Source organism: Pezoporus flaviventris, unplaced genomic scaffold (genome assembly GCF_033815535.1).
Source record: "Pezoporus flaviventris isolate CSIRO_AGI_PZ_B2104156 unplaced genomic scaffold, CSIRO_AGI_Pfla_v1 ptg000013l, whole genome shotgun sequence".
Taxonomy (NCBI): Eukaryota; Metazoa; Chordata; class Aves; order Psittaciformes; family Psittacidae; genus Pezoporus; species Pezoporus flaviventris.
The window spans coordinates 16,372,507-16,592,543 of record NW_026892561.1 but is presented as its reverse complement, the minus strand read 5'-3'; the positions used below and the strand labels follow the sequence as shown (position 1 = coordinate 16,592,543).

Sequence of the window (220,037 nt, the reverse complement as noted above, 5' to 3'; positions counted from 1 at the left end):
CTTTTTCTGGCTTGATGTCCTGTGAATGTCCTGTCATGCATCCTGGAACCAAGCTCTTTGACATGAGGGACATGCAGGAGTTTGAAACTGTAGGTATAAAAGCATGAGAGGAGAGTTCACTTGTGCTTTACTTACTGCTGGGCCTTCTTCATCACATCCAGTTTCCCTTTGAAATTAGAAAAACTTAGAAGTCAGGAGGAGTTACTCCTTTTTCACCCTGAGCAGCATATGTTTGATCTCCAGGCAGTATTTTCCTACATACCCTTTGCTGGTGACTGAGATCCGTAGCTGTGGTTTGCACTCTGCATTGCATTGTTCTTTGCTCTGTGTTTCTGGTTGCATGTTTTGATGCCTCTCCAGGTGATGTATGATTCTTATTGTTATCTGGTTTGATGATTTATATGTTTCTTGTCAGCATTTAGTGCACTTTGATGTGTGACAGCATCGTGGATATGCGTGTATGTACGTCAAGTGTTACTGAGGTCCTCTCAGCAATCTGTGATGAATCACACTTTTCATGTGATCTTTTTTTTGTTTTTTTGTATTTCCTTCAGCATTGTTAATGTTTGCATTAACTCAAGCATAGGATGCACTCTGTTTTAATATAGGATGCACTCTATTTTATCTTGAAGGGAGATACTTTATATTATGACATTGGAATAAGCAGCTGGTAATGCTAAGGATGAGGGCAGTGTGAGCTTGATAGGGTGACAGCAGTGCCTGCGGCAAGCAAAAACCAGCTTAAATTGTAAACATCGGCAGGTGGCAGCCAATTGTGTATGTATGCATGTGGGTGAATGTCCAAAACAGAACTATTTTCCATCTACCACTCTGCCTAATTTTGATACATCTGTAACGGTCGCTTTTCTCCACAAAGCTTGCATGGCACGGGGCTCTGTGCCCAGGCAGAGAAGAGTACATGACTAGTGGTGGAGGGCAAGGAAATGATAGGCTGAGGAGCCATGGTTTTCTTCAAAATGCTGGGACAATGGCTGGAGTGTGCAGTACAGGCTACAAGCAGCATCATGGAAAAGCTGCTTGCGTCTGGGAGTGTCTCCTGTTAGTGCCCTCCAGCTCCTCTTGTACTGGGACAGGAAGCACGTACAAAGAGTTACAAATGCCACAAAAGAAGCACTGCTGATGAGGAAAATATGAGGTCAGAGTAACTAATGCTGTATGGGGTTTTTATCCCACCCAGAGGTGTCTGCATTTCAGTAGGAAGGAAGAGCTGGTCTGCAAAAATACTTAACATACCTTGTAAGAAAGGTTATAGCATGTTTCTCATTTGACACAGAACTTTGCTTTGCTGGCATGAAGTGGGACCTGGAAGCTGAGGAAGATGAACACCACAGTCACTGTGTCTGCAGGATTTTGAGACCTCGCAGAGAAGTGACTTGGATGAGCAGCCAGGAGATGTGTTTGGGAGGGAGGTTAGGACATACGGGTACCACTGCAAGTGCTAGGGAATGGGAGATACCCTGAACTCCTTGCCTGGAGGCATGAGCTTGGTAAGGGCAGGTATGGGGACTGGCAATACAGAATGGAAGAACTATACTGAGGTCCCTGAAACTCTGCTTGAATGATCAGAGTGCATCCTTTCATTTCTTAAGGACATGATATCTGAATTTTATCTCTTTTGTATCAGAGCCTGGTATCTTCGGGACACTGGTCTGAATTGATTCTTAGTGTGCAGTTTGTGAGGGCACGGTTACAGCAACATTTTCAGCTGAAGGGCAGCAGAGAACAGGAAAGTTGTGTCTACACACAAATTAACTCTGCAATAAAGAAGGAAGCTGAAACGAGTGACTGGAGCCAGGAGCCTGCAGGGAGGATCAAGATCTGGACAGACATTCACAGGGGTCTCCATGCTGAATGAAGCCATGGATCTTGCAAGGACATGAAAAAGTTCTTTGGTGGCACAAAGAAAGCAGAGCAACAGGTCCCAGCTGTGGGCAGCTCCAGGCTCCAGCTCCGCTAACACTCAACTAAGCCAGTATCCCTGTGTCCTGCCTGTGTTTCTTGGTTCTGTCACGCAGTGCTGGCAGGACTTGTGGTAAGTGATGTTAGCACCCTCACCTGCCAGGGAAGCGTGGCATTGTGAGAGAGTGGTGTAATACTTCCAAAACAACCTGAAGACAGCAAGGCCCACGGGTGATTCAGAAATATTTGCATTCTGAAAATGACTCTTCTACTGGGATGGGTGAATCACATCTGCTGGTGGTGAGGGCCTGGGGGCAGATAATGCCTTTCTTCCCATGAAGAATGATGGAATCTTCTCTGGCCCGAGTGCTCTAGCACCATGGCCTGTGCTGAGGACCTTTTGGAAACTCTTTCCTCCCTGTGCTCATCAGATCCCTCAGCAGTGCCCATTCCCTGTGACCAGGTGAATGCTTGGGATGGTTCTGTGGGTGTGCAGTAGTGCCACCTTCACCCATGGCCTGGGCTCACCCCATGCTGCTGCTGGCCAGCATATTGCCTGCACTGGAGAGGTCCTATGTTTTCTGCAGGGCCATGGTGACCACAGGTGCTGCCCTCCCGGCTGGGTGGAAGGTGCTCAAGCATTTCCATGATGCTCGGTGGTGGTGGGGCAGGAAGTGCTGATGATCTGTGAGGAGACCTTCTTCCCTGAGATTGCTGATTTTAGCCTCGGGTGGGTTGTGGGTCCTTGAGGGCCTGAGCAGGGATTTCACAAATGTATGTCTGGCTGCAGGGGTTTATCTCAGTCCCAGAAAGGAGTTTTGCCCTGTGGCTGGGAGATGGAGGTGATGGATGTGGCTACGGGATGAGGCCTTTGCATAAGTATGCATTCTCTGCAAAACTTGAAGCCTCCCTCTGTGTTCTGAGCTCAGGAGGATACCCCTGTAGGAAGAGATTCTAGCCAGAAACTCAGGGACTGAAAACTACAAGGTGGGCTGACACATGCCAGCAGCCTGCCCTACTTGTAAGCCCTGCCTGGTGCAAGGCTCTCCAAAAGGCCCTTCCCACCTTATTATTCTATGGCTTGATGACAGGTCCTGGCTTAGTCCCAGGCTAGAATTGTCCTTCCTCTGTGCAGTGTCCATACATTCAGAGTGATACTCGCATACAAAGAAACTCTCTTCTGGCAGTGAGGGAGGAGGAGAGGATGTGCAGGAGGGGATGAACAGCCCCATACACCAGATGTCTTTGGGGTGACAGGCTTGTTCCACCCGTAGGTGCTCATGGTGGGCTGTTGCCCTGTGATGCCTCTCTTCCACCTGGAAGGGAGCGTAACGGTAGCAATTCTAATAAACAGCTTTGGGCTTATTAGAACAGCAGATGCAAACAGAAAATGCTGCTGCTTTATTTTGTGTAAACACAGCTACAGGAAATCGAGCTACCTTGGGCAGGAAGCAGAGGTTACCGAGAACCCGGACAGGACAGCCAGTGGGGATTTGCATACTTCTGGGGGTTGTCTTGATCCACTGCTGCTCCAAAGAATAGTCACCATCTTAATTTCCTGATGGAGTCTTAGGAGCCTCAAAGGGCTATGGCTGGGGGGAACAGGGATGTCACACTTGTAGCCTGAGAGATAGTCTACTTTGCTGTGTATCATGCACTTTTCAGCATGGCTGGATGAGTGCTCTCAGGAAATGCTCCACAAGGAAGGAGCTGAAGTCAGGACAACTGGTGAAATATATGGAAGCCCTGAAGACTGGGACAGGGAGGCTTAAAGGGCACAATGGAAATGAACACCCTGTTTTACATATGCAACTCTGCAGACTTGTTAATATATGACTCTGGATGCAGATATTGAATGTGAATGTGTCAAAATGGGTATTAGCAAAACCATACCTGGATTGTTTTGAGAATGTTAAGTAGGAAGCTGAGTTCAGAATAATCTTGAAGTAAAATCCCCAGAAAACTCAAAAGTAGACAACGAAGTAGATTAAATAAGCATCTGACTGAGTCCAAAGAAGTTAGAGGTGGGCACTGCCAGTGTTGTGTTATTGAGAGTATTCATCTGCTAGACACAATAATGTTACTTCCAGCTGTATTTCTGAAGATCTTTAGACAAACAAGTTAGTAATAAATCTTTTGGGGACTGGAGCCCCAAAGAGATTTCCCAGTCCTTCTGAGGATTTGTCACATAGGTCTTTTGGGACCAGTGTGGGCTGACTGTGATATGAAGTATATCAAATTGAAAGTTTTAGGTTGGCTCATCAGCAAAGTGCTCAGTATTGATACGAAAGCAAAGAGCCTGAGGGCACAGAAGCAGCATCCTATGATACCTCTTCACTGGATATAGTTTGCAGCCTTCCATTGGTCTTCCTCTGCCAATGATAAACTGTTTAAAGGAGACCTCCTTACTAGAAGATGGCTCATTGATGTCTTCATTGCTAAGCATGCAAAAAAATGTCCTGAAAAAAGTCAAGCATTCGTAACAAAACTGTCATGGACTTGGAAACAACTATTTTGTTTGAGTAAGCAAGACTTGCTGGGATAAGTGGAAAGAAGTAAGAGGAGTCTATTTGGTTTGTATGACAAGGTTTTTGTAGCAGGGGGGCTATAAGGGTGGCTTCTGAGAGAAGCTGCTAGAAGCTTCCTCTATGTCTGATAGAGGCAATGCCAGTCAGCTGAAACAGTCTGAAACTGGCCAAGGCCAAGCCCAGGCCCATCAGTACCAGTGATAGCATCTCTGGGATAACATATTTAAGAAGAGGAAAATGTTACTTTACAGGAGCCAGAGACAAGAGTGAAAACATGCAAGGAACAACAGTGAGTTGCAGTGAGACTCCAATTTAAACGATAGTGCTTCAGGAATTGCTGAGAAGAAATTCAGTTCTGTCTCATAACTACTGTTCTCAGGCAAAAAATACAGAAGGCTTTTTCCCTTACTGGAGATAGGCCTGAGACCCACTGGTGAAAGCCAGCCTAATCTGTGTGCAAAATAAAACACCTGCTTTTCACAGGAAACAGTGCCTAACCTGAGGAGTTCTGACTTACTGCATCTTCGCACCCGTGTGAAGAACAAGGTCCAGCCTAATGTTAATTGCCTTACTTGGACAAATTACTTAAAGAAGGGTAAAGGTGAGTGGGTGCCAGTCTAGTTGTGCTGTGCTGGCTGGGAGGGAGGTATGGCTGTATGCTTTCCTACCTTCATGCTTTAAGCTCTACAATTTAACGTTCCTGTCTAGGCCTAGGGCATTACCACTGACTTGCATTTTGCTGTGTGTGTTTTAAAGTGGCCTGGCTGCCTTTGGTCTGGCCCAGAAGCTGGTGCAGTGCTGTGTGGTTATTGGACCTTGAGTTTAACTGTTCAGAGCCCTGTCCTGGTGGTTCTTTGGAACAGCTGGTGATACAGGGGCTGGACAAATCTGAAGGCAGCAAAATCCTGTTCAACAAGGATTGTTCTGTTTTCCCTCCCATGTTACTGATACCTGGATTGTAGAGGGATTTGTGCACCTTGGTTCAAGTCTTGGATATGTTGCCTAGCTGCAGAAATGCTGAAAGCTGTGCCTCCATGACCTTGGCAACTGAGCAGCTCCATGTTGCCCTATTTTCAGGTCTTTGAAGCCTTCAGGACTGCAGTCATGAAAATAATTCCTCTGTGATCATAAACCAAAATGTGAACTTTAAGTCCTGAATGTGTTTTTCACACAGGAAAATGCAGTCAAAGGAGAGAGAGCAAGACTCGAGACTCGGCTAACCAGCAGTCACACAGGGATCAAAAGGTGTTTACAAGAGAGGAAATCATCTATGAAATCAGCCCTGGTAATTTTACCTGACCAGATCTGTGCTCCTGTTCTACATCTCTGAGTGCTGGCTTTCCCTCAGTCTGCTGCCTGACACGTAACAACCGGATTGACTAAATAGGCATGTGCGAGGCAGCCCCCTAACAGAGGTACCTCAATTGGAATGTTCTCAGCTCTCCTGGTAGAACACCCACTGGTGCAGACTGGGATACGCTGGACTGCTGGTGCAGACTGGGGTACGCTGGGCTGGAATAGAGCGAATGCTGGATGGAGCTGGCTGTTGGACACTGCTGGGTGGGGTAAGAGGGAAGGGGGATTCTGCAGCCGTATGGTGTGGAGGAGTCCTCCTTCAAGGCAGGGTTGGGTGCCTTGCCTAGTGTGGGTTTGAGTCTAGGAGCAGTGCTGGGGATATCTCTAGGAAGTTTGTCTCAAACTTTCTCGGGCACTGTTTGATCAGAAGCAGCATAGTACAGGTGCTTCCCCTTTGAAAGTTGATCTGGTGAGATAAGGTATTATCAGTAGGTATTTCCATTAGACATAAAAGAGAATAGCTCCTTTTCCACCACCACACTGGTTCCGTGCCCCAGTGGAGGGAGAGCAGCTCTACCCACTCAACCCTCCTGCCTCCTCCAAAGATCAGTGCTGACCCAGGGTCTAGCAGCAAAGGCCATCTGCTTTAACCCAGGATTTCTCTGTACTCTGATAGCCTGCACAGAAAATGAAGCAGTAGCAGGCTTCAGAAGAAATGGGTGTTTACTTGTGATCCAGAGTTAGCTGCAGCAGCCCCTGTGTAAAGGGATCTTATAACTCACCCTGCACCTTGCCTGCTTGCTCTGTTGTGTCTCAGCTGAGCATGCTTCTAGCCTTCTCCTCTCTGCAGTTCAGCTGGAAAATGGCAAAGAAACTGTGCATTGATCAGCTGCATTGGGGGATTGAAATGCAAAACTCCTTCTTCTTAGTTTCATTTGCTTGTAACTATTCTGTACTCCTCCAGCAGTTTGTTTGAATATTAAAGGCTGAACACCTTCCTGCTAGGAGTCTTGGAGCTGTGCCCAGAATGAGGCCCTCCTGCTGTAGCGCCTATGTAAAATGTGCTTGTCCAGGGTTGTTGAGGGAGGCTGGAAGCTGGGAGTCTTCATTCTGTAAGTTCTTGAGAAGGTTTTTGAAAGATTTTCAGTGAGGAAAGTTCATTCCTTGCTGTGCTTTCTCCATCCTGCAATACCTTAAGTTCTCATCTGTGCTGAAGTGATTTATGCTACTTTTGAGAAGTGGCAACCACAGAGTTTTGTTTCAGAGGTTTTTTTCTTGTATGAAATTAGCCTCTTTTAAATAAGTGGGAGAAATACCATTTCTGTTTTTGAAGCCCTTTAGTCCTGCTCTAAAGTCCCTGCATAAGCAAAAATATTGCAACTGTCCTGACTTCATCATTTGATCATTTGTCAAGGGACACCTCTAAGCCACCAAGCCTGGGACAATGTGATGTTTCTTATTTCCTAGCCAACAAAAGACTGTTCGTTTAAATATTTGTTTGAAAACCACTTGGTGCTTTATTTCCCCGTGCTGGCTGGTAAAGGGAGTTTTCAAATCCTTAGCAAAATCATCCCCAAAGATCTAAGATCTTTGTGCTGGCTTGAACTCTGTTGTCAGGTCAAGAATCAGATGGTTTGGGTTGGAAGGAACCTTGACAATCATATAGTTCCAAACCCCCTGCTGCAGGCAGGGATATCTTCCACTAGACCACGTTGCACAAATATTCTTGTGAAGCCTTTTCCTTTAAAGTTTCCCACCATGTTTCTGATTTTACTGTTTATTTGTAAAATGGTAATTCTCAGAGTGTTGCTCCTGGTGAAAATGCTGCAGCTCAGCCTGAGCAGGGGGTACGCAGAGGAGTGGTGACGGTGCCTGGTGCGATGGAGCATAGCCAGTGTTAGCTCTTGTGTGCCTTGACCTTTATTACCATGCATATAGTTTAGTTCTAGGTGGGATGAGAGGTGCATGGTACCTTGAGAAGTGTAGAGGTTTGTGTTTACCAATTGCAGCTACTGAGATGTCCTGTAAAGGGTTATCTGCTCTTCCCAAATGGTTAGTCTCTAATAGCCACAGAGTGAGGAGGATTTGATGAGGAGGCCTTTGACTGTGGTGTGAGGAGGAAAAAGTGGGAGAGCTGTGACTGAAAGGAGATGTGGCTCTTTTCTGTCCCTGTGTGGTAACTGTATCTTAGGCCTGGGTGCAGCCCAGCAGTGAGCAAAGTTGCATCCTGGGAGGAGGTCAAGGATGCAGAGAAGGGCTGTATCAGCAAGGCATGAGTCCCTGCAGCTGACTCATCCTGCCCTTTGAAGGGGCATGTGTCAGGTGGGACCAGTCCCTCTGCTGTTGGTCCTGCTAGCTGAGTGAGGCTGCTGGCATCAAGGGCATGGGGAAATGAATGTTGCCCTCCCAGTGAGCAGGCAGCTCATCTGTATGGCATTGCCTGCTTGCCCAGAGTTCACTGTGCCCTTGCCGTCCAAAGTGGCATCTGGTGTAAGAAACCTCTCCAGTTCATCATGCCCTGGGCTGAAGGCTGCAAAGAGGGGAAGTCTGGTATGGAGTGAAGTCCCTGAGGAAGGTATGGAGGGGGCTTCCTAAGTGATAGGCAATAAGCATGTGTGGAGACAGAACAGAAATGCTGATGGCAGAACAGCATGCCATTGGAGTAGACCCAAGGGCCCCAAACTCTGGGATACAGGCACTGTGTTTATCAGCCCTGTCACAGGACAGGGCACAGGTAACAGCAGTTCTGTCTGCTGATGAGACGAAGGTTATATATACCCAAATAATTAGTAAAGATGCTACCATTCTGGTGATTCTGCCTGCCCCCTTAATCACTTGTATCTGCATTGTTTTTACCCTTCCCATGCTGCTTCATGCTGCATGAAGAAATCACCCTCCCACTGCTAAGTGACTCACACAGTCAGCCCTCCAGGAAACCAAGGTAGATAATCTAACTGGGGCTGACAGCAACAGCTCCTCAGCTGCACAGACACCTCTCAAATGCTACTTGTAGCAGCTCCAGGGGCATCCCCACCTCCTCAAATTCAAATATGCTCTAGAGATTCAAGAGCCAAGCTCCTCAGCTGCAGCTCTTGCACAGAGCAGGTGGGGACTCCTCTTTGGGGTGGCTTTTTTCTTTCCTGCTGCACTTTGAGGTTGCCTGCTTTTCTTCCCTTCTCTGTCTTGTACTCCAGCCCTTTCCTTTACGGCAGCTGTGTGTAGCCCCCTGTCACAAATGGGATGGAGTCACACTGTTTCTGTGCAGAACAAGGCAAAGGGGCCCTATGGGGGACCCTGGTGGGGGAAGTCCAGACCAGGGTGGGAGGAGCAGGGCACAGAAGCAATGCGAAGCCTGTCTCTCTCTATTCTGGGATTACATTTGCTTTAAATAAGAACTTCAGAGGAGTAAGACAGTTTGTGGGCGCAGACCTTAGTGTACATGCTGCTGCCGGGGCAGTCCTAACATGCTGCAACATTCTTGTTTTTTCCCTGTAAGATTTCTGCTAGCTTTGCCAAAGCAGCGGGTATTCAGGACTTCTCTTGTCTCTCCTGGAAACCTAGATAGTTATCTGAAGCTGTCTGTAAACTGTCTGAACTCTTACTGAACCCTCAGTCACTTCCATCTTCTGCTGCCACTATCCTGTGTGACTGAAATAAAACCGAGTTTACTATCTTCAAGGTATGCTGGGGGTAGAGACAGGATAGCCTTTCTCAAAGTGGAGGGGTAGAGACACACATAAATCAAGGCTAATACTGCCTGTTTTGGGTACTCCAAAGCATCTGGCAGGGTGATGTGTATATCACTTTTAAGCAAGATCTATCAATGTTCGGCATTCAGTCTGTTCAAAGATATCCAGCTCCATGCAAATTCAGCACTGCCTCTTCAATCCACCATGGGATGACTGTCAAAAGTCACAGCAGTTGAGGAGGAAGCAGGGGGAGCAAGGTTGAACACGTTGATGCCTGGAGCATGTCCTGCAGGACACAGTTTTCTCAGCTTCTCAGTTTCCCTGTGAGATGGGTATTGAGCTGTGTTACAGGGACCTTACAAGTACGCAGGGCCACAGAGGAAATACAAACTCTTTAAAGCTGCCAGGCTCCAGGTCCATGGTCTGGTCCTCTGAAAAACTCCCTGCAGGACACAGCTGCCCATGGGAGATGGCAATGCCTTCAGTTGTGCCACCCTGGGGGCTGTATTTGCTGAAATCCCCCATTACAGGTTCAACACCTGCTTATCCATCACCCCTCAATGCTTTATGTTTCAGATTTGTTGAGACACTGCTTTCTGACATCTGCCTTTGTTGTCTTCTTGTGTGGAGAGATACACAGATGTTTTACCAGACATGCATCATATAGGTTGCATGCTCTCTTCTGAATCAAAAATAGCCAGAGCACTGGATTAATCTTGGATGTATTTGGTTTGTGGCATGGGCTCCCTAAATTACTTCACTTGATTGGCAGCTGTCTGGGGCATGTTGTTATGTTATGTGTGTGCATAGCGTCCAACAGAGGGATGCCTTGGTTTTACTTTGACAATGCAAATAAACCCTGGCACTGGTGCTGCTGCATGATGGCACTCATGGAATTTGAGCACAGACCACTAGGTGTCTGTATTAACCAGGGTTTGACAAGCAGCAGTCCCAGCTGTGGTTTAGGCGTTTATTGGCTTACAAATAGCAGAAGTGGAGCACAGATTTCAGTCTCATGCAGGCAGCACAGAAGGGTTGGCAGCAAAGGAGGAGGTCCTAGGCAGATCCTGCAACGCAAAGTTGGGATGGTGTATGACTAGGAGGTGTCTTGTGGGATCCTAAGTCCAGGTTAGTGCTGCTACCAACTTGCAGCACTCTGGTAAGACATACTCTGCCACTGCGGTCAAAGCTCCCAGCAAGGATTCCCTACAACCCCAATCAAATCTGTCCCTTGCCAAGAAAACTTGTTTTGTTTAATGGCATAAGAGAGGCTTTTGTTCTTTGCCTACCATGAAACCTTCCAGTTGAAGGCTTGATGGTTGAAGACTCTGTGGTTTGCTTTCTGCTGTGAGAGGTCAGTATGGCTGGAATTCCACTGGGAAGAAGGTGCTTTCTCAGCTTGGAATTTTCCTATGAGATAGGCATTAAGCTCTGTATCAGGGACCTTTCAAGTGTGGAGGGAAATACAAACTCCAGGTTCAGGTGGCTCTCTCCATACCATCCTGACAGTCATGTGTCTGTAAGCACAGTGATTGCTTTGAGCAAGAACTCACAGGTTTCTTTGAAAAGAGAGGCCAAAGTGATGAGAAGAAGCCCTACTCCCTCTTTCCTCTCTGCTGGCAGTGATGAGCATCTGCTTTCCAAATCCTCGGGTGCTGGTTGAACGCGAGTACCGCCACAGAGTGCTGCGTTTCTCTGCTGAAGCAGATTGCTTTGCCCTGCAAGATGGGGTGCTGCCAGTACCAGAGAGCAGCTACCCAACTGCCTGCGGGGAGGTAGAAGAGGAGGAGGAGGTGCTTGTCCTCTCGCACAATTGTCTTCTAGTGCTTGTCCTCTCACACAATTCCCCTAAAGCCATCAGAGGGCAGGGAAGGTAGGTGAAAGACCGGGGTGGCCTCAGATCCTGCTGGAAATTGCTCAGCAGTCCCTTCACCTGAGGAAGGATCCTGCTCTCTGCTTCCTGAAGGTGTCCTGGGGCAGGCTGCGCTCACTGCAGCTGCTCGTTCCCCAGATCACATCCCTCCCGGTTTGCTCCCCTACCACCTCCCCACAGCTACATTGCCCCTTCCTACTTTGCCCCTGCTTTGTCCCTTGTTCCAGCTACACCAGCTCAGGCTGGAACACTGCCTTAGCCTTTTCAGGGTGCTCAGCCTTGCTGTAGAGATCTGGAAGGCCGCTCTGAGGGACAGGCAGCCTCCCTGTGTGACACATATGGTGTTTGATGCCTCTGACATTTGTGAAATCTGGGTGGCTACGCTTGAGTGGAAGCCCCTATAAGGATTGTGCAAGGCAGAAATTACTTTGGTGTGGTAATGGAGGAGTAGCACATCCCCCTCATGCTGTCTGTGTGGAGAAGTTATAGGAAGTATCAGTGTGCAAACGGACTGTGTTCCCTTACAATAGCTGTGCCTGAGCCTGCCTATGTGACATTGGAGTTCTAGGAGCGCAACATGGTTAAGGAGAAGGTGCAACTATGGGAAAACAGTTACTGCACGTTGTGCTTCTTGTACTGCGTCACACAAGACATGTGCATGAAGTCACTGACTCTGGAGACTTCATCAGGATGTGGCTGAAGGCTCTCTCTGGGTGGGAGTGTGACCTGGTCAGAGCTGTGGGTGTTTCTGCAGCTCCCAGGAATGCAGATGTGCTGTCTGAAAATGCTCACCAGACCCATGCTCTGCTCGTCACTGCACCAGCTAGCAGAGCCTGCGGTAAGCAGCTGGAAGCAGTGTGGGCTGCAGCTGGAATATGAGCCAAAGACCACTGGGATATTGCGTAAGGGCATCAGAGCCATAACATGGGGTGTGAGGAAAGAGGGTAATGGGGCAAAGCTGTCCTTGCGTCCTCATTACCTTTAAAAGAACATTTGTCTCTGTCTATTCTTGAAGGAAACTTGGGCTTTCAGGAAGATCCTGCCTACAGATGTCTGCCAAATTAAGGTATTGCTCAATGGTGTTTATTCCAGGGCCAGTATTTGTAAAGTATGGAGCAGATCATGCGTCCCCTGGGGATCCTCTCTTTCTTCTTTTTTTCTTTCCTTCCTGTTACCAGGGTTCCTAAGATCAGTTGGGACAGTCTCCAAATCGATTGTTTAAATCATGGTATTGGACAAGCTCTCATGTACCCTTTGAGGAAACCCAGGATTCCATGCTTCAGGGAAGACACCACTGCTTGCTTCTGCATGCTCTTCACTGTTGCGCTTATTTTTTGAATTGAGCAGACACATTTGCAGCTTGTGTGGGCATTTCTGATGCAGTTGGGAGTAGAGCGTGGAGCCCTGTGAAGGCAGGCCTAAGGCTTGGCTGTTTACCTTGCAGCCGGCTTGTGTCAAACCAAGAATTTGCTTGCTGGGAGATCGTGTAGATACTCGTATCCTCTGTCAGCCCAGTCACATAAAGTTGTTTCTGTAACATCACTTCAAAGCTCTGTGAATGGCTGTGTTCAGGGCTGTCGGTCAGGCTTTTAAATCTCTAAACTCAAGATTTATTCACAAGCCAAGTAGATGTGCTGTCAGCACTGTTTGAGCTGTCTGGAAGTACAAAATCACCTTCTGTATCTAAAACTAGGAGCAAGAAAAATGACACCTTCTGCTGTGGCCTTCTAACTGGCAGGGATGGTGTGCAGCTGGATACAGAGTGAGTGTGCGAGCAGAAGGGAGAGGTTGCCGCTCAGAGGAGTGGAAGCCTCCAGACAGTGGTTGATGAGGCCTTTGGAAAGGCATGAATTCAGGTGCACTCAGTTCTGAATCTCTGTGCAGGGTGCTTGCTGCTGGCAGAATATCACAAAAGCCCTGAATCTGCAGTACAGCTGCTTTCTCTGGAAGCTGTCAGTCCAAGGCCTCCTCAGTGCAGCAAAGATAGGAAACTGCTTCAATTTCATAGATGGTCTAGGACAGGATGCCCTCTTCCACCACCCAACACACTGTGTGAGGGGCAGGCCAGTATTTGTTTCTTGCTGAGCAGAACTGTTGCATAATGCCAGAGAAGTTCAAAAGCATAAGACCCTTTTCCCAAGTGCACCTGTTTTTCAGTTCTGCATCTGTCCTTCTTTTTGAGCTTTCTTCTTTGTAGAAATGTCTGTGTCCAGCACATTAGCCTCTGGCTTGCTCCCCATGGCTCAGCTGGCTGCACTTCCAGCTTGTGAAGGAGACAAAGCCAGTAGGAGGAGACACAGCATGGAGAGGATATAGGGCAGCTAAGAGCACAGCAAAGAGCCAAGGAGGGGAAATATGTATGCCGTGCCTTGGAAAGAGATATTTTCTTATTCCCAACTGATAAGATTTTACTTTTTTCCCAGTAACTATTGAATGAGCAAGCTTGTGCCATGGTAACTGCGGACACATCTGATAGCAACATTTGACAGTCTGTGGTTGCAATCATTGATTGGTGTTCGCAGTTACTGCTCACAGCTGTGGCTTCTACTTGGTTTCTGATTTGTGACTGTTTTCCCATCTTTTCATTAGGGTCCCATCTCAACACACACACTGGTTTGTGTCATTTGTTATCATCTTTTGCCTCCTGTTTTGTAGCAGAATGCCTGTTTCTCCCCAAAGAGCAAATTCTTGGCAGCATGCATGTTGCAGCCAGCTGAGACTTGTTCCTATGGCCTGGCCTCATCACTGCCACAGTGACAGACTTGTTGGAAATTTTGGGAGAGGACTCAGGGAGACCACCCAGGCTCACAATGACACATATGCTTCATATATTCTATGATGCTATACATATGGCCTTGTTCTGCCATATGCAAGTGAGGTGACCTCTATGTGAAGAAGATGATAAAAGAAAATACTTCTTGGAGTGTTATGGTGGGATCAAGAGCTGGAGGTGGGAGAAGCCTTCCCAGCTATGTTAACAGAAGTCTTATGACTAGCCCTTAAGCTTGGGCTAACACTCAACCATGACAAGGCTTATTTCACACCACTGTGAAATTACAGGATGTGTCAGCGACAACAGATAATGGTCAGTGGTGAAACACATAAAAATAGAAAAGTACTGTTTGGCATGGGTTGTGGGAACATAACCTTGAAAATAGGGGAGTTAACACCACTATTAGAAAAAGGGAATCTTATACCAGTAAACCTCTGTTCACATGCTAGCCACATGTGGGCTGATGTTTCAACTGGTAATTTTTCATTCCAACCCAAGGGGGGATATAAGGACCTGTGTGGGGATGGACAGGTGAGAAGGCCAGATGTGCATCTTTATTCGAGGGATGCCCTGACCACACATTGCCTACCACCCCTCCCACCAAGCAATATGTTTCATCTCCTTCTCCTGCTTGGCAGTATCCCATTCAGCCAGGGGTTGGTACGTATGTAACCTGCTTCACATTAAAATATATATATATTTGCTTTGCAGTAATAACTCAATAAATAGACTAGAACATTTGATTGTTTACACTGTACTTGGGTGTCCAGTCTTTGTACATGGGAATCCTACGAACCCAGAACAAGGGGTTGGATCCAGCCATGGGTGTGAAAACATTTAACACCATGAGTAAGATGAGTCAAAAACTCCAACACCCATTGTCCTGCACTTAGTGGCTCTGACACTTCTGAAACATGATGCTGAGCAAGGCTGGATATGCTCCTTTCTGAAGGCAGCTGTTTATTTGGCTGATGATGAGCTTGGAAACTTACTCTTCATCCCAGAAAAGTATCATTCAAAGCATGTTGAAATCCCCATGAGCCAAACATTGTAGCCATTTCTTTGATGGATTCACTCTTTTGCTGTTCAAGCAGTTCTTTCAGTGCCTTTGATTCCTCTGATTGCAGGATTCCTCTGAGCATCCTTTTCAAGCAGGCTCAGAGCTGTAACTTCTCCCACCATATGGGCTGGTTGACTGGCTCTGATGTGGTTTGTGGTTACATGTAACATTGCTCATGTGGCCCTTCTGGGCTTTTGATTTTCTGAATCACCAGTGAATGCAGTTTCACAGCCAAGTGTGAACCTTGCTGAGGAAGTGTGTGTAGGTACCATGGAGAGACATTGAGAGGGTCAGCCTCTTTCAACCTGACCTGCAGGGTCCCTGTGCCCGCTGGAGGTGTGGATGTACGGTCTCCAGGTGCTGCAGCAGGCACTGCGAAGCCCAGCACTACTATGCAACTCCAAGAGACATCCCACTGGGCACACACAGTCCTTGCACTGAGCTGCTGTGAACTCCAGCCACAGACCAGTATGGGATGAAGTTCCCCAAGGTTATATGGTATCCACTGGATAAGGAGAAGTCATCGGGGCTCCAGTCTAGTTCCTCACTTGCCAAATTATCACCTCTCTACTGATAATTTGATGCAATGCTTCAATCTTGAAAGATTCAGAGAGTCCTGGTATTGACTTGTGTCACGGTGTGGGGCTTTGAAGGTGTTTGCTTTGCTGGTGCCTGTGTTGTGTGATGTAAGCAAATAGAAGGCAGACACTGGTGTCCCAAGCTGCTGAATCAGCCAGGACATGTCGACAGCAGAGGCCAGGCATGATGCTGCCATTGGAATGTGGTGTTGAGTCAGTGCATTTTCTGCTAAAAGATGGCAAAGCAACTGACAAAGTAAGCTTTCTAGAAGCACTGGTTTCTCTAAATTGCAAGTCAGGCACAGATCTGTGTCAAAGCCTGGGTCCAGCGCATGCTAGTGGAGGTTGGAACTACCACACTGCTGATCACCCAAACCCTGTGGTATCTCACACAGACCCAGGATGTCCCATTATATTGGGCTATACTAGAGCTAGACACCACAATTTGCTGAATTCGGTGCATAAGTAGAGATAGCGTTTGCATTCTAGCCATTCTAGCCCTCCACTCCTATTGGCAGTAGGTTTGGTTTGGAAGAGACTTTCATTGTATATCTATTTTTGGGTTTGAGTCTTCTGGGACACAGGCCTGAATGATGTTCAGATCCACCTCTCCAGGCCTGGCCCATTTCCTTTTAATGTGTTCTGCAATGACGCATGTAACTTCCAGTATCAGCACTGGTGGTGCTGTGCAGCTATCTGAGAAAGGTCACCGAAAGCCAGAGGAGTTTCACAAAAAACATAGATGAAAAGTTGACTCGGAGTCACTGAAGTGAACAGAACTCTTTCTTTTTCTTTAAGAATAGTCTGTTTTGGTTTTGTTTTTTTTTTTTGTGAAACTCGCTGTTTTTGCTGTGATCTTTATCTTTTACACAGTTGCAAGAGACTTGTTTTTGCAGGCATGTGGGGTAGGACTTTAATACAGACAGAATTTGCATCCTATGCTTGTTGCCACAAGGATGGATTGAGATTTCCTGTTGCAATCTTGTCACTAATGAGTCCCCTTGGCTGCCTCTGCTGCTGCCAGTGCCACTTGAGTGGGAGGCTTTCAGCTGGAAGTGATGGGTGATGCTTCAGTCCAGCACCTGACTTTGAAAGCATGGCAATATTCCTGCCTGCCTCAGTTGCTCAAGCTGCGTTAAGCCGTGTGTGTGTTCTGGCTGTTGTATCCAAATCCTTTCCTTCATGAACTGCAAAGTGGTTGGAAGGCACCTCTTCTTTGATTTAGTGCTGTTACACCAAAGTTTTTCTTGCCCACCACTAGTCAATGAAGATCCTAGAAGATAAAAGAGAGCTGTTTGAGCAGCTGTGTCCAAGGCTGTTTGTCAGCCTGGCCTGAATTTAGAGGATTTTGCTGGCATCTAGCGAGGCAGACACACTGTTAGTGTGGCTCCTGCATCCTTTTCTAGAAGAGTGGTTTATCTTTTTTGTGTGTAACCAATTAGGTAAAATGGATGTTCATTATCTCATGAGGTGTCAAGAAGGTGCCTGTGTAGAACACAAAGCAATGTGAGGTTGTGATATATTTTTGGGGAGGGTGATATCTGAAGTAAGAGGTCACAGTCTAAGGTGACTTTAGGGTGCTATTAATAGCCTGTTAAGCATAGCATCTTCCTCTGAAACCAGCAGCTATTGCCTGTGGCAGCTGATGGCCTCTATGTGGGTTGGTGGTTCCCGCAGACACCACTGAAACTGGTGCTCTTGCCTTGTTGCTGCCATCTCAAGAGAGGAGTTGGGGAGCACAGTGGAGTCCCAGTGACACTGTGCTGCAGATAGGAGCGATTGAGTTGTTTAGCTGGATTGTTTTCCAAACACTTCTGCTTTCACTTTGAGAAATCTCATATGCACATGCAAGCCAAATATGCCGAAGTCTGCAACAAAAAAAGAAGTTTTCTCAGGATTGAGTGCTCTGGCCATCAGAGAAAAGATGTCCTGGTGCTGCAGGGTGGGCAATGGTAGGGGGCCTTTGTTCTGCCCAGAGAGTGCGGTGATTATTTTCTTTCTTTCTTTCTTTTTTTTTTCTTTTTTTTTTTTTTTTTTAATATATATCTATATAGAATCAGCCAGGTTTGAAAAGACCTTTAAGCTCATCAAGTCCAAACGTTACCCCAGGGCTGCCGAGTCCACCACTAAACCAAGGGCCTCATCTACAGATCTCTCTGTAGAGCCTTCCCACCTCACAGGTAGAGTGAATTTTAAGTGAATTTAAGTGCCAGTTGCAGAGCAGGCTGTTTATGGTCTTATTTCTTGCTATGAAGTGATAAAGAACCCTCATTTTAGTGTTTTGAAGGCTGGTGATGACTGGAGATGAGTGTTAGCTGTTCAGTGGTAGATAGGTCACTGAAATATCTTTTAAACAGAAGTCTACATTTGGAGAGGTTAAACTTTGTGGGCTTTATTCTTTTCCTGCTGGCATCCTGTTTTCTGAGCTGTAACTTTGCTTAGTTTGTTTGAATTATTCTAACCCACCTCAGTGTGAGTAAAATCATGAGGAGCTTTTGTATTTTTAAATGCAGCTCTCTGCATGTAGTCACTGTCAAATATCAAGCTTACTCTTAAAGCCACTGGTTTTAGAAGAACCACTGGGAAGTCTATGTTTCCACTTTGATTCACATTGCTTTTCTTTTTATGGGAACATTACTAAGACTCTCCTTTCTTGATACGGTTTTAAGCCAACAGGAGCTGGGATAGCTCCTTTGGAGCAGCATGTTTGAATTTCACAGGAACATAGACTCCAAGGTGAATTTGTTTTTGTCTGAGGAAAATGTTTATAAGCCTAAGTAAATGTTAGACCTTGTTTTTCCCCCATCCAGGTACTGAAATGATTCAGATATGTGACTTGTAGTATGATGACTGACTTTTCAGTAAGAATTTGTATGTTGTTAAAGTTTGTCTGAAAATGGAGCACATGAAAGCCTTTGGGGAAGAAAACATTAATTTTTCTACAGTATAGTCTAAATAGGTCAGACTTCCTTTAGCAAAAGAATATGTATTGTTCAGGGTTTTGCTTATTTAGCAAAGCAGAGGGTATTTTCCTTGTTGACAGTCAAATAGCAATAAATTACAGATAAATTGGCAATGCAGCATGATAAACTCATCATGGTATGAAACCAAGGCTCAGCTCAAACAGCACTGCTGACAAATTCCCTGTGACTTGATATTAACAATGTGGTGTAGATTATTAGAGATAAAGAAATTCAAACAAGTATGATTTTTATGTTAAACCAAGAAACATACTGAAACTTAGACTTTGTTCAGAAAATAACTTATTTACTGTAAGCCTTTTATGTTTTCTCTTCTGCCAAAAAGACTACTTGGGCTATCAGCACTTGCTTATGTATGTAAAGGGAAATCCCAAATGAGTTTGTGATGGTCCTTGGGCACAGAAAGCTCATTTGGTCTTCATCTCTGGCAGGTTTTTCCATCCTTGCTCAGTCTGCAGACAACTATACTCACTCGTCTTGGAGTCGAGATGCCCCTGTCATTGAAGGACAGCTCCTGCTAGATCACAGTACATACTCAGGAAATCTGAAACTGATGGTAAGCCTTAGCACACAGCCTGGACACACACCCAAACCTGATGTGGAGATTGCAGATGCTTATTTTGAACTAGTCATTCCAGAGCATTCACTGGTGTTTGTTTTTCTCCCCCAAGAGCAATGGGTGGATTTAATAGATTTAACCTGTCTCTTCTGCTGTGGCTGTAGGAATAACTGCTGACAGAGCCAGCTTGCCCAGTTCTTTGTGGTCCCATTTGCAGCGCCACTGGTACCTCTTCCTCCGGTGTGGTTCAAAGCTCCCTGAATATAGCACTGGCAATGGGATTCAGTGGTCCCTTTGTAGCATTGAGAACAGAATAATGGAGAAAAGTGTCTGTTGCTGTCGAGAAGCAATTACTCTGGAGATTTGACTGGACTGCAGTCAGCCTGGGCTTGCAGTGGCTAAGATATGCAAACTGACATTCAAACTGATGGTGGCAAAACAGCAGACAGAAGATAGCCTGTGGCAGTTGTGTGAGGGAAAGAGCATCTAGTCTTTCTCCACGTGCATATGAAGGCCTTTATTTGACTTCTTGCTTGAGAAATACATGATTTGTAATCCCTGCTAGTTAATTCTTGCAATTTGTCAATTATTAGTCAGTGAGGCCATGAAGTGCATGTCACATGCACTTGGATTTCCCAGACTGTGGAGTGTTTTGTGGGGAAGACTTGCTTTCTGAAAGTTGTTCCTGACAGGTACGCTATCTGCCTATGCAAGACCTGGCAGCTCTGCCTCCAATCGGGCAGCAAGTCCAACTGCTATTTCAAATTTACCTGTATGTTTAATTATTTTTTTGTCATTTAAATTTATCTTCTGTCTACACAGATATATCTTTACCTATATATATTAATTTATCTGTGAATGTCTAGAGGCTGCTCATGTCCTTTATAGCCACAGAACTGTGGCCCTCTCCGTGCCTCTGGCAGAAGGGCAGACTTGTGCTGGTGCAGCTGCAGTGAGAGCTGAGGCTTTGGTTCGTCCCTCATCCTCTGAAGCTGGGCTCAGGCCCAGCCTGGGAACATCCCTGTCACCTGCTGGGGGAGCTCTGGGGCAGATCCTCCATCGCACGCAGCAGAGCTGTGGCTGCCTCCTACTGCTGCCCTGCTTCTGGCTCCTTCTGCAGACTGCTGAGCAGAGAATGGTGAAAGAGAAAGCTGCAGTGACACTTCTGGCATTGCGCTCAGGGTTTTCAGCACGGCTCTGAGTTTTCTGATCGCTTGATTTTTGTGTGTGTATAACTTAAGATTATGGCAGAAAGCTCAGAGACAATCTTCTCATCCCAAGTGTGTGCTCTACGCATCCCAAGTGTAGGCACTTTCTTCCCTCTCAGCAGGTGGTTAGGGTAGTCACACAGTGTACACAGTGTTATGGTTCAGGATATAACAGCCTTTGATTTTTAAAGCAGTCAGAGCTGAACATCCTGTGTAGCCAGAGCAAATGTTTCCTGCAATGATTTGTTCTGTTGCAGCCAGCAGAGTTGCTGGGGCTCCTGTTGTGATTGTGTGTGATTACACTGCCATTCCCAAAGTGATTTGGGGCTGTATGGAAGTTGGGCAGAACTGAGCCAAAAGGAATGCCTTGAAAAGTGGATAATGCTCTTATTTCTCTAAACTGAAACACTGATGGCTTTGCCAGAATCAGCATAGAAGTCATCTGTAAACCAAAATCAGCCACTGATTTTGATCTATGGCGAAGAAAGCCAAATGGCAAAGTAAGCCAAATTACTTTCTATGTGGACAATTCCCTTCAGGCTTATTGCCTTTGTTAAAACATTTATGACAACTCATTCAGCTTCCTTCTACAACACATCCACCTTCCTCTGTACAACTGCAATCCCCTTGTTGACACAAAAAATAACTGTGATAATTATATTACTGTTCCTCTAGGATTTCTTGATTAATTCCTACCCAGAGAGGAAAAAAGTAAGCACTAGGAGGCAGGATGGTGTGGGAAGCACTGAGCGCCAAGTTGAGAGAAGAGTATGCAACTTCTCATTTCCTTTCAGGTTGTGTTGTATTTCTTCACTGCTGAGGTGTTCAAGCACAAGGAGAAAGAGGAAGGTTAGTTTTCACATGCCTGTATCCTAACAGCCTGTGGTGTCATGATCCAACACCATCACACATTTTCAATACCTACATGTAGGTTTTTTACAACAAAGACACTAATGAAAAGGGCATCCTGTGCAGGTACTGGTGAGGATTTTGGATTCCTGAGCCTGGTTATTAAATTTTGCAGTTCTCATGTGGCTAGTATTTCCACATGGAGTAACCTTTAGACAGTGGTGCTTAAAATTCTGGGAGTCTGGCTGGAAGGAGCATAGATACCACACCCCAGTGAACAAAAGAAAGCATTTCCTTGCAGTTCAGGGAAATCTTTTCCAGCTAGCTCTGCACTGTAACTATATTAATAGATGCTGATACTAATTACTTCTCTTTAGGCTTTCTGAAAGTGTGACTGAAAATGAATTTCATAATAGTACGGTTATGAAATAATTTTATGATGGTTTAGGCTATTTAACGTTCTACCACTACTAGTATTATCAGCATTCGTGTGAGTTTCTTCATAGCAGATCACTTCCATTGGGATTGAGTAACAAAAATCCCCAAATATTTGCAAAGCAAAGGCAGCTGCATTAGCCTGCCCATTAACAGTTAGTCTGCCCCCCACCCTTGTGTAAAAGTAGCAGACTCAGATTCTTCTGTAATCACTTCTGCTTCCTACCCCCACTGTAAAAATGCTACCTTCTTGAGTTTGTAGGGATGAACTAAGGAATCAAGAGCTAGGTAATTTTGTTCTGCCCACCACTGAACTAAAGGACTTGGGTTCACTACTTAGCTACATTTTTCTGACAGCATTACATTCATCTACTTTATATGCATGTGAGTGCTTACTTATGTCTTGGATACTGGCACCAGCTCAGCTTTTTTTATGATCATGTCCTGCACTGGGAATAAACAATCTTGGAGCTACCTGTGGAAGAGGGATATCAACAGTTACTTGAAAACCACCTTGTCCTCAAAGAAAATGTCATCATGTTATGATGTCCCAGCTGGAGCTTTCTCTATGAATTTGCTTCAGCATGCTTCAAGGGATGTGGTATATGGGAATTTACATCTGGGCACAGTTCCTGTAAAAGTCTCACACTGGTGCTACTGGAGAGGAGGCTGTGATGCATTGTCGGAGCACTGGTCACTCATAAAGAGGAACAAATAAAGCACTTGGATAACAGCTCTGGCCTTTCAAGTTAACATATCTAAATAGTAAATTGATGTAGAATAGAAGTGCTTCAAGAAATTACCATTTTTCTGCCTTGGAGAACCTAACAAGAAATGTGACACTTCAGCTTTCTAGAAAGAAAAATTATGAGGAAAAAAAAATCCGAATTTTCCTAGGGAAAAATAAAGCATGAATGGGAGGATTGGGGCTCTCAGTCTTCAGGTGCATTGACAGAACAGCTTGTCATTCAAATAATTTTGGAAGGTTGCCTTGAGATTTTTAGAGCTAGAATTTAAGGAAGTCTGCCCATCTAAGCAGGAAGATGGTGTGTCTACCAGCCCTAGGGACATATTGGCAAGTTGAAATAATTACTTATTTTTCCAAGGACTCATTATTCAGAGCCTGTTGCAAGCCAGGAGTGCATGGAGCTAGAGGTCCTTTTTATGGCAGACTCCTTTCCCTGCTACAATAATGCCTGAGAGCCATGTGCATTTTCTACTTCTGTCTGTGCTAATCCAACTTCTTGGACTGATGCAATATTAGATCTTATTTTCCAATGAAAATTTTCTTGTCTCAACAATGAAGTCTTCTTCTTGATCAGATACAAATTATTGAGGCAAAGTGCTGCTGTTCTTATCTTCTTAAGCGTAGTGAGCAGAATGACTTGATTTATTTTTTTTGTGCATGATTCTGAAGGCAAAGTACACTTGAAGGCTTAATCAAGACTTTGGATTGTATCTTGAAGTTAGTAGCAATGGGGAATGAATAGTATTCTCTAATATTTCCTGCTTAGAACCATACTAGATTGATATTGGGTATCTGAGTATCCCACAGCTCCTGAGAAAACAGGGTTGCTACAAGTTAGAGGACAAGAATTCACCTTTTCTCTGTGGCAGTTGATTACTGCATTTTACAAATTCTCAGCCAATTCTCTGAATCAAATATCAAGGTAGGACTAAATATGCATCTTTGCCGGGTTCTGTGAAGGCAGCATGAAGGAGGAAGTGATCTACTACATAGAGAATTACTTCAAGTTTGAGGGGCATCCACCATCACTTGTTGGGAGTCTATTCTTCATAAAAATAGGAACAACATTTTTTTTCCCTCAGTGGTTTGATTTCATAGAAAGTGGTAGAGATGATTACTTATTATTAACAACAGCTGAGGCCTTGTGTCTTTCATCCCACTGTTCCAGTGCAGGTCATCAGCACTGTCCCCAGAAAAGTATATTCTGGCTTTCTTTGGACAAGCCACTTGTGTCAGTGATGTACCATCTGGTCTGTCCACCTCCACACTGTCCTGTTCCTTCCCTGGTATTATGCCTGTCTGCATTTCACAGGGTCATAAGGCTTGTAAATTTCACTGCTGTTATATAGTGATAATTACAGAAAATCCTTTGCAACACAGAGTAATTATGCCTTTTCAGTGGAGGTTTTAAATAGTGTGCATTAATAAGGAGTGTATATTAAACAATGGAAAGGAAACAAATGCCAATAGATACTCAGTTAATGATCATTTGGCTGTCTTGCATACGGTGGCACAATTATGCTTGGGGGAAAGTTTTATTTTTAGGGGTAATTGAAAGTTGTATCATGAGTGTGCAAAAGGAAGCCAAACTGAAGTGGCAGAGGGAAATTTTTTTAAGGTGTTTCCTGAATCTTACATCATTAATAATATTTTTTCCAGGTTTTTGTGTTGATTTTTGTTTGTTTGTTTTTTTTTTTGTTATACATTTCATAAAGAGAACTGACAACTTTCTTTCATTGTCTTATCTTTATAAAGAGAGAAATTTGTAAGGTGGGAAACCTGTTCTAGTTGCAAGAACAGTTTGTGTTATTTTAACCAGTTTATTAGGAAAGCAGCAGATATTCTAAATAAGTATAATTATTCTAGAATGAGGCTTTTCCTGGTCTGAATCTTAAGGAAAAAAAAGTGAGTTTAGGAGTTGGCTTAGTTGGACAACAGCAGTGTCCTCTGTGTAAGTTCCCTCTTTCCTATTTAGCAAAGTCAAGCAAACTCATGTCTCTGCTGAGGCTGAAGAACTCTAGAGTTGACACTTTCTCCAGCTTTTCCCATGATACATACAGTTCGTTAGCTCAAATCTTTGATACAGTGTACAAAAAAATCACAACTGCTGAAGAAAGGTTTATAACGAAACCTTCAGCATTGACTAGTTCACAGTGACCTGGCTGTTTTGGGTGAGCTATCAGTTGTCCTGACAAGCCACATGTTTCATGTTCCCATGAGTAAGTTCTGTTGAAAGCACTAGTTCCAAGACTTCTAAATACTGTGGATCATTTTTGTGGATCACCTGGTATTTAGCAACAACCGAAAACATCGGTTTCACCAACATTGTTCTCAGGCTGGAAGTCAAAACACAGCACTGCACCAGCTACCACAAAGGACGAACATGACTGCTACTGCTGAACGCAGGACAGCCTCAAAGGCAGTTCCTGTGGGCAGTTTTCAGGAGGTGAGATCAACCTCACTAACATAATTCTGCGTGTCTAGGTTTCTTCTCTGGAGCACATTTCACAGCTGCTACAGTCACTTCACCTCTTGCACTAATTGCTGTCTCCTGACAGTCTGCTTTTGTCCTCATCTTTGCTAATGCATTCAACTGCAAATTTGGTCACACTTGAATAAACATCAAATAATCAACTATTGCTCTGAAAAGCTTTTTCGTTTGACTGCTTTGTCACACCAGATGCAAATCCTCCATGCACAAGGGCAGTATACAAAATGGATTAAATGAGGAGAAGAATCTACTCTGGCATTTACACACATTTTAGACTTTTTTCCCCTAAATCATAGTCCTTTTCTACTCAGACAGTGGCAATCCCCGCCCAAAGTCTTCGCGTTGATGGAAAGTGTGTAGGAATGTACTGTTACTCCAAAAACGAAGCTTCTCTCATTTTGCATACTTTAAGTAAAGAATTTGGAAACTGAATCACAAATTAGCGTAGAGAATTGCAAGGAACAGAGGAACTGTTGCCTCCTGTGCTTTAGGGCTGAGACCAGGCCCACTCACAACCTCTAGGGGTGAAGTTCAGAAACCCTGACACCCACAACAGCCGTGCAATTTCCTCTGGTCCAGGACTGGTGAGCATTTTTTAAATTCAGAAATAATGATTATGATCACTGCTCATTATAGTCAAGTGTGAATAATGCTGCTTATCATAAATAACAACCTAGTTATTTTGGCTATTATATATGTGGAAATTATTGGAAATAGGCCTATGTTGCAATTGGTTTTGAAACTGAGCAATTGTCATGTCATGTGCTCATTGAAACTGAGCAATTTAGCAATGTCATCTTCCAAATATGCTGTATTCTAAATCTGAACCCAAACATGGTAATGATTACAGGAGTGATGGAATTTTAAAATAGTAGAGATGGATTAAATAAGAAATATTTCCCATGGAATGAGTGTTTTCCTACATCTAAATAAGCTTTATTTTTTTGTTTCATGTTGATCTTTGGTCAGCAAGCAAGCAGAATACCATTCGTTATTCCTTTCTGGCCTGCACACTGGCAACTTTGCAAACAGTTGAAAACAAGCTAGCTCCATCACATGCTTGGTTAGGATGTGCCATGCCTGTTTTAATGATATGGCCTCCCATATTTCTTTTAATCGTTATCCAAATTGTAGCTCATTGCTAAATAGTACAGTGCAATATTCTGACACTTTTTAATTCTTTCCTATTCTGATTAATTTTCCTTAACTCACCTACTTTTGATTTAGCTGCTTCTATGACCCACTAGTGGAAATAGGTTTCCCTCACATTTTATTTAGGGCAGTGACTCTCAGCTCATACGTGGGGTACTATTGCTAAGGTGGAGAAGTCTTTCCATAATGAGCTCAATGAGCTTCCAAATTCACCCTGGTGCAGAGAAAGACAGATGAGCAGCAGTGATGTGCAACAAATATTAGGAGGCTTCGGCTATTATTCTCTTTTATGGCTTTTTGTTGTTCTGACGCCTGGTTTGGGCAGAGACAATTACAGCAGGTGGGGAAAAAAATTAAAAATACCCAGAATGCAGTTGTTTAGCAAAGCTCCAAAGGATACGGTCTTCCAGCCTTTCCCAAATGCAGATTTTTAACATTTATCATTCTTTCAAAAAATAATTTAGTAGCTTAAAGGTCAAAAAATACAACAAAAATATGTTTCCTTGAAGAAGAAATTTGACAAGTTTTGTCTGGAATTAAAGAGACATTGTGTTTTATCAGAAAGCAGCTAGTCATAAAGGCAAATAAAGGAGTCAGAAATGAGCTGATTTTGTGGTCATTTTGAGACCTTAAAACAAAACATACAGTTTTCTAGAGGAAAAGCTTTGAATAAACCATAAAACCAGAGCTTAATGAAGGAATTTGCTACCCTGTGGTTATACAGCATAGATTGAAATAATGTCATTTAAGGTCTTTGAATTCAGTCATCAGACTGTAAATTAAAATAATTCTTCTAATAACATACTTATGCAACCATATTTCCAAGCCTTAATGGTTTGTCAGCATCATATATGGTAATCTGTGAATTCCCACTGACTGGCTGTGGTTTGGCCTCTTGTCCTTTTGTGTACATTTCAGGTGCTGCTTATTTAACTTGGTACAAGAGCTGTTATTACTCTTGTTTGAATTCATCACCACAATGTCTTTAAGCACTGTGGTTTGCATTTAGCAAGGGCCAACATGTGACCTACAGTCATTCTGAAAATTGTGTACTTTCTCCATTCTTAAGCAGGAAGGCAATTCATGTTCTTATTTTGAAGCACAGTATGGAGTAGCTCTTCTGTCATTTGCCGTGAGTGTACTGTATATTGCCTTGTGTTTTGGTGAACTGCTTTATGGTGATTTTCAAGATGAAGCCACAGAAAGCAGGGCACTCATATTGGCAGGCTTCTTTCTGATTTAGCAATCAGTGTTTAGGAGACAGGACAGCTGTAGCAATTTGAAGTCTAAGCAGGTTTTTCACAGATTACCTACTGTGGCGTGTGGGTAGCCTGCCAACATGTACTGATAGATCTGGTGGGAGATTGATCTGCCTGAGTACTCAGTGTTTACATTCCAAAAATCCCTGTCTTTGCCACTGTATTTGTTGTTCCTTCGATCGGCCCAGGGATCTCCCAGGAAATACTACCAAAACCAGTGAAACATTAAGAGAACTGTTAACAGAAGCAGTTCTACAGTTTTCAGTAGTAGCCACAGCACTTATCTTTAACGTGGCCATAGAAGAAATACAATTTTAAAGTTTTATATGTATTATAGTACTCCATCAGGCTTCCCTCTTCTCCACGGTCAGTTTTTATCTTTGTTCTCTTAGTTTATTGGCTTATAACAGTGAAGAATTGCACACACAGCCAAGAGCAAACTTGGGTGGTAAATTGTAAGAGATGGTGGTTGTGGCTGAGCAGGCCAGCAGTTACCTGGCTGCTAGGCTAACTTGGTTGCTTTGGTCCTGACTTTGAGCTGAGGAAAGGGAGAGCTGCTTCTCATGTCTAAATTGGCCAATCCTATTGCATTGAAACAGGTGTAGTTAGACATAATTTCTGTAGTGATTTGTTGTCTAAACTGCAAACTCCTCAACTTAAACCAGCACCACCTTTTATTTTTGCATATTACTTTAATATCCCAGACACATTTATGTACATCCCTACTTAGACTAAAGCTTCTTTCAGTTTTAGCAGTCTCTGTCTACTAGTGGAGATAGAAAGAAATACGTTTTTTTATCTGCCTGTTACCTAGACTCATGTTAGTTGGGGTGCAACATGGGGGAGGAGAGGAAGGAAGTGGGAACGAGATGGGATGGGGGAGGGGGGAAGGTGTAGTGAAAAATACATGAAGTACTAATACTTGACCTTTGGTAATTTTCCTTTTAATTGAATAGTTCATTTGACAAACTTCCTTTCTTCTTTGTGGCTGTGTAAAATCCCTGTTCAGTGCCCCCAGTGGTAACCCTCACGCTTCAGCTTCAGCATCTGCAATTATCACGAGTCACATACGCTGCTCCAGCAACAAGGATTCTTCCTGCTGTGATGTGGGATGCAGTGATTCAGGGAAATCGATGCAGCTGCATCATAGAATCATGGAACAGTTTTGGCTGTTGGCTGCATGGCCTTTGTGTTACAGGAGGGTATCAAGCCAAACCCATAACTATCGGTGAGACTCTGTGCTGTTCTGGTGATCTTAGGCTGTCGGACTTAAAATAAATGCAACTGTGCTTATTACTTGTTTCCCTGTAGTTTTGCTAGTGGGTCTAGTACACTCTCTTTCAGTTTCTAGGGTGCTAAAATCTGTTTGCTGTACTAGAGAAAGATTGTGGGGGGTTATTAAAAGCTTGCAATGCATTTTTAGGTTATTGCCTGGAAGATGCAAAGACAGTGGAAAATATTTTGGCAATTGTTTCACTATGAGAGCAGAAGAAGCAGGTGAAAAGATCTGTATGTGTAGCTGAGCATATATATCTCTGGACTGAGTCAAGCACATGATCCATCTACCCCAGGCTGTCATCTCCATCATTAGTCACCACAAGTTGCCTAGGATAAAAGTGAAAGAAACCTTGAGGAAACTGCTGAACTCTTCAGTGAGATTGTTTTCTGCTATTCTTCACCTGAATATCTAGATCTTTTGCCAAGTTTCAGTTTTAAATCCTTGATGCAGCATCCTCATTCTGCAGTAGGTCTTGTGTCATTCTTTTCACCCTGCCAAGACCTTGTCTTCTGTGGCAGTGTGTCCACCAGGAACCCAGCAGTAAGTAAAACAGGAGCTGTGGACTTATGACAAGTACTGTGGGACTTTGGCCTGCCTTCTAAATCTGTGTCTTAAGTGCTGGTATTTAGCTAAAGATCTTCCCTTGCAGAAGTCGCTGTGGTTTTTATTATAGGTGTTGCTCATGTCTTACCTGAATTTCTTAGACTGCAATTAATTAACTGGTTCGAGACCATCTTAAGAACCTGAACATGCACAAGTCCATGGGACCTGATGAAATCCATCTGCAGGTCCTGAAGAAGCTGACGAATGAAGTTGCTAAGCCATTGTTCATCATATTCGAAAAGTCATGGCAGTCAGGTGAAGTTCCCGATGACTGGAAAAAGGGAAATACAACCCCCATTTTCAAGAAGGGGAAAATGGATGACCCAGGGAACTACAGACCAGTCAGTCTCACCTCTGTGCCTGGCAAAATCTTGGAACAGATTCTTCTGGAGGGCATGCTAAGGCACATGCAAAACAACAGGGTGGTTGGTGACAGCCAGCATGGTTTCACTAAGAGGAAATCCTGCTGGACCAATTTGGTGGCCTTCTATGATGGGGCTGCGGAACTGATGGACAGAGGTAGAGCAGTTGATGTCATCTACCTGGACTTGTGTAAAGTGTTCGACACTGTCCCACACGACATCCTTGTCTCTAAATTGGAGAGACATCAATTTGATGGATGGACCACTCAGTGGATAAAGAACTGTCTGGATGGCCGGACACAAAGAGTTGTGGTCAATGGCTCAATGTCCAGGTGGAGACCAGTAATGAGTGGTGCCCCTCAGAGATCAGTGTTGGGATCAGTCTTGTTCAACCTGACTTTCTTGACACAAACTGATCCTATGTAGCAGTTCTACAAACTATACATTTAGCTTGACTTCTGCTTTTTTACTTCAAGTTATTGCATCTTCCTACTTATCCTACTCTTTGGTCAGTGCGTGCATTTGCTGTCATTTGTGTGGCAGTATCTTTGGATCAAGCACTGGTATCTTTGTTGCTTACTGGTTTTGTGCTGACACCTCACTGCATTTGACCTGCTGCTGTCTCTTCTTATAGATTGATGTTGGTGATATGGAATTGCTAACTAATCTGTGCCCATTCTGCCTTTGTGGTGGATTGACTTCGTCTGGACACCAGATGCCTACCAAAGCCACTCTATCACTCTCCCTCCTCAGCTAGACAGGGGAGAGAAAATATGACAGATAGGGAAAGTTCACGCACTAATTACTGTCACAGGGAAACCCAGACTCAACTTGAGGAAATCAGTTTATTACCAACTAAATCAGAGTAGGATAGTGAGAAATAAACCAGGAAACCTGTTTCAGCATGGACTTTTCTCTCTACATGAGTCCATGGGTCCTGTAGGAGCCTGCTCCAGCATGGGTTTCCTATGGGGTCACAACCTCCTTCGGGCATCACCTACTGCAGTGGGGATCCTCCGTAAGTTGCAGGTGGATATCTGTTCCACCATTAACCATGGGCTTCAGAGGGACAGCCTGCCCCACCATTGTCTTTACCACGGGCTGCAGGGGAATCTTTGCTCTGGTGCCTGGGGCACCTCCTCACCTCCTTCTTCGCTGCCTTTGGTGTCTGCAAAGTTGTTTCTCTTGCATGCTCTCACTCTTCTCTCTGGCCCCTGTGCAGTAACATTTTCCCCTTCTTAAATATGTTATCCCAGAGGCGCTATCTCTGTAGCTGATGGGCTTGGCCTTGGTCAGTGTCAGGATGTTTTGGAGCCAGCTGGCATTGGCTTTATCAGACATAGAGTAAGCTTCTAGTAGCTTCTTGCAGAAGCCACCCCTGTAGACCCCGTTGTGACCAAAACCTTTCCACACAACCTAATTTAGGCTTTGGTAAAAGGAGATATAAAGAGATGCCCTCATCTGTCACCTTTCTCTGCTGTGGGGGTTAGGGGGCAGACAGCTGGGGAGGGGATCTCCTTGCTTTGGTGTGAATGTTCAAGGGTGCCAACACGGAAAGCAGCAATGGGAGGTTGACTTGCAACTCATCAGGTTCTAAATAAAAGTGTGTTTATAACTACATTTTGTTCTTGTTTGAATTCCTCCTTTCTTGCCAGCCACCACACTGTGATTAAAATCCCTGGGAAGACAAAAGATTTGCGTTTTTAAAGTGGGCCTCTCCCTACCAGTGTGTTTTCTGTGTGCACTGGCTCCAAGCATCTGATGGGGCTTTCAGTCCCCTTGGCAGCCCCTCTTACAGTCTTTTCTGCCCTCCTTTCACATGCAGCTTCCAGAGAGATTACAGTGTTTGCTCTTGTGTATCTGAGTCTCCCTGTTACTTCCCCACACGTAATCTTTCCTGTCATGGTACCTATACTCTGCCACACTTAGATGTTATGTGGAGAAATCTGAGTGATAAAGGCAAGCTTGACATGCAACGGTGGTCCCCAAACCAGTGAACCCTACCATGTAAAGAGTATAGCACCTTGCTCAAATACAGTAGATCACGCTGCTCTGCCAACTCTGAGGAGTTTCCTGCTGTGGTATGGGGTAGTTTCAAAATGACATAGATCTGAGTTGACACTGGAGTTGCAGTGAAGTTTGTTTTATGTTTTCTTCTAGTTCACCACTCATTTGGTTACATCCCCCTGGTGTCTGTGTTGTCCAAGGTCCCTTGGCAAATGTTGCCTTTGGGGAAGAGGGGGAAATGGCCACTGCTGGTGATTGCACAAAGGTTTTGGTGAATCGCCATGGGCACTTGATGCTTGGTCTCTCCTCTTGTCTCTTGTGCAGACCTGTTGGAGAGGGACAGTGAGGCTGGCAGGGTGAATGGGAACTGACCCCATACCTGATGAGTGAAGAACTGCTGGTAACATCTTCTCTCTTCAAGTCAATGCAGTCAACGGGTTTAGTCCGGTTTATTTAGTAACTAAGGATGTATTTTGGTTGAGATGTTTTAATTGAATTTATTGCTTCTAGGTCGTGGTTACAGACATGGTTACAGCTGTGACCTGAGCAAAGCAAAGCTCTTTAATAAGAAATAATATGTCAGATCAGTTTGTCTTTACTGCGTGAGAAAGGAGACTTCTTTATTCCAAAATCCTTGTATTTCAAAGTATACTGCTCACCTGTGGATGAGGAAAATATTTCTGCAATTAAATTCTAAATGTACCTTAGAGTAAAACCTGAAATATCTTAACCCAAACTTTATTCTAAAATCAGAAATATGGAAACGATGTCTGGAGCAAAGTTTTAAGTTCAGCACTTCCTTCTTGGTTGTCAATGATTTTGAAGTTGGTAGTAGAGGACTAAAGTCTGAGTTGAAGAAAAAGTGGAGGCTTTAATTTGCGCATCTTCCTTTATGCAAGCTCTTTTCCTTTGCAGAACTTCTGCATGCTATTTTGGGTGCAAGTTTTAGACCTAAATATTGGAGAGCCCAAGCTACTCTTAAGAGCACGAGATAAGCAGAGAAGTACTTGCATAGGTCTTAGGGCTCTCCTCTGGTGTCCCTGAACAGTTATTTTCTACAGCTGTAGCCAATGGCTTGAGGCAGGTTCAATCAGCATGAAACTAACCTTTCTGTAAGCACTTTCATTCAGTGGCTACTTTAGCTTAAGGTAGCAGCCATATTTGCAAGTATTTTAACACATATATCCTGGTTGCAGGCTCTTGGAGGAAGGGAGGAATGTTGTGCAGGATGATAGATCTATGGCTTGTTTATGGGAAATAGTCATACTGGTTCTTTATCTACCAGGCGTAGTGTTGTGTGAACAAACCATAGTTAGGAGATGGTCCTGCTCAGGACTCACATTCTGTCAGAAGGCAGTGAGTCTGTGTGGTGTCTTAGTCAGAGCCCTCAGATCCTGTGGGGTAGAAATAATAAGCAAAGTTGAAGCTGAGATCATCATCCAGGGGTGAAGGATCAGCAAATGCTACCCCATTGGTGCATCTCTAAATCTGTGGTAAGAGAGTGTGAGAAGGGCATTATCTCTTGTCATAGAGAGAGCAAATAAGAATAGAAAGGTCAGAGTGAGGTATTAACTGCTTTCCTTATTTCAGTAAGGTGGAAGGATTGCATGTGGCAGGAGTGTGGGTCTTGGGGATCTACTCAGCTCTTTGGTACGGAGTGATTGCCTCTCTGTGGATAGGGCCCTGGGGAGAATTCTCAGTCTCTAGGGCTTCAGATTTCACTGTTGATGTGTACTCAGTGATGTGTACCTGGTGCTGGCCAAGTGCTAGCATCATGTGAATACAAGGCTTCTGAATAATGGCAGGTTTTCTGACAGTTGACATTTATGTGTATTTTTTCAATTTGCTTCCAGTAAGTCTTCTTTCCTCAATTAATAGGTGGTGCAAGTTGACAGAGGATGTCCTCTGCATGCCCCAGTGAATGGTAGTACAAGAAAAAGCCAAAGCAGTGCTTGCTCTGGTCATATTGGTGTGACTGTGCTGGGAATGCAGCAGTCAGCCCTTCAGAGATTACCCAGCTGCAGCCTCAGACAAGACAAATGCAGGGACAGTCTGAAAGGGTGGAACTGCTGTCTGATCCACAGCCTGAGGCTCAACGACGTACTGTGGGCCCTAAAATGCTCCTCCGTATGTTGGTTATGGATGTGATTGGTACTTTCCCGCTAGAGGGCAGTTTTATCATGCATGCATTTTCATAGGTTGCTAATGTAGTTCAAAGGAGTCTTTAAGACCAACAGAAATTCAGATGGAAGTCATAATCAACATTTATATCAATTTATAGAAGTACCCATATGAATGATAAAACCATTTGTATGGCTATACACTACTCAATATAAAGCAGGTATTTAGGGACAATTTTTTAAGTGTGCCATGGGTCTTTGGGAACGAGCATGCAGCAGTTATGTCACAGGCGCATGGAAATAAGTGTGACGTGGACATGGGTTCTGCACTGAAAGTAGGCACAACAACTTCTGGGTGCTTCTGCTGGTAAAAGCAGAGTTGTAGCAGGTTTGTATCATGGAAGTTCAATGTAGTAGTCAGATTTTGATTTATTAATATATTCTGAAGCTTTACAGAGAAAACCAAAAGGATGCCCAAAGAGCCTAATTCTTGATGGAAAAGACAAGTGCTCCTTATTAGGATATTAGCAGTCCTAGATATTCTGTTTCTCAGATGAATAATAATACAGTAGTAGGCATTCCCTGGAAGTGTTCAAGGCCAGGTTGGATGAGGCTTTGAAGAACCTGGTCTAGTGGAAGGTGTCCTTGCCCATGGTAGCAGTGTTGGAACTAGATGATCTTTAAAGTCTCTTCCAACCCAAACCATCCTGTGATTCTATGATTAATATTTCAGAAAGCCAAGCGAGCAAGAACTGCTAAAGATGGGCTTTTTTTCTTCTGCTGCCCCTCAGCTATTCATGTACAGCACATATGGAACATGCTCCACTGCTCCTTCTAGGCGCCTGCAAATATCCAGGCTTCTATCTTCCTGAGGTCTGAGCTAATGTTGTAAGACATGTCAGAAGGCAATCTTGCTTGGAAGCTTAGCAGATAACATTTCTTGCTTGTTTTTTGTCTAGTTATACTTGCTCAGGCCATTTTTCTCTGAGGCAGGCATAGCATCTGGGAAGAGCTGCCAAAGGCACCCCTCATGTTTCCTTTCCTTTGGGGTTAGGAGCTTCTAGGGCTTCCTCTCAGAAGACTTTCCAGCAAAGCCAAGCTCTGATTCAATGACTGTGATACTGATGGGTTTCAAAATCTGTGCTGCTCTTTCCCCTGCCTTGTGGGCAGTAACTTCCCAAGTAAACAAGCTCAAAGTGCACTACATTCTCTCCAGTGCCTGGCTTAGCTCCACTCCCTCACTACATGTTTTGAGGAGATCATAGTGCCTTTTGGGTCACAGATTCCTTGTCAGCCTGTGGTGCAGGGCAACTGCATAGTGAGGGGCACTGTGCCAAGCAGTTGCAACCTGAGCAGGCAAAAACACAAATGATTTTTTTTTCCCCAATGCCTGCCTGGTACATGTCGTGGTTTAAACCCAGTCAGGCAATTCGTTCACTCACTTTCCCCCCTTCTTTCCCTCCCCCTGCTCCCAGAGGGACGGAGAGGAGAGTCAAAAAGAATGCAACTCCCACGGGTTGAGATAAGAACAGTTTAGTAACTAAGGTATAACACAAATCACTACTGCTACCACCAATGATAACAATGATAACAAAGGAAATAACAAGGGAAGAGAATACAACACCTCACCACCAGCCGACCGATAACTTGCCCCCCCCAGCCCAACCAAGCACCACCGATACCTCCTCCAACCCTGCAGTGCCCCAGCCCTTCTGGGTAACTCCCAGTTACCTCCTGGGCATGACGTGCTGTGGTATGGAATACCTCTTTGGTCAGTTTGGGTCAGGTGTCCTGTCTCTGCTTCCTCCCGGCTTCCCCTCCTCCCTGGCAGAGCATGAGGCTCACAAAGTCCTTGACCAAACCAAAACATCATTGTTATCAGCTCTGTTCCCAGGCCAAAAGTCAAAACACTGCACTGCACCAGCTACCAAGAAGGAGAAACATGACTGCTTCTGCTGAACCCAGGACAGTACATCAGACATAAAAAGATACGAAAACTCACTTAAGGCATTCATGGCACAGCCAAGAAGTTATGATAGGTGGACTCTGAAGGTGGATGCTTTTGCTAGACAGCCTGCAAGGCTGTGCCTTCTCATGTGCCTGAATCTTGCTTGCTCGTACTGGGCATTCTGACTGTGATGCTCCTTCCTTGAGTTTCCTGCCAGAGTTTGTCTCTGTGTGATTCATCCCTCCAGGACAGTACGAGCAAGTTTTCATTTGTCTGGGGCATAAGCAGAATGGCTTCCTTGTGTGGGACTTTACCTATGCAGTGCTGAATGAGACTCTTGTCCTTAAACTGACCGACAAGGCCAGACTCCATTTCCAGCTATCACTTCCTCAGTGATTCCCTCCTGGTAGTATGGGTGCAATTTCTCTTTTGGTAACTCTGGATGTCATAGGAGAATAGAGATCAGGCTGGTGCTACGATCTCTCAGAGTGTGTCCAAGCTGCCAACTTGGTGGGTCTCCACCTCCTGTTCAAGAGAGATGTCCAAAGAAGCTGTCCCTTCTTGTACAGAAATACCCTTATCTCCATGAGGGAGCATAGCTCTGTCTTCATCCTTTCCACCCTTGTGGCTTTGACCTTGCATGGTCTATTAGACTTCTGTGATGGGCTTAATAAATTGTTTTGGGATCTCGTGCTGCTTGTTTTTCCCGACTGTCTCATCTTCTAAATGTTTCCAGAAAACTGTAGGCTGGTTCCTGTTAACTTGTCCACCCTCTTTTCACCTCCTCTCATCTGCCTCTTTCCTTTCTCAAGTTTCCCATGAGAAGCTACATTTCTGTTAGCATATTTGTTGTTCTTTGTTCTCTTTTTGTCCAAGAAATTTTCTCTGTCCACAGTCCTTTCCTTTTCTGAAGTGGTAAAGCTGCTTCGACCCAGGCCTAAGAGAAGTATATGAGCTGCTTTTATGCCTTCTTTAACAAATAGGAGCAAAGTCTGTGGTTTAAGTTTTCTGTGGGGCGTGAATAGAAATTTATGGTCAAAATCATATTTAAATACCATTTTGTGGATCCCAAAGCAATGGGATTTCCTTAAAAAAATAATTCTTGTTAATAATGCATTTGGAAATTTTTATTTTTATTTAGATGTCTGATCTTTCAGATTGTACTTGCTCCAGCCTGTTTTCTAGAGTTTTTGCTGTATCATGAGAGCATCTCTGGGACTTAAAATATGTATTTATTTCAGACATCATAGTAAAATTTGTGATCATCTCACTAGAACTGGTAACATATTCTTCCCTACCTATTCAGCAAAACCAGAAATATGCTTTGCAGTCCTGCACCAGTTCCTGCCCCACTTAACGTGGTATTTTTTTTACGTTCTGCTCAAATCCCTGTCTATCACCACTAGATGTCTTTCCAGACTTAATGCATCAGCTTCTTAACCTTTGAGTTACCAATGGCAGGTTCTTGGTGTTTAGGACCTTGTGTTCTCCTTCTGCATTTTCTCTTCGAATCTTGCAGATGTTTGGGTAAAGTTTTCTGCCTGCTCTGGTCAAAAGTGGTTTGTAATGATAATCTTTCTTGACGACTTGCTTTCTGGGTCTAACTCTGTGTGTTTCTGCTAACCACCAGTCTTAAAAACAGTAGTAGAAAACAGACTTTTTAGTTAATTCTGCTTGTCTATAGAGCATACGCTGATGCTGTCAGTTTCTGCCGTGATCAGTTAAATTCAGCTCATGCTCTTGCTACCTGAAATTACTGCTGCTCATCTTGTCAGGGTTAGAGAACAGTTAGGACCACATCCCTTTGATTTTTTTTTATTGCCACTGGTGTGTGGTAAGGATTTGAGATTAATTTCTTGGGCAGGATGTTTTTTTTAGGAGTATTGTAGTCTGTCCTGCAAATGGGTTACTGGCTGTCTGCAAATTAAAGCTGGAGCCCAGCAATCAGGCCAGTTTTGGCAGAAGAGCACTGCTGGGTTATACAATGTGCTATTCACCTCTATGGTCTTATTCAAACCTTGTTATTTCAAAATTTAGCTCTACTGCTAATTGATGCTTTTTATCCCGTTTCCTCAGGAGATGAAAATATCAAATTATACTTTATCTTTACACAGAACAGAATAATATCTATGGGCTGAGGCACAGTGACTCATTCTGACTTAACTGAGGTTTTTCTGAAGAGGAAAGGCAGAATGAGGATTGAAATATGTCTCACCTTCTAATTGGTTTATGTGGAAGGTCAAAGGACTGTATTGACATATTTTGTGATCTCTCTGTGTGAACCCGAGAATCCCAAAACATTGAGATGGTAGCTTTAGACTCCCTCCTCAGGAAGGCTCTCTTCTACCAGCCTGGTTTTCTGAAACAAGTAGGTGCAGCGAGTCATGTCACTCACTGGTGCAGTTGTGGGGTCCATGTCCTAACTGGGTAATTCTGCCTTTGGCTTAAAGTAATTTTTTTGGACATCAAAAGGTGTTGGATTTTTTCTCTTCCCCTCTTATACCCTTGTTGAGTTGTTGCCCTTGCCAAGGTGACCTAGGATTTTGCCACCCACAGCTTCCAGGTTCTGGAAGAGTAGAAGTTATTAAGACACATCCTCTCACATCACAACTTATTACTTAGCTTCTGTGCAGAATCCTGTCTCCTTGAACACCACCACCATGGAAAAGTACATGGGTGGTGCAGGGAAAAGAGGTTTTATCTTCTGGTTTGCACAAAAAGTTCTGGGAATAGCCCAGAAGATCTCAGTCTGTGTAGTGAATTTTCCTGATGACTCTATGTGCAGGATATCCTTTAATTCAGTCGTTACATATCACATCTGAAAAATTTTAACTAGATTGAAATTATTTAATTCTTCTGACCTAAGATTATTTCTTTTGAAAGGAGACTATTTCCAGTGGTATTTCCACTGGAAGAATTGAGGAACTAAGGAAAAATAACTGATGATTAATTTCACTTGTTGGCTTGTCTCCTATCACAAATTCCTCTTGTATCTTGAGTGTTTGGATTGAAGCAGCTTCTCTGGGCTTAGACCTGAGAGCTTTTAAATTTCCCCAGGAGGAGGTGGATTGCTTGTGTCTGCTTCCCAGTGTGCTACCTTCTTGCCAGCAAGCCAAATCACAGGTGCTTGTTTTCTCCTGGTTTAGGTCCATGTTTGCAGCATCCTCTTTCACTTGAATGGGGCAATCTGGCAGGCCTGTTGGTTTTGACGTTTGATTCGCCTGCAAATGCAGGCATTGCTTTAGCCAGTTGTATGACTTAAGATGGATAAGCCATGTCCTCAGCTTGTGCTAATTAGCACAGTTTGAATTCACAGTTGTAAGGTTAGAATCTCAGCACCTGTAATGATGTAAATCCACCTCCACTGATTTTCAGGTTTAGGCATATTTGGAGGTCAGAACTGTCGCTTTGTCAGCATGTGATTCGGCCACCAGGTTGTCACACAGAAGATGGGCACCACTTCTGTTCCTCTCTCCCTTTAGTCTTAGATTATAGAATCATAGAATCATTAGGGTTGGAAAGGACCTTAAGATCATCTAGTTCCAGCCCCCCTGCCGTGGGCAGGGACACCTTACGCTAAATCATATCACCCAAGGCCTCGTCCAACCTGGTCTTGAACACTGCCAAGGATGGAGCATTCACAGCCTCCCTGGGCAACCCATTCCAGTGCCTCACCAACCTAGCAGGAAAGAATTTCCTTCTTATATCCAACCTAAACTTCCCCTGTTTAAGTTTTAACCCGTTACCCCTTGTCCTGTCACTACAGTCTCTAATGAAGAGTCCCTCTCCAGCATCCCTGGAGAGAGCATTATGTCTCTGCCCAGAGCAAAGCTGGCAGGTGAGTGTTGGCTTTCAAGACTCCATTAATTTCTTGAATGAAAAATTAAAAAGTGGAAAGTATTGACACCTTTAACAATGTAGCCCAGCAGTCCTATAGATTTAGTCCAAAAAAGACTGCAGGACTGTGCCCTTACTGGGAAAAGCTGCCTGTGATTCATCAGAAAAGGAGGAGAAGGTGCACAGTTAGGTGAATTGGCAGTGCAGAAGGTTTTGTCTGCTTCTAAGCCATCACAAGTAGCTACTTTTAAGCACTGTATTCCTGTCTAGACAGGCAATAATTTCACTTCTTTCTGTGACTGGAATAAATACATTACAAAACTGATTCTATTAAAAAATAAAGTTGATTGCCTTGAATTAGTAAATATGTTAACCCTAGGATAGGTTTCTTATTCTTTTCCCAAGAAAAAGGTCGGAGAGGTACAGCTGGGTTCAAAGAGGCCATGCCGTGTTTGTTTAATATCTAATAGCCCATCACAATGACTTACAAAATTACAGAATAGTCTGAACAAACTTCTGAATTTCCACATCAAGACAAAACTCTGAAATTTTCTTGTTAGACTGAAATGTGTCAGGAGGAAGAGTGTATTTAAAAACATTTGGGTTTTTTTGACATTTCCCCAAATTAAAATAGTCTGGCTTAAAAAACTGAGTTACAGACTTGTGCATTTTCTTCTAGTTCACTCTTACATACAGTTTTTCCAAGCACATGTCAGCTCATGAGTCTTACAGCTCCTGAGCACATTGATGCCATTTTAACCTTTGATACAGTCTGTCTCTGTGACCACGGAGTTGTTTTGGCTCCTGCAGCATTGTACACGGCTTGGTTCAATTATAAATTTGTTTAACGTTACGAGAAATTCAGCCTAGTAAAAGTAACTTTTTCCAGACTTCAAGGGAAGTGTAGCTCTGCATTGTTTGATATTGCCTGGAAATGACACAGCAACAGCACAGTTCAGCTAAGTAAAACCTTCAGTAATGAGTGACCTCACCAAAACTTTGTTTCAGAATTTTCTTTACAGAAAAATGAAATTAAAAAAAGAAGGGGGGAAGGAGAAGAGAAGGGTGGAGAACGACACAACATTTGGTTATTTGATTTTGTGGAAACTTCAATTTCTTGTGTGAAAATTGTATTTCCACCATGTTCAATCCAAATATAACATGGAAAGCACCTTTCATCCTTTCAAAAATGCAAAGCAAAACAAAAAAATTAAATGTTTAGTGCAGTCCTGAATCACTGCAACTAATGCATCACTTTCTGAACATCATCTGCCACTTACCTGCTTTGCTGCATCTTTCTCTGTCCCTCTAATTGTATGGGCTAAAATCTGACCCTCCTCAAGTCAATGCAAAGAATTCCACTGTCTTCCTTTTGGAGAAGGGATTTTACCCATTCTCTGCTTTGGTTGTGGCAGGTATAATGAAATACATCTTAGCTGTCATAAAACTACTATGCAGTGCTTTTAAGTTCCTGTGTAACTCTAGTTTCAGTTCTCCTATGTTACACTGGTTCTGAAAAAGTCTAGCTGCCTAAGGAGTCCTGAAAATAGATCTGAGACTTGTTCCATATTTTTCACATAGAACAATAGAATACTCTTGTCGCATCTGTGTTAAGGAATTGCATACCTCATGGGGGCCTGCTCCAGTAATAGAAAAATTTCTATTTTATTTTAGCATTCCTGGTAGGTGTTCTGGAGCTTTGGCATTTAGGAATTGGCATGTAGTTATGCCAACTTGATTTCAGGGTTTTCTGTGAAAGGACACCTCTGCTTTCCTTCCTCATCTGTTTATCACCAGCAGGCGAATGTCATTAAATAGATTATTGTGGTGGGCAGAGTGAGTTGGACACAGGGAGACTGGCCCTGTTCTCCTGGGAAACAGGAGGCAGTGTACACAAAACTAGCCATCTGAATTCTCCCTCCTCCCACTGCTCCTTCCAACCTGTTCTGAAGTCAGACAGACCCACCTCTAAAACACAGCTTAACCTGCTTGTAGACCTGGCAGTGGATATGTAATATCATAGAATCATAGAAAAGTTTGGATTGGAAGGGACCTTCAAAGGTCTTCTAGTACAACCCCCCTGCAATGAGCAGAGACATCCTCAATCATCTTCTTGATCAGGTTGCTCAGAACCACATCCAGCCTGGCCTTAAATGTCTCCAGGGATGGTGCATCTACCACCTCTCTGGGTAACCTGTGCCAGTATTTACCACCCTCATGAACTTCACAACAGTGTATTCACCATTTGTCAGCATATATCCCCTACGAAGAGAAGAACTAGGCAAGATTTCTAGTATTTTTGCATACGTACAGTTTTCTGGCATCTTCTTCCCACACATAAGAAACTTGTTCTGTGGTTTGAAATTTTGTCCAAATCCCCTGCAGGTTGCAAAACTCAGTCTCACAGCAGCCCCTGGGACCTGGGCTGCAGGAACGGGAGTGTGACTTCCTTCTGCCATTGGGTGACTCATATTAATTCCTCTGTCTCTAAACCATCTCCATATTGTGAAGAGAATACAAACAACAGAAGCTTGTTAAATGTTTTGGGCTCTTGCAACCTCAGGAGTAACAAAGACACAAATCTTGCCTTCAGAGGCTCCTATGGTTACTACTGAAGTTGAGGTAGCTTGAGGAACAGACCAGCCTCGGCAGAGTGGCCAGCAAGGCACGCTAGTTGTTAGCCCCACTTCTCAGTTATTGAAATTTCCTCCAAGTTTCTGCTGCTTGGGCAGATATTCCCAGGCAGAACTGCTGCTTGAGATTGAATTATTTTGCAGAACTCATACCTGGAAAAATATTTCAGCTTTGTTCATAGAAAATTATCCTTTTGGTGTTCCATGATCTTATGACTCTTCAGCTTCTGGTGTCCGTATTAACCTCTCTGCACACAGCTGAGTGCGCACCATACACAGGATAGTGAGATTCCCAAGAAAACCTGATGTATTTTTCTGATGTCTCTTGTGCTTACTCTTCCATCTTTCCTTTTTGTCTCTCTTTCAGACCTGATGGCCTTCCTGAAATACAGATTACTAAATGCTCAGTAGTCTATGCTCTCCTCCCAGGTAAGATACCAGGCAGTAGGAACAATGAAATTAGTGTTCAGATATCAGCCAGAGTTTTCAAAAATCCCAGAGGTATTTTCTAGTTAAAGCTTTTTTTTGGAAAAACAGGTTTGTATCTGCATGTGTGTAACAAGAGACACTTCCCTTCTCTGGGAGGTAGATGCTTTCTCCTGCCATAATGGAATAATGAGAGAGTGAAAATTCAAGAACTATGCTTAATAATGGAAAGAGCAAATGTATTTACCAAATGGAGAAAAATATGAAAATGTACCATGTTGAAAAGGGGTCTTCTGCAAGCCCCCGAGCCACACAGTGTCAAAGCAAATCCTACCTGGCCCCTGATTCTACTCCTGAGAGCAGATGATGGGGAATGCTTTGAGAAGAGAGTAGCATATGCACTGTTTCAACAATCTCTGATTTACAGCAGTTGCATTATGTTTATGGACATAATGTTTACAGATTTTAAGACATTACGTCCTGTTGTCTAATGCTTTTTCAAACTTGCGTTTATTTTTGGCGTTGCAGTTTTCCACAGGGGCTTCCATATCCTGCGTAGTAATATGCAGTAAGGCAAAACTTTTATTTTTGTTTCTTATAAATCTGCTGCCTGAAAATGTCATTGTCTGCCCTTAGATTTTGTGCACTGAGAAATAAATTACCCTTTTCTACTTATCATCTTATCACTTATAGCTGTATATCTGTCTACTGCCTGCTCCTTCTACCGTAAATTTTTTCAAACTGAAATATCCTTCTCTGTCTAATCTCAACACAGCTTCCAAGCCTTTGCTTTTACATTTTGCCCCTCTCCACCTAATTCTAGTGTATCTTCCCTAAGATAATTCCTAATCCTCTGTCATATCTCATGAGTGCTGAGTTTGCCTTCAGTGTTTTGCATAAGGACACAGTATTCTTCTTCCCAATTAATTTAGTAACAATTTAGTAATTTATTTATGTAAACATACATTCACATGTGTGTATACTGGCAAGGGTCTTTTTTCCCCAGTTGTATTACACAGCTTTTACTGATTTTGAATTTCATCTGCTGTGCACTTACCTTGGACCACAAGAGCCATCTGTGACTTTTCACAGTCACCTTTCAATTTCACTATTGTGAATATTGGAGCATACTTTATCATCTCACCCTTCATCCTAAATTTCATTTATGTGTAATGTGAGGAGCATACATTTCACCTGTTGAAGTTATAGAACAAAAATATATCTTGAAACTAATTGGAACTAATATGTGGAAAGAAACATTTTTAGACTTCAGCCCCTGATGTCTTATTTTGTTGCCAGTGTCTTTTTGGAACTATCCACAATGAAATCCCAAACTAAGTTTTTTATATGGGCAGGTATAGTCACAAATTCCTCTGCTTATTTGTCAGTTGTAATGACTCTTGAGAGTTTTTATTGTTTCTGAAACACACACAAATTCACAGTAATTAGTAGATGATTAGCAATTATTAGACTTTTTCTAGTCTTTCGTCTTTTGACCAGAACTATGTACAATAAGAATATTTTCCCTTTAAATGTTATTTTTAGTTGGTTTTCAGTCTGCAAACTTACTCAACTAGCTGCAACTGCTCAGTTCACCTCCTGTTTGGGTCCACAGGGAGCACTCATTGCTGATCAGGTTGTTCCCTCTGCAGCTCCTGCACTGACCAGGGTTTTCTTTCTGCCTGTGGAGTGTCCCTTTGAACTTGGCAGAGAAACCGTGTGCACACTTGTGCAATCAATGCAAACATAAATTCAAAGCCAACCAGATTATGACGATCTGTCTGCATCTCCTTAGCAGGAATAGTTTGTCAGCCAAGTGCTTCATATGTGTCTGTTTCTGAAGTGAGTCTGTCTGCATGTCTGGTCTGTGGGTTTGGCATGTCATTTCCTTTTTGCATCCAAGCCAATTTACTGTTTACAGAATCAAGGGGCAAGAAGTTCCCTTGGACCCTCAATGCTGCTAGTTCCTAAGTAAAAAAGAAAAGTAGTATAGAGGCAAGTAGGAAGTGCAGCAGGAGGGCCAGAAGACCTCCTTGGATGGACAAGGAGCTCCTGAGGAAAATTCAATTGAAAAAAGAGGCTTATAATAAGTGGAAGCAAGGACAGGTGGCATGGGAAGAGTATAGGGATGTTGTCCGGGAAGCTAGGGACCAGGTTAGGAAAGCTAAGGCCCAGTTAGAATTAAACTTGGCTAGGGATGTTAAGGATAACAGGAAGGGATTCTACAGGTACATAGCAAATAAAAAACAGACTAGGGAAAACGTAGGCCCCCTCAGGAAGCTCTCAGTAGAACTGTCTACACAGGATTTGGAGAAGGCTGAGGTTCTGAATGACTTCTTTGCCTCGGTCTTCACTGGAAAAGGCTCTGACCGCACCACCCAAGTCTTGGAAGGCAGATGCAGGGACTGTGAGAATGAAGACCTTGCGCCCACTGTAGGAGAGGATCTGGTTCAAGACCATCTTAAAAATCTGAATGTGCACAAGTCCATGGGTCCTGATGAGATCCATCTGCAGGTCCTGAAGAAGCTGACAAATGAAGTTGCTAAGCCTCTGGCCATCATATTTGAGAAATCATGGCAGTCAGGTGAAGTTCCCAATGACTGGAAAAAGGGAAATATAACCCCCATTTTCAAGAAGGGGAAAATGGATGACCCAGGGAATTACAGACCAGTCAGTCTCACCTCTGTGCCTGGCAAAATCTTGGAGCAGATTCTCCTGGAAGGCATGCTAAGGCACGTGAAAAACAACAAGGTACTTGGTGACAGCCAGCATGGCTTCACTCAGGGGAAATCCTGCCTGACCTATTTGGTGGCCTTCTATGATGTGGCTAAGGAACTGATGGACAGGGGTAGAGCAGTTGATGTCACCTACCTGGACTTGTGCAAAGCCTTCCACACTGTCCCACACAACATCCTCTTCTCTAAATTGGAGAGACATCAATTTGATGGATGGACCACTCGGTGGATTAAGAACTGGCTGGATGGCTGCACACAAAGAGTTGTGGTCAATGGCTCAATGTCCAGGTGGAGACCAGTAACGCGTGGTGTCCCTCAGGGATCGGTGTTGGGACCGGTCTTGTTTAACATCTTTGTCACTGACATGGACAGTGGGATTGAGTGCGCCCTCAGCAAGTTTGCCGATGACACCAAGCTGTGCGGTTCGGTTGATACGCTGGAGGGAAGGAATGCCATCCAGAGGGACCTTGACACGCTTGTGAGGTGGGCTGATGCCAACCTCATGAAGTTTAACCATGCCAAGTGCAGGGTCCTACACCTGGGTCAGAGCAATCCCAGGCACAGCTACAGGTTGGGCAGAGAAGAGATTCAGAGCAGCCCTGTGGAGAAGGACTTGGGGGTGTTGGTGGATGAGAAAATGAACATGAGCTGGCTGCAGTGTGTGCTTGCAGCCCAGAAAGCCAACTGTATCCTGGGCTGCATCAAAAGGAGCACGACCAGCAGGTCGAAGGAGGTGATCCTGCCCCTCTACTCTGCTCTCATGAGACCTCACCTGGAGTATTGTGTGCAGTTCTGGTGTCCTAAGCATAAAAAGGACATGGATCTGTTGGAACAAGTCCAGAGGAGGGCCACGAGGATGATGAGTGGAGTGGAGCACCTCCTGTATGAAGACAGGCTGAGAAAGTTGGGGCTGTTCAGCCTGGAGAAGAGAAGGGTGTGTGGAAACCTCATAGCAGCCTTCCAGTATCTGAAGGGGGGCTATAGGGATGCTGGGGAGGGACTCTTCATTAGGGACTGTAGTGATAGGACAAGGAGTAACGGGTTAAAACTTAAACAGGGGAAGTTTAGATTGGTTATAAGGAAGAAATTCTTTCCTGTTAGGGTGGTGAGGCACTGGAATAGGTTGCCCAGGGAGGTTGTGAATGCTTCATCCCTGGCAGTGTTTAAGACCAGGTTGGACGAGGCCATGGGTGATACGGTTTAGTGTGAGGTGTCCCTGCCCATGGCAGGGGAGTGGAACTAGATGATCTTAAGGTCCTTTCCAACCCTAAGTATTCTATGATTCTATGAATGCACAGCAGAGGGACAGTGTATTGATGTGGAAGAGCTAATGTATCTCTGGGTCTGGAAAGAAGGAGCTGGCAATGATACTGCGGTTGTCAGGAAGCAATGGGTCATGCTATAGGAAAATGGGGAGGGTCAGGGCTGTGTGGGAACTGGGGTAGGAGGAATCCAACCATCCGGAGAAAGCTGTCTGGGAGGTGCACTGGTGAAGCCCTGTGCAACCTTTTGGGTACACAGGCAAGATAATGGCAGCATTTTCTGATTCCTCTGTGACCTTCCTCCACCTACAGCTTCATCTCTGAGACAGACCACCTGCATTTTTCATGAGTATTGTTATAAATTCAGGACTCAGAAACTGTTACAAGAAGCATAAATACATTACTTCTCGTGGCTTATTTTTTATTTATCAACATCACACTCCTTTGCACCTGCTTAATGTAGACCATGCAGAGAGGAACGAGTCTGGATTTCCATGTTTAGTCTATCTTTAACTTCAAATCAAAGATGTTTAATTTATAAATAAGAGTTTCTTGCTTACTAGCTTCATTCTAAGGTCTGGAGCCTGAGCTCCTGTCACAGGTCATGTTATTTCTAGAAATAAAGTCTGTGCCCTACGAATTCATCTTGGCAATTTTTGTTTCTCAAGTAGAATAGGACCTTGCTTGCTCTTCCCAGGCTCTTAAATATATGCTTTTGTGGATCAAATTAACTGGGTCTATTCCATATAAGAAGAGAAGAATAAGTAGGGCCATAACAATGTTCAACAAGAACAAGCAAATAAGCACGTGCAGGAGGGAAGATATTTTTTTCTCCAGATCCCTGGCGGATAGAGCAAAAATCCATGACCTGTTGTAGTGGAGGAACACTAAAATTGGATTCCAGAGATATTTTTTAATGGTAAATATGTGAGGCACTGTCATCAATCATTCCTGGCAGCTGCTGAATCGCCATTGTCAAAGCTTTCCCTGGCAAAGCAAGTGCAGCAGGTGTTGGAAGTGAGCTAGGCACAGTGGCAGGTTCCAAAGCTCTCCCAGGCAAGCCCATAGGAGAGTCAGGCTATTGACACACCTGTGGCTCATACACAGGGCAGATGTTCTCATTAACATATATTGTTCATAAAAATGCAGCTGCAGGCTCATCTCTTTTGTTCTGTTAAAGGTAGAGTACTGTTTCTGTACCAATTCCAATTCATGAGGAAATTCTGAGTTGCTTGGTTTCTCTTATGCAAGAATTTCTCCTTTGTCACAAAATCCCCACTGTATTCTTCATGTCCTTGTATCTAAGTCATGCCTATGTGAAATAGCATGGTGCTGTTCTTCCTATTTCAACTTTCGCTGCTATTTCAGCACAGAAAACAGATATTGATATTGTGACAACAGAACCCATCCCCTCCAGCTGCTGGGCTAAGACAATACAAATGTGCATATATACATTCACAGACTGTGCTTGTGCTGGACAATTTCCAAATTCAGCCTCTGAAGTGGCACAAGAGGCAGCAGCAAAAGATCCTGGTATGAATGAGCATCAGAATAACTAACATGACCTTTGGTAGTCTATCCTGCCTTTCTTATCTCTGTATTGAAGCCAAATATTACATCATGTGGGAATAAAAGAGAGTGCAAAGGAAAATAAGTAAGGGAAACATCTTATGCATGGGAACTGAAACTGCCGCAATGCAAGCTAGCAGTGACCTGGAGAGAAGGTGTTCTGAGGTATCAGAAATAGGTGCACAGCCTCTTTTAAAATAAAGAAATCTCTTTGCAGTACTTTGTGTTGTTGTGTGTGGTGCTGCTTGTATACATAGGCTGCATGAAGAAAGGCAGAAAACAGAGAAGCCCCTCTGTATCTCTGAGTTCAGAATTCCTTAAGGGCTTTGGCAGTAGTACTGAAAGAAAAGTCTGAAAGCTGGTGGGAAAGGCCCGCTTCCTTCTTTACACCTAGTCATCCATCATATTATGCAACCAAAACTGCAACACAGACCACTAGTATGGCCATGAATCACCATGACTCCTGAGCAGCTTTCTTGCTCTTGATATTGTTTTTCTTAACATCTTAACATCTCCCATGTAACAAATTATCCCAGACTTCCACTTATCAAACAATATTTTCATGTCATGAGAATTGGGTAATGCTCTAGTTGTTAAACATGGCATTTGGAGGCTTGCATATCACTAAATTATGTGATTGCACGCAGAGCTTGGTGAATGATGACCTTTGAACCAATTATCACGCTTAACCACAATACAGCCAATGCATCCCAACTCCAAGGATAAAGCACCTGGCTTACCAGGTTTTTAATAGTATGGATGAAGCTGTATTAGCCAGATGATAATAAGGACTGTAACTTTGAATGTGCATCCAGTTTTCCCAGGGGATCGGGGTTAAAATTCTGCCCTTATGTATGAATGGCAGGTAGCTGAAACATGTTTTGGAGGTCACAAACATGATTTATAGATGCAGCTGCTAACACTGTAAGCACTAAGCTATTTGGGAATACTTCTGAGGAAGACCTCTTATTTACAGAGATACGGCCAAAGTGGTTCAGGCATCAAAAGTGTTAGTGAAAATGAGCTTTCAGTGTTCTCAGCTAAAGAAGAAAAGAGAGTGTGTGATTTTTCCTGGTTTTATTTATAGGAGGGTATTTATTAGCCCAATAATGTATTGCTCTGCTACTCTCAAAGGGTTGTCTTCTTCTATTCTGTTAAAAAATAACTGAGTCACAGAAGCACGAAATTTGGGTTGGAAGGTACCTCTGAAAATCACCTAGTCCAACTAGTAAAGCAGGTTCACCTAGAGCAAGTTGCACAGGATTCTGTCCAGGTGGATTTTGAATATCTGCAGAGAAGGTGACTCAGCCTATCTGGGCAGCCTGCTCCAGTGCTGTCAGCCTCAAAGTAAAAAAGTTCTTCCTCATATTCTGATAGAACTTCCTCTATTTTGATTTGTGCCCATTGCCCCTTATCTGTTGTCGCTATATCCTTATAGGCATTGGGCACCACTGAAAAGAGTTTGGCCCCTTCCTCTTGACACCTGCCTTTAAGATTATTTGTATGCATTGTTAAGATCTCCCATCAGTCATCTCTTCTCCAGGCTAACCAGGCCTAGGTCTCCTGGCCTTTCCTGATAAGAGAGTTGCTCCACTCTCCTAATCGTCTTCATAGCCCTTCACTGGACCCTCTCCAGTAGTTCCTTGTCTGTCTTGAACTGGTGAGCCCAGAACTGGACACAGTACTCCAGATTTGGCCTCACCAGGGCCGAGTAGAGCAAGAAGATCACCTCCCTCAGGCTGCTGGCCACACTCTTCCTAATGCACTCCAGGATACCATTGGCCTTCTTGGCCGCTAGGGCACATTGCTGGCTCGTGGTTAACTTGTCCACCAGGACTCCCAGGTCCTCTGCAGACCTGCTTTCCAGCAGGTCAACCCCTAATCTGTACTGGTACCGAGACTGAAAAGCATTTACTATTAAGGAGGATTTTATCAGTAGCACTCAAACTGTAGTGGTGCCAGGATGGTCTGACTGAGGAAAGGATCCTTTGTGAGATGCAGTACAGGTATGAAGTAAACAGAAGTCCTGTACAGATCTGAGTCCTCTTGGGTAGACAGCTGGTGTACAACAGGGGACTGCCAAAGATGAGCAACTGCAATATGGACAGGCTGAGGGTGTCATCAGAGATGATAGACCGAAGCAGAGATGACACAAGTCCTTCTAAAGGGCTGCAGTGGACCACAGATCTGTTGGGAGCTGTGAAAGGTGGGTGCACAAAATCATCAAGATGATTGAAAAGATCTTGCTCTTTGTGTGGTGGAAAGATCTCGGAGCCCTGCGGTCTCCCTCTGAACTTTGTGAAAGAGCAAACTTGAGATGGGTGGTTCATGAAGTTTCCTTCTTCAAGCTTCATAATTCCCAAAGTCAGAATGAGATAGTCTCAAAACTATTGGCTTCCTGCACTTTTTTTTTCCTTTCAAACTGCTGCCAAAGTTCTTTGCTTTGTGTGGGCATAATTGGAATGCCGCAGACATGACCTAAATGTTTCCATCCAAGATCTTCCTTCTTAAGTCAGGGTCACTGGTTTTTTACATCCCCTTTTTACACTAGCCTCCAAGACAGGAATGAAAATCTAGGGTTTTCTTTTCCAGAACATAGGTACTTTTCCTACTTTGCTCTTATGGTTTTCATGATCTCCAAACTGTTACTGTGCAGCATTTCTGTACATTTCTACATACTTGAACTCTAGAGAGTCCTATGACTTCTGAAATTATGACAGCATGTGCCAGCAGACACCATCTGCATTGGCCTGCCATTCAAGTGCTCATATCCCTTGTCTCAATACGGGTGCTGCTATGAGCCCTCGACCATGATGCCCACAGAGAGGTATGTGCAGGACTGTATATATTGCAGCCACACAGAGCCTGGGCTGATCAGCCTATGATCTACTATGCTCTCTGCTGAGTTCTATCATGGAAGTGGGGAGGGGGGGAATAAAAGTGCAGCTGAACTTCCTGTATTTTTACATCAAAAGTGAGTGGTTCATCAGTTTGTTCTTTGAGGTGAAGCAGTGAGAGCTGGCTAACCTCAGGTGCAATAGAAGCAGGTTGAGTTCATTTTGCAGGACCACAGGGAGCTTGATGAGGGAGCTATGTGGGGCCATGGGGGCATTCACACTGAGGGGCCTGGGCCACTGCTGCCTCACACAGTGCTGCTTCACACAATGCTGCCCTGCTGACCATTGAGCAGTCAGACTCAAAACTCTTCCCCAGGCTCACTGCTTCTTTATGCTGAAGTGGATGCTCCTGTCTTTCCCCATAACCTGTCAGGTATATTTCCAACTTGTAGTGGAAGCATTACAGCTGGAGGCTGAGCCAATGTGCACAGCATTAAAAATAAGCAGCTGCTTGCCTTGGAAAAGGGATGTGTTTGTTGGTAATGTGTAGAGCAGCTGTGTTATGCAGCCTCTGTATGGGAGGTAGTTTTTGGCATAGGACAGTGTAATTTTGTTTAGACTATCCTGGAAGCAGAAGGCTGTGACACTAGTCCAATGCTAGTGCTGTACAAACCTGAGCAATGTAAAGGAGAGAAAAGTTCTTCATCAGTAAAAGTGATTGCATTGTGGTTTAGCGAAATCAAATCTGCTCATTCAGAACAGATTGATGCTGCTGTCCACTTGTGACAAAAAGCCGTTTGTTTTAGTAAGAGAGGTGGCTGGCTGGGAATAGCCATTAATATTGCTTTGGTGTGTCATAACAAACTTAGATCTTACTGCCCGTGCAATTTACGGAAAGATTCTGGATGCTGGACATTACATGTCAGTGGCAGGTGGAGAGAGGATTTCTGATACAAATAGGAGGTATTGTCAGTACAAAAGAAGGCTGGTTAGGATAACATAGAGAAATATCTGGCTGACCTTGAAACTGAAGTGATAGTGACTATGGAGATGGGGAATAGGATTTCAGGCAAAAACATGAAGTTGAGCTTCATTTCCATAAAGTAAGAAATTATCATAAAGAACAGTAATTGATGTCCCCAGCAGAGCAAGCTGCTCAAGCAAGGATAAATCTAGAAACTACATGGTATGCAAAGATAGTGTGAATATCTAAGGAGCCCATGTCCCAGAGCCTAGTTATGGATAAAAAGCTGAAATGACACATGGAAAGAAAACAACTAGAGGAGGGAAAAATTCTTAGCTTCAGAAGGAGAACAGCTGTGGAGGATGTGCAGATGCTATACTTCAAAGAAGCACTGTAGATAGATGTCTGACCCAAATACTGAAATAAGGTCTCAAGTGAGTTTTCAGTATGGCTGATACATAAAGTTAATGTGAGAGTCTGCAGTAAAAATGTGAATGCGGCAAGGAAAATTCAGCATCTGGAGTGGGAGCAAAATGTAGGCTGATCAGTATGCAAATACCATGGTCCCTAAGTAAGCTTTTTCCTTGTCTATTTTTTATTAACTTTTGGAATTTTTCTTCGTCTGTAAATTTGGGAACAAAGTAGTAAATACAGCGTCTGTCTTCAGAAATGGGAACACTCCTTCCCCCCCCCCCCCCCCAAATTTATATGTTTCCTAATTTGCTGGCAAAAGTATCAAGTCTTGACAAGACTTGATAAGTCAAGAGGAAGGATGGCTAAGGGTGAGAAAGCAGCGGAAGGGGATAAAGATAAAATCTTCACATACACACACCCCTAAGGTAATTTAATATACTTTATTTAAGTAATTTAATATATTTTGTTAGAAGGTAACTATCTTAAAAAGGGTAATGCCACAGACATAATCAAGAATCAAGTGAAACACTAATCCATAACACTTCTTTTTCATAGTAGAAATTACAATGGTAATTATGAGATAAAGATGGACTAAGCTAAAGAGACGTGACAGTAATAGTGAAGCTAGGACCTACCCTATTAAATATATTCCTTGGTTATATAGATATTTAGGCATGAAACTTGCAGATTACACAGCTGAGATTAATATCATTACTGTGGAGGACTTTTTTCTCTACTGGAGAATAATTAGAGATCTTTTGAACTGAGGATTGAAAGCAGTAGCATGAAATGCACAGTTGCTTTTTAAGAGAAAAGTAGCAAGAACTTCTGCAATACCCTGGGAAGTTGTTCCTGAGGGAGGGTGGAGGAGGACAGAGAAGAGTGACTTCTCTCACTGACATGTCAATGTGACTCAGCTGTAGGAAAACCTTATAAAGCCATGGAATGCATCAGATTTTAAATTCCTAGTAAAGATGAAGCAGCATTAGTGTAGTTGTAGAAACTGTTTCTAAGACCCCATTTGGACTATTGGGTCCAGTTTCAATCCCTGATGTTCAAAATAAAATAAATAAATTGGAGAGGAGCAAAAGTATTCCTAGGGTGGCCAAGGTGTCTCTTAACCTTCAGAGACACATTCCAATGAAAAAAAAAACGAATGAGAAGTTTGTTGTTTAGCAGATTTACAGACTATGCCAAGCTTCTCTATAAACAGACAAAGAGGGAGACTGCTTCAGTTTAAGGTTAATTCTGAGTCCAAATCTACTTAATTATGAATAAATCATGTTGAAAATTGCCAAAAGCTTTGAAACTGTTCTGAACAGCTGAGCAGCTTTCTGGGTGACTGGTGGGATTGCTCCTATATGGGGTTAAAGGAGGAGATTATCTGAGGGTAATCTTAGAATAAGAGGTGGAAGTTTTAATGGTACAAATCCTTGGATTATCAGAAGTGTTAGTCATAGAGAAATGAAGAGCATTTAACAGCTCTTAATCTTTGGTAATACTGATATTCTGTTAGTGCTCTGGCATTCTGCTTGTCATCTTCAGAGGTCAGGAAGTTTTCTTTTTCTCCCTGGTACAAGATGAATTTCACATCTGGGGTTTTTGCCTTTCTGTAAGTATTATATAGAAGTGACAACTGGAGTAAAGAAACTGCTTGAGGTGTGCTGGCTCTTCTGCTGTTATCAGAAGCTCTGGTGCTCTGTAGTCTGCCTTACTCATGCACTTCTGGCTTAGCAGATGGCCACGTTTCAGGAGAGAAAGGAATTTTTTCCAAGACTGGCATCAATTGCAATGTGAAATGTAGCCATCTTCCAACCACCAGCAGGAAATTTCACCAGGTAAATTTCCTTCTATTGCTAAGCAAATAGAATTTTTGTTTGTTTGTTTCTAAACATGTCTTATGCTGTGACTCATGACTAACCTCAGTAACACAAAGTATAGGTCACTCTTTGGCTAATAGTAAGAATTATCTTGGGAACTCCTAATTTGGAAATAGTGGAAAGGCGAACTTCAGTCTGTTCAAGATGTAATGCTTGCTCCTTGCTTCATCACATGCAGTCTTTACGTTTTGAGAGATTTCTTATTTTCCGTTTTTTACTACTTCACAAGACAGAGAGAACATCAGAAGCAATGCTGAAATGTACTGTGCGTTCCTACTTTGTCACTGTTTTATAACCCTGTCGTGGTTTAAGCCCAGTCAGGCAACTTGTTCACTCACTTCCCCCCCTTCTTGACCTCCCCCTACTCCCGGAGGGACGGAGAGGAGAATCGAAAAGAATGCAACTCCCACGGGTTGAGATAAGAACAGTTTAGTAACTAAGGTATAACACAAATCACTACTGCTACCACCAATAATAACAATGATAACAAAGGAAATAACAAGGGAAGAGAATACAACACCTCACCACCAGCCAACCCATAATTTGCCCCCCCATCCCAACCAAGCTCTGCCCGATACCTCCTCCAACCCTGCAGACTCCCAGCCCTTCTGGGTAACTCCCAGTTACCTCCTGGGCATGAAGTGCTGTGGTATGGAATACCTCTTTGGTCAGTTTGGGTCAGGTGTCCTGTCCCTGCTTCCTCCCGGCTTCCCCTCCTCCCTGGCAGAGCATGAGGCTCACAAAGTCCTTGGCCAAACCAAAACATCATTGTTATCAGCTCTGTTCCCAGGTCGAAAGTCAAAACACTGCACTGCACCAGCTACCAAGAAGGAGAAAAATGACTGCTACTGCTGAACCCAGGACAAACACCCTGTGCAAATTACTTATTTTACATGCATTTAAAATTAAAAAAAAAAATAAAAAAAGAATAAATTAAATTATAGCCTGAACAACTTTGTCACTATTGTGGAGATTTTTAGTTTGTACTCAAGAGTGATTCCCTGAAAACATCAAACTATAGAATACAGACTTCAAGAGAAAAACAATATTTCAGGAAGGGGTGCTCACCCCTGCTTATTTAAGCAGATGGTTAAGAGTAGGACTGAATTGTTGTCCTCACGTTTTACTGTACAGGCTTATGAAGTCTATTTCCATGTGACTTTCTACGACTAATGGCCTTGTTGCAGTAAATAAAATAGTTGGCACAGATTAAAGACAATCATAACAAATTATGCAGGACTATTGTGTAATAATGCAGACAGGCATGAAGACAGAAAATTTCAACTCTTGCCTGGGCCTACTGAGCTGTATATTTCTTTGCTGTCTCCTTCCTCATTGGGTGTAACCTTTCTGTACCCTGAAGTATAAGAGAAGTCTCTCATAGATACAGAAAGGAAAGCAAAAATGGAGAGTTTGTTTCCCTCATGACCTAAATTATCTCATTGTTCAGACAAGGGAAAATGCTGCTGTTCTGATTAGCGATTTATGTACATTTTGCTGACTCTGATGGCTTAACCTTGGCTTTCTACCATGTCATCACCTTGCCATGTTCTCAGTCCCCCTCCTCAGCAGTACATGGGGAGAAAATAAGATGAAAGAGCTCATGGGTCAAGATAAGGACAGGGATTTACAGCAATTACCACCACATGCAAAACAGACTTGACCTGGGGAAGATTCATTTCATTTATTGCCAGTGAATAACAGAGGAAGATGGTGATAAATAAGAACAAAGTTTTAAAAAAAAGTTCTTCCCGCCTTCCTTTTTCCCAGGCTCAGTTCACTCCTGACTCTTCCATGTTCTCCTGGCCAAGGCTCACAAGGGAGTGAAGTACAGGGACTGTGGTCAGCCCGTAACACTTTATCTCTGCTACTCCTTCCTCCTCATGATGTTCTCCTTCTTCAGCATGGGGTCCCTCCCATGAGTATGGTGCCCTTACCATGAGTATGGTGCTTCCCTTCCCATGGCAGGGGGGTTGGAACTAGATGATCTTAAGGTCCTTCCCAACCCTAACTATTCTATGATTCCCAAACTTCTCCAACATGGGCGCTTCCCATGGGCTGCAGCTCTTCAAGAGCTGCTCCAGAGTAAGTCCTTTCCACAGTGTATAGTCCTTGAGGAGCAGATTAATCCTGTATGGGTCCTCCCTGGTCACAGTTCCTGCTGGCAAGCCTGCTTCTGTGTGGGCTCCTCTGCATGGGCTGCAGGTTTAAGCCCAGAGAGTAACTCAGAACCATGCAGCTGCTCACTCACTCCCTCTCCCGGAGGGATGTGGTGGAGAATCGAAAGAATGTAACTCCTACGGGTTGAAGTGAGAGCAGTCCAGTAACTAAGGTATAACACAAATCACTACTGCTACTACCAATAATAATAATGATAAGGGAAAAAACAAGGGGAGAGAATATAAAACTAAAAGGGGAAAGAAAAAAAAAATAAACAGCTTACTCTTAAAAGTTGTCCATCAATTACATGGGACTCCAGTACTGCAGCATTCATGCTTATGCAACATGCTGCATAGACAGAACTGGTTACTTACTCCCTGCGTGTGCCTCCACACCATGACTTGCTTGCAAAAAGAGCAATACTGAATGAGGAACCTCTGTGAGCCAATATCTAAATGTGATATTGAGGGCTTGTGGGTCTGGGTTTTTGAGTAGCTTATTTTTTTCTCAATACCTGAGATGCTTTGAGCCTGGTTTCTCAGACTGTCATCACAGAGATCCACCTGATGGTGGGAAATCAGCTTTTCTGAAAATTGAAGAGAATCTGAGGCAGGGGTAAGGGATTGTTGGCGTGACATTGGGTTGGTGGTTTGGGGAGGGGGGTTAAGCATTTTAGTTTAAAATTTATTCTAATTTTGGATGCCTGAATGCCAGGAGTTTTGCAGAAGGTAGGCTCTAAGACTGGGTCTTTACTTTGTATATGAATTAATATCTGTATTTAGAGCTGAGCTAAACAGAAAGAGCACAAGTACGTTGTTTTAGAAAGAGACCTCATTAAACACAGGTAATAGAGAAGACCTGCAAATAGTCCAAACCCAATAGCTGGAAGTACATGGGACTACATGGGAACTAAGATGTTGGTGAACCAGCACTCCTCAGTGAACTTGGGGTAGCTCACAGCAGATAATAGATGTGTGGTCAAAGAGAAATATGCATAGAGAAATTCTTACAAGTGGTAATTAAATTATAACCTATCCATTTCCTTTGGGAAAAAAATAAATATCCTCTGCAGCTTTAGCTTGGTTCCCTGTGTACAAAAAAAAACAGGTCTAGCTTTTATCCACTGATCATATAACTTGCAAGTCCTCATATTTTTTTCTGTCTTCAAAAAAGTGAGATAAAGAACCATGTTATGCAGATCTTTGAAGGGAATGTGGACAAAGAGTGAAAAGCCACCATCATCTTGTTCAAGTCCTGGTTTAGGAATCAAGCAAGAGGCATTGTCATCCCAGATCTGTCCCGGGCTCATCTGACTTCGTACTAATCACTTAAGCACTTTATGGTTTGTTTCTCTGCAACCTAGAATGTGAATTCCCCTTTTCTGTATGTAGAGCAGTTTAGTTCACAAGCCGTTTCGGGCAGGAGCTTCATGTTTCTGCAGTCCCAGGTACCACAGGTCCTTTCACTCAAATTACATTAATAAGCAGCTAGTGGTTGAGTAACCAGTTGCCTTCATGAGTGCTATGCAAGGCAAAGGCTGCCCACAAAGCAGGCTCTCTCCAAGGCACATCAGGAACCACCACAGCCAGCCAAGTGAGCAGGTAGACCTAACCTAGTGAGACTTACCCAACAGGCAGAGCTGACATGAAGAATGCAGGTGAATTCCAGTAATCGAATAGTAGTTTACTGAGCACACTTGGAAAAAACGTCTCCTGGGTCTCAGTTCTGGTCTTATGTTAGTAGCATCTGTCCAAGTTCATCGGGGCAGAGCCAGGACAGCTTCATTGTCGGGTTCTGTCCTTTGTCTCTTTTTTGGGATGCATGCAGGCCTGCAGGACTTCAACAGGATTCCATGAAATACCAGCAAAGTCATCTGAAACATATTTTTATTGCATTTCTTTGCTCATCTAAGTAACAGTAACAATAAAACAATATTTAATGGTTAATAGTAAACAATTAGCCAAGCCTTTGTTGTTAGAGGCATACTTAAATCCCACTCATATTAAAGTTATCTAAATCAACTGTCAATACAAAATTTAGGATTATCATTGCTAAGGGCAGAATCGTGTCCTCAGTCCCCACATATTAAAAGGCATGATGGTTAAGCATATACAGATGTTACTGTCTCGGACTGAGTCACTATAAACACTTAAAGATAAACTGTTTATATGGGTTCCCCCACCAAATAACATTAGAATATAACTGGGCTTGTGTTTTCAAAGCCAAGGCTGTTGTGCAACCATATGAATTTCAGCACATAAACAAAAATAATATTTAAAAAGCATATATGTAACATGTTGACAGCCAGGAAAATATTTCCATAAATCTTTTCATCAACAGTGAAAGCAAATTTTTTCACTTATACTAATGATAAGTGACTTTGCAAGCCAGCCTGCAGTATATGCGTATATATGTTCTGATTTCTTGATCACCCCCTTTGTCTTCTGTATTGGGTTTGGCTGCAACAAGAAAGGACTGTTGTGGTTTAATCCCAGCTGGTAATTCAGAACCATGCAGCCGCTTACATGGAATGGGAATGGGAGGAGAATAAAATGAATGTAAATCCCATGGTTTGAAATAAGAACAGTCCAGTAACTAAGGTATAACACAAAACTACTACTGCTACCACCAATAATAATAATGATAAGGGAAATAACAAGGGAAGAGAATAATAAACTGAAAGGGAAAAGGAAAAATAAAACCCATTAAACACAAGTGGTGCAAAATGCGCCTGCCAATCGATACCAAGCCCAATCCGAGCAGCTATCTGGGACTTCTGGGTAACTCCCCCCCAGTTTATATCCTGGGCATGATGTGCTGTGGTATGAAATGCCCCTTTGGCTAGTTCGGGTCAGGTGCCCTGTCACTGCTTCCTCCCAGCTTCTTGTGCCACTCCTCACTGGCAGAGGATGTGACTGAAAAGTCCTCGATTGGGGTAAGCATTATTAGCAACAACTAAAAACATTGGTTTTACATCATTGTTCTCAGACCGAAGTCAAAACCACCGCACTGCACCAGCTACTGGCAATAAGAAAAACAGCTGTTACAGTCAAACCCAGGACACCTTCTTGTTAGCCCAGCTGTGTGTCAGGGTTGAGGTCTGTACCTGGATGGCTCCAGCGCAGCAGTTTGGATGTCCTCCCTATGGCTGGATCCTGAAAGTATTGAAAACCTGTGTCACCTGGTAGCAGTTTCATGTCCATGATAAACAAAATCCATAGTTATTTGGCTCAAATTCTGTTGTAGGTATGCTCCCTAGGGTGGTCTTTTTCAGTTCCTGTCAAAATGGTTTTGTCATCTCTGCTGATCTTACGCAGGTATTGGCCCATCTTGGAGACAGAGACTATCCAAGAGAGGTGATAAGCAGGACTGAGTTTCTTTCAAGGCTCATCTAATTACTTGCTTGTACCTCTGTTGTCTGATGTAGCAGCTCCACATAAGCACATTCTTTGTGAAATGCCCCAAATGAGAGAGGAGAATTGAAGTAAGGTTTCTTATCCCCATATGTTGGTCAGGTCCTTTCAGCTCCAGCTGTACAATTTTGACTCACATTTGAAATAGTTTGAAACAAATGCCAGTCATGAAAAAGAAACAAAACCTTCTCTGTAAGTTCATGGGCTGCTGATGTGAGCACAAAAATGCCCAAAATTGGAACTTGTTATCATATTCCTCCCCACCATATTATGCAACACTTCTTCCACACATGTCAAAAACTTGTACAGGTTTTCTTAAGTTAAATCTCATAACGTGGTCTGCAGCATGTAACACTTAAATAAACTATGGCTTGTTGATAATGCCACAGTGATTTCCATACAGATCTGATTGTTGGAGGGAGGAAGGGAGTTATTTGGATTCCTTGGTCTTCTATTATTGCTAGTCTAAAATGTTTAAAAATTTTAACTGAGATCCCAAATATTGTGAAGCCAGCTATAAAATCTGAAGATTAACAAGAAAAGTGCCTAGTTTCTGTTATGTTGGAGCCATTTGATATCTTTGGTTTCTTTTTATATTTTCACTTTTCCTCCAAAACTTCACAGGAAAAGAGCAAGCCCTTTAACTGAAGCCTTCATTTCTGGTATGTGGTGCTGTGGGAAAACCACTGGCAAGGCTTGCGAGGAAGGTTTTGAGGCACTGTTTGAGGAGAGGTGGCAGTCAGCTGTCAACATTGAAGGAGAGGTAAGATAAGGGAGAGAAAGGAGTACTGGAAGCAAAAGCCTTCTATGTAAAGGGCAGGGCATAAACCAGCCAGACTTTATTTCAGGTTGGAAATGTCTGAAGGGCTTGAGATGACCCAGAGTCTTCCAGTAGAAAAGATGAATGCTAGGGAACCTACAATGATGGAGCTGGGGTAAGGTGTTGCCTGTGATAGCAAGATGGAACAGCATCCAGCTCTTACCTCTTATCCTAAAATACTTTTGATTTTATGCCAAGAGTGAGTCATACCCCTGCCACTTCCCTTCAGTGGCTCTTCTGTGAATGGTTTACTTTCCAGAGACAGGATATGTTGCTTCCAAATCCTTTCTACTTCTTCAGAGATTTACCAGTGGGGTAGGCAGGGTGCTGGCCCATACCAGCAGATGTCTTCTGGAGCAGCATGGTCATACCATGATGCAGTTTCTCCAGCACTACTCAGTGTCAGAGCCCTTGTGCTGTTTATCAAAAGGTGCAGAGCAAATGCGTTACCTGCACTGTGTGTAAAGCCTGTGCTAGCAGTAACCAGGAACTGCTCTGTGGGTACTGGGAGCTGAGGTGCTGTGGAATCTTTCAGCGTAGGGACGGCATGAAATCAGAATTTCTTTTCCACAGATTAATGTTGTGTGTCAAAGGGTAAAAAACCAAAATGCTGTTGTGTTCTTTCGCCTTAAATGAGATAAAAGGTGGGATTTCCCAAATTTATTCTGGGATGGCCATTCAATACAAAACCCTATTTCAGAAAACCTGAAGCAGAAATGAGTTTCTGCTTCACAGCTTTTCAAAGCGCAGTGATCTGTAGGACAGGCAGGTGTCCAATGAATATAAAGAAAGTAGTGGGTGAGCACGGCACTGCAGTCTGCACCGGAGTCACATTTCTTGCATTTAGAAGCTTTTCTTTGTTGACTTTGGGATACTGTGATTTTTTTTAATATATATATATTTTTTTTTTTGGAAAGAGGAAAAAAATAATTGAGAGTAGAATCCACATGTGGTCTTTCCCAACCCTAACTATTCTATGATTCTGTGACTCTATGCTTTTACTGTCTGCAATGAGGATGTTTGGTTAGTATCTTCCCCTGAGTCCCATGATCAATTCTCATCTCATCTCTACTTGTATAGATTTACAGTGACCCTAAAGAAATTGCATCATCTTGCTGTGCCTTTCTTCCCTATCTCTAAAGTACTGATAATACTTTCTTCCCCTCTAACATATATTTTGCTTATTAGGTTAAAGTCTGTGATGACACTGTCTGTCTTTTGCTATATATGGAAGTGAAGTTTCCAGCACAGTGGAGACCTGAAATCAGGGGGCACAAGAGCATGCAGAAACCTGCATGTGGATGGGGATGATTCCTCTCAAAGCATCTGCAAGTGCCACCTCACATAGTGGGGGTGTGCCTGGGAGGTGAAGAGTCTGGGCATGATGCAAACCCTTCCTTAACTTGGGAGAAGAGAGCAGGAAACTGGAGTGCTACACCTTAGCCTGGTGCCTAAGGCTTTTTGGGTTGCACCATAAAATCTCCACCCAGTTGAGAAACAAGAGGGGTAAGACCACCACAAAACCCTATCTCACTAAGATCATTTATGGGAAATATCACTGTAAAACCAGTATTCAGTCTACAGGGACAGGAATAACAATAATGCTTCTCTATTTGTACTCTTGACAAACTGTTTTCAACAGTGTTGAACTTCCCATGCATTAAATTTTAGAGCTGAAATTACCAGTGCAAGGGTTTGTACCAGGCTGAATTTTTTCCCTGGAAAATTTCCATCGAGACAGCTCATTCTTGCCCAGGAAGCACAGGTTATGTTGTCCAGAGTACAGGCTTTTCAAAGCACGCTACATAGGTAGCCATTCTCACACCAGAGACAAGGCCAGCTTGCTTATAGAATCATAGAATAGTTAGGGTTGGAAAGGACCCTAAGATCATAGAGTTCCAACTCCCCTGCCATGGGCAGGGACACCTCACACTAAACCGTATCACCCATGGCCTCGTCCAACCTGGCCTTGAACACTGCCAGGGATGGAGCATTCACAACTTCCCTGGGCAACCCATTCCAGTGCCTCACCACCCTAACAGGAAAGAATTTCCTCCTTATATCCAACCTAAACTTCCCCTGTTTAAGTTTTAACCCGTTACCCCACGTCCTATCACTACAGTCTCTAATGAAGAGTCCCTCCCCAGCATCCTTGCAGGCCCCCTTCAGGTACTGGAAGGCTGCTATGAAGTCTCCATGCACCCTTCTCTTCTCCAGGCTGAACAGCCCCAACTTCCTCAGCCTGTCTTCATACAGGAGGTGCTCCAGTCCCCTGATCATCCTCGTGGCCTTTCTCTGGACTTGTTCCAACAGTTCCATGTCCTTTTTATGTTGAGGACACCAGAACTGCACACAATACTCCAAGTGAGGTCTCACAAGAACAGAGTAGAGGGGCAGGATCCCCTCCTTCGACATTCTGGTCACGCTCCTTTTGATGCAGCCCAGGATAAGGTTGGCTTTCTGGGCTGCAAGCACACACTGCAGCTGTTTCATGTTCATTTTCTCATCGACCAACACCCCCAAGTCCTTCTCCACAGGGCTGCTTTCAATCTTTTCTTTACCCAACCTGTAGCTGTGCCTGGGATTGCTCCGACCCAGGTGTAGGACCTTGCACTTGGCATGGTTAAACTTCATGGGGTTGGCATCAGCCCACCTCACAAGCGTGTCAAGGTCCCTCTGGATGGCATTCCTTCCCTCCAGCGTATCAACCGAACCACACAGCTTGGTGTCATCGGCAAACTTGCTGAGGGTGCACTCAATCCCACTGTCCATGTCGCCCACAAAGATGTTGAACAAGACCGGTCCCAACACCGATCCCTGAGGGACGCCACTCGTTACTGGTCTCCAGCCAGACATTGAGCCATTGACCACAACTCTTTGTGTGCGGCCATCCAGCCAGTTCTTTATCCACTGAGTGGTCCATCCATCAAATTGATGTCTCTCCAATTTAGAGAAGAGGATGTTGCGTGGGACAGTGTGGAAGGCTTTGCACAAGTCCAGGTAGGTGACATCAACTGCTCTACCCCTGTCCATCAGTTCTGTAGCCCCATCATAGAAGGCCACCAAATTGGTCAGGCAGGATTTCCCCTGAGTGTAGCCATGCTGGCTGTCACCAAGCACCTTGTTGTTTTTCATGTGCTTTAGCATGCCTTCCAGGAGAATCTGTTCCAAGATTTTGCCAGGCACAGAGGTGAGACTGACTGGTCTGTAATTCCCTGGGTCATCCATTTTCCTCTTCTTGAAAATGGGGGTTATATTTCCCTTTTTCCAGTCATTGGGAAATTCACCTGACTGCCATGATTTCTCAATATGATGGCTAGCGGCTTAGCAACTTCATGTGCCAGCTCCTTCAGGACCTGCAGATGGATTTCATCAGGTCCCATGGACTTGTGCACCTTCAGATTTTTAAGATGGTCTCGAACCAGATCCTCTCCTACAGTGGGCTCAAGGTCTTCATTCTCACAGTCCCTGTGTCTGCCTTCCAAGACTTGGGTGGTTTGGTCAGAGCCTTTTCCAGTGAAGACCGAGGCAAAGAAGTCATTCAGAGCCTTGGCCTTCTCCAAATCCTGTGTAGCCAGTTCTCCCGAGAGCTTTCTGAGTGGGCTTATGTTCTCCCTAGTCTGTTTTTTATTTGCTACGTACCTATAATTGCTACGTACCTATAGAATCCCTTCCTGTTATCCTGTTATCCTTAACATCCCTAGCCAAGTTTAATTCTAACTGGGCCTTAGCTAACCTGTTCCCGGGCAACCTCCCTGTACTCTTCCCAGGCCGCCTGTCCTTGCTTTCGCTTATTATAAGCCTCTTTTTTCAATTGAATTTTCCTCAGGAGCTCCTTATCCATCCAAGGAGGTCTCCTGGCCCTCCTGCTGCACTTCCTTCTGGTTGGGATGCAACACTCCTGAGCTTGTAGCAGGTGATGCTTGAATATCAACCAAGCTCTAATATCAACTTAGCTCTAATAGCACAAGCTGCATTACCTCACTGGACTTATTTGTAGAAGTCTTGAGCACTGGAAGTTACAGCCAAAATTAATGGTACTTCTTATACAGGTCTTTAGGTAGTTTGCTTCAAGGAACCCAAATTAGAGGTTGTAATTTATCTTTCCTACATGACTGGGCTCCCTGTTTGTGAAGAGAGGACAGCATCATCCACTCGTTTCACCAACCAGGAAAGTTACCTGTTTTTTTTAAGATATATGTATATGTACTATAAAATGTGTACTTCATCTTTAGAACAGGGTTCTGCATGACAGAAATGCTGACAGAAAAACTCTCAATGCACAGTATATTTATTAACCAGCATAAGCGGAGAGTGGAAGCTGTGCTGGAGCAGGCTTTCAGGCACTACTACTATATGTTGTATCACTCACCTGCCCTCAGAGAGCCGACGATAGCTCTGGACAGAGGATGCTCTCAACACATCGGCAGCTTAGGCAGAAACCACAGTGTCTTTGGGTAGGTCAGAAGTGGGATGGCTTTGCCCCAGGGTCTGCTGGCTACTCAATCTGACTGGCAAGACTCAGTAGTTACTTTCAGAGCAGCCTGAGAAGCCCCTGTAATGGTGTTGTCCTAAACAATACGTATCTGTGCAACATCATCAGAAATGCCTCTGTAAAGCCAGATCTTCAGGCTAGTGGACCCTTTTGGGTTTGTTTTATATCTCAGAAAGTAACTGGGGAAGAGCAGTGGGTGTGTATCTTGGCATAACAGCTTCTACCAAATGCTGAACCTCTCCCACCTGTTGCCAATCTCTCAGAGCAGAAGAGAGAGTTTAGTGAATGTAGATAAAGTGTAGGGAAATGTATCAGTCAGCTTCCTGGTCTGTATCAAAGAAGTGGGACACACTTGCAGCTTGCAAGATTGATTTGTCTTCTATTGTTTTAAATGAACAGAAATCAATAAAGTGTAGTAAGAGCTAGAGTAACATATTAATCACTAACAGCTTGTACAAAACAAAATACAAAACTGTGGATGTCTGCAAAAAGTTGACTCAGTTCTTTAGTTACAATACATAGAACGTAGCATTACAAAAACAAATAGAACCCTTACCTGCCCCAGCCCACACCAAATCATTATTTATTTCCAGCTAGCTTCTCAGTTGCTTTGATTTCCCATGAGAATCCATCCACAAAGCTGTGACATGCTCTGAGAAATGGTAAAGGAGTTTTCACCCATGAAGGTCTGAGTGGCAGGAAAGCAAAGCACAGAGCCCCTGGGAAAGCCTACCCAAGCAAGGGAGAAGGAGCCATGCCATGGGGCAGCTAGATGCAGCTCCAACAGCCTGCTTTTCCAAGAGCATTTTGCTGAGAACTTGAGACCTTCCCATGATCTGCAGGTGATTCAGTGCTCATCCCGGGAAGTACAGCAGGTACCTGAGGCCTCACAGTGATCAGTCTTAGTACTTCCTGGTTGCTCTGCTACCTCATGTTTCCACCTCCCAGCTGCAGTACTGGCACAGGTAGTGCTTTGTGCTGGATATCAAAGCTGTGCCTGCGGCGGGGAGGTGTTTAGGGAGGAATGCTCAGCCCTTTCCTGTTTCATGTTAGGGCTGTGTCTGTTCTGCCCTGACCTGCTTGCAACACCTGCTATACAGCATAGTAAAAAATGCTGAGAACAATTCTCAAATCCTCAGATCCTCTATCCTCTGCTTTCCACCCTGTGCCCACCGTCCTCATGCATCTCCTGTCATTATTTCTTCTCTGCAATCTCTACTTACAGACAGCAACTTTCATGCATTTCTGTGCTACTCAGTCAGCAGTGATGCATCCTTTATGACAACTGGATGCAAAGCAGGGGCATTGGCTGGATGCACAAGCTCATTGTGGTGTGCCTGTCTGGACCATGGCAGGGAGTTGACATGAATTCACAGATGTGCAGTACTGCTTCTGCTTGACTGGAAAGGCTCTTTTGCTCTGAACTACCCAAGAATGTGGAGCTTCTCCCAGGGAAGCTCCTACATGGTGATTCCCTTGCTAGTGGCAAGGCTGTGGATGGGGCTGAGAAGCTTTCATTCTGCCACAGACCATTTCTGAACTATTTCATTCCTCTGCTCTAGACACATTGCTTCATGGACAAGTTGTGCAGGAAGGATATAGAATACCTTAGCTTTTACATAGCACCGTTTGTTGGAAGGGACCCAAAGTACAAACATGTACCAGCTCTGAAATGCAACCCACTGCAGACCAGAGTTCCTCCCCAGCTCAGAACAGACTGAATATAGTGATTTGTTTTTCCAGGATTGGAGTCAACTCCATAGCATATCAAGAACTTTTTCTTCCCAGCAGCATCTTTCTCTCATACTTCATGATGATCAGGTGCTATCCTGGTTTGCTTTTTACTTTGTTTTACACCTTACTCTGCAGGATACCAGTTTAAAATGGTGCATACCCCAACAAGTTGAATTTCATATGAAGAGAAACTACAGATTCTTCATCCATGCCCTAAGGTTTCCTGGAGGGAATAAGGGAGGAGCTGATGCAAAGCAGAGTCCTGCTATATTTTATACAAGCCCCAATAAGTCTGATTCCCTTCCAGAATATAGTTAAGATTAAAATTGCCCTGACAGTACAGTTTATCTCCCTTTTGCAGGAAAAAGGGTCTCCCAAAATTTACCGTGCCCCTTTCATCTCCCTCCTTTGGTCCTACAACCTTGTTGAGGAGGATGTCTGGCTCTTTGTACATCATCAGTGTAAAAGACACTTCCATATGTTGTTTGCGGTTGATCTGAGCATAGATGAAGTAGTTGCCACTCTGCTCAATTACGAGGTACTCATCATCCTTCTGCAGAAATCCATTACAGTGCTCTAAGTTCCACTCCCAGCTCATGACACCTTTCAAGTTTGGTGTAGAAGGCTTCTTTACTGAGGAAAACACAGACAGAGCAGGTATGGTGATTTAATTATGTTCAAGGACAACATTTTTCTGTACATGAGCATGTTTTGTTGCTATTTCCAATTGTTACATCTCACTCCCCACTCCCTTCTGCCATCATCATTATTAGTAGTAGTAGTATTTATTGTTGTTTGAGTTTTTTGAGTTTACTAACTCCTCAGAAGTGCTAGGAAGGGGTTTCAGTCTTCCAGGAGAGGCTGTGAAAGATCCCCATGGCCATGAGTGGCTTGGAAGAGGTCCCCACCAGAAAAGATTAGCTGCTGACAGCACCCTGGAGACAGGGAGCCTTCAAGGCTGAGAGTTGGATACAGACTGGTCTTTAATAAGAAACAATCTGTGAGCAGAACTTCAGCTGAACCCAACTATGATGAAGGTGGTTACAGTAATCTTCTTTGCTGGCTGCTGTGACTACAGACCTTCATGAGAGCCGAGCCTGCAGAACCTTCCCAGATCCTCACACTCTGCTCCTCCAGCACTGAATGGACAGATGCTGTTAGCATTAAAGCTAATTATGGGTAGCAGCTGCTATACCCCTCACTGCACACACCAACAAACTGGGTAAGGAGATAGCAACACACAGCACTGTTAGACCGTGTGTGCCATGAGGGCACATGTATCTGCAGTATGTGATGCAGTCAGGTCTCCATGCAGAGTGGACTTTAAAACATTGAAACCCAGCTCAGGCTCCAGCGCTGGTGGGTACCGTCAGCTACCCCATCAGCCTGGGGTGGCCCCTGGCTGGTTAGGATCTTCCACTGTCAACAGTCATTAGCTGAAGTTTTATGTATGCAGAAGTTTTTCATTGATTTAATTAAATCTCTCTGGAGGTTTGAGCTGGTAAATGGGACATTACTTTAGGACTGCCACAAGCTGAGCTTAGGAAAGTGATGACTTACTTACACTTGGCAGCAATAGATATTGTTAATGCTGAATTTGTGGCTATTTTCAAGGAGGTTCATGTGGCGGACTCTAGCAGAGACAGACAGTTGCAGGCTGATAGTCCTGGGTGCAGACCTGGGGAGCAATATTTGTAGTGGCCACAGTGCCCTATATGATACACATTCCTGTGGTCAGAATACAAACCTGTCCTGCAAACAAGCATGGGGGCAGTGAGACAGTCATCTTTGTTACAGCACAAGTCTGACAAAATCAGAAAGTGGGTCTAGCACATTCTACTTACAAGATCCGTGTGCCCAGCAGGATCCCAGTGCCTGTGGAAAGAAGCAGGGCTTAGTCAGTGTTTTCTGATGCTTTTTTTCCATCTATCAGTGAGCCCAGCAGAGGACCATTATCATTACAAGAGCACAAAGGCATTCTCCCAGGGAGGGAAATAACCTTTTTAAGCATTTATTTGTTGTGGAAAAAAAAAAACCAAAACCCAAAACCCAACCCACTTGTTTTCCAACTGTTTGAAATGTTTAAAATAGATCAGAATTTTTCATATCCATTTTGGTGGCATTTTCACAAAATAAAGGCAACCATCAGCAGTGTCTAGAAGGAGGTTTACACTCCTCTTGGGTGACGGGACTTCCGTTACATCCGTGGACTCAGATCTCATAGGCTGCCACAAGTGATAGTCCTTGTCTTTAGGCAAGGACTTAACTTTAATCCGGTGCATACACATGGGGAGCCACACAGTGTTGTGCTAGTTCACCCTCATTAAAACCATGAACCTTTCCTTATATGCATCATAATTTGAACTCGTTTAATGCTTTTTTGCTGAACAACAGAGCTGTGTAGTAGCTGTGCATTGTAATGCTCATGCTTGCTGCTTTTCCATGGCTCTTCATGCTCTGAGAGAGGAAAAGACATGATGACAGTAGTCACCTCATCTTGGGAGTTGCTCTTGGGCTTTGTAGCCCCTGTGCAAGGAGGAAGAAAGAAATACGGACAGCTGAATGAATGCCCTCAATGTCACAGCTGACAAGCAGAACGAAGAAGATAGCTTCTAACTTTCAAGCCTACCTCTCTTTAACTGCTACAGCATGCTTAGCTTGGAGTAACAGGTATGGTGCTTTGTGATCCACAAGTCAGAGCAGCTTATCAGTGCTCTTCCAGCCAACAGAAGTGAGTCCCCAGGATATAAATTGTCAGCAGGAAAGCGGTTTCAGTCTATTCCTGTGACTCATGGATCAGCATTTATGTCTGGAGGTCATGCTCTTTCTACACAGAAGCAATGTTCTTTTTCTGGCCAGAGCCTGTAAGAGCAGACTTAGGGTCAACTTAGAGACACAGGGACCCAATTCTGTTTCACATCTTAATGCAGGCAAGCTCTAAAATGCTTAAAATACCATTTTGAGCTATATTAAGCTAGCTATGGAAGAGCAACCTTATCTGTTCCTCAGGAAGCTGCTGTCCTGAGTGCTGGGGAAGATTGTCATTTCTCTGGCAGGGAAAGACTTTCATTACGCTGTGCCACTTTTCCCAGTGAATACAAACCAACAGGACTAAAGGCAGTTCTTTCACTTACTAAACTAACTTTCTGCAATATGAAAAAAAAGAGGGAGAGGAGTGGAATATGTGTGAAATGTTGCGTGCATTGTGTGCTCGTTGCCATCAGAGGGATGCAGTTGTGACTGCAGGTCACAGAGCTGCTGCTTCACAGCTCCCAAAGAGATAAGAAGGACTGTGGGAGCCAGGCTAAAAGTACCAAAGACAAAAAAAAAAGGATTTTTATATCGTCTGCTAAATGATGGTACTATAAGGTACCACTAATATGGGAATTTAGCCATTTGGAGCAGGTTCCACTAATGTGGGAATTTAGCCATTTTCATATTTTACAACAATCAGTGCTTGTAGGATCAGTCCTCAGAGGGGTTTCTGGTGTCGTTATACCACAAGAAGGTGGCAGACCATGAGAACAAGCCATTCCGCCTCTTAACAAAAGATGAATTTTACCTTGTCCTCTTCCTCCTGAGAACTAGTACTAGAGGGAGGTACTTCACAGCAGGATGTGTAAACCAGCATCCCAAAGTAGCACTTGGATCCTCCAGGAAACTGATTCACAGTTTGGAAACCAGAAAACAAAAACCTGGCCATCAGCAAATCACTGACTTGGCTCACCCCTGTATTTCTGATCATCACCATACATACCGATATAGACACAAAAGCCCATTGAAATCAGCTCATGAAACATAGAAGGCAACTTGACTCAGTAACAGCTATTTGAGATAGATTGTATTAGTACTTGGTAAAGTCAAAAGTGAAAGGCTTCATGTCTGGTAAAATACCAGGACTCAGCCTCCCCTGACCTTACAAGAGCATCACCAGTTGGTATCAGATTAGGACAGTGTACATCCTTGGTGCAGGAGAGGAAACAAAAGACAAATAAAAACTGATTTGTTTGCCTTTTTTTTTTTTTTTTTGACTTATGGAAATAAAAGCAAAGTGCTGAAGGCATTTACCCAAGGAATTTATGGAAATGCTATCATCTGAAATCTTGAAGAGTAAAAGCATTAGTGGTTTCCAAAAGAGAATGACTAGGTTGTAGTTGGTTGATGGCATCAACAGAGTGATCTTAATCATTAGGAATAATACATGTGTTGCATATGCTAGGATAAAGAATTTTGCTTTCTTCTTACCGGCTTATGATGGATCAAACAGAAGACTACAGAAACCAGGACTGAAATAATGATCAAAACAAATATTAAAGTATAAAAAGCCACTTGACAGCATGGGAGTTTCCTTTTCTGTGGAATATTGCCATTCTCCAGAAAGTTTGGTGCTTCCATGATGCTTATCCTGGAGACAGCTAGAGGTGAGGACGCAAACAGCACCACAGTTGAGAATGTCACTGTCAGAATTCCTGAGGTCCTTATTGCCACAGTGGAGCATGAACAAGATTATATGCCAGTTATTTCCCCATGCTAATAAAGCCAAGAGGAGGAGCCCCGGTATTCCATCACTAGCCCAGGCTGAGACGCATTTCCTTATGAAACTGGTGCAAAGACCTTTAGTTTGGCTCCTGGCCCAGAATAACCTAAATGAAACTCTGACGACAGGATGCAAGGGCTCTGGAAAGCACCTCAGACTGTCATGCATAAAGTCAAGCTTACAAGCTCCCCAGCAAACACAAAGTTAAGGAAATGCGAAGCCAGGAACCTCCCAATGGCTGCTTCTGTTTCTGGAGGTACCAGTGTTTTTTATGGCTGAAAAGTTATCATCAGATTAAATGTGTTTCTCATTTTGACAGCACAGATCTCAGCATTGGTAGAGGAAGAGCATTTCTGCAGCTCCCTGAGAACATGATTCATGAAGTAAAAGTGAAACTACACACACTTAAAAATATCACCGCAAGTAAGCACTGCTGTGGAAGCTGCAAGGATAGCCTTGGCAGCAACCGGAAACAGCTGCATGCAACCACCAGCTTCGATTTCCATGCTGATGCCATTCAAAGAGAAGGAGGAAGAGTAGGAAGAGTTGGAATTTTGTAAATGGCTTTCGCTGTGCGGTTTGAAATGAGCTGGCTGGTTTTCAGAGTCTTCCTAACATAGTTTTTCAGTTTGCCCTTTTTTTCTTATTACCTATTTTTTGAATTCCTTATTGTGGGACCATAATTGTGAGTTAGGAGTTGTGTGGAGGAGGCAAGAAAAAGGAAAAGGAAAGAAAAAGCAGATAAGCTTAAGAAGTAAAAAGGAAACCTAAGCAACACCTAAAAGACAGGTAACTGTTATATGTCAATTGTCTGCTTTTACATCAGTTTCTATTCTGCACATTCTTTATAATTTTCTTTCAATATGAAAAAGTATTCTTTGGTGGTGTTTATTAAAATAGAAAAATTCTGACACACAAAGATGTCAGTTAAAGATCTCTGCTGCACTCCCTTGCTGGGGATGGGATGCATGGAAAATATACATCTTAGTCTTGCTTCTGCTCTTCAACCTCCTCCTCCCAACCTGTGGAAAAAGCCTCATCTTTTCCAGCTGCACAGAACCAAAGTTAAATATCTATGTATTCAGAGGAATGGGAAAAGAAAGCCCCATCTGACCTCAACGTGACTCTCTGGTGCACACCCCTTCCTCCCTTCCCCCCTGCGCCTCCCTAGCCCACATGTTTTCTGTCTGCCTTAGTAATGACTCCACATGACTAATGTCAAGGGGATAGGGTACTTTCCACAAACTTCTTCCTAAAAAAAGTCAATTAAGGACTTGGCCTGTGTGATGAGACCTATGACACATGCCTTTCTCTGCACCCTGCCCTGGAACTACACCACTGCAGAACACGTGACCGTCCCTGCAGCAGCCCCTTTCCTCTCTCCCTTAAATCACTAGTTAATTTTAGCCATGCATGCAACACCCCTTGGTGATCCAGTTGCTCTTCTGAGTTTAACCAGACCCTGAAGTCACCCTGAAATGCAGAAACACCAGGATGACATACCACCAGCCGCCAACAGGGATTGTTTATAGTAGGACAGAGAGCCTGCTGATCCCTGGACACTCCCCCAGGCTGGCTTGGAAGCCCCATTTTGACACCAAAACAGCATTAGCCTGTGGTTCCAACCTCACATCCCCGGACACTAAGCTCACTACTTGTTAAGCAATTGGCTTTGTCCACAAAAAAAAGACCTAAGTGTTCTTCATTTTAACCCAGGACAAGCATGCACATGAGACTTCCTGTGACATCCCACATAGCACAGAGGCAGAAAAGGATCTAAAAAGAAGCACATAAAAAAAACAAAACAAAGCAAACCAAGAAAATAGCATGAGAAGAAAAGATCTACCAACAGCAATTTCAGCAACTTTCTTTTTTTTTCCTTTTTTCAACCTGCAAAACAACCACTTTTTTTTCTTTGCTCAAGCAAATTATCATTCATAAAATATCATTCATAAATAGAGCTCAGAGACAGAAAATGTAGTTCCCGTACCCAAAATTTGGCAATTACTCAGATGAATACAGGGTTAAAATGGGAAAGATCATATAGGGCAAGGATCATACAGGATCAATAAGGGGCTGGAGTTGAATACTTCTGGACATCAAACAGGCATTTCACTGTGTGAAGGTGGAGTCCAGATAGTATTATATTTGCTTTATATTAATTACATGTTATTATGTTAAGCAGGAATACAGGGGTTTGTGTGACTTACTGTTAAGAGGCAGCGCTGAAGGACTGTGGCCAAGAGCTGTAAATCTGCTTTTCCATTATATTATCTGTAAATGCACTATCTGGTGCATGGTGGGGAGAGTGTACCAGTGCTGCAGCATGGTGCTGGTATCCCAGTGACGCCACAAGCCCTGTGCAGGGCTGGAAGAGCCCTGGCAGGACTTGGCAAGTAGCATCTTTGCTCCCTCACTTCCCTAATTTCTTTAAAAGATGAGTGTTTGACAGGCTTTGCATTAGCAGTTCCACAAAATTGCATAAGAAGCACAGAAAAGCCCTAGTGGATTTTCAACCCAGTCTGCAGGAGCAGAGGAAAAGAAAGGTTGATTCAAATGGATTTCGGATCTATCTGTTGCACTGTGCATCCAGGCATTACTGCTGTTCTCATTCTCAAACTGAGTGGTTGTGGCGGTAGAAGGGGACAGAGGCAACAAAATTAATAGGAAAAAACTGGAAAAAATCGGTTGCCATTGAGAAAATGGCAGCAGGCAACAGTGGCAAGATACCTTGTTGGGGCACTCCACAAGCACCAGTCAGTCCCATGCCTTGAGGCCGTGGGAACCGGAGCAGCGACGGCAGAAGTGAGTCCCTAGCTGCTGTTAAGAGAACAGCAGTACTTAACCAGGATAGCCTGAGTGTTTCCCGCTGCAGGTTTTTCCAAAACATGGTTCTTTACCTGAGCTCAGCAGACAAATTCTCAGCTTAACGAAGTCTCCCTCCCTAAATACTTCTCGTGGTTTCCCTGTGGTACAGCCTCATCCAAGGTGTTTGGTAGATGCCTCCAATTTTGCGTTATGCCATCAGCTAAGCAGTAGCACTTCCAAGATTGATGGCTGCAAGGAGGACCTGCGCAGTTTCTAGGTACTCTATTTCATTTGGCCAGTGGCTGCAAGGTTAGTGAGTGATCTGAATAGTGACTGATTTCAGGGGTGGGTGAAGCAATGACTACATAATAAATGGAACTTAAACAGAAAGTTGTCCCCTGCATGGTTGATGTTGTGACCAGTGATTGGAGCCTTAATCCAGCAAAGCCAGCAGCTCCTGGAAGAAGGCTGGAGGCAGCTCCAGGCCATGAGGTGATCAGCAGTGTGCCCTCCTCTGAGGAGAGCTGTGGGAATGGAAAAGGGATGGAACACCTCTCCGATGAAGAAGGGCTTAAAGAAGCCTGGAGAAGGGGAGGCTCTTACGGTGGCCTTTCAATACTTACAGGGGGCTTATAAGAAAGATGGAAACAGATGTTTTTGTAGGGTCTGTAGCAACAGGTCAAGGGGTAATGGTATTAAACTAAAACAAGGTAGATTCAGAACCGATATACGAAATAATTTTTTTATGCTGAGAGGGGTGAAATACTGGAACAGGTTTCCCAGAGAGGTTGTGGATGCCCTGTCCCTGGAAACATTTGAAGCCAGGGGATGAGGCTCTGAGCAACCTGATCTAGTTGTAGATGTGCCTGCTCACTGCAGGGGCGAGTGGACTATATCTTTAAAGGTTCCTTCCAACCCAAACCATTCCATGATCCTATGATATCAGGCTGGCCCATACTCATTACTGGAGCTGCGCGGATTTCTCTCAGCAGAGTGGTCAGGTTATTGGTTTCAATGAATTTGCATCTGTTGCAGGCTTGTCCCTTCTTTTTTTTTTTTTCCCCTTTCTCTTTCATACGCTGTCTGTGTAACAGCAGAACACAGTTCCTCTGTGCAAAATCCAGACACTCCTGGCATGGAACAAGTATGGAGCAATGTCCCTTCTAGAAATGTGGGAGGCTGTGTACAGAAGGATGTTATATGGTTTTCATGTGAAACCACCAAGCCCTTGGACATGCCATGAAGTGTGTGGAGTAGTTCCTGGGTACACCAGCATATCCAGAGCATGTCATAGCAAGGAGCAAGCAGAGGAGTGGAGGCAAAAAGAGCAGTTGTTATTTACCTTATTCAGCTCTTTCACTTTTCTTCTGAATTGCTTTAAGAAAGTGAAGTGCTGTCTGTTTCCTCATCCGTCTTACTCCTCAGCTGGCAGGGATCCAGGCTTACTGAGATGTGAAAGAAGAAATCCTCCTTAAAGCTGTGAAACGTTGGCATGGTTCTTCCACAGCCTGGGGCTGGGAGTCTTGCATCACCCACCCACAGACACTGAAATTCTCCTTTTAGTCCTTCAGAAAGCCTTACAAATCAGCACTTCACATTGCACCAGCATCTCACGAGTGCCTTTCTCTGCTTCTGCCCTCACTGGTAAAATGAAACTCCTGCCTTCCCCAGCACTCCCCTCTAGGCAGTGCCTAGCTGCGGGGTAAATCCCACCAGCCCCTGCACTGCCCATCCCTGCTGTGGTCTGTCCCTGCTCCCACAGTGCTGCTCAAGGGTGGCTGTGCTAACTGTATTCTCATAGCTTGTGCGTGGATGTTTTTTAACGTTTCCCCCTCCTGGCTTCCTTCCCATTGCACCATCAGGTGCTGATTTTATTAATTCAGTGCATTTGAAGAACCACTACCTCTCCAGCAAAGCTAGAATTAGAAACAATGGAGCCGGGGCTGTGCAGGCAGCCTCTTGTGCTCTGGGTTGCACAGCTCCCTGCCCTTTATCACATGTGCTTTGCAAGAGGGGATTTCTTCCTCTGTCAGGGCAGCAGGTGGCTGGTGCTGCCACAGGGGCAGCCAGCTCCGGCACTCTGCAGTGAGCCTGCCCACGCAGGGCACATGGGCACACAGAAGGAGGCAGCCTGGGTTGGCAGTGCTGTGGTTTTAGGTACTCAGCTCTGGGGAGCCATTTTTTGAATCATTTTACCTTTCCATTCAACTTTGTATAACAATGAACAAGCTGAGTGGGCTCAGAGGCCCAACAAGACTGGTATCCTGCCTTACACATTGAGACTGCAGTGCATTCCATTATTTTATGGCCCATAATTTCTGAGGGATTTCTCTTGTGTGCATCTGCTGCTTTCTGAGACTATCCAACCTTTTAGCTTCCTCTCATGGCAATGATTTCACAGGTTACTTACCAATTGCACAAAAAAAACAAACCTAGAAGTCCATTTAAACATGCTACATGTCTATTTAATGAGATGCTCATCTCTACCTGAGCTTGTTTTGTAAGGAGCAGTGATCATTGGTCCCAGCACACCTTCCCGATGTTCGTGGCCCTGAGGGTCATTGTGGGGTCCTGCAGTTGAAGGGCTCTCTTTGGTCTTCGCGGAGTGGTAAAGCTCAGGGTGTCCCCTTTCTTTTCTGACCATCCATGATCCCAGAACAGAGGCAGGAATGTGGTGGAGAAAAATCTTTGGAGAAAGGAGTTAACAGGAGTTAACCCAGCACAGGGTGTCTTTTGGAGTTTATAGCATTGCGTCACTCAGAAAAGCAAAAAGTGCCTCCTGTGGAGCTTGTGGTGAGCAAGCTAAATTGTAAATGCCAGCACCATGCTGCGCTGTGGCCCACACACTCACAAACATGCTCCATGAGAATGCCCACAGGCTTGAGTGGCCACATGTCAGGCGCCCATTCCTGAACCTGCCTCTGCTCCCTGGGGACAGGATGCACAGGCGTGTGGCCAGTGTCTGAGATGCTGTGACCTGCCCCTGGCCGGCTCAACTGATGAGCTGGGATCTGCAGCAGCCTCTCCTGCTATGAGCTGCTTCAAGTTGATAGTTTGCAAACCCACTATGCTGCTAGAAACCCTGTGACTCTGTGTCAAAAGCTCTTCTGTAGGAGTTTCCTCCCCGTGTTTACTTAGATAGACCATTTCTGTGCTCTGTCCAGAGGAAGGCAAGCAGGGTGGAAATGCCATGAAGAAAAGCAGGCTGGGGCTTCCTGTGGTGCACTCAAAGCAGCCTCTTCTTCTTTCATGCTGGGCTCAGTGAGAAGCTGGTGGAGTGATGGTCAAGCACTGGCCTGGGGCTCAGCCACCTAACACCCTGCAGCCTTCCCACTGAAGTGGGTTGCTGCCAACCATCTCCCCTCATTTGCTTTTTCCCTTCCCAGAAATGAGCTTCTGTTACTGATTTCTCCAGCAAGGCTTAGAAAAACACAAGTCATCCTCAGCCCAGACCAGAAGCAAAGAGAAGAGTCCAGCCCCCCAACACCTTCATGCATTGTCACTGCGAAGATCCCCAGGTTTGTGCTTCCCTAGGCAGACTTCCTAACACCTGAGAGATGTCCTGGACAGGCCCTGTAGCTTGTTTGGAAACCAGTGGAAAGTTCCCTGAAATTGTGTGAATGTCTAGTTTACTAATTCACTGAAAATTTGTAATGATAGAGAAGTAAAAGCATCTTCACATATTCCTCTTTACAGACAAAAATATCAGAAGTTCAGCCATCCCTATATGAAATGTTCTGGTTTGCTCTTGTGGTCTTTATTTGTTTGGCTTTGAAACAAATCCTGTTAGGTTTGAAATGAAGCCTTATTTTGACATGAAACATGGAAGCATTTAATCTTGAAAGGAATTAACAAAATGTTACTGCCTGTGGGAATGTGCATGCTTTAATTTGAATCCAAATTATGTTAATATGACTCAGTCCAACCACTCATCTGATTTTATTGAAATACTGAATGGATTTGGAGGAAAGAGGTTGGTGGTTTTGGCAAAAATTAAGGAATTTTCACCCAAACCAAGTATGTTTGCTCAGATTAAGAACAGTCACAAGCTTTTTCCTAAAATTTAACCCATGAGTGGACCTTTTAAAGACATGATGCTTGAGAAACTGGGTCAAGGGCCATTACTTTCTGTATGTTCAAACCCCTGCTCATAACCCAGCACACTGACCTTCTCGCTGCCACTGGGCTCATCTCCCTCTGCTGAGGCCCAGGGCCCTCTCCCCATCACCTCCTCCATTGTCTTGATCGATCTATCACCCTCTTCACCCTTATTATCCCATCTGAGCTGCTCCTCAGCTGTGCAGCTCAGTGTGTTAGGACTCCAGGGGAGATTTAAACATTTGAAGTATGTGTTGCCCAGGTGTGCTGGGAGCTGCTGCGCAGGACATGGCCATGTGAAGAGAGGCATTTTGGTAGCATTAGCACTGCCAAGATACAGCTTTCTTCTGAAGTTCATCCCCCAAAAAGACACACTGTACTTTCCCATAGGATTTTTTTTTATAGGTTTTAGCATGCAGTGTTTTGTTGGTGGGAGAGAAGACTATAAAGATTACGTGTTGGGAGTGTCAAATGGATGATCAGTTGAACCTTTGCATTAATCTTTTCTTTTTTTCCCTTGTGACAGCAGTCTCAGCAGCCTGGGCTTGACTTCTGCATGCACCTATCACAATACAGGCACAAGTGAGTTCATTTCAGTAGGGAGCTGGAAAACAAAGGCAATTCCACCTTGTGCAGCATATGAGGGAATACAACCAGCAGTTCACATACAGCTTACCTGATGTTTCACACTCAACTGGTGCACAGAGTGTTGCAAGTGAAAGCTGACCCTATCTACTTATTATCTGCCTTCAGATACTTTCAGAATAGAAAAGCTGATTGAGAGTCAGCCAGAAGAAAAATGAAGACTTCAGTCAGTTTTGTAGCCACAGTGATGTTTTCTGCCCAGCCCAGAAACTGATGATCTGGCATTACCAGTTGGCACTTGTGTCCCTTTTTAGTTATTAACCTTCTTCAGGAGCCTCTCCTAACAGTTTCTCCTGGCAAAAGGACAGAAACCTCTTTTCCTGTTACTCTTGACTAAGAGAGCTGTTCTTTACAGGCTCGCAGAATTGGGCAGGCTGCTGACAGATCCCAGCTGCTCAGGATCCGCAACATGCCCCTTCATTCCGGCTGTGATGCAATCACTTGGGAGCTCTCTCCTCCAAATCCACTTGGTTGTTTACCAAGACCCAGATATTTCCCACACACATATGAGCTGCCACTTATAGTGTTTACACCACCTGCCAGCACATCAGGTGATACCCAGTCCTCATAAATGCAGGGACATCCCATGCATCTTTTTCATGCATGACTGCCCAAGCTCATTGGGACATACTGTACTTAGGAACCTCTCTATTCAACCTGAAGCCCCTTGGGCAGTTAATTTTCTTGTCCTCACATGACTCAGTATACTTGTTTCTCAGAAAATACCCATTTCTCCTCAACCTGCTCAAGTTCTACTGAGATGCGGACAGAAGCAGGAAGTCACCTAAACCTCTATCCCCAGGGAAGATTGAAAGATCAGGCAACGACCAGAACTCAGCTAGTGCTTGCTTTTGCATGGTGATGTTTGGCCTGAGAGAAAACTTGCACCCAGTGTGAGGCTTCTCTCATTGCTGTATGACAGCCAGCTGCAATGCTTTTGTTGAGCTTGTGTACCAGGCAAAAGGGGATGAGACAAGAGGAAGAATAAGCCAGAGGGACTCCAATTCAAGCCAAAAGTCTGTGATGGGTGGACTTCCTTAATGAGTTTTGCTTTAGGCCCTTTTCAGGTAGGCACCAAAACCAGGTCCAGGAAGCTTTAGGCCCTTTTTAGGTAGGCACCAAAACCAGGTCCAGGAACAGAGACCAGAACTCCAGTCCTAACCTCTCCTGACTCACACCTCTCGGCTTAGGGCCACAATGGCAAGAGAAAGGTAGCAAGGTGGCAAGAGAAAAGAGAGGTGGCAAGAGAAAAGAGAGGTAGCAAGAGAAAGGCTTCAATGTGGCTTTGCCTGCAGTATCCCATGGCCTGGGATGGAGATGACCAGCCTGCAAATTAGTAGGACCTGAACACTGGTCTCCAACGGTGTTGGCATGTAAAGGACAGGCACCCTGAAGCCCATGTGGACAGTAGGGATCTTGGGGGCTGTCTGGGGAGGGGAAGAAAAGACGATGGCTTCCTTTTGGCCTTCTCCAGCTTCCTAGGGGAGAAAGAGGCGAGGGAACAAGGCAGCCTGGATTGCCCTCTGCAGGGCTTCATAGGCACCCAACACTCCCATCACTTGCAGAGAGGGAGCAAGGTTGCCCTTGTGGGGCCAAGAGCTTGGCATTTGGAGCATGGAGTGCCAAAGGCATCACTGCTGGGAAAAGCACATTAATCAATGTGCTTATGCAGATGACTCTCAATATAATATCTGGGCATCTTTCATTACTTTAGAAAAGTGTGTTCTTTCCTTATGGTTATATGACTTATCACTCTATTGTCTGACTAACTTTTATTTTTTTAATCAAAATAATTCTTGTTTAAAACTATGTGATTTTAAAACCTCTTGGTATGCTGTGGAGTAGTTTGTAACACAGTCACTCCTGACACTATGTATGAATTAGCACTTGGCCCCAGGGTACTAATAACCCAAAATATCACAGGTCAAGAGTTTGCACTCTGACACATGCAGAGGAGCTGCTTGTCTCTTGGCAAAGCATCTTCACAATCTGCTTGGAAAACCCTTCAGACCTTTCCCCCCTAGGTGCCCTTGGCCTGTGCTACTGCTGATGAATTACCTCCTTTTAGCTATCTGTGAATGGTTTTAGCTGCAGGCAGCTGACCAGCCTTCTGTTGCTGTTCGTATGCTTTGCCTACCTCTGCATCTGACTGTGGCTGCAGAGCTGGTTTTTGGTGATTTTGTCTATCTCTGCTCATTTGATCAGCTGTGTTTGGAATGTGAAGCATGGCAGATGTTAATTATGCAGAAGAGTTGTTTCCACTGAGGTCATTTTTTTTGTTACTGATTCAGCCTCTTCTCTAGTTCTGACACAGCTCACTTTATGCAGCAGTGTTGCACTGACCTGAAGCCTTGGAGTGTTTATGGTGTGCTTCTTGAGACCAGTGACAGGTGTTCAGCTCAGACCTTCCCCTACTGCAGCATAGTCCTTGCTGATGGCCACAGCTTGTGTGGTCCAAACTGTGTGCAGAAATCTGTGAAAGTCTGGGTGGTCAGTGAAGGATTATCTTACTCCATCTGCTATTACTTTTTATGCTGTTCTTCTCACAAACCCAGGCAAGAGGCATGGGTGGATGTGACCGTACCCACAACAGCAAGGAAGCGAATCCTCACTGCCCCTGTTTCTAGGAAAGACACTTCCTGTAAAAAGAACCAAGCATATCTTGAGGTGCACATTTGTCCCCACATCAAGTTTTGTCTTGCCCCAGACCTTGTTCTGTTTACTCTGAACACTGATGGACTACCCAAGCCCCTTCACCAGAGGCCCAGCTCCACACCCTGGTGCCTTGGCTGGCCACCAAAGAGCAGCATGGGGTACCAGCCCCAGAAAACCAGAGGAGAAAGTGAATGCCTACAAATGGTAGCCCGTTTGTGCTCATGAACAGCTCTAGGTTGTAATCTCCTGGGGGTAACCTTGCCCCATTAAAAGGTGAACAATATTACAGAGCATTTTGTGCCAGCTGTCATATTTAAAAACGCAATTGTGCAAGGCTTCACATTAAGAGGCAGAAATGGGTGTTTGAGGAGGCAGCAGTTGTGTTTAGGTGTTTCCAGAGGTCTGGTTCACTTAGCATGGGCTCACAGGAGGAATACTCCTTTTAGCACCTGTGGTCCCAAAGTCCTAAATACAATCTACGGACCTGCTACTACCATTGTGTCTCTCCTTAACTCTCCTTGGTCCTAACTCAAGCCCTGTGCTTCCCTGGGCTTCCTGCCCTGTGTCCTTCCTCATGCTCATCTCCTCTGAGACAGGTCAGCCCCTCCTGCCTTGGCTTGCGAGTTTTCTAGTCCTCAGGCTCCTGCTTCCTAGCGCGGTGAGCACAGTGAGCCCCTTCCACACAGCACAAGTGCTGGCAGAGTATGTTTTGCCCTGGGGTGCTGAACAGCTGCCACCAAGTGAGCTCACTGCTTGGCACCTTAATGGGGAGACGTGCCTTCAGCCTCCACTCTGCTTGTACAGGTTGCTTGCTGTTCACATCCTTCCTCATCAGCTTAGAGAACCAAGCAAACAAGCTCTCTGAACCTCCCTGGCCTTAGAGCATACAATGCTGCAAATGGCAAATGATAAATCTTTCTGCAGCTGTCCCTTTCTGGCTCGGTACAAACTCCCCTCCTCCCAGTCCTCAGTGGGTGTTACTCCATTTGCTTTACTTGGTGGACTACCACATAGCTGGAAGCAAGCATTCCTGGGGCTGGCCTGGATCCCTTGGGCAATAATAACCAACAGTCAGCTCAGAGAACAGCTCTACAGTTGAAGTTACAGATGTTGCTGGAAAAAAGTCTAATAAGTTAAACCTTCTCAACCAGTTATTGTGGGAGATAGATTGTTGGATTTTGTGTCATACTTTCCCATTTTGGTACTTGAATATGAAAACTATATTCCTGTTCTTTCTGCTAGCCCTATGGTAGTGGGAGTGATTGCACTTTGCTAAGCGTACTCCAGCTCTCTTGTTCTCTGTCACTAACGGAGTGAACAGGCAATTGCTGTGACTCAAGCTGGCTGATGAAATATAAGTGGTATCTAAAAGCCACAGACTCATTATCTACCATTACTGGTAACCATTGGTGGTAGAAAAGGAGATGACTTTTGAAGGTAAGTGAATGTATTTTAAATTAAATGCTTCCCATCATTTGTTCTTATATGCTTGTAACAAGAAGCAGCTCCCACCTCTGCACTGCCTTCGGTTGTTTCTTCTCGGCTGGAGAGCAAGAGCCTCATATCTCTGATGGGTGCAGTGAGGCCAGCCTCTTCCCCAGAGTGACTGTGGCACCAACATCAACTTTGTCACCCTGTCCCTTGTTTACATAAGTGGGGAGGTAGGAAAGAGGAGACAGAAGGGAAGAAATACATAGTAGCCACCTCTGTAGATTAGGCAGTAGTGTGTGTTAAAGACAAGCCATCAGTGGCAAAGATTGCTTTAAAATCATGGAGGAGTCAGTAATCCCCAGATGATTACTGTATTCTGCGAAATGGTCTCATTAAAAGCCCTGTAAGGGACAGACCATGAGGCCTCATTTCAGTAGCAGCAAGCACAGGAAGGGGAACATGCTGTCCCTGTAGAGTTAGAGACTGTCTCCAGAAACTGCCTAGTCCAGCCCCCACTTCAACACCCTGCAATTAGCATCAGGGAGTGACCTAAAACCTCTGCGCCCTGACCTGAGGTTGAACAGAGCTGTAAGATGGGACTTTAGCACCATCTATGAGCTTCTACAAGGCCTTAATCCCAATAACAAAAATTCATGTTTCTTATATCAAAGAGACTTTTAACTTTGTTAAAAGGAGGAAGGAGTCACCAGATATAAACAGAAGCTGATGGTATGGAAACTTACTGTTGAGGATTGTTAGTCCCTCAAGTAACTAATCTCAGGAATTTAATTGTTTCAACCTTTATTTCAAGACATGCATATACATGTATATATGTAGATCAGTCTAGCTCAGCCTGAAAGAGCAGAGGAATCAGTGTGTGAAATGCACTCTCCTGCTCTAAACAAGAAGAAAGGGTGCACCCTTCTGAGGTACAAATCCATTTGTGCTGTTTAGGCTTAACCTTTCTTGCTGTGCACCCCAGTCCACAATGCTGACAGCCTGCTCTGTTAGTTCACATTGAGAAGCACAAACACCCCATACCCCTGGGGAGAGCTGAAACTGTAGCTGAACTGTAAAAACAGAAAATATGTGAAAATTTCATATAGTTTTCATACGAGTGAAAATGTTTACTCAAACCCAGTGAATGTATAGTTCACCAGTCCCTGCAAGCCCAGACATTACAAAGAAGTTTTATCAGATTTTAGGAGGGGAAACACATTCTTACTTCAGCTGGGGAGTGTGACAATCCCCAGCTTGGGAGCAGGCTGCAACTGCCTTTGGTGCCAGTGGTGGGCAGAATGGCCAGAGGTAAAAGCCCAAAATGCCCCTTGTAGCTGGGAAGAAACATCCTGCAGGTGAAAGTCAGCCCACAGCTTCTCAGTCCTGAGAAAAAGCTGCTGCTTGGCACAGCATGAACACTGACTCAGTGGAGGTTTCCCCTGGGGCTGCTGCCTGGCCCCAGGAAGGGATGTTCATAAAACCTGCCAACAATAGCATAAAGCATGCAGAAAAGCTCACCACGGCTTGGAAGATTGCCTTAGCTGCCTTTGGCACCTTATCCTGCAGGAGTGCTCAGCCAGGAGTAGGAGCTGGGAGCTGAGGCAGGCAGCAACAGGGTACCTGCGCAGCAGGAATGTTCCGCTCCGGGCATTGGGAGCATCTGCAAAGAGGAGCTTAGTGATGACAACCCAAAGTCTGAGCCCTTCCCAGTGTTTCTAAGAACTCTGAAGTAATCATAGAATCATAGAATAGTTAGGGTTGGAAAGGACAAGCCCCGTTTTCAAGACACCCAAAGCCCTGACTATGACACCACCCTTTTAACCAGTTATTAACCTGGCTAATCCTCCTAGCTTTGTTTAGGTCCTCCCCTGTACCCTGGAGAGTTGATGAAAAGACCACCTGAGCTCCAGAGCCCCTAACCACCTCTCCCAGGGCTCTGTAGTCCTTCTAGTAGTCTTCTAGTCCTTCTGTAGTCTTCTAGTCCTTTTGTAAAAAGTATTTATAATGTAAAAAATGTATTTACACTATAGGCATAAGAACAGGCTGAGGAAGTTGGGGCTGTTCAGCCTGGAGAAGAGAAGGTTGCGTGGAGACCTCATAGCAGCCTTCCAGTATCTGAAGGGGGGCTATAGAGATGCTGGGGAGGGACTCTTCATTAGGGACTGTAGTGATAGGACAAGAAGTAACGGGTTAAAACTTAAACAGGGGAAGTTTAGGTTGGATATAAGAAGGAAATTCTTTCCTGTTAGGGTGGTGAGGCACTGGAATGGGTTACCCAGGGAGGTTGTGAATGCTCCATCCCTGGCAGTGTTCAAGGCCAGGTTGGACGAGGCCTTGGGTGATATGATTTAGCGTAAGGTGTCGCTGCCCACGGCAGGGGGTTGGAACCAGATGATCTTAAGGTCCTTTCCAACCCTAACAATTCTATGATTCTATGATTCTATGACATATAAACTAATGCTTGAAAGAAAGTGAAAGTTGGACAGTTAAATCTGCTCTGTAGCACGTGAGACTGAAGAAGGCCCAGGGCAAGAAACCAAAGCCAGCACTATTACAGCTACAGAGTCTGTGATACAATTTTGCCAGTCTCATTAACTCACATCTGTAGTGAGTACAGAAAAACACGAGGATAAAGAAGGCTGATGCATTCACCAAAGGTCTGTGGGGTACTCCTCCCCACAGACTGCTGCTCTCCTCACTGAATTGCTGCCTCTGCCTGGTAATGCTGGAGGGACAACGAAGGCTATGAAAAAGCAGAGAAAAACAGCAACCAGCTACAGAGATTTTGTTGTCAAATGTCTGCTGACTTTTTATACGTTTTTTTCATATTTACAGGAAAGCCAATGGCAGATGAAAACTTTAACTTTCCAGTAACAACAGAACATCACTGAGGATTACCACTTTTTCAGCTGCCTTCACAGTGAGCACCACTTCTTTTTGCCCAAATTTCAGCATGCACTGTTGTATTTGTCTTCTCCAGCCCTCACCAGGTTTGATACCAGAAACACTTGTTCAGTCAGGAATCTTCAATTACTTGTAGTAAAAATGTAACTTGCTTTACCAGGTTGGACCACGTTGGACTAGGCCTTGGGTGGCATGGTTTAGTGTGAAGTGTCCCTGCCCATGGCAGGGGGGCTGGAACTCGATGATCTTAAGGTCCTTTCCAACCCTAACTATTCTATGATTCTATGATTCTAAAATACTTTGGATTGTCCAGCCAGCAGCGAGATGCTGAAATGTTGCTGGAGCTCAGTGGGAGCCAGGTAGTCAATTTGAAATCTGCCCCACTTCAACCAAAAAATAGAAGTCACTGGCAGTGCTCAGCTCATGTGCTGGCTGCAGCACAGGGCAGAGCAGGATTTGTCCTCAGCAGCCACAAGCACTAACAAGAGCTGTGCAGCGCAGGATCAGTGACAGCAGTCTGACTTCCACAGAAGCTAAGGCAGGGTGCATGTGGATGCACAGGCACATCATGGAGGTTGTGCCTGTGAATCTTTCTGTGGTGCATACTTATATGACAAGGCCTACTGTGAAGCTCCCAGGAGCCATCTGAGCCCTCCCAAAGGAAAGGGTGAGCAGAGGTGCAGGTTTCACTTGGCTCATTAGAGACAACTCATCAAATCTGGAGTTGTCATATTTTTCCAAGTTTTTATGTGCCTGGATCACTTTTGGATCAAGCCAGTCCGTGTGTGTGTGCGTGCTCAAAGGAGATTCTTCTTCAACTTAACAACTCTGAGAGCTGGTTTCAAGACGTAAATGTCCCACCAGAATTCCCTTGTCTCAGGTTTCAGTAGTCTGCATAGCTGGAACAGCCAGTGGGCCTCCACTCACAAGCTGCTGCTAAAAGCCTCATAGTCACTGCAGAAACTGCATTTCTGTTGTCCAGTGCAGTCCTGTCAGCTCATTTCAAAATAACACCTTCCATTCATAGCCTTTACCTGTCAGAGAGGATTTATCTGGATGACTGCAAAGGAAGTCCCTTGCTGCCTCTTGCCTGTCTCCTGCCTTGCCAGGCAAAGAGCTGTTGAGCAGATCTGTTCTCTTCCTTCTCCAAATGGCTTCAAGACACTTGAGGTATCTTCCTGATTTACCAGCCTTTTATTTTAGCAAATGTACAGTGATTTTGTACTATATACAGATACTGTCAGGTAAACAGAAACACGGGGTTTCTCTGAATATGAGCTAAGCTTAGGTGACTTTCTTCAGCTTTCATTTCTGTTCTCCTCAAGGGCTCTGCATAGTCATTTCTCCAGAGCTAGAAAGATCCATCCTGGGTAGCAAAACAGCTGCACATTGCTCCAAAGAGACGAGCACAGCATGCACTGTATAAACCCCGTTCGCACTGTGATTTATCTGCACTCCAGCTGAGGCTTTCTGCAGCCGTAAGGAGGGAGGCTAGAGCTGTCTGCCTGTACAAGTAGAGCCAGTGAGAGCAAACCTCCCACAGGCAAATAGATTGGTAGGAAACGCTGTACTTTACATGTTACATTTCATATCTTCTCATCTTCTATGACTGAAGATGAGAGCAATTGAAGGGACTTTGTAACACAAGGCTAAACGACAAACCCGTAATGTTGGCACTGGAATTGGTCCACAGGGTGATGTAATCCTTCTCAAACAAGAAGAGCACCATGGTGAGATTTATTTCATTGTCCCTTTCCTGTACTGTTTGCTCCCAGAGGGGCCTGCTGGTTTCCTTGTTTGTCTTCTGCAGTGTTAGCTTCCACAAGTCCCCCTCTTCCAAGTCAGCAAAAAAGATAAAGCCCTTCAAGGACACTAAGTAGAGGCCATCACAGCTGATCATGATGGAACCATTTTTGATCTGAATAGTGCCTGCATAAGGAGTGAAATTCATGGCTACTCCTTTGATGCTTTCTCCTGGAACATAAGAAAGTAAAGACGGTCCCATGATGACAAATGCCTTCTTGGAAATAGGTTGTTTTATACAGACTGACTGCAGGAAGGGTGGAAAAATATAGGAAAGGAAGAGAATGAACTAGAGAATAGGGCAGACCAAAGCTGAAGTATCATCTGCTCTAAACAGGCATCATCTACAGTGGAAATTTCCAGATTCCCACTCCTGAGCAAGCTGGGCTCTTCAGACTACAGCTCCAGTTTATACAAATTATTCCTCCAAGTTTCTATTAATGCATGTTTATTTACTCTATATCTTAATTAAAATGTAAGTAAAGCATCTCTGTGAGTTTAGGAAGCACAGACTCCTAAAAAGAACTGAAAATAAAGAAAGTAAATAAGTAAATAAACAGTAAATAAGAAGAGTGGCAAGTGTTCAGAACTGGAAGGATGAGAAAAAGTGCTTTCTGTGGAGATGCCAGTAACATAACACAACGAACATTTCTCTGGGTTTGGTTGCTTTGTTTTTTCTTAATGGAAGACAGGGTAAAAGAGAAGTGTAGAGACAGAAATGGAAGAAACAAATGGATACAGAGCAGAGTTAGGAGAAATTAAAACAAACTTTGCATGGAAGGTTTTCTCTTGGAATGATCAGTAGCAGTTCCCAGGGCTATGCTGGAAATGTTTCCCTGCTGTGCTCCTGGGCTTTCAGCTGAAACCCCAGGGGCCAGGGGACCCAGAAGGTTTCCTGATGAGCAGCACAGCCCCTCTGAGCTGAGAGCAAATTTCTCTAAGAACCTCGGTTTCTATTAGGTTAGACCCGCTGGTACCTTCCAATACTAACAATATCAACATTTTTTTAGTACAATTTAAAAACTCTAGTATCTGCTTCTATCGTAGAGGTGTGTCATCAGACAGAGCGTCCCATGCAGTTGCACACAGAGCACTGCTGTTTCTGCTACCATGTGTATGCTCGCTCACTCTTCCCAGGAAACCATTTACAACTTTCATAAACCAGGAAGTCAGAAATACCCCAAAAGCACTCTGGGTGTTCTCAGAAAATTCTCAAAACTACTGTTTTTATTCTTTCCCAGAGTAAAGCTTGTTTCAGTAGGTAGGTAAGGACTGCAGAAATCCACATGGATTTTCAGTCTTTTCTTCTACTCTGGGAAAACCCTTTTGTTTGGTTTTGGCACCTTGCAGCACCAGGTCACGTTTAGCCCCTCTCCCCTGAGACAGCTCTCCTGACGCCTTCCTCCATCAGAAGAAACAGCCTCTGGTGTGATGAAAAGCACTTAACAGCCTCCAGCATTTGAGGGGCCACCAGCGGTGCCTGGGGACCGCGAGTCAGTGTGGGGCAGAGTGGGAGGCCAGGAGCCGCCGCAGGTACTGGGGAACCTTTCACAGGAAGTGCTCTGGGAGCCCTCATGGTGACCCTGCCATGAAAGCCACCCACCTGTGTACCGGATATGGGTCCACGGCAGTTTTTCCAAGTGAAGGCTACTCCAAGGCTGAAAAGAAAGAAGAGGAATTCCTATTAGCGCACCATGCGAGCAGCCCCTTGCTGCTGCCACTTTTGTTTCCTGACCAGAGCCATGCCTCTGTGTGCAGCCTCTCCTGGCACCTGCTTTGTACTTGTTCTTATATCATCATTATAAAGCACGACTTTAGAGGGGTTCATAGCCAGCCAACTTACAGCCAGTGCTGAGCCCTCGAGAACACATCAGGTAGTGTTGCTCCTGTTTGGAAAAACATCCCAGTGAACTACATCGATCCAGACCAAACAGCAAGGAAGGACCTTGTTGTGCAAATCCTCTTCTGAATGAGCCCCTTGAGTCTGACATACAGCCAGGGGTGCCTGTTTACAGAGCTGGGACCTAGATGTGCCCCTGTTGCCTCACCCTCCTCCAGCAGGGCACCAAGAGGTGCGTCTGCCTTCATGGTTCCTGTACTTTGGAACAGGCTGTCACTGTGTGCGTGTCTCTTAGTGGATCCCTTAGAAGTACACTAAGGCATTTAAAATTGATTTGCATTTTATAAGTATAACAGAAAATGTGAATGCAAATACAGAAGTGCATATCTTCCTGATCAGATACTCAAAACACCAAGCTTCTGAATTAGATTTCTTAAATCTGAACTTGCATCTCAAACCCATCTCTTATCTTAACCACAGGAGACCCAAGTCTGCAGTCTCTTCACAACCACAAGTCTTCAGCATTTTGCCTGATTAAAGAGTGAAAGATTTAGGCTTTGCTGCTCTGTGTTCTTCTCTTTACCTATGTCATATGTTTCCTAAGTGAGAATGTGAGCTAGTAAGATGTGTGTTGGGCTGACTTTCATGTATTTGGCCTCGTGTGTTACAGGAGCAGAGCAGTCCTTTCACTCTGAGTACTGGAAAAGTGTTGGAATAGATAGAGAGTGAGCACTGTCATGCAGCCCTGAAGGTTCAGTGCTGTGCCCCGGTAAATGCAAGCAGCAGGAGATGAGTTTGGAATCGGGCTGCCTTGTGTCGGAGGGTGAGGTGGATGCTGGGCGCTGGAGGTGGAAAAGATCTGCTCTGGCACCCTCTAGTGTTCCCACAACTGGTGCTCTGCGGCTTGGCTCCACTAGCAAGGCTGGATTCAGCTACCAAATGCAAGTTTTTACTGCACCTGGCTTTGGTGGAGCTATCTCCTCAGCATTACTGGTCCTATTCATTGCCTCAGCAGCTTGAGTCTTACACTTACTCTTTTTCTAGTCACCTAAGTGCATGAGCATTTAACTCAGGCAGCTGGGATTTCCAGGTAGTTTCCCAGGAAAGCAACAGCCAAGCACAGACCGGACTGCTGAGCTTCTGAGGTCAAACAATACCCACCACAGCCTGTCCAATCTGGCCACTGATGGACAGGGTATATTAAACACAGGCAGGCTGGGTGACCAACTTGTAGTAATTTTAAGAATATCAGCCCCATTGTCAATAATGTAGGTAACTGCCAGTTACTGTGAGAGCTCAAAGCACTTTGTAATTGTCTACTGGTAAATTCTGCTAAGGAGAGAACATACCTGTAGGACTGGAAGGACATCTGTGAACTACCAATAAGGTTAGTTGCCTCTCTTTCCCTGTTCTGTCTTCTTATGGTATGCAGGAAAGGATGCCACGAGGGTTGAGGGCACAGAGGTGCGCCTTTCTGACAGCTTCAGATTTCCCCGTATCATTTACACACAGAGTTACACAGATACACAAACATGAGACTTTCTCCTATCTTAGACACTGTATTTAGAGCTTTGCCACCCATTTCAGGAATAGGTTTGTACTGCACAAAGCATGGATCTTGGGAGACTGTAGCAGCATGTGCTGACTGAAAGGTCCATTGAGATGGTGCATGATGCCCTGTCAGTCACACGGATTGCAGATGACTGCACTGGAAGTGGGTTGTACCTTTTTCACACCATGAGATATTAGGATTATGGGTATATCTTTCTTATCTACACCAAACCTCTACACGGTTACTCCTCCTGCACCTTTTCCTGCCCTGTTCACGCAAAACCACCTGCAACAGATCATTAGAAGTTTCTGAAGTCCCAACAGCTGCTCAAGGCTTTTACCTCCTGTGCATTTGTCACTGGGGGAGATTTCCCTCCCCTGATCGCACCTGTGAGTGGCTTGCCATGCCTGATCTCGGCTGGTGTGGCAAGAAGAAGTAAAGGTAACTTCAGCACAGATGAGAACTCACAAAGCCTTGCAGACGCAAGAGCAGACTATCACTACCTTTTTTTAAACTTGCTTATTTGGAAATCACAGCTGAGGCTTGCTCACCAGGCAGCATCATGACACAATCCAAATCACTGTCCCTTTTTGTTAAGCATGGTCTGGGCTCCCAACCTGCTGCTCTAATGTTACTGTGCCCCTACTTCCATAAAGTCTATCACCCTAAATTGCCATGAGAGTCAAGTCAGATTAGTACTGCTGCCTGTTCCTACAGACATGCATATGGTTGGTTCATGGTTGTCCTACTGAGGCCAGGAATTGCAGTATAATGAAATCCCGCTGTGTACAGCCTGCAAGACTGCTCCTGCACAGCACAGTGCAGTCAAAACAGGACACCATGGTCATCTGCTTAAAATAATAGGAACCAGTTCTGAGCCCGCAGGTAGCAAGTGTTTACTATTACAGAGTCCAGGAACTATAAACAGTCCCAGGGCTGGACTTTTCGTGTGCTGCAGTCAGTGCTCCTCAAGCACCCTCTTTTGGTTGGTTGTGTGGAGGAAGAGAAACTTCAGGCATGTCTCCTCCTCAGCTGCCGCTCTCTTGGATTTGTAATGCTTACAGGCAGCAATGCCAGCCCCTGCCATCTTCCTCTCAAAGGAAGATTTGAGTTAACAGTTTTACAGAAAAGAGAGATACAGCAGGATGAGGATTGACACACCAAGAGAGGTTTCTGCACCTTGAGCGGTCTGATAGCTTGCCCTTCTCTATTGGCTTCCAGTACAGCTTCTGTCTTCCAAAGTAGTAGAAGGAGGACTAAGCTGAAAGAAAAGTGCTATCTTTCAGGGTTATCAGGGTCATCATTCTGTAGATTAATAACCACTATGAGTTTCAGGTCAGTGAATCTTGTGCAGAACACAGGGGTTTTCATTAAACAGCAGAGGACCCAGAGCATGAGGCTATCCCTCCCTTGCACAGTTACATGTTTGGCTTGCTTTTCTGCCAACTCTAAGTGGGAGGAAAGAACAAACTCTGGTAAGACAAAGGACAAGCTTTAAAGAAGTATGTAACTCCTGGAGAAAATGTAGAAGTAGCTAGTGCATAAGTGGCACTGAAATAGGAGTGAATGGTTTTTGTCAATCCAGCAGCCTGCAAACACATGAAAAAAGCAAATGTATTTGCTGTAGTTTTTGCTAAAGCATTTCAAGTTTCAAGTATCCTGCCTGTACATATAGTATATTTAAAAAATTCAGGGTATGTTTATGAGCAACCTGGTCATAAAATCCTGATTCTTCCCCATGCACTTGTTGAAAGTGAACCACCCACCCAGATTTCCATAATTAAATGGAAATACACAATAGCCACTGCAAGCAGTGGCAGGAGCAAGAGGGAGGCAGACTTCCCTCCCCCAGGGGTCAGAGCAAAGAGCATTCCTGGAACAATCCCCCTTCCAGACACCTTCACCAAGCCTGCACTGGGCAATATTGGATGTTGTTCTGAGGACAGGAAATGTAAAAGAAAGAGCTGAAATCATTAAGGAAAGGGTTAAAAACTTGTGGGTTAAATAGGGATAAACCTAAATGGTTTTGGGTTTTGTTTTCTTAAAGAAAAAAAAAAAAAGAAAGAAAAAAAAAGAAGCATTAAATAAAATCCATACAAAGCTTTACAGGCCAGCAGACAATGGGCTGAACATGAGCTCTTACCGTTGAGGGTTGCAGAGAACCTATAGCAAGGTAAATCAAGCAGGCAAGCAGTAAAATCCACTGAGCAGTCGCAGACACAAGGTGCAGCGTGTTCCTAACCTGCCCTTTTTGCCAGCTCTTCCCCTCATTCTCTGCAGGCTTCCTTTCCTGATCCATCTGGTTTTGGTTTCTCAGCTCTACATTTATCTGTCCTTCCATCTCAGCTGCACTGCCAGCAACTGCTGGGGAAGGGGACAAGAGCACAGCAGGAGTCTGGAAGAGTAGGGGGCAAATCAGCTATGTGCTCCTGTCCCAGGGACAGAGATGAAGTGAAGACAGTGCCTTCAGGAAGCTGCTTTAAGTGCAGAGAGAAACAGGCGGGGAAACTTCTTTGTGACTAATCTGACTTTCCCCTTCCTTCCCTTATTTCTTTCTTTCTTTCTTCTTTTTCTTTTTTTTTTTTTTTTGGTGTGAATGTGGGGGCTGATTTATTGCATCCCAGTTCAGTTTTGAGTAAGGGCCTTTGAAGTAGATGTGTTTATGTCTTTCATAGCTTCAGCTGTGGAAGTCCTGGTATGTGATTCTTCCAATAATATCAACGAATTGGGTAAACGTTGCTTGTCTTTACTCAATCTTTTGTCAGTAAAAGCTCTCACCTCTCTGTTCAGCCTTGAGTGGAAGGTTTACAGAGCCGGCTCCCTCCCTTGTTAGCAGTATATGATGTGGCTGAAATCTCTGTCTTCTAAAGAAGCAATGGGAAGGGATGTGGGACAGGTGGCCTGCATAAAGAATTGGAGAGAAAATATGTCCTTTCCATTTCTCCATTTCTCTTCATTTTCATCTTCTGGCTTTAAAGCCAGGGGAAGCTGCATGAAGCCTAAGAGGGAAAAATGGAGAACTGCTCAGGGAACGTCCCTTTCTGCACACATAGAAACCTATAGTCCAAAGAAGGCACTTGGAGAGGACCCCCTCAGCCATCCAGGCTTCCTCCTGGAAGAGGATTGCCTGTCTCTTGCCACACCAGCACCTCCCCCTTCAGTTGGTCTCCTTGTGACATTTGCTTGTGACACACGGAGCTGCTAAATGTCAGTTATCTGCAGCAGGGACCATCTCCTGGGTTATTTTGGGTGACAGGCTTTGCATCCTTTTGAGGGGCAGTCCAGCACTGCTTTTTCCATTGCTCTTTTAGCCAGATTTTTTTCTGTTGTAAATTAGCACATCATGACTGAAGTCAGGTGCTGCCTCCTCCTGGTGAGGATCGAGCCCATTGGGAGTGTCATTGTCTGTCTGTCTTTGAGGGATGAGTTGTCAGAAAGTTTCCCTTCCTCAAAATGTGCTCTCTCAACCTGTCACAAGGCACATGTCCTGACAAGAATGTACTCTGCAAGCAGAGGAAGCAAGAGTAAAGTTCTTTCATGTGGCTTTCCATCTAGGCAGGGATATTTCCTATAAACATAAACCAAATGAAAGGGGGAGTACAGCAGGCGGGCAGGCAACCTGTCCTGAGGATGTCCCATGCTGAGCACCCTTGTTCTTAAAAAATTGAGTTGCTGGTAGCTGGTGAATTGAGTCAGGAGCACACTCTGGTGTCTTGAGAGCAAACCAGAAGTCACAGAACCTTACTGAGCTTCCACATTTTCCATTGGCTCTTGAGTGTGTGGAAACTCTCACCGCACTTTCAGCAGCTGTCACTCACCAGGGCATGCTGACCCAATAAGAGGCCCAGCAAATAAGCTTAACTCTCCTTAATTGTCCAGAAACATGAATGGAGCTGCAACAAAGAAAGTTTGTGCTGCCTCTGAGCAGTTCCCTCTGATTTAGAGTGTGAGTTTGAGACCTAGCAGTGCCTGGGAGCCCAAGTGGCCCTGCACCAAGTTCAGCATCAGCCATGCCTAAGCCCTGCAGAGGAGTGAAGCAATACCTTGGGATGCTCGAGTCCTGCTAAAGCTGGGGGAAAGTGGAGAAGATTGTTTGCTCCAGTGGATCTGCAGTGTCCTGCTATGTCTAGGTGCTTGCTTAAAAGATCCCCAGAAAAACAATCACCCTACTCTCAGCTCTGGTGTCCAACCAGAGGTGGGGGCCCACAGAGACTCTGGAGTCAAGGAAATCTCAGATTTGGCTTCAGAGCAGCTTCCTTGTGGGCAACAGATCCAGCACTGGATCCTTCCCTCATGAGTGGGGGCCTTGGCTTCCTGCAGTGCAGATGCAAGGCAGCGGTGGCTGGGAAGCTGGGATCCAGCTCTCCCAATCCCACAGGAAAGGTGAAATAGGCTCAGGGGGGCTGTCTGAGCTGCACAACACTTGAGCAAGTGCCTCCGCATGTCCAGAAGTCCATGCTGCTGTGGAGATGTGTCAGGAGCAGTGTCCCCAGACCCCCATTGCTTTGCGGTCCCACAGCTGAAGCTGCAGCCGAAGCAGACAGGCAAGGAGGAGGGCACTGCAGCCAGGGCTGCCCCATCCCTGCAATCCTACCTGTAGCAAAAGCTGCCAGCCAGTGACTGCAGAGGTAGTCAGCTGCAGGTCTGGGACAGCCCACCAACAAGCCCACCTGTGTTTCAGTGGGGAGCCACAGAACAAGAGCACATGGTCATCAGACCACAGCTGCCTTCCTGGAAGAGCAGGCATTGCTGTGTATCAGAGCAGCTCTGTTGAGCGCAGACAGCCTGGGCTATTCTGCCCTGCAGGCTCCCTCTCTGCTCCCTCCAGAAAAGGTTTTGCCATTTGCTGCTTTGCTCCTGCAAAAATGCCAGAATGCTGAGCTAAAATGTTCCGAACTCATGTGCTCCCATAATTCTCACATTTTGGGTACATGCATTTGAACCAGAACGACCCATCTCCATCTCTTTACTTCCCAACTCCGGATGTTGTGCTGGTTTTGTTTCTAAAACCCTAAAAAAAATGTGGGTGGAGGTTGTGCATACGTATTTCTGAAATTGCCTTGTCATGTCTGTACTCCTCAGTGCAAGTGTCGCTCAGCCTGTGTTAACAACCCTGGTAGCACTGAGGATTGAAAGCTACATTTCAAGTAATCTATTTAGCACTGTGTCTGAAACAGGAAAGATGACAGCTCATTCAGAGGCATCATAAACACCTATGCACAGACTGTCTTTCGTGGTTTTAATTGTCTTCAGCTTGTTCTCCTGCCTTGCATATGAATACCCAAGTGAATGCAAATCCAGTGGCTTTACACAAGTGCTATCAGAGCCCTTGCTCTCCCTCCTAGAGGAAACCTTCCTGGCCTTTGGAACTGCACACACCCAGCAGTTGCCGAAATTTGCTGTATTGATCAAAATTATCTTGGTCCCTCTTTCACAGGCACTTTAAAGCTGGAGTCTCTGGGGCTTTCTTAGCCCTTTCAAGCCATCATGACATTCTAATGGTGGGACAAGGATGCAGGCTGAGGTGGCTTTGGGGCTCCATGAGCCTGTTGGCACTCTGCAGCAAATACTTGGTCATCTCAGTAGTGTTCCAAAGAAATGACTCTCCATGGCACATTCAGCAATGATATTCCAGCAAGGACTGAAGGAAACCAGAGTTAGTTGGCAGTACTGCTTGCTGAGTTGTTTTTTTTACAGTGTCTCTCGCACTCCTCTGGGCTTTCACAGGCTGCAAACCAGATTGTTTTAAAACCTTAGCTAAAGCGTTGGTCACAGTCAAGGCTAAATCCTGCATCTCAGATGCAGCTCGGTGCCCCAGCCTGACAGTGCTCTCATGCCACAAAGTCGCTGTGCTCCAACCATCAGAACAGGGCAGTGACCATCCTCACCACAGACCACAGCCCTTGGCCTCTGGGGAGTTCCCCCTATGTGGGAATCACAGGGTGGGAGCCCTTGCTGGCACCCTCCTTGATTTAGCTCCCATTTTGCAGGAAAGTACTCTCACCCAAGAGAAATTGGGGAATTAGAGAGTTTAACTTTACTTCTCAGAAAAACAGTGGAACAACCTATTGATGTTTGTAAACATCTAGAAGGAAAAAGGAAATGAGTACCAACCAGCATGAGTTTCCAAGAACAAAAGCTGATGTCCTGTTGTGGAGTAAGAAAGCCTCTTGGGCAGAGGATTATGCCTTCAGTGATAGTTCTAACTTGCAGTTATATAGGAAGGGGAAAGAAGCTTACAAAGGCAAGATTTTTATCCAGGTCCTGCTTCGTAGCATGTGCCCCAGCTACTGCCATTTAATGTTTCAGTCCACTCCAGAAATAAAGTATTCTCTAACTATGCCAGATTTATTTATCAAAGTCAGAGCTTTTTCCTAAAATGTCTATGGGCTTCTGCTCCAATGTCTCTGAACCACGTGAACCAGCTTTCCTTGATTTCACCTCCATGTGGCTTTTTCTTGTTCCTTGATTATAGCCACTTTTTGGCTGACTTATATGTTCAAGAATTTCGGCTAACAAAGGCACTGAGCCAGTAGAAAGGAGTTTATGTTAGTAAGGCTACTTTTGGCAGTGTAAAATAGAGACGGAAATTGTGAAAATGCTGTGAAATCACAAATAAAAATATTGAAACGCACGTGGAGCCAGGATTTTATGGGGAGATTCCAAAAAAGAAGCATTGGCACTGAAATAAATTCCTCCGTGCCTCATCCCAGAGTGCTGCACTGGGATTTTAACAAGCGAGCTGTCTCATGGGAGCAGGGGGGGAAGCCGTAGATAGGTTCCCCGGAGCATACCTCCAGCAGCTGCTGGTTCCTCACTGGCATGCCGAGTCATTTTACCTGGCTGTCACAGCCCTTGGGCCAACAGGCAGCCTTTCTCCAAGAGGACCTGAGAATGAGCTCCAGCTGAACTGGGCACAGCAAAGGCAGGCAAGATTTAAGACCTGTGCCTCTGACAGGGGTTGCAGCTTTTCTTGGTGCTTAGGGACTGCGGTGTGCCTAGCGTCCTAGCACCCTGAGACAGGCTAGTGGCATCTGTGAGCGGGTGCAGTAACTGAGGAAGAGCTGTGTGCTTGTTTCATGGCAGTTTTTAGCAGCAGTGTCATGGTGCTCAGCACAGCCACCAATGTGCAGCAGTGCAGACCTCCAAGCAAACTCAAGCTGCTGTTCCCTCAGCCAGCAGCCACCGCATTTCACTCTAGAGCTGTTAGGTTTCCAAAGGTCAGCTGCTGCCCCATTTTGACAAGACATGAGATTTTCCATTGCTGGCAGTGATCTTTTGCCCTGAGCATTATCTCTTTGCAGTGAACCCCTGTGGACTGTACTCTTCTATTCCTCAGAGTGAACTTCATTTACCACAGTATCAGCTGAGTGGGTAGGAACTAAGAGTCCACTGTGGCACCTTTAAAAGGTCAAAGTGAACTTCATCGCACCAATCTCCCTTCCTTTTCCTCAGTAGCTGCTTCAGTCAGAAATCCCACCATACCATCACACCACAAGATATCAGGTGAGAAAATAAGACTTTTTTTTTTTTTTGTGGTAAAGAGAAATACCAACCTATGAAAAAAAAAGAAATAATTCTGTAACTGACATTCAGAAATGCACAGCTCCCTGACTCAGCCAGCTCAGTCATTCCTGTGGTGCTAGAAAACCCCAGGAAAGATATGAAGCCAGTGATGCTCCAGACACAGTTTGGCTCTGGGTGAAGGAAGTGGTTTCTCTTGGCCTACCTGGAACTGTCATCACTGATATGTCTGCTTCCCCTCATTACCTCCATGGGAGGTTTTTGACTAACAAAGATACTCCCAAAGTTGTTGCTCCTGAAAATGAGGTTTTATTCCAGCTCTTGATTTTCCCTGTGGGTCTCTAACCTATTCACTTCTTTTAAGCATGCTAGGAATTGCAAGCAGGATGTTGAGGAAGACATGCAGGCACAGATATTACCTCTTACTAGCCTTATTAGCTCCCTGAAATAGCTGGAATGATGCATTAGGTATCAGAGAAACATGGTGGGATGGCTCCTATGACTGGAGTGTTGGAACGAAAGGTTACAAGCTCTTTTCTAAGAAAAGACAGGCCCAGCAGACGGGGAGAGGGAGTTGCTATTTATGTTAGGGATAGGCTGGAGAGTATGGAACTCTGTCTGGGAACAGGTGAGCAGGCAACAGAGAGTTTGAGGGTCATGGTCAAAGGGCCAACAGCAATGGGGGACATTACTGTGGGGATCTGGTACAGATGTCCTGATCAAGAGGACTCTGTGGATGAAGCGCTTTACAAACAGATAGGAACAGCCTCACTCTCACAGGCCTTTGACCTCATGGGGGACTTCAACCACCCTGATATCTGTTGGAGGGATGGTATGGCCCGGCACAAGCTATCCAGGAGATTCCTCAATTGTGTGGAGGACAACTTCCTCCTGCAAGTAATAGAGGTGATAGCCAGCATGGCTTCACTAAGGGGAAATCCTGCCTGATCAATTTGGTGGCCTTCTATGATGGGGCTAAGGAACTGATGGATGGGGGTAGAGCAGTTGACATCATCTACCCAGACTTGTGCAAAGCATTCGACACTGTCCCACACAACATCCTTGTCTCTAAATTGGAGAGACATCAATCTGATGGATGGACCACTCGGTGGATAAAGAACTGGCTGGATGGCCGCATGGAAAGAGTTGTGGTCAACGGCTCAATGTCTGGCTGGAGACCAGTAACAAGTGGTGTCCCTCAGGGATCGGTGTTGGGACCGGTCTTGTTTAACATCTTTGTCACTGACATGGACAGTGGGATTGAGTGCGCCCTCAGCAAGTTTGCCGATGACACCAAGCTGTGTGGTTCGGTTGATACGCTGGAGGGAAGGAATGCCATCCAGAGGGACCTTGACACGCTTGTGAGGTGGGCTGATGCCAACCTCATGAAGTTTAACCATGCCAAGTGCAAGGTCCTACACCTGGGTTGGAGCAATCCCAGGCACAGCTACAGGTTGGGCAGAGAAGAGATTCAGAGCAGCCCTGTGGAGAAGGACTTGGGGGTGTTGGTTGATGAGAAAATGAACATGAGCTGGCTGCAGTGTGCGCTTGCAGCCCAGAAAGCCAACTGTATCCTGGGCTGCATCAAAAGGAGCGTGACCAGCAGGTTGAAGGAGGTGATCCTGCCCCTTTACTCTGCTCTTGTGAGACCTCACTTGGAGTATTGTGTGCAGTGCTGGTGTCCTAAGCATAAAAAGGACATGGAACTGTTGGGGCAAGTCCAGAGGAGGGCCACGAGGATGATCAGGGGAGTGGAGCACCTCCTGTATGAAGACAGGCTGAGAAAGCTGTGGTTGTTCAGCCTAGAGAAGAGAAGGCTGCGTGGAGACCTCATAGCAGCCTTCCAGTATCTGAAGGGGGCCTATAGGGATGCTGGGGAGGGACTCTTCATTAGGGATTGTGGTGATAGGACAAGGGGTAATGGGTTAAAACTTAAACAGGGGAAATTTAGATTGGATATAAGGAGGAAGTTCCTTACTGTTAGGGTGGTGAGGCACTGGAATGGGTTGCCCAGGGAGGTTGTGAACGCTTCATCCCTGCCGGTGTTCAAGGCCAGGTTGGACAGAGCCTTAGATGACATGGTTTAGTATGAGGTGTCCCTGCCCATGGCAGGGGGGTTGGAACTTGATGATCTGCAGGTCCTTTCCAACCCTAACTGTTCTATGATTCTGTGAGCAGGTGGCTGCTGGGCAAGCAGAGACTGCAGTAAGGAGATGGGGGTTTAAGACCTTGTGATCTTTCTAGGACAGAGGCTGGCGATTACACTAGCTTTTTTTGCAAACCCCGGCCTTTACCATGTGTCGCTTGCACTTTTTAATCAGTGGTGATGGCCTTACATTTACTTCAAACTGTTGCAATAAAGAGGTTGAGAAGGGTTAGACAACACTCCTGCCCCAGTCAAGCCCAGTGAGAAAGATCCATGTGCAGTGCCATTTCCTACTTGATAACATGAGTCAATTCACCCTCTACAGATGTTTCACTGGGACAAAATGCTCACCCTTCTCTAATCAGGATACATGCCATACTGCCTCATCTGCCTCTCACCATCAGTTTCATCAGGAAAAATTTATTGATTATTTATGGAACTCCAGAAACTGAATCAATATCTGGTGTCAACCAAAGCATTTTGACCAGCATGATGCTTCATATCATCTCCCTCTTGGACAATATGAACTCTTTCCTTTTCCTGTTTCCTGAGTATTGTTTTCTAACGGCTGTCAGGCTAAACTTCTGGTTAAATTGTTTCCTTTGCTGGTTCTTAAACACTTCTTAAAGAGCTCTTTAACTTTCCTTTCACTGTCATTCCTTACTTTTTTTTCCACCTGGTCAGTTTTGCTCACAATTACCCCAGTTTACCTTAGCCCTTTTAAAACATCTGGTAGTTGTATTACTGGCTGGGGCTGCCCTCTGTTTGGTCATCGTAACTGTAATCAGATCATGGTCACTACTCCTTAAGCCTTGACCACTTTTTCAGCAATTAAATGATCTTTACACACTATAAAACCCACTGACTATAACACTTGCGCCCAGCTTAATCATTTCTATACTAGGAAATATCTATCCGAAACCTTCAGAAACTCACCTTGGTCATGACAAGTCCTGACAGATCTTCCCCACAGCTTCACTGTTTCCTTCTCTGGACACTGTAAGAGGGAGGTTGCTGGGACCTGGTGCCAACCTCTGCTCTAACATGGCAGACAGAAATAACCTGCTCTCAGTTTTTCTCTTTTTATTCTTTATTCCTTTTATTTGCAATAGACTGAATTGTCTTGATGTAGTTTGAATGACTGATCAAAAAGTCCCTATTACAACAGGTTTCTATAGGTTTAAACTTCTACTTTGGGGTGAGAAAAGGCCCATATCTCCAAAAAGCAAGTGGTCTTTGGCCCCTTCTTCCCTAGGTGCCCCAAGCAAATAGCCCTTGAAGCTTTCAGGCTCATCTAATGCAAAGTGTACCATCTTCGTGACATAAGCCAGTAACACGGAATGGGCAGGAAGTATTTTCCAGCTGCTCTATGATTCCTCTACAACAATGAAGCAAGCAGCCAGGGCCCATGTGGGGTAGCAGGCAGGAGGCCATGTGCATTGGCAGGAGCAGCCTGTGGGTGCTGTGGACAGGGGTACCCACAACCATCATACGTATTTTGGTATGCACTGGAGCTCTACAGAGGAGTGCATGCAGCCCCTCTGCAGTGCCAGTTCAGAGGGCTGCAAGGCAGTTTCAAGAGCCAAAAATGACTAATCCCAGCCAGAGGTTTTTTCTGTATTACACATAGCAGCATTCATGCTCCAGTGGGCTTTAAAGCGTGGGACAGCACAAAGGCTGTAGTCGCAGCCAGAACCCCCAGACACTCTTTGGGGGTTCTGGCTGCGTGGACACACTTTCCATGCAGCCACCATACTGCTAGCCTCGAGGGACACACACAAGTAGTACAAGGGGTGCAGCAGTATGAAACAAGGGTGGAACCAAGGAGTCAGCCCCTCACCACCAGTGTTTGAAGTTGACCTGTGTTTGTTTTCTTCACATGCCACTTTCACTAGTCCTTAGGTGAAACATAAGCAGCCCTGCCTAGTTTCTTCCCTAGAGACATGAATACAACTGGACTTCAGGGGCACATTTTGGCCTCCTGCTCTAGCATACCCCACACCCAGCCACCCTGGACAGGCTTGAAAGGGGACAGTTCTCTGCAGGCAGGCAAGCAGGTATGGGGTCCTACCAGAATCCTGCTGGGGAAGCCTGTGCTGAGGTTGGTTTGTGTTTGGTTTGCCATATCTGGCAGCAAACAGAGGTAAGTCTCCTGCAGTTCTGCCTCCTTGGGTCCAGACAGCAGCAAGGCTGAGTCTGCATGCACACAGCAAATCCATCCATACACCCACAGTACCCATATATATATACACATATACACAGAGCCACGCAGATCAGTGCAGGCAGAAAATGCAGTCCTCGTACAAACAGAAGCAGTGTCCTCATCCTGTTACTCTCTCTGGCTCATCAGGACTAAAGTCCATTAGCAGAAAATATCATAGAACCATAGAATGTTTTGGGTTGGTAGGAACCTGAAAGATCACCCAATTCTAACCCCCTGCCATAGCCAGGGACAGCTTCCACTAGACCAGTTTGCTCAAAGCACCGTCCAGCCTGGTCTTGAACACTGCCAGGGATGGAGCAGCCACAGCTTCTCTGGGCAACCTGTGCCAGTGCCTCAGCACCCTCACAGTGAAGATTTTTTTTCCTAATATCTTATCTAAATATACCTTCTTTCAGCTTAAATCCATTCCCTTTGTCTTATCACTACATGTCCTTATTAAATAGTCCCTCTCCACCTTTCTTTTGCCCCCCTTTGAGTATTGGAAGGCTGTGTGTATATACAGATATATGTGTATATATATATACACACATACACACACACATACATTCACACAATCTAGATTCCTTCAGCTGCTGGTCTTAGACATATAATCTCTCCTGAACCTGTGATCCTAGTTTTCAGCTGGCCTGGCTTGTTATTTGCTAGCAGTTGTACTCACCAACATACTCACCTGTACCCCAGTCTCACAGGCTGCGCCACAGTGACCAGGCACAGGACATATAAGCATCTAAGCAGGCCCTTTTGTCCCCTTTTCCCCACACTAGTTCCTCCCCAAACCATCTTGATTCTTCCCTGTTTCCCATTTGCTCCTTCCCCTAGACATCCCACAGTAAGCCCTGTACAGTCTCAGAAGTCTCTTCCTAGCATCCCATATGCCTTTGGGCAGTTGCCTTCTTTGCTGAGAAGTTTCCCAGTTCCTTACCAAGTCAGGTGCAGTAACCAGGGGGTGTATGACCACCTGCCCCCTCCTTCAATGCCACCAGAACTCACATGTTAAACAAATACTTGGAGTATTTTTTGCACTTCATTTCCTTTTAGATAGATGGGTACAACTCTTCAGACAGGCTCCACACTGACATTAGCAACTGAAACACTTTCACAGCAAGACTGCAAAAGTAGTAAGTTATAGTTCAGGAATTTGGTGACATATTTTCTTGTTAAACCATCTCTTTCTCATCCAGTGTTTTAGGGATCATTTACTTTTTTGGTGTATACAGGTTTTTTAGAATCTTAAAACACTTCTCTTCAGATGCATCTGCGGTACATGTACAACACGTAACAGACCTGAGCAAGGAAGAAAGTTTATTCCACTGAGACTACTATTTTCCCCTAACTGCAGCATGGGGACAATGGTCAGGCTGGCATGACATGGATGTAAGCAAGAGCCAGTCTTTTCCACGGCTTCTTTCAAGGCTGGGGATGGGGAAAAGAGTCCAAATTGCCTTGTTTTTTGCAGCATTTCTTCTCTTTTCATGGTATCTGCCCTGGGCAGGGAGGGAGCTGCAGCAGCTGAATCCACCAGCTCACATGCAAAGCCACATCAGTGTTGGGGCACAGCTGCTGGGGTTCCCCTCTATCCCATCCATAGCACTTCAATAGGTAAAGCAAAACCTCTGTCCCACCTCTGCTCTGAGCAAACCCCCAGTCACAGAGACCCCAGCTCCAGCCCTGCTCCCTTTATAACTGGAGACAGCCTTAGCTGGCCCCAGGGATGCTCCCCTGATGTGTAAGGAGCTCAGCCTGTCTCTGCTGCTATTCTCTGCAGGTCCAGCTCCTAATGCTCTTTCCCAGCCCAAGATACACCAAACACAAATCCAGTTCTCCTCTGTGTGGAGTTTTTTTGGTTTTGATCCCCTTACCTGCAAAAAAACAAGTTTGCACAACCAAGAAAAAGATTTTTCAGTACAAACCAAACCAACAAGCAAAGCCTGCCTCTCCTTTCTGTCCCAACTCTGAGCAACCTTTAGTGCTCGTGCCTGCCTGGGGATGCAGAGAGGGCCACAGTCAGTAGCAGCACTGCTTGCCTTCCACTGCCCCAGGTTCAGCAGCCTTGGGAGGAGGGTCAGACACACATCCTGCCCCTGCAGACCTCCCCGGGGATGCCTGGGATGTGTCTCATGGAGGGGCAATGATCGGATAAGACACACCAAGCAATGACTCGACAGGTGGATGTATTTCCTTTGAAACCCAAGAAAGACAAACACTGGCAAGCAGCAAACACATGTCTGAACATACTTAATGTGTCTGGTTTAGCACCCAGCCTGGTCTCTGTAGGAGTTTACCCAGAGCCCAGCTCCTTTCCCCACCACCCAGCCTGTTCCTTCAGTTTGCACCATCTCTCCCACACATCAGCTGGGAGAGAGGCACCAGTAATGTCACTTGCTCTGGCCAGAAGAAGAGAAACCAGCTTTTTACTTCGCACTGCAGCACAGGGACAAGGGCCAGGCTGGTGTGACACATGGATGTAAGCAAGAACCAGTCTCTTCACTGGCCCTGCCTCAGGGTGCTCTCCTTGTGCTCCTGCTCCCCCCACCGATGTGGGACAGGGAGCAGCCCCTGGGAGAAGCACCTTTTTCTCCCCAGTCAGTGTCAGTGCCAACCACAGTGCAGGATGTCTTCTCACTTGTTGTCTCCCCATGACTCAAGTAGGTCAACCGAAGGCAGGCAGTGACCGAGCAAGGAGGCAGCCGTGGTGCAAGCGGGGTTTTCTCTTCTCTTAATGCCACAGACTCTCATCAATCTGGGACATTTTCCAGGCTTGATTTGAAGACATGAGTGATGGGAAGTCTGTCCACACTTAGGTCCACTCTTGCACATATCCTTAGCAGCTCCCTATGGGCACCATAACTCCTGTGAGCCCAGATGGGAGGAGCCCACCAGCTTGCCAGGCAGGCCACTGCTTCCAAGCTGATGCCCCATCCTGCTTTGATGGTAGAGTATACCAGTAAAAGACCCGGCTATCATCAAATCTCTAATGTTTTGTGCTGTGTTTTGCTAGGTTTCATGCCCACTTTCCTATCTTTCAGTCAAAGTTTCTCTCAGTCATTTTTCTACTTCCTCTGCTAATTTCTCTATGGTTGTGTTACTCCAGACAGGCTTAGCAGTGTAAGTGTGCTAATAGAGAATTAATATTTGCGGCTATGACTCATCAGTTGCACCATTACCATCTACAAAGTTAGTGTAGATCTGGGTAGAAATGCTGCTTAGTGCTGGAAAGCAAAGCCTCCATGGCTTTATATAGCACCCAGGGTTGTGAAACACTAGCCCTGTCTGGTGAGTCCCCCTCTCCTACACTGACTCTGGAGTAAAGGGGGACTTTTTAAAGCCACTGTCCCCGTGGCATTTCACCAGGCCAGCAGGAGCATTTGAAGAGCTGCCTTTTGATCCATTTCACTTCCCAGCATTTCCTTGAATGGGTTTGTTGCACTTTAGCTGCAGAGAAATCAGCACTTTTGCTAGAAAAGGACTTCTGGTATTTGGTGGCTGAAGAAAAAAAAAACAAAACCAAACAACTAAACAAAAAAATCCCAGAGAAGTTCAGCTGATAACACAGTGCAGTCATCTGCATAGTGCCAGGAGCACCCAGTCATGTTTCTCCTCACAGAGATATCATCAATACTGCTATGACTTGTGCAGAATATAGGATGGAAAAAACAAAAGTGCTCGAGGCTGCTGGAAATTCTGAGGTGGGCTGTGTGTCTGCAGGCAGCACCCTGCCTCCTGGAGACCACCACCACCAGCTCCTGTCTGAGAGACACACTGCCCCGGCAGCCAGAGAGAGCCCCAGCCCTCACACAGTGACCCTGGCATGGACAAAGCAGAAGTGGAGGGGCTGTTCCAGGCTGGTTCTCTTTAGCCGTATGTCGTGCTGAACTAGGGGTTTGTGGGCAGGTTTTCTGATGCAGCGCAGGAGCTTTGCCAGTGTCCAGGTAACTCCAGTTGCAGGAGGTTCAATGCACATTCCTGTGCAGAGCTTCCTTCTCACAGAAATTACTGATCCAGGTTGACTTAGGCACATAGTATGAACCTGGGAACCCCTACACCTGACATCTCAAGCTTAGGGCATTGCTCCCCTAAGGCAAATACCCCAGAGCTGGTGGGTGCTGCCTGGTCTTTGTTGTCTTGGCACAGGGTCCCTCAAGCTGAGCAGTGGTGTTCGATGCTGGGTACTGTGGGCTGGTGGCACTTCTCCGCACCATCCAGAGCCCTGTGTAGACTTTTAATAACACAGTATGTATGTAGTCATACATGGAATAAAAATTTACTACTTAACACTGTGACTGTTCCAGGGTCAAAGTAATCCAATGCTTGCACCCCAAGACTTTTGTAGTTCTCCTGGACATCTTTAAATATGGAAAACCGAAGTCTCAGCTGCCAGAGGCAGACAGGCTCCTGGGGATGAGGGTTTCACTCAGTGCTGCACACTTGAGAGGAGCATCATCTGCAGAGAAGGGACACAGCCTCGTCTCTGGGCTGCCATTCTCCATCCTGCCCTTGCTTCAGGACCCATTCAAGGGCAGCTTCAAATGCTGGCTAGAAACCCCAACACTGCTCTGAGGCTCCAGAAAGGAGCCAAGCAGCTGAGAGACTTACTCGTGTGTCTGTGCCCAGCCAGAGCTCCCACAGAGGATCAGAGAGCCAAGAGCACCTGAGGTACAGCTCTGTGGCACCATGGGCAGCTGGTGTGCCCCTAATTGCAAATTGCTTGGGTGGTTCTTATTTTCTAGCATTTCTTGCCTCTGCAGGGAGTGACAGTCCCTCTGTCTCCATGCTGGCTTTGCTGAGAGCTGTTGGGAGGAGAATGAGATGGTTTCCATGTCAGTTTTGCCATGCTGATAGGAAGCATGGAGGTGTTTCCCTGGAGCCAAATCTCGGTGACGCACCCAAGAGCAAAACAGCTATGGCAAGGTTGAAACCACTGGGGTGAGCCCTATGAGCTGCATCCATCTGCCTCACCACAACCTGGCAGCGTGGTACTGCTGCACCCACTCTGATCACTGCCCATCTCCTCCTCTCCTCCTCACCAGTGCAGCTTTTTGTGCCTCTCTTTTCAAGCTGACACGTTCTGGGCTAAAAAAAAAAACCCTTCTTAGCAACCTGCTGGCTGCCAGTTAATCCAGCAGATGATCACTGTAAGCAAACTGAATCAAAGCTAAATGCCGCAAAGCATCACCAGTCATTGGGAAGCCTTAGCCATGGGAGGGCTGGATGGCTTGCTGGGCTGCATGCCCGCCTGCCTGCATCTTCCTACAACATTAATTTGCAACATTAATTCATTTGAGTTACTGGATCTTTCTATGAGATTCATATTCTCATTTACAACACACAGATTGTCCAAGAGAGGATAAGCCACAGGAAACGAGTGCATAGAGAGGCAGCGGTGGGATGGCAACTGCTTTGTCACGCATCTGCCTGGTGAAGTCTGTTATGAGCGATATTCATGTAAGTCAGGTCAGTGAAGGTGCTCCAAGAGCAGCCTGGGGTAGATACGCCTTCTTACACTCCCCTGCTCCTGGAAGCAGCATCATGTTCCCATATCAGTGGTGACTACTGACATGCGGTACAAAGCCCTAACCAGCAGCAAGGGGCTGAGGACCACGCCGTACTGTTGCGCTCAGATTGTGCCTCTCATCACGGGCTTCTACATGGGTTTGTTTTCCTATGCGGCAAGGAAGCATGCAAAGATCAAAATATCATTTACCCAGACAACACCGAATTCTCTGTTTTTCACGGACACGTAATGCACTGGGCCCAGCCCACAACAAGGAAAAAGCAGCACCTCTGAGCCACGTGTGAGCCTGGATCCCCTCCTCTGGTGAGCTCTTAGCCAGGGAGCAGTGGGGACTGGGATGCACCAAGGACACACACCAGCCTTTGTGCCTGAAGAGCAATGACCTTCTGCCTGGTGATCCCAGGAAGGAAGTAGACTTTTATATATAATATAGACATAGAATTATGTCCTTTAAGTTAAAAACTCACTCCTGAAGTGAGCAGAAAGCTAGAAAGATGGTGCAAAGATGTGGCTAAACAGACAAGGAATTCCCCAGACAGAGTAAGCCATGGCAGAAGCCTCGGCCCCCTTATCAGGAGATCAGGGAGGGCTGATAGCCCAGCTGTAGCCCAGCTGGAGGCTCTGCCAGCCCCACACAGCCACCACGGATTAGCCAAGGCACCAGAGGTTTTCTGAAAGACCTAAAGCAGTGCATAGAGACACAGAGCCTCCCACAGCAGCACACCATGGCTTGGTCCCACACCTGGCCCGCAACACCATGGCCACTCTAGCTAGAACTAGGTGATCTTTAAAACCCCTTTCAACCCAAGCCATTCTATGACTGATTCTATGAAAAGTAGCCACAGCTCCTCTTGCCTGTGACACCAACAGGAAACACAGACCTGTGGCCAGGTTGTGCTTAAGCCCAGGGTGCCAGGTGCAGAGAATTGGGCAAGCCTGACCCCGCAGCACTGACATCAGCCCAGCAGAGAGGGGAGCATGAGACTGAGGATCTGTTTCCAGAGCCATCCAGAGATGGCCAGAGTCATCCCAGCTGCTCCATTTCAGCCTCTGGCTGGGGACCCCTTTTTAACCTGTGGTTGCTATTTTCAGAAAACATGAATGAATACACCATTCAAAGCTCAGCGAATAGAAGCCAGAGCAATAAACGATTACAGGAATAGAAATGAGACCAGGCAGGTCTCACTGGGAGAGTGCCAAGATGCTCCTCTGTCACCTGTACAATCTAGTACTTGGACAGCCTCTGCTCCATAAGGGCTCACGCTCTTACTTTTTACATACTCTCTTTTAGTAGTAGCAAAAGCAAGAGTCATTAAGTACCCCGGGAAACAGACATGTTAGGGGCAGCAGGAGGGTGAGATGTGCCCTCACATGATGCCAGTAAAGGTAAAGGGGTAAAGCCCGTGGGAGCCATGCTCTGCCTGCTCCTCTCCAGTGATGCCTCAAGACCACAGAGGACATGCTTCCACAGTGCTGGGCTCATGCCTGATGTGATGCCTCTTGCCCTGACAGTGGGACCAAAGCCATGGGGTACACCACAAGCACCTCTGAGTTCACGCAAAAGGCTTCTAAAGGGGAACTGTCAGCTTATTCCCACAGCACACGCAGAAGCACGGCTGTGGTTAAGCACCAGCTCTGAGGTATTGCTCATTTGCATCATGCACTTTCCTCAGCTGCTTTGATGTCACACGTGAGGTTACGGTGCCCAGGGTGCCTGGAGCTCCGTTTACTCAGGAAGGCAGGTATGCCCATGCTACTCTCTGGTGAGCACAGCCACTGCCATCCAGGCCGCCTGGCTGGCTGTGGGCTCTTCCCTGCTCCCTCCCTGTCCCCACCGTGGCCAGCTGAGCCAGCAGCAGTGTGGCACCCAGGTGACCTGGCCCCACTCACCCATCACTGCCTTCCCAAAAGCCAGCGAGGGCTTGGGAGGGAGCAGGGACACAGGCCAGGAAGCACCTGCAGCTCTCAAGGCAGTGGGGAGGCTGCTTCTTCCTTGGCCTATGCCTTTGTGTCATTTCTGCACAATGGGGCCTGTCCCTGTGTGCTACATGGTCAGTGCAACCCCTCGGCAGCCCCTGTACCATCAAAAGCGGCAAGCTTGCAACAGCATCTTTTGAAGCTTGCCCAGCACTGGCGAGGTGGGCTCCAGCTGCTCAGGCCTGGTGGCACACGGGGTGAAGAAGCAGCCATCACCTGAGAGGCTGCTCAGGTGTCTGCAGTACATAAGGGCAAGGCAGGCCCCAGGCGGGTGATGCCAGCAATGCCAATACCTCTCTAGAGGAGAGAGATAGAGCTGACCTCGATGGGCCCCACACAACTGCCAGACTGGAGGTTTGTCCCTCAGGGCTGCTGCAGATGCCATTAGGTTCAAGCCACCCCCACCGGCTGCTTACTGGTATTTAAAGATGTGATCTCCAGGTGGCTTTGTTTGCTCTATATTAACATTGTTCTCCAGCCTTTGTTTTATTTCTTTCTCTTTTGGCTGTGGATGCAGAGGTTTCATGGGATCAGCTCTGTGCAGGGACTAACACCACCCTTGAGCACTGAAGTGGAGGAGTCCAGTTTAGACAACCCTGGACCATCCTCTGTAATACCAAAGCTGCCAACATACCCACTGCTTGCACACCAAGACCTTGGGCTGGAAATAGGTGACTGAGGTGAGTCGTAACACCCACCACACAACAGGGAACAACCAGTCTGAGCAACAGTCTCCAAACGCACCACTCCAGGGTGGCAGCTCCCAGCGTTAGCAACATGGATGTTTGTCACCAGTGACCAGCAGCAGCTCAGCAGTGCTCAGGTGACGTGGTGTGTGTATATATGTGTGCACACAAGCTACCATGTGTTTGTCTTTGCCTCTTTTGGTTTTTTCCACCTGTGGGCGTCCTGAAGAGTCAAACAATGCAGATCACCCCCGTCACTATCCGAGTGGGGAGAGAGGAGCTGGAGCCCACAAAACCTCAGGGCTCACACAAGGGCAGAGGGTTCAGCTGCCCTGACACATCCCTCTGGAGGAGCCTGTGTCCACTCTATGAGGCTGGCCCAAGGGATCTCACCTGAAAAAAAGCCTTAAACCAAATCTTGCATGTTGCATTTTACTGGGAAGATCCAGGAAAAGGTAGGAGAGCTATTCTGGAGTGCGTGTGTATAAGGATTTGGCAGTGGTAATGGGCTTCCCAGTCATTCCTACACCCTCTGAGGAGGGCTCATGGTGCTAGGAAACCACGTATGGTTCACATGTGAGTACAACACACATTTTCCTGCACCCAGACAGCTGAGCAAAGGCTGCCCCCAAAACCTCTTGGGCTTCACAGACCAGGTTCTACCATTCTTCCCTCTCTGCTTCCCAAATCAGGCTTTTCAACACTCTCAGAAAAAAAAAGGGGGCAGGGAGGGGATATTTCCACCTTTCTGCTCTCTTCCCTTTGGCCCCAGCTCTTGAGCTTCCTCTGTTTTTCCCCTGGAAAAAATCATGCTAAAGACTACAGTGTGACAGGAGCTGTTTTGGAAACAGGATGCCTGTATGGTACAATGCATCAGTATCACTGGCTTTTGCAGCCAACAGGAGTGAAAGAAAAAGCTGAAGAGAAGGGATCTGCAGCCAGTGTATGAACAGCCCCAGGATGCACAGCTCAGCCGCACGGGGAGCAGCAATAGCAGTCCCTTGCAATTGAAATGCGGGCCAGTGAAGGAGCCATGCCTCAGTAAGGCAAAGAGTGGTGGGGGGCACAAGCCTCACACTCAGCCATGCTGGCAAGAGCTCACAACCACACATGAGGCAGGGGCAGCTGGCCAGCAGCAGCCAGCACAGGCACAACAGCAGTTTGCCACATGGGCCCTGCTGCCCAAGGGGCAAAGACATGGCTGTTTGACTCACTGCATTAGTGTGTACAAGCTGGGTTTGGGCAGGAGAGTATATACTTGACTTTTTTGCCCTGAGGGCTCCCCCATTTTTTCTGCACCACAACACAAAGAGTTTTCTGTACTGCAGCTCCTGACCCCCAGGATGGCTTCCAGGGCAGTGAGCAGTGCCTGTAGCAGCTCTGGGAAAGTCACCAAGCAAAGCTCTGCTCCATGTCCCTGGCTCAGGGACAGACACACCTTGACTCCCTTTTCTCTGGACGGACCATCCTGGCAGAACAAGGGCCACCATGCTGTGTGGTGTCTGGTGCCTATGACTGAGGTCCAGCCCCAGCTCTCACATATACCTTGCTCACAGGCTCCAGGAAAAGCCAGGGAGTCCAGCTGAGACATTTTGCAAGGCAAGAGGCACTAATACAGATGAATATCTACCACTTGAAAAGGGAGAAATCCTGCTCACACCCCTGCAGCACCAACCCTCTGGTGCAAGCACCATCAGCCATCTGCAAAAGAGCAAGGCACCTCCTCCGTGCTCCCAGGGCAAGGGAATAAAGCTGATAGACTATCATACTCTTATACCCTTTTTCCTGTCTTTAAGAGGCACAGTAGAGAATGCATGAGGACAGAGGGGAAGCTAGCAGATAAGCATTATTTTGAAGCCACTGTTACGGAAGTATTCATTAACTCTGTAACAAATAGAGTTAAAAACCAGATTTGACAATTTGGAACAATCTTCTGGTGAATATTTCAGAGAGGTTGGAAATAGAGGTGAAAATTAAGCAGACAAAGTTACTTCGTGATTTTTCTGATGGGAACATGCATTTTAGTGAGAAATGAAAGTTTCAGTGGAAAAAGCATCCGAAATCTTTGCTCTTCCCTAGAGCAACATAGAGTATCTGCTACCATCAGCATCTCATATAGTCTAACAACAAAATGTAAGTATCTGAAAATCAAACCTACAGTTCACAGAAGGGCTGTGCACCAACCTCCTACAGTACACAGCAAGCACCTGCTGCTGGCTCTGCCAAACCCCATTGGAGCACCGGCTTCCAAGAGATACATGAAACTTCCAGTGTCTTTACTGTTGCAGTCCAGCCCACTGAAACAGTAGGACCTAAAGGAATCTCTTCTGTAATTATCTGTGGTAGGATGACAACTTCAAGAGCTGCTGGGGAAGGCTCCTCAGCTGGGGCCAAACCAGTCCCAGGATGTGAGGGCAAGCTGGACAGCCATGTATATGGAGAGAGGGGTACAGAAGGAAGAGGGGAACAGGGCTTTGCCTGTATGCACTGCTGCCAGGACTTGGACAGGAGCAATCACAGAATCATAGGATAGTTAGGGTTGGAAAGAACCTTAAGATCATCTAGTTCCAACCCCCCTGCCATGGGAAGGGACACTAAAATGCCTGAGCACTCTAAAACAAGGTCTGAAAACCTTTAGAGATTTTAAAGAGGTTGTGATGGCAAGGCCAGCAGCCCTTCCTGTGAGACAAAAGCAACACCAGCTCCTTTCTTTCTTGTTACCGAAGTGGAGTTTCAGAAGTGGCTGTCATTGCACAGAAGCAGATATCTGATTGTGGGAGCTTTTAAATTTAACAAAGACATAACAAAACCCACCGACAGGAAACTGGTTTCAGAAATTCAAATGGAAACAATACTTTTTAATGATAACCAACAACACAGCCCCAGCAAGGCAAGTCACTGAGCTGATGCCTGACATCTTTCTGAGGGAGGTCTCTTCAGAGATGATTCCTCCAGGGCCTACCCAGGCACCAGATGCAGATGGAGCAGAGCAAGGTGGGCAACCAGCCCTGCTCCTGGACACATCTCCCAGCAGCTGGCCCACAGGGAAAGGGTAAGGGCTAGACATGTGGCAAAGGGGCTACTCACAGGCTATGTGATGGCAATGACTCTGCTAAGCATAACTGAGCTGGCAAAGGGGCCACAAACACTCACTGCTGCAGCAGTTTCAAGCTCTTTTCCAAACCCTGTACCCACTGCAAGGAGGTCAAGGCTCTAAGCAGTGCCCCATGGGCAGCTTGTACTGCTCTAATGCAGGAACTTTAATAGCTCTCAGGCAGAAGAAGAGCCCAAGTCCAGGCCTCCAGTACTCCACCTGGGTGTCCTCAGGCCGAGAATATTCAGCAGTTGTAAAACTCCCATGGGACAGAAGTTATCTGGAGACATGAATTCATTTCCTGGCAGGAAATTAATAAAAAATGCTGAAAAAAAGCTTCACTTGGATGTGCTTCTTGGTGAAAATAATTCTTAACACTCAAGTTTTCTGTCCAGTTATAACTCAATGCTGCCTACACTTTTCATGATCTAGAGGAGAGGATATCATCATCTATTCAGGACCTTGGACCATAACCAAAATCAAGGCTGGAGGCAGGTTACAGCAGCAGCTCAGTGATGGCCAGCCCCTGTTCTTGACCCAGAAGAAATCAGCTCTGTGTTCCCATCACTGCTATACAACCCCAGCCAGAGCTGCCTCTGCACAGGGACCCCCAGGACACTTAACAGGACTCCTCAGAAGATGCAATGTCTTGGAAGCAGCTGAGGTGCCCTCATCTCAGCATGAACTAATGTCTCTGTACAACCAAGGAAGGCAGACACCAGTGTCTGTGCCCTGGCTTTGCACTCTTTGTTAACTCTGCTGCTCTTCAAACAAGCTCAAGGGGTTCCAAGCCCATTACAGTCTCTTCAGCCCACAGTGTCCAGAGCACACAGAGCTTGGCTTGCCTCTAATTTGGCACACACTGACCCTGGGGACAATAAGGGTGCGCATGCCTGACATAGCCTGGCTTCCCAGCCTGCCCCAGGGCACAGCTACATTAAGTTTTTGTTCTGCAGTTACTGTGAGGCAGGCTGGTGAATTCTTCCTCTTCTACCAAACAGACCACACCAGCAGCCACACTGGTGAAGAAAGGCAACACCACAAGCAAACCTTCCAGCTCTGAGAAATTGTTTCCTTCTAGAAGCCCACTGAAGTTATGCTGCAGAAGACCTCCCCCTAGCAGCAGGAGCTGTGCCTCTCACTCAGAGAGGAGTTGCTGACATCATGCTACTCCTACAGTACTGCTGAAAACCCTTCTGCACATCATTTCAGGCCAGCAAGGAATATCCATCATTACCTACAAGTCTCTGACACAGACCAGCCACCACCCCCCCACCCCCCCCCCGCAGCAGCCTTCTGAGCGCTGGGGAGGCAGCCCCTCTTCTGTGGAGACTTTCTTCTCTGATGACATTGTACTGCAGCAACAAGTCCCATGCTTCCTTCTACCTCAGAAGCACAAAAGGTGGTCTTCTTTCTTGGTATTGTTTTCATTGGCTGCAGAGCAGAGTGTTTCTGCTACCCCTATTTGGGGCTCTTAGGCATTGATGGTTAAGGACATAAGTGTGGTGCATGTGGTTTCTTCTTAAATGTAAGCAGTCTCATTTCCTCATTTTTCTCTTTGCCAGAAGTTTCCTTAAGGTCAAGTAGCGGGAAGGTGATACAAACTTACCAGAGTCCATGTTTTTAGGCACTGCTGGCACACAGTTTCTGGCCTGCAGAGTCACTCTTTGCATCAAACCATACCCCAAGCTTTCTACAACAGGGGGATTTCTGCTACAAGGAAGAACTGGGGCAACAACCAAAAACACCCACCTCAGCTGCAGAAGAAAAAGTGGGAAGGCTGGGAGGGGATATATTAGCAGTTAAGCTAAGAGAAAGACAGTACAGTGCATATCTGACATCAAGTGCTATGCTCCAGGTTTCTGCTGTGAACTAGGGATGAGAAACAGCTTTCCTGGTCACCAGTCTCAGAAGCAAGACTATTTGGAGTGCTGAGGAAGGCTACATTCACAGCTCTAGGATCCACCTTGACACCCAGGTGGAAAGGCTTTATCAGAATGAAGTCAGGCCTGTCAGCTGGAACTGTCTGAAAAATTAAAATAAGAGATTTTCTTTCTGCAACCTACATTCTCAGAGGCATTGGCCACGTCTTGAGATGTGTATCTGAGGCCATGAAGTGAACCTGATGAAGCGCTCAAGCACTTTTTCTCCCTCTTCACGTGGTAGCTAATGGTTTTCCACTGTAAATCTAGAAATGAGCTGCTAGAAGCACTAGCAGCTCCCAAGTAGCTACTTTCAGTACACTGCAGAGTTCCTAGAGCATTAAGAACATAGAATGTAATTCTCACTACTGATGATGTGACGGATAATGTCACATTCCTTCCCTTCTGTCTTCCTATATAATACTCTGGGATGAGCACAAGTTCTAGAGCTAAACTGCAGCAACAGGCACAGGACTGCAGAAAAAAACCTTCAGTGGTGAAGGCCACTGAACAGCATCACAAGTTGCCTAAGACAACCCTGAAAAGCTTCCATTGCAAGTTTTTTGGCAGAACAGTTTTGGCCAAGCCCAGCTTGCCGTAGAACTGGCAGGCTCTTGGTGGATCCTGAGGCAAGGAGAAAGACAAACCCTCCCAAACTAATTTCAGTGCTACTTTGAGGTAAGCCTTTTAAGTTCAACAACCTTACTCATCTTAGAGGGCTGATTACTGCAGTGCAGACATCTGTCATGTCACAGTGAAAGCCATCAGCCTAACAGTGATACATATCACCCTGCTTTCAGGGCAGGTCTCCAACAGCAGTAGTCAGCAGCTAAGACTCCAGCTGGCTGCTGGTTACTAGTGGCACTCAATATTGGGATGAACACTCAGGAGTCAATACCGGGGTTTCTTATGCTTTCTATGTTTGCTACTGACCTTAATGACAGGATAGAGCATATAGGCACCGAACTGGGAGGAGTGGTTTCATACACGGAAGGGCAGAGCTGCTATTCAGAGGGACCTAGACAGGTTGGAGAAAGAGGCTGAAAGGAACCTCAAGAAGTTCAATGGCAAATGCACAGCCTGGCCACTGTGATGGAGTAACCTCCTGAAGCAGAACAGGCTGCAAATGGAGACAATAGGCAGGAATGCAACTTTGCAGGAAAGGACCTGGAAGTATGGGTGAACAAGCAACCCAGGGCTCCTCAGTGCACCTGTGCAGCAAGGGCCAACCACTAGCAGGAGCATAGCCAGTAGGGTGAGGACAAGGATCCTCATCTCTGCTCAGCACTCACAGGACCATCTGGAGAGCTGAGTACAGTTTGGGATCAACAGCACAAGGACAGTGACACACCAGAGCAACCTCAGTGGAGGCTATCAAGATGGACTGCTGCATACAATGTATAAGCAGAAGCTGAGAGTGCCAGGTTTGTTCAGCCTGGAGAGAAGGCAAAGGGAAATCTTCCTATTATCTGCTATCACTCATGGGGACCCACAAAGACACACAGGAAGAGCTGAAAGGCAACAGGAACAACATGAGAAATCCAGATGAGATGCAAGGAAAAACCTTCACCGTCATCTTGGTCAGACAACTGTAATGGTAAATGCCACCATTTCTCTGGTCTCATCTGCAAAGACAGTCAACCTGCTCCAACTCTGAACTTAGCCCTTCTTTAAGCAGGGAGTGGACAAAGCAGCCTCCAGACATTCTTTCCAGCAGAACTGCCCCAGAAGCATCGCTTCCCATAAGACCTCTCACTTTGTGGGAAAGTGCATTGAGAACATGTGCCTTTCAGTTTTCTGATTTGTGAAATTGGGCTGACAGGATTTCCTTATTCCAGCCTTTGTTGTCTAGCAGGTGTACCAAATAACCCAAACAACAGTGTGGAATAGATGACTCAGCTCTTCAGAACATGAGGCTCTATCTGCAGAGCCTTCTCCCAGCACATGCAAACAGAAGAGGGAGGCACTTCTTGTGCCATGCTTAGTGTTTTGTTTCAGAACTCGCTTGTGATGCAGTTTAGAGGCTGCATGCTTTCTTCAGATCTAAAATCCTCAGAGCTGCCCCAAAGTTTCTAGCAAACAAACTTAATGCTTTCATTTTACACCAGAAACATAACAGTTATCAGGAAAATTCCCCTCCCACACCCCAGAGTCCATACTTTGGGTGATGTGATGATCTCACAGTTACTCAGGTTCAATGTTGCTTTTAAAAACTGTCATGTAAAGCCACTGGGGTCAACTTTTAAGCTAAGGCTCACTTGGAAAAGGTATGTATGATTAAATACAGAAAAAATGGCAGTTGAAAGAAAGGAACCAAAAGCAATCTTCCATCTCCTCTCACCCACTCCTCTCTTAAGCACACACTGCTATACTGTAAGAGACACGACCTACCAAGTACAACTGCTCCCATCCTGCCAGACCCTGCCGTATGTTTCTCCTGTTGCCTTTACCAGCTTCTTTGCAATCCTTAAATGGTCTTCTCATGATGAGAGCGACTCAGGGAATTACAGACCAGTCAGTCTCACCTCTGTGCCTGGCAAAATCTTGGAGCAGATTCTCCTGGAAGGCATGCTAAGGCACATGAAAATCAACAAGGTGCTTGGTGACAGCCAGCATGGCTTCACTCAGGGTAAATCCTGCCTGATCAATTTGGCAGCCTTCTGTGATGGGGCTATGGAACTGATGTACACAGGTAGAGCAGTTGATGTCATCTACCTGGACTTGTGTAAAGTGTTCGACACTGTCCCACATGACATCCTTGTCTCTAAATTGGAGAGACATCAATCTGATGGATGGACCACTCAGTGGATAAAGAACTGGCTGGATGGCTGCACACAAAGAGTTGTGGTCAATGGCTCAATGTCCGGTTGGAGACCAGTAATGAGTGGTGTCCCTCAGGGATCGGTGTTGGGACCTGTCTTGTTCAACATCTTTGTCGCTCACATGGACAGTGGGATTGAGTGCGCCCTCAGCAAGTTTGCCGATGACACCAAGCTGTGTGGTTCTGTTGATACGCTGGAGGGAAGGAATGCCATCCAGAGGGACCTCGACACGCTTGTGAGGTGGGCTGATGCCAACCCCATGAAGTTTAACCATGCCAAGTGCAAGGTCCTACACCTGGGTCGGAGCAATCCCAGGCACAGCTACAGGTTGGGCAGAGAAGAGATTCAGAGCAGCCCTGTGGAGAAGGACTTGGGGGTGTTGGTTGATGAGAAAATGAACGTGAGCCAGCACTGTGCACTTGCAGCCCAGAAAGCCAACTGTATCCTGGGCTGCATCAAAAGGAGCGTGACCAGCAGGTCGAAGGAGGTGATCCTGCCCCTCTACTCTGCTCTCGTGAGACCTCAACTGGAGTATTGTGTGAAGTTCTGGTGTCCTCAACATAAAAAGGACATGGAACTGTTGGAACAAGTCCAGAGGAGGGCCATGAGGATGATCAGGGGAGTGGAGCACCTCCTGTATGAAGACAGGCTGAGAAAGCTGTGGTTGTTCAGCCTGGAGAAGAGAAGGTTGCGTGGAGACCTCATAGCAGCCTTCCAGTATCTGAAGGGGGCCTATAGGGATGCTGGGGAGGGACTCCTCATTAGGGACTGTAGTGATAGGACAAGGGGTAATGGGTTAAAACTTAAACAGGGGAAGTTTAGATTGGATATAGGGAGGAAATTCTTTCCTGTTAGGGTGGTGAGGCACTGGAATGGATTGCCCAGGGAGGTTGTGAATGCTCCATCCCTGGCAGTGTTCAAGACCAGGTTGGACAAGGCCTTGGGTGATATGGTTTAGTGTGAGGTGTCCCTGCCCATGGCAGGGGGGTTGGAACTTGAGGATCTTAAGGTCCTTTCCAACCCTAAGTGTTCTATGATTCTAATATCTGTACGGGCACCCCCTCTTGCTATGCCCAGCAAGGGGATGTGCTGTGGAGCTACAAGTCTGGTCCAAACCAGGGGTCAAAACCAGATGTTATAAAAAAGATAAATGGGAAGAAACATCAGGGACCTGCACCTTCTTAGGGTTTAGTCCTGGGGGCACAGCAGCTAAGGAAACTGCAAGAAAAAGGGAAAGATCTCCTATCCAAATACTTCCGAAATGGGAACACTAGAATAGAGGGTGATGATGAACTTCCCCTTTCATATCCCCCAGAGGAAACCATTTTGATTCCACTATCTTGTGGCACAGTAAGCCAAGTCATCCTTCAGCAGGTATCTCCATACATGTAGTTAAAAAACAGGTAATATATTGACTAAAATATTTTGATGGAATTCTCATGTTATAAAAGCACAGCAGGTGAAATTTCTCTTTTCACACACAGTGATATGCATCCGCCCATGTGGAGAACTGTGGCTGCATATTTTTCTGATTAAGTAAATATGAGACATCTAGCTTACACTGCAAATCCAATGAGCCTCAATGCTGACAGTGCACTGGTATATGTATTCAGGAGTTACTGTCCCACCTCAGGGATGGTCAAGCTGCCTGCTGGGAGGGCTAAACCATTAGCTGTTCTGACAGACACCAAAGTTGCCTCTTATCATAGGTCCAACAACTCCTAAAGCATCTGATCACTACTGCAAGACAGAGGTGAGTGAAGGATGAGACTGCTAAGAAAACACTACTCACAACCTGATTTTATTGTGCATTTTGGTAACCGGAGAGAGATTCCTATGACAGTGTGCACATTCATGGTTTGTGATGCAAAACAGTTCAAATGACAGGCTAGGAAGGACCTTTCCCTTTTTGCCCTGTTTTCTCAGTTTCTGAAAGTTTCCCTGGCAGAAGAGGAACAATGTCAGCTTACAGAATTGCTCATCTTCAGAGGAGCCCACCCTGTTCCAGTTAAATGAATGGAAGAGGATCCCACCAACTGCAAAAGAAGCTGGACAAGGCCCCTGCTCAGAACGGAAACTACTCAAGAGGGGAAAATGAGAAAGCAGATTCTCCATGCTCACAAAAGACAACACAAATACACCTTTTTAAATCAACTCTTTCTATCCTCACATTTATTAAAATAAAAAAATACCAAAAAAAACAAACAAACACACAAAAAAAGCCCAAACCAGTCTTTGCAAACAAATCTCGTTTCTCCTTCCCAATTCAGTGGGATTGCTGCAAGTACTCCATGACACCTGACTGTAGGGTGCAGAGAAAGTGTATTGCAACTCAGTCATATTTCCATAGGAAAAGCTGACTCATAACTTACAACATCCTTGAAATGCTAACAGAGGTTGGTAAGAAGCATCCAAGTGTCAAGTCCAAGGAACAGCATTGTAGCCATCTGAGGCCTGACATGGCTCCTAGCTCTAGCAGAGTAGAAGGCCCTCCTTTGCTGCCAGGCGCTCGCGATGGATTTTATCCTGCTGCAGCTCCTCATGGTTTGGATGCCAGAGCTTCATGACAATTCTCTCAATGTTTAGAGCATAGACAGTGTGCGCAGGAATAACTTCTTTGTGCACCTGAACATACACATCAGAAAGCAAATTCCATGTTTTCATACACATTTTCCCACATTGCCCATGGAATAACCTCCCCCTGCACATGAGCCCAGCAGGCTGTCTGTCACACGTGAGAACTGCAACTTGCCAGCACTGCCACCCCAGTCAGCCCAGAGCAAGCACCCGTTATGCCACCTTGTAAGCAAGTGGCAAGGTAAGAAAATAATCATTTTTGCTTAGACACCTCCCCAGCACTGGTGTCTGATCACAGGTAACCTACTGCAGCAGTCTGCACACCAGAACCAAATATTCCTTTAAGTACCCAGGTGGAACAAGAGGAGTAAGAAGGGACATGCCAGGCTAAGTCACTTCACTGCATCATGTGTAACATGAACAGCTTACCTGCAGTGCCTCAAAAAGGTCATACATGTTCACTGGTGGGAGAGATGCTGGTAAGGTGTCTCCAGAGCATGCCAGGAGTAATGCTGCCTGCTGCTCGGCATCATCGGGAGGGGGCTGTGGAGCTAGACTCTGACCAGCAGAAGGCGCCACACAGGTTGGAGGGCTGTAGAGGGAGCAAGCAGTAAAACCCTCAGTCAACAGCACTAGCTTTGGAAGTCACACAGCAGCAGCTTGGCCCCAGGGTTTGCTTTGCCCTATCAGCTGACTTAGCCCTAACATACGTAAAATCATTTCAGTTGTAATTAAGAATATCTTGAAAACTCCAGTTTAATAAAAATAGCACAAACTGATCCTCAACATGCTTCAAACCTGCTTAACTGATCTCAATTGGACAACTTTTTATTTGCAGCCAATTGCTTCTACTCAGCACAAGACTTAAGGCACTCACAACATAAAACTGAAAGACACAAACCATTAGGCAGAGCTGTCTGGATTGCCCTGTAGTGCTTGTAGTGCTGTAATCAAACCTTAGAACACCCACGACCTCCTGTCAACTCCTAGAAGCTGTCACAGACAAACACAACTGCCTTCTCACACACACAGGTTGCCAGATGCACAGCACAAGTTGTTTGACATTGAGACTTTGGAAAACAAGATGACCTTGAAGCTCTGCTGACTGGAAAGGCATGCCAAGGAGCCATAAATACATTTGGATGCAGGAAACAGCAGGATGCCCTCACCAGCATTTCACTCCTATGGCACTGCAGCGATGCCCCATAAAGGGATGGCTCTTCTGCCCTGAGAACAGCAGAATTCCTGTCTCACTCACTACTGTTTCCAAAAAGCAATACTTATTAAGGACATGCAGAGGGCCAGGGATCACCTTCTTAAATTGATGGACAAGCACAAGTGAGAAAGAGGGACTTAAAACTGTTCTAAACTCCACTGCTGAGAAATCCCCACGTTCTCCCTCTGTTTAGCCCTACAGTCCTCCATACTGATACCCTCCTAGTGTGAAGGCTAAACACCATTATTAATAGATTCTACTAAGTAAAAAGGGAAACTGAACCATGGAGTAACCTCACAACTAGCAACTTGCACTTAAAATTAGCTCAGAGCTCCTTACCACTCAATTAAATTGTTATAAGCAACAACACTGTTCTTCAGATACGGCTGAGGGTTAACATTGCTTCCAAAGGCATATTTAAAATGGCCATCTCTCAGACGATATGCTTTCCGCCGGGATATCACAGATGTCAGAATATCCTTAAGATGGTTCTGCAATGAAAAACAATCTTATTACCCATGCTGATTCATTTACTGTACCAAGCCATGGCTATGAAAAGTGCCTCATCAACTGGCAAGACAGAAGTAATGCTGCTATGACCACAGGGAGCTAAAGATCTGGAACCAGGATCTGGACAAGTTACAGTATGTTTTCACTGTTGGATACAGAGAACATAGCACTGTGCGAGTACTGTAGGCATCAGCCTGTGAACTGTACTTTAATACATGATGTGCTGCTTTAAATGTCAAAGAGGTTTCTTAAATGCTAGGAAATTCCCAACCTCTGACCCCTTTGATAAAGAGTTAAGAGATTTCATCATTGGCAGTAGACGTTACATTTGTACTGAAATACTGTCCCTAAAACTACAGTGAAAAGCCACTCACTCCTCATTTTCAGATTGTTCAGTTGCCTGGAAAGCGTTGGAGTAGCGTTGTCTGAGAAGACAACCAGACAACTGTTTCTTAATCTGGCCTCAGTCCCAGATGGGGAATTCAGGTTGGCCTCCACATCCTGACTCCAGAAAACCATCCACACATCAATGCTCCAAGTAACAGCTGTATCAGTCCTGGGGTACATCAGGCAATGCACCACTGACAGCCAAAACCAGCAAGAGCAGGCACTCCACCTGCAAGTATTCCCCAATCTGTCACTTCACTACCATGCCAGATACTTACACCTGTAACAGAGGTTTTGGGACTTTTCTTTATATAGAAGTGTTTAAACTGGAGCTCCCATTCTGCCCCTGTTTTTAACTGACACAAACAGCATTTTCCAAAACAGCTATTTAAGCATGCCCAGAGTTCCTCATATGAAAGCACTTCAAAATTAACACTTGCAGGCAGAAATCCAAGACTTTACATCTAAGATGCCACGAGTTTGGAAGACCTTTGAGTTTCACATTACTCTTCCCAAGGCAAACTGGCAGTTAGAGAAGCAGGTTTCCTCACGACACTGAAGGGCACTACTCCCTGCTGCGCATAGAGCATTTTGCTGCTGGCATAATGAGACCACCACTGCTGCCCAGCCCAGCCTCTCACCTCCACAGCATAAACAACTGCCGTCACTGCCTCCTCTGTAACATTGTCTAGCCCATGCTCATATGCTGTTACGATCATCCTTCCTTCTAACTGGCCACGTGTAGGAAGCATCATGGTATGAGAACACAGCTTCAAATCATCATCTTCTTGAGGATCCTTTGCCACAAATTGCTGGGCTCCAGAGAGTGGATTCTGAGGCTGGAACCGGTGCTGTTATGAACACAACATTAGACCGTAAGAAGAAAAATACCCAGCAGGCCCTTTGGTTCATCACGCTAAACATCCTTTCTCCAGCTGGAAATCAAATGCCTGCAAAAGTGTATCACAGTAGGACAAGCAGAGTGATATTCTTCCCCAGGACACTCTCCCAGGCCCCAGTGATTTGTGACTGAGGAAATGTGAGCCAGAGTTGGTGTGCTTTTATTAAGCAACCCATGAACTTGTTCGGCAATGCCCCGAACCACCCAAACTTTGGGTATCCACATCCTACAGCAAGGAATTCTACGGTGTAACAACACATCACATAAAGAGTCACCTCCTCAGGTTTGCTCTGTACTTCCCTCACCTGCTAGATTCTTTCGATTCTCCTCTAAGGCTCAAATGCTATTCAGGCCAGTGCTGATTTTATGGACTTCCATATTTTACAGTCACCTCTTTCCATGCTGAAGGGTTCTTGTCTATTTAGCTATTAATTGTACAGAAGGGTGTGATTTTCCTTACTAACTGTACAGTTTCCATCAAGATTAAAAACCATCATCTTAAGCTTGTGTGATTGATTCTCATTTATTTAAAGCTTTAAATGGAACAACTTAGCCAAATTCCAGGTTTGAATTTCATACTCTAGTCTCCCCATGCACTTACAATACTCCAAGCAGAGCTGTGTTACTGAGCAGCCACTGATTCAGAGATGGATTATGGATACTTTTCAGAACTGCCTCAGTTATTTAGGAAAAAAAAGACATCACAGAACAAGAATTTGTACCACAAGACAGCAACCCCCATTTTCCAGGCCACACATATTCCAGCATAATGCCCTTGCAGAGCTGGTGCCTCAAGCTGCAAGTGGTTGTGGTGACTCCTGGGAAGTTTTGGGCCCCAGGTAAAGCAGGGGAAAAAAAGCAGATGAGAACAACTGATACTTGAGCCCAGACATGTGCTTGACCCAGCCCACAAGGGAACAAGCTGATGGAGTACTCCCACAAGCATCCAAGCCACAAATCCGGTGGCTTTGGAATGACGATGGCTGCAAGGTTCTCAGGGCATCAAGACAAACACAATCTTTAAATATAAACAACGAATATGCAGCAAAGTGGATCTCTCGCATCTTGGTTTCAGGAGAAGAAGGGCGGCTGCTTTATTCAAAGTACAGTGTGGCATTTAACTCAAGAGTGAAAAACCAATCCACCCACCAGTTATGTGAAAGCAGGTTTCCCTCCCCGTAATTCTGAAGACTTATGTTTTCATTACAGGAAAGCTACATATCTGTATGCCTGGAAAAAAAGACCTTAAAAATGTAAGCAACTCCAAAGGAGAACGTGGTTTAGCAGAGCAGAAGCCAACTGGAACGAACCTGTGGTCGGTCATTCACAGCTGTTACTCTGACCAATGAGGGAAACATCAGGAAATATCAAGGCACTTCAAGTTCACACTGCTCAGGAATTCCACTAGTAGTAGACAAGCTCATTAATCACAACATACAGTACTTACTACCAGGCATTACAGGAATACATGTATAAACACACACTAGATGTGCTGTAACACAGGGGGATCCGAGTAACCAAATTCCAAGGCTTCCACTACATCACAACTCAACCTCCCCTCCACTTGCTACTGAGAAGTCATGGTGAAGTTTTGGAACAAAAAGATGACAGACAGCCCTCAGAATCCAGGTTGCACCTGTGAGCACTGCAGAATACTTCAGCAGTTTCCAAATGCAACAAGCCTTCAGCTGGACACATCTCTCAAACACCAGTCACTGAAGCAAGCGCACACATGGTGCCTAACTATAGTCCCCAGAGGTGCAGTATGCACTTCAGCTGAGCCAACCTAACCCCTCAATGCCTAAGACCAGGAAGTTTCACATGCCCATTCTCCCCTATCCCCAGCTCCTTCTTCCTTTTCACAGCCTTTTACATACAACACTGATCCAGCTGAATAAACCAACAAGAAAAATTTGGGGTTTTTGGTCTTTTTTTGGTATGGTTTGTTTTCTGCCTTGTCAGAAAACTGAACTGGATCATGATCACAGAATCACAGAACCAACCATAGAACATTTAGGTTGGAAGGACTTTAAAGATCACCTCATTCCAACCCCCCTGCCACAGGCAGGGACACCTTCCACTAGACCAGGTTGCCCAAAGTGCCGTCCACCAAGGCCTCGAATTCTTCCAGGGATGAGACATCCACAGCTTCTCTGGGCAACCTGTTCCATGCCTCACCACTCTCATAGTGAAGAATTTTTCCTAACATCTAACCTCCCCTGTCAGTTTAAAGTCATTTCACCTTGTCCTATCACTACATGCCCTTGCAAAAAGTCCCTCTCCAGATGTCTCGTAGGCCCCCATCATGTGCTCAGACTTGTCTCATCAAACCCCACCTGTTGAAGACAGTGCTCCATCCTAATCCTCTTTCATACCAGGTCCCCTCCACACTGGTCTGGCAGTGCCAAAACAACTGTAGAACAAACACAGACAGTACCAGATGGAGGTACAGAGCCTTTGTTGCCAAGCGAACTGGATCTTGCATGTTTACCTGCCACCTACCGGAAGACAGCATCTTTGCAAAACATGCTCTGAAACAACCTGACCCTCTTAAACAACAAATACCTTACTTTTATCACTTCTGATTGCAGAGTCCTGTAGAGCAGATCATAAAATCACTGAGTTCTGCCCGACTCCTGAATAAATAGGAAATCCAAGTGAACAAGATATTACAGAGAATGTGAGAGGTGAATGCGACTATGAAAGACCTGCCCAAGCATAACTGCAGTAACCATAGGGCTTAAGTTATTCCTTGCTGGTTCCTGGAATACAAGCTTTTGCAACTTCGACATTTAGGTGGCCTTCCACGGATTCTCTGGTGTCTAACAAAGCCAGGTCACACTGCAGCCTTTATCCCAAAGAAGCTTCCATAAGACAGACACCAGCCACTAACCCCCCAGCTCTTATTCCAATCCAGAACTCAAAACAAATAAGACATACATCACTGCACATGTTGGACTTCCATCATCCCTGGAAGCAAGAAAAGCTGCATGCATGTGCAGAGTTCTTCACCCATGAAAGAGTGTCAGAGAGCCATGACCATTTGATCACACTTACATCAAACTTTTGTCGAACAGAAGATATCTTTTTCTTTCCTTTGGGTTTTCCAGGTTTAGTTGCAGAGCCACCCGGCCACGGCAGAGTTCCAGCACCTTCTACAAATTGAAAAGGTAAAAAAAAAAAACAACAAACAAACAAACAACCAAAAACCAACCAAAAAACACAAGCATTAAAACTCCTTAACCCAAAATCAACAGCCATGGCCAGAAGGAAGGACTTCTCAGAGGAGAATGCTTTTGGCAGCCCTTTCCTTTCTTCATCAGCCCCCTGCAAGCTTGACTTACTCATGTCCCATTACTTTAGTACAAACTTGTCAGCACACCACACAAAAATCCATGGTGGAAGGATGGAGAAGAGCACAACCACCAGGAAAGCTGCAAGGAAGGAACAAACCATTTATTCCATCAGGAAGACAACAGGACCTTGCCCACAGGGAGGATTCCCCTCCCACCAACTCCTGGATCAGATGACAAGCAAAAGGATCAAGCAGTCTGACTTGTTACCTATGCCTTTACAGTTAGTGCCCCATCAGCTTTAGCCAGCTTTGTCTCACACCCTTGTTAAACACCACAGCTGATCATTCTTGCTGCTCTGAGGGGAGGCAGGGGAAGAACTGCAAAGGCCACTGAGCTCAGGAGCAGGATGACACCAAAGCAAGCAGTGAGCTTGTGACTGACCAGAACTGGCAGGCAGCTGAGAATGTGATTACTATGTAATACCAATAAATACATTTGGCCACATCAGAAGTCCACAATATGCTGACAGCTATGCCTACAGTAGGTCAAACCAATTCTGACAATCACAGAGCTCTTGACAAGGACAGCCTAGCAGACTTACCACTGATGAGTTTGCAGGATCAATGCACAATTCCCTAAGGTACATTGGCACTAAGTGTTGGTTTGGATGCATATGCACTTGCTGACAGTGAACAAAAAGTACAACTCAAAGACTGGACAGCCCTCTCGTGGCTACAGTGGCAGCCTCTGCTCTGCACCATCAGCATCCTCCTCCCTTAGTTTTGCATAGCACGTGAGCACCCTTTTTGAGTCCTGCCCACCTCCAGGGACGCTAGACAACTGAGCTCTGAAGGTCTTTAACTCAGCTCCAAAGTGGAGGCTGGAGCTCTACTGCCAGGCAGTGCTGACAACACTAACATTTTAGATGTTCTCTTGCCCAAGAGCAGCATTTGCCATTACAAGACAGCAGCCAACCCACAACTCACCATCCACAGCTTGGCCACCCTCAAGCACACTCACTGAGTACCAATAACCAGCCATTCTGGTTCCCTCCTGTTACTGCAGGTGGCCACAGCTCAATACCAGCTTCACATCAACTTGTGTGGTTACCTCCAGCTCTCTATTAAACTATGTTTAATTTGCTGTAATCAGGAATTCATAAATACAATTACACTACAGACCTGCTTACAGGGAATGAGGCTGGCTAAAGGTCCTTAGCTATGTGGAGCTTCCCACTCTCCTGGCTGAAGCATGAGCAGTGTCCTCTGCCATGAAAGAAAAACAACTTCTAAAACATGACTTTAGGGGTCAGGTTAAACCAGAAGAAACCAGGTGAAGTTTCTGAACCACCAGGTGCTAAGAAGGAGTTAGAAACAAACTACACACACAGAGATGATATATTGCTCCTATAAAAAAAAGTTTACTAAAAAGTTAAGCTATATCCTAATGGTGAGGTGAAAACCAATAGTCTACAACGAGCCCTGTTGCCCAAATCCACCAGTCAATTATAGAAAATTAAAAGATAATAAATCCCCTCCAAAAATTATAAAGCTGGTGTTACTACTCATCACTACAACATCACAGGAGAGGCCCTCATGAGTGGGTGTCGGAAAGCACCATGAGGGCAACCAACTCAAGGACCGATACTGCCCTTCATCAAGATCTCAGGGCTTACATCTTAGGATCTATCAAAATAACATTACTTCTCCCACAAGATACTTTGCTCTTTACAGATGAGTCCTTTCTTGCCCCTCCTCCTCTCCTCCACAGCAGGTCAGACGCCTTCTAGGCAGGGGGGATTAGGTGTGTTATGGACACAGAAATTACCTGGTCCATTTCAAAGCTTTCAATAAAAGCACGTCTTTAGCTTGCAATGCCACCCCACCCCAGGCCCTTCTTCCTTATGAGTCATCACATACAGCTCCTCATCCTCACTTGTGACAGCTTCCTTAACAACTAACTACATGACAGGTGGTGGAGACAGAGAAACTGGAACAGATGGAGACAGAAACAAACCATCCTTTTGCCTAATAATGTATTAATGATTAACAGGTTACAGCAGGGTCAGAATTTTTTAAATATCTTATTTAAAAATATATTATAGTGACTTTTAAACAAATGGCAACTGATTTTCAAGGCTTCCGACAGTGGATCTGAAAGATGCAACTTAACCAAATCTCAGCCTGTGCATTAAAAAAAAAACAAATATAGCCGGACTTAGCTTAGAATAAGGAAAAAGAGAGACACTGTCTCCTACTGTCCATTGTAATAAGGGCAGAGCAGAATTTTTTTGGCTCCTTTTCCAGGTTTTGTATTACCAAGCATGTCTTGCACTAGACAAAGAAAGCAAAATTTCCCTCTAGTATTCTAAGAAAACCAGTACTTGCATTCCTGGCCACAAGTGACAAGGCTGGGCTGTCCCAGGCATGAAACTTCAGAGATGTTAGCAGCTTTTTTTTGAATCTTGCTAGCAAGAGAATGAGGTATTAATAAGCCACAGCAATGGCTGCTGATAGGCCTTCAAAGATGAGCAACAGATAAGAATGTTTTTCTAAGAGCTGCCGCATATCTGCGATGATGGCACCAGACAGAGCGCGTCAGGTCTTCCTGACATGCTGCACCAGCACCACACAGGAGGAAAGGTCAAAGATACAAACAGAGAAAGTCACGACAGAGAAAAGCAGCCAGGCACAGGAAACATGCATTTTTCCACCCTCGTTTATTCAATCTTCAGTTGTTTTGGATTTTGTTTTCCTGCAGAGACAAGGGTTTAGTCAAATATATTCTGATGACTCTCCTCTGTCAAGAATTCACACTTCCATTTTCTTCCTTTCCTCCCTTCCCATGCCTGGAGAGAAGAGAACTCATGCAACCTGAGCCCATCTCACAGGTGGCAGTCCTTCGAGCAAAGCCTGTGGGCAATGCTGATAGAATAAAATGCTCCTGCTATCCTGGCAGGAGCTCCAGTTTGCTGAACCATCTCTTAGATGGCTCCAGATTACTAGCAAATAAATTAAACCCTTACAACACCAAATCAAGCGCATGCAATTGTCTCAGGTTTATTGTTAACATTTAGCTGAGGGAGGTAACAGTTCAAGTGAGGTAAGTATTAACTCGAGAAACTTTGCTGACTTGATTGCAACAAATAAGCTTAGTGAACACGTCCATGCAAGCTTAAAAAAAAAACAAAAAGCTTTACATTTTAGTTCTTTTGATGGAAAAATGATATAAAAGTTCAGAAAAGCACTTACAAAAATACTGGTAGAAAGAGAATACCAAAGAAAACAGTTTTCTTATAATGGGAAGTGTGCCACACCACTCAGACTGGTACAGCCAACCTAAAATTACCAGTAAGGCACACTATAGTATTTTGGATAGCATATTTCTGGGAAGCTTCCTCTCTTCTAGCACTTTCACAGCTTCCCAGCTATGTTACAGATGGGTGCCACTCAAGTATTTATGGGTGTCTTCACAAATATGGCTAGCAGAGGGGAAAAACATCCATTTTTAAAAAGGGCAGAGAAGCCAGATACAGGGTTCCTCAGAACCCTGCTGTGCCCTCAGTGGGAGCTCAGCAGGAATTAAAGAAACTGGTCATTCTTCACATTGAAATAGGTATGAACTTCCTTCCCTCTCTACCACCAGCTCCTAAACATCCCATGCCAGACAGGCTGTTGAACTGGGATTTGAACTTTGTGTGACCAACAGCCTAAGCAGATGAGACGGGGAAATAGGAAGTGTCCTCACAAAGGGTCACATTCCCCCAGCATTCCTTACAAGTCCAAGTGGAACCACTACTGCCAGAGACAGTAAAATCTGGATCAGATCAGTTTGCATGGTCCAACATACATGATAATCACTTCTTAAAAACACCTTCCCCAAAGCTGCCTATTCCAAATGCTACAATAACAAGTACACTTTTAACACTGACCACACATTAATCAAAATAGCATTTTAAGATGGTTCTTTTTCCATTGTGTCTCTCACATGAAGGTGGAAAGTACATGCGCCAGTAACCCTCATGACATGCCAAGTGCATCAAGCACACTTCTTTAAAGTTACTTGTTTCCATGAATCATGATGTTTACATCTCCACCTTCTGCCCAAAAGACAGTGGTGGAGACAAAAGCCTGTCAGCTTTCTATTCTCACATTGGGAAAAAGGAAAAAGAAAAAAGGAAGAAAAAAAACAACCTTGCAGGTATCAAACTGATATCTAGAAGGAAAAAACCAAGTCTAGACACAGCATCTAGTATTCCACTTGTACTGAACTTTCCTGGGTTTGCACGTGTGATCAGCTGCACCACACACAGCAGACTGGCAAGTAAAATGTATGTCTACCAGTCAGCTGCCCAAAAAGAGGTATCTCAGCACAGATTAGCTCAAAAATCAGTGGGAGACTGCACCGACCTGAGGAGAGCAAAACAGACTCTAGAAGGGACTAGCAGCATGTACCATTAACTGCAAAGCACTAAACCATGTCCTCAGGAACATACACATGGTTAAACTGCAGTGGTTGTTTCTTTTCAAGCTGGCTTATGCAGATGTGTGGCTAGAGCCAACAAAAGCCTGCCTGAAAGCACTGGAGGTGACCACCAGCTGGTCAGCTACCACTCCATTACATGCTGTCACCAAGCTGCTGAACCACAACCATGAAGGGCTCTTCAAGGGCTTTTAAAGACAGTAAGCTTCAATGGGACAAGAGAGAAAGTCCTTGCAAGGACTTGAAATGAAAAAAGGTCAGGCAGGACATAATAAGCATATGAAAGACACCTGTGGAGCACCACACTGCTTTGTGATGGGGCTTGCACTTTTAACACACTCCTAGATAGCCTTGAAAAGGGGAGCACTTGGCGGGGCTGGTAGAGTTTGTTGGCAAATCTGAGCTACTCAAGCCCGGGAAGATGAGGCCTGACTGGATGGCTGCAAAAAACCTGCAGAAGACTATGTGACTGGATAAAGAGACAAATGAAATTCAATAGTTCAGAACAGAGTAATGCACATAGAAACTAACAACCCCACCTTTAGTCACACAGCAATGGGCTCTAAGTTGACTACTGTCACTCAGAAGCAAGACCTATGAGCTTTGATCTCTACTCCAACACTTGCAACAGGTCAGTGCTGAGCTCAGGGAACGCAGACACGCTCTCCCTCCACCTCATAATTTACACTCAGATACTTCAGGTAACACCCACAGGGGAATTGCTGTGCTTGTACTTTCTTTTTATAATCCAGCTGCAAGCCAAAAGCAACTACTAAGTCAAAAGCAAGGAGCAGCAAGATTAATATAGAGAGGAAAAGCCTGAGACTCAAAAGGCATTCATAAAGTTCAAGAGCAAACAAAGCAAGTTTGGAGGTGGGAGAGGTTAACATTTAATTAGCACAGCTGGTATAGTTAAAGACCAGCTACAACACAAAAAGCTGTGGGCATCCAAAAATGCATTTTTTTTTCATTCCTCTAGATACATCAGGTACACTAGTAACAGAGATCTTCTCTCCTTAAAATCTTGCCTCTCCACTCTCAGCCCAGAGCTGTAACAATTTTTTCTCCCTTACTACGCAGCAGTTTCATATTTTGGATTGCAGTTCAGCCATCCTTCCTACCAAATCTCCAATTGAGAGCTCTTCTGAAGACCAAAAAGACAACAGCCACTGAAAATGCTCACAGAGCTAAAAGGTGAACTATCTGAAGAAGGCTGGGTTAACCAGCCACAGCTCAACCAAGACTCACTGTAAGCATTCCCAGTAGAAGCCTTTACACTTCAGCCCACAGCACACACCCAGTCCAGGAATCAAACCAATTTATCACACACAGCAACCCAGCGTCAGCCTCTAACCAAGCACAAACTGCTTGTTCAGAAAAGCATCTCTGCTGAAGTCAGCTGGATCACTATTTTGCTACCCTTTAGCCTGTGTGGCAATAAGAACACTGATATTAAGGCTCAGAAAACTGGCATACTTTGTACAAAGTACATATGACAAAGCATTGATACCTGGTTGTTTTAATAAGGCTTCTCAGGACTTACCTGGTGCAGAAACCAAGATCTGGCATCGGGTAAGAATGGCCAGGAGGAAATCATTGTGAGAGTGGACTGTATAAAGATAGACAGCTCATTAGCAACACATCAGTGCCCAGAGGCACTCCCTCAAATCGATCTTACAGTAGCTCACAATGCCCTTCCAGTCACACATTGCCCACCTGCTTAGCTACATAGGCACAACTCTCAATTTAAGTTTTTTTGAGAGCTTTCTTCGTCTAGACCCAGGAACTGCTACTACTATACTAACAAAAAGGATACTACACGATATGAAAATAAATTTTATCACTTCTCAGTGTGCTACACATGCAAATCCAGCCCTAAAGCATGCGACATGAAACATCGGGTGCATTCAGCCAGTCAGAGAAGGATCCAGTGTCCCTCCTGCCATACAGACTTATGGTAGCAGAGCTTTTGGTTTGCTAGGAAAGGACCAATAAAAGCCACTCCCAGAGAGGCAAAATTAAGTCAAACAGGCTCGAGATAAATGCAACTTCCTTGAAGAAAGCTTACTGAAACACAAAATAAGTAAATACGCATGAGAAAGACAAAAGATGAACTTCATAAATGGGGTCAGAGGGTGAAAGGATCCTCTTTAGCTTTTGAACACGAGCACTAACAGACTCCCTGCTCTTTCCCATAGAGATAACAAACATGGAGGTCAGGAGCCCCAACAATAATCTCAGCAATGCCCACCACTGTTCACAGACCTACAGAGAGGCAACGATAAGAGACTGTCACCCTCCAGCACTCCCACCTGCTACCCCAAAGAACAGGAAAGGCACCTGCCTGCTGCAGAACTGCCTAGGTGAGTTTGGGGCTCCCTTCCCCACTTCAACCACACCAGCTCAGTCCCAGTCACAGGAAGAGCACAGCATGCAAAGGACACTTTCCATGCTGTTTTGTTATGTCTACAGTGACATAACAAAATGGCATTTTTTTTGCTGGGACACCATATTTTACTGTATTCTCACAAGACCAAATTGCCTGTCAGTGCCAAGGCCACAAAGGGACTTTTCCCCAGGAGCTCAGGGCACCTCCCACCTAGGGCTACAGGAGCCCCAGCTATTCTTATTTCCCTTACAGCAATTTCCCTGTCCGGGAAGCAGTGCACAGCAGAGAGGACCTCCTCCCAGGCGTGGCAAACCAGCATCAGAACCACAGAAACACAAACACGAGATGGCTTTTTACCATTGTCTTGCGTGAGAAGCCTCCGCGCTTCCAGGTCAAACTCCTCCTTACTGATCTTCTGTTTGAACCAGAGCTTCAAATTGGCCCAGTACCTAGGGGAGAGAGGGAAAGGCAGAGACATCAAACAAAAAGCGCTGCTCCTAAACGGCCTCCTTCCCAACACCAGCACAGAGGGGTCCGGAGCCCAGGCCAACGCTGAGGCTTCCGCACAGGCACGGTACAAACGCGCGCCCAGGCCCCACTGCCGCTCGGCCTCACCCTCCAGCCGGCTTCCCTCCTCCACTGCACTCACTGCTTCACGTTCTCGCCCAGCGCCTCGCTGAGGCTCTTCTTGGCCGCCTCCAGCTCGCTCACGTACGTCGCCATTACCACCACTACCTGACAAAGACAACAGAATCTCCCTCCTCTCCCAAGCCACAAAGTGCGACGGCAGCCGTAAAGCACAGCGACCACCCGTCACGTGACAGCCCAGGGCTCTCACCGCCAGAGGGGGCGGTGTCTGCGCGCATGTGCAGAGGCGGCAGTGTAGGCAGTTGCAGTCGCAGTGGCGGGTGTAGCCATGCCGGGTTTGCTGCTGGGCGATGAGGCGCCCAACTTCGAGGCGGACACCACGCAGGGGCGAATCCGCTTCCATGATTTCCTGGGAGACTCGTGAGCATCGCGGGAAGGAGGGTCGGGAACGGGGGACCTCGGCGGGAGGGCGTCAGGGTAGGAGGATGACCCCGAGGCCGGCCCGCGGGAAGGGGGCCGCTCACCGCGCAGCAGACCGGCCCAGGGTCCTGCGCCCCGATTGCCTTCCGCTTCGGGCGCCGAGAGCTTGAGTTTTATTTCCAGATGGGCACGGCCGTTCATTGCCCGTCCCCTGGTGGGAGCTTGGCGGGCTTATCCCAGAAATGTTCGCTTTCCCCTTGCGGAGCCGCCGCGGTGTGTGTGACACGGGCCGGGGGCCGCGATGTGCCAGGGGAGCGCAGGCCCCGCCGAGCGCGGGGAGCCGCCTCTCCCCATCCTTCCTGCGGGCTGCGCAGCCAGAGGGCCGGCAGAGCTCACCACGGGCGAGCCGAGCCCAAGGAGAGCAAAGACGGGCTCTGAAAACTGCAGAGCCCGGACAAGTGCAAAGCCAGGCTTGCCAGGGCACAGCTCAGTCCAGGGCAGCCCCAGAGATCAGCTCGCGTGTCACGTATGTCCCGTGCGAGCCTGGAGAGTGAGCCTGGGCTTGCGGAGGTGTATAATCGAGCGGTAGCAAAGTCCTGTTGGAGCCACTTGTTGGAAGTAGAAAGCCACTTGTTTTTAGGCACTATTTCCCCAAAAAAAATGTTGCTCCATTTCTGGCTGGAGCAGGAGAGTGCTGGCACAGTACATTTAGGACTTGCTTCCTGCAGTGCTTGGCAGGGTTGAATCGGTGTTTGAGTCCGCTTCTGTCAGTGTTGTGAGCTTGGGCAAATGGGGAGAAAAGAACCCTCTTAGTGAGAAAATAAGATGCAGGGCTTCTTGAAACAGTATGTTCCAGCCTGAGCACCCACATGATAGCTTTCTTGGGCGGCTTCTATCTGGGTTTTTGTTGCCTTTTTTTCAAGTAGTACACATATTGTATAAAGAGACTTGTAGCACTACTGGCCAGGTCACTGCCCTGTAAGTTCTGTTGGTGAGCCATCTGCAGGGTGCCTCAGTGTATCCCTCCAGCTCTGTTCCCATTTCTCTAAGACAGGACAGAGGTGAGCTGTTCCCGCAGTATTCTCTGTGCAATACAGTCTATACAGCTTTTTGTCTGTGAATGAGAATTACTTAATGAGAATTACTTAATGAGAAACTTCAGATGAAATACCAGGACACAGATCTGAGCTGAGGTATGCTGTCAGACTGAGAAGGAAGCTTCTGAAACATCTGTCTAGAATATGTCAGTGCTTGTCAAATTATAGTAAACTGTAATTTCATAAATATTAAAATTAAAAATTTTACTGAAATTTTGCCAAAAAAACCCCGAAACAATATGTTGCCCTAATGCCATCTCCTGCTCTCTTCTTTCAGATGGGGCATCCTCTTCTCCCACCCACGGGACTTCACACCCGTCTGCACTACAGAGCTTGGCCGGGCGGCAAAGCTGGCCTCCGAGTTCAGCAAGCGCAATGTGAAGATGATCGCCCTCTCCATTGACAGCGTCCAAGATCACATGTGCTGGAGCAAGGTATGGGGCATGAAGAGGCACAAGGGGAGCTTGCACTGCTGCCTTTGCTCTGAAGGCCAGAGGAAGAGTCCATGCAGAACAAAGCACACACTCAGGATTACATATCTCAAATCCCAAAGCATGTAGGATAGGAGTGGCTAAAATTCAGAGTAAGAATAGAAAGGTCTGCTCCCATCTTCTTGGAGCACTCCGCAAAGTCCAGAGCACTCTAATTACTAACACTTTGAAATAGGAGGAAAATAGTATTACTGCTCTCCCACCAACGCCTGAAAGAATAACATAAGTGAAGATGGTGCCAGAACTTGCAGGAAAGCAGTCTCTCCATAGACCTTCAAAAGGTTCTGTAATAAAACAGGAAAGGAAAGGAGGTATCAGACATGAACAGGCAGTCTTCAAAGGGTACAATTCATGCCCAGACACGGGAAAAAAAAGAGAACAAAGAGGGACATGTTAAACTTAAAACCACAAGTAAGAGAATGTTAAATATAAAACCACCATAAAAGGAGTATATAAAAAGATGGGAACGAAATAGCTTGCTGAAAGAACATAAACTAATTAAAAACTTCAGTTGCAGCGTCAGCAGTGGGGCGCTGCCAGGGAGTAAGATTCCAGGCCTCATAGGTGGCAGGGGTGTAAAATGAGCATTTCAGACGGATATGGCCAGAGAATAGAAATCTCTGGGTGAATTACCTGCTTTTTAATTTGCTCTTAACATTGAGAATATTTTCGCATTTTCCAGGAGTAAGACATGCATGCAATAAGAGGTAGTAAAAGTGAGAAATATCCACAGTTCAACATTGTTTCATTACTGACTGGCTTTAGAAATTACTTAATTGCCTTTTTGCTTAAATTGACCTTCTTCCATTAGGGGTGCATGGCTGATGTCCTTCCAGGCTCCAGAATGTCCTGGGAAAACTGGTGTATAAATCCCACTCCAGTAAATGAGATTTCCATGCTGGTCAAACTGGCTGAAACCACCAGTCAAAATAGCAGATAACATCCCATTAAATATAGCAGAAAGTTTGTGCTTTTGTAAGGAAGTCTCATCTCATGGTTGGCTAAAGCCATGTGAAGTTACTGCTGACTTTTACAAAGTCTTAAAATTTCCAAGAAGCTTTTGACCAAAGCAGCTTTGTGAAGGGCAGGCTCTTTTTCTGCAGGGAGACAGGATGAGGTGGTAAGTTGTGGCAAAGGAGGGTCTGCAGGGATGCTTGGGGTTCAGCACGGGTGATCTGGAAAAGATATGAAATATGAACAACGAGCTGACTTTGCTGACATTATGGAATTATTTAGCACAACCTCAAGGTAAAATCAGAAGTTGCAGAACAGTCACTTGACGCTAACTAATGGGAGGCAGAGTTTAGAAATGTTTAGAAAATCTTCCAGAACAAGCATGGAGAAAGGCAAAGGGCAGTAGTCCAAGCTGCAGGGAGCTTTCTGTCAGGCTGTGAGAGGCCTCGCAGGCAGTGGTTTGGAAATGTCAGCTGAGCACCTGTCAAAGAGAAAAGTGTGGAGGTCCACCAGAGCAAAGATCCAGCTGGTGAGGACAAATCCGTAGCAGACTGGAGCCTTCCATATAGTCTGTGTTTGAAATAATCCATCTTGCAGGCTACAGGAGAACAAGAAAAGGTGGAGAGGGGGAACAAAGCTGCCTGCAGGTTTGGGCAGGTCTACTTCAGTGCAGAGCAACTGGGGCTCTTTAGCCTGGGAACAGGAGGACATGTTAGGCTACAACACTGTGAGCAGTATGGGGAGCATGGAGGAGCCATGAACCTCCATGCATACATCATGGAGGGTATAAGAGAGGACAGGAATGTGATTGCTCTGCTCTTAGACCTTGCCTATATACATGATCCTTTTTCTTTTGTCCTTGACAAAACTTAAAAGAACTTCAGATAATGTGGAGAGCTAAACAGGGAAAGCAACTGTTTGGGCCTACCACAAGGCTGAGACTGGGGGCAGTGCTCTAAGGGTTCTCCTGCCCAGCCACAGGTTAAAAAAGAGCTTAACAGACATACAAAGCCTTGGCAGAAGCTGACTGTTTGGACAGAAGCAGACTTCATTAAATGCTAAACTGAAATCTAGAAACTGCAGTTTTCTTCACTAGATCTTAGAAATCCTAGGGGTAAGCAAAACTTCAGGCAGGCCTCTCTGTGCAGCATTCCTTTACATACCTATGCTTTCTTTTTGAATGAAGCTTCTAGCAGTAGTGAGATGATGAAGCTGCTTTTATCTGGAGCACAGCCTGTGAGGAAGAAAGTGGGCAGGAGAAATGGCTGAAATTCTGCATGAAACAACAAAGAAACTTCTGCTTGCTTTGCTGCCAAATTTCAGTGGGCAGATGGGGCCTGAAAGGTGAGACCAGAGTATACCAAATAATTCTCATGTCACTGCTCAGCTCTGCTTTCTCAGTCAAAGATGTCACTGCTGTTCTTAGGCATCTCTAGCCAAGACCCAGCGGCTTGCTCCAGGACTCAGAGCAAGCCTGTAGCTCAGCCAGGGTTTGATCCCACTCTCCTACCTCCCCGGTCTGTGCAGTGCTTCTCCAAGGGCTGGCTGAATGCATGAGCTCCGTAAGCAGCATTGACTGGCATGTGCTGTGCATGTTGGAGAAAGCTTTGGTGTTCTCTTTGGCTAGTGATGCCCTCACCTTGGTGAGTCAAGAGTGAATAAATCACTGCAGTGATGTCTGGTTTCAGCTTGGATGCTGGAAAGAAAATAATTTGCAGGGGAGTAAGCAAGTCTTGAGTGTCTTATTGCAAAATAGGGTGGGGTTTGTTAGGCTGTTTTGTACAAAGGTCCCCAGGTCATGAAATTATGTGCATTTTGGAACGACTTACAGTACATAGGATTCAGATATTGCTTCTCAGAAACTCTCTTCATCCTCCAGCCCCCATTCTGAAGAGAGAAGGGGGCATGTCACTGTCTGACCTTTATCTACAGCCTCCTGTGACACTGTAGGGCATTTCACATGGGCTGGCCTCTCCAGCTTTGCTTTCCTTCCGTACTCTGCTTTTGATAAGGCTTGCCGGGGACAGCATTACAGCCCCTTCTGCCTGCTCTTGCTGCCTCTGCAATGCCAAACAGCAGTGGGCAGTGCCAAGAGGCACCATTTCCAACCCTGCCATCCTTGCGTTCCCTCTAAGCAGGACTCAGTCTTTTCCCGTGTGTTCAAAGCCTGGGGAAAGTAGGGAGATTTGTACATTCAGATTACCAGCTCAGCTGATAATGCACCACACTGATGTGTGGGAAGCTTGTGTCAATGCTGGAGGCAGTTTTGTCTCTTTGTAGCATAAAGAGAACAGAGGAAATGGGCAGCTTTGTTCTGGGGCAGAAACTGCAGATTAAACTTGCTTTCATGTTGGCAGCTGATCTGCTTGTGCTGCCTTGAGCAGGCTCCTCACAGCCTTGCTGTGGCTCAGGATGACCTGTATGGGTGATACTGCAAACTGCAAGAGTAACTCGACTGCTTTGGCCAAGTTCAGACCAGATTCAGAGACACTCAAAATACAGTTTCGCTGTGAAGTGGGTCAAGTTTGGACTAGCACAAGGAACAGCTTCATAAACTATGGTTACAAGGGAGAGTCTGCAAAGATGTGGAAGGGGATTGTTTTCTGTCCTAGCCATGGTTCACCTGCACTCAGACTTTCGCTCTATTTTCAGAAGTGTTTAAGTGACCTAGGAGTGACTTGCTCTGTGAGACTAGTTCCTCATACAAGACCTGTGAAGTGTTCGACACTGTACCTTTGTTAGCTTTAGAGTTGCTGGTTTGGTCTGTCACTAGAGAAACTACCTTAAGAGCACAGTCCAGTTCAGGTGTGACACCAACACATCTGTCAGTAGTGCTAGATTACTTACTCAGAGAGGGTCAGAAGAGGAACACCTCTGTTCTCAGAGAAAGGTGGTTACATCTCCCTGTGTCAGTAGCATGGGCAGGACTTCCCTATTTCTCCATACCCGCTTCCTGGGCAAAATAGCTGGTCCACAGGCAGTTCCAGAGGTGAGCCACAGGGTGTGAGCATAGACAGCCTAACAACTAACCTCTAAGAATGAGGCAAAGTGCAGCCTGGCATGCAGGTTTCTGGTTTGTCACCTGGTTTCTGGAAGCAGAGAAACTTCATGGAAGGCTGTGCTGTCTCAGCCTGCAAGTAAGGGGCCAAGTAAGTCACAAGCTCCTGTAGAGCAGCTGCTGAATACATTTCTGCATGGCCCCTTGCAGGAGGTTGCCCCACACATGTTAAGCCTGTGTGGAGATCTCCCTGTCTAGCCTCTGCCTCCTGTGATGGTACCCACAACAGTGAGCACAAGCATGCCATGTTTTGTCTCTGCAGGACATCAATGCATATAACGGGGGACAACCGGAGGAGAAACTCCCCTTTCCCATCATTGCTGATGCGAACCGGGAGCTCGCTGTCAAGCTGGGAATGCTGGACCCAGATGAGCGGGACAAGGATGGCATGCCGCTGACTGCTCGTGTGGTGAGTACCTGGAGCACTGCTGTGCAGCAGCCTTCTCAACAGGAGGCTTCACCTGTTGTCCTGCCCTGTGTCTGTGGGTTTGAAGATGGGCACAGCTTACCTGGATGGGTATGACCATCCTCAAGAGCTAGGTTGACTTCCTTGGGCTAGATCCATGGGTTGTGATACAAGAAGAGGCTTGTGTAGCACTGGCCTGCTGGCAGCAGCTCCATCCACCAGCTCATCCTGGCTGTGCCTGTCCTAACACAGAGGTGACAAAAGAGCTTGATCTGCTGGACTCCAGTGCTTGCATTAGAAAGGTACAGGTCAAGGGGAAGAAACATTTCAAGTAGCAAACCAATCTGGTATTAGATACAGGAGCACTCAGAACATGCACTGTGCTCCCTGGGCATCACTTGTTGCTCTAGATCCCCACCATGGCATCTCCCCTGTTCCAATACCTTCGATCAAGTATACCACCTTTCAGGAAAGTGAGGAGCAGCAGGGCTGAGCAGACACAGCAGACCAGTTGGATTTTACCCAGGCCCTGATCCTGTCTCTGTACTCAGGTGTTTGTTTTTGGCCCGGATAAGAAGCTGAAACTCTCCATACTGTACCCAGCCACCACTGGGAGAAACTTTGATGAGATCCTGAGAGTGGTGGACTCCCTGCAGCTGACGGCATACAAGAAAGTCGCTACCCCTGTGGACTGGAAGGTGAGGAGGGGTGCAAAGCTCACAGCTGTCCACTGAAAACATGGATTGAAATGTCAACCAGCCTCCTTTGAAGGGGGACTCACAGGGTGGGAAAGCTGATGAGGTCGTGCGATATGGGTTGCTGCAGTCTGGAATCAGCCTTAAGAACCTCCCTTCCCAGCCCTCAGTGCCCAGTGCCAGCAAATACTCAGCTTGGCCTTTCTGGCTATCAGTACTTGAGCTTTGTGCCAAGGCAGGTCCTGTTGTGTGATCAGGAGGGGCACTACCAGGTATCAGTGTGCTCAGGTCTGCTCAAAGCCAGCACAGCAGCAGGCGTGGGGCACCCTTCCCAGGCCCACACACTGTTCTCCTTCCTTTGAGCCAGGAAGGGCCAGTGTGGGCACAGAAATTTACGTAGCATGTACACAGTAGAGACATCCTCATAGAAGGTTACTAGTTGCTTAGTTGTGGTCCCTCCTCCATCTTAAGAGATACCCAGATTCCCCTATTGTTACTCCCTGTTCCCGTGGAAGTGCTATGGGAAAGAGCTGGCCTGTAGGATCCCATTGGCAGGGCTGGCAGAAGGCACAGTTCTCCCTTTTGACATCACCCATACCTCCTGATGTAGCTCCCACTCAGTCCTCACTGCCAGCTTCAGGCAGAGCTGCAGGGGATATGCCTGGGGCACTGGGGTTGAGCGTTCCTGGAGAGGCAGGGACATGCCAGCTCCTCTGCTGCTCTCACAGTTCCCATTTGCTCCCCAGCCTGGTGACAGTGTCATGGTCGTGCCCACCTTACCTGATGAGGAAGCCAAGAAGCTCTTTCCCAAAGGAGTCTTCACGAAGGACCTCCCATCGGGCAAGAAGTACCTGCGTTACACCCCACAGCCGGAGTGAGCAGGTGTGACCAACCATCCTGCACATCTTTTGGCATCAGGAGCCTTTGTTGTGTCCAGCTCCTGCCTCCCTAACACTGTGCAACCAGCAGCCTCGTACTGTTACACTGATGATGCATTGCAATACTAAACCAGTCCTCCCCATCCCTTTCACCCTCCACATCTTCTCAAAACTAAAACCCCGAGTGTTTTCTTGCCTTGAATCTACCCCACAAGGAAGAGGTTAGCAGACCAGTGGGGGTTCCATGGCTTGTGCTGTGGAGTCTCCTTGTTTCAGGACCAGCTAAGATTTTCCTGGAGGCACAGTAAGAAACGTAGTGTCAGCAGCCAGGCCCCAGAGGGGTGTCCTGCTCAGTTCGCACACCTCCCATTAGGGAGTTTTTGGGGGTTCCAAACTGCTGTGTGCCTTTTGAAGCAGCTGTCACAAACACATTAACACCTTCATCTGGTCCTGTGCGTAGGGGAGGAGCTGCAGAGCCAAATCTCTCACTGCTTTCTCGTATATTGCTGGAAGTTGTTTTCAGGTTTTAGGGAAGAGGGAGTAGGGCAAATAAACTGATCTTCAGTACTACTTGCAGTATCCCCTGTCTGCCTCTGCTGGCATCCATGGCACCCCTGCACCACCTACTTTGTTCCCTTGTGGCTGTGCCACTGGAATGTGTGCCCATGTTCCTGGGTGGGTGACAGTGGCACAGACTGACCTTGCTCTTGCTCTGTAAATAAGGCACTTGGGAAACACATGTTGTCCCATGACAGAGTCTCAGACAAGGCAGGGGGCCCAGGGCAGTTGTGGTGCCCCTGCTTTACAGCAGAGGCTCAGTGGTGAGAAGGAGGCGAGACCTGCTTCAGGAATGTGCCTCAGCCTGGCCTGTGTAAGAGGCTAAGGGGGGGGGGGGGGGGCATCCTGTGCTGCTCCCAGGGCATGAGCAGGCATGATACAAGCCATGTGAACTCCTCCCTGCTCTTCCATACCTACATCTCTGGGATTTGTGAAGAGATGAGCAGTGTCTTAATAGAACACTAGAGAAGAAACCTGCTCACTGAATAGCACATAGGCTGTCTGCCAGCATCTCTCAGTGCCCACGGCACTGTTAAAGAAATTGGCTGGCTCAAGGCACAAATTTACCCCGTAGCAAGTGGGGACTGTAGGGTTGATGATCATGGTGAGCACAACACTGGATACAATGAGATACCCTCCAGCATTCTGCTGACCTGAATCCTGGGGTAGCACCTGAGATGTCCTTGGAAAACATCAGAGCCACCAGCTCCTCCTGCCAGCCATCACTGTCCTCTTTCATACCAGCATACAGGCCAGGCCACCCTGAGCGCATCCTTCCCCAAACTTGGCTGCATTTCAGAGAGCTCCCCTTTCATTACTAAAAAGAAGTGGTTATATTAATATTTAATTACCTTCAGGAACTATACAGTGAAGACTGGTATTTTTTCCCCTTTAAAATGAACCTTCATTATGAAAATTTTCCCCTTTAAAATGAACCTTCATTAGGAAATTCTGCATTATCCCTATGTATTATTTTTACTAGAATATAAAAACACCTGGATTGAATTTTGTTCCCCCTCTTGCACTGTGCAAGAAGTGGGAGGGGGAACTGCAGTTTAAGGGGGAAACATCTCTCTTCTGTGTAGTTTGCAGTCTTATGGAGCTTGGCAGCTTCCCTGGTTACCCACAGCTGGGCTGCATGAGTTCCTGGTTCCTTGCCGTTACCTCAGCACACAGACCTCTTCTTGATCTGGTTTCCTAAGGGAAAAAGGGCTGCCTGCTTCCTGCCCCGAGCTTTCCAGCTGACTGCCCACTTTCTGGAAGCTTGAGGACACAGCCCCACAGCAAGCTTTGTGCAAACAGGCAGCTCTGAGCATCCCTTGGGAAGCCACAAACTCTCTGGGGGACACCAGAGAAGCCACCTGCAAGTCAGGACAAGAGGAATGAGTCTTCCCACCATACCGAGGGGCTTAAAGCTGGCAGGGGCAGACACTGGTCCCACTGCTGAGGCATCCCATGAATTCTTGCCCGTTCCCCCACGCTACCATGGCCCCAGAGGTGCAAGCCAGCCAGACGGACTCAAGCAAACACAGGGTTTGGTTCCAGTACAGCTCAAGTGGTTTTCTTTTAATCCCAGAGAAGTAAAATGCAACATTTGAGTTGGTAATAACATCCAGAGACAAAAGTCCAAGCCCCCTACTCAGTAAAGTCATTTGTGTTTAAGGCACTCTGCAAAACCAGCTTTCCTCTTCTTCCGATTTTCCCCACGCGGCAGCAGAATACCTGGTTTGGTCTTTTCTCCATAGTGACATCCACGCGTCCTTGGCTCTTCTCACCATCTCCAGGAATTGGCAACAGCAAATCCAGCAGGAGCCATCAGAGAAATGCCAGGAGGCTGGATCAGTGAATACAGATGGGCATGGGAAGGAGCACAGTGCCCAGGGAGGGGGCACAGGGCTTCAAGCTTCTGCAGGAAAGGGACAGGCACTGGGTGTCCTCCCTGCAAGCACCGATATGATTCCCTTCCTTTTTCCCCCCTGGCTCCAAAAGCAAATGGGAGTAGGGGGGCCCTCAATCGTCCCTCCCCAGCGGTGCTCCCAAACATGCAGCAGCACCCCAAAACGCAGGGGGCTGGGTGGGGGGAACCCAGCTGCCCCCACCGTGCAGCAGAAATGAACCCCCCAACTTTCAGCCGTCAATAAATAATAATAAATAACTTAAACCTCAAGTAAATAAATAAATAAATAAGTAGGTAGATAGCTAGATAAATAAATAAGTGACCCAAGGACAGGATAGAGGGGAAGGGGCACCCCAAGGCTCAGGGCAAGTGGAACGTGCAAGCGGGCATTTCCATGACATGCTCCTCCCTGAGATAACGGGGTGCTACTGCGAAAGGGGGGTGCAGGGAAGGCATCCCATGGTGCGGTTGGGCAACTGAACCCAGGGTTCTGGGTACTCGTCCCTGGCATGAGCTCTGCAGCCAGGGCTCCAGCTCCAGGTCCCCATCAGTACAGCTGCAGCCCACAGGGATGTGAGGAAAACCCCAACTCACACACTGGAGCTCTACCCTGTTGCCTCCCTCCCTCCCTCTCCTCCCCTTCACTCAAACATAGAGCCCTGTGCCTGGGTTCCACCGGTGGGTGCTGCTGAGCTCACCCAGCACCTCCAGCCAAAGTGAACACACACCTTTCGTGAACATGCGAACTGCATGTTTCTGCACACTACTTTTGTAAATACTTTTTTTTTCCTTTTAAACAGGGAAATGCCCATGTAGACAACCCACACATCAAACCGAGTGAAGTGCATCAAACAGAGTTAAGCGCATCAAATCCAGCCATCAGAGGAGCAGGCATGGCAGCCCAGCAGAAGCCCAGAGGGGTGAGCACAGGCATGGCCCCAGGGCTCATCCAGAGCCTGCCTGCAGGCTGTGGCAGTCCTGGGAGCTCAGGCACAAGGCTATGGCCAGGCACGGAGCCTGACACCAGCACCAGGCAGCACCAAGCGCCTCCCTGGGGACATTGTAGACATACATGGACAGAAATGGCAGACACTGCTATCCCAGTGTGGCCAGGCAGCACATCCTAATAAATTCAACAGCACCCCCCACCAGCATCCTCACTCTCCCAGCCAGCAGGCACCACGGTGCTGCCACAGCATCTCCCCAGTCTGATGGCTGCACACAGCCCTCGAGTTCCCATCTGCTGGGGAACCCCTTCCACTGGCTTTTTAGCTCTGATGCTGCCAGAGACATTTCTGTCCTACTGGGTCAAAAGTACACATCTGCCTTATTTCAAACCAAAAGGTACTTACCCCTCCTCTTTTCTCAAAGACTACAGAAAATCGTATTTAAAGTTTCTAACCCTTCTCCAAACATGCTTTTTGAGAAAAAAAAAGTCAGTGACAGCAAAAGCTGCCATCAGTCCTGTATCAGAACAAAACCATGGGCAGAGTCTCATAAGAGTGGGACATCTTCCCACACTGGCAAGCTCCCAGTGGAACTTTTGCTCCAGAAAACAAGCAAACCAAGACTCAGTCCCCTCTTCCTCCAAACCTTTCTCACCACAAGGCTACAGCCCCCAGCAAAATCCAGGTGTAGGCACCAAAAGCAGCAGATTCCCAGCCCATAGTGAGGCCAAGCGGGAGGAGTAGGACCACCAGCCTCAGCATGGGAAACTGTGCGTCAAGGCGTCAAAATGCAATACTCCCAGAGGGAAAAATAAGTAAGAATCCAATCAGCAGCAAACACTACTGAGAATAATAAATAGCACAGGGATTTCACACGGATTTTTGGTCTAAGATGCCTGGGGAGCTCCTTTGCTGGAAGGGACCAGGGTGCACATCCTGCCCTGGAAAAGCACAAGCCATGGCCAAAGCTCTGCAGAGTGATGCCACAGAGATGTGCCAGCACACCACAGGAAGCAAAGCAATGCTGAAGGCAGTGCTATTAATACCACATGAAAGGCTTTGCATGGAAGTGCCGAACATAGTGACCCTCCCCAGGTTCTCCTGGCAGTGGGGCAGAAGATAGAACCCTCCCAATGGGAATTATCCACATCCCCAGGGCAGGTCAAACCTGCCATGGTGTGAAGGCAGGGATGTGAGCTGGAGGAGCCAATGGGCTCAGGCTGGGGCAGAGGACAGAGCAGAGAAAGCAGCGAAAAGTCATAACTATCTGTCCAGGAGCAATGGGGTGCCTGTGGCACAGGCAGGGCAGCCACGGTTTATGCCTCTGCTGCATCTCAAGGGCAAGGTACTGGGAGTTGCAGGTCACAGCCCATAGCACCACAACACCCCAGATGATGCCGGTCATCCAGGCAGTGAGGGGCAATGGGAAAGACAAATAAAACCCTGTTACCCTCCAAGCACCTAGAGCAGCAGGAGGCAATGCCAAGGCAGAATGCTCACCTCCTTCCCAGGCAAACCCAGGCCTGCCTTGCACAGCCTCTGCTCACATCCCTGCCTCCAACCCATAGAAAGGAGACCTCCATCCCTGCAGAGCCTGGGGAGTTACTGCAAGGCACGCCATCCTCCCCATCAGCATCCCTGCCAGTAGCCATCCTGCTCTATGGGTGGCTGAGGAGTCTCCACATGAGCCAGCATTTGTATGGAAAATGAGCAAGCACCCAACTTCTTGCAAAGGACTTGGGTCTGCAGTGGAAGAGTGTGAGTCCCAGGTCACCTCCAAGCTGGTCTGGGCACCCCACACAGTCAGTACCTGGGCAGGGTGAATGGGCACTGCTCCCGATTTCTCATTCAGCTGAGAATCGATTTTGCTCCTATAAGAAAAAGGTCACCAGGATTTGGGGGTGGACACGGGGGTTGAGGAACTGCAAAGGATTAGTGCACCTTAAAACAAAAGGACATCTAATCTGCCCTTAGATCTCACTCCAAGACAGAAAAGAGCTATGGCATCTCCTACACTCACAACTACTCCAAACACACCCAGACACATGCAAAACATGTCCCACTTTCCGTCAGCTATAGAAAACCCATCCTGGGCAGTGGTACTGGCCAGCACCAGGCTCCAGCCCAGCACCCGGCACTGCCAGCTCCCATTCCACTCCGGGAACCCCTGCCCAGCCCCAGTGGGCAGGACCAGGGCTCGATTATTGATCCAAATGCATAGGTATAGACACCACGGGGACACCCATGATCCAGCAGGAAGGCTCACCACAGGAGCCTGCCACGTCCAGCAGACATGGTCTCCGCTTCTACCTCCAACTGGGTGGAAAGCAACATTTGCCAGCGGCATGGTTTGATTGCACTCATGCTCCTTGCATTGCCCTGCAAGGAAAGATGACTCATCTAGGTCAGACAGCCTCTTTGCCAGCTGCAAGCCCCTAGAAGTACTTGATTCTGCTTCCCGGGAAATCCTCCAGCTCAGTGATCCCTCTTCAACATGCCCGTGCCAGCCAGGCTCTCTTTCTGACTAAGAAGGAGGCGCATTTCCAACCACAGCTACAAAGGCGGAGAACCCAAGAGGCCTGCTTTGGCTCAGGAACCCCATTCATTTGCAGCAGGCTCCCAGGTCCTCACGTGTGCGCCCTGGCACTGATCTACTTGGGAGGTATCACAACTATAGGCTGGCCTCGCTTGGGTCTCCACATGAGGACTTGGGCATCGTTGGCATTGGGTTTCACTAGTGCATTTGGTGGGATGGGCTCCATCCTGCTGAGGATCCGGGGCTGCTCCTGCTGAGTCCTTCCCACCAGCCGTGCCCGCTGCCCCAGCAGCTGCATAGGATCAACCTCAATGTCCACTCTCATTCTCCACTTTATAGTCTGCAAGATGATCTTTTCCTTGGTGGTGGTGTTCATGGCCACCAGCCATGTGGTAAAGCTCTGGTCCCTTTTAATCCTGGTCAGCAGCGGCACATTACTGTTACTTACAGGGACAGCCCATGTCACGCTGGGGTAGAAATTGTCATTCATGCTCACTGAGAACCTGGAGATCTTGTTAGTGGGCCCGACCAGGGTCACAGTTTCTGTGGTGTTTCCGTACCAGGGGTAGCTCACACCATCTGAATCGCTGATGGCTTTTACTCTTCCTTCTCGCAGGTCAGGCAGTTCCCAGCTTGACCTAGTGAACAGGAAGGGAAAGGCTAGGTTAGCAGGGAAACAACAGCAACAGTGCCCAGCAAGCAACATGGAGACACACAGTATGGGGACTGTCTCCCCACCTGCAGCTAACTTTCAAGGGCCTCTTTAAGAACAAATTCGGCCTCAGTTCCTTCACCGAGCCTTCAGGGCCAGCAGAAGCCTTTGTTCTGCCAGCACAACACTATTTTAATTAACCTGCAATCAAACCAACTGGGCCAAAACTCATTGCTGAGTCTCTCTGGGGTCACCCTCTCCTTAATCAGCTCCTGGGCTGGAGAACACCATTCTCCATCCATCGGCTGCAGCACTGTGGCCACAGAACTGGCCCCTTCCTGCAATAAAAGTCTGTGATCTTTATGCCTGTAAATACATACTCCTGCACAGAGGCACACACAATAATTAGATATCACAATTATGCCTGCTGCTGGTGCAGTGAAATCCCTGCAGTATGGCTGGGGGGGAAATTCCAGCCCAAATCTTGGCTGACAACCATGTTAGCAACACTGCGGGGCTACAGCAGGGGAGACAATCACCACGTGGCAATTACAAACAGGGAGCTCTGGTGAAACCTCCGGCTGAGTCCAAGCTCCAGCTCCAGACGTATCTTGAGCCGCCTGCAAGTGGCTACCATCCCCCTGACAAACGACAACCTCTGCTATCTCCCGTGTCCCCAGGTGCTCTAGTGCCACACACAAATCAATCTGCCACAACACAAGGACATGGGCAGCAGCACCTCTAATGCCTGCACACACTGCTCTGCCTGCTGCCCTGGGCAAGCTGCAGAATGGACCCTCCACAGCCATCTCCAGATCCATGTTGCATCACCCTTTCAAACGGCAAAAGACACAATAACAGAGCCAACAGCTTTGTCCTGAGTCACCCGCACGCCCAGCCTTGGGAAAAGTTGGTTTCCAGCAGCCATTTCTGCACAACACTGCACAGCTTCCCCCTTTCAACAAGCCCAGGGGCAACACCCACACACATGACACAGCCCCACGAAAACCAGCCACTTGTCAGGGACAGTAGCCACCAAACCCTCCAACGAGTGAGCTTCAGGCCACCCAGCTGGTGCGGGAACCAGCTGCAGGGCGAGAGGTGTGTGAGGGCCAGGGTGCTGCGAGGTCCGGTCTGATAGGGCAGGGATGGTGCTGGGAGCAGGTGCTGGGGTGAAGGTAACACCCGTGCATACCTGTGGGTGCAGACATGGGGTGAAGGTGCAACAGGCGGTGCGCGGGGGTGCTGCCCACGCTGGGTACTGGGGGGGGGGCCATGCCATACCCAACCCGGTGCACACCGTGGGGCTTCTGCATCCCCACTCCCGCCCAGTGTAGCCGGGGCGCCGTGCCCGGTGCCAGATCCCGTCCCCCCAACCCAGCGCGCTGCGGTGGCGCCAGTGGCGGTGCCGGTGCTCACACGCCGAGGTCGCTGTAGGTGTTGTAGAACTCCATGTGGTTGCAGGCCTGGATCCAGCCCACCACCCAGGTGTGCCGCCGGGCGATGGGGGGCATGAGGACGCGGGCCGAGGCGCGGAAGTAGGGCGTGCGGTACCGCAGCACCACCGGCGAGCTCTCCTCGATGGCGGTGGCCGCCGGCTCGATGGTAGCCGACACGTCCGACACCACGATCTGCTCCCGACGCACCCGCGCCTTGCAGGCCACGCTCTGCAGGCACCCCATGGCCGCCGCCGAGCCGTCGTCACCCGCCGCCGCCGAGCCGGGGGGCCGGGGGGGCGGCCCGTCCCCCCGCCGCCGCCGCACGCCCGCAGCCGCCTCGCATCGCCGCCCGCGCACCGGCGCCGGCAGGGCGAAGGCGCCGCCGCCGCAGCTCTTGCAGCCCTCGCCGGCTGCCGTACGCCGGCCGGGGCGGGCACGTGCGAGGCGGGGAGGCGGGGCGAGTCCACGGCCTCCCCGCCCCGTAGCAAGGCGTAGAAGAGCGACCTCCCCTCCGCCAGGGGGCGCCTCAGTCCTTCCCCGGGGTCCTTTGTCTCCATGGCAACAGGGTGCGTCACGGTGGGCGGTGAAAGAGGAAGCGGGACCGTGCCGGGGCCGCCTGGTACTGGGGAGTAGCGTGCGGCGTCCCGGGGCACAGCGGGAGGGGCAGCTGGGCCCCGGCCGTGCGGTAGCGGGAGGCCACGGTGCCGAGCAGGGTGCGGGGCCTGTAGCGGAAGACGGAGACGTAGGCCCGGGCAGGTGTGACAGGCAAGCTCCTCGCCCGGGCCCCGTTGGCAGAACAGGCCTGGCAGCCGGTGACCGGTCCTCCCCCCTCTCCCAAGCCGCCTCCTCTCGCCATGCCGAGCCCCCGGAGCAGCCGCGAGCGACGCGCCGGCTGCAGCAGCGGCCGCCCCGAGTTCCTGTCCCTCGTGAGCCAGCGCAGCCCCGTCTCCCCCGACAGCCCGTCACGCCGCAAGGAGTCGGGCAGCTCCGCGGCAGCCCCCATGCCCGAGGAGGACTGCATGAAGCTGAACCCTTCCTTCCTGGGCATCGCCCTCAGCTCCCTGCTGGCCATTGACCTTTGGGCATCCAAGCGCCTGGGCGTCTGCGCCGGAGAGGGCTCGACCTGGGGCAGCGCCCGCCCCCTCATGAAGGTCATCGAGATTTCGGGGCACGGCATCCCCTGGCTGCTTGGCACCTTCTACGGGCTCTGCCAAAGCGACAGTTCAGCAGCCAGAGAGGTGCTGCTCAACCTGCTCTTCGGTGAGGCTGGGGACTCACAAAGGGGCACTGGAGGCAGGGGCTGGCTGCAGCCGAGGGGGGGAGGATAGGACCTGAAGGAGGGGGCAGAACTGAGCAAAGCTCAGTCGTCCTGTAGCCCTGAGGAATCCAGATGATACTGAGTAACTGGTGCAGGATCATCTGGGGTACCTGGTGGCATGGATATGGCTCATCAGTCACAGCTGCAACCACACACAGTGAAAGTCCTGACAGGTAAACTGCTCCTGCAGTTGCACAAAGCACTCAGGGAACTGAACTCGCTTTTACTTCCTCAGCTTATCAGCAGAGCCCATTCGAGGTGCAGCTACCTAGTACTGAGACACCACCCCATTCCCTGAAAAGCTGCTCTGCCACACAGATGTCTACACCCTTGGACTCCCTGCAGGTAGTGCCTGCATGGATTGTTCTGTATCAGACAGTGAGGAAACTTGATTTAAAGCATGCGTTTTAATCTTGTGTGGTGTAATATCCCCACCCCCCATTCCCCCCTCTGCCAATGTCCTGTCCTACTATGTGTACTTACTCATTTTTGCTCTTTTAGAAACTAGGAGCTCCAGAGCAAACAGACCTTTTCGGATTCCTAGTTCTTACTCTTTAAGCTACAAATTATTAGTATCTCACATTTGTAATTTGAATTGAAATTTGCTTGGTAAGAAACATGGTTTTGTGTATCTTTTTCATTTAGCAGCACATGGTTAAATTACAGTCCCAAAGCAGAGCAGAGGGAAGGGACCTGGAAGCCTCCAATATAACATCCGCTCCAAGGAGGTCTGTTCCAGTACCAGGGCCTTGTCCAGCCCTCAACCCTCCTGGTCAGAGCCACCCACTTTTCTGGGGCCCTTTCCTGGGACTGCAGCACTCATATGGGAAAGGAGCATTCCCTAATGTTCAGCATGTCTAAGAACCATATCTAAAAAAAAGCAACTGAACAAGGTTTACATGGAGGGGAGATTGTTAAATTAAATGATTAACCAAAGGGAATGAACTGAAGGGACCAACAGATTTGTTGTCCAGAAACAAGCCTTAGGACAAGCAGAAGTTGGTTTCTCTCACAAGACTTCCTTGGAGGAAGTACCCCTGGCTCTGAGCACTGTGCCAACAAAGCTAACAGGGAGGCAGAAAGCACTCTCCCCTACAGGAGAAGCTGCTCTTGCCAAATACTCACTCAACACTCCTCACAGATGCTTTACCTCAGACTTTTACTGTAACAGCCTTTAGCTCTCTGGGGGCAAGCCACCATTTTTTAAAATCATCCTTTATTAAGCTATTGAAAACCAAAGTGTGGTCAACTTTCTGGCATCATTCCCCCAGCAGCAGGGAAGATTTAGACTGCAGGAGCTCTGGCACCACACAAGCTCAGAGCCCCTCACACCGAGTTGTGGCTGAGTGCTTGAAATGGGTTGGTCATTCATGAACATTTATTTGACCCCTAGCCACCAGGGTAAGCAAAGCAGTGCTGACTCAGCACAGGCTGTCAGGGAGTTGTGGGTCTATTAACTCCTCTGTTGCCTTCAGGTTAAGGGTTGGTTTGAGCCCCGAGTCTTGTCAAGATCAGATTTTACACACAAAAGCCCCTTGGATACAAGCCAGACAGAGACCTATTGTTGGCTGTGGCAGGCAGATGTCTGGCATGCAAGGCTGCATACAACAAGAGGAAAGAGTAAAGATATGCTCATGCTGGAGAAGGCCAAGCATTGGGATGTTTTCCCTGCCTCAGTTTTGTAACAATGGGAAACACTGCCTTCTCTTACCTTGTTTTGGTAGCCAAGTGCTTTCCCCTTAGCTAATGGCTTTGCTTTGATTCTTACTTTGTTTTCCATGGAGAGAAAAAAAAAACAACTTATGAACAAACACAAAACCAAAACCTTGCTCACTCACTGTTACTGTTTCCTAGCATTGCTGCTGGATCTCGTGATGGTGGCAGTGGTGAAAGGGATTGTCAAGCGGCCACGGCCCACCCACAACAAGATGGACATGTTTGTCACCATCTCAGTGGACAAGTACTCCTTCCCATCAGGCCATGCCACCAGAGCTGCCCTGGTCTGCCGCTTCGTTCTGCACCACCTGGTACTAGCCGTCCCACTGCGAGTCCTCATGGTGCTCTGGGTTCTCATTGTCAGCGTTTCAAGGGTCATGCTGGGCAGGCACAACATGACAGACGTGCTCTTTGGTCTACTGCTGGGCTACATGCTGTACAGTGTGGTGGAGTACTGCTGGTTGTCCCCGCTCAGTGCACCTGCCCTCTTTGCACTCTGGAGACACTGATGACTGGGTCCCTCCCAAAGGAAAGGACATGCACCTGGTTTTCTAAGCACGCACAAGGAGGGGATATTGGGACTTAAGCTCGTACATTGGACCCCATCTAACCCACCAAGACTTCAACACTAGCAGCACTGCAGGCTCCTGGGCCTGCATTTTGGTGCCGTCTTGCCCTGTTGGGTAGGGTGTGCACAGGCCAAGTAGCTGCACTGACTGTTGTCCCATGAAAAAAAAAAAAAACAGTCCCTGCAGAGCCCAGGGAGGGGTCAGCACGTTCATGTGGCAGCTCACAACTGGTACAGTGAATCTGCATGCTTTTGCTGGGCACCTGCTGCATTAGCCCATAATGTATGTGGTAGCTGTGGCTTCTCTGAAAATACACTGATCATGTTATGAGTGCGCCCTGCACAGCCCAGTGTATAAAATATGCCTGAAGGGCACTCTCTAGGGTCTCTCCTCAAGTTTGAGGGACTCTGCCTTCCTAAGCAGTGCATCTCTTCCATTGCTCTAGATTTAAGTACTACACAGAAAACAGATCTTAAAGCACTGAGGACAGAGGCACCTGGCTCCCAGTGTCATGGAGAGAAAAGGTGCAACCAAAGGTTTGGCCCATTCATTTCATCTCCAAAACAGCAGGTAATGGAGGAAGCATCTGTAACAGCACTGCTCCTGAAGACCTTGTGCAGAACTTCATAACTGCTTTTCCCCTCCACAGGGATTTTAGTCTACCAGGGGTACAGCACATTCACAGTAGTTCCTGCTTGCCAGTCTGCTACCAGCATACTGCAGCATGAGCCCCTTCCCCATCACCCCACACTCACCCAGGCTGTTGGGTAGCCCCAGGAGCCAAGTCTTACCTGTACCTCCTGTAGCAAGAGGCTCTGGCTCTACCAACCACCACCACAGCTCTCCATGCTGGCTGGTGGGCTGGCTCTCCTGCTCTAGCACCATTAGTCCTGGCAGCCTGTATTTCACAGAAAACTGCTTGTCTTTGGCAGAAGAGCACCCTGAGGTGCTTCTGTAATAAGCCAGTGATGAGACTATGCCAAAAAAGCACAGCATCCACACCAACAAGAACCACAGTCAGGTAAAGAGTGAGGGCTCTGGACTGGACTTAAATAGTCTCGTGGCATGGGGAGGGAGGGGTTTTGACCCAGGTGAGGCTCATCATGGCCATTTGGGTCCATTAGCACACTCAATGCCTGGAAAGCATGGATTAAGTCATATTAAAACCAGTCAGTGTTTTATGCTTGCTGTTTCTCTGGGTGAAGTGTGCAGGAGCAGCCTGAGGACCGCTGGTACAAGCATCCTATTTCTGGCCATCACCCACCATCAATTATATAGGGGCTGCAATGAAAGCACTTGATACGGCAAGGTTCCCCTAGAGCCCAGCCCTGAGCTAACAGCTGTGGGTTGGCACTCCAGCAATCACCTGGTTGCACTGCATGCCTTGCAGCAGGCTGGGCCAGTCCAGAGTATGCACAGCAGCACACAGCCACTCCACCTCAAGGCAGAGATGAGTTCTCTGGTGGCTGCAGATCACGGGCATGCAGTACACACCAATGTTGTCAGTGTTTGAGGTGATCGGGGTTATTGAGCTGTGCCAAAACATCCTAGCTCTACTCTTTTCCCAAACACAGGGTGCTTTTTGTCCAAGTGTTCTTAGAGCCATTGGGATCTTCCTCTCCAGGCAGAAGGAATACGGCAGCAACTCTGTGCATATGTGGTTTGTTCCTACGTACATGTGCATGCCAGAAGTTGCTCCCAGCTCACTTGAAAGACCCTCCACAAGCTGCTTGGTGGCACCTGCTATCTCCAGTGCACAGCCCCACTTTGTCATGGGCTGCCCAGCCACCCTGTCACCTCTGCTCTGTTTCTTTCCACCTTCCCCAGCTAGACCTTTGGTCTCCTCTTGTGACAATTACTTGTAACTGCTGGTGACAAGAGACTGGTGCTTTCTGCTCAGTTTGTCCCATAGTATCTCTGCCCATTGTGGAAGCCCTGAGCAGATGTGTCTGTGTGCACTGCCCAACACACACTACATCCTGGCCAGGCATGGGGACAATGGCTTTCCCGCTGACATCAACAAGCTGATCTTGACTGAAATGCCATGGTTTGTCCATGATGCACTCCCACAGTCACCTGTGCCTCATGGTGCAGTTCAGCCAGGTAATGAGCCCAAACACAGGTGGAGGCAAAGTCCAAGGCTCTGCCATCTCTTATAGCTGCCAAGGAAGAAGGGCAAATTCAAAGGCAACCTGCACAGAGATTTCATAGCACAGCAGTGGGGTTGAAAGCTGGAAGTCCCCTGTACCTGTCACCTTGGCCATCCCTGCAGAGCCTGAATGAGCCAGAAGCCAGCTGCAAGTGGAGCATTTAGAGAAGCACTGCCAGTGCTGCCTGCTTGCCATTCCCGTGCTGATCCACTTGCCGATCTGCCAGCCTGGTAAGAAATGCTTCTGATGCTTTTTGACAGACAGGCAGAGTGTGGATTGACAGCTTGGTGCCTCTGCCCAGACAAGAGGTCAGCCTTGTCAACAGCAAGGGACAGAAAGAGCTTTATTACACCTTTATTACAGCTTTATTTACTGCAAACATACTATGACTTTTAGAAGGTTAAAAACCTTTCAGCTGTGGAGCTTGGCCTCTCCACAACCCTGCTCTGGGGCAAAGTTCCCCTGACACAGGAGAGCAAATTTCCCCTGCAGCCCCCAGTCGCTGTCCAGCTGCAAGTGTGCCAGGAGCCAGTGGTGTGTTCCAGAGCCACCTGGTCTGTGCCTCCTGCTGCCAGGGAAAGCCTTTTCCTAAACTGCCCCACCACTCTGGCACCAGCGACACCCCAGAAGCACAGTGCTCCTCACACCCAGGTCCTGCTTGCCCCACCTGTGGCTCCAATGGCTCAGGAGTGAACTATGGCTCCAGGGACACTGTGCAAACATGCCCAGCCCAGGGGCAAGGGGGACATAGGCGATGTGGTAACTGGTGCCAATGGAACAGCTGGAACTACGTGTGCTCCCAGGTACCATGGTTGGGATGATTCTCTGTCATGGTTTAAACCCAGACAGCAACTAAGTACTACCCAGCTGATTGTTCACTCCTCACACCCCATGGGATGAGGAGGAGAATAAGAAAAAGGTAAAACCCATGGGTTGAGATAAAAACAGCTTAATAATTGAAATGAAAAAAAAAAATGAAAGGGGAGAAAAAAGAAATGGGAAGAAAATCCAAGAAAGACAAGCAATGAACAATACAATTGTTCAGTACCTGCTGACTGATACCCAGCCTGACCTGAGCAGCAATTAGTCCCTTCTGGGTGACTCCCCTAAGTTTATATACAGCGCATGACATGCTGACGTATAGATTACCCTTTGGCTAGTCTGGGTCAGGTGTCTCCCTCTGCTCCCTCCTGGCTTCCTTTGCATCTCCTCTCCTGCAAAGCATGAGAGACTAGAAGTCCTCAAAGGTAATCAGTACTTAGAAACAGCTAAATCATTGGTTTGTTATCAGCATTATTCTCAGACAAAATGCAAACCACAGCACTACACAAGCTACTAAGAAGAAAATTAACTCTATCCCACCTGAACCCAGGTGAGATATAAGGACATCCTGATAATAGGAGGTAAAAATTCAGACCACTGTTTGTTTACTGAAGATACACACCACAGGCACAGGCTGCATCCCACAGCCCATGGCAGCACACGCTGCACACGTGCACACACATGCAAATGTGAGGCAAAACAGCCTCACTCAGGGTAGTCACAGTGGCACAGTTCAGTGTCACCCTCATCTCCTGCATGCAGGCCCCACTGCTGGGTAGCTGGGGACATGCAGCAGTGATTGGGTTCCTGGCCACTACAAGCCAGAGCCACACAGCTGCCGGCTATCAGGGCACTCAGCATCCACAAGCTTTTGTTTTCAACGCCATGACCTGCCAAAATCCGCAGCATGGCCGCATCTCAGCCCTGAGCCCAGGAATTCCCATGGCAGCGTCAGCATCGTTATGCGCTCACAGGTCCTCCTGAGCCCTTTGCGCGAGCAGGCACAGGCAGGAGGTGTGGCAGGGCAGCAGGGAGTACCTGTAGGTCATATCAGCAAGCACGTTTTATGACAGCCCAGCTGATCTCAGTCAGGCTGGGGAAGCCCCCGAAGTGCCATCCCTAACCAAGTGGCACCGTGCACCCCCGCTGTGACCCACCAGGCTCCGCACAACCCCCAAGTGTGTTTTGCCCCAGGACAAGACTCTCCAGCATCCCTGCCACCACCACAGTCCTGCAGGAAACGGCCGCCCAGAAAGTAGCCATCATTGGTGCCGGTGCCTCCGGCCTATGTGCCCTGAAATGCTGCCTGGATGAGGGGCTGGTACCCACCTGCTTTGAGAGGAGCAGAGACATCGGGGGTCTCTGGCTTTTTGAGGTAAGCCCCGCGCTGTGTCAGCCTGGCCCTTGGTGCCTGCATGGACAGGACATGTTGATAATTACAGAGTTAAAAGTACAGAGCAGCATTTGTTTACTTGGTATTCTCACCATGGGGACCTGCTGCATCTCTGCCTGGCCTGTAACCCCATGTCCCTGCAGTTTCCCTGTGCTGCAATTCCTGGAAAGGTGCCTGGTATGGTTGGTTAGCTCTCCCCTCTGAACCTGTGGCGAGGAACACTGCCGGAAAAGCCAAGCAGGCGTCTGGCCCAACCGGTTGCTGGCTTCCTCTGCTCTGCGTGGGAGGAGTGACCAAGTGGGAGGCCCCAGTCACAGCTGACGTGCACCATAAAGCCAGGCCAGCGTCAGGCATCCAAGTTTGGGACAACTGCGCACAGATCTTCACTGACTCCCTGCCAGCCGCTTGCATTCCCTGGGCTGCTGAACCCACAGCTGCAGGTCAGTGGAGGGGGTGCTGGTGGGTGCCAGCATGCAGCATGGGCCGGTATGGAACCATCAGCATTTACCCTGGGGAAGGTGGAGGGCAAGGTGTCCACCACGGTGGGAGCCATGGGTCCCCGTGGGAGGGCACGGCACTCCAGCATGCCTCCATTGCTTGGACATGCCATGAGGGGGGAGATTTCAAGGATCCATATCTCGTGATAGCACTTCTTCCAGGTGTCTGGATGTAAGCACTGCAATGGTAAAAACCCCTGCATTGACCCGGTTCCTGCTACTGGAGCAGAGGGATAGCTGTACTCAGAGTCCCAGACAAAACTTTGGGGCCTGCCCCTAAGCTTGTGACCATTTTGGGGCAGAGGACCAAACTGCACAGCTGCAACCTGTGCCTCTAAACCCCCTTCTCCGGCACTGTCTCTAGGCAGAGACCAGAGGTGGAGGGCAGAATGGCAAAGAGGGTGGCCATCATTGGAGGGGGCAGCAGCGGCCTGTGCGCCATCAAAGCCTGCCTGCAGGAGTCACTGGAGCCCGTCTGCTTCGAGAGGAGTGGGGACATTGGAGGGCTCTGGAGGTTTGAGGTAAACCCTGCTGGCCACATGTCTTGCTGTGGGTCAGCACTGCAGCAGCTGGGGGATCAGTGGCTGCTGCTGGGGTGGCATGCAGCTGGCTGTGGCAGGGTCCTGATGGCGAGCTGAGGGCAGGGGCTCCGCATAAACAGCCACCACATCAGCCCCAGCCATCCGTCCCCATCATGGTGCCTCACCACACAAGGCCATGCCCTGCTCCTGCAGGAACATCCCGAGGAGGGCCGCGCCAGCATCTACCGCTCTGTCATCATAAACACCTCCAAGGAGATGATGTGCTTCAGCGACTTCCCCATACCTGAGGACTTCCCCAACTACATGCACAACTCCAAGATCATGGAGTACTTCCGCATGTACGCCCAGCACTTCGACCTGCTGCGCCACATCCGATTCAGGGTGAGAGCCGCCAGGGTCTGGGCTGAGCAGTGGAACAGAGCCGGGGCACAGGGTGCCTGACGCCCGCTCCCCCTGCACCCAGACCAGCGTGTGCCGCGTGTCCAAACGCCCCGACTTCGCCACCACGGGCCAGTGGGAGGTGGTGACGGAGAGGGAAGGGAAGCAGGAGGCGGCCGTGTTTGATGCTGTGCTGGTGTGCACCGGGCACCACACCGAGGCCCACCTTCCGCTGAGCACCTTCCCAGGTACTGCCCCACACCCGGCTATGAGGAGAGACCCCAGAAAGCTTGGCTGTGGCAGTCCCTATTCTCCCTATTGCTCTTCCTTCTGGCCTCAGCATTTCCCTGCCTTGAGACAGCTCCAGGAGAGCTCTCATGTTCCCCAGGAAAGGGTCTGCCAGGGCCAGAGACACCTCCACAACTCAGTGTTTCAGGAGGTGACCCTCCAGCCCAGCGCCCAGGAAGCCAAGCATCCCTCCTCCCTGCCCACAGGAATCCACAACTTCAAGGGCCACTACATCCATAGCCGAGACTACAAGGACACTCGGGACTTCACAGACAAGAGGGTCGTTGTCATTGGGATCGGGAATTCAGGGGCAGACCTGGCCGTGGAGATTAGCCAAACTGCCAAGCAGGTGAGCAGCAGGATTGGGGTCCCAGTGGCCAGGGCAGCGCCTCGTGGGACACTGCCAGCTCCACAAGGACACCAGCACAAACATGCTGGCACAGGCACTGCTCTGTCCTGGTACTCACTGCAGCTGGCGGTGCTGGCTCCCACTATCCCAGCCTTCGTCAGCTGAGACTCGATCCTGTATGGATACCCCAATTTCCATCTCTGAGTCCTGGACTGGGGTTGCCCTCGGACCGCTCCCTACTTCCCTGCCCCTGCTAGGTGCTGACCACCAGCTCTCTTTTCCCTCCTGGTCTTTGCTGAGTGCTTGGCTAGCAGGAAGAGGACCTACCCTGGGGCAGGCACGTGTCTCGCCTGTGCAGCCCCTCAGCACCTGTAAAGCCTTCAGGAGGCAACACTTACTTCCTTGCCCAGGTCTTCCTCAGCACCCGCCGTGGAGCTTGGATCTTCAACCGTGTTGGAGATGAGGGCTACCCCATCGACACAATCATCACCACCCGCACCAACGCGTTCCTGAAGAAGCTGCTGAGCCAGTCCATGGTGAGCAGCTCTGTGGAGAAGCAGCTGAACGCCAGGTTCAACCACTCACTCTACGGCCTGAAGCCAAAGCACAGGTGCCAGCAAATGCTCCCCCTTCCCAGGAGGGACCCTCTGCCTCCCGCGTGTCCAGCACTGCTCAGCCATTCCCATGCTCTGTGTGCCTGAGCTGGGCCAAGGCACCAGCCCTGGAAACCTGGTTAATAGCTGTGTGGTGCCCAGGCAATGCTCCGGGGAGCCACCACGGCCCCTTCCAGGGAACCTTGGTGCGGTGAAGCGGTACCTGCCAAGCAACCCTGTGGGAACAGCCCCACTGGAAATGAGCATCCCTGTGGACCCACATCCCCAGAGCAGGGAGCCATGGCTGGAGCACAGCACTGAGCAGAGACACCCACCGCAGAACTCTCATGGCTCCTTGTGCTTTCAGGGTCCTTGACCAACACCCAACCGTCAACGACGACCTGCCCAATCGCATCATTTCGGGCAGGGTGCTGGTGAAGCCAAACATCCAGGAATTCACAGAGACATCTGCCATCTTTGAAGATGGTACCCGGGAAGACATTGATGCTGTGGTCTTTGCCACGGGATACAGCTTTTCCTTCCCCTTCCTCGAAGGCTGCGTGAAGGTGGTGGAGAACCAGATTTCCCTCTACAAATTTATGTTCCCCCCTGACCTGGAAAAGCCAACACTGGCTTTCATCGGCCTCATCCAGCCGCTGGGTGCCATCATGCCCATCTCCGAGCTCCAGTGTCGCTGGGCCACCCGCATCTTCAAGGGTAAGCGAGACAAACCTCCCCTGTGGCTGCAGCCTAAGCCAGCACCCCTGGAGCTGGGTTAAAAGGTGCCCAGCCATGGCTGGGAGGAAGCAGCTGGCTGTGCCATCCTGGCAGAAGCCAATGGCATGGCCAACGTACATCCCAGCCGTTGTTGCCAGCACTGCCACGCTGTGGCTTATCCTCCCTAGGCTTGAACAAGCTTCCCCCACGACACTGCATGGAGGCGGATATCAAGCAGAAGAGAGAAGCAATGGCAAAACAGTAAGATCCCCCTGGGAACAGGGAGGGCACTCTTTTGGGTACAGCTGAGGTTGGGCATCTGTCCTGTCCTGTGCTGCTTCCAGGCACACTTGGCATTGCCAAAAAATGGCAGGGATGTGCTCAGCTGCTCTAAACCCACCCTTCTGATCCTTCCCAATGGTAGTCCATTCAGTACCACCTTGCTGGCGTGCGAGGCATCTGCCAGTTCTGCCTCTACCACCCGCTCACCCTCCATGTCCACAGGTACGTGAAGAGCCAGCGGCACACCATCCAGGTGGATTACATCCCCTACATGGATGAGCTCGCCTGCCAGGTGGGGGTCAAGCCCAACCTGCTCACCCTCTTCCTCACCGACCCCAAGCTGGCGCTGGAGGTAGCCTTTGGGCCCTGCACACCATACCAGTACCGCCTCCGGGGCCCGGGCAAGTGGGCCGGTGCCAGGGAGGCCATCCTCACCCAGCGGCAGCGCATCATCAAGCCCCTGCAGACGCGGCTCGTGGAGGAGCACCCACCAGCTCCTGCCTTGCCCCTCTTCTTCAAGCTGGTTGGAGCTGTGGCCATCCTCGCCATCGGTTTTGCTTACTTTTAGGTGACCCACAAGTGTGCAAAGGGATGTGCCGGGCGTGTGGGCTGTTCATCCCCTGCCCCCTAGTAACCTGTGCACCCCAGTGCTGGCAGGACCCCTCCTCCTGCCCCACATGGCCCCGCTGTGGCCACAAGCCCAAGATGCACAGAGCCTCCACAGCTCGCGAAATAACACCCCAGTGCCCGGTCTCCGCCTTTCCCCAGGAAGCCACAGCCAGGGGCAGAAGAGGAAACCTGCTCACGCACACAGTAAAATCCAGTCCCTCTCAGCCTGCTCGTTCAACCCAGTAGGGACACACCAGGCTTTTCTGTCACCTCTAACCCAGCCATGCGACCACTGGCACACTCACACAAGAGCTGAGCGGCAAAGGCACAGCAGACTTCCTAACTGGATAAATGCGTTAAACAGAGACAGGTGTCTTTCCCGTTATTGGCATCACCATGATACCCTGTGCGCCCACAGGACTCACACGGCTTTGAGGTTGCCTCAAGCCCACACCCCATGGCAGCACACGCTGCACACGTGCACACACATGCAAACGTGAGGCAAAACAGCCTCACTCAGGGTAGTCACAGTGGCACAGTTCAGTGTCACCCTCATCTCCTGCATGCAGGCCCCACTGCTGGGTAGCTGGGGACATGCAGCAGTGATTGGGTTCCTGGCCACTACAAGCCAGAGCCACACAGCTGCCGGCTATCAGGGCACTCAGCATCCACAAGCTTTTGTTTTCAACGCCATGACCTGCCAAAATCCGCAGCATGGCCGCATCTCAGCCCTGAGCCCAGGAATTCCCATGGCAGCGTCAGCATCGTTATGCGCTCACAGGTCCTCCTGAGCCCTTTGCGCGAGCAGGCACAGGCAGGAGGTGTGGCAGGGCAGCAGGGAGTACCTGTAGGTCATATCAGCAAGCACGTTTTATGACAGCCCAGCTGATCTCAGTCAGGCTGGGGAAGCCCCCGAAGTGCCATCCCTAACCAAGTGGCACCGTGCACCCCCGCTGTGACCCACCAGGCTCCGCACAACCCCCAAGTGTGTTTTGCCCCAGGACAAGACTCTCCAGCATCCCTGCCACCACCACAGTCCTGCAGGAAACGGCCGCCCAGAAAGTAGCCATCATTGGTGCCGGTGCCTCCGGCCTATGTGCCCTGAAATGCTGCCTGGATGAGGGGCTGGTACCCACCTGCTTTGAGAGGAGCAGAGACATCGGGGGTCTCTGGCTTTTTGAGGTAAGCCCCGCGCTGTGTCAGCCTGGCCCTTGGTGCCTGCATGGACAGGACATGTTGATAATTACAGAGTTAAAAGTACAGAGCAGCATTTGTTTACTTGGTATTCTCACCATGGGGACCTGCTGCATCTCTGCCTGGCCTGTAACCCCATGTCCCTGCAGTTTCCCTGTGCTGCAATTCCTGGAAAGGTGCCTGGTATGGTTGGTTAGCTCTCCCCTCTGAACCTGTGGCGAGGAACACTGCCGGAAAAGCCAAGCAGGCGTCTGGCCCAACCGGTTGCTGGCTTCCTCTGCTCTGCGTGGGAGGAGTGACCAAGTGGGAGGCCCCAGTCACAGCTGACGTGCACCATAAAGCCAGGCCAGCGTCAGGCATCCAAGTCTGGGACAACTGAGCACAGATCTTCACTGACTCCCTGCCAGCCGCTTGCATTCCCTGGGCTGCTGAACCCACAGCTGCAGGTCAGTGGAGGGGGTGCTGGTGGGTGCCAGCATGCAGCAGGTGCTGGTATGGAACCATCAGCATTTACCGTGGGGAAGGTGGAGGGCAAGGTGCAGATTCAGGGGCTGTGTCCACCACGGTGGGAGCCATGGGTCCTCGCAGGAGGGCATGACACTCCAGCATGCCTCCATTGCTTGGACATGCCATGAGGGGGGAGATTTCAAGGATCCATATCTCGTGATAGCACTTCTTCCAGGTGTCTGGATGTAAGCACTGCAATGGTAAAAACCCCTGCATTGACCCGGTTCCTGCTACTGGAGCAGAGGGATAGCTGTACTCAGAGTCCCAGACAAAACTTTGGGGCCTGCCCCTAAGCTTGTGACCATTTTGGGGCAGAGGACGAAACTGCACAGCTGCAACCTGTGCCTCTAAACCCCCTTCTCCGGCACTGTCTCTAGGCAGAGACCAGAGGTGGAGGGCAGAATGGCAAAGAGGGTGGCCATCATTGGAGGGGGCAGCAGCGGCCTGTGCGCCATCAAAGCCTGCCTGCAGGAGTCACTGGAGCCCGTCTGCTTCGAGAGGAGTGGGGACATTGGAGGGCTCTGGAGGTTTGAGGTAAACCCTGCTGGCCACATGTCTTGCTGTGGGTCAGCACTGCAGCAGCTGGGGGATCAGTGGCTGCTGCTGGGGTGACATGCAGCTGGCTGTGGCAGGGTCCTGATGGCGAGCTGAGGGCAGGGGCTCCGCATAAACAGCCACCACATCAGCCCCAGCCATCCGTCCCCATCATGGTGCCTCACCACACAAGGCCATGCCCTGCTCCTGCAGGAACATCCCGAGGAGGGCCGCGCCAGCATCTACCGCTCTGTCATCATAAACACCTCCAAGGAGATGACGTGCTTCAGCAACTTCCCCATACCTGAGGACTTCCCCAACTACATGCACAACTCCAAGATCATGGAGTACTTCCGCATGTACGCCCAGCACTTCGACCTGCTGCGCCACATCCGATTCAGGGTGAGAGCCGCCAGGGTCTGGGCTGAGCAGTGGAACAGAGCCGGGGCACAGGGTGCCTGACGCCCGCTCCCCCTGCACCCAGACCAGTGTGTGCCATGTATCCAAACGCCCCGACTTCGCCGCCACGGGCCAGTGGGAGGTGGTGACGGAGAGGGAAGGGAAGCAGGAGGCGGCCGTGTTTGATGCTGTGCTGGTGTGCACCGGGCACCACACTGAGGCCCACCTTCCGCTGAGCACCTTCCCAGGTACTGCCCCACACCCGGCTATGAGGAGAGACCCCAGAAAGCTTGGCTGTGGCAGTCCCTATTCTCCCTATTGCTCTTCCTTCTGGCCTCAGCATTTCCCTGCCTTGAGGCAGCTCCAGGAGAGCTCTCATGCTCCCCAGGAAAGGGTCTGCCAGGGCCAGAGACACCTCCACAACTCAGTGTTTCAGGAGGTGACCCTCCAGCCCAGCGCCCAGGAAGCCAAGCATCCCTCCTCCCTGCCCACAGGAATCAACAACTTCAAGGGCCACTACATCCATAGCCGAGACTACAAGGACACTCGGGACTTCACAGACAAGAGGGTCGTTGTCATTGGGATCGGGAATTCAGGGGCAGACCTGGCCGTGGAGATTAGCCAAACTGCCAAGCAGGTGAGCAGCAGGATTGGGGTCCCAGTGGCCAGGGCAGCGCCTCGTGGGACACTGCCAGCTCCACAAGGACACCGGCACAAACATGCTGGCACAGGCACTGCTCTGTCCTGGTACTCACTGCAGCTGGCGGTGCTGGCTCCCACTATCCCAGCCTTCGTCAGCTGAGACTCGATCCTGTATGGATACCCCAATTTCCATCTCTGAGTCCTGGACTGGGGCTGCCCTTGGACCGCTCCCTACTTCCCTGCCCCTGCTAGGTGCTGACCACCAGCTCTCTCTTCCCTCCTGGTCTTTGCTGAGTGCTTGGCCAGCAGGAAGAGGACCTACCCTGGGGCAGGCACGTGTCTCCCCTGTGCAGCCCCTCAGCACCTGTAAAGCCTTCAGGAGGCAACGCTTACTTCCTTGCCCAGGTCTTCCTCAGCACCCGCCGTGGAGCTTGGATCTTCAACCGTGTTGGAGATGAGGGCTACCCCATCGACACAATCATCACCACCCGCACCAACGCGTTCCTGAAGAAGCTGCTGAGCCAGTCCATGGTGAGCAGCTCTGTGGAGAAGCAGCTGAACGCCAGGTTCAACCACTCACTCTACGGCCTGAAGCCAAAGCACAGGTGCCAGCAAATGCTCCCCCTTCCCAGGAGGGACCCTCTGCCTCCCGCGTGTCCAGCACTGCTCAGCCATTCCCATGCTCTGTGTGCCTGAGCTGGGCCAAGGCACCAGCCCTGGAAACCTGGTTAATAGCTGTGTGGTGCCCAGGCAATGCTCCGGGGAGCCACCACGGCCCCTTCCAGGGAACCTTGGTGCGGTGAAGCGGTACCTGCCAAGCAACCCTGTGGGAACAGCCCCACTGGAAATGAGCATCCCTGTGGACCCACATCCCCAGAGCAGGGAGCCATGGCTGGAGCACAGCACTGAGCAGAGACACCCACCGCAGAACTCTCATGGCTCCTTGTGCTTTCAGGGTCCTTGACCAAAAACCAACCATCAACGACGACCTGCCCAATCGCATCATTTCGGGCAGGGTGCTGGTGAAGCCAAACATCCAGGAATTCACAGAGACATCTGCCATCTTTGAAGATGGTACCCGGGAAGACATTGACGCTGTGGTCTTTGCCACGGGATACAGCTTTTCCTTCCCCTTCCTCGAAGGCTGCGTGAAGGTGGTGGAGAACCAGATTTCCCTCTACAAATTTATGTTCCCCCCTGACCTAGAAAAGCCAACACTGGCTTTCATCGGCCTCATCCAGCCGCTGGGTGCCATCATGCCCATCTCCGAGCTCCAGTGTCGCTGGGCCACCCGCATCTTCAAGGGTAAGCGAGACAAACCTCCCCTGTGGCTGCAGCCTAAGCCAGCACCCCTGGAGCTGGGTTAAAAGGTGCCCAGCCATGGCTGGGAGGAAGCAGCTGGCTGTGCCATCCTGGCAGAAGCCAATGGCATGGCCAACGTACATCCCAGCCGTTGTTGCCAGCACTGCCACGCTGTGGCTTATCCTCCCTAGGCTTGAACAAGCTTCCCCCACGACACTGCATGGAGGCGGATATCAAGCAGAAGAGAGAAGCAATGGCAAAACAGTAAGATCCCCCTGGGAACAGGGAGGGCACTCTTTTGGGTACAGCTGAGGTTGGGCATCTGTCCTGTCCTGTGCTGCTTCCAGGCACACTTGGCATTGCCAAAAAATGGCAGGGATGTGCTCAGCTGCTCTAAACCCACCCTTCTGATCCTTCCCAATGGTAGTCCATTCAGTACCACCTTGCTGGCGTGCGAGGCATCTGCCAGTTCTGCCTCTACCACCCGCTCACCCTCCATGTCCACAGGTACGTGAAGAGCCAGCGGCACACCATCCAGGTGGATTACATCCCCTACATGGATGAGCTCGCCTGCCAGGTGGGGGTCAAGCCCAACCTGCTCACCCTCTTCCTCTCCGACCCCAAGCTGGCGCTGGAGGTAGCCTTTGGGCCCTGCACACCATACCAGTACCGCCTCCGGGGCCCGGGCAAGTGGGCCGGTGCCAGGGAGGCCATCCTCACCCAGCGGCAGCGCATCATCAAGCCCCTGCAGACGCGGCTCGTGGAGGAGCACCCACCAGCTCCTGCCTTGCCCCTCTTCTTCAAGCTGGTTGGAGCTGTGGCCATCCTCGCCATCGGTTTTGCTTACTTTTAGGTGACCCACAAGTGTGCAAAGGGATGTGCCGGGCATGCGGGCTGTTCATCCCCTGCCCCCTAGTAACCTGTGCACCCCAGTGCTGGCAGGACCCCTCCTCCTGCCCCACATGGCCCCGCTGTGGCCACAAGCCCAAGATGCACAGAGCCTCCACAGCTCGCGAAATAACACCCCAGTGCCCGGTCTCCGCCTTTCCCCAGGAAGCCACAGCCAGGGGCAGAAGAGGAAACCTGCTCACGCACACAGTAAAATCCAGTCCCTCTCAGCCTGCTCGTTCAACCCAGTAGGGACACACCAGGCTTTTCTGTCACCTCTAACCCAGCCATGCGACCACTGGCACACTCACACAAGAGCTGAGCGGCAAAGGCACAGCAGACTTCCTAACTGGATAAATGCGTTAAACAGAGACAGGTGTCTTTCCCGTTATTGGCATCACCATGATACCCTGTGCGCCCACAGGACTCACACGGCTTTGAGGTTGCCTCAAGCCCACACCCCATGGCAGCACACGCTGCACACGTGCACACACATGCAAACGTGAGGCAAAACAGCCTCACTCAGGGTAGTCACAGTGGCACAGTTCAGTGTCACCCTCATCTCCTGCATGCAGGCCCCACTGCTGGGTAGCTGGGGACATGCAGCAGTGATTGGGTTCCTGGCCACTACAAGCCAGAGCCACACAGCTGCCGGCTATCAGGGCACTCAGCATCCACAAGCTTTTGTTTTCAACGCCATGACCTGCCAAAATCCGCAGCATGGCCGCATCACAGCCCTGAGCCCAGGAATTCCCATGGCAGCGTCAGCATCGTTATGCGCTCACAGGTCCTCCTGAGCCCTTTGCGCGAGCAGGCACAGGCAGGAGGTGTGGCAGGGCAGCAGGGAGTACCTGTAGGTCATATCAGCAAGCACGTTTTATGACAGCCCAGCTGATCTCAGTCAGGCTGGGGAAGCCCCCGAAGTGCCATCCCTAACCAAGTGGCACCGTGCACCCCCGCTGTGACCCACCAGGCTCCGCACAACCCCCACGTGTGTTTTGCCCCAGGACAAGACTCTCCAGCATCCCTGCCACCACCACAGCCCTGCTCTGTGCCAGCCTGCCCCACACTAGCAGCACAGCCAGCATTGGAATTGATTATTGGCAGGTAATGAAGCACCTCTCCCCTACTTTGCATATATATGACTATGAAACCACATGAAAGACAAAGTGCTGTGACATCGGGAGGCTCATGTCCTTTCACAAGCCCTTTCTTCACAGTCTCATCCACCCCTTCCCCTGCTGGTTTGTTCTTTGCCTCCTCCATTCCTTCCCCACCCACCCTTTTCCCAACTGACCCCACTGTCTATCCCAGTCCCAGTCCCTGTCCTGACGAGCCCTTGTCTGGAAGTCCAACTTCTTCCTCTCGCTGCTTCTGTGGTACTCACCCATGCAGAAGTAACGAGCACTTCCTCCTCTGTTGCTTTGGCTCTCCCTTCATTAGGGGAAACCCCAGAGCTCATTTCTGCCCCCACCTATTGAAGCTGTTTGTTGACTTTTCCCCTGGAAACCCACCAAGATGACAAGCCTTTCACAATGTCCTGATACACAGTGGTAAAGCCTGGGAGGGGTACACACCACACCAAGCCACAATGGGTTTTTAGTTGCCCCAGTTACAGTCCACTGGTTCTGCCCATGGTGGGTCAGAAAAAGGACTGAGGAAGCAGAGCTAGGGCAGCAGCACCCAGCTGCTGGGGCAGAGACTCATCAGGCAGGATTGGCCACATAGCTGGAAGAGCAGGAGTTGGCTCAGGAACTGGTGAGACCTGATGTGGCAGCTGGGGCAATGACATCATGGACAGCTTCAGGAATGCCCTGCCTCATCAGGGGCAGGGGTGGGAGCAGGGAAACTGAGGCACGAGACCCCACCACACGCTGATACCACTCATGGCCCTCTTCCCTTTTATGTGGGGTGGGCAGTCACATGCATAGGAGTGCTAAGTGGAGGGGTAGGTGCAATCACCTGTGGCTTAACCCTGCACCGGCAGGCACAGTGAGGCACCAGGCAGGCAGCCCTGGGGTCCCTGGCCAGTGCCAAGCCATGCCCCACTACCACAGGAGCACTCCGAGGAGGGCTGCGCCAGCATCTACCAATTTGTCATCACAACACCTCCAAGGAGACGATGTGCTTCAGCGACTTCCCCATACCTGAGGACTCCCCCAACTACATGCACAACTCCAAGATCATGGAGTACTTCCGCATGTATGCCCAGCACTTCGACCTGCTGCGCCACATCCGATTCAGGGTGAGAGCCGCCAGGGTCGGGGCTGAGCAGTGGAACAGGGCCGGGGCACAGGGTGCCTGACGCCCGCTCCCCCTGCACCCAGACCAGCGTGTGCTGCGTGTCCAAGCGCCCTGAATTCACCTCCACGGGGCAGTGGGAGGTGGTGATGGAGAGCGAGGGGAAGCAGGAGGCGGCCGTCTTTGATGCTGTGCTGGTGTGCACCGGGCACCACACTGAGGCCCACCTTCCGCTGAGCGCCTTCCCAGGTACTGCCCTGCGGACTGCTTGTTTGGTCCTTGACACCCCTGGGACCACCCTCCTCTTCAGCTTAGTCCCCACTCCACCCTGGCTACTGCCAAAATGCTCCCACTGAATAACACACCAGGCAGGATTACACGAGCATGCTGCTGTCCCACCTATCTTGGTGGTCTCTCCTAGGTGCCTCTTCCTGTGCCATCAGCACCTGACCAAAGTGCCTTGCTGGCAAGGCTCACTTCTGCCAGCTCATCTCCCCCATCAGCAACTGGCTCCCTGAGCTGCTGGCCATGCACCTGCTGGGCTCTCCAGCACTGCGGCAAGGCTTGAGAATTTGGTGCTGGTGTTAGCCTTCTACTGTTGGTGCCAGGCAAAAATGCCTGGAGGGCTTTCAGCCGTGGAGACCCTATCTGGCTGGGGAACAGGTTGGAGTACACCATCACCAGGGTCTGGCAGGCACAGGTCACAGCTGCTCCTCTGCCCCAGCACCTAGCACCAGGCAGGAACTGCAGGACAATTCTGGGATGGGAGTATGGAGGTCTTCAGTCCAAACCCTGCTGCAAGCCAGCCTAGCCCCAAAGCCAGAGCAGGATACTCAGGGCCACACTGAGCATCTCCGAGGCTGGAGATGCCATCACCTCTCTGGGCATCATTCCAGGGCCACACCGCTGCTGCTGGTCACCCTGTTCCCAACCTGTTCTCAAAACACACCACCAGTCTGAGCAGGGGGACAGCCACCCCCTACTCCACATCCCTGCCTAGCACGGCTTCTCTATCTCTCCCAGGACTGGAAAAGTTTGAGGGCTGGTACCTGCACAGATGGGACTTCAAGAGACCGCAGTCCTTCTCAGGGAAGCGGGTAGTCATGGTTCACAGTGGGCATTCAGGCATCGACATCGTGGTGGAGCTGAGCCACGCAGCTGAGCAGGTGTGTTGTGAGAGCCACCAGGACCAAGCAACCCCTTGCCATCCCTTGCAGGATCCCCGCCCTCCAGCACCCGGCCACAAGCACCCACCCCCTCTCGATGGGGATGGCTGTTGTGGTCCCAGAAGCTTTGCTGGGATCCCTGTCCAAGGAACATGGTGAGACTCCAACCCTGTCCTGAGGGTACTGCCACATCACCACCTCTCCTCTCCTTCCTTCCAGGTCTTCCTCAGCACCAAGTGTGGGACCTAGGTGCTGCACTGGGTAGCAGATGGGAGGTGTCCCTTCGACTTTTCCTATCTCAGCTGCTTCATACAGCTCTTCCAAAGCCTGCTGCCTCAAAAAGCCATCAGTTTTCTCTTGGAGAAGAAGCTGAATGCCCACTTCGACCATGAGCTCTATGGCCTGAGGCCCCAGCACCAGTGGGTGCCTTGACAGCACCCCAGCTGCCTGCTCCATGAAGTCCATCCTGCTGCCTATCCCACTGCTGGGGCACACACAAGGTCTGCCTGTGCCTTCCAGGGTCTTTGACCAACACCTGACCATCAACAACGACCTGCCCAACCGCATCATTTTGGGCAGGATGCTGGTGAAGCCAAACATCCAGGAATTCATAGAGACATCTGCCATCTTTGAAGATGGTACCAGGGAAGACATTGACACTGTGGTCTTCACCACAGGATACAGCTTTTTCTTCCCCTTCCTCGAAGGCTGCGTGAAGGTGGTAGAGAACCATATTTCCCTCTACAAATTCATGTTCCCCCCTGACCTGGAGAAGCCAACACTGGCTTTCATCGGCTTCATAGAGCCCCTGGGTGCCATCATGCCCATCTCTGAGCTCCAATGTCACTGGGCCACCTGTGTCTTCAAGGGTAAGCAAGACAGTCTGGGGGGAATTCAGATGGGCTCCCCCAGACATGGCAAGGCTAAGTTGTTCAGTTGGTGGCATCCCTTCACACACTGCTTTCCCCCCATCACCTTTTGATCTTCATTTTGCTGCTTCTTGGAGACAAAAACCAGCATTGCATTTTGCAACAAGCATAACACTGATCTTCTCTTGTGGGAGCCACTAACAGGTCCCATTGCCTGCAAACCACCTTCTCCCTTTCTTTTTCTGCTGTTACTTTTTTCGCCCATGCCTCACACTTTGCTCGTAATGTGGTAGCATGTCCCTGAAGCCTAAGAGGTTTCCATGTGCAAGCAAAGGCCAGGCTGGGCTGCAGAACCAGCCAGACTGTGATAGGAGCACAGCCTTTCCTCCCAGCTACAGCCTCCTCTTCCCCAGGGCTGCAGGACCTGCTGCCATCCACTGACATGCTGGCTGACATTCTGCAAACCAAGGAGAAAATGGCCAAGCGGTAAGGAAGCTGTGCAGGCATCAGCCCTGCCACTGTCACCCCTGTGCCCACCTGCCAAACCTGCCCAGTCTCCCTGCCCACAGGCACGTGAAGAGCCAGCGGCACACCATCCAGGTGGATTACATCCCCTACATGGATGAGCTCGCCTGCCAGGTGGGGGTCAAGCCCAATCTGCTCACCCTCTTCCTCACCAACCCCAAGCTGGCACTGGAGGTAGCCTTTGGGCCCTGCACACCATACCAGTACCGCCTGCGGGGCCTGGGCAAGTGGGCCGGTGCCAGGGAGGCCATCCTCACTCAGCAGCAGCGTGTGCTCAGGCCCCTGCAAGGCAATGCTGGGGACCGCCCTGCCCGCTCCAGAACCACATCCCACATCTTCAAGGTCTTTTTCAGCATCAGGTTGATTGTGGCCACCCTTGTGTATGTCTTGCTCTCTTCTTAACCTAAAATGAACAACCGGGTTCTCCTGGCAATCTGCTTCCTTTTCTTTGGGCTATAGTGTTTCTGTTGTCTCTTGCTAGGTCTGCCACTGATGCAAAGGGTTAACAAATATACAGGGGGGTTAAGGTTGAGCCACTTGCTTAACAATGTTACTGCTTGCTCATGCTTATCCTACATGGTATTTGCAATGTACAAGGGGATAGGTCACACCGCTTACTTAACAATATCAATTGGAAAAGCAATGGAAAATTCATGAATTCTTATGTATGCCTAACTAACTCCCCAAAAGCTCTCCTAGGGAGAGATTTACTGGAACACTTGGAAGTGACCATTTCTTTCAAAGGAGGCGAGATCACTTTGAAAGTAAACAACCAACAATATATATATAAAAAAAAAAAAAAGTTAAGTTTAGTTTTGGTTACTAACTAAGTCAAGGAAGAAGTCAGGAAAGATATACTGGATCAGGTATTCCCAGGGATATGGGATACGAACATACCTGGAAGGGCCAAAAATGCACCCCCGATATAGATAAAGCTCAAGGAGGGAAAACAGCCAGTCAGAATTAAGCAATACCCCTGAACAAGGAAAATAGGGAAGGAATTCGCACAGTAATTGCCTACAATTAAGACTGCTAAAGGAGTGCCAGTCTGATTTTAACACCCCTATTTTACCTGTTCATAAACCTGACAAGCCATATTGAGTGGTACGGGACTTATGAACTGTTAACAAAATAACTGAAGGTCTTTACCGTGTGGTAGCAAATCCATATACCCTATTAACATGCTTGACACCAGAACTAACTTGATTTACTGTTTTAGATCTGAAAGATACCTTCTTTTGCCTCCCTCTCCATGAAACCAGACAGAAAATCTTTGAATTTAAATGAGAAAGCCCTAAGAGTGGGCACAAAACCCAGCTCATGTGGACGGTACTGCCTCAAAAACTTAAGAACAGTCCCACCCTGTTTGGAAAACAGCTTTCAAAAGACTTAAGAATCCTAGGAGGCTCTGCCAGAAGAAAGGAAGTTATTGCAGTACGTAGACAACATCTTAATAGCCATCCAGACAGAAGAGGCCTGTGTTGCCTGGATGGTAAGCCTCTTAAATTTTCTGGAACTCCACGGATATAGGGTATCCAAGAAAAAAAACCAAATAGTAAAACAAAAATGATTTACCTAGAATATAAAATTACTGCTCAACAGCGAACACTGGAACAAGACTGAAAAGAGACAATATATCAAACACCAAAACCCCAGACGGTGAATGAATTATGGATAGTGTAGATTGTGGATCTACAATTATAAACTAATTGTTAAGCCTCTATATGCACTTATTGCCAATGGAAACAGAAACCTCCAGTGGACAAAGGAGGCCACATGGGCCTTCGACCAGCTGAAGAATGCTCTCATGTCAGCTCCAGCTCTAGGACTTCCAGACGTGAGTAAACCATTCTTTCTATTCTCCCATGAGAAAAAAAGAGATTGCTTTGGGAATACTGACACAGAACTTGGCAGAAAATAACTGCGCTAGTATCCCATACAGTGTCTGCAGTGCTGGAAATGAAAGGCGGACATTGGCTTTCCCCTCAAAGGTTCCTGAAATGTCAAGTCGTCGTAGTGGAACAAGATGATGTAGAGATTGTGGTAACTAACATTATCGACTCAGCTTCTTTCCTCAGTGGAAACGAAGGAGAACCGGTACACCACGATTACCTAAAAATCATTGAAGCCACATACGCCAGCCGTCCAAACCTGAAAGACACCCCTTTGGACGATGCAGAAACCTGGTTCACTGATGGGAGCAACTATGTCATCGGTGGAAAACAACATGCTGGATATGCAGTTACCACTAGCAGAGAGGTAATAGAATATGAACCTTTACCAATAAACACCTCTGCACAAAAAGTGGAATTAATTACTCTAACTAGAGCCTTAGAAATAGCAAGAGGATAAATATAAACAGCTATACAGACTCAAGTTATGCATTCAGGGTTGTACATGCACATGGAGCCATTTGGAAAGAAAGAGGACTGTTGAACTCAGAAGGAAAAAGCATCAGACATGCACAGGAAATAATGAGACTGTTGGAAGCGGTCCAACTACTTGAAAAGGTAGCAATTATGCACATCAAGGCACACCAGAAGGTGAGCTCAGAATTGGAGGAGGGAAATGACCTGGCGGACAGAGAGGAAAAAGAAGCGGCAAAAGGTGCGATGACAATAGAAGGGGCCCTAATTCCGGATGGGAAAATTTCCCTGGAAGGTAAGCCAAATTATAATAAGGAAGATCAAAACTTGATTACAGATCAAGGTGGAACCTTCAATGAGGAAGTGTGGGCTAGCACAGCACAGGGAAAAATAATAGTCCCCTCTTCCCTGTTACGGTCCCTAGTAAGAAATGAAATCAAAAAACACATTGTGGGGTGGATGCCCTACATAAATATCTAATAAGAAAAATTATGGCTAGAAACCTGTATGCCACTATCCAACAAGTAACTCATCAATGTGATCTTTGCCTCCAAACAAATCCCCAAAACAACCATAAGCCAAAAATAGGCCAAACTGGGAGAGGTAATGGACCAGGACAACAATGGCAGATTGACTTCACAGAACTGCCAAGAAAAGGGGGGTATAGATATTTGTTGGTGTTAACAGATACCTCTTCAGGTTGGCCAGAAGCCTTTCCAACTAGAACTGCAAAGGCCTGAGAAGTAACAAAAGCACTATTATAAGAAATAATACCACGCTTCAGAGTCCCAGACACTATGTCTTCTGACAGGGGACCACACTTCATTTCAAATGTGGTACAACAAATTAATAAGCATTTGGATATTAATTGGCAACTACATACTCCTTACCACCCCCAAATGAGTGGTCAAGTGGAAAAAACGAATCATCTAATTAAACAGCAAATTGTAAAATTAGGCCAGGAAGCCAGTCTACCGTGCCCCCAGCCACTCCCACTGGCCTTATTGAGAATTAGAACTAAACCAAAACCACAAGAAGGGTTGAGTCCTTTCGAAATTCTATATGGAAGACCATATGGGGTTCAGCAAGGAACATCTCCCCAGATGGGGGAGGAAATCATGAATACCTATATAATAGAATTAGGAAAACAACTCAGAAAGATTGAAAAACATGTGGCTGGAACACGGAGCAGGGGACTGGATAGCCCAGTACATAACATACAACCTGGAGATTATGTATATATAAAATCCTTCAAACCTGCAGGCAAAGAAAATCTTGAACCAAGGTGAAAAGGACCATTTCAGGTATTACTTACGACTTTCATGACTGTTAAAATCAAAGAACAGAACACCTGGATTCATCATATTCGAGTTAAGAAAGCTTCGAAGGCCCCTTGGAAAGTGACACTAGGCAGTAATAAGTTAAAACTAAAATTTATTCGAACGAGATAAATAGAAATGCTAAAAATTGTTTTATACGTAATCATTATATGCCATGGGGGGAAGGAATCTGATCTGTGGGATCCTGGATATACTGGATATATGGGTTCACAATTAAGTATTCAGCATCTAACCCTGTCTATAATAGTTTTACATGGTAATCAAACAGACCACCCATCTCCTTCTAAACCAGAAGATCAAAGAATAATTCAAAGGACTGTGGGAGAGACAATCAGGGTAGGATGTCAGTTAAATTATAAGAAAGAGAATATAATATGTAGAACACTAAAAGGCAAGAATAAAATTACCTATAGGTAACCAACTCAAATTAGTATAACTACCCTGACTAATAAACAGGTAACAATTTGTAACCAAATGAATAAAACAGATTGCTGGCATAATTTTACGTTAACACAGAATGTTGAGGTAGTTTGTCTCTGGGCTCAAATCCAAACTCCAAAAATTAGCACCCGAGTCCCAACTAACTTTGAACCCAAAATCTACAAAATAGGCCCATATGTAATAAGGAATACAGGCCAACAACAAATAATTTTTAACCCAGAATGGTCCCTTAAGAGTGTTGAGTTAACACGCAAATCAATATCTCCAAAACCCAACCAGGTTGTTTGTCTTTCATAAAGACATCCTCTGAAGGCTGGACATCATGGTTACAAAAGCAAGAACCTTTTAAGGATAGGGTACAAAGAGATCTAACTGTAATACTAGGAACAGGTTTAGGGGTCCTAAATGGGATTGATTCAGAAACATTAATGAATAAACTGGCCACTGCAACTAGCGAGCTAACAAAATTAAGGCAGCCCCTGCAGTCTTCCTTATTGGCATTAGGAACTAGCCAAAGGCAGATCTCAAAAATACTACCGAAATGGAAAAGAACTGAGGAACAGGACCATAAATTAATTCTAGACACACTTGGGATAGCTCAGGATAATATATCCTTAGCTCTAAATTGTAGACAAGCACAACTGTGGATGCACTCTATAGCTGCCTTAATTATCAAGGAAAGGAGTGAGGGCGTTTTTCCTGTTGAATTTCAAAAAGTTGTCTGGGATAATGCTAATGATTTGGAAAGAAAGCTTCAATCTTGGTGGACCCTAGTAAATTTCACCTATAACCCCACTACAAACATAGCTACAGCTTTTGTGCTCACTATACGAAATGCCACTATTTATGTTATTTACCCCATTATTGCATTAAGTTTAAACCATGAAGGAGCAATTCTTTACCCCTTCGAGCATAGAATGTGGGCTCGAATGGTAGATATGAAATGGCAGACTGTAAATTTAGAGTCTTGCATTACACGAGAACAACAAGGATTTATTTGTGAAGGCAACACAATTGATGCTGAGGACATATGCCTTGGTGTGGAGCAAGGCATCTGTCATTTTGAAGCTCATCTAGATATTACTCAGAAAACTGTAATTATATATACTGGCCAAAGTGGAAAGAAAATCTTAATTACTGTACATCATGATACAGAGAAAATAAATAACGTTCTTCTAAGGATAAGGCAAGACACAAATCACCATTGGTGGAATATACTTTTTGGGTAGTCACCCACCGCAACTGGCGTTCTAAATACGTTACTTCACCCTATCATTGTTCTTTTAATATTACTTGGTATAAGCTTCATATTCTCTATTGTGTTATTTGTTTGGAATTGGAGAATGTTGCAACTAGTAACAGCTCTGACTTCGTTGTCAAAGGTACATAGTAAAGCACTAAAAAATACCTTTCGTATAAGTTCACTAGGAGAAAAATCTATATATTAGTAAAAGAATTTACTAACTTTATAGAAAAGGGGGGACTGATGCAAAGGGTTAACATAGGTACAGGGGGGTTAGGGTTGAGCCACTTGCTTAACAATGTTACTGCTTGCTCATGCTTATCCTACATGGTATTTGCAATGTGCAAGGGGATAGGTCACACCGCTTACTTAACAACGTTACTGCTTGCTCATGCTTATCATCATACTTGCAATGTACCAGGGGATAGATCAGGACGCTTGCTTAACAATATCATTGCTCACTCATGATTATGTCAGGACAAGATATAAGGACATTATTATCAAGAAGTAGGGACCGTGTCTTGATTCCCATCCTTTGGACGCCTCCATGTATGCTAGAACTAGAGATAAAGACATAGCTATCGTTAAGAAGTAGGGACTGTGACTTGATTCCCGTCCTTTGGACACCTAGGCCGGCTGAAATTAGCTCTGCGCTTTGGACAAAGGCCAAGCCTCCAGAGAGCATGCATAACAATCAGAGGTAAAAAAGTTCAGGCTCGAGGAAGACTCATTTACTTCAACTCGAGACCCTCGCTCACGACCACTAGGAGGCACTGCGCAAGCGCAAAGGACTTCTTAGCTCATTATAAGCAGGAATAGGACATGAATGAATATGTGTGTTGCGCAACATCATGCATATGTATAACCTTAGAGGATAAATATAAAGGGGAAACAATGCTGAGGTGTGAGTGCTTTTGGAGGAGTTATCCCCCATGTGCCTCAGTGCTGAATAAAATGCATACCTACTTTACAACTTTAAGGTGTTGTGGAGTTTATCTGCGCATCACCACCACATGAAGAGGCACAAAGAGGCTTGGTTCCTTGAGACAAGAGGTTCAAAGAACCAAACCTTTGGTTCCTTGAAGGCAAAACAGACCAGACAGCCTGGTCTGTCTCGCCTTCCGGCTGCACCAGGGCCACAACAGGTCTTGTCAGGGGCAGCCCCGAGGGCAGGAATCACTCTGCGAGCTCTGCCTGTGGGTTGATCGGCAGAGAGGTGATGGGGCAACAGGGAACTTGATCAACAACGACACTTTGGGAAACGGGCAATAAAGCTAGTCCCCATGCAGAGGGGACTAGGGATCATGCTGTGTGGGCTGTCTCCGTCGCTGCTGTCCGTCCCAAGGCATCTGTCCTGTCCACACCGGGCCTGTCCAGCTCGCAGGCAGCACCGTGGCCATTGCCCCCCTCAGCCAGCCTGCCCAGCCCCGCAGACATTCCTGAACCCGCCACCTCGGGGCCACAGCCCTGCCCTCAACCAATATGGCCGCCCGCCGGCTGCGGCGCGGATGAAGCCGCGCAGCCCTCGGTGCGCCAGGCCCGCCGCCCTTCACAACAACGAGCGAAGCCGCCCTCAACAAACATGGCGGCTGCCCGGCAGCGGGAAAGCGGGTCCGCGGGAGGGAGGGAGGGAGTGGGGGCGCGGCCACAGAACGGCGCGCGGGGGCGGGCCAGAGCGCCCCGCAGAGGCTGGTGGCGGCGGCGGTGGGGGTGTCGCCATTTTGGACGGAGGCGGAGAGCGGGGCGGTGGTGGCCAGGTAGGGCTGCGGTCGGGAGCGGGGGCTGTCGGCGGGTGTCCCGGCGGGCCAGGCTGAGGGTGGGCGGAAGGCGGCTGGCCCGGCGCTGCTTCCCGAGTGCTGCTGCGGGAGACGGCGGGTGAGGCTTGGCTGGGCATCCCCATGGGTGACAGCGCGGTGGGTAACGGTGGCCTGGACCCCTCATTGGTGGCCGTGGCCTGCAGCCGGCTCGGAGCACCTCAAGAGCACCCTGTCTCGAGCCGGTGCGGCCAGCTTCTCCTAAGGGCCGTGGCAGGCACCCATCAGGGAAGGAGGGCGGGTGGCGGCCCTGCATGCCGTGACAGCTCTAACAGCGCTTCGCGGAGCCCTCATGACAGCCCTGCCAACGCCACTGCTTGGCAGAGCCTTCACCCCAGTCATGCCTGCTTGGCAGGATCCAGAGGAGGGAGGCTTTCTTATTCCCGGTTTCCCAGCTCATTCCCTTAACCTTATGGCAACCTCTCGGCTAAGCTCTGGTTTCCTTCTCTGAATGAGGGAGGCAGGAGAGTCTGGGCAAATCAGGCTTCCCTGGGTACCTGCAGCACCAAGAGGTGTCTGCCAAGCAGGCTGTGGGCAACTGAGAGTGCTGAACAAAGACCCCCATCTCTCCAAAATAAACCTCAGCCTGGCTGCTGGTGATACCCAGTCCAGGTCACTGGCTGGGTGGGAGAGGCAGCAAGTGTGACACATCTCAGGGGGAACTGGTGTATTTCGTGTGTCCAGGTCAGAAGCAAAGTGGGGAGGCGGGGCTGGTTGAAGCCGAAGGGGCTTTGTGATCCAGCAGGCAGGCACCCACCTTATTGCAGACTGTAGCTGGCAGCAGCTTGCTGCCAGACTGGGAGCAGACATGCTGAGACGCTGTGGAGGTTTGCTTGGGTTTTGGTATGGGCAGTGTTGCCATCAGTGACTTGAACATAGTTGTGTCACACCATCAGAGCATGCTGTGCTACAAGGGTTTGTCTGAATGCAAGAGCTGTAGAAGTTAATTCAGTAAAGCCAAGTGTCGCAGACTATGCTCAGGGAGCTCACTGTCCCAGCGAAGCAGGGTGCCTACGTGTGTGATGCAGGAGGTGGGGTGGGCTTGTCTGCATGGGGTTTCTGATACCATGCACCAGAAAGAAGCCAGCACTTGGGAGGAACCTCAGGAAATGTTAGGATAGCGTAACCTGCAAGAGACAGCAAGAAGGAATGAATTCCTTTTAGAGACAAGAAAGGAAAGCTTTCACATCTGTTAACACCTGCATGTATCTCTCAGGTCTGTCTTGGTACAAGAGGATGTTCAGCATTTCCTACCTTCCTCCCTGTAGATGAGAAGTAAGGGAGCCTTAGTGGAGATACTGGGGAAGAAGCTCCTCAACAGCAGGTCTAGTGGCACAGGGATAGATTTTATGAGAAGCTGGCTGAGCCTCCTCCAGGGCAGAGGGGGAAGATGTCAGAGCAAGTGGTGCAGCTCATCTGACCTGGATCTTCAGGTATGCTTGATCCTCACTGAGAGGGGGGGTGGTACGGGTTAGCTGTCCTCTCAGACTGACTTTTAGCCCTCAGGATTTAAGAAATACTTTAGTAATTGCTCTGTAATGTTCTAAAGCCTGGCTTTGGCTGGCAGCCTTGCCTGGCACCCTTCATATAACTTGATCTTCTAAACAAATCCCTAAATGTCGCAGCTAAGTGCACGAAGCAATGCTGGCTGTCCTCTTGCCTTGCCCTGCAGCACCCATGATCAGTGTGGTAAGCTGAAAAATTAGCCTGTGAAGGGGCAAGAATCACAGTCCAGCTGCTGGAAACTGGGTAAGGCTTGAAGAGTCCCATGCAGCTTGCAGTGGCTTTGTTGTTTGTCCCAAGAGGTGTGTAGTTGTTCTTGGCTTTGTGCTATATGACCAGTTCTCCTCTTTTGCCTTCTCTGAGCTGGGTGATATTGGGGATGACAGCCCATCTCCAGCTGCACGGTGGCACTGAGGCAGCTGGGTGGCCCTTCTCTCATTCTGGACTCCAGGTGGCCAGGCAGATGCCAGAATGCACAGGGTAGTGCCACTGGTTAGGTTCACAAGCAGAACTCACTGTGCTGCAGCTGACAGGGTGGCTTGCCTGGTGAATCATAAGTGAATTCTGTTGAGAGCTGAGCTTTTTTCACACACCACGGCATTAACCCCACACCTTGGCCAAGCTCCACCTTGGGTGATTCAATTCAGACACTTCAACTGCTCCCTGTCACCATTGCCAGGCGCAAGGCTCTGCTCTTCTGCCTGCAAGCTCTTGGAGGCTTGGGATCTGTTAAACAGCTGCTACTTTCACTCTTTGTCTGTTTTCCTGCTGTATGTAGGGGATTTGTATGTGGAGCTTGACTGTAAGACTGTGAAAGAGGCTTTGTTCACACCAAGCAGTTGATTTGCCAGTAAAGGTTGCTTTATTTTGCCCATCAGACCCTCTACTATGCTGGCTGCTGAGACCTCGTATGGGGTACAGAGTAACGAGTATGTGTTTTGGAATATAACAGTTACGAATGTAACTAGAGTGATGGTTCATAAGGATATGGCTATAATTAGGTCAAGCTGTCTTGTTTATTGAATTCCCATTCAGCTCCCAAACTTGGCAGTGGAAATGAACTTTGGGCCTTTTTTAGGATTGCTGTCAGTCTCTGCTGGCAAAGAACACTGGGAATGACATCCTTGCTCCTCACCTCGCTGCCAGAGCCTGTGGGCACAGGCACACTGCCATCTTCTCTCTCTCACAGGGGAGCTGAACTGCCATGGGGAACACCACCAGTGAGCGAGTGTCAGGGGAGCGCCACAGCTCCAAGTCCCACCGCTCAGATGGCTCCGGTGCCACCCACCCTGCCAAGGAGCACCCACACAAGATCATGGTGGGCAGCACTGACGACCCCAATGTTTTCAGCTCCCATGATTCCAAGGTAGGGGCTAGCCACTGCCTTCCCTGTCCTGCCCTTTGGGCTCTGTGCTCCCAGCCACGTGAGGGGCCTATGGAGAGTTGGGGAACTAGAGGTGCTCTGCAGTGCTCTTGTCTGGGATGTGCAGCTGGGCTGTAGAGGCCAGGAGGGAGTGAATGTGGTCCCGGTTGTCTCTCTGTCTTGGGCTCTATTTTTCTTACCTCAGATTCCTGGGGATAAGGAGTTTGTGTCATGGCAGCCGGATCTGGAGGAGTCAGTGAAACCATCTCAACAGGCTCGTCCCACTGTCATCCGCTGGGCTGATGGAGGCAAAGAGGTCTTCATCTCTGGATCTTTCAACAACTGGAGCACCAAGATCCCACTCATCAAGAGGTAGCCTGTCCCTTGGGTCACTCTTAATTCTCCTCTGCTCCATCATGGGAAGTGTTTCGCCTTCTCTGTGCTGGCGGCTGTTCCCTTGCTCACCCGTCTTGTCTATGTTCACCCAGGCTGGAGGGTCTGAGCACAGATATGTAGTCAGCTTCTTCCCTGGGTGGTGCTGATAAGTTGTACAACAGAGGGACAGGACAGGATGGGCCACTTTGTTTGCCCAGCTTGATGTCACACAGAAGCTTGTCCCAGCAGCAGAGCCCTACGCAGTTATCTTCTGGAAGCTGTCAGCTCTTTGCTTGGCTGTGGCCTTACCCCCTGCCTAGTTGTGTTGTTGCCGGGGGGGTTGTTTGTTTGTCCCTCACATATCTTCCTGCCCTAATGATGTTCTTGTCATTCCACAATACATGACCCTGGGCATAATCCCAGCAAATTGCCTGGAATGGGTTTATCTCAATTGTGGATTTTACAGACAGAGCTGCTGCACTTGCTATCCTCATCCTGCAGTACCAGCACAGGGTTAGATGCTTTTCCCATGCATCCTCCCAGATGTGTCTTGCAGAGGCTGTCTGTAACATCAACTTTCTCTGGACATGTGGGGCTGGACTGCCTCCTGTGCACTCCTTCCAGCTGGGCTTCTGAGGGGCTGAGCCACGCTAGTACTCTGAATGCTCACACTTGTTGTGTTGTGCCTCAGATCACTGACAATGAGCAAGCCTAACCCTGCATGAAGGCGTGGTGGTAGAGGGGCTGACAGTGCATGTTTTCTGGGACCCCGTGGAAGAGCACCATCCAGAGTATCAACAGGGTAATGCTGTTGCACCTCTCTTCTCTCTGCACAGCCACAATGACTTTGTCGCTATCCTGGACCTCCCAGAAGGAGAACACCAGTACAAATTTTTTGTGGATGGCCAGTGGGTCCATGACCCATCTGAGGTAATGCTCAAAGCTTTATCCCTGGAGACCTTGACTTCTGCAGGATACTAGACACGATGTAACTGCAACAGATGGGGGAAAAGGAATAGCAGAAGGTGTCTGCTGAAACAAAAGGGGCATCTCAATCCCATGAGTTCTTTCAGAGGCTGGCTCCTCTGGGCTTAGACATGCCATATAGGGAAGTTTCGGGGAGGTGCTGAGGGGCAGGAAAACACCGGAAAGCCTTTAATTCTTATTGAAAATTAGCTGCATGGGAAGATGGGCTATGGGGTCAGCATTCACCTGGAGGTTCTTCTCCAAAATGAATTGTGGTAGCAGCAGGGGACGGAGAGGACGCTTACTTACCCATTGGCATGTAGCAGGGTGGAGGATGAAAACAGGACGTGATGTAGGAGCATGGGAGTAAAGGGAAATCCTCCCAGTGTAAACAGCAGTGATCTGCAAGCATAAAGCAGAGCTAGATACTGGCTGCCTGTGCTCTGAGGTAATGGTGCAGCAAAGACAGCTTGGGTGGGAGGATCTAGGAAGTATTGAGTGTTCTTTGGTGGGAGATGAACATAGGAAGACTCTTACCTCAGTTCTCTCCAGCCTGTGGTCACCAGCCAGATGGGGACGATTAACAACCTGATTCACGTCAAGAAGTCTGACTTTGAGGTGTTTGATGCTTTGAAGGTGGATTCCCTGGAGAGCTCAGAAACCTCAGGTCGGGGTGAGTTTTTATACATTAGAGCTTTGCATGTGCTATTTTCCGCATCCTCTGTGCTGACACTCCCTGCTCTGGGTGTGAACACACCCCCTGAGCAGAGGTAGGGGCCTGCACCTGTGAAGAACAGTGTTTGGCAGTGTGTCCTCAGCAGCCTGCAGCTGAGTCCTTGTCCCTGTAGAGGGACTGTGCTGGTGTAACTTGTTCTGTGCTAGCACCATCGCAGAGCAGGGTCCTTGCCTGTGCATGGCTGAGGAGGCCGTTTCAGACTGGTGAACTCTGGGAACATCAGCCCGTTCTGTCTGCTCAACTGTAAGTCATGTGATCTGGGGTACAAGCTAGGTGAGAGCAGGATCTGGGTTATTTTCAGCAGCTACTCTTGCTTTTCATGCCAAGGTAATTTGTACTGGTGCTAGCTCATCTCAAGCCTCCCTCTCCACTTGTGTTACAGCAGCAGGTTAGGTTACCGTGCAGACACCGGCACTGCTGGCTTGGTGTGTAATGCTAGCAGGTAGCTCAGTTGTGTTCCAGTCCAGAGCCCTCTGCTGTCTGCCATCCCTGGTATAAACCCTGTTTCGGACAGAGCTCAGCTCCACAGCCTTGCCCAGCCTGGGCAGGAGATACTTCATTGCAGCCAGCAAGCAGCAGCACCTCCAGGGAGGTGGAGCCCTTCTTGGATGCTTGTTGTTCCAAAATGATCGAGTCAGATGTGGTCGGAAGGTACATCCAGTCCAGCTTCTAGTGACCACAAGCTCCCGTGGTTCCTCACATGGGTTGAGCAGCTGCTCTGTCTAGACCTCCCATTTGCCCTTTCTGGGACCTCCTCATCAGGCAGTCCTGCAGCACTGAGAGCATGCAGGCGTGCTGCTTGCTGTGCCCCTGCTGCACAAGGTACCGTTCTGGGCCAAGCTGGCTGCTTTTTACAGGTAGAGGGACCCAACTGTGCTGAGGGCTGTGTGCAGGGGTCTTGGGGTGGCTTCCACAGGTTGCTTTCTTTGTGTCAATGCACATACCAGCTTACAGTCCTGCTTGGAAATGCCCAGGACTCACCTGGCTGCTTTTTCCATTGTGAAAAGGATGAGCTGTTACTGTAGGATACATGGGCATGGCTCATGGAAGATGTTTGTGCCTGAAAGACCCTGCTGGATCCTTCTTAGCTTCTTGGGAAGCCAGGCCTGCTTCAGCCATTTCATGTCTCCTTCTTTCTCTTATCTTTAGACTTGTCAAGCTCACCACCTGGACCTTATGGCCAAGAATTGTATGTATACCGGCCTGAGGAGCGCTTCAAATCCCCACCCATCCTCCCACCTCACCTCCTCCAGGTCATCCTGAACAAGGACACCAATATCTCGGTGGGTACCATCATACTGCCCACACACAGGGAGCCATAGTGGGGTTGGAAGGGGAGTCCTGTCTGCAGGGACCCTGTTCTCCCCTTGGCTGGAGCCTCACCCTTGGCATTTCCTGGGAAAAGCATCACATTTCCATTAACAACGCTGGTTTGGCTCCTTACTCAGCCTGGTGCTTAGCTGAGTTCTGTTCCCGTTCAGAACAGCCAGAGACACCAGCAACTCAGATTGCCTGAGATGGCAGCTCCCTGTGGTGGCTGGAGCTGGGGGGTCAGGGCTCTGCTGTTCCTCTGTGACACTCCTCTTCTCCTAGTGTGACCCAGCACTGCTGCCCGAACCCAACCATGTCATGCTCAATCACCTCTACGCACTGTCCATCAAGGTAAGGACAGGTCCCCTGAGGCTGCTGGGTGAGGGAAGTGAAGCTGCTGTAGCTCCCAGGAGCCTGCAGCACTTGCAGGGAGCAGACAACAGGGGGCTGGAGATGGTGGTGCAGGGGTCAAAGGAGCCACACAAGGACAGCTTAGCTGCCTGGTGAAGTGTGGTGTGTGCAGGGGTGTAGGCTGTGGCTTCCTTACAGTTCTCTTTAGCTGCCTCCCTGCAGCCTGATGGAACTGGGCAGCCCTGGGCAATCCTGCTGTATACCAGACCCTTCCTTTGCACTCCTTGTCACGGGTGTTGCACATGTCTTGCTGGCTCTGAGACTCAGGAGAATAGGGACAGGCTGGGCAGCTCCTCAGGCTTGCAGAGCCCTCTTCCTGATGGCGGCTGTGGGGTGCCCCACTCCCAGGTTGGCACAGCCAGGCTGCACTGGGCTATCCCCCTCCTGCTCCCACTGACGCTGTGCCTCTCGCAGGATGGCGTGATGGTGCTCAGTGCCACACACCGCTACAAGAAGAAGTATGTCACCACGCTGCTGTACAAGCCCATCTGAGCTGGGGCCTCACCCGCCCCCCACGCAGGACACCAAACGCCGCTTTGTCTGCACACACTGGGCCACAGGACTGTGCAAGAACTGACCGCTGGCTCCAGCCTCGAACGTGGCAGGGACGTGAGCCCTGGCAATGAGCCCAGGGCCACTGCAGCTTGTGACACTGTCCGATCCTACTGGTGTGGTTTGATTTAACCCATGGTTTCTGCTCACCTACAGCTCCCCTTGGCTTCTCTGAGTCTCTGGGGCCACTTTTGCTGCTCACCAGAACACCTTTTCCTTGTGCCCAGCATGGAAAAGGCTTCACCTGCCCATCTTGTCCAGCCTGCACAGGCCCCACGGTGGTCCTGGCAGTGCTTCCAGGAACATGTCCTATCTGCTGAAGGTTGCTGTGCTGTCCTGGTGATGAGCTTCCAAGGCCACCTTGATCCCTACAGGCTGTGGGACAACGCAGCCTGCCCCATCCTGCAGCCCTGGCTATGGTGCTGCCCCACTCCTTGTGCTCACTAGCTTTGAGGAAGGGCTCTCAGCCCTGGCTGCAGCTCCAACCCTCTGCCAGGTTCAGCATTGAGCCAGCAGGAGGGAGGGTGCAGCTGGACTGGATGCAGCCACGCTTACCTGCCACTGGGACAGCACCGTCAAGGACTGAACGCACAGTCCCCAACATCGAGTGCTTCTGCAGGGAATGGCTGACTTCGTCACAGCCAGAGGGACACCGTGCACGCCATGCTGGAGGGGCCTGGGAAGAGCGGAGCAGGGCACGTATCCCAGGACCCTGGCTACACTGCTTGCTGCCAGCGCAGTGCCACACAACAGGGTTTTCTCTATTTATTACAGTATTTATTGATCTCGATGCTGCTGGCCTGATGTTGGAGGGGGGCTTTGGAGCAGGTAAAGGGGAAAAGGGAGCAAGCGAGCGCCCAGTGGGGCGCAGAGCTGCCTTTGGGGTGGGGCCATCCAGTGCCTATTGCACCTTGTTCTGTGGATAGCCTGGGGAGCACAGCTGCAGAGACCTATATGCCAGAAACACCACAACCTGCAGGAAACCTTTATTGGGGACTCTTCAGCCACTGAACAGAATGTGGCATTTCTTACATCCTCCCACACTGGGACCCCAGCATGCCTGGAGAGGCCCCAAAGTGCGGCTCTTGATACTTCTGTCTATATACATATACATACATCAAATAGCAGGGACGGGTATGCAGCAGGGTTACAAATGGGACCAAGTCCCAGGGTGAGAGGTGCTTGATGTGGAGGGCTGTACACTCCACCTTAAGTACTGTGGGTGGAAAGGGGTGAGCACTGACGCATGGGGCAGGCAAAGCCCAAGCCAGCAGCTGCTGCTGCAATACCAAGCAAAGACAGGTGGAGGGCATGCAACCACTGCAGCAGCCCAAACCCACTAGCTATGTAGCACTGGATTGCCCAGACCCCTGTCCACCCTACCCCTTGGAGTAGCAGGGACAGGGTCCTCTCCAGCCCTCTGGCCTGGCATGGCTCAGCAGCCAGCAGGCTGTTCCGTGAGTGGAGGCATTGCTCCCAGCCCTGCTCAAGCGACGGGCAGGGCCTGCTGGGCCTTCACCTGGCAAGAGAGTACATGTGTCAGTAAGAGGGAGTGGTGTCCGAGCAAGCCTGCACTGGAGGACTGCTGTGCCCTGGGGATGGAGCAGTCAAGGACAGTCAAGGAAAATAGGTCCTCATGTCCCACACATATATGTTACACCCAACTGGGCCCCTCAGCACCCTTTGCCATCCACCACTCTGCTTGCAGAGCATGGGGTGTCTGCCATCTGTGCCCACCCTCAGGGCTCACCAGGGCAGGGGCACCTGACCCTATCCCACCCTATCCGCCAGGGCAAACTCACCTCCAGGTTCGTCCTAGCCTTGCGCAACACATTGTGGGTCCTGCTCACTGTGAGGGGGAGAGAGAGGTGGTCAGTGATGTTCCCGCACTGTAGGCCCACCCCAGGCACATGAGGACAAGGCCAGCTTGGCCCTGCCATCCCACAGCAGGGTATCACCCAGGCCACATACACTGGCTGACAATGAACTGCTCCATGCTGTCCTTGAGCTGCGCCGTGCTGCGCAGCCGCTCGGCGGTGCTCTGCAGAGCGTCCTCCCTTTCAGAGAGCTGTGCCCGCAGCGCTGCGATCTCCCCCTGTAGCACCTGCTCCTAAGACAACACGAGCATGATGAGCAGCGAGCATCCAGCTCCACCACCCCGCCAGCCCCTCCCCTGTGCTCACCTTGCCCTGGTGCTGGGCTGGGCTGATGGGCAGCACAGTGCTCCAGAAGGCAGCGAGGAGAGACACGCACTGCTCCAGGATGCCGTGCAGGGTGCTGGCACTGCCCCAGAGGGGCCCTGTGCCTGTCCACTGCAGGGCCTGCGGGAAAGGGGTACGGGAGCGGGCGCTGCCAGGGCACCTACATCCCACTGCATCCAGACACTCACCCTGGCCAGCCCACCACTGCGGGGCAGTACCAACAGCAGCCCCCAAGCTGGAGGCTGCCAGCTGCTTGCCAGCCCTGCAAGCCTCAGGGCTGATATTGGGCTCAGGGGCCACTTTACACATGGTCTTCAGAGTGTCTGGCCCCCAGCCACTGCCAGCCCTGTCCTGCCCACACTTTACCTCCTTTCCCGGGAGCAGGCAGTTGGGCAGCCCAAGTGCAGGGCGCGTGAGACACATCAGCTCACAGGCCAGCGCCTTCCCCTCCAGGATGTGCTGCTCCAGGGCCCGGTAGGTGTCCAGGCAGCCAATGACATGAGCCCTCATTGGGCCCTCACTCTTCCTCACCAGTGGGTCTGCCCCACGTGGCCCTGTGGAACAAGCAGGGTTAGGTAGGACCACTGCCCGCTTCCCCTGTGGCCCTCCCTGTTCCATCCTGAGGCTTAGCTCTGCCCTGGGCTTCTCACCCTTGCTCAGCAAGGGTGCTGCCATCAGTTTGTCAGGTCTCAGCAGCTCCTGAGGCATAGGCATGGGCAGGCTCTGGGACCTACCGTCCATCTGCCGGGTCACAAACATGTCAGAGGACAGTGGGGAGAAGAGGGGTGCTGCTGAACTTGTGCCAACATCCCGCACTGGAGGAGATGGGAAGCAGCCTAGAATAAGAAGTATCTGAGCCCCTGCAGACAGTCGTGGCTCTGTGCCTGGGGCTGCTGGGGTCTTGCCCGCCCTCTCTGCTTGCCAGCAGGGCCACCATGTCTCTCCTGCTGCTGCCGCAGAAGTGCTTGGGCCTGCCTCAGGGTTGCAGAGGGGCCAGGCACCCCAAGACTAGTAGCTGGGCAGCGGGCTGGTGGTGGAGGCTGGGCGAGTCCTGTACCTGCACGGGTCTCGGCAGAGGTGCCAGGGAGGTTCTCGTAGGCGTGCAGCTCTGCACGCAGTGTCTGCAGCAGCAGGCGGTGCTCCTCACACTGCTGCTGCAGGAGCGTCACCGTGTGCTGCAGCCTGCAGGGGGTGACACATGGATCCAGTGCCAGCCAAGCCACCAGCCCTGCCGGCCCCCTGGCCACAGTGCCCCAAATCTTACCTGTTGCTGTCCTCCTGCAGAGAGCGCCGCTCCTCCCGGAGCTGCCGGACATTCTCTTGCTGCTCAGCGAGCTCCTCAGCCAGCCTCTGCTGCTTCCCGCGCCTCTGTTCCAGCTCTGCTTCAGCCTCCCGGGCTCGGGAGCAAGCAGCCACGAGTGCCTCCTGCACCCGCGTCAGCTCTGGGGACAGAGACCATGGAGGTGTCACTGCCACCACATTCAGATAATGCTCTCTCAGACACAGCCCCAGGATGCTGGCAGCCCAGCCCTACCTTGGGAGATGTGGTCACGCTGGAGCCGCAGGGTCCGGTTGTCCTCACGCAGAGCCTTGTTCTCCCCGCTCAACTGCAGCCCCAGCTCCGGTGACTGGGCATAGACATCGCTGGACAATCCTGCCAAGGGGGACCAGTGCTTATTCTCTTTCCCCAATACCCAGCCATACACAGAGTGAGCACCCTCCCCAGGCAATGGGGTGTGCAAAGCCTGGGGCCCCCCTAGCAGCCCTGGCCCCAGGGCAGCACCATACCACTGTCCTTGCCGGCAGAGGCCAGGCGGCGCTCGAGCTGCTCGCGGAGCCGGTCATTGGTGCAGATGGACTCCTCGAGCCGCTGGCGCAGGCTGCGGATCTCCACCAAGTGTTCCTCCAGCAGATCTGCCCCTGCCACAGCAATGGATATGGCTCAGGGCAGAGATGGCTGTGCCACCTGCCTCACACCATCCCCTCTAACCTATCCCATATCAGAGCCATGTCCCGCAGCTATTCTGGTGCTGGGTCTCTTCCCCATTTACCTACACCCGGGCAGGATGCCCCCATGTTCTCCAACATGGACCTCACCTGTTAGCTTCTGGATGGAGGGGTACCCTGATGGCAGGGCCCTGTAAAGTGGCTGGCCAGGAGAGGGTATGTCCCAGAGGGTGCGGGTCTCAGTGGCCCTGGGGCTCTGCAGTGCACCGTGTCGGCAGGGTGCTGCTGGGACTTTGCTGCCCTCTCTGAAGGGGCTCAGTGGGGCTGTGGGCTTTGCTGGTGCCATGGGTAGCATCATACCTGCATGCACAAGGGAAAGTGGTGAAGAGCAGGAGGGCAGTGGACAGGGAGAAGAATGGGAATAACACACTCCCGCCATGTGGTTTTTGCCCCCTTCTCTGCCTAACAGTGCAGCCCAGTGTCCCCCCCATGGTGATCCCCCATCATTCATCCCCCACCCTGGTCAAACCCATTCCCCCTGAAGAGCAGATTGTTCTGCTTGCTGGTTGCATGATATGAATTGGAGGGTGTCAGCCCCACTGCTATGCAACAACTAACAAAACAAGTCCTTCTCCAGAGGCCCCAGGATGTGCAGCTGCGCACTCCAAGGGCTAGTGCTGCCTTAGGCTGGGTCCATCCCACCCACCAGGCCCTCTTTACATGAGTGCCACAAGTTCCCACAGTGATGGGACCAAACCATAAAGCAGTGGCCCTGAGAAGCAGAAGAAAGCCCAGGGCAGGAAAGGGAGGTCAGGAGAGGGGCAGAACCAACCCCACTCTGGAGGCACACGCTCACTTTCTCCCAGCTGTCTCTGGAGCACCTGCAGCTCCTGCTGCGCCTCAGCCAGGGAGCAGACTGGGTTCCCACAGCAGCCCAGGAGCAGGGGTACTGTAGCGGGGGGCGGACCTGCAGGCAGGAATGGGGACAGCCCAGGGGCCAGTGTAGGCAGGGGGGCACTAATGGGTTTGGACAAGGAGTCAACGTGAAGGCCTAGAGACAGGAGAGAGATGGAGATAGATGTTAGCACAGCTCTGGCTCAGCCTGGCAGGGACCGCTTCTCCTCAGGGGACACTGATGCACCCCAAGCAGCTGAGTCCCCATACCTGGAGGCCCTGCAGGGTGGGACAGTCCATGCAAGGTCGGTCAGGTCCCAGCCTTGCAGGGCTGCGGTACCCTGCCTTCCCCCCCCCCCCCCCCCGAGATGCTGCCCTGCAGCTCCAGGTGCTGTGTACCCACCCTCAAGGCTGGCACAGAGGTGCAGTGCCACACAGGCAGCCCCTGCCCAGGCATGATGTGCACCCATTGCTGCAGGGACCACATGCTACAGAGGTACTGGTGCCCCCAGCCCACAGCTGTGCCCCCTGGGCACTCTGCAGTACCTGTGTGTTGGGCGGGCTCCTCACAGCACTGGCTGCACTGGCTGGCTGTGTCGCCATCAGAGCAGGGTTCCAGCCCATCAGACACAAAGGAGGAGCTGGTGGCAGAGCAGGATGACTCGGAGGGTGGGTGGCTGCTGCCTGGGGACTTGCAGCGCTCCTGCAGCTTCACCTCCAGGCTCTCAATCACCTTCTCCTTTTCCTGGAGCTCCCGGCTAAGCCTATGAAGGTGAGCCTTGCCAGAGTTGGCAGGGCAGTAACCCCCATCCCACACCTCTTCCCATCTGTGCTGTGCACACTCCAGTATGACACCCCACATGCTGCATCCCACCTCTGCTGCAAGGCTGCCCTGAATCATGGGGTGCCCAGCCCAAGCCTGGGGCTTCCCTCCCCATCCCCAGAGCAGAGGCAGCCCTAGAACATTTGTCTGGAGGAGAGACCTCAAAGGTACACCAGATCCCCACCCCAAAAGCAGTGACAGCCTGTGTTGCACATGCAGAACAGGTCTCCCAAGCCTTTCCTAGGAACAGGTACCTCAGTGCCAGGAGTTCGTGACTGGTTTTATCGTCTCTGTCACATCGATCTCCTGAAAAAACAAGCCAGAGACGAGCTAGTCAGTGTCTCTGTGACCCAGGCTGTCTGTTCCCAAACAGAGCTATAGCAAGACAGGACAGCCCAGATCAAAGTGGGTAGCCCACATGACACAAGGTGGCCAAATGTCCCAAACCCTTCAACAGAACCCATCAAAGCATCCCTTCCCAGCCCACCATGCCCCATGATGTCCAGCCCTCAGTGTCACCCCGCAAAGGTACTTACTGGTGCCCAGCTTGTCACTGAGCCTCTCAGCCAGCTGCCTGCCCTGAGCCAGCTGCTCCCGAAAGCCCTGGCCCTGGTAGTAGTCAATGTCGGTGCCACGGAGGAGGTCCTCAAAGGACCGCAGGGCATCGCGCAGGTGCTGGACCAGGCTGCGGCTCACCCCGCGGCCCTCCCGCAGCGTCTGCCGCAGATGGGAGAGCTCCCGAGCCTGCGCTTGAATCAACGAATTGTATTTCCTAGGAGGGATCAGCAAGAGGGGGGTTCAGAGGGCTGCCAGACCCCCAGAGAGCACGGCATGGAGACTGCTGTGGAGGGAGCCTGTGCACCATCCACCACTGGGGGCTCTGCCCTGCCGTGCAAACACCCCAGGAGTCTGGCTGCAGGAAAAGCATGCAGCAAGAAGTCACCAAGCTTGGGGACCCCCTGGAGACGCCCGCAGCCCCCCGTTTGGTCCCGCTCCCCGCGGCCATACCCCGGCCAAGTGGCAGATTGCAGCTCCTTGGGCAAAACGCCACCGGCCTTGGCTGCGGGCAGCTGCGCCTCGAGGAGGGCAACGCGGTGCACCAGGTGCTGCAGGTCGCGGTGTGCCCGCAGGGCGGGCGGGCAGAGGGCGCTGTGGCCGTCGGACTGCCAGCCCTCGTCCTCGTCGGTGAGGCTGCGCGCCGGGGAGGCCAGGACTGTGGGACCCGGCGGGGGCCGCTCGGCGCCCGAGGTGTAGCCACTGGTGACGGAGATGGAGCGGGTGCGGCGCTGCAGGCTCTGGATCACCTTGTTGGCATTGAGCAGCTGTGCCCTGAGGTCCTGGATGTGCTGGTGCAGGGCGCCCACATCTGCCGAGGCCATGGCTTTCTGGGCAGCCTTGCTCGCTCTGGGCATCCCCAGCTCCTCACCCAGGCTAGGCTCACTGAATACATCTGGCTCCTCGCACTCTGCAGAGGGGACAGGGCACAGTGTCACTTCTCCACGCTGGCTGAACAAAGCACAAGGATCCCCAGAGCCTTGGCTTTCCTTACCAGGGCTTGTGATCTCATCCCGGTCGGCCTCGGTCTCACTTCGCCCACACGTCTCATAGCCCAGGTCCTGGAAGTCCACCTGCACTTGCTTGCTGAGCTGCTGGGTGTGGGGTTCACCTGCTGGGCAGTACAATCAGCTCAGGTTCCCCCCCCCAACCAGGATTCACCATCCCTGCCCTGTGTACAGCACAGTGTGCAGAGCACAGTCCCGCTATCCCGCCTGGGGTTTTAACTCACGGAGCAGGACATGGCACTTCTCTAGCTGCTCGGCTTGTGCCCGCACCATGGCCTCCGAGGCAGCAAGCTTGTCCTTCAGCTCCTGGCACTGCTTCTGTCCCTGTGCCACCTGGGAGCGAAGCTCTGCTCCTAGCCCTGGCCAGCTCCCACCAGAGACCGTGCCCTCCACCTTCCAGAGGGAAGATAAGACTGTGAACTCTCCCTTTCCATCCCCATCTCTGTTCCCTGTGCCCAGGACACTTACAGAACTCCTGTCCCCTCTGCCTAGGGTGCCAGGGCAGGGTCTCTTGGCCATGTCATCCCGGGATCGTGCCTCCAGCGCTGGACGTTTGGCAGGCACAGCTCCCCGCTCTGCTGGAGCTCCCTGTACATCCTCGCTGCCGCCGGCTGGGCAGTCCCAGAGGGCACTGCCGCTCTTCCTCGGCAGCCTGCGCGGCTCAGGGGCCAAGGGGCCGCCTAGCCCAGCCTCGTCCTGCTCCCCATTCTCCAGCAGCGACGTGGCTTCACCCATCCGCTCCTTCAGCTCTGCATTCTCTAGGTAAAGACTCAGCATCGCCTTCCTAGGGGCACAAGGCACTGTGAAGGGCAGGCAGCAGCAGGGACGCAGGATACCCCCTCAAACTGCGGACACCTGATGGCTCAAATTTCCCAGGGCTCTTGCCTGATGTGGGAGACAGAGGAGAAGCCGGCTTCCTCCAGCTGCGCCTTCAGCTCCCGCAGTTCCTCTTCCGCCCGCAGCTCCCGCTCTGGCACAGTGGGCGCTGTGGTCCCCATCAGGGTCCTTTCAGTGCCCCCTCTTTCCTTGCGAGTTTGGAGGCTGCTCTAGAGGGACAAAGGCAGAGGGTGACAGGGATGTTTCTGAAGGGGCTAGGACACCGTCCAGCAGTGGTGCAGTGCCACCTGTGCGGCACTCTGCCGCCCATACTCCCACTGCCCTGACTCACGTGCTGGGTTGCCACACCATGGGCTGCCTCCTCCTTGATGTTGTGGGTAAAGTTGGTGCTGGCATCATCAGTGTCTGTGCCTGTGGCCTGACCTAGGGGATAGCACAGCACAACGCACTCAAAGCAGTGGCAGCACTGCCTCTGTCCTCTCCTCCTGGTGATGCCAATGGCCACTGCGGGCAGCCTAAGGGCAAGTGCCGGCTCTTATACATGAGTAGTGCTGGGGCAGGACTGAGGTCTCTCCACTGTGTGTGTGCCCTGCCATCCCTCTTCTGCATGCTGGAGCTTCAACCCAGCACCTTGTGCTGGCCCAACACACGTGCATACATGCCACCCATCCTGCAGACATTTCATAAGCCACAACCAGCAGCAGCATGCACTTGGTCAGGCACTAACCTGGCAGAAGCATGGGGCACACCTCACACAAGCACCTTCAGGGGAAGCTCAGGGAGGGCACGAACAGCCACCCTGCCCATGTCACCCACTCTGCTGCCATGCATGGCACTGAGCTCTTTGCAAGCCCTGCACTGGCATTACAGAACTGCAGCAAAGCTAAAGGGACACTTGCGTACCATACCCCAGGACATGCAGGACTCCAGAGCCGAGTTGAGGTCATGTGTTTCTGCTTGCACGCAGCTCTGCTCCTGACCCCTTTGTGCAGAGCCTTGTGCCCCTTGTCTGGGCAGCTTTCCTCCCACCCAGCTGCAGGGCCCTGCCTGCTCTTTGACCTGGGTGTACCCCCAATCCCTCTTCTCCCTATGGAGAGGGGAGCTTGCACAGAGCCCAAGACCATCCCCTGGGGCTGTGCAGGACCAAGTTTCACAGCCTGTTGGAGATGCAGCTGTTTTGGATGTGGCAGGTCGAGAGCTCCCAGGAAAGGCTGAACACAGAGCACAGGAATACAGAGAAATGCTGGCAGGAGAGGTCAAACATTGCTGGTGAAGGAGAAACCAGCAGGGATGCAGAGCTCCTGGGAGGGAGAGATGAGTACCAGCTAGGAGCACAGCACACTGTTCACACAGATGATGGCACACTCGGAAGATCCACTCGTGACAAGCAACTGCCAGGAGGCTGCAAAAATCAGAGCTGAGCCTGGGCAGACATTACTCCATGTGGTGGAGCCTGTGCACCACAGTACCCGTGCCCCACAGAGCAAGGACAGACACCGTAGAGAAGTGCTGTGCCAGGACAAAAATGCTTAGAGGCAGGTGGAAGTGGCAGCAGCACCACAGCGAAGCAGCAGCTCTCAAGCATGGCATTCGGCATACACAAAGCACGGCCCTGTAAGCCCCCAGGGATACAACCTGCTGGGTGGCAAAAGATCAAGGGCTACAGATCAATGCCTGCGGGGCCCTGAAGAGTAAGTGGATGCAGCCCCTTAGCTGCAGGCGTTGCTGGGGGGCTGAGGGCCACACGGACATGGTGCTCAAGCTGGGTCACCATAGCTGAGACCAGAGCAGGACAGCTCAGAGTCCACACCACTGCCGTGGGGACATGGGAGAACCACCTCTTGTGCCACGACACAGCACCCCTCTCCTCACCTGCAGCTCTGAAAGGCCTCCAGGGCTGCAGCAGAAAAAGGGAGAGCAAAGCCTAAGGAAAAATAACAGGGGAAGAAGAGAAGAGGAGATGAGGAAGCTGATGCTGGGGGAGCAGAGAAGTGGACACATTGGGCAGTCTGTGCACAGGCTACTGTTCACCAAATGCTTGAACCTTCCATCACAGCAGGAGTACAGGAGGATAGGTGCAAATTCAGGGGCTGCTCAGATCTCTGAATATTACCAGCAAAGGAGCAGGAGATGCAACCCCAGAACTGTTTTTCACAGCCTCCTCTGCCTTTCACATCAAGCTTAAGGGCAAAGAGAATTAGCTGCATGGCTTAAGAATTGCATAAGGCCCACAGGCACAGGCCTCCCAGGTGCACTGGAAGTCTTCATGCTGTTGGAAACAAGGGAAGAGAAACAAGGCCCACAGGGAAATACAGAGAGGAAAGCAAGACCTCCACAAAGAGCTGAGACAAACAAAGCACTGCACAGTTTGACAGAGGTTGCTCTCAGGCTGATCCTCCCACAGGGCAGAGGAGTGCACAGCCAGCGATATCAGGCATGAAAGAAAGCCCTAAGGAACAGAGCAGAGCAGTTGAAACACCTTAGCCTAGGATAATGCATCCCTCCAGGGCACTTTGCAGCAGTGATGCCAACAGAGGCCAGGGACAGACCTGCCACAAAACACACAAGAGGTAAGAGCTGCCAGAACACCAGCTAAAATTTCCCTCATGCCCTGCTGAGTTCTGGGCTCCATGGTACCCAAAGGACCAGGCAGCCAGCTGGGCATAAGAGCCAGGATGGAGAAGGGAATGTGGAAAGGTTAAAGACAGAGACACACTAAGGCTCCTACAAAGGCAGAGGCAGAAGGAGAATGAGATGATGCTAAACAGAGAAGTGAGAGGAAAGGAATTAGATGAAACACAAGAAAGGAAAAGCTAACCAAGTACCAGAGCTGCCCAGCAGCCACCAGCTGCATCCCTTCAGGCCACGAGAACTGCTGAACTCACCATGCAGCTAGGTGCAGACCCAGAGGAGCAGTGCTGACCTGCTGTGTGTGAAGGGAAAGCTGTGCTGCCTCCTATCCCCGAGGCATGGAAGAGACCTCAGCACAGCTGCAAGGCATGGAATAGGTGGTGCCATGTGAAGCAGTCACAGGTCCAGGTAACACAGCCCAGCAAGACAGAGCTCTTCTGCTCTATCACCTCCTGGTTCAGCTTCCCCATTAGGAAGAAGCAGATACTCAAAGATTCAAAATACACTCCTGCTACCTTGAGAAGTGACCGAGTAGGACAGCTAACCCATAGCCCATTGCACATGGGCAGCACTGGAAAGTTGCTGCTATCATTTTTCAGCTCTCACACCAGCTCAAACACTCCCAGAGGAGGTGAAAGATACCCTAGACAAGGTATGTAATGCTGCCAAGCGGGACTGTCCCCAACAAAGCAGGAATAGGGTCTTGCCCATTGGCCAAGGGGCATGTGGAGCCTGTAGGCGAGATGTGTGCAAGATGGAGCAAACCCAGCCCAGACTGTGGGAGCAGGGACAGGTCTCGGTCATGCCAGACCATCTGTTGAAAACAGGAGAGAGCTCTCCCTTGAAGGTACTCACAGGCTGAGGTGAAACTGCTTACAGTTAGAGAAAAAAAGAATCAGTAAAAATCATCAATACTGAAGTAGGATTTGGTTTAAGCATCAAATGAATTGTTAGTTCCACACTCAAGACTTGTGCAAGAGTCACAGGCAAGTGGCACCAGGTCTTGTGGCCCTTCTCAAATTCTCTGGCTCTGGAACCCACTTTTCCATATACACCTTCTCCTCCTGGACCAGCCACCATCAACCCAGAGGGGGATGTCACTGGGTAAAAAAAATGGTAGGGGAGTACAAAAACTCACACTCATGCACTTGGGAGATGATAGAGAACATTTGGTACTTTCTTCAGAGAAAGGGAATCTTTATTTGGCCCATTAGGATGGGAGGAGAAGGGAGGTAAGAGGGAAATCAGCTAAAATGGAATGATTCGAATGTGCAAATACATTAGTGGCCACCAGGGTGGGTCAGACAGGAACGTACACGAGACACAGGTGGATTGCAGATTGCCATTTCCGAAGCAGCTCAAATCCAAAACAAGCCCTGCACCAGTTCTATCATACCATGACTAAGTACCACAGCCACCCTCCCAGAGTCAGTGAGACAGGCGCTCAGTTAGTGAACCGTTTCCGTGGCAGGCGGGCGAGCGCCAGTGCTCAGAAGGCATGCTGGGGTAGGACTCTCACACGCTCCTGTTCCCCACCTCCTATGGCACCCTGTGAATCCAGCCTGCTCAAACACTCCAAGCTTCTTCCCAGAGCTTCTTCCAGCTGTCCCCGGAGCTCATGGACCCCCTGCAGCTCCACCTGCAGAGTGTGGTCTCTTGCAGCGCTAACCGGACATGTCGCACAGAAGGGAAGAGGGTTAGACAGGCTGTAGCAAGCACAAATGAAACCGGCCCCTCCATCCAGGACTGGCACTTACTCCAGGCACAGGCCCTGCATGCTCCCCAGCCAGCTCTTGCCTCACCTCTAAACCTCCCCAGAGCACAGGCACCCCCAAAAAAGGCTTCAGCCCATGGTAGGGGACTCCTAGTCACAGCTGTTCTTCAGTACTTACCCAAGCATCCCACTTATGTACTCTCTCGCTATCAGGTAGCTCAAATATCCCAGAGGCTGCAGCTCCATGCAAGGCAGAGGATTAGTTCAGAGGACAGAAAATGCCCTGCGGGGCTGCAGCCTGGATAAGCACCTACATAGATCCTTATCAACCCAACAGCTGGTTGGGAATTTGACAGCAGCCTCTGAAAGGTGGCCAAGTGTGGGTGGGAAACTGAGCTGGGAAGGGATAAACTAGGGAACAGAGATGGAAATCTCAGGGCCTGAACAAGAAGTAGCAATGGGGAGAGTTTATGCAGCATTTAAAGCTGGCCACTGCAGCTTTTTCAAGGGAGGAAGGCAGCCAAAAATCTGGACTACCAAAACTGCATTTGTCTGGTTCTTTGCCTTGACTCCCTCTTTCCCAGTGAAGGCCCTCAGACTCACAGAATGATCACTGCTTTGGGGACTGCCCCCCGGGATGACCCCGGCCTGTCACAGCAGCAGAGCAAAGCAGCATGGAGCTATGGCAGCCCCACTTACCTGTCTGGGTGTGTGTGAAACTTTACCAGGCTGCCATAGAGCTGTCTCTCTGCCTGAAGAGCCTCATTTAACCGATTCCTCTCAGCCACCAACCCTTCCAGCATCAGTAACAACTGGTTGGAGAGAAAAGACAAGATGCAACACTTCAGAAAAAGAGATAGAAATCAAAAGAGGCATCTGGCTGCCCCAGCGAAACAGGAGCTTCTCTTCCTCTTTTGCTTGTGTCTGAGAGATCAAGTTGATCAGTGCCACCCCTGGACTCCCAAAAGACTTCCCTTGAGACAAGTGCTAAAGTGAACCAATCCTCTCCTCTGTACTCCCCCTATCATACACAGCCAGCTTCCAAAACCAAGCACACCTCAGCATAGCCAAAGGCTGAAAACAAAGCCTCATAACTGAGCACCAGCAGAAATGCAAACACATCCAAGCTCACCCTGCATGGCACACTACCTGCTGCCTTCTGTTTCCAGCAGCCTCCTGTCCTTGTGACTCTGCTATGGCCACTTTCTCCCGAAGCACTAGCACTTCTTGTGTCAGCCTTTCCACAGCTGGAATTTCTTCAGGATCCACCAGCTGCATCTGAAGATCCTGAAAACCAACAGCAGGAGAGTTCATTGAAGAAGGAATCAGTTAGGACAGTTGGACCTTTGTAACCCTCACTGGAACATAACTACCAAAAGTTTCCACTGTCTGGAAAGACCCAGGTCTCCTAAGAAAGAAATGCCAAAGCACCCAGGGTGTATCAGGCACAGAAAACAGCCTGGAGCAGGAACTGAGAAGGGACATGCACTCTGTTTAAAGGACTCTCAAAGAAGGGTGTTTGGTACACAGAGAACCAAATAACAACACTCTGGAGGTTTGGGGCCTTTGTCTTCTGGCCAAAGTAACACAGAAAGTTGTAGGCAGCAATACCTTCCATGGACAGAGCCAGCCACGTTACTTTCAGGATGTGGGGAAAGAAGACACTCCTCTGCAGCCTTCCCAGGCAGACCTGACCCAGCATAGCACATTATCTCACCTTGATGAGGTCCTCTTTGATCTGAATGGTCCTGGTCAAGGACTCTATATCTGAGGCCTGCACCTGCAGCTCTTCCTCCTGCGTGGCCACAACAGACTGGAGAGCAGTGAGCTCTCGCTAGGGGAGGAAGAGAAGTCCGTGAGACTCGACAGTAAACACCCCACTGCGAGCTGCTGCCCCATTTCTCTCACTGGGGGTGCCCTCACAATAGAAGAGGATCCAAAACCTCCAGTGATAGGCAGCCCAATGATCTTCTGTAAGCATGAGAGATCAACACAGGTTCCACGAACAAGCTCACCCTGCTTTCTCTTTCCTTCTTTGCCATTAGCTCCAGCTCCTCTTTGGCATTAACAAGATCCTTCTCCAGCTCTGCTGCTGACACTGTAACTGCAAAGACAGATTGGTTAAAGCAGGGACAGCATGCATCAGATCTGACCCCAGGATCAGACAGAATCCCTCGTCAGCAAGATAGGTCCACAATGCTTGTGCTGCCCATCGCACTCTTGATAAACACTTTTCTTCCCTGCTTGATCCTTAAACAGTAGTCCCAAGCAACAGGAACATCCCAGGCCTGCTGTCCCACCCCTGGCAAATTCAGGTGCCATGGCCCCAAAGGCAAAACCCAAACCAGTTGCACTTGTCTCACCCAGCCTGAGCCATAAAGTCAAAAGCCCTTCACTGGATGGCATCAACTCTTGAGTAGAAGCACCTCACCTCAAACCCAGTACTAGCCTTTCCCATACTGCCATCCCTAGACATCCCCGAACCACCACCCAAAGGGGAGGCACAGCTTTATTTCAGTATACTCACTTTTGCTCAAAGGTCTTTCATCTCTCACAATGATTCCCACACACCAAAAAGCCCGGTCATGTTTGGGGACATTGAAAGAAGCTGTCAACACACTCACCCCCTTCTGTCCTGCAGCTGCTGTCCCCCTGTGGGCGTCCAGCAATGGCTGTGGCTCCACAAGCTCCTTGCAGTATTTCCTGAAAACACAAAAACCTCTAGGTTTGCATCCTTATGGGGGAGCTGGCACTTGCAGCTTCCCCAGAGCTCCAGGACTTCAGCACAGCTACTGTCTGCTTTGTTGACACCTCTGAAATGTGAGAAACCAGTGAAGGGGACCTAGCCAAGCAGTGGGGACAAGTGAATTGCACCCAACCTAGAAGCTGTGCATGTGGGCAAAAGGGCACTGGCCTTGTTTTACGTGGCACTGGAAAGTTGCTGGTAGTGTCTGCCTTCATAGTAAGGATTAAACAGGTTTCACTCAAATGCAGCAAGCCCATCTTTCAATCGAGACTCTACAAAGACCTATCCCTTTATCCAAGGATGTGGTCCACAGGGACCATGCAGGAAGGAAAACACAGAGCTTGGCCCATATACACGCCTCTGGAAGTCTCTAGAGCTTACTGTGACCCTGGGAATAGAAATGAGCAACCTGTTTACAGCTGCTTTAAAATGTTCAACGCATCAGCTCACCAATAAACCATTAACAGCTGCTCAAGTAGGAGCATGGCATATGTATAGCCTTGGAGTTGTGTTCACCCTCAAAGGGGTTTTTAGCAAAGCTGCTTTAAAAATATCACTCCAATTGTGGAGGAGACAGCAAACAGCCAACAGGCTCTGCCAAGAATTAGTGGGACCTAAAATTAGCTTGCTTGTCCCCTCTAGAATGTGACAAGTGTCAGTGAGAGGATTACAACACAGCAAGGCAGCCCAGCCCAAGGAAGGACTGGGTCAATGCTGGAAGGTCAGAGGGTGAATTTCTTTCATACTCTCATGTGCCCTACAGACTCAACCACTACCTAATCAAAAAGAAAGGAGATACTGAGTGACAAAGGCTGGTGCCATCAAGATCAGAATATTCAGGCAGCATTTCTGCTCCTGAATTTTTCTCCTACAGAAACTCTCTTTCCTGATCCCACTTTGATTTCTATCATTCTCTGTGGTGCTCCACTCTCTACCATTTCCTCTGGGGCAATCAGTTCTCTCTGGAGCCCTGAGGTCATAGGCAAAGAAACACAGTGCACAATTCTTACTTGTATGGGCTGTTTGTCCTGCTTCAACAGGCTGGCACCAGCCAACTGGGTCCCAACAGGCTCCTTCCGCAACACATGCTGCCGCAGGAGTTGTAACTCAGAGCCCCTTTCAGCCAAAGCATGCACCATCTTCTCAGCAGCCACCTGATTGAGCAGGAAAAATCAAGGAAATGGTAGGATCTCTGTCCCTCAGCTTCCTTAGGGACTAAGAAAAGCCATCTCTATGTCTGTCACTTGAGAGTAGAAGTGCTCTGTAAATCAGCCTGGGAGCTACTGCACCAGGTCACCCACAGTTACTCCACTACAGCCCTCCCATCTCTGCCTGCCAGACAGCTGCAGCAAGGCTCAGCCCCTCTGCCTACAGAGGAATGAGCTCCTCAGTTTATCTCAGTTTAGGAGGGGAGAAAGATAGAGAACAAACAATGAGGAGGAGGCACTGCCTGGCCTTTTAGCCCCCTTTTTATGAAAAGAAACTCAACACAAGGTATCTTGGGTAACACTGAACTGCACCCACTGTGTGAGAGTAGGCAGGGTAGGAACAGTGGCTCTTTAAGTGGCATTTACATGCCCGGGACCATGCACTACTTTGATTAATGTTTAAGTTAAGAGGCAATGAGCAGAACTTCCTCAGACTTTTGCACTATACAAGGAACAGCTGTGTCTTCCTTCCTATTCTGGTGACACAGACATGTAGCAGCAACCCTCCCACAGTCCCTCTGCCGTCCCAAGCCCAGGAGCATGGCTATCTAGAAGGGTCTGCACCTCCTTCCTCACCACACATACAAACCCTGCCTTATCCACCTGATGACAGAATCCTGACACTACAAGAGCTGCTGCTTCATAACTGCTCTAAAGCAATGGGTTAGGACCAACCTAGAAATGGCTCATGGCATCTCACATGGTTCTTCAATACTCAGCAGCTCCAGCAGGCTACACAAACAGCAGCCAGAGAGCAGCTTCTATTTGCTTAATGCAAGGCAGGGTCATCCACCCCAGCTTCCTCACTGCAGCACAGCACACAACTCACTCTGCTCTGCTGCTCCTTGGTGTTCACAGCTTGTAGCAGCTCCCGGATTTCAGCATCATGCTCCATGGTCTGACGGTTCCTGTCGCTGAGAAGTTCTTGCAGCATTTTCTCCTTCTGCTGGAGACGCAAGCACAGCTCCTCTGCTACCTCACTCTGTCCTGGGCCCAGCTTGCACAGCAGAGTTGCTGTAAGCTCCTGAACAAGGGGGAGGAAGGGAGAGATGGAGAGACACTGTTACCATCAAACTACAAGCTGTTCAAGGGCAAACTGCTCTTCAGCCTGGGTGTAGCTGAGAGAGCTACACAGCAAACACAGCTATCCCAGCAAACACAGGTATCTACAGGTGTCAAAAGCAGCCAGCTTCCAAAGCACTAGGCACAGGTTCAAGAGTCCTCCTAGGAGGCAAGCAGCCAGGAGTCTCTGGTTTGGGATTACTCTCTTTGCAGACAAACTGGCTGAAGGCTCAGGAAGCCAAGCTAAGGCCTTACCTCTACTTCCTTGTTCCTGTCATGCAGGCAGGTCTGCAGCTGCTGGATAATTCCCTCCTGCTCCTTCTGCCTGCTGCAGGATCTGGCCTCTATCTCTTCCTTGAGCCAGCGGAGGTTTTGGCAGGTTGCTGAGACCTGCTCTAATTCCAGGCTTTTGGCTTTCAGGAGGCTCTCCAGGCTCTGGGGACCACAACAGAAGCAGCTCAACCAGGGACAGAGACTTTATCCTGAATTAAGCAAAACTTGAAATACCAGTGCCTCCTGCTAGTGGAGTCACACAGATTCACGCCATCCTCTTCAGACACTAAACTCACCTTCTACACCCAACCTAAAAAACATGAGTGACACAGGAACTGGCCCTGCACACAAGGCCAGAGGAAGGCCAACACCTTGCATCAGCTCTCCCCAGCAACAACCAGAGCATTCACAGGAAGGTCTGTCTAGCACCACACCACAGCCAGGCTGGACTCTGCATGCCCAGGTACAAGCACTCACATGAATGGTGGCCTCGTTGCTAGACAAGACATTGCGCAGCCTCTCCAGGTCAGTTCCACGCTCCCTTATTGAGAGATGGAGCTGTTGCAGTTCTTGCTCTTTCTTCTCCAGGGCACAGAATTTCTCATCTACTGCTCGCTAGGGTGAGAGGGGGCGATTGTTCAGAATGAGGTAGTAGGGCATTGCAGCCCACCACTCACTGTGTGGGACACCTCAGCTCTCCCTTTCAGAGGGCTCCTCTGGAAGGCTGAGCCACAAAAAGCACACAGAAGACATGATCATCCCTGGGGCTGCACCACTGATGGCAGCCCAAAGCCTGAGCCTCAGGGAAAATTGAGACATTGCCAACACACTGTACTCACCTCCAGAGCAGCATCCCTGTCACTGACTCGCTGTTGCAGTTTCACCAGCATGGCATTCATGGCTGCAGGGCTCTTGTCCAAGCTTTGCTGGCATTGCAGAAGCTCCCTCGATTCCTATATGTGACACACACACACACACCCTAATACAACTGTCAGGCCAGAAACCCTCAGAGAGCAGCACAGGAGAATCAGGGCTAACTACCTCCACCCTACACTTGCTCTAATCCCTACATTAAAGGGTGGTAGAGTCCCAGCGCCTGGGGCCGGTTGACTAGTGCCTACCAGGGCTCATCAGGCATCACTGTGGGCTGAGGTTACTTGTGCCTTCTTCCACATATTGGGAACCCAGAAGTATCTCTTGCCTTCTTCAAAGGGCACATGTGAAGACCACAGACTCATTCTCACATCATCAAATACCAAAGGAGGAGCAGGGGCCCTGGTTAGTTATGCTCAACTTGAATCTTTCTGCATCTCACCTGGAGAAGTTGTTCCTTGTGAGCCAGGTGCTGACTCAAGTGCTGAACTCTCTGCTCCTGGGCCTGCAGCTCACGGCACTTCTGCCACTCCACAGTCTGAAGCTGCTGAGCCTTGTTCTGAAGCTCTGCCTGCAGCTGCTGTACCACAGTACGCAGCTCCTGCAAGGGAAAAGCATACACCTTGGCAGTCAGTCCTCACAAACCTGTAAACAGCAGGCAACAGGGGCTGTGGAAATAGCCAAAGGTGTTCTGCAACATCACAGCTTTCACATCTTGAAGCACACATCCATAGTGAGTAAGTTTGATTTCTTTTTCATTTCCCAGAATATCCCTCCATCTAAGCACCTTGCTCAGGCCACAGCAAAACTTTAGTCAATCACAGCTAACCTGTGCAGCAGTGGATATTTGTAACATCACAACGAGAGATGGGACATTTGCACCAGTCAAAGACATACAAGTGACAACATACTCAGATTTGCCATACATTGCCCATTCTAAATCCCTAGATATGTAGCTAAGAAGGCTGGAGAATTCTCTCTGCCACATGTCACAGACTGGTGCAGGCAGAAAAGATGAACGAGAACAGAGTACTGACTACATTAGTGCTTCATAAGTCATGTAAGCCCAGAGACTTCCAGGCTAAGTGCTTGCCTTATTACCTGGTTGTGTTTCCAGGTTGCCTCTTTCTGCTGTTCTTCCTCATACACCATGGTCTCTAGGAGCTGGGATGCTCTCTTGGCTTCAGCTAGTTGATACTCTTTCTGGCGCTGAGCTCTTTTCAGTTTCTGCACCTCCAACTTGGTGCAGAAAACCATGTTCTGAAGATCTAGCAGCGACATTTGCTGCTCCTGCAGTGAGAGTGGGCTCTCCGAAATCTAACAAGAGCAGGAAGCACAGAAACTCAATGGTCCATTTCTCAAGAGGAATTTAAAAATCAGGATCCCTGCAGAACGAAGCCTGATATATTTGAGGGTTTCCAGGGACATACCTGCAACTGTCCCAGATGACTTCTGTGTAACATGTCCTGCAGCTTGGCCATTGTCTCATTCTGCCCTTCAATGATTTGGTAAAGTTCTTCTGTCTAAAAATCAAAGGATAGGAAGCAGAGTCATTGGCAAACTAAGCACAAACTCTCTTGTCCCAGGCCCCCAGTGGGGATTGACATGAGCATCACACAGAAGAGCTTTGCAAGAAATAATTTCATGAGCAGCAGGATACCCAGCAATTGGTTTAGCATTCCTTTTCAGCCGCTACCGGCAGGGCTAACACACTTTCCTCTTTCAGCAAGCACCACTACGTCCGCCCAGAACTACTACCTTGCTCTCTTTGCTCTTCAGGGCCTCATTCAGACTCTGGATTGTACGATCTTGCCTCTGCGATGTTTCTTGGACAGATTTTAATTGAAAATTCAAACCATTCAGCTTTTCCTGTAACAACTGAAGACAGAAATATGTTTGGGGGTTTGCTTTTTGGTTTTTTTTTTAATCCTGCCTAGTGCTCCACATAAACAACCTTAGGCGTGCTTCTACTCCTTACTCAAGTCCATACAGTCCAGGTGTTCACTAGATCAAGATTAATGTGGCTCCCTCTAGAATATGTAAATACTGTGTGAGCTGGGTGGAGACCAGTGAGCACACACAAGGCCTTCAGTTCCTCCACAAGACTGTTTCAGTGCTCTGGTCCTTTCACTGCAGCTCCCCCATTCAGGGCAGAGGTTCCAGGTTTAGGTTAACGTACCATACTGCCTCCCACGTACTCCAGGAGTCTTGCTGGGATTGCTCAGCAGCCTTCCCAGCTTTTGTCATTTGTTTCTTTTCCTTTAAAAGGAAAAGGACTGCTTCAGCCCAAAAACTTCCCAAGAGATCTTCAACATGAAGAAGCTACACACGCTAAAAACTGTCCCCTTTACTTCTTACAGTCTTCCTGCCCCTTCTCTTACTGTCGTCTTTGACCACTCAGGCACTCTTGCAGCACCTGCTGGTCTAGGTAATTCGACATTGGATCAGATCAGTGGCTTGTTCAGCCTCAAGTCTGGCTTCAGCACAACAGAATCTAGCCAGTGCCAGCATGCCAACAACACAGCTGCAAAGCAAAGGGGAACACCTCACTAGTTTCTGTGGCTGGTTTACAACCCAAGAAACTTCTGCCTTTCACATTTTCACTCTAAAGAGACTACCATCTCAAGCAGGTTTAGGACAGTTCTCTGCTCTCTTCATAATGTTCATGAAGCAGCACACGTGCATTTAAACAACTCCTAGTTAGCATTTCTAAATCTGTTCTTAATCTTACATGATATACATCCTCCTCAAAACTTACTCAAGCCTCAATTTCTTAAGCAGTTGGTGCTGCAACATAATTTACTTTTGTAGCTCATTAGTTTACACACCTGTCCTGTTATCTCTTCTCTACAAGGTACTCCCCCTAACCTGTTTAAACACTCCCAACCCCATTTACTGGGTCTTGAGCTTCTATTTCCCTGTTAACCACTGTGGTCCAGACAGCTCCAACAGCTTACAGCCATCTCCAGATTTAAATAAAAATCACATCCAAATGTTTTTTTTTTCCATTTAACCCCTCTGTTTTCCCAGTAGGTATAACTTACCTTAGAGTTTAAGAGCATAACTAAGAACGTCTATGCCTTGTAACACATGTTAAATCTGATTTGCCTCAAGACAACTCAGATTCGTGTTTCTTCCCCAAGAAAGCTTTTAAATCAAAATGAAAACATGCCCCTGCCCCTGCACTGATCTCCCTTACTCCTTCAAAAAAGGCAACAACTGTCCCAAAAGGCAGGTGCCCTTCTCTCCTGCACCAGGCTCAATCCATGCAAATCTAAAGAGACAGAGAAACAGCTGTATGTATCTCTCCTTCAGAAGGCTCACCAGACAAGTGGGAAGTTCTACCAAAATAATGGTTTGCAAAAATAAACATGGAAAATTTACACAGCCCAGCTGCAGAAAAAAGGTAAATGCCCTTAACTCAAGCAGGCAGACAACACTGAGAATCATGTGTCAGCACACACCCTTGCTGTAACAGAGGCGCAGATGCCTCTGGCCAGGCTAGGAGGCACCCTCCAATACTAACTACAACAGATTCACTAGGCACTGAATTTGCTGTTCATGAAGAAATACCTGGTTGGCAGCTTCAACCTGCTGGATCTTGCCCTGCAGCTCTGCAGCATGCAGATGGGATACGTGCTCCCCTGCTGCAGGGTCACCTGGAGCCAGCTGCTGTTGTTCATCCTGCAAATTCTGAAAGGAAAAAGTTCAAGAAATGGCTCAATTCTTGCATTGGCTTCCTCTGTTCAGCTACCAGCCTTCACAGACCCCACTGTGCTTTTCTGAACATTTCCAAAACATAATGATGCCCATGCCTCCCTAAACCTGGGTGGAAGGCCAGGCTCTCCTTTGCATCTCCCCATGCAACTGGGAGCAGCACTCATACCATGTGCAATTCCCTGCAGCTCCATAAACCATAGCCATTTCAGTGCCACAGCTGAGGTTTGTTTCATGACACATACCCATTTATTGGGAATGGAAGCAGCTTACTTCCTGATGCTTGGCCTGCCAGACCCTGCTAGCTGAGCACACCCTAATCCCTTTGTCATCCCCTCTTACTATTTTGCTCTCTCCTGCTGTTAACTCCTTAAAGCAACATCCAAACCCAGCCACCCACCCCAGATCTCACAGGGCTCAATACTGCCAAATATCATCAGCAACACAAGATGAACTGATCAATTGTACTGGTGTCTCTTATAAGTGGGAGCCCTAGCAAACACAGGGCTGCAATGCAGACGCTATGAGAACACAGCAGAGCTTTTCAGAGCTCACACAGGAGCACCAACTCCAGGCAGCAGAGCACAGGGAGAACAGCCAGCTCTGATTAACCCCATCAGACTGAATCCTCATCTTCAGCAGCCACAGAAACACTGTCTCTGGGAAAGGCAGTGCAGGGGAGCTCCCCCAGGGCTGTGCGCAGCCTCTCATGCAGAAGCAATGCTTCCCTTTACCCTGATGTTTTGTTAAGATTTTAGTGAAAACCTGAACAGTCACAGCAGGTAATTTCAAATATGCCCACCCAGGAGCCTTGGATGAGACAGGGAGAGCTGCTGGAATCTGGCATACGAATGGCTGATGAAAAGAAAATAGAATAGTAATAAACAAGAAAGGAAAAAAACAAGAAAGAAAAATATACCTTTCCTCACAATTTGCACATTCCAAAGAAAAATAAGCAGAAAGCCTGCAAAAAACTAAGAGCAGGGAAAAGAAAGGCAGAGCCAGCTCAAGAGTCCAAAGTTCTAAAGCACAAGCTGCCTCCCTTGCTTCCCTGCAGCCATGTCAGGAGCACGGCTCCCCAGCGGTTTCTCCTACATCAGCATTTTACTGGCAATGTCTCCTCAGCACAGCTCCAGCAATGCAAGCACACACTAACCTACACAGAACACCTCTTTAAAAATAATATTCATGGTATTATCTAAGCTTGCCGAACTCACGTTTACCCAGAACAGTGGGTAAAAGACTGGCTGTCAGTGCAGCAATGCCTCCCTCGCTGCCAACATGGCATCACAGGCAGCTGCAAGAGTGTGCCTGACAAAGGCTTGGTCTGGTGGCACGTTCCTGCGGCTGCAATGACGACAGGGAAGAACCGTTGGTTCAAGAAAATGCCCAAGATGACAGTACCTACAAGACCAGATTCCCCAACACCAGATTGCTCTCACTGTAGCTTACAGCAGTAAGATTAAAGAACTGCAGTTTCTCAAAAGCAATAAGGGAACATTATTAGAAAGGCACTGATGCATATGTATCACTGGACAGCAGGACCTGACTTTTAGAAAGAGTGCTGTTTGTACAAAGAGAAAGAAGAATCATTTATACAAGAACTATTGAGTCTAGTAGCTGCATCTGACTTCTTACTTTTGCTGTTAAAGCCATTCAAAGTATTAAGCCCTTTCCCCTTCAGCCAGAACCTGCACTGAGGACCACAGCTGCTGCTGCCACAGCAAGGAGCAGGCGGTAAAAAGTCCTGCACGATGAATTCATGGCATGGATAGTCAGACAGCAGAGGCTAGAGACTGCAGAAACTCCTCCATCACCATTCCCATATGAGGATGGCAGTGTGTGGCACAGAGCTAAGCCATGAATGCACCATGCTGCCTGCACCACACTGGCAGGAGAAAATTTTATGCTGTAAATATATCCCTAACAGTGAAAATTAGTAGCAGGTGACACAGATCACAGGAGCAGCACCAACACTCTGCTCCACATCCTCAGCCACCGCCTGCCAGCACCACGCCTTTGTGCACCAGCTGAAAATTAGGTTTTCTACATTGCCTCCCAGCATCATTTCTTGAGCAGGCTTGTGGAAACATCACACAGCTCTGGGAAACGCCCAGGCAGACAGGACAGCAAGCAGCACTGCCTGAATAAGAAACATAATTCAGTACAGCCATCGTTGCCATAGCAATAAACAAGCATTTTTCTAATCCCCCAGGCTACCTACAGCATTAGACAGCACTAAGGCTGCTAATGGGAATGCAATTAGGCTGACATGGATATTCCTGAATTGAAACTGACTAAGGCCTTCTATTCATTAAGGAAAGTGGCAAAAGGAGTTAGAAGTTCAGCTTTCTGACTGCATGCTAATGAAAATTTCATTAAAGCCAGCAAAGCAGAGGCAATCTAGAGCTGCATCAAGGACTACCATCAAGGTGGATAACAGCACCAGGAAGTCCCTTGGAAGCATGAGCTTTCATCGCCACTCAGCAACACCTGCCACCAACTGATGAGTCTTTTCAAAGGATAAGAAAATAAACCCATTATCTAGAATACCAACCCTAAAGTCATTACCAGACTGGCACAAATCCTCTGGCACAAATCCACCTGCAAGGAAAACACCATTTCCTCAGGGCATGTGCCACAGGTCCCTGTGTGGATCTGCACGTTAGGCAGGTTGGAGGCCTGATGTGCAGAGACAGGGCTCTGGAGGCAGGCGCTCCTCATGCTGAACCATTACCCAGGCACAAAGAAAACACATTTGCTGGAAAACACATGCCCAGGAGCTTAAAACACTCCCCCTGGTTGTGGGCAAAAGTCACACTGATGTCTTAAAGAGAAAGCTGAACTGAAACTGGTGTTTTCACAGCAGAAAACAAAGCACACAAAGACCTTAGACGCACCTTAGAGCAGGTGGTACTGACAGCGAGAGCTGATGGAAGAGGGGAGTGTGTAATTTCCCAGAACACAAGGAGGAAACAGATGACAGGAGAATGACAGAGGAGAGAGCAGCACACCTAAAAAGGATGGAGCTGCCTATTCTTAGCTCTGGGTTCAGCCACACATGGCTATCTGTATTATCTCAGCACAGAACAATCCCCAGTGGGCTCAGCGTCAGGCCACATGGACGCTGCTCAGTAGAACAGCAACACAATGACCTCTACCTGTACCCGCAGCGGCATATAATCCTCACAGAGGTCATCCCACAGCTCCTGCAGTTCAGAAATCTCCAGGGAAACACCCAAAGGAGCTCTGGAAAAGGATTTTCTGTCTGCATTCAGGAAGGCAGATCCAGCGCACGCTAAGCCAGCAGAAGCACTGCCATCTGCCAAATCACGGCTGAGCTTGGCAGAGGACAAGTTGGACTTCACAGGAATAGGTAGCCTGCTGCCTCGAGGACTCTGAAGGGGTTTGTAGTCCAAAGCCTTGATCAAACTGAGGGCAAACTCAAGCCTGTTCCCACTCTGCGAAGAGTTCGGGGTCATGCGGTCATCTGAGAAGTCATCACACTTCCCATTCCCTTTCACCCCCTTATCTGCATCTTCATCCTTCTGCTGTGGAGGGCTTGCCTCCACAGTCGTGTCCAGGGACTCAACAGAGGATGCAGGTGTGCCTTCCTCCATGCTCTCCCCATCTACGGGCACTCTGGCACTGGCAGACTCCGCCACATCACACACAGATGACTCCTCGTTGCCCATGCTGGCTGACCACCGGCTGGACAGCCCGCAGGAGATGCTTTTGGCCACCTTTCGTGGCACTTTGCAAATTGCTTCGTAGTCAGCATCAGCCACCCGCAGTGCAGCACAGCCACGGCAGCGCCGCGGGCGGTTGCTCACTCCCTCTGAAGCATGGCAGCTGTGTGGCTCTAAGCTGTGCTCTTCTTGATCCGTCCAGTATTCATACCCAGAATAAGCAAAGTCCTCCTGGAGGAGGGCAGCATACCGTGCATCAGGCAGGTTAGAAAGGTCCACAGTCCCGTCCCCAGCTCTGTCATCTGTGCTAGAGTCTTCATTGTTCCTGCGGTACATGCTTGCGATGCAGAACTTGAGGCGGTCTTTCTCCAGCAGCAGTTTCTGCAGCCGCTCGATGGAGAGGGCTTCGATGCGTGCGATGACGGTGTCGAACCTGTAGATGCGGTCCAGCATGAAGGCACACTTGCTGCAAGCAAACTCGGATTTGCCATCCCGGCACAGCTCCCTGCCCAGAACGTGGGAGAGCAGCACCTGGAGGTTCAGCTTGGCCGCCGTGTGGAAGATCCATCGCCGCTGGTTGCCGCACAGCTCTCGGGCACAGATCCGGCAAGTTTCCTTCATCCTCCCTCCTTCGCAGCACCCAAACCTACTTCTGGGGCTCCCAAGAGACCCTGCTAAGGCCTCTAACTGATCACTCAGTGCATCTCCTAGGGTACAGCTCTTTTCTCACCCCATCAATCCCCCCCCTTTCAGGGTGAGTGACACGCCGAGACTCCCGCTGCTACAGAAACATCCCACCCTGCAGCATCTTGTTCTTATCTCAGCTCAGCCACATCAGGGCTGCTCATTCTTCAGGCTGCCCCTCCCTTCGCTGCCTACCTCTCCTCACAGCTCCCCGCCCCTCGAGGCTGCCCCTCTCTCCTCACGACCCCCCTTCCCCGGGGCTGCCCCTCACCGCGGGCTGCCCCGCTGCCCCTGCCCCACAGGCCCCGCCGCTCCTCCCGCCGCAGCCGCCGATGCTCCTGCCACGGCGGCGCCCAGCTTCTGGCTCAGATTTCAAGATGGCGGCCGATGACAGCCCCACGCGTGCGCGGCAGCCGCTGCGCCTGCCGGGATTTGTAGGCGACAAGCCCAGGTATTGCTCATGTGCAGTGTCTGCCCGCGGCCAGCACCGGGCCCGCGTCAGGCTGCCGCTGCGGAGGGCGGCGACAGTGACAGCGACAGTGCAGGGCCCCTGCCGCGACCCAGCCCCAGCCCCAGTGCCAGGGTCTATCCCAGTGCCACCGCCAGGTCCCCACCCGAGAGTCAGTGCCGAGTTCCAGTCCCAGTGCCAGTGCCAATGCCCAGCCCCAGCAGGCAGCGCAGGGGCAGGTGTCGCACCCATGCACCGGTACCTGCACGGCTCCCCGTGCCACGCAGTGGGCACACACCGGGGTCCTCTGGCAGGACCACTGTGCGGGCAGCTCACGCAGTGATGTCTCATGGCTGCTGGGGACAGCGATGTGCCACCAAGACACAGCACAAACAGAGCTGTGCGGCTGCCAGGAACACGCAGCTCTAATCCCTCACAGCCCCCAGATCCTACCTGGCACCGTGCCGGGCTGCTGAGGGTATTTTGAGACCTGGGATTTAACTGGCAGACAGGCGCAGGCAGCACCAACACCAGCCGAAGGACTACAGGGGGTGGTCCCTCCCCTGACACCGCGCACAAGGACCTCCTGGCCCCCTGCCCCAGCACCACGGCACAGCTGTACAAACACCCGATGCTGCCGGGCTGGACGTGCCACAGCCCTAGAAAGGGACAGGGATGACAACTGCCAGCCGAGCCCTGGGCGGGTACGCTCCTCCCCAGGATGCCGAGCTGAGGTCCCCCCGTGCTTTGGCCACCCACCTTCCCCACCATGGCTGGGGTCTCCTCCAGGCGCTGCTGCAGGTCCTGCTTCTCAGCTGACAGCATTTCCACAAGCCGGTTGGTGGCAGCCAGCTCTTGGGTCAGCTCTTCGATCCTCCTGAAAGTGATGGTAGGGCAGGGGATGCTCAGGGACTGGGAAGGCCCCAAGATGGCACTGGAGACGGCTAGGGGTCGCAATCTCTTGGGCAAAGCAGAGCAGCCCTGGGGCTGCTCCCTCTTCCCCACAGTCCTCTCTCCCCTTGGGATGACCACTCAGCCCCCCAAGATGCCCACAGCTCTCCAGCCTCACACAACAGCAAACTCTTGGTAGTTCCCAAGCCCGGGCACAGAGCACAGGCTGCCAGCATGTAGGGGATGGGTCCTGGACACCCACCTCTGGGCAATGGCATTGCAGCCATCATTGCTCTTGTCCTCCTCCTTTGTCCTCGCAGCTTCCTTCAGCTTCCCTGCCAGCTCCTGGCACCGCTCTGCCTCGGCTCTGGCCAGTGCTGTGGCCTGCTCAGCCTCACTCCGTGCCAGTCTGGCCTCCTGCATGGCAGTGGAGTGATCCCACAGGCACGGGCCCCTGGCCTCCCCCCAGCCCCTACAGTCCCTGAGCTCACCTCTTGCAGGAGCTGGATCTTATTCTCCAGGAGCTCATAGACATGCTCTGACTCCCGCTGCTGCTCCTCATACTGCTGCTGGAGTGCTGCCTGGCTGCGGGTCGTCTGGTTCTCCACAGCCACACTGCCAGGCACAGAACGGCTTGGCATGGCATGGCATGGCACAGGATGGCACAGAATAATGCGGCACAGCATGGTATGACATGGCATCTCACATAATGTGGCACAACACTTCATGGTATGGCACAGTATGCTATGACATGGCATGGCAGATGATGAACCATGCCACCCTGAGTGCTGGCAGCCCAGCTTCCCCCATGCTGTGGGTGCTGTTTCTGCAGGACCCCTGGAAAGGGCATACTATAACCTCCCAATGCTGCCCTGGGGACGCTGCTCCTCGGGTGGCACATGATCAGGCTCTGAACCACCAGATCAATCCCCCCACACTCCCAAAACCAGGGGCTTCCCAGATGCCATGCCCCTGGGTCCCCTTTCCAGCGGTGCCCTGCTGTGGGACACCCATGCCATGGCCCCTGGGTATAGCACTGCTCTCCCACACCAAACAGGTGCTGCCATTTATTTTTGGCTGGCACTGTAAGAGGAGCTCTGTGGGTGCCTGGTCCCATTGCAACCCCCTCCAGTCCCACTGCAAACCCCTCTGCCGTCCACTGCAGGCAGGGTGCAGGCAGACAACCCCTGTACCCCCTATCCACACAAGCACTGCTGACAGTGGGTGCTGTGTCCACCCCAGGGCGAGGGGCTTGGCTGGACACACTCACCATGTGTTGTCGAGGGCTTGTTGTTTCTCCTGCAGCTCTCGCTTCAGGCTTTCCACCTCCACCTTCAGCTCAATGTTCTGCAGGGTGGGAGGGAGGTGGGTACGATGCCCCCGTACTTGCCTGGACAACCCCACATGCCCATGCCGATGCTAATGCATCAGAGGTGGCAAGGAGGTCCCCCACCCCATGGCAAAGCTTCAGGTGCTCCTGGCACTGAGTGGAACGTGCAGTATTTTAGCCCACCTGTGCTACCATGGGGTGTACCTATTCCATATGCCTGCACCCAAATTGGCACCACCACCTACCCTGGGCATCCCACCGGGCTGGGGGGACCCTCCCGCACCCTCTCTGCGCTCCTGTCAAAGGCAAGGGGCAAACTCCCACACAGCAGCTCCCTCACCCCAGTGCTGTGCCCAGGGTCCTTCCGGCATTCCCACTGCCGGGAGAGCTGCACTCTCCTGGCCCCACTCCCTCACGGCAAAGCAAGAGCACTGGGACGGACCCCCCCGCCGAGCGTCCCCCTCGGGCTCTCACCCGCCGGTAGACATCGTCCCGGCTTTCCTCGCCTTTCTGTTGGACGCGCTCCTCCAGAAAGTAGATGCGCAGCTTGAGGCTGAAATTCTCCTTCTTGAGGTCGTTGAGGTGCTGGGAGAGCGTGCGGTACCCGTTAGCCATGGCCGCTCCATGGGGGGGGCATTCCGGCACCCCTCACATGGCGCCGCGGGGACGCAGCCCGAGGCCGTGCCCGCCCGCAGCTCCCACCGCCGGCCCCGACTCCGGCCCGCTCGTGGGGTTTTTTTTCGCCTCCGGAGCTATTTGAGGAACCGCCGGAGCGGGACGGGTCGCGACGGGGACTGGCGGTGAAACCCGAGCCCCGGCGGCCCCCGCGCTTCTCGGCCAGGGGGCGGCCGTGGGGGGACGCGGCGGCCGGTGGCAATGACCACTCTCCCGGCCCCCTCCCGCCCTCCGTACCCCACCGCTGCGCCCATCATGTATCCCGCAAGCACCTGGCAGTGCTGGGAGGTCCTGGCACCCCGCGGTCTCACCTGCTCAAAGTCCCGCAGCGTCTGTGTCTGGGCGAGGGGACTCATCTCCAAGTCCCGGAGGAGACACGTTTGCACCAAGGGGCCAGGCTGGGGCTCAGCACCAGGGGGGCTATGGAAGCCCCCCGGCTCAGCTGGCGCAGTGTCCTCGTCACCCTCACCCCACGGCCCGTCTTGAGAAGCTGGGAGGGAGCGAGGGCGAGCAGCAGTTAGACCGGCAAAGCTGCTGCTCCACACACCACCTGCCTCTGAGATGTCACCATGAGGGGACACCTCAGGGCCCAGCGAGCTGCTGGCTGTCCCCTGGGGTGATGCATGCTGCCGGGGTGCTGGAGCATCCCCCTCAGCAGGGCATGGGAGAGTGGGGTATGGTTAGGACTCTTGGGGGGTCTTACCTGCCATGTGGCTGGCTCCTGGGAGCATGGCTGGCCTGTCACTGCTGCAGGGGTCCCTGCAGAGAGGAGCACATGGCCATGTCACACACAGCATCAGGGGTCCAGCCCCCAGGGCCCCCCATGCACCGCTCAGCTGTTGTGCCAGAGAGGTCAAGGAGGGCTGGAGGGAGGGGATTTTACCAAAGCTCTGTAGGGGAAGGAGGCTGCTGCATCTCCCCCACACTAGGGGCTTTGCAAGCAGGTGGTGGGCACTGGGGTGTCAGCGAAGGTGAGCTCCTGACATCAAATGGTCACAGTAATGCAAAAGTATTTCTAGGGTGCGGGGTGAACTCCAGGCAAGGGATGCACCCTTGTGCATCCATGAGGGTACATGGGGGGGAAAGCGGTGTGTGCCTGTGCATGTGTGCACAGGAGCACACGGATATCCCTACACACGGGGGTGCACGTGTGTGCTCTCCACAGCTGCGAGGCATCCTCTCTAAGTGTAAATGCACAAGGCCCTGGGGGCCGTGCAGATGGCGGTGCCCCCCTAGGAGCACTTTAACCCCATTAGCAGCTCTGACAGGGCCACCTGAGCCTCTGCAGCAGCCTCCAGGCAACCGAAGAAGGGGATCTGGGTGCTGGCAGCAAGCAGGGGCTGCTTAAAGCTAAGGCTGGCTGGCTGCTCTCCAAGGGGCCTCATGCCTCCATGCTATCACAGCTCACCACCTCCCCACCGCAGCTACAGTCAGGTTTACTTTCAACTGAGACGCATGAGTCATTTCATG

General features: G+C 48.6%; 10 protein-coding genes and 1 long non-coding RNA gene across 17 annotated transcripts; 6 read left to right on the top strand and 5 right to left on the bottom strand.

Annotated features, from left to right (window-relative positions):
• Window positions 1-87,146: 87,146 nt before the first annotated feature.
• Window positions 87,147-102,543, bottom strand: TNFSF4 (TNF superfamily member 4). The gene is made up of 4 exons (XM_061451883.1): window positions 101,777-102,543; window positions 93,314-93,565; window positions 89,382-89,436; window positions 87,147-87,949 (listed from the first exon to the last, which is right to left on the bottom strand). The coding sequence occupies exons 1-4, from the start codon at window positions 101,783-101,785 to the stop codon at window positions 87,579-87,581; spliced, it is 687 nt and encodes a 228-aa protein (XP_061307867.1). The 5' UTR covers window positions 101,786-102,543; the 3' UTR covers window positions 87,147-87,578.
• Window positions 102,544-104,349: 1,806 nt separating this feature from the next.
• On the bottom strand, window positions 104,350-135,631 carry TADA1 (transcriptional adaptor 1). The gene is made up of 9 exons (XM_061451882.1): window positions 135,485-135,631; window positions 135,193-135,284; window positions 133,990-134,055; window positions 127,726-127,823; window positions 124,409-124,618; window positions 123,210-123,361; window positions 122,084-122,246; window positions 121,550-121,702; window positions 104,350-104,925 (listed from the first exon to the last, which is right to left on the bottom strand). Exons 1-8 carry the CDS (start codon window positions 135,556-135,558, stop codon window positions 121,550-121,552), a joined length of 1,008 nt encoding a protein of 335 aa, XP_061307866.1. The 5' UTR covers window positions 135,559-135,631; the 3' UTR covers window positions 104,350-104,925.
• Window positions 135,632-135,684: 53 nt separating this feature from the next.
• Window positions 135,685-143,992, top strand: PRDX6 (peroxiredoxin 6). Its single transcript, XM_061451884.1, has 5 exons — window positions 135,685-135,843; window positions 137,218-137,374; window positions 141,706-141,852; window positions 142,401-142,547; window positions 143,291-143,992. The coding sequence occupies exons 1-5, from the start codon at window positions 135,752-135,754 to the stop codon at window positions 143,420-143,422; spliced, it is 675 nt and encodes a 224-aa protein (XP_061307868.1). The 5' UTR covers window positions 135,685-135,751; the 3' UTR covers window positions 143,423-143,992.
• On the bottom strand, window positions 139,549-142,086 carry LOC133268576 (uncharacterized). The gene is made up of 3 exons (XR_009743104.1): window positions 141,953-142,086; window positions 139,896-140,081; window positions 139,549-139,619 (listed from the first exon to the last, which is right to left on the bottom strand). It is a non-coding gene; the product is annotated as an uncharacterized LOC133268576 (long non-coding RNA).
• Window positions 143,993-146,517: 2,525 nt separating the features above from the next.
• On the bottom strand, window positions 146,518-151,805 carry FAM78B (family with sequence similarity 78 member B). 2 transcript variants are annotated; one of them, XM_061451863.1, is made up of 2 exons: window positions 151,432-151,805; window positions 146,518-149,998 (listed from the first exon to the last, which is right to left on the bottom strand). In XM_061451863.1, the coding sequence occupies exons 1-2, from the start codon at window positions 151,692-151,694 to the stop codon at window positions 149,476-149,478; spliced, it is 786 nt and encodes a 261-aa protein (XP_061307847.1). In that variant the 5' UTR covers window positions 151,695-151,805; the 3' UTR covers window positions 146,518-149,475. The 2 variants fall into 2 exon arrangements, with proteins under 2 accessions (XP_061307847.1, XP_061307848.1); XM_061451864.1 differs by having other exon boundaries at window positions 151,208-151,711.
• A 384-nt stretch (window positions 151,806-152,189) lies between these two features.
• Window positions 152,190-155,783, top strand: PLPP6 (phospholipid phosphatase 6). Its single transcript, XM_061451866.1, has 2 exons — window positions 152,190-152,711; window positions 154,624-155,783. Exons 1-2 carry the CDS (start codon window positions 152,306-152,308, stop codon window positions 154,992-154,994), a joined length of 777 nt encoding a protein of 258 aa, XP_061307850.1. The 5' UTR covers window positions 152,190-152,305; the 3' UTR covers window positions 154,995-155,783.
• Window positions 155,784-159,758: 3,975 nt separating this feature from the next.
• LOC133268557 (flavin-containing monooxygenase 5-like) lies at window positions 159,759-164,039 on the top strand. Its single transcript, XM_061451834.1, has 9 exons — window positions 159,759-159,859; window positions 160,281-160,437; window positions 160,651-160,839; window positions 160,922-161,084; window positions 161,331-161,473; window positions 161,884-162,083; window positions 162,434-162,783; window positions 162,972-163,044; window positions 163,288-164,039. The coding sequence occupies exons 2-9, from the start codon at window positions 160,306-160,308 to the stop codon at window positions 163,631-163,633; spliced, it is 1,596 nt and encodes a 531-aa protein (XP_061307818.1). The 5' UTR covers window positions 159,759-159,859; window positions 160,281-160,305; the 3' UTR covers window positions 163,634-164,039.
• A 1,166-nt stretch (window positions 164,040-165,205) lies between these two features.
• LOC133268558 (flavin-containing monooxygenase 5-like) lies at window positions 165,206-169,511 on the top strand. The gene is made up of 9 exons (XM_061451836.1): window positions 165,206-165,314; window positions 165,753-165,909; window positions 166,123-166,311; window positions 166,394-166,556; window positions 166,803-166,945; window positions 167,356-167,555; window positions 167,906-168,255; window positions 168,444-168,516; window positions 168,760-169,511. The coding sequence occupies exons 2-9, from the start codon at window positions 165,778-165,780 to the stop codon at window positions 169,103-169,105; spliced, it is 1,596 nt and encodes a 531-aa protein (XP_061307820.1). The 5' UTR covers window positions 165,206-165,314; window positions 165,753-165,777; the 3' UTR covers window positions 169,106-169,511.
• A 1,526-nt stretch (window positions 169,512-171,037) lies between these two features.
• Window positions 171,038-174,423, top strand: LOC133268559 (flavin-containing monooxygenase 5-like). The gene is given in 7 exon segments (XM_061451837.1): window positions 171,038-171,385; window positions 171,468-171,630; window positions 172,405-172,547; window positions 172,767-172,966; window positions 173,067-173,416; window positions 173,830-173,902; window positions 173,986-174,423. Coding segments are annotated over 7 exon segments (1,410 nt in total). The 5' UTR covers window positions 171,038-171,262; the 3' UTR covers window positions 174,344-174,423.
• A 6,550-nt stretch (window positions 174,424-180,973) lies between these two features.
• Window positions 180,974-189,152, top strand: PRKAB2 (protein kinase AMP-activated non-catalytic subunit beta 2). 6 transcript variants are annotated; one of them, XM_061451843.1, is made up of 9 exons: window positions 180,982-181,088; window positions 182,362-182,578; window positions 183,838-184,014; window positions 184,217-184,383; window positions 185,223-185,316; window positions 185,905-186,019; window positions 187,238-187,371; window positions 187,682-187,750; window positions 188,225-189,152. In XM_061451843.1, the coding sequence occupies exons 3-9, from the start codon at window positions 183,853-183,855 to the stop codon at window positions 188,300-188,302; spliced, it is 819 nt and encodes a 272-aa protein (XP_061307827.1). In that variant the 5' UTR covers window positions 180,982-181,088; window positions 182,362-182,578; window positions 183,838-183,852; the 3' UTR covers window positions 188,303-189,152. The 6 variants fall into 6 exon arrangements, with proteins under 6 accessions (XP_061307823.1, XP_061307827.1, XP_061307825.1 ...); XM_061451841.1 differs by having other exon boundaries at window positions 188,159-189,152; XM_061451842.1 differs by having other exon boundaries at window positions 185,905-186,025.
• Window positions 189,153-189,317: 165 nt separating this feature from the next.
• On the bottom strand, window positions 189,318-215,568 carry LOC133268556 (myomegalin). The gene is made up of 38 exons (XM_061451833.1): window positions 214,012-215,568; window positions 210,707-210,826; window positions 208,892-209,011; window positions 208,564-208,656; window positions 208,235-208,450; window positions 207,576-207,734; window positions 207,100-207,213; window positions 206,738-206,875; window positions 206,243-206,422; window positions 205,755-205,949; window positions 204,728-204,871; window positions 203,596-203,674; window positions 202,987-203,069; window positions 202,689-202,805; window positions 202,121-202,258; window positions 201,671-201,783; window positions 200,794-200,921; window positions 196,958-197,049; window positions 196,675-196,835; window positions 196,258-196,573; window positions 196,014-196,182; window positions 195,777-195,893; window positions 195,236-195,692; window positions 194,764-194,999; window positions 194,482-194,533; window positions 193,951-194,168; window positions 193,367-193,561; window positions 192,661-192,870; window positions 192,352-192,483; window positions 192,098-192,217; window positions 191,828-192,005; window positions 191,621-191,745; window positions 191,298-191,399; window positions 190,930-191,117; window positions 190,546-190,683; window positions 190,334-190,472; window positions 190,165-190,211; window positions 189,318-189,881 (listed from the first exon to the last, which is right to left on the bottom strand). The coding sequence occupies exons 1-38, from the start codon at window positions 215,158-215,160 to the stop codon at window positions 189,849-189,851; spliced, it is 6,711 nt and encodes a 2,236-aa protein (XP_061307817.1). The 5' UTR covers window positions 215,161-215,568; the 3' UTR covers window positions 189,318-189,848.
• Between the last annotated feature and the right edge of the window lie 4,469 nt (window positions 215,569-220,037).

What these genes read in the sequence shown, in the direction of transcription:
- LOC133268558 (XM_061451836.1), top strand. Translation starts at nt 165,778, where the DNA reads ATGGCAAAGAGGGTGGCCATCATTGGAGGGGGCAGCAGCGGCCTGTGC. An exon ending in TGCGCCACATCCGATTCAGG is followed by an intron (nt 166,312 to 166,393) that starts GTGAGAGCCGCC and finishes CCCTGCACCCAG; the next exon opens with ACCAGTGTGTGCCATGTATC. An exon ending in GGCCACCCGCATCTTCAAGG is followed by an intron (nt 168,256 to 168,443) that starts GTAAGCGAGACA and finishes TATCCTCCCTAG; the next exon opens with GCTTGAACAAGCTTCCCCCA.
- TADA1 (XM_061451882.1), bottom strand. Translation starts at nt 135,558, where the DNA reads ATGGCGACGTACGTGAGCGAGCTGGAGGCGGCCAAGAAGAGCCTCAGC. An exon ending in GCTTCTCACGCAAGACAATG is followed by an intron (nt 134,056 to 135,192) that starts GTAAAAAGCCAT and finishes ATCTTTATACAG; the next exon opens with TCCACTCTCACAATGATTTC. An exon ending in CAGTTGTTTATGCTGTGGAG is followed by an intron (nt 123,362 to 124,408) that starts GTGAGAGGCTGG and finishes TTTTCATTGCAG; the next exon opens with AACCATCTTAAGGATATTCT.
- PRDX6 (XM_061451884.1), top strand. Translation starts at nt 135,752, where the DNA reads ATGCCGGGTTTGCTGCTGGGCGATGAGGCGCCCAACTTCGAGGCGGAC. An exon ending in CATGATTTCCTGGGAGACTC is followed by an intron (nt 135,844 to 137,217) that starts GTGAGCATCGCG and finishes CTCTTCTTTCAG; the next exon opens with ATGGGGCATCCTCTTCTCCC. An exon ending in ATCACATGTGCTGGAGCAAG is followed by an intron (nt 137,375 to 141,705) that starts GTATGGGGCATG and finishes TTGTCTCTGCAG; the next exon opens with GACATCAATGCATATAACGG.
- PRKAB2 (XM_061451839.1), top strand. Translation starts at nt 183,853, where the DNA reads ATGGGGAACACCACCAGTGAGCGAGTGTCAGGGGAGCGCCACAGCTCC. An exon ending in TCAGCTCCCATGATTCCAAG is followed by an intron (nt 184,015 to 184,216) that starts GTAGGGGCTAGC and finishes TTCTTACCTCAG; the next exon opens with ATTCCTGGGGATAAGGAGTT. An exon ending in GGGTCCATGACCCATCTGAG is followed by an intron (nt 185,317 to 185,904) that starts GTAATGCTCAAA and finishes AGTTCTCTCCAG; the next exon opens with CCTGTGGTCACCAGCCAGAT.
- FAM78B (XM_061451863.1), bottom strand. Translation starts at nt 151,694, where the DNA reads ATGGGGTGCCTGCAGAGCGTGGCCTGCAAGGCGCGGGTGCGTCGGGAG. An exon ending in ACCTACAGCGACCTCGGCGT is followed by an intron (nt 149,999 to 151,431) that starts GTGAGCACCGGC and finishes CCTGTTCACTAG; the next exon opens with GTCAAGCTGGGAACTGCCTG.
- PLPP6 (XM_061451866.1), top strand. Translation starts at nt 152,306, where the DNA reads ATGCCGAGCCCCCGGAGCAGCCGCGAGCGACGCGCCGGCTGCAGCAGC. An exon ending in GCTGCTCAACCTGCTCTTCG is followed by an intron (nt 152,712 to 154,623) that starts GTGAGGCTGGGG and finishes ACTGTTTCCTAG; the next exon opens with CATTGCTGCTGGATCTCGTG.
- LOC133268556 (XM_061451833.1), bottom strand. Translation starts at nt 215,160, where the DNA reads ATGAAGGAAACTTGCCGGATCTGTGCCCGAGAGCTGTGCGGCAACCAG. An exon ending in ACAGGGATGCTGCTCTGGAG is followed by an intron (nt 206,876 to 207,099) that starts GTGAGTACAGTG and finishes CTCTCACCCTAG; the next exon opens with CGAGCAGTAGATGAGAAATT. An exon ending in TGTGACCCGGCAGATGGACG is followed by an intron (nt 191,118 to 191,297) that starts GTAGGTCCCAGA and finishes CTTGTTCCACAG; the next exon opens with GGCCACGTGGGGCAGACCCA.
- TNFSF4 (XM_061451883.1), bottom strand. An exon ending in GTTCTCTGCAACCCTCAACG is followed by an intron (nt 89,437 to 93,313) that starts GTAAGAGCTCAT and finishes CTTTCTTTTCAG; the next exon opens with CCTTGGAGTAGCCTTCACTT. An exon ending in GACCCATATCCGGTACACAG is followed by an intron (nt 87,950 to 89,381) that starts GTGGGTGGCTTT and finishes CTTATGTTCCAG; the next exon opens with GAGAAAGCATCAAAGGAGTA.
- LOC133268557 (XM_061451834.1), top strand. Translation starts at nt 160,306, where the DNA reads ATGGCAAAGAGGGTGGCCATCATTGGAGGGGGCAGCAGCGGCCTGTGC. An exon ending in TCCGCTGAGCACCTTCCCAG is followed by an intron (nt 161,085 to 161,330) that starts GTACTGCCCCAC and finishes CCCTGCCCACAG; the next exon opens with GAATCCACAACTTCAAGGGC. An exon ending in TTAGCCAAACTGCCAAGCAG is followed by an intron (nt 161,474 to 161,883) that starts GTGAGCAGCAGG and finishes TTCCTTGCCCAG; the next exon opens with GTCTTCCTCAGCACCCGCCG.